The 288,358-nt window shown below is 39.1% G+C and overlaps 1 protein-coding gene and 1 long non-coding RNA gene across 6 annotated transcripts; one reads left to right on the top strand and one right to left on the bottom strand.

The window, feature by feature from the left end:
- Positions 1-127,830: 127,830 nt before the first annotated feature.
- BEGAIN (brain enriched guanylate kinase associated) lies at positions 127,831-273,685 on the top strand (the record flags this gene model as incomplete). 4 transcript variants are annotated; one of them, XM_079308174.1, is made up of 8 exons in its annotated part: positions 127,831-128,574; positions 162,099-162,127; positions 201,012-201,101; positions 214,670-214,831; positions 220,899-220,965; positions 264,764-264,871; positions 268,293-268,376; positions 271,578-273,685. In XM_079308174.1, 8 exons carry the CDS (start codon positions 127,831-127,833, stop codon positions 272,949-272,951), a joined length of 2,658 nt encoding a protein of 885 aa, XP_079164300.1. In that variant the 3' UTR covers positions 272,952-273,685. The 4 variants fall into 4 exon arrangements, with proteins under 4 accessions (XP_079164300.1, XP_079164302.1, XP_079164301.1 ...); XM_079308175.1 differs by lacking the exons at positions 127,831-128,574; positions 201,012-201,101 and adding an exon at positions 216,354-216,410 and having other exon boundaries at positions 161,701-162,127; XM_079308177.1 differs by lacking the exons at positions 127,831-128,574; positions 162,099-162,127; positions 201,012-201,101 and adding exons at positions 191,914-192,032; positions 216,354-216,410.
- On the bottom strand, positions 252,660-257,547 carry LOC306803178. 2 transcript variants are annotated; one of them, XR_013774569.1, is made up of 3 exons: positions 257,463-257,547; positions 253,785-253,883; positions 252,660-252,798 (listed from the first exon to the last, which is right to left on the bottom strand). It is a non-coding gene; the product is annotated as an uncharacterized lncRNA (long non-coding RNA). The 2 variants fall into 2 exon arrangements; XR_013774570.1 differs by having other exon boundaries at positions 253,785-253,877.
- Positions 273,686-288,358: the final 14,673 nt, after the last annotated feature.

Genomic DNA, 288,358 nt, shown 5'->3' with positions numbered 1-288,358 from the left:
CCCATTTATGCCACAGCTGAAAAGTGGTCGATTTCAGATGACAGGAGCTGGATTGATGTGTATTACTGTCATTTCTCAGAAATTGTAATTCTCTGTAGTTTTTGTCATCTTTACTTCATCTGTTCTCTTGCCATCCACTGAGTATCATTGGAACACTAAGACACAGTAATTTTCATCGTTCACCCCTTCAATTCACATCAGTTTTTTCTCTTATTTCTATGGGGTGCATAATACAAGTGCCTTTCATTGTTTTGCAAATTTTATTTTACAGTTTTAGTTTTGTCTATAAGTTGTTGATGATATTTTTTAGATATTTCCACATGTTTTAATCTGAACAGTGATCAAAATCCCAATCCATTACTGAGTTTAAAATAAAAATAGCTGATTCAGCCTGGAGATTGACAGTATCTGTTGGTGTAAGCAGCAGAGCAGGCAGGACCATATGGTGACACATTCTCTCCTCAACTTGCAGCAGTGTGTGCCTCTGAGATTTTATGAGGGGTATGGAGAACAGCATATGGGGAAAGAGATCATCAAGCAGAGATGCAGTTGTACAGATCTCCACACATGCCAGAGGACCATGTTTCTCCTGATTCATCTCCTGTCTGCTGTGTGATGGTCAGAGATGTGGCTTAAGATACACAAGAGATAAAAGTGACCAGATAGTGTAAGTTGGAATAAAAGATAAATATATTTTCTCATCATAGTGCTGGAAATATTCTGGCCGGAAAAACCTCTGCTACTCTCTGTTCTTTTTTTCTTTTTTTTTTTTTTTTTTTTTTTTTTTTTAAGACGTAAAGATACCACAAGTGTTAAGTTAGTGTGAATTATCTCCTTCAAATTTTATGGTTATTAATTAGCTAATTTATACAGCACAAGGATTGGGCTCACGTACTTTGGAATTTGGTGATGGATAGCTCCACAGGAAAACATCAAGTATAAACAAGAAAACCTTAACCTTCGACACAGAAAAATAAATAATCTGAAAAACCTACAGGAAAAATCTGAAGGAAATGGAGTTTGGTGAATGCAGAGGTGTGATTTACTAAAGTCTTGGAGAAAGTTCAGGAAAAATAAACACTTATCTATTGCAGTGTAGGAACACATCAAAGATATTATTACTATCCTTCCGTTTTAATGAAAGATGCCGTAAGAAATCAGAGTGAAATGTGTTCCAGTAAGCATAATTAAAAGGACAAACGTGTAAGATTTATAAATAGAAATATGCAAAGGATATGTTTGTTCACTCTACTGGGAAGTGATATTTTAGGAGAAATGTTCATATGTATCTTACAAAAGGTTTACAGAAACACTGAACAGCCTCCCAGATTACTGCCCCAGAACACAGGCAGTGGCTCATGCTGGTGCAGAACCAAAGTGTGTTTTAGCCACAAACTGCACAGCAGGGCTGGTGTCTGTAACACTGGGGTTTCCTTCTCTCTTGGTAAGGACAGGTCATGTCATACATCTGAGCCTTTCTACTCTTTTACCATCTCTACTTCTGTTTCAGAGAAGGCAAGGACATGGATGTGCCTGGGATTTCTAGTGGAAGGAAAGAAATTTAGTAAATGAGTTCCTGGATGAGTCAATCTGCATAGAGTTTCTGCCCCATGGAAAAGACATTTCATCACCTGTTTCAAGGTTTTCTTGAAAGAACTCAGAATTACTGATTATGAACTAAACTTACAACCTGGATTGGTATCCTTCCAGGGCATACAGAGTTCTTGAAGAACAAATGATACAAAATCCAACCTTATTCCAAAATTAAAACAACTTTTACTAAAAGATATGTGTTCATGTCAGTGGGCTCATGATTTCATATACTGGGCACATTTCTTTGCTAATTACCAAGAAGATATTCTGATTCAAATAAAATTTTCAATTCAAATAGAAAATAAGGGTTTTAAGTAGAAAGTTAATGCTGGTTTATTACTGGAACAATTAATGTGCCAAAACCTAGTTATTTTCATTGACTGCCTTTAAAAAGAGAGGAATGCCTTTTTATTTCCATGCACCCAATGTGGTCACATAAAGGCAAAAGGAGAATAAAGAGCATTTGCTTAATTTATACATCCTCGTGTGCTTGGCCATCTGCTGTGAAATATCATTTTCTTTTAGTAGGAAGCCACAGGTATTGAACTGATTGGTACTGTTCCTTTATGAGGTCTTGCTGCAAGTTGGGGAACACTTTCTGTTTCACAGCAGGTCTGTCTTTTAATTTGAGTAGCTGATGCACTAGCTGGAGGAAGGAATAGTGAACTTTTGATTTCAGCCAGCTTTCGTGAGGTACACACAGAGGAGCACACAGATAAAGCAGACAAAGAAAGGGAAAAGCTGTAATTGCAGTGCTGTGCAGGCTGGATGGCAGCAAGCTCTGCTGGAGCAGGATGCAGGCAAAGGACAATGCCACACCAGTTCTCAGCTGCTCCTGCTGGTGAGAAGAGCAAGGGACCAGCTTGGCTGCACCATCTCTGCTGGGAAAACTGGTTAGGCACCACTTTTTCACTTCAGGACCTGTAGCCCTGTTCTTTTCAGCCTGACCCAGCACATTGACTCAGTGCCATCACCCACTGACAGCATCATCACCCCAGGGGGACCTTCAAGGCTCAAGGGCTGGACTCTGCTGTGAGCCTGGGCAGCCAGAAAGGAGAAAGGAAGATCAGTGCTGCTTTGGGGATACCTCCATCAAGGTGCTGGGTGGGGAGGGGGGGATTTTCTTCAGGTGTCAATGTTTTTTTAATGAGAAGGAGGTTCTTGCCTCAAGGGCATTGACACTGCAATTTTACAATTTTACACTAAATGCACTGCATGCTTTTCTCATTTAGTGTTCTAAGTTGGTTTGTTCCCTTCCTTCTCAAGAGGGACTAAAGAGTGCCTGAGAGATATCTTACAAAAACAACTGTGGCAGTTTATCTGGGCTGGAAACAGGACCAAACAGCAAACTTCATGTCCAGGGAGGTGGTTGTGGAAGGGTGAGATTCAGAATTGTGCTGGCTTTTTTTGCTTGCTGTGATTTTCTTGCACCTATGGAGAATTTCAAAAGACTAATTTAGGGCTCATTGCCAAGTACTGGTAATGCCTCTCTATATTCTGTAGGGGTCTGCAACAAGATTGTCCTCAGTGAATGCCCCTACTGGGCATGTGAAAAAATTAGATTGTCTTCTGCAAAGCAACTCCAGAAATGAAGAATAAAAATGTAAATAGCTTATGGCTTACTCTTCTTAGGAAAAATAAAGGAGGGGAAAAGGAGGGAGCTTCTGACACACTAAAAGCTTGGATGATGCACAAAGTCAATTCTTGCTTCTGTCTTATAATAAATACACAATGCTAGTGAGGATATTGGCTCTCTTTCCTGAGGAAATCCAGCATGCTCTCAACAATTCCTGTACTTTGCCAGGCAGACCTCAAAATTGCATGGCTAAAAATGTAATATCCTTCTTTCCATACGTGCAGATGGTACAAATAATTAACCTTTTGAGATCAGATAATTTAAAGATGGCTGAAATATTCAAATTAATTATTTTAGTTGGAAAATATGGGTTTCTACTAAGCAGAAATATCTTCCCTTAAAAATTTCTTATTTTCATTATAAATCCAAAAAGGCATCACAATTAGAGACAATTCTTGTCAAGTTTTAAAAACATTTTTTTCGCTTTCATGTTTGTAAATGTGTACAGAAATGGTCTGTAATGATTCTTCTACCTTTAGCTAACACTAAAACACATTTACTAAAGACTTTGTTATAACATGGTAAGACAATTTCAGTCATTCTATAGAAATAAGTGATTTTGATTCAATATTCCAACAAATAATTTGTGGCATCCAAGTATGAGAGGATATAATCATCTCACATCTGCAACAAATAACAGTTTAGGAGAGGAGAAAATTACAACCCTTTACTATAAATGGTCATTTTTAGCCTTCTGACCACATGCACATGATCCATGTGGAATTCACTGTTGTTTTAAAAGGCAACTTGCTTGGCCTACTGCTGGGATAATACCTTTAGTTACATTTCCTGTTATGATTTATTCAAGGGTTTACTCAACCCTATTCCCTAGAACACTTGTATAATACAAGTTATAGCTTCAAAAAGCCAAACCCTTAACATAATATTAAGTAATATTATAGGTTTTCATTAAATCTCACTGAAAAGGGTGGGCTGCTATTACCATAAGACCCTGAGCTACATTAAAAACCATATTCTGATGCTGTAAAAACAGTGGTTTCTTCCCCCACAAACGTGTGCCCCTTTCTGCACACAGTGATCATGCAGTGGCACACAATGATCAGAGCCAGGTGTGACAAACCAACCACCCCAAGAGAAGAGCTGCTCCAGCCAAGGCACTGCCATGAGAACTCCTGAGGGTTTGTGCTGTAATTTGGCTGCAGGATGTCCACACACCAGAGCAGCCAAGCCAGAGGGAAAGCTGCTACAAGACCTACAATTTAGTCTAATCCATTCCTTTGAAATTGGCCAGGAGCAGGACACTAAAAATGCCATATGGCAGCCTTAATGCTGACTGAAAGAGTTGTCAAAAAGTTACTAAAGGCAAATATTTCTCTTAAGTCCTCCTGGGTGTAGAAACATCACTTTTCACATGTTTATTAAAGCGTGGACAGGCATCAAAGAAATAAATATCTCCATCACCATTCCTGTTCTAAAATATATCCCGCAATTATTTCACTTTGAACTACCCAAATAGGAATAAAGGTAAATAAAAAGTAGGAATTATGAACAATGCTTATTGTATTTTTCATTATATAATTTAGCAAATTTTTTTTAAAGTACAGATTAGTTTGTCTTGTAGAAGACTTTTGAACAGACAAATCAAATTAACTCTACATCAAGACACACAAGTCACATAGCTTCATACTGTGTCTTTGTGATTAAAATAGAAAGCTTTTAAATACCTTTGATAATTAACAAATGAAATATTAATTGCACATATCCTTAGTGGGAGATACTGAGGGTGGCAAAATTGAATTACTCTCTCATGCTCTAAGCTTTTTTTTAGCTTTGCAGAAAACCAGATGTGTTGAAATTGGGTCCAGACAGAGTTAGCAGACTTTCTATTATGTCTGTATAAAGTTTTGTGTTTAATGCAGGCATAGGATTTTGCATGTATGCAACTTATTTCAGGATTTCCTGCTGCCCTCTCTTATGACCTGGAGCTACTTTGAGCTATACAAGGACTAAGGGAGGAAAAGAGTCTTAGTGGGGACAACTAATGGCAGGAAGGGAGGGAATAGAAGAATCTGATGGACCCATTTCTCCTGCTTTAGCCTATGACCTAACATACAGTAAAGAAGAAAGAACATCCGTGATTCTTCAGCTGGGTTATGAATTGAGAAATCTGTGCCATAGTTTATACAAGGCCTGGCTGACCTGGAACATTCACACAAAGATTCCCCAGAGTCAAATCCCACAACTTGGATAGATGAAGACCATCTGTAAGACAGATGTGACAAAATAATGTTTTAGCTGTGGTTCAGGGTGCTTTTACAGCTTCTATGGAAACCCACTGCTATGAGTATCTCCTTCCTTCTCTCTCCTGTTAATCTGTGCTGGAGACAGGATTTGAGAGTCCAGTATGTTCTAGGAGTCACCAAGCCTAGGCTGTGGTGGGCAAGAGGAGCAGTGGGAAGCAGAGCACAAGAATACAAGGGGAGCACTGGGGTTTACTGGGTTTGATGCTCACTTGTTAAACTGTATTTTAGCAGCAGATTTCCATTGGAGCAGATATCAGTAATATATCTAGAGGAGACCTCATATTTTCATCACTTTAAATGTCTTATTTGGTCTCAAATCCTGACAAAATTCTTAAATCTTCAGCATTGGTTGTCACTGTCTTGGATGCCACTTGTGGGCTACATTTCTCAGTAGGTATATGAAGTTCTGTAAGATATCACAGCCTGTCCTTCCTAGCAAATTCCTTCTCAGCATTATTAGCACTTGATCTATACTACTTTCTGGTGTGCTACTACACTCTGTGCTACTGTGAACACCTTACACCACTTCTGTTTCATGCCTTTGGGCTGAATGATAACTAGGTGGATTAAATCTCCTTTTCCATTTCCTTTACCCCTTCTCCATTATCAATTTTCTTTGCTTTCATATTCCCTCCTTCCCCAGCCCTTTTCATGTCTTCACCCCAGTTCCTGCAGCAGTTCCCCTATTTTTCAATTATCACCTGCACAAGAGCCAGAAAGAAGCACAAAAGTGTGCCTGGAACTATTTGCAGGCAACCTCCTCCTTTTGAATTAAGGGGTTCTCTGGAGGAGAATTGTAGTGGTAATAGGAGTTTTGGTTTGGGTTTTTTTGTTTGGTTTGGTTTTTTAATTCACATTTTTTTTCCTAAGGATGTTTCTTACTTTATGTTTAGAGAAGGGAAGATTCATTTGCATTCTGGTGCAAGTGATAATAAATTAGCTGCCTAAATCCCTGGTTCCTATTCTACTGAGAAAGTAAGAGGCTTGCTCATTAACATTTTATGGAGCCTCTGGATAGAAACAACATATCCAAGGTCAATGAACAGCTCCTGGATTTCAATACTGAATTCTTTGGCTGCCTAAAAATAAACCAGGTTCCTCAAGGCTTGCTACCAAAAAAAAAAAAAGAAAAAAAAAGAAAAAAAAAATTGCTATGACAAGAGATTCCCTTGGGTTCAGATCACCATAATAGAGCCACTCTCATGACTGTGAGTAATTCCCTTTGTACCCTTGCAAATAGCCTGAATTGTGACCACCATGGAGTAAAATGTGGCTGCTAATACACTTGGAGTGCAAAAATCTGCTGGATATTAACAAGCCCCGGAGCTATTTAGGACTTTTACACCTGTTGCGTTTGGTTTGTTGATTGTCTTTTTTTAGTTTGTTTTTTTTTTTATTTTTTATTTTTTTTACAACACATTATTGCAAACAAAATTCTATATAATAATAGCAATTCCTAGCCCAGCCTAGTTATGTTCTCAGCAGTTTCCAAGAGTCATGATTTTCCTATTATTGTCCTATGAAGAAGAGTTTCCAATGTAGCAACCACCCCTGATCACTACAATCTCTTTCACACAGGCAACTGCAGCTCTTACCTCACTTCTCTCTGATTGATTCAACATTTCTCTGAGTTTCTCACATTTCTTGGTGAGAGAAGGTTTCTAGAAACACTAAAAATATCCAGAAGGAGCTGCATTCTCCAGCCTTGGCTACTGAAGCCATTAAGCATTATATCTTTTTCATTTCAATCACACGATCCTTACTTGATTATATTTCTGACTCTTGGCACAAAATTTGAGCATCTGGTCTTCTTTGGAGAAGTTTCTTGAATTTGTATTTCACTTAGATTTCTACTTTCATGTCCATCTACTCTCCTTCCTTCTGCCAACCATCCTCTCCTCTGCCTGCCAGTCCTTGCTTTCCTTTTGATGTTTTGCTTATCCCTGAGGATTCTCTCTTGTGCTCCAGCTGGGATTATCAACTTCACACAGATCCCTTGCTGAAACACGGCTCCATATTGTCCTTTACCCAATCTTTCTGCCAGTAAATTATTTAGACACATAAGCACACTTGTGCACACCTTGTAAAATAATTGCTGATTCCAAAAGTAGCTTTTGCAAAATCAAAGGGCCCTGCTGGCAGAAAAAATGTCCTCTGAAGTAACATTGTTATGTAGCAAATACATTTTTTTTCCATGCAACATATATATTTTCTGTGAAATGTGGAAGGTTTTGTCCGTGAATATGAGCAGGTGCAATAGTTTCTCCCCAAGAGCTATAAATAGGAGCAGAAAAAACTTTTTATCTATCCAAGAGCAAATATGATTTAGCCAATTCACAGAATGAAAAAACCAGTCAAAATAATCTACTAAGGTACTGACTTATCTGAACATTTCTTGATGTAACTGATTAGACCACACTCAAAACTTTTGTCCAAACACTTGGACACATCTCTGCTGTCTTTATTTTAGTTTTTTTGGTGCAATGCCTCTAAAGGGTTAAAGTTCTGTCTCTGTGGAAGAACAGTATATACATTTGTTTGCTAGCAGTCTGCCCTAAGCAGTCCACAAATTTTCTCATAGTTTACAGAGAGAAAAAAAGTAAGTCTGCAATTCACAACAAAATACCTTATAATCTTCTATCTAAATATCCATAAAATAAATTATTTTCTTGGGAGAAAACAAAAGAAGACAGCAGTTCTGATTCTAGTATGTACTTCTGAATTACAATATCTGCTTTGCCTGAACAATATTCTGTGAAAATATCTGCAATTATGTAATTGCATCTAAATCACCAATTCTACATAGAATTGATTACAAAACCACAATGATCAATTCATCTATAGTCTCATTCTGACTCACAAAGTAATGCTGATGAAGTTACAGGCAGGATTGCAGGAGGGCATCTAGTCCATTACCCTGCAGCAAGGGAGAATCAGGGAAACCTAATCTGCTTCTCATAGATGGGTTTTCAATATTAAAATGCTGCAACCGTGGGGAGCCCATGTTCTCTCAAGGTAAGCTATTTCCTGGCTAATTATCACCACCATTAGAGAGTTTTCCCTAATGTCTATCCCAAATCTCCTTTGATACAATTTAGCCTCATTACTACTTCTCCTGCTCATTGTAGATGCAAGCAAAAATTGATTCTCTTTCTCTTTGCACCAATGTATTCCATGTAAAAGTTTTCCCATTCTAAGGTCATATTTTCTAAGCCTTTCTATCTTTTTGTTACAGGCAGTGATTTGCCTGAGCATTTATACACTAAAAACAAGTTTGGATAAGACTTTCTGCAAATTTGGAAACCAAGAGATAAAATCTTTCATGTGAGGTTTAATCCAAGTTGGCTGCATAGTAAATGTTAGAAGCAGCTTGTGATTCTTCGCATAAATCTTGCCCAGAACAGGAATAAACCTTATAAATATCATGCTTGTATACAGATTTCTTCCTGGATGAACAGAAAGCAGATCCACAATTATAAAAAATAATACATCACAGGTAGCATGACTTCAGCCTCTGTCAGTCTCCTAGTCATTAAAATTGTAATAAGCTGATAATTAAAGCTTTGCTAAAACAATTTACTGAACAATTAGTACTTGGGTGTGGCTGAAAGTGCTCATGAGGGAACACTGAGCTCTCCTCCAGCCAAGAAAGGAGATGTAAGAGGCAGTGAGTGGTTGTAGCTGCAGATTTCAGCCTTTGGCAAGAGCCCAGGTTCAAACACAGCAGCTGAGCCTGCTGTGCTGCTGATGTCACTGTTTGTCACTGCCACCTCCATCCACAGAGCCCCCGTTCCCTGGTGAATAGCCCTGGCAGCAGAGAGGCTTGCCAAACTGCTGCGGAGCAAGATCCTCTTCTGCCAGACAACAGCAGAAGAATTACAGAGTATTATTGTCATGGCAAGGCAGGGCCTTGCTGGAGATGGGTTCAGACCACAGCATGAAGTGATGATGTGCATGGAAGCTCCAAAATCCTAAATAGTGCAGCTCATAGGGTTGATTGCCTGGCAGGGAGAGCTGACAAAAGGAGCAGTGTCTGAGAATGAAGGCATTGCAGAACCTTTCCACCTGATCACAAAACCTTCTCACACAGATATAGTGACATTTTCCACTTGTCTTAAATGGAAAAGATAGGTCCCACTGTTTCTCTTGTTTTTAGATCATTCACACTACAATGAGAAGTTTAATTACCTGAAAAGGATTAATCTCAGTTTTCCACAGTGCTCAGAAAAAACACATTTTTTCCCTCACAATTTGCTAGTCAGTAATGCTACAGAACATTACAGAATTTATTGTGGGTAAGAGCTGTGGAACATGACCAAAGAAATTCCAGTGAAACATCCAAGCAGAGATGCACTGAGAGCAAAACTTGTGACAATGCAAGGTGACCTTGCAGTGTGGATGATCAGACCTGAGCTAAGCTGTGCCCAAGCTTTGCATTAACCTTCAGACTGCACTTAGCAAGTGGAGCCATACCCCAACCTCAGCAGGCTAATAGCAGATGGGGAGAAATGACAACACTCTACCAGTCCAGGCTGAAAAGTTGTGTGTGATTAAGTAAAGGTTTAGCTGATGCTTGAGCCTTTTCTGGAGAGGATGCATGACTCTCACACCAAGCAGTGGAGCAGGGGACTTCTCTAAATCGAGCAGAAAAGGCAGAATGAAAGGCAAGGACAATGAGACAGGCACATTTGTCAGTAAGTGAGTGCTCATAATGGAAACAATTCTGCTCTGTAACACCACATAATTAGCAGTATGAAAAGGTGAGACTGCTAGTGTGCTGAGATATATCTATGAGATGTATCTATATATCTGAGATAGATCTCTCCTTGTCTTTGAAAGAGGAGATGTTTTGCATCCTCTGTTTATTCACAGATGACCCAAATGAATCCTTCCTCAGACTTGGGCTGCTGTGCCTAGAAGAGCATAAAAAGTGTTGTGAATTCTGGTCACATGTTAACAACTCAGATTGTTACAGTGACTAGTTACAAATACATAATCAAACTATAAATGGGAAGAATATTTGTAAATGCAGTACCCACCTGGTTAAGCTAGTTTCAAAATCAGCCACTTAGGTCAATTTTAACAATGTTCATGGGAATTTATAAACAGATACAAAAAGCAAACTGCTCCTTTTGGGCAAAACAGAACACCTTATTTTTGTGGCAAGATAAGAAATAAGCATTTTCAAGACTAGAAAAATATCTTGTACACAGAAATAATTTTTTATGAAGTTTCTTTACTTCAACAGTGCTTTGGTTATGAATAGAAGAACCAAAGTGATTCATGAACAGTTCCTAAAGGACCAAATATAACTTCAAACTTGGCTGAGCATGGACAGAGGTCTGTTGTGCTTAAAATTCATTTGGTCAGGATGTTTATAGATATGAGCTTCGAGTTCATGGATACTTTTTCTTCATTTACCTCATCAAGATGCTTGAATGAGTCTTCAGTTAGAAGCCCTTCTGTAGATCATTTATGAAATGTGAAGAAAGACTCAGAAAATGCTTGTGGTAATTACAAACAGTTTGGCTTTCACAATCAGATAGAGTGGATTTTATAGCATATAAAAGAGTGTCCACTTGGAGTATGTCTGTCAGACAAGAACAATTTTTAAGCTTACATATTTAAGATATTATATGAATATTATGCACTGTTCAACACCGTTAATTTGACTTGTATCCTGGCACTAATATTTGGTTGAAATAAACAATAAACAATTCAGCAATGATGCAGTGTTTATTGTATATTCTCTGAACAGCTATTTATATTCTTCACCACACTGTTCTAAAGCAACAGCCTGTGTTAAAGTGCTCTGCCATCCATAAGGGACATAAATGAAATCAGCCTGACTCAAATGCCCAAATTAAAACAGTCTTAGGGGATTTCAAGAGATGGAAGCTGGGATTGCCTGTTGGAACATAAGTGGCTCAGTGGAAGGAGGGAAGAAAAAAGTGAATCAAGTCATAATAGGCTAAACTCAGACTGAGGCTCTCCACTTGGAAGGAGAAACACAACTGCTTTCTTGCATGCTTTGTCACAGAGAGGGGTCAAGTAGACCATATGAAAGTAAAGCTCTGAACATGTCATGAAACTGGATCAGTTCTCAAAAGAGCAGTAACATTCTTCTTGTCCTGGCCCAATGTCTGGGTAATTCAATACTGAAAGCCCTGTAGTTTCAGCTGCATTTGAAGTACACGATGCTTTCAGGAGACATCTTGATTAGAAGTCACAGGTTTTAAAAAACTTTAACTTGTCTGTTAAGTCCCACCATCTAGGAATATCTCCCCTACTAAATGTTCTGGCTCTACTAGCACTAGCTTTCATCATCAAAGTCATTTTATTATCTTAAAGAGATGAGAAATATCTTTAGGAAGTTACTCTCCAGTTGGGCTTGCATTCCTGAATCACTTAGACATCCGAAAAACTACTTTTCACCCATCTTAAAGTACAATTTTAATTATTAAAATGACACTACAGAAAAGAAAAAAAAGTAGGTTTCTCTGGGTGGGTATCCTACAGAAATAGGAAATTATAACTTTTACATCCTTTTTACTTTCCATTAGATGATCATCTCTCTGGGACAAAGCTCATCATCTTAACAGCAGTACAAAGGTGACCTGAAACCTGACTGAGCAGCTGGAGCTGATCCCTTTCAGACAAGGCTCTGGAGACACAGAAAGTGTGGCCTGCAGCAAGAATCCATCATCATTCTGCAGAGGTGTTCAAAAGAAAAGATCCACACCCTGTTGCCTAGTTGCAACTGAGCTTTTGTTATCGCCCTGACTGCATAATTCAGTAAAAGAATAGCATTTAAAAATGGATTCTCTTATCCCAGGGTACAAATAATTTTGCTCCTGGAGAAGGTCTATTTATAGGTAGTAAATTATTAGCTAGCACTTTTTCATAAGTTTGATACATTAGCTCACTTTATTCCAGCTACAGTTCATACCCTCAGCATCTGAGTGCTCAAGGTGCCAATCTGAACATCGTGTGCCTACCTGCCTGATTTGCATGTACAATCTGATAATTAACACTGCTTTTGGCTTGCTGGCACAGTTGACTTCTGTGGTCTCCATTTGCAAAATACTCAGATAAACTCTGCAGGCGGAAATTATGTTTGCAATAGACAAATCTGCCTTTTGTGATGTATTGGTCTTTATATGTTTTGGAATTATTTTCATTTTCTATATAGAAATAAAGAGACTACAAACAACAATCATTTTGTTCCTCAAATGAATGGCAATGCAGGTGACCAACAATTTCTAAAGATAATAATTCTGTCACAGAACTCTTCCTGTGTACAGAAATATGAGGCATTCAAAGTTATGAACTTGCCTAAAGCAATAAGTAGTTCCCAAAGAGACCCTTATTGCCAATGGTCCTCGCAGATTTTCCTCAGTATTTGCACTGTGCCTTTTGGATAGAGACTGCTTTTTAATTTTGAGGCCAGCTGTACCATTACAATATACTAGAAGCAAAGGAGACAATTTTATATGCAAAAACAAAAAAAAGAAATTGGTTTCATGTAAAAGAGAATGAAAATCTTTCTAAATTGTGCTGTTTTTTCATTTTTTTTCCCTGCCAGTAATAAATTGTGGACACTTACTCCCAGCAAAGGCAGAACAGATAAAAATACAACATTTGAACAAGAAAAAACATCTTATTCCAAATGATATCTTGAAATAAATCTTCTCTTTGTAAGAGTGGGAAGCGAGAACTGAAATTAATGGATTTGCTTTTATGGAAACCTAGTTTTTACAAAACCCCTAGGTATGGTACCACCCCAGCTGACAGAGATGGATGGTGTCTACTAGTTTACAACACCACATTTTTGTGGGTTTTGTGCCCAAAAGTAGGTACTGCTTTACTCATAGATAAGCTATCTTCAATCCCCAAGAGCTCAGCCAAGTGCACCAACTTGTGATTTTGATCATTATGTGGTCCTGCCACAGCTGTAATTAGCTCTCTAATGGAGACCACATAGCACAGAACAAGGGAGTGTCTAATTGTCAATCACTCTGAAGGAGAAGCACAGCTTCCACTGTGACTCATCACCTACAAGCTGCATATCCCAGAAGAAATCCCCTTCCCTACTCTTCTTAAGAAACTGATTTCCAAAAGATCTTTAGATCTCTTGGTATTTCTTCAGTTCCTTCTCTTTTTTATGGAACCCACATTTGGAAAATTGTCCTGAGAGGCAAATTATGCTCACCTTAGGGGAGTCAGGCTGTTGAGATGCCACAAAACAGGAAACTTGTTCCATTCAGTGAGTTAGCAAAGTTATTCTGAGAACCTAGAGACTGATTTTTAGTTTTGCCTTAGTGGTACCATTATGAGATACTAGCAGCAAAGGAAACAGGCCCTGAAATGTCTCAATAAATCAACAGTTTGAGACAGGCATAAAACCCAGCAAACCCTGAGGCACGCACAGTGGACTCGCATGTTCCTATACAGGAATTGATCTGTGGGATAATTAACTGTAGGATATTGATCAGTGCCTACTTTCTCCACAGCAAGGCAAGGAAGAAGCAGTCAAAAGAACATACATGTTTTTAAAGAATTTGAAAGTCTAAGGGAGGCCTTTATATAGGCCAGCATTGACATTACATGAAGACAGAGTTTATATATGTCCAGCTTAAAGCTGTGCAATGGAGGGTGCAGTGTGAGAAATTGGCCCAAACCTGCCTCATTCTTCAAGTGCACATTTTTATTACCTTGGCCAAAAACACCCAAAACAACACCACTGAGCCCTTTTTGGAAAACTAGGAATGTGATTTTTTGTTTTAGGAAATCTTTTTTGTTCCAGTAGAAAGAACCATCTCTCTCACAAAGATTGGTTTGATTTCAGATGTACTAACAGGGAAAAAAAACCCCTATAAGTTATATGCTGCTCTGGAAACTCTGGTGCTATAAATGGGTACAGTTTAATCCCAATACCCTAGCAGAAAGTCTAGTCTACTGTGTTTCTTATGTCATCAAATAGAAAGACAAGCCACTAAAAAAAAAATCAGACTACCTTTTAAGCCACTCCCTGACTCACAGGCTGACATACTGCCTGCAGGCATGGTAATTACCATACTTTTTCTTATTTTATTGTCCATACTACCCAGACAACGTGTGAGCAGGGGCAATTGACTTCATGTTTATATTGTGACAAGCAAAGAATTTGATTTTGTACTGGAGCTTTGGAGGGTTTATGAGGATATAATAGGAAAATTATGAGTAAGTGTAAGAAACACAGCAGAAAAGGTATTATGCTAAATTGCTTTTAATTTCAAGTCATGGAGTAAGGTTCCAGAGCTGCAGTAACCTGTTGAAGTCAATAGTCTCTGTTCAGAACAGGTCTTCTAGAACTTTTACAGGTAAACACCTATACTTACAACCCTCTGTTCTGAAGAAAGGTTTAATGCAAACACAAACCTGGTGTGATCAGGATCAGCACAAAGAGGAAATTTCAATATATTGGTTATCTGTCCTACTCATGATGCTATCAATTGTTGTTCACAATTGGACCAATTATTATTACTGGATTTTGGTAATGTAAACTAAGAATTTAACACATTTCAGACATTGCAAGATGCTTCATTACTACTCTCAAAAATGGCAGTGGTACCATTCTTCTCATCTAGTTGTATCTGCATTAATGGTAACATGTGTACAGTTGGAAATAGAATAACATTTACATCATAAAAGAAAGAGTAAACAGAAAATAAGAAAAGGATTTTTCTTGGCTGGACTTTGGATGGATCTTCAGAATACAAAGCTCTAAAGGAACACTGCTTGACTAAACAGTATTAAAAAGACTCTATTAACTCTTCTCTTCCTCTCTTAGACTTTATATTTGGTTTGTGTGTTCAGGTTTTGGTGGTGAGGGTGGCTATAGGAAAGGTTTCTCTGAAAATGAGCTGGAAGCTTCCCCTGTGTCCTGTGGAGCCAATACCAGCAGGCTCCAAGTTGGAGATGAGCAGTTCTGCAGAGTGGGGTCAGTGGAGGTGCCCAGCTGACATTCCCCTGCTCCAGCTGCCCATGGTGAGGCAGCTGTGGAACACCATGGGAGGGATCCCATGCTGGAGCAGGGGAAGAGTGTCAGGTGTCCTAATCCTCTGCATGAGGACGAAAGGGCAGCAGAGACAATGTGATGAACTATCTGCAGCTCCCATTCCTGTCCCCCTGTGTCCCTTAGGTCAAGAAGGTAAAGAATCAGGAGTGAAGTTAAGCCTGAGAAGGAGGGAGTGATAGAGGGAATGTGTCTTAGGATCTAGTTTTATTTCTTTATTTCTAATTCTGATTTGATTTTTCCCCCCCCAAAGCTGAGTCCATAACTCATGAGTGACCTTTTCCTGTCATTGTGTCAACTCAAAAACCCTTCCTCATATTTTCTCTCTCCTGTCCATCTCAGGAGTGATAGAGGGTTTTTGGTGGGCATTTGGTACCCAGCCAGCATCAACTCCCCACAGACCTCCTTAAATACCACTAGAGCAGCACACACAAAGTTCTTTTCCACAAGGACTGGCTGAAGAGAGCAGCAATTCAAGAAGCAACAGCTTAACTCCTGCCAGCCAGTACATCTGGAAAGCTTCTGGGCACTAACAGATGCCAGCTAGTAAAAAAAAGTCAGGGAAAGTGTCAGCATTTGGAAAAACAAAAGCACTTGGTGCCTTGTCCTGAAAAGGGTCATTCATCTGTAACAAACTACTGATATTCAGCTCTTTTGTGCCAGTTGGCTCTGGGCAGAACTTCCAAGCAGAAGCTGGCTTCCCCTCCAAGTCTTACAGAGCCTGCAGTCTGCTGTCCATCAGGGAAGGGAACAAAGCAGGGCAGGACTGTGAGCCAGCCCTTGGCTGGTGCCAGCCAACCTGCCCTGCAGCACTGTGCTCACTGTGATCCTCTGATCACAGCCCTGACACTCAGCATCAGCTCCTGCTTCATCAGGCATCTCAATTTCAGTGACAGCCTGGCACCATCTCCCAGTCAGGCACTGTGCAACTCATTGCCCCTCTCAGAAACAATTCAGCCCCATTGTGGAAACAACTGAATTGAGTTCTCTCCAGCTTCACCATAAATCCAGAGCTCTAAACTGAAGCTGTGCTCAAGAAATCATGCCTATGTCTGTGTATTGAATCTTTTCTTTATGGAAGCAGAAGCTAGAAGATGGGCAAGAATAAGAGTAAGAAAAACAAAATAGATTCAGCAACCTTTTCTCAGCAGTGAATCCTACTCCATATCACTTATATAACAATGGCTCGGTTTTGCTATCATAAACATTGTCATTCTGTGACTAAGAGTCTGTAAAGCAAGACCATGGAAGATTTAAAAATCTAGAATCAAAGGTATCATTTGGGTATTGTCAGTAACTCAAAGTCTTTAGAGATGAATGCTGACATGAAAAGTTATAAGAACCTGAGGAGAAAAAAAAAAGAAAAAATAAAAAAGACCAAAAAAAGCTGAGTGAAAATAGCAGCTTAGCAAAAAAATTATCAGCCTATTTTCAGTAGTTCTTCCCCAATATTTCCTTAAAGTTTACCTGTCCATTCAATACTTGTCTGTTAATGCCTGTTGTGAAGAGGAAGGGGTAAACCTGGATGTTAAAATGGTGGCATGTTATTCCCAACATTCTTCTATGAATGTTAAGAAACAAGTATTTTTGTGCACTCAAAAATTGTGTAAAATCCTGCCTTGATTACCAATAAAGTAACTCAGAGAGCTGAGCATCACATTTCCAATGATCTGAAACTGCTTTTAGGCCACCTCAAATCTAGAGTTATATTGGTTTCCTTTCTTGACAGTTTGCCCAAGGGAGCCAATTAAACTTTTGAGAATGAGAGCTAGGCTCAAATTCTTTCTTATGCATCATTTGCAGACTTGTTAGCCAAGCTGTAACTTCTGTATATTTGTAATTTTTTCCCAAGCTGATGCATTAGCTGGAAAAATCCACCTGAGTCTCTAATCCCAGACTGAGCTCTCAAAATGAAAAGAAAAATATTTTTTATTGTACAAATTTGGTTTGCAGTTGTTATAAAATTGTTATCATGGAAATGTTTAAAAATTAGTTTTGCTTTAAATATTATCTAGCTGTAAGAATTGGTTCTTTTTCACCAGTGTCAGAAGCTGCTGGAGTGTGTCCCAAAACCAAAGAAGCCATTCTTGTGCTCAGTCTGATACAGAGACACCAGAGTAATCTGTACTCTAAGAATTTCTTCAATGCTGCATCTATCTTAACCTGATGCAAACTTACATAAAAGGAATCCAACACTGATAGAATAAATCAGATCTGGTAGAATGCTTTTTAATTTCATGTGGGAATTTAAAGGTTTTTCTTTAATTCTTATGGTAATTTGCCAAAAAAGCTGTTTACTACAAGGTGGCCATTTGACAGATTGAGCTGAACAGTGCCAAAAAAAAAACCCTAAACAAAAATCAAAACCCACAGAATGTTGGCAACATTAATCTTCCTTTTCCTTTCCAGAAGTTTCCTTTTCAGGGGTTTAATTTCTCCATTCGTAAATGGCACTTTTATAGAAAATTTAATAAGACTCCAGTTTCTCACAAAATGTTTCTACAAATTCAGGGAGGGTGAAATTCCTTCCCAAAGCACTTGAAATGGGAGAGAACCCCAAGGCTGCTCCATCATTCAGCAGGAATACTGTGGAGAGCTCCCTCTATATGAAAACCTGCTCTCCCATGGAAGGGCTGGGCTGTCTCTGTGTGATGGTGTCTGACTCCAGCACTGCAGAGGCTTGAGTCTACAGTCTGATTCCCTTCTGAGAGGGAAAGAAGGTAAGAAAATGCAGTGTTCATCCTGCTGGCCTGAAACATATGTGGAATCTATCAGGAAGCTAATGCAGCATAAATATCATATGGTCAAGGCTCATCTATTGTTATCTTTTTGAGGCAGACAGCAAAGCCAGCAGCAGGGATTTATGGCAACATTCAGTTCAGATACAAACACCACTTCCTAATGTTTTTTTGAGTGCTAGAGGTAAAGGAAATGGTTTACATTCCCCTCTGTCACACACAGGACTCACTTGTCTTTAGTGAGGCTGAAGCAGCACAGTCTTCAGCACCAGTACAAAAATGGGTTTCACATCTCACTTTTGCAATAGAGAGTTTGAATTTCAGACAATACATACAACAGGACTCAGGTTACACCCCTTTTTCTGCTGGACAAGCTTGCTGCACTGCAACTATAAACTATCAGAAAGCTTAAAGCCAACCTTCATCCTGTATATTAATGCACTCCAGGAAGCTTCTTTGAAGAGCTGAGGATGAATTTTGACTGGTATATTTACCATGAGGGGTGGGAACAAAGGAGTTCCACTGGCTATCGGGCAAGATTACTTTTTTAGCTGCAGGATTTTGGTATTTCTGCCTATTTACTAAGTTGGAATCACATCATCCCACATTGCCTTATTCTGAGTTTTTTCCCCATCAGATCTGAGTCCTACACAGCTCCATAGAAGGAGAAAACTGAATAAGACATTTATGTGATTAATAGGTAACTAAAGGCAGGAAATATAATTAATGTCAATCATGATGAATTCATAGCATCCAGAACCTGTCAAATCTGAGACATTTTTGAGAGAACAAATATAGTTGGTGAATGCAATGGTGTCACTGTAACTGAGATTTCTGTACACTTCATGGACAAGAGCATACAGTACTCTGAAAAAGAGAGAACAGAAACTGGAGAGCCTGTGAAATGGATTCAGAAGGGGCAAGACAACTGGCATGGAAAATTAATTATGAAAGGGAAATCATCATCAGATCTCTGCTCCAAGTGGTCTCCTATTCTCCCTTCGTTAAGTAATGGAAACTTAAGATATTCTGCATCAAATTTAAGTTATTTTAAGCTGTCCTATCTTTATAGTGCAGCACTATAGATTAGACAGTCTGACACAAATTTTATACTCCTGAAACAACATCATAAAATGTAACAGGTTAGCAAATCCCAGATGATCACATCACAGTGATGCTAGAAGAGTGAACCTTGACAGGCTGTGCCGTCAGAGCACACAGCAGTTTCTCTGGTGTCCCTGCTGCTCTGGCACTTTTGAGCTGTGGACAGAGCTTACAGCACTGACACAGCCTGGCTGGAGGCCCCCAGATCCTGCTGCCCAAAATCTACTGCCACTTCTGGCTGTTATTGACTCATCCTTCTCTCTGCCAGTATTCACTGCCTGATCACAGGAACTCTAAAATTTTTACTGTTTTTTAGAAGAAATGTCAGTGTTCAATTTGCCCATCAGTCACTATGATGATTGTAAATTTCAAGCTCCTTGATTCCTTTTATACTATTTTATCATCCTGTCAACTTTCTTGTCCTGGTCTCTAATTTTTACACCCACCTCCAGTGAGTACTTTTCCTAAAGGAGTTTGCTGCTACTTTATGATTCTGAAAGGAAATCACATTTAGCAAAAACATCTATTTAAAACTGAAAAACAGCTGTTTGAAGCTTACATGTCTGCTAGGATGCAGATGCAGGTTCTTTAAAGTAAACAGCAGCTGGGAACCTCTTGATATTGAGATTTTTTTCTTTATTGTGAAGACAGATTAATCCTAAAATCCCCATATAAATAACTGAACTCTGCATTATTTTCCTCACAGTCTTTCCAGAAATAAAAAAGATGACAGAATAATATAGCCAGGTGTGAATTCTGCAAAGAGAGGATTTGTCTTAAAATAACTATATTGTCAAATCAGAAAAATAGAAACATAACAAAACAGAACCTTTCATTCCACCAAAGAAGATTTTTAGATGACAGAAGAAGAGAGGGATTTGAGTCAGATACTTCAGAGCAGAATTCATTAATGTTTTCTTAAAAAAAAGAAAAAAAAAAAAAAGAAAAAAAAGTATTAATGTTTTTTTTAGCACCAGAAATATTAACTTATAGCAGATTTGGGAAACAAAATTGGCTAGTTCTACAAAAAATGTCTTTGGTACAAAATTTTGAGATTAATTTTACTTAGAAATTGTGGTGGAAAAAAAAAAAGTCAAGGAAATAAACTCATGTTGAATATAACAGCATAAATTTCATATAATCTCATTTTCTTACCAGAATGAATCAAGTGATTCATTTGCTTTGGGAAACTGCAATTGAAAATACAAAACCAGACATTCCTCTAAATCTTGAGAAGAACCTTTAAGAAGTATATAATCTACCAAAAAAAGTTTGCAAGCAGTAAAATCCCACAAATGTATTGGTTCATTTATTTATAGCTTTTGGGGATCTGGAGGTGATGCATAATACTAGAATTTTATATCTGAGAAAGTCTAAAAGGGACCATTCTAACTCCATCAAATACAAATAAGATATTGCTGGTGTCTAATCCACACAGAGAAGCACAGTGCCAAATCATTAGCATTTCATTTAGTGAAAGTAATGCCTAAATCTGCAGACCCTCTGGAGAAATCCATCTGTTCTCATTAATCAGGGCATCTGTTTTGGCAACTAGCCATTAACAAGAATTCTTTAGTCTGGGTGGAAAATCCAAAAGCCATTTCTTTATGAATGTGATATGAGGTACCTTATTTCATCTTCAGCAGATTTTTTTTTTTAAATCCTCTCTCATTTCTTGTCCCCCTGCCCTGTCAAACCCACACCTGCAAGTGCTTTACTGAACTGGTGCCTGATGTGTCTTCATCACAGTGGAAGCACACAGATTCCATCTGGGTGATGAGAAGATGGATGTTTAAGCATCCTTCATCAGACACAGCAGCCTTGAATAATTGATCTCCCTTCACCATCAGTGCACACACTCTCTGTGTTGGCATGGAGCTGAGCTGGGGTCTCTGAGGGAGTTTGTAACATTGCTAAAGCATTCCTTAAAGTCCAGTAGACACAGAAGATTATTTTACTTTGCATAAATATTAATAAATGTTAGAACTGAGTCTAACACGCTAAGCAACAGCTGGAAACAAATAGCCTTTTATTCTGAATTATTCAGAATGCTATGTTCAGAATGTTCAATGTGCTATTCAGAATGTCTTGATTTTAACTGGTTATAACTTTAACGAATCAAGTAATTAATTTTGTGATCTTTCCATCATGACCTACATGAACAAATTTCCACTCAGTTGTCATCAAGTTCTGAGAGGAGAAGTAATGTTTTAGCTGGTGAGAAAAACTCCTAGTTTAATTTTATTAAATTAAAAATTATCATTATCAGAGGTATGTGGAAACAAAAGCAATTAAACCCTCTTTCCACAGCAATAAAAAAGGGAAAAGAAAAAAAAAATCTGTGAAATCTAGTCTCTGTCTGCTTTCATATGAAATGTAAATTACCCATGGAGAAAAAAGAGGTGATGCATTAAATTGAAACATGAAACTGTTTCTCTCACCTCCAATTATTTTTGCTTGATTTGTTACCCCAGTGGGAATGGTAGCATTATTATTAGAATCAACTTCAATGAGAGGTAAAGCACAGTTGTAGTGACCTGCAAACAAGCTGGGGAATGGGGAACTTGGGTTCTAATTCTGTTGCTGAAAATAATAACTTTGGAGGCCCCCAGGCATTGTGTTCTGGCCTCAGATCAACACTCCATCCCTCTTCAGCAAAGCATTCAAGTACAAGTGTAAGTACACAAGACACTCAGGATTTTAGCAGCTGGTTAACTGCTTTGCTGCACTGCAAGGTGTTTGTTGTGTGCTATTGAACCTTTGAGTAATAAAGGAGACATAGAAGGAAATAGATCTTTAAGGTGATGCCTGAGGCCTCTATTAGGTTTTGTGATAGGTATAAGAGGATTTGATATTGCAAAAATAAGCAAAGGACGCTGGATACAGAAATAGGAATTTTAATTAAAGGGAAAGAGATGATCCCTGAAGAGAGCTCTAAAATCTGTCATTTGCCTCGTTCTTTGTGAGCCAGAGAGATTTTGGTTATGATCCACTAATGGCTACTAAAGTGTTTGCTTTATTGATGCTTGCCTGATATTAATGAAAGTGTTAAATTTATACCACAAAGTCTCTGATGTAGAGAAATACAGTATTTCCTGGAATAACTTTAATAACTTTCATGTAATTCTTTAGAAGGACAAAGCTCATTAAAAAACAAGAATATCTTTGTCTAACAGTCAACACAAATACCTTGATCTTTAAAACTGATGAACAGTAACAGCTCCTGAAACCAGTGGAAGCTGTCATTATTCTGCACTGTGCCAATTCAGATCCTATATTTGTCTTTGCTTCCCTATCTGAAGAGATGATAATACCTATTCACTTATCTGAGATGACTGACATCATAATCCACACTCTGAGACTGAACAGTAAGATTCCAGGGTACATTAAAATCCTGCCAGTTCAGTATACTCAGAAATATATGAACTGTTTTCTTTTAAATATATATGATTATTAAGGCTTTGCATTTTAATGGGAACCATAACAATAGGAACTGAAAAAGCTTTTGAATACATTTGATTTGAGGCAAAAAAAAAAAAATCACAGCAACATAACTTTCCTTAACACAAGAGACTTCCATGAAAAATCATTTTGCCCAATAAGACATTACAGAATTCTTGTTGTGAAAATAAACAGGTGTTTAAGACACTATAAAAAGGGACTTAACATCTGGAGAACTCATACTCAATTTACAGGCTAAATATAATCTAGTCTTTCATTTTCCACATGTACCTGTTTATGTTCACAATATCAGTGAGAAATTCAAAGTGAAGACTGAAGAATAAAGCATTCCTTTACTATTTGACTGAGGAGGGTGCATGAGAACCAGAACCCAGATCTATTCCTTGCAGAAGATGAAAGTCACAACCTGGTTGTGAAAATTCAGTACTTTGAAAAGCAATGTTCCTCTTAAAGACTCTTAACAGAAAAAGAGTGTTAGAAAGTGGGATGTACTAATATTGTTAATATTAATATAATATTACTATAATATAGGGCATGAAAAATATCTTTCCCAGGTGATTCATAGAGACAAATTTGGAGATAAGGCACAACTAGAGAATGAGATGGGTGGTAGGGAATTTAGCTTTGACAAAGGAGTTGTGTCTGGCCTTTTTTGTGCTTGACTTGCCCAAATGGAGGGAATGGTGTGGATAACACAATCCTCTGGATAGGGGCTGCTCCTCAGTAGTGCAGATTAGGAAAAAGCATGTTATAAAGAGGCTTTGTGTCCTAATGGAAGAAACACTGTGGAAATGCCACCTGATAAATTTGGAAAAGTTTAAAGAATTCCTTTGGACCCCAGCAGTACCAATGTGCAATGTCCCACAGGACAGTCATGAAGTAACTGGCTATTGTCACTTTTCTGTCTATAAAAAAGGTCTTACCAACATCCTTGATAATGTAATAGAAAAAATTCCAACTTTCACTGATCAGTTGGCAAATCCTTCTCAGATACATGTAACCAGTTGCAGTCTTTTTCTGAAAGCCTAGGGGGGGAAAATAAAAATATAATTACAAAAATATGCAGATTTTTGGAGCAGAGATATCTTTTTGCCAAACATTTGCTTGAAGATAACTTTCAATGATGTCTAGTTTGAGTGCTAAAACCTAGGTTGGAATTTGAAGGGAAAAGATTGACCACAGTTATACAGTGCTTAAGTTGAATAGATAATAATTTCTCTTTGCTGAAGTTAGTGATAGAGTAATTGATTTCACTAGGTCCACCTTTAACTTAATGATATTTTAGATCAGCTTTAACCTTTTCTTGGGTGCATCTAATCTTTTATTCTCCTGTGGTTTTAGTTAAGAAGGGATGACACTTCCTTCATGCAATGACTCCTTGACTAGATCTTTCAAAAAATTTTTCTGAGCTTTCTTGAATTTTTTTTTTATAATATAAGAGCAATAAATCACTTTTATAGAAACTGTATTGACTTGGAAGTTCATAAAGCCAGACAGGAAAACATAACATGTTTCCATTTGCAATATCTTTGATGGTCATTCAACCTTCTCCAGCAACACTATTCCCTTAAGGGAAAAGGGGGATTTGTTGCTTTTTTTCTCCCCTCCAAAATTTCATTGGCACCCAAACTTCAAAGGCACCAATAACAGCCTTGGTGCCTTTCTAAATTGTTGTCACAATTCCTGAGCTGCAAGATGCAGTCTCATGAATTCCCCTACTGCTCTGGCTCACTCCTCTCTGAGCTCAGAGCTGTGTGCTCAAACACAAACTTTTGCATAGATGATCATTCATAAAAACACAATCCAGAGATAATGATGTGTAAGGTAATTTATTTATTCATATTCAGTAGAGACTAATGCTTATAAATCAACTTTAGCTTCATATAGAAGTGAACTGAATAAAAGTGACATATATTAATAAATTTTTGAATTATGCAGCCTGCCTAGCGAAGTTTATTTTCTCTGGGCAGAATACTACTTAACATAACAAAAAAAATTGTTTTCAACCATGATAATATCAATAGAGTAAGAAACTTCTAACATTCCATATTTTTATGTCAGTCCATGCAGATCAGCCACATACTGAGATCTGAAATGTTTGCTACATGGGAACTTGTCATTTAGCACAAGGTAAAATGGAACACAAGAGGTTTGCCCTGCACATATTTTTTGTTATTGGCACTTCTTTTCATAATACCATGTAAAATGCTCGTTCTGTGATGTCCAGCAGCATCTTCTGAATCTCTATACTGCCATGCTCTAGGCATGTGCTAAGGGTCAAGCACAGAGTAGCCTGGTGTCAGTGTAGCTGTTGCCCCACAAAAGGTGGCAATTGAAAAAAAAAAAAACAAAAAAGCCTAAAGAAGCAGAGAAAACTGTTCGAGGAGATGGAGACATCAATAGAAGGAGCTTATCTAAAATTAGAGCCAGATGCCTCACTAAGCCCTAAATAACATTTCATTTTATGCAGCCTTTGTTTACCAGATTTCTTCTCTACATGAATCATAAGAATGTACCTCTGGTTGAGAATAAATGGTACCCAAAGCTAGCAAAGCACATCTTTATTTTCTTTCTCTGTGTAAAATTAATCCCAGAATGTTAGAGAAGTGTATTAATTTAAATGAGTGAATTTAGAAGCAGTATAACTCAGAGTACACTTTCTTTTTCCTACCTGTCTGCTCACCATCCTTAACAGGAGTCAGGCAAGTTTTAAAACTCAACAAAAATTCATCACAGTCTGGTGACATCTGTTGTATTACAGAATTAAAACTGTTTTATGAGCTCTCCAACACTGCATCTGAAATTATAAAAACAACTTTACTTCCTCTTCTCTGTGTGGCAGCCAACCTTTGACGCACATAGCTGGAAGGTAGATTTATACTGTTTGAATAAAAATTATTCTGGTCAGGAATGTTTTGACTCACATTCCCTGCCCTCCTCCTCCTTCCCACAGAGACCATACTATTGTTTTGAAACTGAAATCCTTAATGAGAAAGTGTTGGTTTCAGTGAAACTTCCAGGATAAAACTCAAACAGATCCTGAAAGCCACACAGAAATGAAACTCTCATGTCCAAAAGCCCAGTTGCATCAGGATTGTATCTCAGAGCATATTACAATGACTGATTTGTCCTCTAAGTTTCTTTAAGTGGAACACCCATTATGGCTGGGAGACTGACACTGTAGTCTGATGACTCTTAACCAGAATCAATTTTTTGCTAAATATGAGGCAGAGGAAATCTTGAACATGGGTCATACATATCTTAGAAAACCCTTTGGCCACCTCCAATGAATTGGAAGATGCTGAGAGAGCCTCTCTTTTTCAGAAGTCAAAGGAAATGACAATATTATAATTATCCGTTTTTATATTTGGTCATAAAAATAAAAAGCAATTGAACAGGAATCTGAAAATGGAATCAGAGTGAAAGGGATAAATAAATAGTAGAGTGCACTGTTCTGAACTCAAAGAAAAAGAGCTAATTACATGATGAGGGTAATGAGCTACCAAAGTAGGCTTAGATAGACTGGAGACTGTTGGTAGAATCCCTCTGGAAAAAAAAATTAAGCAAATAAACAGAAATCCAAAGAACTGCCAATTGCTGATAAATTGGTAAAAAGTGTCAACAGCATAAAACTAAAAAAAATTATAGTAATGAAACCTTGCCCTTGTAATAGCAATTATAAACTCATAGCAAATATAAGCAAAATGTAACCTGGGTAGAGTGGTATAGGAGGGAGGGTCTGGGATGGGAGAGTTCCATTTAAAAGACAAACTGAACAAACTGTGGGCCACAGGATCCCCCACTGCAAAAGAGACAATGGAACCATTTCAGATAAGGTGAATTGGCTGAGGAAAGCTGCTGTTGGGCAGCAGTGACCAGGGAGACTGAATTACACCCATGATTTACCAAAAGAGGTGACTATCAGGGGAGAATCCAACTCAATAAAACAAGAGGGCTGAGGATTTCCTAAACCCTGGACTCACCGAGCTGAGGGTAAAAAGTGTTAAAAGGAAATTACACAGATTTGGTGATTTGTTCATCACTTATTTTCAGGCAGTTATGTATGATGAGGAATACAAGTAGTGCTAAGCACTGGCAGGGCAGCAATGTCTCTGAAGGTTTAATGAACAGGTTAGATGAAAATAGCTAAATAGCTTCAGATATATCTTGTCCCACCAGTAAACTGAGAGCAGAGGGAACAAGACCTGAAATTCTCCTCTGTGTAGCCTTACTTTTCTATTTGTCTGTGCTCTCATGCTTCTCTGGTTTGTCTGCTGAGGAGGTCACAGTTTGATGGTAAGCAGAAGTGTTATGATAGAAAGAGTTAACAAAGAAGACAAAAGAAGAGGAAGGAAAAGCATCAAAGTCATTCCTCACAGTTATGCTCATCACTTTTTCAAGCAAGGATATGATGCTATTTTTAGCAAAGTTCCTGGAAACACAACATGCTGAATATTCATTATCCACAGCAAAAGATACAAGATGGTGAGCAACACTGCACAAATCTGTCTTTCACAAAATGAATGAACCTCAAAGCCACATATATCAAATATTCGAATTTGCTTGTGCAGTATTTTGCAATTAGAGGTGGCCAATTTCCAGCAAATGATGAGTGTTTTCCTCTCAAAAAAAAGAAAAAAAGAAAAAAAAAAGTGTTAATCATTCAAAGTATGTTTTTGTTCAAGATCTAACAGGTCCATAACTTGCTGTTTTCCTGATGATTTGTCTGCCACCTCAGCTGCCAAACTAGGATGACTTGGTCAAGGACTTCTCAAGGGCATCCAAGTTTCTTGTGTTTCAGGATGCAGGTGGCCCAAACTGGAGGGCAATCAGGCACTGCACTCCTCTGTGAAATGGAGCTAATTTCCCTTGCACTGCTGGACAATTTACTTGAAATTCTTCATCAACTTTCCATTGCTTTCAAGGGAAATAAGAAGAAAAGTCACTAGAAACATAGATTTCCATATGGAAAACAATCTCTTTATCTTCATAAATGGGCTTGAACTACAGATACTACAAAGCAGGGACACAAAGGAAGTAGTAAAGAAGTTACTTAAGTGATCAGCACTCATACTATGTAAAGCATGAGGAAGTAGTTTGATGTGAGGGGAGAAAAAGTCTGTGAGCACACAATTAAATAACTTTGTATGTGTATAGGGACTAACCTGATTTTCTGAGGCATCTGCTAGGAAGACAAGTTTCCCAAGTGCTCTCTTAGTTGATGATAATTTAAAATAGATTTTGTGCACATAAGAGTGATTCTGAGCTCACAGCAGCACATCTTGTGACTCAGAGTGGCAAATAGCCAGATGAAGATCACAGCCCCACTGACAAGTCTTATTCTTCTCAGTCCTATTTCAGAGCTCACAGATACCTGAAATAGATTGCTGTGCATTCAAAATAGCCTGCTGTGTAGCACTGCATACCTTAGAAAACCTGCACAGTTTGTAGGCAGAATGGACTATCAGCTCATCTCTCTTTGTAGTCATGGCATGATGGTGACATTTCAGATCAGTGACATCTGCCAAATGGATTTGGATATTTTATCTTTCCTAAAAGATCTTGCTGCCATATTGTGCATGAAATCTCACCAGTGAATATTTTAAGTTTGATGGGAATTCAATAGAAGCAAGAGTTATCATTGCATTTTTAGGGAAACCCAATCTGTGAAGACTAAAGTGCTGTGAATGTTCTGTAGTTTGTTCAAAGCTGCACACATGCTTCTCATGCTCCACGCACATTTTCCCCTCAGATTTACCAATTCTACATCACATTGCTTTGCATGCTTATTGCTGATTCATTCAAAAACAAACAATGAGGTGCATTTTGAGGAAAACTGAGCTGTCCTTCGGGTTACCCAGTTTGCATTTCACCTCACTCAGTGGGTTATGTCTACACTAGGAAATCCAAGCATTTCCAGGAACACCTAAAACACTTGTTAAACTGCCAGAATAGTCCCAGACACCCTCTGGTACATTTTACGCCTCCAAAGCTGCTCCTGGGAATGGCTGAGATCACATAGACCACGGACCTTTCCAAAAGGCAGTCAGCACACAGCTGCTCTTTTTTGGAGGGATGGGTTAATTTACTAGCCCAGATGTGAGGCACCTGTGGCAGGTGGCTTAAGTATTGAGAATGCTCATGGCACAGCTAATGGATATACAGACATATCCACAATGAACAAAGGTAAATAAACAATCAAAGTGTCAAATATTCACCAGGCACCAAGAAGAAGGAATGACCAGAACCAGACAAGAGCATGAGGGAAGGTATTATTCAGTCAGATTTTGTCACACATATGCAGGTATGACACAAAGCCTTAATTATTAAATGAGGCTTAAATAGCAGACTTAAGTCTGTTTTGCTGTTAAAAATGAAAAGTTATACAACCTATTGCTATGACAGAAGTTATTTATCTCTCAATTTTACCAAAGTCTTTTTTCTACTACTTGTTTAGGTGTTGTTTGCTCCTAAAGTACAGAAGAATTGCCAAGTTCTACTCAGCTGAAAGTAATTAAATTATGTACAATAAGAGAGTCAGAAAATGCAAATAAATTCTGAGGTAGAAAGAACTCATATATGGTAACAGGAAAAAAAAAAAAAGAAAATGGAAGGCAGGTTTTAGGTACCTTTCCCTCCCCCCCAACAAGGTGAGTCAAGAATTATCATCAATATTTATTCCTAGCTCTCTTGCAGATATTTTTTGTACCTCACTAAGGTTATTCAACCATCTGTGATTTTCTCTTTCCCATATAAGCACATTGATTCCAATGCCACATAGAAGAAGCTTTGGAGTTTGAAAGCATTCACATTTTTACATTTCTTTATGCTTGCATCCATAAGGATGGAAGATATTATTTCAGATTATTTCAGAAGTGGTTTTGAGTTCTGCTCAACCATATCTTGATATGCAAAAAGACAAGAAATTAGTAACAGGAAGATGCACCTGATACCTCATGTAGTACAGTAATAATGACTATTTTATTAGAAAAAGAGTGTGTAGAAGTGAGTTAAAAAGTCAAAGAAATTTTCACAACCAGTTTGCATGCATGTATTTATATTGCTGGAATGATTTCAAATGAAAATACTGTCCTAAGTAAAGGTGAGTAGGAAGATATTTAACTTAGGCAGAAGCAGAGAAGGTATAAGGTTTGAAAAGTTCTGCTTTCCCCACCCCCTCCTCCATGGAAAACCCCAATTCAATTTATAAATATCTATGATTCACATAAAGCAGCGATTTCTTAACATGTGCAATCCAAGAGAAAGGCAGTGCTCAGAGAGAGACACTCTGTCTTTCTGTGTGAGAAGAACTTTTGTCTTACAAAAAGCTGCTGTCTTCTGAGCCATTAATCCTCCCAGGCCCTACCAGCTGTATACACTGTACTTTAAAGTCATCTCTAAGAATTTCATACAGCAAGAAAAGCATTTGTCCCTGTCAAAAGTTCAGATGGATAGACTGTGAGGTGTAAAGCAGATTTGTGTCCTTTTTTATGTAGAAACCCATAGATCATCTCTAATGACTAGACCTCTTAGCCTTCAATTGCTTTGCATAGATTTGGATTATTCTGTTGACTGACTTGTAGTCAAAAGATACATGTAGTCATAAACTGTTAAATTCATGAAATGAGTCATCCCACACAAGGAAGTCGCTGAGAGTTATGAGATAATTTGGCACAGAAATAGAGATAAGTCCAATTTGTAGCAAACCTACAAATTCAGGTAACACTGAACTCTACTTGCTTAGACAGGAACTGAAACATTTGACAAAACAAATTTTTTTTAACTCGACTGTCCAAATAATCTGACATAAACTTGCATAATAACTCCAGCAAATGTTTTGTTATGACAGTGTAATCCACCTATGTGCTCACTTCCCCAGAGACCACACAGGCTGTTCCAGCACTGTCTGGCCTGTGCCATGCAGGTTTGCAAACCATAAAACTGAACCCTTCTTTCTGTCCAGGCAAACCATGGACAGTTCAGGCACCTCAATTCTGATGCATTTAAGAAGAAAATGTGCCTCCTCTCATTAAAGTTGTCATGTTCATGTTCAGAGCTATGAGTTATTGGCAATGCACTCAGGACATTTAGCAGATTTCTCAGAAAAAATTGAATTTTTATTGTAGAAGTAATTAACACAATACAACTGAAACAAAGATTGAAGTAATCAGAGAAGATCTAGTGATCTTGAAGGGCAGATAACTTAGCTATCACCTACTGCCCTGAAAGAAAGAATGGGGCCTTGTAGTCATGTTTGCAGCTCTGTGAGCAGCTGGCAAACCTCAGGCAGTCAATAATATGTGCTTTTGGCTGGTTTTCTGTTGTGTGTCTCCTGACAGTGTCTATGCCCTGTTCTAAGGAGCCTCAGTACTGAGCACAGTAGCTATTCTCTCACCTTGAAGTTGTTTTACATGTCTATGCCTTTGGCAAGGGAGGAGGTGTTTCTCCTTCATGCAGTCCTTGTTTGCTCTTTTCATCAAACTTATTGGAATGGATTTGCAAGGAACACTTTCAGCAGCTTCATGTGCTTCTGAGACCAGTCACAATTTGTAGTAATGAGATCTGCATTGTGGAAACAGAATTTATTCCACTTCCTAAGAATAAATGATACATGCTATATCTGAAAAAAAAGAACTGTCTGGGTTATTTAGAAATACTCAGTGCAAGCAAGAGGACTCACTCAGAAACACTTGTTCATGTACAAAATTATTAAGATTATTACTATTAGCCAGAAAATTAAATCATATTATTGAACTGTGTATGAAATTTTGATGAAGAATTTGGAAGAAAGACGTAAATAAGTATTTTGACTGAGAATTATTAAAGGTTCATTTCATTTTTACAAGTACACAGGAAGCATCTGAATCATAAAGTGTTCCTTTATACAGAGCTAATTTCTTGTAGCAGATCTGAGGTTCTTATTTTACTCTTTATGTAGATGACTGGTACAGCAGGTTCCTTTCATTCTCATATTGAAAGGAGCTGCTGAGCTCAGTGTACTTCCCTTTCTTTGAATGGTCACACCAGCAATTTGTGCAGGCAGGTCATTAGCATATCATAACACACTGCAATGTTTATGGATGAGATACTATCATTAAAGTATGTGCTATTCTTGTGCAAAAATCAAGGAACTCTGAAGGTTTTATCTCTAACACAGAAAGAAGCAAGGGAGAAGTTAGTGATGGAAGATCCAGATCTTATAATGTGGTAAAGTGTCCAGATGGGAAGGGCACAAATTACAGCACTCTTCCTGTAGCCTCCTTTTCCAACCTAGCACAATTGTACCCCATTATCTAGTATAAGTCTTCCTTTTATAAAGAAAACAAGAAATCTAGTATTTGTTTTTGTCAATATATGAAAACTCAATGAAGATGTCTGATTGAATGTATTCATGGGCTAGGGATAAAGAGCAGGGTCTGAGGAAGGCTGACCTTGTGGAGAGAGGAGCTCTGAGAAAGAGGAACAAGTTAGGATGAATTTTGGGATATGGCTGATTGTAGAGCAGGAATGAGGAGACTGTGATGGCATGAAGGAAGGGGCTTGTCAAAGGGTTGAAATGAGCCAGAGATTCTTTGGACTGGGTCAGATCTCAGCTTGAGTGGTAGGTCACAATATAAACCAACTCCCAATCTTGCCCTTCTCACCCAGCACCAGTATGTGCACCAACACCAGCCTTCTGTTTCACATTCCTTATGTTTGAAATTCAGCAAGCCTCCAGGTCATTCATGGACTTCCTTATGTCCATTTAAATGACATTGTTCTACTGTCACTATTGTACTTGCCTGGTAAGATACAGGTCTAGCAAAACCATTAAGGATATCCTCAAAAGTGTTTTGAATGAAAATATAACTCTTTCTTGAAAAAAAGACCATCAAAGTTTGAAAGTAGACACAAATTGTAACACTGGAATCAAAGAATCAAACCTGCTCTCTTTCTTTTTTTTTTTTTTTTTTTTTTTTTTTTAAATCTTACAAAAATAAGGACCAACTGAAAAAATTGCATCTGGAACTGATTTTTCTCAATTATTTTTTCTAAGTGTTCAGTTTTTAGCTGGGACCCAGCTGATGAATTATGCATGTTCTAAATAGCAGAATTACAATGAACCTGCCTGACAGGGATGGCAGAGAATGGGGGCAGGGAAGCAAAGGTTAAAATGAATATCTAAGGATAAGGACATGTAATTAAAAAATCATCTAACAAATATGCATAAATAAAATAACTGGAGGGGAGAAAAAAGCCACGGAAGTCACAAAATATGGAAAAAAGGAAAGATCATACTATTTACAGCTCCCTTAGGAATCCTGAATATTAATTGACTCACAATAGTAATAAACTGTGTTTTAAAATACTTATTTCTTGACTCTCTGCCAACAGAAATTTAGTGACATTAACCCACCATCTTGAGGAGATCTCCAGAGATGAAAAGACTATAGATGTGCATAAAGTGGCCTAGATTATTACGATGACACTTCAAAAGCACAAGTTGGAATATTCCCCATTTCATCTTGCGTTGTGAATAATTCATCACTTTAAAACATGGGGGTTTTAAAACTTAGATGCAGACTTAGATGCATAATTATTGAATTTCCTTTGATCCACAGTGTTTGTTTAATCAGTTACCTAACATAAGGAAGTATGCCTTGTAATAATTGTAGTTTGAGTTTTCTTATATAATAGAAAAGAATGGAAATGAAAAGACTTGAAAACAATACTGAAGCATCCAAAGCCATTATTACAAATCCTTTTTAGCAGTTCTGTGTGTAAAGTCTGGGTTTTCTGCATTAGAGATAAGTGGAAGTTAGGTCTTCATGATTCATTACAATGTGACTTTCTAACTTTGACTAAAGCTTTGATTACAGCTGCCTAACTTGGATGACAAATTTATCTAGACCTGTAGAAGCTACACACACCACTGAAAAAATACAGGTATTGTGTTTTTTTGAATTCCATTATCTATTTTGGTATAGTGTAAGCGACTGGTTTTGCTTGTTGCAACTATGTTAATTATACTAAACATGTACATTTATCTCTATAAAGAAAATATTTCAAGATTTTTTTAAGCCAAGGACACTTGGTAAATGATCTTTCTTTTGTGTTATTATCCTGCACTGTCCCTGTCAAGTCTATAATAGAAGATGGCTTCTAGCCCAGATAAACTATTTATAGTCAAAAGTGGCTTTAATATGCTTAGTTACAAACTAAGAATAGTTAATTTTTCCAAACCGACCAGTTTCACAACTTAGACAAACATGGCTCACCCTCTTTAGGTGTGAGGCATGATTATGAACTGGAGACATTTCCTGCTGCTGAGAACAAAACAAAGCTGCCTCTGAAATCTCTCCAGCACTCAACAGGAGCACAGCAGGGGCAGTTCCAGGGCCCAACAGGGAGCAGAATTCACAGCTGTGTTTTCCCAGCTGACGGCAGCCTTAGGAATTCTGGCCATAATCCTTCATCCTCCTGTGTCTCATCCAGCTGAGGCACGAGAGATGGTAGCCCAGGAGTCCCAGTTATTTGCCTGCATATGTGAAGGATGTAATAAGGCCTGGCAGGGAGCAAAGTGTAAATAAGTCAAACTATTCTTATAGCATATTAAGCACACCTTAAGTGAAGACTAGACTCTCTTTGGCCCATAATATTTTTCCCATCAGCTTTTAGAAGTTGTCCATTTGAAATCGGCTGAAAAGGTGGATTTAGAGACTTTTGAGTCAGATCAGATCTAAGTTGTTTAAGAGAGCATTTATTTATGAGGATGCTCTTGACAAAGTGTTTTTTACAGTGGATGAAAGAAATGAAACTATCCTGAAGAATGCATCTGCAGTGATTTCTAAAAGAGGTTTCCAATTCCTTTGAAATACACAATCTACTATCCCAGCCCATAAAACCTCATGGTTCACACTCAGCCACTTTAATGGAGACACACTTCTTATTCTTTAGAAATATTAGGAACCTATGTGAAATCCTGCCCCCCATGAAACCCATCAGTTTTGACAATACCTGTAAGAGAACTGAGACTTCACCTGATGCTTAATGCAGAACAGTTTGAAATCAGTGCAAAGGTTGACTCAATGTTGGTGGTGGATCTGTGACAATACAAAAGTTCTTGTAGTAGCAATGTGTGATCTCCAACAGACTGAATAAGCCCAGAACCCATTTTCAATACAGAATAGAACAGTTATTTTCCCAGCCTTTGCAGGGCCATGGTAGTAGCAGTGTGCAAGGAAACAACCTTCCATGCCCTCCAACATGGAAACCAGAAGGATTTTCCTTCCACTGCAATGATCTTTGAACCCAGCTAAGCTGCTGGCATCCACAGCATCCTGTAGACATGCAATGGGAGTTGGGTGAAAAAAAAATTATCCTTTACCTTTGTTCACTCAACTTGATATTTGAGTGTTTTATCTGCTACTTCCCTTGTATCTGTGTTCTGGGAAACAGTGAACGTATTCTCTACCCATCTCTATAAGACATATATGACATTTTATCATATCTGCCTTCTGGCATATATTTCAGGGAAAGGGTTCTGATCTATTTAGTCTCTCCTCACACAGTAGCTCCCCATCACCCTTGCTGTCATTCTTTATTGCTTTTCATTTCCTCTGAAACCTGAAAGGGAGCAACTGTGAAGTTGCACATATTGTTCAAGATGCAGGTGCACTGTGAATTTGAATGGTGGCATAACCACGTTTCCTGCTGACCTTCCTCACTCTTTTCCCAGTACATTCTACCACCTGACTTTGCTTTTTTGATCACAATTGAGTACTATGGTGATGTTTTCTGAGCACGAGCTGAAATCACTCCCAGACTCCTTCCTGTAATAGTGAGCACTAATTTAGAGATATTTGCTCTGTATGCATATTTAGGGTTATTTTCCCCTGAAAGCTCAAATGGCTTCAGTCAACACCGAATTTTCTCTGTTATTTTATTGTCCAGTCACCAGTATAAGACTCCTCTTTCACAGCTGGATCCCCATTTGATTATGCTGAATGATTTTCTCTCATCATCAGGTTTTGCCACCTCACTTTTCATCTTTTCCCCAGGACACCATCAGACATGGAGACCAGCACAGGATCCCTGTGTGGTGTCTTTGATATGTTTGCCTGTCTGTCCCATCTCCCTGGCTGTGGAGGCACCACTGCCCCTCATTCTGCCAGTTCAGCTCCTGGTAACTCAGAGTTTCAGAGAGGAAAATTCAAGAGCTTTGGCTCTGGCTGAGCAGGCACCTCCCCTTGCAGTGCTCCTGCCAGCAGCACAGCTCATCTGTGGCTGGGCACCCTCTAACTGAGGCCACCACTCACTCAATATCCTCACACTGCCCTCCTCCCATCCCATCCCATCCCATCCCCCAGGAATTTTGGCATCAAACCTCCTCCAGAGGTAAGGCTTAAATTCCTGACTATTAAAGATGACATTATCCATACAGATGAAAACTGGATAAACCTCAAATGGTTAGGAAAAAAGCTGTTGAGACCTTCAGGCAAAATTCCTGTTTCTGGCATCCAATTCTGTTATGTAAAATTAAAGAAAAGGAAATTTAAAATAATACAGGAATGCCTCCTTAGGCCACCTGCTTGTGTTCTCCCTCCCCTTACAGCCAGTCACTCCCAAATCCTGCCTCCCCTGCTGGAGTCCAGATATTCATTTCCCAGTACCCAAAGGCTCCAGCAGCCTGGAGTCATAAGGGAATCCTGTCAGAGATAATTTTTTGGTGACCCAATTCAGTTTCCAAGGTAAGGGAGGTATTACATATACCTGAGCAACTCTGTTGTTTACTGCAAAGCCAATATTATCTTTCAGTTTGCACAATTTTAGTGGTAAATAAAAATATCTCTTTTTAAGTGCCTTAGAGGCCTTAAAAAACACAAAGAAATTATACACAATTTTCTGTGTACAAATTTACTAAGCACGTAAAGAACCATCACACGAAATATTGCTTTCAGATACATAATAATAAGGGAAAGGAGCAAGAAAATATAAAAAGATCCAGAAAAAAAAAAAAACCAAACAAAAAAAACAACCAGATTATACACATGACAATTAAACTGAAAGTGATTTTTTTTGTTGTTTGAAGTCAGTCCCTGGACAACATAGACTGCACAGACTGAACAGTCTGCATGATCTCAAGGCTTCAATCTAAATATTATTTTGTCAATTAAGGGGGAAGAAAAACCCTGGCAAAGTACTTGAGAACACTATGCAGCCTCTGATACATCCTAGAAAAATTGTTCAAGTAGGGTGGTAAAGAAATTCAAATCATGTTGAGAAAATACCTTTGTGTATAAACAGTCTTTGTTAGTAAGAGGCTTTCAGGATCCATCAAAGATCCCATGGAGAGCAGTCAAAATGGAGCTTTGAAGAGGTGTTTGTTATTTACTAGTTTTTGCAAGAATCAGCACAAGAAGTAACCTGACTACAACTGGACAGGACATTGACCCTGCTTGAGTCAACCTTCAGCCATCTCTAGTCAGGTTTTTTTTTGTTTTATTTCTGTCCATTTTTGAACATGATGTTCCATATCCAAAAAAATTGCTTTCCACTAATGCATGAGATATATTTTGTTACCAAGCATCTATGCAAAACATCTTAAAATAATGAGGAGATTTAATGCACTGTAACTCATATTAAGATAGAGAGACATTCACAGCAGTTCTTACAGGAAAGAACTAAAAGAAGGCAAAAATACAAATTACAAAGCAAAGATAACAGAAAATAATCTCAGTAGTACAGCAGCCAAAGACAGATAAACAAGAACAGCCATCACAGTGTGATACACAAGATGTTCATTACTCATGACTCTGAGCAATAGCAGATCACTTTGCATATTTATTAATTCTTGTATTACAATGCTGGCAATAAAGTGTGGTCTTTGTCATTAAATGCTAGATATAAAAAAGCAGGCAGAATAAATTACTTTAGGCTCTGTACATGACTAGAAACTGTGTAGCACCAATAAATTAGTGCTTGAGGGACATTAATTTATTTTCATGCACAATTCTGTTGTGTTCATGTCACATTAATTCTTCATTTGGACAGGTGAATAGCTGGAGCTGAAGGAAATGTATAATCCCAAATATCATGGAGACAAGGTTGTACACTGGTGGGGAGAAAAGGTGTTAGTGAAGGTTTTTATAATTCCCATGTCCCCTGAAATCAAATGTTGGAATGATGTACCAATGTGGGTCTCTGAAATCTAATGACACCCTTCTAAAATTCCCCTCTGGCCTCATGTCCTAACAACAAGTCACTGATAATTCTTCCTCCAAACATTTAAGCACAGAGACAAGTCAGATGAAATACAGACTTCTAAAGGATCAACTCTGGCAGCTGGTGCACATAATCACCAAAAAGCACAACTGTTTAACTCAGCCCTTGGATAACTGCTGTGTCCCCCTCTGCATGCCCATGACTGACTTTCTTCAGAAATTTCTATCCTTTCCTCTTTTCCAAATGCCCCTTTGCTCAATGGATTTTTTTGTGCCTTCAGTTTTCACTTATTAATATAATAGAATTATGGAATCAGCTAGGCTGGAAAATACCTCTAGGATTATCAACTCCAACTGCTAATGCAGCATTGCCAATCCCACCACTAATCCATGTGCCTGAGTGCCACATCTGCCTTTTAAATGCCTCTGGGGTTGGTCACTCAATCCCTTACCTCCATGGGCAGCCTCTTGCAATGCTTGACAAACAATTCATGAAAATGTTTTCCTAAGATCCAATATAAACCTGTCCCAGCACAACTTGAGTAAATCCTTCAAACCTATCAACCTGACTAGCCAGTACACATCCACATGTACCCTGCAGAGGAAACAGTGAGTTACTGGTAGAAGACAGATGAGGACATCCATTAAAAAACAGACTTATGAAGACAGGCAGCATCACAGATTCAAATAAAAATAGTTTACAAACACTCCATACATGCAGATATATACATTTTCAGAATTCTTTCTTGGCTATAAATAATGTGCAAAATCTCATTATTTGATGGAAGAGGTTTCATCGTGTGACCTTGCTAGACTCCTCATAAAGCAAGTTGGGTACCAAAAGAAAAAAAAAAACATACACAGAAACAGAAAAACCAAGCAGACCAGAAAACACCTTCCCAAAAAAACCCCAAACCACCAAAACAAACCTCACTACATCAATGAATGATGCCATGTTGGCTTTGCAGGAAGGCAAAGGTGTCAAACAACCAGCCCTGTCAAAAGATTTTGTCATTCCAGGTTTGTACAAGCACATTGCTGTGCTTCAGTTAATATGGCAATTGCACAGCCCATGCATTCTCATCACACTAACCAATTTCAGGCCAAGAGTAGATGTTTATAACCCTTCCTCTTTGCCACAGGCTGAAATGTCTGCAATTAGTCAGCCAATCAATTAAAGTTCTAATGGGGGAAAGCCAAAGGTCAAAGCAGAATATCATATTGGGTGAACCAGAGCAGTTTAATGTGGTCAAGTGAGACACATTCTTGTTAGGATTATATTGACATGCTCTGCCAAGGTATTTCTTAGCATCCCTGGCCCTTGTCCCTTGACACATGAATAAATCTAGTCAGGATTTGGAGTAAATTCCCACTATGACCTTCTTGTGTCACTCTGAACATGCATACCCACAAATGGAGACAAGAACAGTGGCACTTACAAGAGCAGAAATGAAACCTCAGTTCATGATCAAAGTGGGTGCCAGGAGGAAAACTGAACAGACCATTGGAACAAAAGCTGGGAATGCTGCTGAACCACACTCTCACACAATGTCTGTCTCAGATAAGATGCTGAAGCACTCTTCCTCCACTTTCATTTTTTCACTGCATTTCTCAGTCACACCAGGCTTCACAACAAACTGTGCCATAGAGAGAGTTGCTCCTTGTCCATGAAATGCCAGTTTTGTCACAAACACTCCAGAGCCCATGTGGAGCTCTGCCCTCCCAACCCTGTGAGATGAGATCAAGCCAGGCTGACCTGTTTTAACTCTGATGGATTCAGAATAAACCTTTAATGTTGTGCTACAAGAGGAGAAAAAATTTTTTGCAATTATGAAGATGAATGCTTCCCCTCTTCTATAAATGTTAAAGGATTCTGCTCTACACACAAGTTAGCTTCAACCCTGTGGCCCATCAAGTTGTTTTGGGGTAGGGTGTGTCACCAATCATTGCTGTAATGTACCATAGTTGTAAAGATATACATACATCCATTTCAAATTAATCCATCTGTTTAGATCCCTGCAAAAGGCACTTCAGGGACAGCAGCTTGTCTTTGGATGTGCAGCACTTCATCACAGCTCCATTTCAGCTGCAATGGGACTGAAAGGCCTCACTGGTGGCCCAGAAAGATCAGTGAACACACACAGTACCAGGAGCACTTTGCTTTCTACAGCTGCTTTATCCAACACCCCAAGCAATCACTAAACTCCATTTTCCAGTGATTTAAACTCTCAGCCTAAGTACTCTGCAACAAAACTACAGCACACAGAGATCAGGAGCAACTGCTGTTGCTGCTTCTCTAACCCTGGAAAAAAAACCCAGACACCATAAACCAAATGATTTGTGTGTCTTTAGAATTTTTTTTATTACTTAGGTATTTTTTCTGAATCCATTTCCACTTTGATTTTTCACAATTTCTTTGTGTTCCTAACACAAAAAAAAAATCCTTCACCTCCTTTCTGATTATTGTCAGCTGAAGAACTCCTAAACACAGCTGGCTGTGGGTGGCAGCAGGGGGCTGAATTGGCAGAAAATTTCTGGTTCAGTACTGTTATCAACAAAGGCAACACTCTGAGGCTACCAGTGACTGTTTCATATTTTCAGGGAATATTTCCTTGTCCCCTTGTAGCCAAGAGGAACAGTGTAATTTAGCAATAGCTAAATAAGCTACAGATCATATTTGCTTCTTATCCATGTGACTGCAAAGGGCTCAAGCCTGATAAAACCAGTCAAATGCAGAAAAAAAAGTCTGAGTAAATTCTTATTCTAATTAGAGAGTCAGAGACAGCATGTCTACAACAATGGTTTAAGAAAATAACATTCTTTGATATTTTCTGATCAATGTGGAGTTTTTGTGTTGTGATAAGAGGAAGGATTTGCCAAAATAAAAACACTTTTTAAACTAAACCTTTTCTTTCTGTCCTACCCACAGAGGACCTTGTTAATTAAAAGAAAACAAACAAAAACCCCAAAAACAGGCAAGCAACCAAACAACAAAAGTCAATCTTCAATTCCAAAAAATGCCATCAACAGCCCTCCACCCCCCCACTTGCTATCAGGACCAAAAATATTTTGGGAAAAGTTTCTTTAGGACACTTGAGCCATTGAGCTGCAAATATTTGTGACAAGACTGTCTCCTTTTCCAGGACTGCCTGGGGCAGCCTATGCCCAGCAGAGATGGATCCCACCTGCCCTCCCTCGGTGCAGAACCCCCAAAATCAGACCCACAACACAGAACCCAAGCAGCAGCTTCTGCTTGGGAGGGAGCACAGGTGAAGACACTGTGAATAGAGAACAGTGGGGTGTTGCTGTTTCTGCTCCCTCTGACTGCCCACCAGGCATCCCACTGCAGAGCCACCCCACATCACCCTTCAGTGGGTCAGACCCAGAAAGACCCAGAGATCCTGAAAGAGGTGGTGCAATGGACACTAATGGCAGAAGGAATTCTGTCATCCATGGCAAGAAAATGGATTGGAGCTTCACTGCTGTGGTAAAACTGGGAATAAACCCAACAGCTCTTTATTACAAGAGTAGTCCTACCAGCTTTTGCCTCCTACTCCACAGTGCTGGGAAGAATAAAATTATCCCAGTGGATATATGCTGTCTACATTGTGTCATATAGGGCAAAAAAAACCCAAACCATATTATTTGAAGTAGGACACATGCATAGAGTGCTTGCTGAGTCTGTATGCCTAGACACAGATTTAAAAACAAAACAACCTTTTGAGACATCATTGCCAGTAAACTGCATATTTGGTTTATCTTCCTGGTAACCCATCCAGCTCCTGGAATTCAGCATTGAACAGGATGAACCTGACCTATTTCTGGATCTGGACTGGCAGTTGTTTTGAGAGACAAGAGGTTTATCTGCTTTAAAATTTTACAATCTGCAAGAAAATATTTTTCTAATACTCTTCTATTAATGATTTTATTTTCCCATAATTTGTATTTCATTAACATAAGGTGAAAGTGTTTCCATAGAAACACCAGGGATATATAATTTCTAGATAATGAATTTTCCACAAAGAACTCACAAAATTATTTCCATATTACAATACAAAATTCTCCAAAGTCAGTTCACTTATTAACATTACAGAGAGGACATATATAAAGACTTTGAGCTTCAAATTGTAGCTCTAAAACATTAAATATAAATTAAGTAGTCTAAGATTCCAATTACAGAAAATAAAAACACAGCAAAATACTAGAAACTAAAGTAAAAATTACACTAAGTGTATTTTCACTGATTCAGTGATGAAATAGGTCAGTATCAGTACAATGGGTCATGTACAATATAATTTGTATATATTCACATCTCTATAGTCTATTTTCTGCCTTGACTATAAAATATTTTAGGTCTATATATTATTTCTGTAAACTCAATATTCAGATGATAAGATGTATTAAAATTAAATAATTTTTTTTTCCACTTATTCATCATCCATTCCAGTAAGGTGCTAACATATACTAACTTGGATGATTACTAAGAATTTCTTCTCCCAGCTGGGCTTTAAAACAAATAGGAAAAACATCACCTTCTGCAGGGAAAAGTTTAAAAAAGACAGGGATTCCTCTGGATTGCACTCTCAAAGGAAATAAAGAGGCAAGATGAACAGGAAAAAAGGAAAAAGATGTTATTTTCCCAGGCTGGGTAGTAAAGAAATCTCAAAGAACTTTGGGACTTGAAAGGAAGGGGATTTGGGGCTGGAGAGGAGGGAGGGATTTTGTGTTTCCTTCACATACCACTTCCTTGTGTTATTTAGGTATTAAACTTAATGGTGTTAGAAATCCTGTTGTGGTGCTTTGATATTGTTTCTTCATATACATCACTTTTCTAAAGGTGAATATTTCTTCAAAGATTGACATTGCACTTGATACCAAAAAAAACCCCTCAACCTCATATACTTATTTATTTATATTTATATACAGAACACAGATCAGGTCAGTGAACTCAAATGCTGGGGGCAGTCAGTGGGAGTGGAGTTGTGAGTGTATTCCAGAAATAGTAAAGGGGAGAAGAAAAGAGAAAAAAGGCACAAGCTGAATGAAATGTCAGGCAGATCCCAAAAAAAAGCACTCCCAAAACTGTGTCACCCACCAGATGCCTACATAAAACTTTTGAGATAAATTACTCTTCTCTTTCTCAAAAAAAAAAAAATCTGTTTAAGCATTATGAGGCATCTTCCATGGGTCAGATTCTCTGCTATGATTTTTGTACATTAACATGAATATTAATTAAAAATAAATGGAGAATTTAGTCCAATCAACTCCTCTAGGTAAAAGCAAAGTCCAAAAATAAAAAAAAAGGTAGACTGAAAGCACAAAGTGAGGTAGAGTGTTCCAGTGAGGGGTAAGACCACTTACAAGATGAGGATGACAGGTGGTTTATGAAAATTTATCCAAAGATACTTTGAAGTGGTAAATGACTGCGTATTCAAAAAGTATGCCAAATGAACTAGAAACTAAGGCCATGAGCTGCCACAACCCTGAAGGATGTGAGCAGTTACTGTTAAAAAAAAATTACTGTTAGCAGGAGCTTGATTTGGGCATGAATAAAAATAAGGGTGCTGCTTGCATGTGCTGAAAGAGTTCTTGGCACAGATGCCTTAAGAAACACAGCAGTTGTGCTTGTTAGAAAAGGACATGAAGTGTGTCCAACACACAGCTGCTGGGTCTGAAAACCCACCAGGCATCCAGCTCCTTGTCAGGTTCCCAGTGTGTGCAGCATTTCTGAGTATCCCACCCTTGCACATCACCTGGCCTGCCAAAAACTCAGCAACCAGCTGCAGCATCTGAAACCAGCTGCAACATCTGAGAAAATCCTTCCCTGGAAATAGCAGGTTCAGTACTTGGGCTCAGGCTCCTTCTGTCATATTCTCTCCTTAGGGAAAAAAAAAATGGAAAACATATGTGGAAAAGTTTTGTTTTCTTAAACACTGAAAAAGTCTTTATTTTCAGTCCAATGACTTTGTGAACTACATTCCTCATAAGCCTCCTTGGGCCTGATTTGTGCTTCATCCCACCTCCAAAAAAACACAATGAAAATGGAACTTTCTAGGTTAAAGCTATGTGCATCCAGAAAGTCAATTTTGAGAACAAAATAATTCAAAGAGAATAAGTAAATCCACTAGAATTTATTCTACGAAACAGCAGACTCTCAGTCACAGAGGTAACAAATTATTAATAAAGTATATGATCCTAAAATATGATAGATACCATCTGCCATGGCACTATTTTTTAAAATAAAGCCTGAATTCTTACAGATAAAACTGAATAACACCTTTTATTAAGGTTTTTTTAGTGTGAGAAGGTGACAGGTCAGGTCAATAAGTTACAGTATGTGTTCTGCCACCACACTTTCCACATCCATCTCCAATTTTGTAGGAATGAGTACAGTAGCCAGCTCAGGCTCCATAAAAAGGAGCAGAGATCTGTGCTGATGTCAGGTTCACGTGGCACTTTTGTGCCACTTTGTCAGACTCTGACCCTGATGAAAGCAAACAGACTTCAGCCTTTCAGCCTTGGTGGCAGGAGCCTTTCACCTGGATCTGGAGCTGCATTTTTCTCTTGTCAGGAGGAGAGGATGGAACCTGCTGCCCAGAGACAGCAAACTTTGGGGTGCATGAAGTCAGCCAGCTCCCCAGTATGGACAACACTGGCTTCAGAGCAAACTCCCACCCTGGAGCACCGTGCCCTGCTTCAAAACCACTGAGACTCTGTCACAGCAGGACCTTTGGCACAGAAACATTTCTCACTGATCTTATTTCTGGGACAAGAATAGCTGTCATTCCAAACGACTTAAATGTAATTATGGTTTTTACTGTAGTTTGGCAGACAGCAGATTTTACCACTACCTCTGAAGTTGCAAGTTTTAATTATACACTGAAGCTCATTGAAACAATGCCTCATGCAATGAAATGGCTAAGCACAGAATATTAATAACCTGTCCTTCAAATCTTCATTAGATTGCTTTCATAAATTGTGGAAAATTCTATGAGCCATTTCTTTTCTTGGGGTGGGGGGAGTGTTTTCACTTTGGTTTTTAGTTGGTTTGTTTTGCAAGGCAATTGTCTAGCACTTTGAGTTATGATTAAGTATATGCAGCTGGAATGTTTACAGCATGTTTGCACCTGCATGTTGAGTAATAAGACCCAGGAGATTTGATAAACCTACAAAAATCACAGAGAAAGACAAAGGATGATGGTGAATTGGAGAACAGCCTGCAGGCTTTTTTCTTAAGTGGGTCCAGGACCATGTGGGCATTCAGTTACATAGTAATGGCCTAAATATCAGCATTCCTTATTTATGCCAGTCTGTATTCATGCCTCTCTTATTATTCAAACATGAAGTTAAAAAAAAAAAAAAAATGTCTTGTTAACAGGAAGCCTTCCAAAGACGGTTACTGAAAATGCATATTATTATCCCGAGGCACCATAACTTCCATGTTAATCTCTCAAGAGTGCTCTTGGGAGGGCTGTTTTATGATTATATAAGATGGTTTTGAATATCTTCACAAGATAATAAACAGTGGCAGCTTCTCCCACTGCTTTCCTTACTAAGTCTTCAAAAATTAGTGCATCTCCTCTTGATGAGGTTTTGAATAAAACCTGACTATTTCCTGAATGATAGCCTGGCAAGATGAGATATATATATATATATATATATAATCAGATAATTACATTATTTCAAAGTATATTCCTTATGAAAATGGATTAATTATGTAAGATACAGCTCTGTGTCAAGTATAAAGACAATAAGGGTGGACAAAAACTAAAGAAAACACAAACTGCCCAACAGAACATTTTGCCTTTTGAGCAGCTTTTAGTAAGGCACTTCACTATAGTAGTTAGTAACCAGATGGAGGAGCCAAGAGTCTGCTCTTACAACTGGCACACAAAAAACCCCAACATTCCTACAGCTATGGAAAAATTAAAGAAACAAAAGGACCTCTAAGTAATCTGAATGTATTGCCCTTTCTGTGCTTTGATATTCAAGTCCAAATTAATATTCTGGTCAGATCTTAAGTGTCTAAGTCACTCTGCAGCAAGGCACTGAGCAAATTCCTGATAAAACGCTTAGAAGTGATTATTGAGGATAGCTATTTTTGACAGTTATTCCCAAGAAACTTCTGTCTTCCAGTGAGAGTGACCAAAATCTCAGCTCAATTCAAAAGGCTAAATGCATAAATATATCTGCTAAAATCAATACTATGTAAGCATTCAGCAGCTTAAATCAGACACTCAAAACCTAAAATTTGGCCTGAAAAATGCATTTGGGCTGCTCAAATACATGCTTTATGACATAGCCTTGCTCAGGCATCTTACAGAAAAATTGCTTTGCAATCACCAGCTCATTTAATCAATAGGAGGGGCATTATTTAATTAACAAGCTTTGAGTTTGTACAACCTCTGTAGTACAAGATGTGCCATAAATAAGCCCTCAAGGCCACATAATTCAAACTGTTCCTGACAAAGTAATTTTTTTAACTCACAGGTGTTTAAGCACTGCTCACTATTGGGTGCTCCCCCATTTTAGGGAGGTTCCCACAATCACATTATTGCAACTCTGCTGGCACTCTCAAAACCACCTTTTTCCTGGCCACACACAGGGGCTGTGTGGGTATTCCCCAAAGCACTCTGACTTTTGGGTTTGCCTCACCCCAAATGCCACAGGAAGCCTCCAGACCCTTTAGAACACAGACAACCTCTGCATCCAGCTGGGGCTCCTGCCTCCTAAAAACCTGATGCTAGTCAACTCTTTTTATGCAGAGCAGCACCTCCTTACCACACACATGTCCATGACACTGCATCTCAACCATTTCCTTTTACATGTGCACTCTACTGGAAATAATGCAGCCAAAGCACCCAGGCAAATCTGACACACTACAGCTCTGAGCAAAGCACAACAAAGAATTAATTCCCTGCTTCCCATGGGCAGGCAGGTGTTCAGCACCTCCAGGACAGCAGAGCCCCATCACATGTGATGATGACTTGGGAAGACAAACACCACTTCAAATGTCCCCCCTTCCTCCTTCTTCCCTCTGCTTTATGTACTGTACATATGTTATGGCCTGGAATATCCCTTTGGCCAGTTGGGGTCCTCTGTCCTGGCTGTGTCCCCTCCCAGCCTTCCCTGCACTTCCAACTTCCCTGCATGGCAGTACAGAAAGGAGAAAAGGCCTTGGCTCTGTGTAAGCTCTGCTCATCAATAACAAAAACATCTTTATTACCAACCATGTATCCAGCACAAATATAAAATAAAGCCCAGTAACAAGAAAGTTAATTCTACCCCAGCCAAAGCCAGCACACCAATATACTCACAGACCTAGGGCAGGAACTGAAATCAGCCAGAAAGCAAGACTAGGATTGTTTCCTGGTGGTAATAAGATGCCTCTTGTCAGAGCAGACCTTATCTCTGTACTGTATTGTGACTCCAATAGCCTTTACCTGTGTCTCAACTAACAGCTCAACTCACCTGAAAGTTTTGGCCACTAGGTCTTTATAACTCAGAAAAGCTTAATTCAGCAGCTGTGCAGTTTCTCTGTGTGGCAATGGGTGACCCTCCCTGGGGTTGGACAGTGTCATTACTTCTTGTGCTCAGCAACAAGCAGCAAATTCCCTGCAGTGCTGCTCAGTGTGGGCTGGCTTTTAGAGCCACAGCTTACTAAAAGCCTCTGTAATGAGGGAAATATGATTGTCATGGCCAATATGAAACTATTTTACACCTGACAACAGTTTAAATTATTTCTGCTATTGACATGCATCTGACCAACACTAACAACTGACTGATGCTGTCCTTTGCCAGGTAGAGATGAGGACCCTGATTTGCTAATAGAAGATATTTTTCTTTAGGAAACAACATGTAAGCCTTGCCTTACCTTTCAGGTGCTGGTGGTGGGTGCCTGAAATTAGGCAGAGCTGCAGGTTCCATCAAGCTGGATCTCTTTTTTGTGGGAGCAGAATATGTCAAATTTTTAGTTCCAATGGGTAATATCTGACAAAGCCATAAGACACTGGAAACTGCATCTTACCATTAGACATGTTCAATGATAAGGACACTGCACAAAACTATTCCTCTCCCTGTCAGCAAGGAAGTACAATAGGAAAGGAGAGAGTTTCTGAGACTGCTTAAGAAAACTTTTGCTAGATGAATTTTCAGAGCACCATTACAGCTGATTGCTGAATCCTGACAACAGAGGCTCATTGGCAATTCCCCCTCTCACCTTGTCCCCAAGATTTCTCTCAGAAAGTGTGATTTTCCTGCAATCCATAGGAAAGTAATGCATAGAGAAGAGCTTCTCTTTCAGACTGTTAATATTTTTCCATTTTTTAGGCAGCCTAACCAGCTTTTCACTTAGAATGAAATCTGCTTCCATTATTTGCTATCTTAAATATATATGCATACTCATATAAATAAATATATATGCACATGTGTTTTGCACTACTTTCTTCTCTCCACACTGAAGAGTCCAGAAAAACCAAGAATACAGGGAATAAAATAAAAAAACCCCAATGATTTTAAGTAGTACTAAAATTTGGCTTTAATTGTGCTTAGATATTGCTTTTGCCTGGTATAGCTTTAGGTATAGCTTTTGTATGAGAGGAGAAAATCCCCCAGATATCACTCTAGTTGAAACTACACAAAAAAAAAAAAAAATTGTTTAGTATTTGTAAAACAGAGTTGGACACTTTCCTTTTAGGGAGAACTACACACAAGCATGGACAGATGGCAAGCAGGCACCCTGCACCTATCTGCTTCTCTGTCCATCTGCCTGTGCTGGCCTTCTTCAATGCCCAGAAATCTCTCTTTGAACGGCTGAGTTTGTGCTGACCCTTTCTCCTCTCTCAGCCCTGTTCTCCCAGCACCACCAGTTAACAGGAGATCCCACTGCCTTCATCTCTTCCTTACTGCCCTCAGAACCCTTGTCTGTCTCAAGGCTATCAGCTGCATTGTGCCCTAATATTTAGTTAAACTTAAAATACACTTGTATTTAGGTAATAAACACTGAAGAAACAAAAGTACAGAAAATAATTTATGGATCAGATCAGCAGAGAAACACAAGTTTTGGATTAGGCTCCCATCATTATTTCCAACCTTGCACATCTGCAGAAGAAAAGCAAGCAGTGACCAATTCTACTTGGTGTGGGCAAAGTATTTTGAAATTATTTTGAACAAATGTTCCATTATTACCTTAATTATTGTGGCTGGGTAGAGCACCTACTTCCAAATTGCTTTCAAGCTAATAGCCTTTGTTCCAGTTATGTATATTAGCATTGTGATTTCTGCACCCTGGGAACTTTTTGCTATTTCTGAAGGTTTTTTTTTATCCCAGATTCAGACTGAAATCAATCACAGATGTTGTCCCAGTGTATGTTCTTTAAATAGAATCTGCCACATTGCAAGTTGTTACCTTGATTTCAATGGGGCTGTGCTAAGTGCTTGCAGTAGTGAAAAACTGCAATTGTTTCAGGAGAATTATGTCTGTGCACTTAGAGTAAAAATAGAGGTAATACCCTTGTGCTGCCCACAGATGATTGCAAAGCCAATGCAAATAAAAGTAATGTACAGGAGACTGACCTGAGTTCTGGCATAAGAGGATGCTCCTGAAATCACTTGAATCAGGCTGAAGATGGAGTACCTTGACCTAGATTTGGAATACCCCCCAAAAAAAGATGCAGAATTCAGATTTCATGGCTTTGTTGGGTTTTCTACTAAAATATAAATTCAAACCTTACCCTGAACATTGGTCCCATGTCTTTTGATTGACTAACACAAAGTTTGTGGATAAGGTCTTTCTGAAAAATAGAAAGTATTTTGCTCAAAAACAAAAGGTACCAAAGAAAAAAAATAATAATAAAAAAGAGAGCAATTTACTTAACTCTACAAAGGATAATTTCACAAAAATGCCATTAAAGTGCCTTGACTGAAATCACTCTCACCTTATACAATTGTAAGTGAACAGGTGATTTTGTGAAAATGGTACACAGAGAATGCATAGACAAATACATCTCAACTTTAAAAGTGTGATACTTCCACTGGCAATTGGGGACCACATAATCAGCCACCACATAAGTTGTCTTTAAGAACGTCTGCTGCTAGTTTCTGATCTGATGCCTCTGGAAATAATTAGCAAGCCCTCATAAATGATGTTTATAATACATAAATGCTGACAAACCCAGAAGTATACAGTAAGTCTCTTAAAAAAAGCAAACCATAATGAATGATGATCACCTACAATATGAATTATAGATTCTTTGCAAGTTAGCCTGATTCATGATTATGCAGTGCTTCAGGGTCTGCTGCTACATTTACATTTTTACCATGAGCCTTTTTGGTTTGTATCATCTTGAAATATAGATTAAAACTCCACAGCCAGATGATTAATTAAGTCTAAAAAAGCCTTGTGTGTCTAATCTTCACGTACTGAAAATGAATGCAAAGTTTGCCCCAGATGAGTATCCAGCTCTGAATTTCACTCAGACCCTAAGATTTTTATTTGCACAAAAAGTAGACTTTCTGCAACATCAGCTCTGTAATTTTCCTCAGTGAGAGAACAAATGTAGTTGTATTTTGACGTGAAGTCAATATGTTTGACAAATTCTTCAGATGCAACTTTTTATCTGAAAACAAAAATCCTCCACCAAATTGTAGATCACTTACTGGCAAACAGAGTGAAAGACAGGAAACTTAAGAATTAACCAGTCTCTGTCCAAAATTTCCACATCAGCATTCAAAGAAATCATAGTATAATAGAATGACTTGGGTTGGAAGGAACCTTAAAGATCCTCCAGTTTCAGCACCCCTGCCATGGGCAGGGACACCTCCCACTAGACCAAGTTGCTGAAAGCCCCATCCAGACCAAAATGGAATGCTCCAGGGATGGAGCATCCACAGCTTCTCTGGGCCACCTGTGCCAGTGCCTCACCACTCTCACAGTAAAGAATTTCTTCCTCATCTCTAATATAAACCTGGTCTTTTTCAGTTTAGTCATTCCCTCCTTGTCCTCTCACTTCATGTCCTTGTAAAAAGTTTCTGCATCTTTTTTGTCGGCTCCCTTCAGGTACTGAAAGGCTGCAGTTAGGTCACCCCAAAGCCTTTCTTCTCCAGGTTGAACAAACCCAATCCTCACAGCCTTTTTTTGTAGCAGGGGTGCTCCATCCCTCTAATCATCTTTGTGACCCTCCTCTGATTTGCTCCAACAGATCCAGGTCCTTCCTTTGCTGGACCCCATGTTCAGTGCCTGGGCTGCAAAGTTTGATAACAGCAGCCATACTGCCTAGCACAAGAACAAGGGGTTTTAACTCTTTTGGATAACTGAATAATGTGGCTGAATAATGAAGCAGTGATATGTGTTTTCCAACACCTTGTTTGTGCAGAGAGAATCTCTCTTCTGATAAATTATTCAAAACATAACTGCTAACCTATTTAAGTTTGAAAATATGTGTACTGTAATCAGGAATCATGTTTCTCAGCTGTCTGAACAGCTACACTTCAAATCTGGCATTCTCTAAAGTGCTTGCACAGAACAGTACAGGAAGATAACAATGTCCAGGGAACCATTCTGATCAGTAAATCTTTCAGAGTTCTGGGGCAGTGTGTCAGAGAAATCTAGAGGTTTCCTAAATATAGAAAAACCTATTTAAGTATAACTTGCAGAAAGTGTCTGAAAATACTTCCAATGTGCAAATCTTTTCATAGTAACTTTAAGTGTGACAGCTGCCCCATCCGTGTCAAAGGATTAATGAAATTTCTTCAATAATTTATCAAGGTTAAAGATTTTCTCTAAACAAACACTGCTTATGTGGAACTAATTAAATATTCATTCTGTTTTTCAACATGTGAGATTAAATAATCTGTGCCATTTTGCAATTTTAATTTATGCAGCATTTTCCAACATCTTCACACTAGTTTCATTTTTAGTAGACTCAAACATTAGTACAGAAATCAGGTGAACAGCAGTTGTGTATAATGTACACTTTTCCCTCTGCCATTACACTTAGAAGCAATTGGAGTGCTCCAGTATTTGGAACAGAAGCACAGTATTTGTGATTAGTGTTAAAGCACAATAATATGCTTAGTTAAAGCAATCCCTAAACCACCTTATTTATTATGTATATTAAATAAATGCAATCTAAAATTGACACACATGACTCATTGGGATTTCCTCTTTTGGTGAGGAGTTTTTAGGTTTTGGTTTTGGCAGCTGGAGAGGAGGTTTAGATTGGACATCAGGAAGGAAGGGGATTCCAGCCAGAGTAAGGGTTTTTTCAAGATTATGGGATTACAATACTGTCTTGGAGTGTCTGTCCTTATGACATCATGTGGTAGAATGTATGTCCTTTACACAGAGAGTCCCAAAATCAGGCACTAGCTGAGTTCTTCTGTTCATGGATATTTAACATACATATGTATGTTAAATAGGAAGGCTGAGTAGTCCTCACTGCTTCTGGAATCTGGGAACTGTTCTTCCAGCATATCAATGGTTTCATTTTCTGGAAATTCATGTTGTGGATACACAAATAAAAAGCAATTCTTGATTTCATACTCAATAAAAATAAATAGTTATGGTTTGTATGTGCTCAGAATCTACAACAAAGGTCATGATTTGAAAAAGAAAGAAAAAGTAAATCCATGAGAAACCAATTGTGGTGCTAAAGTTTTTGGACACCATGCAGTAAAAGCACAAGCTGCTCTCTGAATGGGGCAGACACAGCCCCTCCACCCAGGTGATCCCTCTGTCCTGGGGCAGGGATAGGGAGTCAGTGAACACAGGCACCTAGCTATCAAAAAAAGTCTGTTCTTGCACTGAACAGCAGAGAAATAATTGAAATATTGAGCAGCTGCTCTCAAAATGATCACTGTCAATTCTGCTGGCTGCTTCCAGCCTACACCTCTGCCTCTGGAGCTCGGTGTAGGCGGAGAAGGTGCCAAAAGAAAGATGCTCAAAGAAACTTTCGTGCTCGAGTTCCTAACAAGAGCATACACACATTTTCTATCTTCAGCAAAGTCATTTCAAGTTCATCTTTTGAGCTCCCTGCCTGGCCTCAGAAAGCCAGGCCCCAGATGCCATCAGCAGGACTGCACTGCCAGCGGCGTGACGCGGCAGAGGGTTCAAACCTTTGGCTCCGCTGGGGAGATTACAGTAATTCCAGCTAATGGAATAATGGAGAGCAATCTCAGCCTGTCATTCTCTGCCTGAATCACTGCTAGAGAGGAGAGGGCACTTTGCTGGTTTTTCCACAGATATTTGTGACAGCAGAGAAATGATGACTCCCAGTTCATTTCCATGCACTTGATTGAAGCGTGCTCACTTAGAAGACTCAATTTTCCCTGCTGATTCCCCTTTCTCCCCTCTCTTCTCAAATTATCTATTTTTGCAGCCTTGTGGCTTAGCTGTTTCATGGTCCTCATTTCTCACTCTTTAACCCCTGTTTGCTCAGTAAACTGCAGTTCAAATCAGCTGCAGATTACATCTGAACTGCACTTTTTAGAAGTCCTAAAAACAAGCCAAATTTGGATGGAATTTCAGAAGAAAAGCATAGAACAAACCTAATTTAATGTAATTTTCAGACAATAACTTTGGCTTTTTTACTCTACAGGTACAAACTTGGTATTTTTCTTAATCTTAAAATTATTTCAGCTTAAATTTTTTCTCACTATCCATTTAAATTATCCAGAGGCATTTATACATCATTTAGAACTATATAACACCTGAATGGCAACCAAGTTTGAGGCAAGTGAAAAAAGTGTTCTTACTACAGACAATAATCAAAAAAACCCCAAAAAAACCCCCAACCAAACCAAAACAAAAATACCAAAAAATAAGACATAAATACTTATGTAAGAAGTTCTGGAACTTTCTGAGTAAGCATTTTTAAAATTTGCCAGGATCAATTTTCATTCATCCCTGATGACCCAAGTCCTAGAATAGTCCTGGAAATAAAAGAGATTTTGGACAGTTTATGAAAAAAATTAAAATTATATTGATCAGGCAAATGCTACTTGTGCCATTTTTATGAAAAGTTAGTAATCAGAAGATGTGATAAACCAATTAAATTATATAAACATTCTAAGTTATGTCTCCAAATTCATAGGTATTTCTGCATTATAAGATTCAGAAAAATGCACTTCATGCCCTTGTCCTAACTCAACCTATGTGTTTGTTTGATTTTATCTCATTTCTCTTTTCTCTATTTTTGTTCTCAGTTTTCCTCTTTTCCCCTTGTTATCACACCACCTCTTTCTAGGTCATACACTTTCCTGGACAGAAAGAATATGTCATTGCTTTGTGCCATGCCTGTACAAATTTCAGGTGAGTGTGTTCATGTTCTACTGCAAATCTGCACATTAAGCTGAGGTTATAATTAGATAAATAATAATAGAATGACATATTGCAGATCCCTTACTCACAGTGCTGAGCAATTACTCATGCGAGCTGTGCCATGAAATCCATCACCAACTGCATGACTCCTGTGAAAAACTGAGCAGTGAGGACTTCAATCTGGTCCATTATCACTATGCAATGTAGCACATTTGTGTAAATTGTTCTCATTCTGAGGTCTTTTAAGAACAAATGTCTCTTTGAATACACTCTGCTGCAGCAATGGATCAACTGCCAAGCTGTGAAACCCCAGCAGGAGACAGTACACCAGCCAATATGAGGGGATGTATACAGTACCTAATTAATTCTAATGTTTTTCTATGTTTAATCATCCAGGTCATCAACATCCAAATATTTGAGTGTAAACTTCAGCCTTTCCAAGGGATCTGCAAACACATGACAAATAGCAGTGACTGCTCTAATCGCCCCAAATTACAGATGGTGTATCTACAAGTGGCTTACATCCATTTCCACACTGCATTCCCACTTTCCTGGGAGAGAAGCTGCCATGCTGGATGGAATCACATAGGCTGAAGGTGAACAACAACATCTTAAAATATCCACGTAGAAATGATCACTTAGTCATGCAGAGAGATATGACCTCTCCTACCCTGTTTGAGCCTCTTTAAGATGAATAAACTATAGTACTGGCTACTGTTTTGGTCTCTGCTATATTAAAAAAAAAAACAAAAAAACCAAAAAAAACCAACAACAAAAAAGGATGTGGACAGGCTGGAAAAGGGCCTAGAGAATGTTCACAAAGATGATCAAAGGACTGGGAAGATGTCATATGAGGAAAGACTGAGAGAACCCAATTTGCTCACCCTTTAGAAGAAAGGAAAAAAAGCTTAAAGGAGACCTCATCACTGTCACTATGTTCCAGCATGTAAAGAGAAGCTAAAAACAAGATTGAAATCCCTTTCTACCAGGAGTCATGGATAAGGCTGAGGTGTAATGGGTAAAAGCTGCTCCTGGGGACGATTCTGATTCGGCATAAGAGGAAAAATTTTCACTATGAGAAAAATCAGCCATTGGATTAATCCCCAGATAAGTGTTGGATTCTGCAGTGTTGTACACTTCTGAGATTTAGCTGGACAGGGTGCTGGGCCATCTTGTCCAGACCAGGATTTTCCCAAGAAAGGTTGGACCAGATGATCTCCGTGGTCCCTTCCAATCTGGTAGTCTCTCATTCTATGAATAAGTTTGCATATAAAAGAATGTTTTTTATGTTAGAAACTGGTCATCAGTTATTTTACTTTATTTTATTTTCATAATTGTCTGGTTGGAAATAAGTGCTTTGTCTGTCACAGGTTTTTGGAAAGAAGCTGTGACTCAGAGTATGGAGGGATTTTTTCAAGAGGAGTTAATGTGTTGGATGGTTTTTTGGGCTGAATCCATCATTGCCCACACAGTACAGACCAAGGCCATGCCATTATTTTGGACTTTTTTAACTACAGCTAACAGGTTTCTGAATGTGCTTTACACTTTCTCATAGTAGTAACTATTCTCACAGAAATTACTCTGTTGTGCCACTAATAGGGTGAAGATATCCATATGTGTTTGGACAAGAATGTGAACTGATGATTTGGGAGAGTACAGGAGGAAAAGCACACTCCCCCAGGCCCCAACCCTTACTATCAGGTATTTCACAAAATTCAGGAGGAAAGGAAGAACAAGGAAAATTAAAGGAAAAATGAAAAAATTCATAATTTAGGACTTCAAAATGCAAAAGAAAAAGAAATATCCCAAAGTACTTAATTCCTGCTCACAAGCTTGCTCCCAAAACTTCTATCAAATAATTAAATTGATTTTACAGTGAGCTAATAGGGATTTGACATTGGCCTAGTACAAAAAAAGGGCAGTACCTGCTACTCCTATTGCCTGCCTTCTGTTGGCTTGGAGTCATCCTGCAGCTGGGAGCAGAATCAAATGACTCTGCTTATGCCAGTGCCAGCTGAATCCCTATGACAATTTGTTGTTACATTGACATAACACAGTCATCAAATGTCTGGTGAGATTTGGAAAACAGATGGAAGACTAAGTGACACAGAATAAAGATGCACTCTGACTGTGTCTTTACCTCCAGCAAAGGGGAAAATACTCCATTGATTCCCAATGAAGAATTAGAGTCAGAGAGAGACAGCTCCAGGTTAGAAACTCACAAGATTGCCAAGTGCCTGGAAACACATCTAGAAGAAAGAGCAGTGAATAATTATCTTATACAAGAAAATTAAATATAAGACGAGATCAACTGCATTTTCAACAGTAATTTACAAAATGGGTAACCTGGAAGACCAGCAAAGGCAACTCAGCAACTCAAATGGTCAAAAAGCAATCAAATATCAGAATATACACACAGGCATCTAACAGACTGGTCATAATTTAAAATCTCCTCTTTGATGACTACTCAGAATTTGTTAAATGAGCTCTGGTCTAATTCAATTTCCCAAAGGACCTACATTTGAGAAGTGCTCTCTCAATTGTCAAAAGTTCTCTACAGACCTTGGAAGAAAGGCCCATGTAGACAAAGCAATTGTCCTTGCCTGGCCAGCTTTGCACTGGTTTTGCACCAACACTTTCTGTCTTTCAGTCAAAGGTGAATATTATCTCCCAAGCCACTTTTCTAAAGCAAAAGAATTTTAGAGAATGCATTGTCCAAATGGCCACTTGAACTGCTGAGGGACTATGATCAGGATTTACAACCATGGTATCTAATTCATAATTTCCATCTCCATTCAGATGTTGGTACAATATGCATTTAAGAAAGCAAAATCAGATTATACTGTGGAAATGGAGATGGAAGCACTTCTCACCAGAACCTAGAACTGCAAAACACTGATTGTGCATGGGCATTTAGAGCTGTGTGGAAAAAATGGTAGTTTCTCTGCTTCTCCTTATTTTTTAAAGTCACCTACAACTTTCTTTTGTTGACTAAAAGAGAAAGGACAACAGGGTATAGCAATTTATTTTAAAAGTCTTGTGGTTTTGGTTTGAGGTTTTTTGTTACCAATGTGTATATACTACGAAATGCTTCTTTTATATTTTGAAAAAATTTACTTGTATTTTTAAATTTCTTGGTCATTCTTTTAATCTTTTTTCATATCAGATATATGAGAAGTGACTACACAACAAATCCCTTTTCCCTTAATAGAACAATAGCATAAGGAATTCTATTAGCTAGTATAAAAAAAAAAGTTGGGTAAATGAACAATGTAGTTGGGTATACTGAAAAACAGGCACAGGCTATGTGACTGGAAATCTGTTTAATACTCTTTATCAGCCAGAACACATATTTGCAGGGTACAATGCACATGCACAGCAAGTGCACTCTGAACAGGTAATTAATGATCTGCAGCACAGAGGCCTGCAATGCAGAAGAAAAGGAGGCAGAGGTGACTGGTGCTCTATGGCAGTGGCTGGCAATGAAACAAAGAGCTAAGATTTGGGGTGGAACATGTCCTGTTCTTGAGCTTTCTCAAGCAGGAATACAGAGGTAGTGAAAGGAGGACAAAACCACAATCCCTTTTCCTATTCAACCCAACATAAAGGATGGCAATCACACCAGCAGAGAACACTTGCAGCTGATTCAGCTCACTCTTTAGCCCTTGTCTGGGCTTAGACCCAGCTCTAACAAGTCAAGGGGAATATTTCCTCTGGCTTCTGAGCTGAAATAGATTGAGCCTTTCAGAGTCCACTGGGAAAGCAGAGAACTCTTCTTTAGCCAAAGAGGAAAGTGCTCTTTCCTCCAGCAGCAGAAATGCTAAAGCAACTGCATGTCAGGCATCTCAAAGCAGGCTGGCAAACTGGTATTAGCTTCCCCCAGAATGCTGCACCTGGAAAGAAGCCACAGTAAAATGGGAAGTGCTTATCATTCCCAAACATGCTGCTCTGTCTATTCAACTTCATATAAAATGAAACAGTTCTCTCCTGCTCTCTTCTCTACCTGCATGAGAAGTGAGGCAGAGCTCTCTGGTGGCTCTCATGAGCAGGAACTGATGGGGTGCTTTTTAAAAAGAACTAAAACAAAGAAAAAACCAAACAAAGCCAGACTTTATTTAAGGCAATTATTTGCAAAGCTCAATTTCTTTGTATAAATCTAGGAAGAAGCAGATTCTATTGCACAATATTCTTTTCACACATGACTCTGAATAGTATTTGGAGTTTTTTTGAAAGTTTCTTGCTTTCACCACATGTCCACTTCCACTCTTCAGTTTCTCTCTGACTTTACACAGGCAATAGTTTTTCTCAGCTGCCTTACTTGCTACTGAAATTCCAGAGGGGGTTTTTCCACACCAACCCCAGCCCTTAACAAAATAACCAGGTGACACTTCCACAGGTTTGAAGATCTCTGACATTTTCCCAACAAAGTTAAGAGCCTGTATTTGGAATTCTTCTTGCTGGCAAAACCCCTACTTATTCTGAAACAAGGCTTCTATTTTTTCCCTCTATTTTCAGCAATACCAAAGCACTCACAGGCCATTTGTGGACATTGTGTTTAAGAGCTTTCATGTGCACCAGTGTATCAGCTAGGTGCAATCAGCATTCCAACACAGACTTGCAGAAAATACCCTTTCCATTAACCTTTTAAATGTGACAGCCATTTGTGCTAATTGAAATCCATCATTTTTAGATTGTGTGGGGATTTTTTGCAACTGAGACAAAAGTCTTTTTACTCTGGTTCTACTTACACCTGACAATGTGCCCTTTAATTCCCCTCTGGAAACCAGGTATATCTACAGCTATCTTGACCTTATTAATGCCTCTAATTTTCTGTAGTTTACACCCATCTGGTGCTGCTATTTTTCTTCCTCACTCCTGCCAAAAGGGTCCATGGCTTTAAAGGGGTGAGTTTCTCATACTGTTAACTCTTGGCACCGTCACAGTGCAAGCATCATTGTGTATAAGCTGACAAGAAATATTTCTATTTTCTATCCCATTTCCAATGTGAAGAGGTCCAGGGAAGAGAGACAGGTTTGTCTTACATAATGTATTTACTCTGGAAAAAAAAAAATCATGTGTTTTACATGATTCAATTTAGTAGCATAATTTTACTGATTGGCAGGGAAGATAACCTCAAAGGTAAATTTGTCACTCCTGTCTTGGGTGCTGAAGACAATAATTCTGCAGAGTCTTAGTAATTGAATTAGAAATTATACAGAACTTAGTGATCTTTGATAAAAACCAAAATTAACATAGTTTGGAGTGGAAGTGGCCAATGAGAAGTACTTTCTTTGCTTGGCCTGGAATTGTAGTTGTGAGTATACTGATGGAAGTCAAAGACATTCAATATGTCTGTGTAAGAGCTGAAGAAACGGAGACTTGCAACTGCATGTCAGTCCTGAAGTCCACACAGATGGAGGGCTTGAGGAACTGCAAGACATTCCTGAGCGGCACTACTCAGGAATTAGAAAGGAATTAGAAAGGACAGAAAAGGAATTAGAAAGGACAGAAAAGATTGGTAGAATAAACACAAGCTCTTCAGAAACAGAACATACTATGGAAATCCTGACCACATCAGAAGTTTTGAGGGCAAGCCATAACTGAGCCACTAAAATGAGTCACAGCCCTACTTAGCACTTCTGCTGTGATGGGACAGGGAGTCTCTTTTCCCATGCTGGATCTTCCTGATGAGCTCTGGCAGAACAGAATGACCCAGAGGAAAAGTAAAAAGCTGCTCTCAAAGCAGGAAAAGGCATCTGACCAGCTGAAGCCCTGCTTTCCAGTGGATACAATGCACTGCTGAGTTTCTGCAAAGTCTGGCTCAGTCTTGAATGTCAGGTCAGATGAAGGAGTGTCTCCAGCAGAGACCCAAATACACAGTGAAACTTTTAAAGATTATTTCCTTTATATAAGCAGCCCTCATTGTAAGTTCATGATCCTTGGTTAAAGGAATGTGATTTCTTTTTCAGAAGAAAGACAATTTTACCTTGAGCACATGACCTAGGATGGGTAGAATTTCTAATAACTCCCATGAGAATTCTCTTTCCCCAAATGAAGTTGAACCATAAGAATTGGCTTTCTAAACTAGTGGTGAAGTCTTTATTCTCTTGTAGAACAGCTGCTGTTCCCAAACCTCTGTCACTCTTGGGTTAAGAAGGGCAAAAGGTCTCATAATCTCCCAGTAATAGAAACCTTCAAGGGCTGGAAAGAAACCTAAAGTTCTGCATCTGAATTTCATCTCATTCACATTAAGGATTAGGGCTAATGCTTTGTGGTTTGGAGGGAATGGAAAGCCTGAGGGTGTGATAGCTTTGGACAGCAATGGCTTAGTTCTTCAGAAAAAATAAAAAAATTATCTGCCCGGAAGGAATTGTTACATTGACAGGCTATGAAATGGGCAGTGATTAACTTCCTGAAACTTGTTTGATGCTACTTGAGTAGTGTTATTTTGGGATAGTAATGTGTAAAAATCCTTTAACACACATGCTGCTGCGTAGCTGAAATTCACTAGTGTTCTTTTAAACATGTTCCTGAAACATTCTATTAATTGTGGATAGACTAACATGGTCCCAGGTAGTTTCCTGAATCCAGCTGAGGTAGCTGATGCCTGTTTTTCATCTTATGAATCTACCTGATCCTAGGGGCTCTGTATTTCAGCTTTCCCTGAAACACATCATCTGCAAACACATTCCAAAGGAAAATTCAAGATCTGATTCTTTCTTTGATTCACTACCACCCTTGTTCTTTCTCTGATAGAATTAGTGCATTGGATATGAAAAATTTAACTACCATCCCACTTGACCCTTTAAAACTCTGCTCCTGTTCCTGATTCATGAATTATCCCTATGTGGAGAGCAAAATTTTTGTTTCAATGAGGGCCTGAAGGTTTATGAAATCTGTTTTTAAATGGAAATTCCAACATTACAAAATTTGCCAAAAACAGATAAGAGTGAAGGCATTTTCTTTTGAGTTAATAAAAAATGCTTCAGTGAAGTTGTTTTAAAAAAATACATTAACATTGTAAAATCACATAAGCAACAGTACCAAGCAAGGTAAAATGAAAAATAAGCATTTAGACATTTTTCTTACACACTTTAAATACCTTTTTTTTGGTCTTACCTAAACCAGACCAAGACACTGCATTTTTTCCCCATGTAATATCTTATCAAGTATGATAGACTAGGCAGATCTAGGTAGAAATATTTCAGACATGGAGACCCCAGGGATGCAGAGCTCAGGGATGGAGAGCTCAGGGATGCAGAGCTCAGGGATGGAGAGCTCAGGGATGCAGAGCTCAGGGATGCAGAGCTCAGGCATGGAGAGCACAGGGATGGAGAGCTCAGGGATGGAGAGCTCAGGGATGGAGAGCACAGGGATGGAGAGCTCAGGGATGCAGAGCTCAGGGATGCAGAGCTCAGGGATGGAGAGCTCAGGGATGGAGAGCTCAGGGATGCAGAGCTCAGGGATGGAGAGCTCAGGGATGCAGAGCTCAGGGATGGAGAGCTCAGGGATGGAGAGCTCAGGCATGGAGAGCACAGGGATGCAGAGCTCAGGGATGCAGAGCACAGGGATGGAGAGCACAGGGATGGAGAGCTCAGGGATGCAGAGCTCAGGGATAGGGAGCCCAGGGATGCAGAGCTCAGGGATAGGGAGCCCAGGGATGCAGAGCTCAGGCATGTGGAGTGCAGGGACGGAGATCTCCGTTTTGCGGAGCTCAGGGATGGATGGCTCGGCTCCGAGCGCTGCTCCCGCCAGGTGAGGGCACTCACATCCCTCAGTGAAAACCCAGCCGCTGGCACCTTGCGAGAAAACCAGATTGGCCGCCCACACATACAGCCAGAGGGATCCTGCTTGGCCTGAGCTTTGTGTGTAGCAGAGGGGGGAAAAAATCAGAAACAACGAAAGGGAAGAGCCTGTTTCATGAGCTCGTTTATTTGTGGGCTCTCGTGCAGCCCGTTCTGATTGAACATCAGCTGCGGCTTTGGCGGAAGCAGACACTGGGATAATGTGAATATTTATGTGCAAAACCAACATGAAATGCAGTCATCTTTGTCCCAATGCAGTGAAAGACTGTAACATCTGCATATCAATAGCTACAAATTTGATTCAGTTCTCAGGAGTGTCATTCCAGGGAAAGTCAAGGCAAGAAAGGGGGGAAGTTTTCATGTCTCTTTTTGCTATGGCACTGGTTTGAGTTTTTTCATATTCTCAATCAAGGAGCCAAATTCAGCAGAGTAGATGAGGATGGGGCAGAGCATACCCACCTGGGTCAGAAAGCCTCCCTGTGCTCTGAATGGGGGATAACAAACTCACCTTTGCCTCTGCTGAAGGAGAAAACAGATTTACTTGTACCTCCATGGGAATTTAAAGGCAGCTGCTGCAGTCTGCTAGCTAGATTAGCTTCTCCAGAGACAGTGCTGAGTCTGGATCCCTGGGGAATGGGAGGAATGAGATCAATGAATGCAATAGCTGCTTGCTGCAAACTCTGTGTGCTGGCCCTTGAAATCTCTTCAGCTCTATGACCCCATTAAGTGCTTGGGCTCCTAAGTAACACAGGCATTAATGAATATCCCTGTCCTCAACTTCCTCAGAATGACTGTGACATTCACTTTGAAAGAAACACAGTATTTAAGAGTTATACATCCTGTGCTTTTATAAACATCAGCTATCGGTGACTGTCAGAGATGTGGCCTGGAAAAGGACCAGCTGCTCAAGGGGAGCTCTTCATTTCTTCATCTTTCTTCAGCAAATCCACAAGTGTGCCAGGAAACTAGCATGGGCTGACAAAGGCATTGTGAGCTTGCATGATACAGTAAAACATCTGCTTCCAGGCTGTCAGCAAACTGCTGACTATGAATGCACAGGAAAGAAAACAAGTGCCACAGGTGCTGTAGGGCTCAGATGCATGAGAAATATTTTAATGTATGGGAAATAGATCAACAGACCTGTGAGCTTTTGTCATCACTCTTATACTTCCCTTCCAGGATTATTTTGAAAAATATACTGAGTCAAATATTAAGCTTCTACAAAATTATCATGCCCATTTACTCAGATGTTCAAAGGATTCGCTACCCCCCACCCTCCCCAAGTCTTATTAATATTTCCTTCAGTCTTCAAATTACAGGAAATTATCTGATGCAAGCTCAATGTATGCATGAGAAATTCATCCTGCAGTAGAGGCGACATTAGTGTTAGAAATTTATAGCATTAATAACTGTTAATCACTGGAAGTAACTGTGTTTCACCTAACAGGGTAAGTTTAAAATTCAATACACCTTCCACAGAAAAGTGATAACTCATGTTGATGAGAAAAGCAACAAAACAGTTGGAAGAGGAGGCTCCCAGCCAAATCAATAACATAATCCTTTCACATCTTTGCATTTCAGTCTAAAGTAAAGAACTACATAAATCCCCTTGAAAGCTGAACCAAACAAATGGCACATGAGCCATTTTTTAAATGGGAAAAAAAATAGTTCAGAGGAATTGTTTTAAGTCAGCTGGTTTGCAGAGTTCTTTGTTTCTCGCTGGGACAAGTTAAAAGGCATCTCCTCATTATGTGTATGTGTATGTATCTGTCAAGATTTTTCATAGTACAGTCATATGTGGTTCTTGTTTGTGTAGTTTTGGGTGTTTTTAAAGTCTTAAAATAACCAGATTTCTATGAAATATCTTCTTTTACTGAGACTGTATTCATAAAGAAATCTATCAGGCACAGGCATAATGTACCTATATCAAAGATAAGCAAACATTATCCTCAGGATACTTCATTTCCAACTGCTTTAAACAGGATTGTGTGATGAAACTTTAACTTCAGATAAATCAGATTTTTTAAACTTCCTTTTAATTTGATGGGAAACATATCACAGAGATGTTACTTGACTTTCAAAGTTCTGCATCAGAGGTGCACATTACAAATCTTATTGAGTGGTAGAACCTAAATATATTATATAAGAATTTTATTTTTTTTTTCTTTCGTACTAAACAGAAGAATTCTGGTAAAGTTTTGCTACATTTGAACTTAAAGAATATATGGGATGCAGAGATTTAACTATTATACTCCCAGTTCCACAAGCTCTCCATTGTTATAAAAACTGTTACAGATTTCACTTTTTAAAATCTTCTAAATTGTCTGCTATTTCTGTAAGAGTACAGAGGAAACCAGCTCACTGGTGTTCATTTCCAGGCAGATCATAGCAGCAAAACAATAGATCCACATCCCTGGTTATCTTGTTTTCTCTGGTTGATCTGGAGGCAGAATGTCTGACTGAAATACCTATTTCACATGAGGCAGCACTGTACAGTCTGTGCTGCAGCAGGTAGATGTGTTTAGGAATAGCCAAGCATCTTTTCTGGAGAGCAAACCCTGAGCTGCATCTGCCAGAAATGCTGGAGCTCAGGGAGGAATTTGAGGGAGATGAAACCTGCTTGGCTTGTGTCTCCTGGTGCCAGAGCACACCACCTTGCAATCACCTTTTCAGCAATCAAATGCAACAGAAGGATGACTTAGTTTAAATAAGGTGTTTGTGAGCAAAGCTCTTCTGAGCAATACAACTCCTGGGACCTTGCAAGTGTCCCTAATGATGAAGAATAGGAGAACAACTGTTTTTATAGTTCATTTTTTAACAGAAAGACTTTATAGGCTTTTCCATTAGATGTTGGAAAGTCTCTAATACGCACTGTTGAACTTCTTATTGAAATAATTTGTACACATTAGAAACACTGCTATTGTAGCAGCTGTCTTGAAAGACCTTCTGTAAAATAGGGGAGGGTATGAGTAACCCTCTCTTTTCTTGCAGAGGTTGTCTCAATTGCTACCATCTCAATTGTTGCAATTTCATTTGCAGTTGTACATCAGGAGGTACTGTGACTCAGAGGCATTCCTCACTGCCCAATTCCCATTTTCCTTTCTTGCACCTCAAGTGTTAGGGGTGAGCCAGGACCATTTGGCTGCTAGGTGCATTATACTTACTTGAAAGGAGAAAAGGGGAATTGGTATAAAAGCTAACTTGCTGCTTTTAGAGGTCTGAAATCTGCTTGGTTCTCCAGGAAGGAAAGGCAGATGTGCAGATCCTGCTGCAGACACAGGTATGATGGAAGACTGAAGGAGAAGGGTTCTTTGCTATTGCTTTTTTGCATTGCTGATGAATGATGCTGCATCTAGTTGATGGACTGTCACTAGTGCTGCCATCCAGGGAACAGTGTTGAGCCAATCCTGTTTAATGTCTTTATTGATGATATGGATGTGGGGATCCAGTCTACCATTAGTAAGTTTACAGATGACACCAAGTTGAGGTGGAATGTTGCTCTCCTGGAGGGCAGGAAGGCTCTGCAGAGGGATCTGGACAGTCTGGATCAGTAATGCAAGGGTCAGCAAGGCCAAATGCTGGGTCCTGCACTTGTGTCAGAACCTCCCCCTGCAGTGCTACAGAGACAGAGTGGCTGGAAAGCTGCCCTAGAAAAATGACCTGGGACACTGGGTGAACATGAGCCAGCTGTGCCCAGGTGGCCAAGAAGGAAAATGGTATCCTGGCCTGTCCCAGCAAGAGTGTGGCCAGCAGGAGCAGGGTAGGAATCATCCTCCTGTACTCAGCTCTGGTGAGGCCACACTTTGAGTGCTGTGTCCAGTTCCCAGATCTCCAACTTGGGAAGGACATTGAGCTGCTGGAGTGTGTCCAGAGAAGAAAATGATGCTGAGGAAGGGTCTGGAGCACAAATCCTATGAGGAGTGGCTGAGGAAGCTGGGGATGTTTAACCTGGAGAAGAGGAGGCTCAGAGGAGACATTATTGCTCCCTACAAGTCTCTGAATAGAGGGTGTAGTCAGGTGAGGGTCAGTCTCTTCTCTCAGGTAACCAGAAATAGGACTAGAGGACACAGCCTTAAGCTGCTCCAGGGAAGGATTAGGTTGGACATTGGGAAAAAGTTCTTCACAGAAAGAATGATTGGGAACTGGAATAGCCTGCCCAGGGAGGTGCTGGCATCACCATCCCAGGAGTGTTCAAGAAAAACCTGGATGTGGCACTCAGTGCCATGGTCCAGTTGGCAAGTCAGTGTTCTGTGACAGGCTGGACTCGATGATCTCAAAGATCTTTTCCAACCTAATGGCTTCTGTGCTTCTCTAATTAGGCTACACTTCATGATTGGCCAGCCTTTAGTCACTGTCATGTCTTCTGAGCAGTGGATGTGAGCAGAACTCCAGTAATTTCACCCAATGCAGCCCTCTTCCCTTAGGCTGAAAAAACTCTTTTTTCCATGTTCTTACTCTGCACTTCAGGAAGATTGTGCAATTTCAGTGCTGGGAGCCAAAGTCCTATCACACAGCTGAGAAGCTTTCAGCACCTTGTTACTTGTTCCAGAAAAAGCAAGCTGGATTTGCTGATGGTTTCATCATGTCATGGTAAATATTTCACTACCACTTTTCCTCTCCCTTTCTGTGTGATCAACTTGTGGTCTCATTTGACTAGACCAGAGTGGCAGCTTTTGCAGCTTATGCTGCAATATAACCTCTTTGCTACATGGGTTGTAAGGAAATACATCTCTTTTTGCCCAGCACATCTTAATATCTCCATAGAAACCATATTAGGCCCCCATGTTCTGTGAGCTCCTGCAATTATAATCTTCTCTCTCACTCACTGACAGGATTTTCTTCAGATGTCTCCAGGTGTCTAAAGTTCAATTAAATAGCCAGGAAAATGAAAAGATTTGGTGAAGGGGACTGGGAGCTGTGGTTTCCAAACAGGACTGGAAGGCATTTGGCAGTTCTTACCAAAACATAACTATGCATTTTTTACTGCAAGTTTACACTTCAGCTGCCTCTACACTTAAGCCACAAAAAGTCATTACCTCCATCAAAAGACTCATTGCTGAGCACACATCAGTGTAATGCTTGTCACTGTGGAATTAAGCAGGTGTGCAAATGAGTCCTACTCTGCGTCTGGAAGAAGAAAGTATCATCATTTTTCTCAGTAAGAGCTGAGCAGCTCATGCACCAATTGTTTATATAATCCTTGTTCTTTCTAACTTCATCTCTATACTTAGCCCCTACAGCTCCAAATTATGGCTTCACTGCAGTAATGCATTTCATGATGACAAGGAATTCCACTCTTGATGCTAAAAAGCAGGAACTCTCTTTGATGTGACCTGCACACAGAGCAGAGATTTTCTGGAAATAGTATTTTCCACATCCTGAGAGGTTTGTCATCACTGCAAACCTACAGAACCAGGATATAGGCTTTAGCAGAGATGCAAATGGTTTTCAGCCACGTTGCACTTCTTGTGCCCTGTATAATATACTGATGGCATCCCATTCATCACTGGAGAAGAGCACAGGAGAACTGAGTAAATAACACACTGGTAAACTTCTTTCCTTTCTGTTTTTGACCACAAAAGTTGAAATTCAAATGAGAACAGGGGAGCAACTCCCCAAGAGCTGTTTCCACACAAAAACATGGAGAAGTGACATGCACTTCCCATGCTCATGCCTTAGGACAGACACTAGGCTGGAAGAAGAAACCCAAGGACACATTTTCCAGTGACCTTTCAGAAGCAACGTGCTGTTTTACAGAAATGTTCTTCCTCATGGTTTGACCCAGCAGGTAGCTGAACAATTCCCTCTTCCCCATGTTTATATCATAATTTTGCTCACTTCAGTGCTTTCAGGCTGGACTCAACATGGTGTCCAAGCTGAGGAAAGCTACAGAAGAGCAAAGACTGCTCTTATAAATCCACACAGGTCTTCTGTTTGCCCCCAAAGGAGCCTGCAAAGGAGCTCCCTGTGCATTGTTTAGCACTTAGGTGTTTTTCTAAGAGCATGCCCATTTTACTAGTAGCAAGATATATTCCCCTGTATAGTTTCCTATCAACAGTTTAATTCTGTCAGAAATCTGCTGGCTTGCAGAAGTCCACAATAACAACTTCAACAAAAGCTGGCAGTTCTGACAGCCAGCCTGTCTCCTTCAGTTCTCCCACACACCTGTATACATCTATATAGACACAGAGCAGGAGGGAGAGAAAATAAAATATGGCTTAAAGTTCTTGCCCATATCTCTCTGACACTGGACAAATAGCTTTTCCCTCATAGTCTTTTATGTATTACCTCCTTCTCAGCAAGCTTATAGAGCAATTCTGGAGAAAAATGAAATATTGAAGGACTAATCCTTTATTTAAAAAGCCACCAGATATGAATGGTTGGCTCTGACAATTTATTACCAATTCTGGGAAGTCTGGGAAAATAAATGTTTCATATCTCTTTGCAAGTGACAGATGAAAGGAGGAAAATACTCATCGCCTCTGGATAGCAACAACTTTTCACTTTATGAAAGAAAATTTTTAAAATATCAGGAATTCAGGTATTTTCTTTCTTAAAGTTCACTGCTGATACTTTTCTAGAAGAACTTTTATCTACTCTTTCTGTTTCACATCCACAGTGGAGCATTAAGGTCTTAGATTAGCTATTACAATGAAAGTTCATTGAAAGGTTTGTGGTTTCAGGATTAGAGACAGTTTTCTGAAAGCATATAACAACTCATGCTTTTTCTGCTTACCCGGGTTGTAAAAATCTTTTAGGCCTTGAACTATTCCTTAGCCTGTTTTTCAGAACAGCTAGCTAAGTGGTAGCACCTATTCTCTCTTTATATTTCTACTACTTTATCAGATATTTCCCCTCATTATATCCACTGTTTTCCTCTCTTCCCTCTAATTTTTTCAAGCAAACTGTTACTCATGCACAGAGAAAGAAATAACAAAATACTGTACTTTATATCTGGAGGACAGTGTTTTAGCTGAGCCCATAAAAAGGCATAAAAGATCCCCAAAGGAGTAAATTACACTTCTGAAAGACAGTATGATGAACTGCCTCTGCTGTACCCAAGACCAGACCTGTGGCCATGCCCTTCACATTAGAACCAGACTAAGAGAAATAACTACTTGGCAGGGGATATTTGGAGAAATTATTGCTGAGTGCCTGCTCTGTAAGGCTGTTCCACAATTCCTTGCTGCAGATGGGACTCTGAAGAATGGCTGAGAAAAGCCATAATTTCAGTGTCAATCAATTGGTCTCCTTGCATGGCTCTGAGTGGCTCAGCTGCCAACAGGCAAGGCAGCTACAGGGCAGGTCTGATAAATTGCAATAACACACTGCTTCCCATACAAACTCCTTCATTGTCATTCTAGGGAATGCCTGATGGAGAACCACCTATTGGGACATCACCAATGGCATTTTGCAAACATTATTTGGATATTGGTTGTGTGACTGCTTCCATTTTCTCTGCCTACCTGCTGAAATGCACATGTAAAAGACAATGGTTTCTTAAAATCTATTATTCCTCTAGAAACAGCTTTTGATTTTGAGATGACTGTTGGATTTTATGCTGTCACTGGTATGCACCAGTTTGAACACAACCCACTGTCATGATTCTGCCTTGTGGTGCCTCTTTACAGCAGAGAGAGATAGAAACTCCTTGTTCTATTTTTATGCTGCTTCCTTGTTTTGAGCCTCCTCTGGTGTTCAAGTGCACGTTCAAACCTTATCAGATGCCAATGTCTGTTTTTGGCAGTAATACTGAATTTCATAGAAAAGGCAAGCAGGTGTGTATGGCTCTCCATGTGTTATCCCAGAAATGAAGTGATCTGGATTTGAAACATGAGAAAAAAAGCCAAAGTTCTGTTAAGAAGAACCTATGCACTGGGCTCTGTATCCTTCAGAAGCCCTGAGCAGATTGTCATAAAGAAACCAGTGAAGTCAGAGAGAAGATTGTTAACCTCTTCCTCAAACCCCAGGAGCTTTACAAAAAATAGGGTAGGCTTTAGGACTTCTGTGTGGGTACTAAGCTAGTTTCAAGGCTAGGAAGATTAGTCAGCCTTCACAGGTAGACTATTCTGGGCAATGCTCTTTTCACCTTCCTCTTAGCAGCCTGGAAACCTCATTGGTAGGTTATATTTTAGGTAGAAATCAGTAGGTGTTTGTGAAAGTAAAAGAGCAAGAAGGTGCACTGGTCCTCAGTGAGGGTGATGCCAACCAGAACTGGATCTCCTGTTGAAAGTTATGACCCCCTTTCCTCCCTGAAGCCAGAGAAAATTTTTCCTCACCAGCTCTGCTAGAGACACGTTTATGAAGCTTGAAGGTGGAGTTTGTTGTTCCTCACATGGAGATGGATGCATTAGGCAGACTGACCATGCCAGACAGGTTGTACCTCAGTCTCTAAATGTCACAATAAAAAAACCTGTGATTGAATTAACCTACATCCCTGCATCCAGGGCCACATCCATCCCTGTCAATGGCCCTTCCAGAGCTGGCAGGTGCTGCAGCCTGGGGACTCCACAGATGTTTTGGTTTCTTCCTTTCCTCTGCAGCTCTGAGTCTGACACAGAGGTGTGCAGAGGACACCAACTTAATTAAAAGGAAGTTGTCCCTGTAGAGCAATGACAGATTATTTAATTCTCTCTAGACAGCATAGCACATTGATCTCTTCTCAGCTGAAGTTTTCAGATCATGAGTATTTGTGCATTCAATATAGGATATAGCAGAAAGTCAAGTCACACCAAAATTAAATTCTCCCTGTAACTGAAGCGTGTTGGACTGATAATCTTGAAGTAAGAAGATGAAAGTTATCAGCATCCTCTTTGTACACACATATGCATTATGTTTCCAGGGCAAATTTGTTGCTGTTGTGATCAAGCCCAAAGAATTAGTTTCGTTAATAAGATTTTCAGTGTTTCTGTGCTCTGAGTCCATCATTAATTGCTTGTCTAGTGTGCTAGATGCTTTTTTCTATTCTCAGCACCAGTATTTACAACTATTCACAACTGAATAATACTAGCAGGTTTTTGTTCCAAAATTAATTTTCAGTCCCCACTTTCCATTTTATGTGACTCACCAATAAACTCAGGGGCTCAAACTGTGATTGAGAAATGAATACAGAAAGTGTCATGAAAACTGCCAAATGAAAATTCAGTCTCCAGTGAGTACTGACAGAAAAACAGCCTTTTTCATTAAAACAAGCTATGGTGAAAGTTGGTTTTGCCACAAAAGTTTTCTAATTAAACAAAAATAAAACTCACAGCAAAGGCCCTTTAATTCATCCAGCCAATGATGCATGTCATGTTAGATATCAAAATGCATGCATGCCAGAGATACCAAACAAAGGCAAAAACCAGAACAAATTTCCAAATAAATTTTAAAAAATCCCTATTTAATTTAAGTCAGGTAATCCAGGTAGAAAGGTGGGAATAGTCTTTGAAGATAAGCAAAGACATGATTTATTAATTTTTACAAATGTTAATTTTATAGGACCCCTTTGGTTTCAAAGCTGTTAAAATAATGAGAAATTGTCTTATTGGAAAGCATTTACTGAAAATCAGGTAAAGATTTAATAAGATTTTTTTTTCTGCACAAACCTAGGTGCAGTATGGAGAGTCTGTGCCATCAACTGGCTCAGAATAGATAGCAGAGGTTGCATTTCTGAAGACATTGATGGACTCCCCTCACTGGCATTTTCAGAGGCAGTAAAGCATCAAAAAACACTGGAAAGGGAATTCAGGTATACAGGAGACCTCATAGACCTGGGACATTCATTATATTTTTCTTCTTCAAAACCATGTGTCATATAGAAATAAATGTTTATCTTGCAGAAATCAACTTCTGTTTGAATTATTTCCTCTTTAGTTTTGTTTATAGATATAAAGCTGTGGCTCTTCTGCTTTGAAGGGGGAGTGCCAAAATACAAATTTTGAGTTCATTCCCTTGAGCAATTTGTGGGTGAACTCAGCTTCCTGTTTCTACCTTTTTGCTTTAATTTCTCAAGAACTAGAATATAAAAAAACTCCTGTGCCAGTACATCAGGGATAAAATCTCAATATGAGCTGGCAAGAACAGAAGGAAACTATCATAAATCTAAGCACTTTTCTGTTCAATCCTGTGCATTTATGGCTAAGCTAAGACGGAGAGAACAGATACAAAATAAGATGGGGAAAGAGGAAATGGAGAGGATGGTATCTGTATTCTATATTAAAATTCCCCTGAACTGTTTTGAGTTACTCATAAACCTGTTCTATAGAAACTTGAGTACACATAAATGATTACTGATTCAAATCTGAAAACAGGGCAAGCTGGTCCTTAAACCCATCCTTTTATATCTGGAAAGAAATGAAATTGTATTAGCAAGGACTTCAATTATGGAAGCAGACACAGGAGACACTCTGCTACCAAACAGTAAAATATTATGCAGCTCTGTAGAACAGTCTATCATCTCTTAACTCAAGTGTAATTTCAATTCAAGATAACTCCTGATGACTTAATCACTGGACCAGTGTTGAAGGATGCATTGGAGGCAATGTTAATAACTCATCCATGTTGATTGAGGTAAGTAGGATAATCTCACACACAAGCAGACACAAACACAGTTCATCAAGCCTCAAGAAAGTTAATGAAAGTTAGTGGGAGGAATATTAAAGTTAATTGGGATTTTTTAATGAAAAAGTTTTATTAGAGACTGTTTAAATCTACAAATCAGTGGATGAATGAAGGCAGTAATTACCATGGATGGAAAATGATAGAAGGGGCAACAGGAGAAATAGATACCAGCATAAATTAGAATTTCTGAAATACAGAAAACTGATGAGAAAATCTAAGGATACCAGGGAAGAAACAACAACTGGCAAAGACAAGAATGTTTTTTTTAATATTTATGGAAACATAGCTTCCAAATTCTTATATAAATTTCTAAGATACATTATTTGATAGCATTAGAACACACACATTACTTGATAGACATGATAAAATTTTAAGTTATACTGAAAAGGCAATACTATTTAAAAATATTTATAATCTATGCTTGGGAAAAAGCAGGTGATAAACATACCCACAGAGAATACCTTTTAGGTCACTAGCAGATAAAGGGGCTCTTATATACTACATCAGTGTTTAATCTTTTTTCATTAAAGCAAGTAGTTCTGGAAAATTCACATCCAATATTCTCTGTGGTAAGTCCTGGATGGTAACATTCCTACTGGAGAAAATAAACTGTGGAATAAGTAGGAAATACAACAGACAAGAAGCATCTTAATACTTGTGAGTGTTTGGTAAGGATAAAGCTAGTAAGGATCATGTCAGACAGGCCTGAAATAATGGCAAATTCATCTAGATAATAAAACCAGGAATATAATTAATGCAAATCAACATCTTTTAATAGAAAAGAGGGGTTTTTTTTAATTTTTAGAAGAAATTGTGATGTACATAATCAACTACAAAGTACACCTGACTCTCAAGCTGCTTTGCTACATTACTGCATTCTCTGGAAAGAAAAAAAAAAACTCCACTGTATTGATGAAATTAACAAAGGCTATGGAAGTGGCAGCCTGGAAAATGTAGCTCTCAAAGAATGAAATGGAAATACTTTTAGTGAGGTCCATCATAATACAACATCTGAGTTTAGCAAACAAATATTTACAAAACATAAGTAAAAACAAGAAGATAGCATTATGGATGAGTTTAACCACATTTAAGTTCTCCCCATTAAAATAAAAACCCCAAAATGTTTCCTCTATATAAGAAATTCCTTGCAAAAGAAGGAGAAGGCAAAGTGAAAGCTATTTACCTGTGTTATAAGGGAAATCACTGCAATATGGTGTAATATTGGTGATATCTGGGGTCTCTAAACTTGAGTATTAGGAGTCTGTTTTGTGTACCTCCCAATTACAATCCACACTGGCAAGGTAAGCCTTCCTCTCACAGTTGCTCTTCTTAGTGCTTCTTTGGAAAATCTTGAAGATTTTCCAAAGAATATGTCCCTTGTTTTCAGTGAAAAATGGTTTATATTGTGAATGCCAATTCAAGAGTAGTAGGGAATAAATTTCATTAAGCTCTTTTGCCTTCTTTTCATTGCACTAAGCAACAGGCATCTTATAAACTAAAAAATAGGATAAAACTGAGGTCACCAACAGAAGGATTGTCTGGGGACAAGTGGGCAAGGCAGAATACAGGTCTCTTTACCAAAAGCTATAAATTTGAATTTCTGGTTTTACTGGACCCAAGACAAGAACTCCCCTTTTCTGCCTGAACTGATGATCTATGACACCACAGTACTGAGCATTACCTCTTTCTTCTACATTTTTTATGTTTTAATTTCCAAATCAGAATCTGAAACCACTAAACTGCACATCTGAAATGCTTTTTGCACATTGTGCAGGGCCAGCTGCTGGATTTTCAGAAATGGCAGTTTATAACTACAAATACTCCCATTGCAAATATACATGAAGAGCAGGTATGAGCAAGTGCCTAAGAGACACTGAATATACAGCCAGAAATACACACAAGCATTGGAGAGGCACATTAATATCTGGAGCTGGAATTCAATTATGCACTACTATTTTGACACTAACACATCAGTAGAAAATATCAGTGCTGTTATTTGTGCTGTGACTTTGTTACATAAACATTTCTGCCAAATGAATCCTCCTTTATTTTGGCCTTATCTCTCTTACTCCCAGGTGGAAGGGCAGTGCAGATCTATCTCCCCCTACATGATTGCTTACCCCTATTACTAGTCAAAGCACCCCATTTTAAGCATGGTTTCAGATTACAGTGAGTAATCTGATTGAAATAAGAGAGGCTGAATAGGTTTGAGCATTCCACAGAATGCTGCATTCATATATTTTCTTTGTAAGTGTTCTCAGGAGCACACAAATTACTGCCTTTATTAGAGACTAGCAGATATGTTTGGATGAAACCAGAGTGGATGCATGCTTTCACTCAAACCACAAACCAAACTAAACACAAGCCTTTATGCTAATTATATATATATATATATATATAAAAATCAATGCATTATTTCTTCTAAACAAGAATTGTTATATATCTGCAGTTCTTGACTGGGAATAACAGCATTTAGAAACTAGCCCCAAATCAGACAGCACTGGAAAGCTCCTCACTTAAGCTCAGATAATTTACAAGCATTTTAAATCCAGTGAGACTTTTGATGTCTAAACAAATGGAAACAAATCTCTATATGCTTTGATGTGAATATTTCATCTGAAAGGATCCCACATGTTTGCCAAGTAAAGCTGTCTCCCTTGTTCCCTTTAGCATTAATTCTTAGATAAATAAGGACATGCTGCCATGTTGAAACACAGAACCTGTGCACATATGCTACACTTGTAAATGATGAGGAAGAGCTCATGAGAACACACATATTAAATGAAGTGAATGAGAACTGAAACAAGGAGTGCGAGATCAAGGATTTTATCTAGATGCAGAATGACCAAAAGAACTCCATCAATATGAACCCAGGCTATACTCTCTTTAGACTAAATATTAGATGCCTAAAAGATGCCAGCCTGAGGTGGCAAGTCTGATCACAAACAGGAAAACAGCCATGGATCCACAGCACTGCCTTGTTGGGGAGCCTATTTCATGTACAGTGCTGGAAGATTCAGAGGCAAACATCATTTCTACAACAAATTGAAATGTAATTGAAATGTGGCAAATCTCTGTCAGGCACCTACAGTAAGCAATTGCATAGCATAGGCAGATTTTCTGTACAGTTATTGGATGGATTGAAAAATGAACTGCTCATTAACTTAATTTTTTCCATGGCTCTAATAAGCATGGTTACATCAGGCCTTCTCTTTCTCACCCTGTATTACAATTTTCTGCTAGGCTTCACCACCTTTTTCACCCCTGTGGAAAATAATACTTACTCTTTCTATTTCATTACAGATCAGCTTCCCAGGCACCACTGCACTGTCTCACATAAAAGTCACATCCTGGAAGCTTCACTCAATATCGGCCTTTTCAAGAGCACCCAAAACTGCTGCTGTCAAACATGTGGGATGCTCACAGTCAGCTCTTCTGTCCTTATCACCCACTCATTCCAGTCCAGTGACCTTTCCAGCACAGGAAGAGCTGCCAACACACTGCAGGCATATAAAAAGTATGCAAATGCCAAGTGCTATTAAATGTGCTCATTGTCTCTTGAAATACAAGTCATTGCTTTCTCTCCACTGAAAGAAATCTCTTAGATCATTGTGCAAATAAAGACAACTTCAGGTTATATTGATTTACATTCCTTAAATTCAAACAAGCCTCAGGAATATGTTTAAAGGCTGCATGACTTCTTTAGAAGCTTGCAGAAGATATTTGAAACGAGCCCATGCTTTGTAGATCACACTTATATCACAGTAATTTTGAATACTAAGGCAAGGCTTCCTAAGGGAGCTGGCTGTCCTAGTCACTGCAGCTTCTGAGGACAGCTGGACACCAGCTCCCCTTGAGGTCTCAGAAAATCATAAACTCCTAACAAAGAGACAATCAAAGCTTTTTAATGAGAATTTACAGCTTATTGCCTTCTTACCTGTTTGGCTGACATGAAAGTGTTTCAGGAAGGGAACAGTGTCAACCTTTGATGCAGCTGGAACTTGATCTCAGTTGTGTCAGTGCTGGGTAGTCTTTGAACAAGAGGAGAGGTGGAATTAGACAAGTGATTAATGCCCACTGGTTTCATAGATAGTCTGGCAAAACATATTTTGCTAGCAGGTCAGTTAAGAAGTAAGATTAGTTTTAGCTTAGAGCTCTCTGTCTCTCTCTTTGTGATAAGATTTGTGAATTAATTAGGGTAACTGAAAATGTTGAGAAATAGATATTTCTAGTGTACATTTTTAAAAGTCTACTACTATTGCCAACTTATTCTGATGTCAAAGATTCCTTCTTAACCACTACCAAAATCAGAAGTTTTCAGAATTTGAATGACAAGCAACCAAGAACTAACACAATGATAAATTGAAAAATTATATAAATACAAAACTCTATCTCCTACAGAAAAATGTAAGACTATTGTGACTAGCTATTGTGAACCTCACAATTATTGCACAAAACCCAAATTTTAGGGCATTTAAACAGTATATTCCTGTCAATATCAGACAGCAACAAAGATGAAACAAATATTTGTTAAATTGCAGTTTAACAGTTGCCATAGTAAGCACAGAATTTACACTTTCACTTACACATCAGGTCAACTGATTTACAACTACTACATTTGGCCTCATAAATATAGTCAAAACTTAGTCCTGCACCTATGCAGACTACACTTCTTTTAATAATCTAATTCCACAGACCTCCAACCAGAACATTCTGAGTGAAGAAAACTGTGTAAATGACCACAGACATACATAAGAATGTTTTTTACCTACTTCCTTCACTTGAGGCAGCATTAATGAAGTCTAAAGGGGAATATGACTGTTTTTGTGGGAGTCAGAGTCTCCACAAGAACACGTGCAAAGAGTGAAGTTATAAACCAGACCCAGGTTTTTGTAATTTTTCAATCAGAATTTTCATTGGTACTCATTATGGTTGGACTCAATGACCTTAAGGGTCTTTTTCAACGAAAACATTTCTATATTTCTGATTACTTGTGATGAATACAATTCCTCCTTGGGCAATTAAGCTTAATTTAGCATCCCAGCATACAAAGGAAAAAAAAAAGAAAAAACATGCATAAAATAGTACATTTTTGTATTTCTGCAAGCCAGTAAGTAGTTGGACACCTAAATACAAAGGTACTTCTTCTGTAGGATTTTCAAAATTCATGTGAAATCAATGAGAAACAGAACTAGAAAAATTTGGCTAGAAATCACTAAGAAGCAACACATTGGTTAAGTTTATTCAGATCTTATTCATGTATTGTAAGAAGGGTGATATTATTTTCTGTGACAAAGGGAAAAGACAGACTAAAGCCTGAACTCTCAAGTAAAATTACCTCTGAAATTATCCCTGCAACTATTAGAAATCAGGATTTAGATTTTTCCTTTTAACCAGTGCTGCATATTTAATTCTCAGTTAACTTCTGTGAAGAGTTACATAAGTGCAGAAATATCTTCTCATCTTGCCTCTTCTGCTAAATCTTGTAATTTCTTTTCTAAGCAATCTTTTCTTTTCTGGGTTTCATAAGGTAACACAGCTGTGCACCCAGATCTACAAATAATAGCAATAATAACAACAGTAATAACAAACTCGGGGTCTTTTCTTCCTTTTTATTACATTTCAGAATTAGGCCTCAGAAAGTTGTATTTCCTGCTAATGGGAATGGTAATTGTTCAGTATTTTTTTCCTGATGATAAAAATTAATTCATACTTTTATTACGGTGGCACATTTTAATGTAATTTTCATTTCTGGGTTTTGTGCCATAATTAAAGACAAGACAACAATGCTGTGCCAACACCCAACAGCATCTTTACTCAGTTAAGTATAATTGTAGCAAATTTAGATAAATATTGTAATAAAATATAACCTATGGTGTGTTGGGTTTTGTAGTTGAATATACAGTAACAACTACTTGTAGTTGTTTCAGAATGCATTTCCTCACATAAGCCTTACACATAACAAAATTATAGAGTTATATCAAACTGTTGTTCTATTAAAAAGATTGTATCTGCAAATCCTAATCATAACATTCATAAAAATACTGAAGGTAATTAGTATTAGAGTGATACCAGCCCCTTGAAAAATCCCAGGGGACAAAAGGCAGCACAGGGGAGTTTTAATTTTATGCTGATGCACACTGTGGATTTTTCTTATTAAAATTTAAATTCACTGTCCTTTTTATAGCAAGAAAGACTGTTTAAACGTAGTTAGAAAAAAATGTTAGAAATGCTCATGCCAAAAGGACATTTAGCAATGAAAATGCAAATCTGAAATCTAAAATAAGTTGCTGATCCCCCACAGGACTTCATGGCAGTAGAAACAAAAATGAAGGATCTTCCGTATTGTTGGAGTTAATCTTGAGCCCAAATACTTTCTTGAATTATTTTTCTGAACCATTCTATGACAGTTGCTCATACTGCTACTATCTGCCATAATCTGGTATTTAGCAGAAAGATTAAGATCTGACTGAGAATTGTCTTTTCCTTACCCCCTGAATTCTATTTAGATTTGTCAGATTTATTAAAAAAAAAAACAACTTTGCTTCTTCAGGAGGAAAAGGTATAAGGGCATAATGAAAACAGTTTGCAGATAAATTCTTTCCCATAAATTTTTACTTTAAAGTACAACACTTTTGAAGTTCTGTGGCAAATTTTCATAGCTGAATATTCAACACATAATATATACATTTTCATTCGTATTTTAAAGTGAATTACTTTTGGCAGCATTCAAATTCCTTCAGAATTTACTTTTCTAAATATATTCAGTGATGGAAATATTTGGTAAAACAATTAATTTGCAGAATATTTTGTGGATGAAAAGCTTATTTGAAATATTGCATTGGAAAGTTAAATTTGAAAGTAATTGTCATCTCTTTGGGAATAAAAAAAAAAAAAAATTGGTTCACTGAAAACCACAGCAATGAAGACTTGGAACAATTCCCTAATCTAGTTGCCATCAAAGTGTTGTTTCTGAACAGAAAGCCAATAACCACTGCCTAACTACAAAATTGGGTAGCAGAGACAAAATGTCTTGAATAAGGTTGCAAATCAGTGTCTGGATTGGGAATAAAATTCACACCAACCAGTCAGGTGTTCTCTCACACCTCTGTTCATGAAATCATAATGAATGGCTTGTTAATTAGTGGAATACAAACTAAGAGCCACATCTGTATTGGTTCACAAAAATGAACACTGATTCCAGTATTGGACTGCAAGCATGGTCACAAAGGTGCCATACTTGTGAGTCAAATACTTTCTTTAATTGTCCAAACACTTCTGATTCCAAGCCCAATTCTTGTGACAGTTGAGCTCAATAAAGGATATGAAAGTCAGACCATTTGGGAGTTCTAAACCAGGTGAATTAACAAAATCTTGTTTAGTAGGGATGTGTTTTAAACTCTGATGGAATCTATTAAGGAAGTCTACAAGTGTTCTTTATGTTCACAGACTGTTTTGGACACAATGACTGCTCCTGATGATTTTTTTTTTTTTTGGACTACAAGTAATTGGTCTACAGAACACCCAGATTTTAATCAGAGGGATAGAGGAGAGCCTGCAGACTCATATGTTTAAGTGATGTTTCCATGGATACATCTGGCTTGAGTTTGCAAATTTACCTTCAACAAGTGGCAAAACATATCCTGTCTTCCCAAACATTGGAGTGTCAGGATATAGACATCACCTGTCCATGCAATAAATGTGAAGCCAAGGACTGGAGTGCAGAATCAAGGAGAAAAGCACTTACATTGCTAATCTGACAAACTGCAGCAGTGTGTGCAGAGGAATCTTAATCAGGGTAGGTAATTTTTTGGGTCATTTTCAGCAACATTTAGGCTGAAATAATCAACAGCGCAAATTAAAACCAAGAAACCATTGGTTGTGAAGAAGTTCTGGAAAAAAACATATGGAAGGGATGCTGTGGGCCATCAACCAAACATGAGTCAACAATACCATGCTGTTTCAATGAAAAGAGAATGCTGCATTAGGCTCTATTAACAGGAATAGCTTTCCAGACATGTGATACAATCCTCCCATCCAAACCCTGTCTGAAATCCTGACTTCTATTCAAACTCCCACACAGACATGTCTAGAGCATGTCAGATGTCCATGGTGGGAAGAACAAGAAGCAGTGGGCAGATATTGCTGCAAGGAATATTCAAGTATGCTATTAGGAGAGGTTTTAGCAGTAAGCATAGTGCAGGCATGCAATATATTATCAGGGAAAATCCTGAAATCTCCACAACCATGAGTCATCCAGAGTAAGAGGGACAAGTCTATCAGGAATGACAGAAACATAGACCATCACAACCTGAGGCTGGGACAAGCTTTTGATTCTGGGCTGCATTAAAATAAATGGCACTGAAGCACTAGGAAGCACTAAGTACTATAGCCATCCTGAACTTCATCACACTAACAGACTGTCTTACCACATCAATCCCCAGAGTATATTAAAATTAACAGTCTGAGCAAAGACATATTCTAAAGGTGACCACTTTTCTAAATATTTTTTTTTGTCCATACTAGAACTACTTCAGTCTTTTTGACAGTTGTCAGTTTTGGCAAATTCCTCAGAAATCCAGGAAATTGTTCCAGAAGTTAGTTTTCTACATTAAGAATATGCAGAGATATATACTGAATACTCCATTCTGCCCTAGCTTCATTCTGCCCTTACTTCTTTCTACACAGTCTATCCAATGTCAGCCAGGAAGTTAATTTGGATATGCAATGGTAAGGATGAGAAGGGAAGCCCAAGGAAGCCCTAATGATGAATACTTTAACAATAGAAACAGATTTTCCTACAAAGTTCCTGTAAGAAGTCAGAGATTCAAAAAAATTCTCAATACCCAATACTCAACATTTCCATTCATTACTCAGTTTTTGTGGAGGCACAGAAAGGATTTGATGAGTTACATCCCAAGCTGCAGGGGGAACAAGAACTTATGATCTTTTGCTATAATTAGAAGGAATACCTCAAGCAGAATATTGATTGCCTGAAATTGTACCTGCACTACAGGAGGCAAATTGTGAACTTCACTTAAATAAAACCTCCTTATAAAACAGGGGCATGTCAGTGGGTCATTGCTGTTGGGGCTGGGCAGCACAGTGGGGCAGAAATGTGGGAGAAATTTAGGATTCTGCACATTGCTGCAGGCACTCTCAGTCTTCCCCACGCTGTGCATCAAATTTGGGGAGCTCAAAGAAAATTCAGAGTAGGCAGTGGGAGCTTATGAGCACCAAGCCCCAACACAGAGGAGCAGAAGTCAGAAGCTAGTCATAGGGTTTGTATCCTTTCCATCCTTCCCCAGTGAATCTGCCTCTGTGTGGGTTTCATCTGACACGTTCACTGTAAACTCCCCCACATTCACTAAGATGCTCTCCAACCAAAAAAAATAAAAAAAGAAAAAAAAAATCAAAGTAGCGGTCTAGTGATAGTAACAGCAAGTTTCTGGCAGGGTTATAAAGAGATAATTTTATTGGTTGATGTGGTAGATGGCATTTAGTAGGTCACTTGAATAAAAGCAATGGTTTCCCCTTATTCTGGCAGGAGCTATTGTATGTGTTAGACTGAATAATTTCTTTTCTGGAGATTTAGAGATATTTTCTTTACCGTAATTGTCATACTACACTGACAACTGAATGCCATTACCTCAGTAATAACTGAAATTTAAAAGTGGAATAGTGTAATTTGAAGATGAATACAAAGGATATAGAAAGATTTGTGCTATTCTTTCCTCTGCCTTTTTATTCTGTGTGTCTCTTAGTTGAACTTATTCCAGTGTGAGTATTTTTTCTTCATTTTAACATCTCCTAATGGATTTTACATCTCTTGGCCGACCTTACTTCTGATATAGCATTCAAGCAATTAATGGACTCTTTTACATCAGATCTGTCTCAGACATCAAACCTGAATTATTTAAAGGAAAAATTATCATTAACATAGGATGTAAAGGCATGCTGAACTGAGCCAACAATTGGAAGTGGGAACTGCTAGGAAATGGGCTTTAAAACCACACAAGTGCTCCAAACCAAAATGCTACTATGGATTCAGAGAAGATGCTCAGGTCACTAGGAATGGGTATGTGAATTAACAGACTACTGTTCCTCAACTGGAACCTCTTAGAAGCAGTTCAGGTCATCTAAATATTTAAACATTTGAATATTTAAAGGTGCTTAATGGGAGTTGAGAGCACTTTTTTTTTTTTTTTTTTTTTTTTAATTCCACTTTAGTTTTGAGAGTAGAACAATATAATACAAGCACTTGAATGTGACTTAGCAAAGGCAACTTTAGTGTCTGGCTGCTCTGCACAGGGACAGTCTCATCAGTCTCTTGAAGTTCCAGACCTAAACCAACCCTAAACAATAAAAAAGAAAGAGGAAAAGGTGATTATCTTTTTCTGTTTTAGCCTTCTTTAGATGCTTCCTCAAGGATCAGATGCCCATGCCATCAGGAAGTGCAGTTTTGATAATCACATAAGAAAGAGGTGGGTGAGACCAAGATCCCACCTCTTGGTAGCAGCTATCTGGGAGATGCCTTTAGTTGTGCTACGAGACCATGAACAAAAGTAGATGAGATGATATTGCTTCCCACAGTGAGCAAAATTGGAAGGAAGGGGAGCTCAGAAGCAGTCAAAAGTGCCTTTACCAGAGAAAAATGATAAAGAAAACCCTGGACAGCTTTTTCCCAATGAAATGCTATTGTCCTAATTAAAGCTTTTCAGTAATATGAATGGGAAGCAGGCGAGAGGATAGATTGGAAATAAATTTTATGCAGTTGGTTTCTGCATCTCTGACCTGTTGTGTGGAACAGAAGAAATGGGTACAAGATGGTTACAAATGCACTCAAGATCAGAAACGACAAGGGGAAATAAAAAATTAATCTAAAAGTACATTTCACAGTTCATGCACAGTTAGGTGCAACTTTTTTTTTAAATTTCTTTCTCTGTTTGGGATTCACTTTGTTTGATGTTATATGTGTTGTTTTATACTTATGGGAGCTGACTTATGAATAATACAATTAGTGAATTTGGGCTTTCAGAAAAGGTCTACGCTTACTAGAATTTATTAAATTTAAACAAGGGGTATTTTGCACTTTTTGTACTCTACAGAGTAACTATGAAGAAGGCATAACTTTGTTGAAATAATTATTTTCCTCTCATTACATTATGACTGAGTTAGACTCACCTCATTTTAATTCATGTTAGCATCTGAGTATAACAGTAATAGCACAAGAATCCTAGCTTAGGATTTGTATGGCTCAAGCAGATACAACAGGTGGGCTGGTGTGACAAGCTGTTTGTTCCACAGCACAGCAAGCACTGACATGGGCAGAACACCAGGGAGCATCACCTTCTGTGTGCTCCTTGTCAGTGTCTTCCTACACAGCCAGGCTGAAACACAGGAATACAGAAAAGGCAATTGCAGAAGTTGTTCTGAGAGACTCAAAAGTTGATATTATGTGTGGTTGATGAAATGCTCAGTTTTCAAACTTGCATCAGATGCTTTTCTAGTGTATATCAGCACGTCTACCAGAATCACAGAGCAGTCTGAGCTGGGTCTCCAGAGACCATCCCGAGTGACCCACTGGCCATGGGGGATCTCTCACACACTAAGGTGGGAGTTTTGATCTGCTGAGGGCAAGAGGGCTCTGCAGGGGGATCTGGACAGGCTGGATTGATGGGCCAGGGCCAGTGGTGTGAGGTTCAACAAGGCCAAGTTCTGAATCCTGCCCTGGGGTCACAACAACCCCTGCAGTGCTACAGGCTGGGGACAGAGCAGCTGAAAGGAGCTGGGGGTGCTGGTGACAGTGGCTGAACAGGAGCCAGCTGTGCAGAAAGGCCAATGGACCCTGGCCTGGGTCAGCAGCAGTGTGGCCACCAGGAGCAGGGCAGGGATTGTCCCCCTGGACTCGGCTCTGGTGGGGCCACACCTCAAATCCTGTGTCCAGTTCTGGGCCTGTGAGCACAAGAAGGACATGGAGGGGCTGGGGTGTGTCCAGAGAAGGGCAGCAGAGCTGGAGAAGGGTCTGGAGCTGTGAGGAGCAGCTGAAGGAGCTGGGGGTGTTTAGCCTGGAGAAGGGAAGGCTTGGGGACACCTTGTTGCTCTCCATCCCTACCCAAAATGAGGCTGTCACAAGCTGGGGGTTGGCTCTTCACCCAGCTGACAAGGGACAGGACAAAAGGAAAAGGCCTCAAGTGGCACCAGGGGAGGTTCAGACTGTACATTAGGAACATTTTCTTCACAGAAAGGATGGTTAAGCTTTGGAACAGACTGCCCAGGGGAGGGTTGAAGTCATCATCACTGGAAGTGTTCAAAAAGAGTGTTGAACATGGTTTGACATGGTTTGATGGTGAACATGGTGGCAGTGCTGGGTTGGCAGCTGGACTTCATTTATCTTAGAGGTCTTTTCCACCCTTAAAAATCCTGTGATTCTATCTTCAACTAGATCAGGTAGCTCAGAGCCCCATCCAGCCTGACCTCCAATGTGTCCAGGGATGGAGCACCCACCACCTCTCTGGGCAATCTGTGCCAGTATCTCACTACACTCATTATAAAAATAAATTATTTCTTGTATCTAGTCTAAATCTGCTATCTTTTAATTTAAAACAATTCCCCTTGTCCTCCCACTACAAGCCTTACTAAAGTTTGCTCCTATCTTTCTTACAAGGCCTCTTTAAGTATCCAAAAGCCACAATAATGTCTGCCTAGAATCTTTTCTAGGCTGAGCTAAGCAAACTCTCTCAGCTTTCTTCATAGGAGGGGTGCTTCAAACTTGTGCTCATTTTTGTAGCCCTCCTCTGAAGCTGCTCTAACAGCTCCATGTCTTTACTATGCTGAGGACTCCAGAGATGGGTGCAGTACAGGGGAGGTCTTACCAGAGTGGAGTAGGAAAATCAAAAGATAGCAGAAAATCAAAGGATAAACACACAAATTTATTTTGCAGAAGGTATCACTAATCCATTGTCAGTCCACTGGAAGAATGACATTTTTAAGGTGATCTTCCTTGCTGTTATTTAGCCTTTACACCATTGGTGAAGTGTTAGCATTCTTCTGACATTCACTGTTCTCACTGTAGTTTCTTTAGAGCAATACCAGTGCTCACCAGTTACTGATCTGCTATCCTTGATTATAGACTAAAATCCACTCTTGGCTCCAAAACAAGGTATTGGAGCTGACCACACATTTTGTAGCTTACGTGAAAAAAAAAAATTAAAAATTGAATGTTCAATTGGTCTGCAGCAAACTCGCTGTCTGATTTATATCATCCTTTTGGTCTGGAGACTAACAGACTGTGAGCAGTCAAAAAAACAAAACAAAACAACCAGAAGCAAAGGGGATCAAACGGAATTTTTTTAAAACAATCTCTGAGTGAGAATCAAGGACATATTGTGCTTTATTGAATACTTGTCTTTTCTGAGTCAGATTAGTAGTGGCAAGAGTCCAGAACTCCTGCTAATCCCTGGATTTTTTTTTTTTTAATTTGTCTTGGCAAAGGCTGAGACCATATTTATGAAGAACCAGTACTGTAATTGCCTGCTTTCTTTTCCAGTTTCATTTCCAGACTATTAGAGGCTATAGATTCCTAATAGTTAAAAACTTAGATGCCTAATAAGAGATCTTCTGTGATGGCAAAACACAAGGCAAAGATTGCACCTCTAAGTGAAGGACAGAGTTCTGATGTATCAAACAGGTATCTGAGTTCATTTTGCTGTGGAAATAAAGGACCCCTAAGTCACTTTGACAAATTAGCATCCACACATGCCACCAGTGCAGAAGCCTAAATTTCTCTTTGCCAAGAGCAAGCCACAGCAAAAAACCAATTTTCTAATATATCAGCTTGTATGCTGCAACAATACGAAGAGGAGATAGCTTCAATTAAAGGCTAAGAACAGCAGCCATGTGCATGTGAGTGATTTCATTTTGAGGCCTTTGAACTGAATGTCAGAATAGTTTCACAGAAATGATGAAGATCCCACAAGAGGTCTTTTATATTAGAGCCATCAATGTAAAGCTGGTCATCAAGATTAGAAATCTTCAATGGTGTTAGTAATTTCAGGCAATTTAGGAAAGAGGGAATTTTTGTTTAAATAATTTAGTTTAAGGGTTTTTTTCCAAAATTTTACCATAGACATCCAAATATAATAACTATTATTTATGAAGATCTACTATTCTTTTGAATTAGAGACAAAACAAGACAAGAGACATTAAGGAGAGGCTTGTGGCCTCAGAACAGAACCACAGCCTGACATCATGTCAGGAGAGAGGTAAGAATAGAGGGTGTTCACTGTTTGACCTGATGCTGCACTCTGTGCACACAGAGGCAGATGAGTTCATTTGTCAAGTGGTGGCTGCTGAGAGAATTCTGTACTGGCACAGGGGGATACCCATGAAACTGTCAGTGCAGAGATGTGAGTGTCACAATGAGCTAGAAACCATGGCAGGGTAAAGCAGAGCTCATGGGTCAGCTCTGGGAGCTCCACCAGCCTCCCCACGGGTCAGCAGGCATTATCCACCCTGCCTGAATAGGGCAGAATGAGCTGACCCCACTGCAGCTCACTCAGCCTCCTGCCCTGGGCATTGCTCCCGCTTCTGCTCCTTCCCAGCAAGGAAAAGAACCAAAAAGCACAAGCTCTCAGGTCCCACCAAACTCCTCCCCACAACCTAAAAGAGAGGAGAAAAACTGCATAACATTGCAGAAAGACACAGTGAAAGGGATGGTTGGAAGTCATTACCTGTCAGATCCTCTGCTTGAGCAAAGCCATCGAACCTAAACATCCTTTTAGTTTTAATGGAGCAACAGAAGGGGATTTTGTTCCAGAGGAAAGAGTACTGTGCTATCTAGGCCATATATGCCTTTAAAGTTCCTAACTTAAAAAATGATACAAAACTGAATCAGTTAATCACTTTATTCACATGTCAGTAAAACCCATTGATCATGTAAAATCTCATATACCTGTCTAAATTCAGAAGGTTTCAAGAACTCACTAAAAAACCACCAGAATAAAAAAATAACCTGCCTCTTTTTTGATATATTTTTGCTTTTTCTCCCATTGATTTAGGCTTCTTAAAGTATTTACATTGATTTAAATTGTTTTGTAACACTTCCAGCAAGTCTTCTGTCTGGTATCTGTCTGCTACATGCATGACCTCTCTTATTGCAGCTGTGCTCTTGCCTGGCTTTTCCCTATATTTACTGTATCACTGGCTGGTGTTATTAAAACCTGGACATGTTATGCACTTGGGCATCTCTTATTTCTATGAATATATTTATTTATTTATTCTATTATTATTTAAATATATATATTTATTTTTATATATATTCTATATATGAATATATTTCTATAAATTTCTATTAATCTACTAGAAATAATTCTAGGCATTTATTTTTCTGTCATATAGCCATTAAGGATAGAGCAGGTCATCACTTTGATTGTAGGCTAGAGTCTATGGAATGCAGACAACCAAAATTTTAAAGAACTTAAAGGAGCCATATGGCAGACCTTTGCCACATTTGAAGTGCCACTCAATAAGTAAATTAATTAGAAGGCACACTAACTCTAAAGACTTTCCTTCAACTTTAGTTGAATCTGAATCACATCTGAATGCAGATCTGCAGATAACTCTACAAAGAAATTTCTAATTAAACATTCTGTGCATACTCTGGGCTCATAAATTTTTCTCCTCTTTTCTCCATGAAGATTTTAAAGGTCTATAGAAGGCAGCAGGCTTAACATATGAAGATCAATTTTCAATTAAAACAGAAGAGACAGAAAGAGTAAAAGATTGTGAAACTTTCCAGTTGCTGTATGGGAAATGCATGAGCATCCTGATACAAAGAACTGTCTGAAGCAAATGCTGTTTATCTCATGCCCAAAGGGCAGGCAGCAGAGATTTCACAGCAGGCACACAGAATGTAAATCTTTGGTACAATGCACCTTATAGGTCCCTTGATGCATCATTAAGATGATGTGCCAAATCTAGCCACACTGACAGACTACATCTCCCTCAGGACAGAAAAAAACCCAAAAAAAACAACAACAAAAAAACCCACCAAAAAGCAAACCTCCACCAAAAACCTCAAGCTTCTGCAAAAATAGAAAATACATATTTTGTGTTTTAAATGACCCATTTCTGATCATAAAAACATTTAAACTTCCTAATCTCTAAATCTCTGCCTCTTATCTCTCCCACATTTTTATACCAGTGAACTGGCTGCAATCCCACTTTTTTTTTTATCCTTATTATTAGGACATCATCAACAACTATTGGATCTGACAAACTTTCTTCATTGATTTGTGTCCTGGTCATCCCAGAGCTTTGGCTTTTCTTTTTGAAAACTTGGATACCTTAACTTCCATTAAGAAAAAAAAAATAAACAACAAAACCCTGTAGATTTGTTTCTCATGGTTTCAAGGAGAAAAACTTGAAGCAAAACTTGAAGGGAACTGAGGAAAAAGTGTCTCCTGCCATGCCTGGAGAGTAGGGCAAGAAAACCCCAGACAGCTGACCTGCCTTTTCCTCTGGCCATTGGATCCTTAGGGCTGAAAACCTCTTTCTAAGTTGAGCACTATTAAAACCTTGAAATATTTAAATTTTCCATGGGGGGAAATACTCCAGGAAGACCAGTGTTAATGAAGGAGAACGGGTGTTTGTTTTCAGGCCAGTACTGGCTGTCACTCCCACCCCCATGCAGTCAACATCTGCAAGGCCACAGCTGTAGATTGCCAATGGTGAATCTTCCTGTTCTTCCTCTTCTAGTCATCTAATTTATATGAAATTTCTCTGTTTCTCTAATAGTACAATTACAAGTTGATATCTCTGAATGATGGCAGGTACAATGCAACCAGCTCTCAGCACCATTTCTGTGTCTGTGAATACTCAGAAATGTGTACTTTGCTGTACTTAGGCCAATTTCTGTCTTCTGGTCAAGAGAGACAGAAAAGTGGGCTGGATTCAACCCTTTTTGGGCTTGTACATGAAACTCCTCTGAATTATTCCCTCAAAATACATCTTTCTGATGCCTACATAAGAAACCTAGAAAGCTTTCTGAATAATCACAAAACAGAAACCTGTCTTTACAAACCCCTGCCAAAAAATATACACAAAAAAAACCCCAAACAAAAACCCCAAAGCAAACAGGTAAACCTCCTCCCAAAAAACCCAACTAACCAAAACAAACAAACCAACTTCAAACATACAAACAAATAAAAAAAACAACCTCAAAACCTTTCAGCAAAATTAGGACAAAGAAATAACTGACGGAAGAATTTTCCCCATCCCAAAATTTTTGCCTGTGTGAATAAAATCTATTGTGAGGAATAAATAATATAGAGAGTTAGGAAATAAATGGGGGAAAAGGGTGAGGAAAGGAATAAAACCTGAGTTCTCCCTTCTGTGAACCTATTCCCCATCCTACTACACAACTAAGGCAGAATTTCCTGAGAACAAATTAGGGCTTTTATTGGCAGAACTACACAGAGCAGCACCCTTGGTAAGTTTTCCATTTAAAATCTCTAATCTGCATGTTATCTGATTCTGAGTAACCCTCTTCTAAGTAGAATTTATGCACTCAATCTCTCTTTGAATGTCCCTTGGGACAAGAGACTATGTGTAGCACTTACTCACTTAAATTTATCTTTTTTTTTTTTTTTTGAAAACAACCTCATTTGTTCTTCCAAGTTGGTTTCTTTGTAATGATTTGAATTGATTGCTTCACAACAGCATAGCAATGCAGTGAGCAAGAGTGGCAAGAACAGCATGCTCATGCTTGACATGTTCTAAAAAAATTTATATATTTGGTTGTTTGAAAGAGAATAAAATGACCAGAGTGGGAAAAAGCCACCAAGAATTCACAATGACACAATGTATAAAATGGAAATTCATAGACTAATCAATCAGCTGGAAAACACAGACTCATTCTCACTTCCCATGCACAGCAAAGTTTCTTGCCATGTTTTTCTTCAATTTAGATGATAAATATTGCCTGCACAAGTAATTTTCAGATTATCTGACAGGTAAACATATTTTTAGATCTCTTTTAAAAAACTCCTTGGTTTTTAAGGATATAGACATTATTTTCAGAAAAGAAAGAAATGAGAGAAGAAAAAAAAAAAAAAAAAGCCTTTGAGAAGAGTCTTTGAGAGATGCAGCCACAAATGTTGCAGCTGGAAGCCAAGGGATGCTCAGTGTGTCACATCTGGCCCCAGCTTTGAGTGCTGAGCACTGGAAAAACCTGGACCTGTGCCATTTTGGAGCTCCAGCTTTACTGGAATGAAGCCTAGAACCTTGCCTGGGAATAGATGCTCTGAGTTGGATGACCTTCAGAGTTCATCTTTCCCCCACTCTTATCCACATCTGAAGCATCTGGCAGAAAGAGCAAAGATAGGAAAAACTGTTCAAAAGAGTAGATAGGGAATTTGTGACCAGACAGGTTTGACAGGTGTCTACAGATTTTATCCTGGAGAAGGAACCTAAAGCTGTTGAAGAACCTTTTTCATGCTGCACGTCCTGCGATTTCTTTGGCTTTCTGTCACCTTTTCAGAAACCCAGATACAATCCATAATTTTGTGCTGATCACTGACATGACCCTCCTGCACACAGTGCCCCCAACTCAGTTTTCAGCCCTGAGCACTGTGAAAAAGACAACTTAATATTTAATCAGACTCCTGGTGCACTCTTGAAGGAAAAAAAATAAATCAACCAAAACCAACAAACAAAAACAAAAACAAAACAAAACAAAACAAAAAACAAATCACAAAAAACCCCCAAACAAACAAACACCAAAAAAACAAAAACAAAAAACAAACAAACAAAAAAACAAAACAAAAACAAAAAACAACCCAAGGAACTACACTCTGCTTTTGAGAAACAAATTTGACATGCAATGATGTATTTCTATAAGGTGCTACTATAATCTATAAGATTTCAAATTTTGAATTCCTCAAAATATGTATTAGGACATACAACATAAAGTTCTCACACAAAACTTTTACTTAAAAGCAAATAATTCAGACTAAAAACAAGGTTTCTTTAAATTGACTAAATTTCCTAAGACAGCCTTAGGAAATTTATCAACTGCAGCTTCAAACATGAAGATTTAGTTTGAGTCTTCTGGTTTTGGCTTGCACTCATATTTTCTTTTTAAGGGTGAATTTTGCATGAGCACTTTCCATTGGAGTTGGAAATCCAGTTTTGAAATGCCAGTGCTAAGGTGTCATTAGCCAGAGTGAACCTGCAATGCTTGACTACTTGATTAGTTCCTCTCAGAATAAGACACAAAATGAGAAGTTTTAAATGTCTGTCAAAAGGATCCTTTACCCCAGGAAACAGGTGTGTCTGTGTGAACAAGACTACAAAAAGCTAGATTGTGACTGAAAAGTTAAAATCTATAAAACTTATTTATAAAGGTTTCTCTGTGTTTAGTCTAGCAAGGAACTCATCTGTAATGATCATGAGAATATGTTTCCAAAAACATAATCAAATTTTGGCAATGCTCAGCAGAGCCATTGCCACTTCATGAGGATCAAGCCCAAAGCAATTCACTAAATAAGCTCTCCTGTGGGATAAGAAATCACCTTTCTACAGGTGAGAAAAAAAGGGTCAAAGGAAAATTCATGATGGAAAAGACACCCTGAGTGGCCATGACCACATTTAGTGAAAGCTTAAACAACTGCAAATTCCAGCAGAATCTCCAAGCACCACAAGAGCCTCTTTGTCCCTCTGAATAATGTGCATCTTTGTTAGTGATTTGACATCATACTGGCTGTAACCACCCTAAATTAGGATTAAAGCAACAAAACCTTCAGCTCAGCAGTGCCACTTCATCTTCCTGCTGCCTCATTCCCTCCTTTCACACTGCCAGGACCTGCCAGGACTGTGGGAAGCTGCAGAGTCCGTCTGTGCTCACAGATGGGCTACAAAGGATGCTTATTTAACACATTCACCTAGCTGCCTTTGGCCTGATGCCATATGAACTGCCCTTTCACGAGTTTGAATTCTACAGATGCCTGATTATCTTCAAGGGGAAAAAGAATTCAAATGCCATTCTTTCATTCACAGCCAAATGCTTTTCATACAATCTAAAAAGCATCTTGTAGCTCCTTCACAGCCCTGCCCCTTCCTGCTCCCCTCTTACATCCATTGCTATAAAATCCAGCCTGTTCCAAATTTCTAAAAATTGAAAACTAGATTTCTGAATCAATTCACCTTTGGTTGCTACTCACATTATTAATCTTTGTGTTATAAACAGAGGTTCAGTTGGCTCTAAGCAACTGTTATTTTAGTGTAGTGTCTGACAGGCACAGGCTTCCTTCTCAGTCTGGGGACTTACATTATTTACATTCCTATATCCTATCCCCCTATTGAAGCTTTCCCTAGTTCTCATGCAGACAAAATTCCCACTGATATTTTAAAGCCTCCCCTCAAATAAATCCTTAGCATCTCTCTCATGTGTGGAACTCAGGATAATGAAACCTGAATCCAAGCTGTTTGTGCTGATCCCTTGCCCACGTCATTCTGCTATAGCTCCAATCAAATGAAAATTTACCCTGATTGCTACAAGAAGGAAAGGATGCTGCAAGAATGTTCTTAAAACACTGCCCTTTTTTGTCAACATTCTGCATTTCTTCAGTCCAAAGTAACACAAATTTGCTTTCTGGCATTTATCAAAACAGAGGCTTTCCAGGTGTCACTACAATAAGAATTTAGTTTGATATGAGGAGTTAGACTCTCCTGCCCCTAATCAATATTCTTCACTGTCTAATGGATGAAATGACAGCAGTGGCCAGCAAATGAGACACTAGCAAAGCTATTTCCAGAAGCAGCTTTAATATTAAAGTGAAACCATGACAAAGTTTGTTGGCAAGGTTCACTCTATTGCTATGGCTCAGCACACAGAGCAAACTCAGACTACAATCTAGAATCAATCAATCTAAAATTTAAATCAGCCTAAAGCTACCTACATGGAGGCTGAGAATGGAAAAAGGGTAAGGATAGGAAAAGGTAATGATGAAAAGATTTAAGGAAGACCTTCCTATTTAGTTACAAGGTTCAGAGTGGAGTCCCATGTTGAATTTAGCCCTGGACTTGACCAGTGTTTCATGCCTAAAGGTTTTAACAGCACTTAATTGATAAACAGCATAACAAAAGATTCTATAGAATTTACACTAAGCACAACAGTAACTTACAGCCCTACCTTACTCACAAATAGAACACACTTAAGAGCCTAAGAGAGCAACATTCGTAGTGCATTTGTTATAGCACATCCACACTTGCACACACACAGACCTACAGGAGAGCCTACAAGGTGCATGCTGTGAAAACTCCCCTTGAATACAGTGAAGAACATTCAGAGAATATTCCTTTGCATCTTCTAAAACGGAGAAGAGTTGAGCCTTGGGAAGCTGTGGGATCAGCCCAGGCTCCATTTCAGCATCAGCTCTGCAAGCACAGCAAACCTGTGAGGAATCCCTCTCAGAGGGTCAATGCCTGCTGCAGCCCAGGAGAGCTCAAAGGGTCTCCTTTAAGACCCTGTTTATAGGGCCACAGGACAATTGGCTTTGGTCATTGTAATCTTCCATCCTGGCCACAGTTTGAGATGGTAACTTTCTTTGGAAGTTTGTTAGCAAAAATGGTGATCCACTTGGGTTGTAACTTGGGCAAGAAAAGTTTCCAAGGGGTTTCCATTAAAAACAGGAGGTTGTCAGCCAGTCTAGGTTCCTGGGAACAGACAGTGTTTCTGATAAGCTCAGGAGGAACTTAGCCCAGGTGCTAAGAGATCATTTCTGAGATCGTAGTGCATCTTGAGGTGTGGGACAGGGAGAGGATGTCCCATCACAATGTGCAGCTTCAGAGAAGAGAGCCATGGAGATAGATTTCTCCACAACCAAAACCAAGTCGGAGTTCCTCACAACTTGCATTGGAGTACTAGCTTGAAAGTCCTTAATAGTCCCACAGATATAAACGTTTGAATGTCATTTAACACTAGGAATTGAGCCTAATTTTCCTATTCAGTGATTCCATCATTTTGTAAAATGTGTACAAGATGTAACATCATTTATTAAAATAAACAGGGAGTGTAAGAAGATTAAAATTCTAACAGTGGAGTATTAGCTTTTCTTGCCAACAGAAAAAAAACTTGATATGTTTGTGAATCATCCCTGAGATAATCACACTTCCTTTAAATATCATAAAGACAAAATTTTCATGTTGCTTCTGGAAAACATCATGAATATTAATAAAAGACAAAGTAAATTTGTCCATTTTGGGGATTAATTAGGTTTTTCCTTCAAAAGATTTTGTAAAGACAGTATGCAGGTTTTGAAATGCTAAATACACTACTAATCTGAGACAGATTTGTGCGTGAACATTTGTACCATAAATCTGGTAGAAATCACACTCAGTTTTAAAAATAAAGCCCAACTGGTAGCTGTTTGAGTCAGTTTGTAGTCACTCCTCCTATGTGAGAAAGGTGCACAGTTTTGGAGACATTTAAGCTCGTAACAGCAAACTGCCAATGAACTCTTCGAGGAACTTTAAAGGTTTAGAATTTTCTCCTAAAGAAATGAGGAAAGAATAGAAGAAGCATATCAATTCATATTTAAAGTGTCTTTTTAAACAGTAGGAGTCTAAGTCATATGGATGCAATAGGTACAGTTTGAATAAAGACAGAGCCTTTCAGCTTACCACACATTCCATCAACTCATTACAGCACAGTTTGAGTGTAATGTAAAACCCCAGCACCATTCCCACCTCACTTCTCACAATCCATCTTACTTGTGGCAAATGCTACAGGATTGTGGATGCTGTTGCCCAGTTCTCATCTCCTCCACAGTCTTAAACAGCTAGAGAATATCACTCAATTTGTGTTGCAGTTTTCTGACATCAACAGTCATATAATGATATATTTATCAGGTTCACAAAGATACAAAGATATAAAATATTTTAAGGATGTTCAGAGAGTGTTTCTCTTTATTTACAGCTATCTTTTACCGTATAGTTGCTGAAAATACCTATATAATATGCAAAGGCAATTTGGAGATCAGGACTTATTGCTGCCACTCACAAGAAAACTGCAGGGAAAGGTCTGGCAGTAAAGGCTCTAGACAGGATGTAAGAGAACCAGAGTTATGTATGACAAGAACAAATTGACCCCTAGGACATTATTTATACACATAATGCCTTTAAAAATCTCAAACTTGATCTGAGAAGAGTTGGAAACAAAGTTATGGATGCTTCCCCAGTGACAACAGAATATAGGTGCTTTTCTGTGTCAGTAAGGTTTAATACAAAAATATGTGATGTATCTTGCTTGTGAGAATCACCATTCCTGTCATTAGCATAGAAAAAACAAAATACAAGTGACAAGAACTATGGTTCTTGAAGAAGTTTTATTTCCTTTTTATCTTATATCATACATAACAATTGCTGTGAAAAAATATGTAGGGGAAAAATTGCAGTCTGGATATGGAGAGATTTCTAAACCATTCAACTTCAGGGACTACACAGAAAAGGAGGAAACAGAAAACATGGATGATTTTCTGATAACTGCAATCAAATACCACAACAAAAATAAGCTCTGATCACAGAATCAGCTGAGTTGGAAGGGACGCACAAGGACCACTGAGTCCAACCCCTGGCCTTGCACAGGACCATCCACAAGAGTCACAGGCTGTGACTGAGAGCACTGTCCAGATGCTCCTTGAACTCTCTCAAGCTTGGTGCTTTGACCACTTCCCTTGGGGAGCCTGTTCCAGCCCAAACACCCTCTGGGAGAAGAACCTTTTTCTAATATCCAGCCTAAACCTCCCCTGACACAACTCCAGGCCATTCCCTGGGGTCCTGTCACTGTCACCACAGAGCAGGGATCAGTGCCTGCCCCTCCTCTTCCCCTCATGAGGAAGTTGTGACTGCAATAAGGTCTGTCCTCAGTCTCCTCCAGGCTGAACAGACCAAGTGACCTCAGACACTCCAAATCAGAGACTAGAATTAATTATACAGCATAAAATGCAAAGGAAGAGATTGAAATAAAAACTTCTGTCTCTCTCATTTTAAAAATAATATAATCTAACTCTTTGCCAAAAACACACTGAGGAAGTCTGAACCATTTTGAATTTATTCAGCATAGAAAGAAATAAAACTCAGATTTAAAAAAAGGCAGTTAATTTGATCAGTTGAAACTGCCTAATAGCTAGCAAAAAAAATTTGCAAATAATTCAGGCCATGGTATAGTTTTGTGGAAGTCACTTTTTTTTTTTTTTTTTTTTTTTTTTTTTTTTTTTTTTTTTTTCCTGGGGGAAGCAAAGGGAAGAAGAACTGACACATATCAAGCCATTTTCTCCACTGCCCTAATTGTAATGTTGAACTTGCTCACTGCAATTTTACAAATCCAAATGATTGTGATGGAGAAAATACTTGGCAAGGAACCAGGATTTACTTTAATTATAGGATTTTCAAAATTATAAGTGAAAGCTTGGGGAAAAGGTTCAGGTTAAAAAAATCTGTTTAATGTGGCCCAGAAGTGTCAATGAGAAATCTGAGATACTGAGAAAGAAATAACTAGTGTTCTAAAGGATAAATGTGATAAAAGCCTTCAGTGATTATTAGCTTCTGGAATTATGATTCTGTACTGTTCTCAAGGAAAAATAAAAATGTTATCTATGAGAGTCTAGATAAAAAAATTATTGCAAACCAAGTGGTTTAAGTGCCCTTTGGAAATGTTAAAGATTGAAGTTAGAGACATGAAGAACTGCTACACTGGAGTAATAAGCTGGTGTCATCTCAGATCAAATAATGAAAACCTTTTCAAGGAGTTATGCTGCTAAAACAGGAGGTTGTGACAATATAACCCATTTAGCTTCACAGAACCCCAGCTTTGTTTTGATTTAAGCTCAAGAACTGGAATAAGCCTGTCTCAAAAATAGAAACACCAGCATCAAGGCTTGATTAGAAAAGTCTCTTCTGTGCTGTGCCACAGAGGGGCTGTCTCAGTGTGGCTCAGTGTGCCTGACTTTGGCTCAGAGGGAAAACAAGTCCCTTCTCCCTGGGGAGCTGAGCTCTCTCATCCCGTGATTCCTGCTCATACCAGGAGGAAATTCTGTGTTTGAAGGAAGAACTGGCTCCTTCTGTGGGTAGGACCATGGAGGAAAGGCAGGCTGCTCCAGGAGACAGCTTGAGATCCATAATTTACATCTTGGGCTGTGCACTGTGGATAGAGTCCTTTTCTATAAATACAGCAGAAGCACAGGGGTGTAGTGGAGATCATAAAGTGGCCAAGTAAATAGGGGAGGTTAATTCAAGAACAGCTCAGGAACAATCACCTTTTAATAATTTATATTCACAGTGCAGCTATGTTGCAAGGCAGATTAACTTAACTACACAGTTTATTAGAAGGTTTTGATACAAGGAATAAGCATATTTGTACTTTCCAACATGCACACCAAAACCACAAAGTCCAGCAGAAATTATCTGAAATTACCTGCACTTACACAACTATGTTTTCTGGTATAAATAAATATATTTATTCATGTCATTAAAGTCTGTCATAACCCATGAAGCACAGGATTTCTACATTCCTCATTTTCTGTGTATCCAGTAGGACACTACAGGGTTGATGTACAGATGTATTTGAATGTTGTAGATGTGGCTGAAATCAATGAAAGCTGAACCTAGAGGTCTATGCAATTCTAAATGCTCTTTGGGTTCTGATATCCCAAATGAGAATGATAGAATAAGCCAGCACATTTTACTTTAGTATACCAATATCTCCTATTTTGATTTATAAAACATGTGAAATACTTTCTTCAAGATTCTCTTCCTCACACCAGCCTTCTTTCACCAGCAGTTATATCCAGGCCCACCAGCTCCATGTGCAAACTACACTTTCTTAGCTATCCCTAGCTATGTCCATGCCCTTAACTCCTTATGCAATCACTCCCTATCTGCTTCTTCATTTTAATCTTTTCAACTACAATTTACTCACATTTCACTTAATTTCTTCATCATCTGACTTTCATCAGAATCCATGTCTTCATCTTTCCATTCTGCAATGCAGTTTTTGCATCAGGCATTCTTCCTCTTCCCTTTCACCAGATGTGGGCACAGATGTTATAGAAGATGAGAAAAAGACAGACATCTTCCCTGCTCTGTGCTTTAATGCTGGTCCAGAACAGTTATTGCACATCAAGTTCACATTTTTGCTGTAGCAGAGCCTGACTCAGTTCACTCATGAGGGAATAGTTCCACATATCAGCCAGTAAAACTGGTGTCTCACTTGAGCATTTACAAAGTTTTTGAGCATGCACAAACAAACTACTTTAAGATTCTGCCCTGGCTAAATTTCTGCAGTATTTCAGGCACTGAAAAGCACACATTCTGACAAAAAAGGCACTGCAACGAAATTTAAAATCACTGTTCAAGAATTGCCAATATTTTTCAAGTTTACCAGAATTCTTTTTAAATGTAAGTTTGTTTCAGGAGCTTTTTGCATCTTGAGATTGAGTCTAATAACTCTAGCATCTAACATTCAGCCAAATTTTAATCTTATCTTCTCATTACAAACAGTTGAAAGTTTGAATAACTTTCAGAAGAGCCAATGAACCAGTTTTGCCCATGAAAATTACCAGCCAATGAATTCTAGTTTTTAAGCAGATATTTTTAGACTACAGTACATTAGATAAAAAGCTGTATTCTGCCACCACCATTTTCCTACCTTAAAATGGCATGTAAGCACCCAGAATTTTTCTTCAAAATAAGTGCCTATATACAACTTCTAGGTTTTGTAATTTTTCTGCCACAGAACTGCAATTACAGTCAAGTTAATTTAGCTCAAAGATTCCAGAGGAAAGTACATAGTGCAATTTATTCTCTAATGATATTGTGTAAAGGCAAGCCTATCACTTGCTGCTGGTGTTGAAATACATGGCCTTAAATGAAAAAGGAAGCATAAATTAATTAAACACTAAAGTGTCAAGGTTTTAATGACCCCTCTACTGGGAAGCAGTGAATAACAGAAACCTTAATACAGCTGATTAGAATAAGTCATATAACAGTGATGCTGTTTTAATTTAGTAGTTGAAGAGATACTCTGTTGGAAATAAAAGAATTCAGAGCAACAGCTCTTTTACTTTACTAGCCAGAAAAGAATAAGTTGAACTTATACATTTCATAGTCAATTGTGTATTAATTTATATTTGAAGAAAATTCCACCAATCCAGTCAGGTTACAGCATCAGCAACCTCCTCTCAGCTCTGAGCCAAGGGAAAGCAGCAGTGGATTAGCCAGCATGGAGCTCTCCAGCTGCAAAAGTGAAATCCAGACTCTTCATCCAGTCTGTAAGAAGGGCTGGCAGCTCCTCTCCTCACCAGCTGGAAGGCTGGACATCCAAGAATGCTGGATGGAGCAGTTAGCTCATCACAAGGGTTTGCACAGCAGCTTCTCCTCACAGCCTGATCCCCAGGCTGCACCCACTCCCACCTGTCCCACCTCTTACCTCTGCTGAGGAAGGGACAAAGGACAGGCATTCTCCTTTCAGCTGCCAGTTCACAGGTACAGCTCTCCTGTTGCTGAGATGAACAAGTTGGAATCCTGTGTCAAACATGCACTCTTGAGGACAGTGGGCAGCACTGGGGACAGCTCTGTTTCCAGCCTGAGGCACTTGCCTTATTTGTTTATGGAAAACAGCATCCTCAACTAATGATGCAGTTACCCTGGAAATATTCCAATTCAGTTTAAATTAAAAACACTGCTTCTACTAAGAGAGCTGGCATCTCTAGAGAAAGAAGGAACAATTTTCCCCTTCCACTGTGGCTCAGGTGGGGTATAGGACACAGAGTTCCCCTTGGTGATACAGGGCAATGAACCCACATCTTCTAATTCCTGTGTTTCTATAAGTAGGATGAAAATAAATCAGTATTTGGAGGTGTGTCTGCAATCCTTCTTTCTGGTCTTTTTCCACTTCTAAAAAACATTACAAAATGCTTTTGTAATCAGGAACAGAAACCAAAATCTTTTGTTCCCCTGGGGAAAGCAGTTTCCAAGGCTAGAGACTCATTTTAATTTTCTTAAGACTGTCTCAGCATTACACTTTACAACTTTAGAGCTGCCAATCTACCCAGAACTGTGATACCACTAACCACCAACCTACATACCAGAAAATATGGGATTCATTCTCAACCTAGAGGACACAGAAATAGCATCAAAAGTGAAGATCAAGGGAAACCAAACTAAAAAACTTGTTGTTAGGGAACTTCTCAGACGGAAGTCTGGACACCTAAAATCCGAAGAAAGACTTGCCTTCAGTTCCCTCCAGCCTTTAAACCTAATTTCTGAGGTGGTTAATAGGGAAACGGATTGATGAAGAATTTTCTCTTTTAGCATTCCTACAATTCCTCCCTTTTCACTTACATGTGACAACAAAGCATTTCAATAAACACCCGTGTTAAACAAAACAGGACGATTTTACTCCTTATTTTGAAAGTTTTTGGATGACTTTAAGAGGCCTCGGTGTTTTGAATGGGTAGCTATGCCAACCCCAGCAAGCTGCACAGCCACTGGTGCCTGATTGGGATGAGCATGGGAGCTGTCACCTACAAAAAGCTTCAACCAGCATGTAAAGGGATGCAATAAAATTTCGTCCCTCTCAATGAGTGAAAATAAGTTAATCTTGGTGTTTAATGGGTCACCTGGTCCTTTGCAAACATGAATCCATAACTTCACAATATCTTATTAAAGAGAGGTGAGCCAGCCCCATAGAGCAGGTTATTGGAGAAAGGCTGTTCTGCAGTGTAACAATGCTAATTACACTTCACCTCTGCCAAGGCCAGCTGCTTGCTTTCACTCTTGGGTAAACTGCTTCATGCTGAGGACTGTCAGGTCTTGCTTGCAAACAAAGCTTAGCTGTGGCTGCTGGGATGTTGTGGTGATGTGCCTTCATGCTGCTGCTGCTGCCCAGCCCCTCCTGGAGTGTTTTCCTTTGCCCTGCAATGTGCCTTCATGCTGCTGCTGCCCAGCCCCTCCTGGAGTGTTTTCCTTTGCCCTGTGATGTGCCTTCATGCTGCTGCTGCTGCCCAGCCCCTCCTGGAGTGTTTTCCTTTGCCCTGCAATGTGCCTTCATGCTGCTGCTGCTGCCCAGCCCCTCCTGGAGTGTTTTCCTTTGCCCTGCAATGTGCCTTCATGCTGCTGCTGCTGCCCAGCCCCTCCTGGAGTGCTCTGCTTTGCCCTGCTGCTCCCAGGAGAGCATCCTCACCTCAGCCAGCAGCCAGCTCTCGCTGCTGTAGCTCTGAGCCACGCACAGCAAACAGAACACTAATGCAGTCCCTCAGCACAGAGCTCTGAATAGATGTCTCTGCAAGGCTCCTGCCGTGTGTAAATGTCTCCTATCCTTCCTGCTCCCCACTGAAGGACTAAACGTTTGCATTTCAATAGCTCCTGATCTTTTGCTTAACTTAGAGGTGACCATTCAGCCCAGGAATAAAAAGACATTAATTAGATAGCCTAGAATGTCAACATTATTAGAATTACAAGGTTTTCCCCACTTGAAATTCTTACTTTGCTCTTTAAACAGGAAAACTTTGGGAAAAAAAAAAAAAAACCCAAAAGTGGAATTGAGACCTATGTGATGATCCTTTTCATTTATATTTCCTTTCCCCTCTGTACTTTTTGAAAGGAAGAGATTTGGAGAGGGAAAGCTAAAGAGTCTATTTTTCTGTAGGCTGTAGCCATTTGCTTTACCCGTGGAAGGCCTTTTCCATGAAAAACACTTGAAATTAATGCAGATAAAACATCCCCAGAGAGTATTTTTAAAATTTGATTAGTAATAAGGAGGGTTTGAAACTTACCCCTGCAAAGGGATTTTAGCATCTCTAATGATTGCATACCAAAGAACTGGAGCAAAATGTCACAATGTCACAAATCTACACTGCCTTCATCCAGTACAACTAAGGCCCAGTTAAGTCAAAGCAATGCCTTTAAAAAGAACATTAAATATAAGCCATTCACTGCAGTGACACAAAGCCCAGCACAGAAAGATTCTGTCTCTTCAGCACAGTGTTTTGGTTTCTGCAAGGATGTTTTTCCAGTGCCAGGATGGGTTCTAGTGAAAAAAATCCTTCCTAAACCTCTCAAGCTCTAGCAGTCACTACAGCAAAGAGAAACTACAAATTCCATTCTGTGTCAAACTGTGCAAAACAAAAATAGTTCCACTCATGTACAGACTCAGCTTCTATGTTCAGGACAGAACACGGCTTCTCTTTTATCTCTGAGTCAACAATGTGTAGCCCACAAGACAGAACTGCAAATATCTCAGTTTCAACACAGAATTTGATATCTGAGCAGCTAGATATTATTATTTATTATTCTGTGTAAAGTATTACTTGTACATTCTGATTTTATGTGTTATGTCAAAGCTATTATTCCCACACATCCATTTAATTTTTAAAAGCAAAGCCTGACAATTTCTAGATGCAAACAGAGAACATGTTGGGCTATGTTTGGAAAAATTTTGCAATGAACTAGTAAAACCAGTCCCCATCTATATAATCTATCACTAGCTCTTCCCATGTTATCATTTAATATATACAATCCAAACCTAACATTTCAGTTTAGGTTACCCTGATGTTTAAAATTAATATCTTAGCAAACAAGACCTTGCTCTCAAATTCTTTCTGTACTAGCACATAAGAAAATCCCATGAAGTGTAAGGACAGACAATACAGAAAATTATATTTTCCTTCCATCTCCATACTTGCTTCCTCTACTCCTGCTAGTCAGGAAGACATCAAGAGCAAAGACAAGCAGTTTTGTCATTTATGTACACAGCATGTACATGGAACCTTGTGCTCAATGTTTGATTGGTAAAGCAACAATTCAGTCAGATAAAATTTGCAAATGCTGCACTGCTTTCAATGAATTCCAGTTCAGAAGTCAAATTCCCTCTACTTTGGTCTCTTATCTCCTTGTGTGGCTGCAGACATGATCCCCATGTCAGATTCCCTATCAGCATCTGTACAAATAGGGTGTAGGAATTATCCATGTTTGAAGCTAAGTGTCAGAAATCTGTTATTCAGTATAGAATCAGTCTTGGCTCATCAGTTTTAATCACACTGAAAATTTCCTTTGAATAAACTGTGGAAGAAAGACAAGTTGTGTATTTGACAGTGATTTTAATCATGGTAGGCTCCTTTCTTTTCTTCCAAATCCACAAATTAAAGGAGTTTTACTCTACTGCTGGTACTTCATTGCCATACCAGAAGCCACATGTTGGCCTTTCATCCTGCACCTTTTTTCTGCCTTGTGTTTCAGAGAAAAAAAGAGAGGATCATGCAATTCTAGGGATACTCAAACTCTCTCACAGCAGCTTGCTGACAGATCTGACATTGATAATCATGTTTATTGCTGCATAGAATCTTGGATCAACAAATCACAAGGCAGTCTATAAATATGAGCCAGAGATTTTGTGGCATCTGTAAAACAGAATTACTAAAGGTCCCATGGAGAGAAAGCTGTCAGATAAGGCTTTTTGTCCTAACTTAACAGCAATGAATAAGCAAAATATCCCACATTTTAGAATGAAAAACTCTTTGAGTTTCAATAGGAAACTTCAGTCAAAACCTATGGCTTGGATCATGAATAATAATATTCAATAAAATTCATGAGTGTATAATAAAGAATTAGTTTCTGAGTACACATCTCCAAACAGTGATTAGAATATTCATTTTATTCAGTCACTGTGTTTGTGAGTCACTGGATGACACCAGCTGACTGACAGAGGTGCTTCAGGAAGTGAAGCCTGAGCATGTTTCAGTAATGATGTGGTGAAGTTTTGTCTGATGCCATTTGTTCTGAGAATACATTTGCACTCTTCTAAAGAACATATTGTTTTCAGGTACCATAGTACTCAGGTACAAGGCTGAATAAATGGCAAACTGCTCAAAACAGTGTATTTTCTTCAAACTGATAGGGATGTTTCTTCCCAATCTGACCTCTTTAAAAAAGAAATTAAGAAAGCAAACAATTCTGAAAATTGGCCATTTCAGAAGATAGTTCAGCATTTTTACCCCTGATATACCAGTTTTCTAATTAAAAAAAATAATCTGTTTAGGTACATCCTACCAGTCATTTTTGCATGTAGTGGTGTACTGCAGCAGAGTGTATTTACATGTTTGGGTTTCATTCTTCTCATACTGAGCAGCCTCTCTCAGCACCTTCCTGCTTCTCTGCTCTCAGTGTGTCATAATCTTCCAGCTCATGCCCCATGGTCTCTTACTTCTGTGTAGTTCCTGGGCATTCTATTATCTGGCATAGTTTTGTCTTTGTGAGATAATTACAGACTTGGAAACAAATAACCAGAGACTGACTGGCTTTCCCAGGCTCACACATTTAGCAGTGGAAAGGACATACAATTCAAAAGACTACCTTACCTACCAAGCCACCTCTAGCTTACAGAATTGAATCATTTATTTCCATCTCACCTGCACTTCCTTCTGCAATTCTGCCTTCTGAGCTTTGGAAGTGCTTCTCATTTAGCCACATGGCAAACACCTCTTCCCTATTTCAAACCTGTTTGGGGCTTATCTCATTGCCAAAAGCATCTTCACAACTGTGAGATTTTATTTAGGGCAATATAAGAGGCTTCATTTTTCCCAGAGGCACAGAAGATTTTCTGCAAGAGCACTGAAATAAAGTAGCCACAAAGAGAGATGATCTCTTGAGACCTGTCTTTGGTGGCAACAACACAATGTGAGCTTTTGATCCTCTGCAAGACTTTTATTCACAAATCTGCTTGGCTTCATGTCAGCAATAATGGAAGTGATGTTATTTTCTATTTTCCAATAACACATTTATGGCATTATGTTATTTTTCATTTTCAGATAATATTTGCAGTAAGACATAAATCAAGCCAAGGCTGGGAGAGGACTTGATTGAAAGACAATTCCCCTTGCAGTGAGTGAGTGACCTTTCATAAAAGTTCAGACACCTGTGTTGGAAACCATTCATTCATTTTATCAAATAACAAATAGGTACATTCAACTTTGACTTGTTGCCAGCATTTCAGGTCCTCACACTCAGTTTCAGTATCATGCACAAACTAACTATAATAACTGATTAGAACTATTCTCTGAAAGGGATCCAAAATCAAACCCCCTATTTTGACATCAGGATCTGAATATTAAAAATATTCTGTATCTTCTCAACTTCCCTCTGCACCCTGGTTTGTTGATGGCTAGCAGTAAAAGAGATTGAAACAACCAGGAGTTTTCACAATAGGTGAAACTGCTCTCTCTATATATGTCTCTGTAAATGTCTGTATAGTGGATGCAGGCAGACTCCATCATTCCCTTCTCTACCAACTTCCTGAAACCCATAGGGATACACCCCTTACAGGACTTTGATCTTTCAGGAAGGAAGGCAGAGCAGGAAATGCCAATGTATCTGAGCTAAACAAAGGCAGCCTTAGAAGCACAGTAGGCAGAATTCCATTGTTCTCTTTTCCTTCTTTTAACCTTTCTGTCCATGTTATTGTGTACAAATACATTTAGGTCCTCTATTTCTTTAATTAAAAGCAAGTTTCTGGTTTTTACCTCAAGGATAAACACCGTTAATACTGTTTAATTCTGCTTTGTCCAATGCACTCAGATTATTTTACTGTATTTTTGCTTATACTCATTGGTTATGCAAAATTGGTTTAGGTGTAGTGATACTGGAGGTTTTCAGGATGTAACTGGACAGGGTGCTGGATAATCTCATTTAGGCTCCCACTGCCATGAGAGGTTGGACCAGATAAACTTTTGAGGACCTTTCCAACATTGGCTGCTCGATTCTTCATCACTTCCTCCTTTGCCTTTCAAAAGCAGAAGCTTCTCCAGTAAAAATTCTTTCCATTTCAATCCTCCAAACCATATTTTTGAAGTGAAAATGAGAAACTGGGAAGAACTCAAAATACAATGTTCACGGTGCCAAAAGCTTGTAATGAAGATTTGCAGCTGAAACCAGTTTTAATTAGCATAGGTGATGCCATGTTTTTGAGATGGCCAAAATCCTTGAATGACCAATGCAGTGACTGTAAATTCACACGGATCACCAAATTTGGTCCCTAATATTAATTAATTCTTAATAAGTTGTTGTACAAAGAATGTGTTTTTTAATGGGCCATGCAAGGATTTGCAAGATTACTGTCATAGAGTACAATGTAACTAACAGCACACATTCCAGAGCTCCTTAACTCTTAAACCACATTGTAGATAACACAATGCATTTTGCATTCAAAAATTTGAGATAGTATTCCTGAAATTTTAATTAAAAATAACTTTATGGCATTTTTAAAATAAGGCATTCATATGAGGTTTTGTGGGATTTACTTATCACCAGTAATTACAAACTTATGAATCCTAGTACAAGTCTATTCCTAGGCATGGACTGTATTTATATGTGGTGATACAATATTCAAGCTTAGGTATCTAAAGTTAGAATTTCAAATCCATGCACTAAGGAATAAAAGAACGTACTGATTTTAGACTGTACTTGTTCTAAGCAATGAACAGAACAGAAAAGTGTAAAAATACAGGTGGGGAGGTGGGGGAAAGAGCAATAGAAATCACAAAAAATGAAAGTGGTGTTATTTCTGGAAAATCAGCAGCATAGAGTTGATGGATGCTAGTTAGGTAAAAGAAGCAGCTTCTGAGGAATTCTTTCTGCCTTGAACTTAAGAAAAATAAATTAGTTTAGAACCATTATATTGCATTGAAGTTCAGTGAAACCAGAGAGGTAAAAATAAAATGGAAACAGCCCCAAACCCCAATGTGATTGTGACTCTTAAGTTGATGAAGAGCTCACTGGATTATTCAAAGTGCAGACACAATGGAAACAGGTGCAACAGCACATTTTGGTGAAATAAAAAAGCAGTAATAGCAAGGCTGTTATCTTAGCTGAGTTTAAACAGCTGAAAATTGAAGAAACAGAAATGTGACAGAATCGAGCTCCTGCAGCTTTTGATAAATGGTTATGAGAAATTTAACTGTCCTGGTAGACAGACCCAGGTTAGTGAACAGTTTGAAGAAACATTCCTAGGCTATGAAACACAATTATCTAAACCATTACAATGACATTATAGCCTGACACAGCTTTGACTCAAGATATTTAGCCCTTGCCTAAATCCTGGGCACAGTCTAAGAATCAAAATGGACAAAGAAACATTCCAAGGTATAGTCTATAAATAACTTCTCTATTTTGAAGACTAAGAGAGATTAAGAGCCCGGACAAAGTAATTTTGTAACAGTCAGCCTCGGTACTAGAGATGTTAATTTATTGGTATGTAGTTCAACTTTCAAGAGCAGAGCCTGCAGACCTGACCCCAAGACTAGTTTTGTTCATCACTTCAGTGAAACTTGGACCCAAAAACGGTTGAGCTGCAGTGGTCCTGAAGAAATTTAAAAATAACAATCTGCTTTGGCTCTGTAAGAGAGTTGTAAGCTATTTTATGCCAAGAATATTGTATAATGCACTTTTACTATGAGCTGGAAAATATCTCTGTAATTAGTTCAGTGAATTGGGTATTCCAAAATAGAGGTATTAGTAGAAAAAACGCAGTGATTAAACCATGTCTAGCATGGGAGAGAAAAATCTTGGCCACAAAAGTGCTCTCTGAGGAAGAGAACACTGAGGAACAGAACACTTTTCCCTCATAGAAAGGTGTGATAAGCACAGAGGTGGAGGTGCACTGCATTGTACCATTAAATGCTTTTTTCTGGAAAGCTACTGAGTAAACCATGTTAGGCAGGCAGTGGAACAGGCATAAATGTCAAAATGATGTGCATGATTCACAGCCAGCTGCTAACTCATGGAAGCAGATAAAGTTACTCACAAATAAAGTTACACCTCTTCTTTCTTTGAACCAAGGTACATATTTACACCACGCTGAGCAGTGATGACATGAAAGCAATTAATGAGGATCCATGCCATTTTATAAACTGTAATACACCTCTTCTTTTACCCAGAGATAATTTCATCCATCATTGACTGTAGGCACCTTGGGAAAGCCTGTAGAAACTGCTGCTAAGTAGTCCTGCATAAGAAGTTCTAGCTAAACACCAGAAAAAGGAAGCTTCTTCTTAGCCTGCAATTAAGAGAAGGCCTCAAGAACAGGAAATGAAATTTCTGCAGCTGCAGTTTGTCAGTAGATCTAATCTAGACAACTTTTGGTCAGAGTAAAACAGGAATCTGTCTTGGTGACATAATCTATTACATGCATTAAATCTAGCACATTGCTTTGATAAACAGTACTTTAACTTTTATAAATGTACTTCTGTCTGTAATTTCACCTACATAAAAATGTATTAACTAGATATCCTGTATTCTTGTCAAATTCTGGCTTTGCTTGTTCTGCATTTATCTATCCTGCATTAGACAGGTAACTGTAAATGCATTATTACCACAATCCTATCACAGCAAATATTATGGAGCATTTGGGAAAATATTTCATCTCCTCATTTGCAGCAATTGACTTGATAAAGTACCTCATATGCAGCCCTTATAATTTATTGTAAAATTATTAGCATGATTGGTTACTAGGATATAGGATCTGAATATCTTCAACTGGAGAAAATTGCTACAGGAAGGAAGGAAGGTACTTTGCCTTCGTCTGAAGCAGCCTAATTTGATGTGGCACAGGATTTTATGTGAGATATATATTCCAGTCATGTGGGGGATATAATTTTCCAAACATGAGGGCTATGTCTTTGAATAGGATGACCTGCTAGAGCTGACTGTGTCATTTAGAGTCTTACAAAGCATAACTCAGATCTACCAGACTTCAGGCATTCAGCAACATTTTCTTATTTCTTCTTTCTGAACACACATCAAACCAGGAACATTGTTGACATCTGGAAAAAAAAGTAACAGATTATATCAGTAAACTACTGGCCAAGCCAGATATGAAGCCAGAAGGATGTGGGATGGTCACTGTGGCACACCAGCTCAGTGATGAGCAACCCCTCCAAGGCTGAAAAGACAAAATACAAAGACATTGTTAGACCAAGGAGTGCTACTGTTTCCTGAGAAAACCATTGATGCCTCAGGTCAGCAAATACAAGCAGGACACAACAGTCATCTAGTTCTGTGTATTAATGGGTCTCAAAAAAATACAATGCTGGAGGCTTGGGTACTACCACACTGAAACATTAGGGATTAGACTGAATTACAAATGCCAGTAGCATTGAGCACTTCTGCAAATTATCATCTTCAAATATCATAAAACTGTCTGACATACTCAAATTTGCATTCAGATCAGCAAAATGGCTTCATCAAAATTGCCTGAAAACATCAGCATTTCTATAGGGTAAGTATGCTATTCATTTTCTTAATTCAATTGTTTCATGAACCACCCTTCCTCCTTTCTTTCATACAAAATTATATCCCACATATGATAATCTCTGGAAGCAATCCCTTCTACCTGCTAGATGGACCCTCTTAGCCTGTGGTCTTCTGTGTTAATTTAAGGCAAGTTTCACAATTTTGAAAACAGGTCATTGGCAGCAGACAACCATTTTTGTTCATTCAAGGGTTTGATACAGTGCTGGTCTTCTTAATTACTGTTTACCACGAGATTTTTATATGCAACATGCTTGGTCTTTCCTGAGAGCTCTGAGGTGGCTGCTCTGAACTTTGCAGGCTGCTTCTATTCCTGTTTTCTCCTTTTCACTTTTTAAAGCTCAAGAATCACAAAATATTCTGGAGGAATAAAAGGCCCCAAAGGTGCATATCCCAAAAATGCTATGCAAAATATAATTTTATCCAACCTTGTGACAATTATGACAGACAATTCATTTTAGTTTTCCTAGTAGGAATGTGGGCAGAGGTTATTAGCTCTCAAAATCCTGGTGCAATATACAATTCCAAAGCAAAAATCTGACTTTCCCCATAAACAAACTTTCTCCTCTAAGAAACCCTTTGATGCACAACCCTTTGATTCTATTGAGCAAAAAAACCCCATGAATACTCAAATACAATCCTTATGATTTGCAAGAGGAAAGGTAAAAGAAAACATCACATACAGCAAAAAAACCCAGGTAATGCAATAGGGACAGTCTCTGTTTTGCTGGTCCACTATCTGCCCCTGCAATCCTTCAGCACTACCTGAGTACTTTGGCCAGACTGATTGTGAATTTCTTTTCTGTATCATTCAACCCAGCCTACCTCATTATAATCCTCTTGACAGCACAGGAGCAAGAGGTGATCTGACAGAGTAAGCTTCCAGAAATAAAAGATATTTTAGAAGAAGAAAGCTTATTTAAACAATATGTTTCTGAAGGGAAATTCATTGAGGACAAGAGCAGCAACAGAGTAATTCTTCAACAGTTAAAACATTAAATACAGGCTATTGTGTAAAGTACAACTTTGCCAAATTCCATATGGAAGACTGAAACACAGCACTATGGGCAGATTTTTAAGAAGGCATCAGGGCTATCCTGTGTAGCAGTGTTCCTATGTAACAATCCTAAATGGGATATCTGTCAGTTGAATTGGAATCTGTCATTTTAATGACAAACCCAGGCTAAATATCTGAAGATCCTTGAATTCTTGGGATGATTAAAAATTGAAAATTAATCCAAACATAGCTATTTGGATGATGAAGCTTTGAGCCTCCTCATTGCCATAAACTTATTAAAAGCTTATTAAATGTATCTCTAGTATCTACGCACCTACAGAGGATCACCTAGAACTTGCATTTTTGAGTTTAATCATTACTGCAGCAGATGCTATTATGTTTCCTCAATAAAATTAAATAGGTCCAAGAGCGATTTGGTTTAGTCTAGAATAGCACTTTCCAACACATTAAGTCTGTTTGGAGCTGGTTCATGTTTTTTGAGGGGTTATGCTGTTTGCATCATGTCCTGAAACATCTTTACACTGCAAATTGCAATGTGATCAAACCATCATTTCCAGCTTTTTTACGAGTCAGGCATGATACAAATTAATTAATTAATTAATAATAAATGTTGGATCTTTATTTTGGGGCTTTCTAGTTTTTCTTTGCAGTTGTAAAGTTAGCAGGCATTTTTGCTAAAGTGCAGCTTCCTCTTCTTATAAATTAAATCCAGGAATCACATAACTTTGTGATCTGAACTCTAAATAAACTGTTAGATATTTAAATGAGAATACACTTTGTAAGACTGACAAAATTTTAAAAATGGGCTGATTAACATGATAAGTGGCATAAATAGTTGAAAATTTTTTTTCCCTCTAAGAATTACCTCAAGAATTCTGATCCTGTGCTGTTGGCATTTAGCCAATGAGGAATTACAGAGTTCTTTGTTGGCAAAAACAATCCATCCATCCCTGGAAGAGAGACACTACACCTCAGCAAAAAAACAGCCCACACTGTTACCACCCTGCAATTGCCATGCTCCATGGTGGAATGGATGTCATTTACCACCAGCAGTATATTAATGACACCTGCCTTAAAACATAATTTTCAGTTTTCAGAGCTGATGGGTATTGGATTATGGTTGAGGTTAGGGTTGCAGGGGGATCTTGGTGAGTAGAAAGTTCTGTTTGTTCTTGATATTCCCAAAAAAGCAGGTTGCTCAAAGCAGGGCTCTAAAACAATAGCTGTATTAAGTTGTGGGATGAAACATGACTCTAAAGCAATCAATATTTCCTCAGGCACTCAAGCATGAAAAATTATTTTGGAAGTAGTCAATCAGCTTCTTTTTACCAAGAAGTGACATTATGTCTAAATCACAAGTAATCTTTCCTGCCTTTAATGCCTTATAGTACTGCATACTATTTAATTTCCATTCATTTTTGCTAGAGATTAAGAAAGACCAATTAGAAAAAATGTACTATGGCAGTTCTAAGAAGCAGCTGTATTTAGAATCCAGATATGTTGGTTTGAAGGACCAGTTTCCTCAAATTAACTAGCATGATATTGCCCCTTTTCTACCTTGGAGGGCCTGAAAAGATTAATTTCCAAGAGAGTCAAATTTAACAATGTATAGCAAATATACTTAGCAAAAAGCTGTCTAAACAGAGATTAACAGACATATGCATTTTCACAAATAATTTTGGCATCTGGGGTCTGATTTTTCTATTTTGCCTTCCCTACATCTTCTTGAGGCAATTGTAGGAGAAGTAACTAGGAAAGTAACATTGGCAACATATTGGAAAAATTATGGTTACAGATGGTATAAAGAATACTATCTTGTCAAAAATCTCTAAAGACTCAGAGAAACAGACCAAAAAATGAGATATAAAAGTACTTTATAAAATCCCAAAGCATTCTAATTTAGTAGCTTTACCTGCAGAATTAATAAAATACACTTGAAATTTGAAGGTAGAGATTGTAACAGGTCATGTTTTTAGCATTGCTGACCCAAGGTGAAGTCCAAGTTGCTCCAAGCTATATTGGTGTCAATACCTTCAACAGGATAATATTATATTCTCTACTTTTAATAATGTTCTCAGCTTGACACCGTCAAATCATTATATATTTCTTTTGACAAAAATAAAGTCTGTATTTCTCTAAAGTCCTTACATCTGACATTTGCATTGCCTTTGTTTTTAACCTTTTATTTTGTAATAATAAAAGGGACAAAGTTTTTACTGGAACACAAAATCTAACCTACAAGTGTCCAGAATGCCCATCTCCCAGGACAATCCCATGAACAACATTAATTTTCAGAGCATGCCATGGTTTCCATAGAGGTGCTCAGATGCTGCCACCAGGCTGAGATGAATGAAGACTGTGGGAATGTGTGCGTAGGTGTGCAGTAGCCAGGCTGCTGAGAGCTGAGCGTGACTGATGTGCAGATAGCAGGCTCTGTGTGCAGAATGATAAACATGGGCAAAGAGGAGCGCACACGTCAAAGGGAACTTGCTCTCTGTTGCCTGACTTTGCAGCACACCCCTTCTCTCAAGGTTGTCTCCTCTCTCCTCTCCCCATATTCGATTACACTTGGCAGTGATGAGTGCTGCAGCCAGATGAGACACACTTATTTTGCTGAACAATCCCAGAGGACTCTGAAACACAGAACAATCCCCCAGCCAAGGGATGACTTAGCTCTCCAAGATACAAGCTGGGCATTTTTATTTTTTCTTTAGAATCAGAGGTTCAAAGCAGCTGAGGTTATTTGTAGACTGAGGTCAAACCCAGCAAATATCCAGATTGTCAGTTTTAAGGGATAACTTTATATTTATCCAAAAGTCCTGCTGCACCACTATAAAGCATTTGCAGGACCAGTCTTTCCTGGGAATTCTGTTTTCAGTGATCCATTCCCATCACCACCCTCACATGAGGCTCCCCAAGGCTGACCAAGAGGCACAGACAGCACGGGGCAGACACAAGGCTCTGGCAGGCAGGGACTCAGAGGTGCCTCTGGGAGCCCCTGCCTGCACCTGAGTTTTCCTCTGCAGGTTTGGAGTTAAAAAGGAAACATCAATGCCCCCTTTCTTTCTCCGTTTTAATGTGTTCAAGGCTTTTTTTTTTCCATAAAAGCATTAATTACTTTGCAAATAAAATGGATGTATATTTATGTAAGTGCATGTATATGCATAGAACAGAGGGGAGGTTAAAATTCGGTATTGAGAGGAAATTCCTTGCAGTGAGGGTGCTGGGAGACTGTTACAGGTTGCCCAGAGAAGTTGTGGCTGCCTCATATCTGGTAGTGTTCAAGGCCAGGTTGAATGGAGTTCTGAGCAATCTGTGTTGCTCTAGTGTGAGGTGTCCCTGGCCATGGCAGGGGAGTTGGAAATAGATGATCTTTAAGATCCTTTTCACCACAATCCATTCTGTGATTCTGTGAAATTTAGCAAAATTTCTAAATTCTCAAGAATTTCTTACACTCCATAGCAATTTGTTTCAGGGAAACCTACTGTCTTTATTTAAGTGTTATGCTTTATTTTGCACTGGGCAGTTTTCCAACTACTAACCTCTAGTTATTTTATATCTGGATTTGAGGTGATGAGGGTATTTATAACATGTATTGAAAACATTATGCTGAAAGAAGGTGACACTAATAGGCACTAAACTTCCCAAAGCTTCTATTATTGTTCAAGTGTTGTGACTCTTTTAGCATGTTTTACCTGAGTTCATTATAGATGCATTCTTCATAGACTCTTGGAAAATACTTGGTTTCCTGGCAGTATTTCTGTGGCAATTCCTGTTTTCCATCCAAGTTGAACTGGAATGCACTGAAGGACCTAATCCTTGTTCTGTTTGGTGCAATCAAAATATTGTCCACATAAGTCACCAACAAACTGTTATACAATCAATGACCAACTGAGCAATGGGATCAGTCTTGCCAAAGTCTTTGCTTTTACCTCTTGATGCACCAAATTTACAAATATTGAATCATTGAATTCTTTATCTTGCCATTCCGAGATGTACCCCCCTCAAATTGAATGAATATTAAAATATTCAAATCAATTCAAATTTTAAAAGTTCAAATCCCATAAAAGGGCAAGGCCAAAGACTTCAGTCACATTACTGCTGAAATTCAAATTTGAGCTTGGACTGTACTTTCTTTCCCTATTGCTGCTGAGGTTATTGTTAGCAATAATGTTAGTGGGAGAAGAAGGTGGATTTAAAAAAAAAAAAAAAAAAAAACCTTCAAATGGGAAAGAATGAGTGGTTAAATACAAAAGTTCTGCAAAATATACTTAGAATCAATCATTTCACTGTTTCCTCAGCCACAGTAGTGATCATTAATCCTGTATCTTACTCCAAGCTCAGTGGTTGTGCCAGCCTCTCACTTTGAGAAACTTTATGTTCCTGTACAGGACCTCACAGTGGATTATGGATTCAGGAGAAAACTCTGCTCAAAGAGGGGCAGGAAGTCAAAGACTTGTTTGGTACAGCACACCAGCATGTGCAAAATAACCCTTCAAGATAGAGAAATGGAAAACGAGGTAGGAAAAAATACAAGTTATTTGTAGGTCATGACAGACATTCTGTTTATTGAAGAGTTCTGCCTTGACTTATATTCATTTGATAATTGGAACTGGAATTCCACTGGGCTAATTTGGAATTGACCACTAACATCTGGAAAAACATTTTTCAACCTTCAATATTCGTAGGCAAAAGAGATATGCACACAGAGCTGACAAGTATTTTGTCTCTCTAATCTCCCAGTTGTAGGTATGGCAATGGCTGAAGCAAAATCTGCAATGAAGTCATGTTTTCTCTCACATCAGGTCACTGGGGAAAAAGTCACATTTCTCATAAGAAATGCAGTGGTCTTTCTCCTTCTTCATACATGGAGGTCCTGACATATAATCACTGCACATCTGCATTTGGCTCAAACTCACCATTCTGCTTCTAAGATATAATGGAGCTCGAGGGGAGGAATTTGTTAGCCAAAAGATCTTATAATGGAAATTCTTTTCCAGAATTTTGCAATGGCCTTGCTGCTCTGGGAAAAAAAAAAAACAAAACAAAAGCCAAACCAACAAATTAAAACAAATGGACAGCCCCATCTCCCCCCTAAACACCACAAAACCAATCAGAATGAAGAGAAGCCAAACATTTTCCATGTCACCTTTGGTTAAAGCAAATGGGAACAGAAGTAGGGATGCACTTACAAGATGCTGTGGTTACAGGAGCCACTCTGTTACTGAAGAAACATTGTCATGAGCTACAAACCTCTGTTCTACATCTGCACCTTGCAGCTGTTAGAAGTAATGAGTGATTCCAGATTCCAGAACCTTCTTTTGAGTTTTGAATTCAGTGTCAGTCCAGAGGCATTTACCATTGCCTTCCAAGAAGCAAGGCCTGTTGTTTTTTCTGGTGAGAGGAAGATGCTACATTTGAGTTTGCCCTGGGATGCTGTGAAGATCTGCCTCCTTGAACAGCCCAGGTCTTGCACACAGATCAAAACTTAGTGGGAGCAATAAACCCAAATCTCCTTACAGCTGGTAAGTAGCAATTGTAAGGAGGATTTTCTGGGGAAGCTCACTCTGGCTGGGATGCAGGTAGGAACTCAAAGGCATCACTTCAATAACTTATTGTGGCCAGTTATCCTTCCCTATCCCCTGACACTTTTGGTTTTTTTCAAGTCAAGGTATGGGGTATGGCTAAACATACACACATCAGGCTGGCAAGGTAATGATGCAGAGTTTGGGTAAAATCACAATTCATCTCTGTCTCCACATCAGAGATGAAAGATCCAGTCTTATGGGCAAGCCAAACCAGCCAAAATCTGACTACTCAAAGGAATTTCCAACTGACAAATAGATCAGAGGTCTCTAGAGCTCTGTCCTAAAGTGTTCTTGGGCAAAAGACAAAATACGTTTCAAAATGCAGAGCTAAATTTATATATGCAGTGCAATACTGCAGATATAGTAGACTACTGGACCCAGAACACTTTTGTGTTTGTCTTTCCACAGAAATAATTCTAATAAAAACATTTAAATACTTTAAATAGTGATATCACTAAAAATTGAAAACTGTGGGTAGTTCTATATATTAAATGTACAGATACATGTGAATAATTTTATAACTACAATTAAATCTCTTCATAATTGTAATGGTTTGACATCAGTGAAACTCCAAAACTGTGTGTGGTTTTATATAGTAAATATATAGATATGTGTGGATGACTTTATAACCATAATTACATGCCTTTATAATTGCATTGGTTTGTGTATACACATAAAAAACTGTGATAACTCATAGTCTTTCTCCCAAAACATCAAAGGCAAAACAAAATGCATAGTTTTTCACATTCATGTATCTCTTTGGGGCAGTTCCTACTCTCTTTTATTAGGGCTGGAGCTCTAGATATTGCACCCAAGCATCAGGAGAGTAGCAGGTACTGCAGATTCACTGTAATCAGAGCCTTGTTCCCTTTAAAGACAATTCAGTGGGTGTTCCAAACTGAGAGATTTTATACCTATATTCCCAAACAATGCTGCCTCAATCACTTTCAATCTCAAGTGTGCATGACTAACTGGTAATTTCCTGCATTTGTGACATTCCATGATCTTGCTTGATGCTGCCGAAGTTTGTGACTACACAGAAAAGCAGTGTCAGGTTGAGAGTGAATGACCCCCAGTAAGTTATTTTGAAATTGCCAGACTTTGCTCTGCAAGTTTAGTCTCTCATAGCAACGTGGGCAGCATATCATTCTGTGCTGGCTTCATTAAAAGAAAACGATTCCGTCTTTCAGTTAAAAAAAAAGAAAAGCTGTAACTGTTGAAGCAGCATACACCTAATAAGCTACTTCTAAATCTGGCTCCATCATTTCAGTCTGTGGACTAGCAGAACAGAGCTTGCAGGATCCTTCTCAAGTAAGTATTTCTTTCTCTTACCTGCATGTTTTTATTTTTTTAAATTTAAAATTCATAAGAGGTAGTAAAGAAGTCTTCAGCATTGAATTAGTGGTGCTGCAATATGACAACAGGATGCCTGTTTTAAACATGAATTAACATGCTCTGTTGTTTTATTTGGCAGACATTACTGTCTTTTAAAGGAAATAGTTAATACATTAAGGTACAAGGCAGCAAATTATATGGATGGAGCTTCCTAAAGCTGCAGTGCTGGAAAGCTAATGAAATGATTTATAATTGACTGCCATGATAGGATTTTTTTTAAAATGAGTTAGGTATCTTTTGTTTGCATAATACACATCATGGAACATGTCTACTTGTTCTCATTAAAAATTTATTCTGAATATGCTACTGGCCATTAAGTATGAAATTATCAAAATAATTTATATCTTCAAGAAAGTAAAAATTCAGGCAGTGGCATAAATATTAATAAAGCTAATATGCACACATTAAACCTAGCTCAGGTATGTATTAAATGATGAAGGAAATTATGTGTAGTGCATGACTTTGTCTAATTATACAAAGTATTAGTCACACATTGATAAACCCAACAGAGTATAGATGAAATAATTGTTTGTGTGAGAAACAACAGAAATGCATAGCATTTGGCAAAACAAACAGCACAAACTGCAGCATGCTTTCTGTAAGAGTATTGTAACAGCTCTGATGGACATGTCTCTTCAATATAATGAATGAGGTGGGACTGTGGCCGTGCAAGGAAAAGAAATAACATTTATATTGCTTCCTGCTTAAATTGCAGCTGCTGTAATAGAAAGGAGTTAGGAACAGGCAATGCACAGGGCTACTTTTACATTTGGTATGCAAACACATACATATCCAAATACAAACAGATCTTTCTTTTTTTTTTCTTATTTAGTCACCTGCTTATCACTAATTCCTGTGATATGCAACTCTGTTTGCAAACATGCAGGTTTGCAGCCCTCAGCAGAAATATGTTATAGCTGCATCTGAGGCATTACAGCATCAGAACTAATATTCTGGAAACATTTGGCAGAAGTATGTCCTATACCTCCACATAATATTATTTGTCATAGCTTTTTATGTAGGGAAAATTATGCTGCAAAAAATTCACACTGTTTAGTTAACTTCTGCAGAAAACTACATAAATACTTCCCTGCTGCTCAACTTATCCATCCCCCAACAGCCCATGGTAACTGCAGTCAATAAATTATCATTTATTTCTCTCAATATATTCTCAAATTACTCAGAACAACAAATTTTAAAACATACTTCCAGCCCAACTCATTTATATGCAGGCAAGCTTTTTTTTAAGCAAACTTTTTCAGGACATATTGAAGCATGGAACTGGAACAACCATTTTCTTATTTAATGTGTAATAGAAGATTTTTGGCATGTATGTGTAATAAACATGGAAGATTATTTATATGTAGAGATAAAGAATGGAAACAGAGGTAACAAAATTGCTGTGTTCCAGGTATTGTGAACAATAGTATATCTTTCCTTTTGCAAGCAACATTAAGCTTCCCAAGGGCCAGCACTGAAGGGCTTAATAAATTAGAAGCCAATAATGGAGAGGTTTAGCCTGATATTTCACAACCCTTCCCAAAATATCAGGAAAACACAATGTAGTAATAACAAGACCAGTAAATAGTGATATTTATGGTACCATCCCCACAAACTAAAGGAGGCATCAGTGAGTAGAAATGGCACTAACAAGCTTAGACCACTTCCACAGCTGTTAAATTTTATCAACTAGAGGAAGCAATCCTTGTAAACATTTCTGAGACAGCCTAGGAGGGTGAGGAAGAGGTGGGGAGCTGCCTTTGGGAAGCCTTCAAAGGGAAATGGTGACTTCATGATTGAGGGCATTGCCCAGGTAAAAAGGCTTCTTCCTTCCTTATACTTTGTGATTTCCTAATCCTGCAAAAGAATGATACTAATGAAATCCCACAAACCTAGGAAATCTTTATTGCTGTTATGAAGTCAAAGCCCCTTTGTGGGGGGGCAAGATTTGACCCATTACAAAGAACTGGGATTTTTTTTATTATACTCTGGAACAACTTGGTCTAACACATAATTCACTAATTAGGATAACCTCATTGGACAGGGGAAAAAAAAAAAAAAAAAAGAGAAGAGAGAGAATATCATAGCAACATCTTATTCCTTTGTGGTTTATTCATTTAACAAAGACTTACCTTCCAGTCTTAAACTCCCCTCTATGTTTAACATTTAATTAGCAGAATTGCATATCCCTGCAGATATAAAAGAAAGATGATAAGAAACACACTGCTGTACTGAAAGATCTCTTCAATGCTTCTTGAAGCATCAATGGGAAGAACTTTGGGCAGCTTTAGTTCACCACTAATGTGGTATCACATCAGAAAGGGACATAGTATGGCTTCAGAGACAGTAAGGCCTTTCAAATTGTGGCATCCATAATAAATTTAGGAATGGATTAAAGTAAAATAAACTGGTATCTGGTATATAAAATATATTTATTTTTTAAATATAATGTAATTAATAAGTGAAAAATATTTTCATTCCCCTGAAGAAAAAGGCAGTGTACTTTTATCCTAAGCTTGATTTTGCATGAGAAACTAATTAAATTCCTCCTCTCATTCTTCCTCTCTACTGTCTTAATTTTTTTCATGCTTTTTCCCCCTCTTCTTAATGATGGTAATGATGATAAAAATAATAATGATGATTATGTTAATAATTATTAGTATTATTATTATGATTATTATTGGGGAAAAAGAAGAGAGAAAAGAGAGAGGAAGATGAGGAAAATGGAATACCTAATTTGGAAAGCCACATGACACTGCCAGTCTACCTCAAAGAAGGACATTTTTAAAGACTAGACTCAAAGGATTTGACACTTTCCTAAAAATACACATTTTCAAGGAGTATGAAGAAACTGAGACTCCTCACCAGTGTATCCTCAGAAGGATCAATTATTTTGCGCCTTTTCACCAAGCAGCTGCAAAGTGAACTGGAGACAGAACCAAATGCCAGTGTAATGCAGATGACCTACAGCTCTACCCATCCCACAGCACGGCTGCAAAAACGGTCCAGCGTGTGAAGAAGAGCTCATGGAGCAGCTGGCTAAAGCAGAAACTGGGCAAGAGAAAGATGATGCTGGCAGAGGACAGAGAGCGTTTTGAGGAGTCGCTCCCAGCCAAGGTACGCAGCCGCGGTGGGTCCCTCAAACACAAACCTGAGTAAGAGCTGTGTTCTGCTCTAACTGCTATTCACAGATGATATTAACTTCTGTTAGATGGGAAGCTCTGTCTCTCTTGGATGGGGACACAAATTTGTCAGGCAGTGATATCATAAGCTTTTTAGTGCTAAGCAGTTCCAACATGAAGGAAAAGCTATGCTGTTTATGCTCTGAAGCTTGGCCTAACTCTACTAATCCGTTCCTTACACTGTAGATCAGCCTCACATCATTTTGTATTCCTCTCTTCCAAGCAGTCCATTGTCTGGACTGTGAATAAATAAAAGATCACTTAAAACACTTGGAAAAAAAGTACAGTCTGCAGCTTCATTTTTCTGTCTTTTCTCAACACGAGTAAGATGTCACTTCATGGGAGAGAAAAAGCCCTTTGTTAATTAAGGGTAGCCAAATGTCATTAGCTGTTGACACAAATGCCTTGTATATACCTTTGAAAAACTTTAAAGACATGCACAGTAACGTGTGTCCCCAGTGCCATTTTATACTCCTAGGGAGCAGACCACACAACAGCCAACATCTTACAACTGATACTACCTTGGCTGCTTGCACAGTAATGGAAGGTGCTCTGACAGATGATATTGGGTGCAGAAAGGGCCTGTGTCCAATGGAATGTTGTGCTGCAATTGAAAAAAAAAAAAAATTGGTATACTAAAACATTCTGCGCTTGCATTTTTCTCTTTAATTTTTCATTTATTTTTAAAGCTATAAATATAGCTTGCATTTTAATTGGGTGTCTGTCTCTAATTTTACTGCAGCTGTAGCATTTGCCAGAGAACAGTGGCTCTCTTTTCGGGGTGGTGCAGGATTTATACCAAGAAACCACCTCTTCTCTAATGCTCAGCACTTCTTACAAGTCTATCACAGCTCTGTGTAGTGCACAGCTATAAATTAAATGAATCAGACTTATGGATGTTGACAAGAAAGATGACACAGCAATTTGATGCCTTTAGTGTAGTCATCCTGTGGTTGCAAAACAGATAAATGTTTAACTCATCGTGGTGGAGAGGTTGCTTAATGAGAATTTAGAGTAATTTAGATCCATTATATCTTTAAATTTAGATTCAAGGCTGAATGCAGACACTGTCCACCATGCAGACTCCTGCACAGAAACATAAGTCTCTGCTCTTTAAGGCATCACAGTAGCTTTTCACCTCCTTTTCATGCCAACAAACCCTACCAGTTCCTAAATCCAGACTGATTTAATGGTGGCAGCACTGATCCAATGTTCTGTTTGTTGTAACACTTAACAAATCTACCAACAGCTGATAGAGAAAGGAAAAACCCATTTTAGCTTGTTCCTATTAGCAGTCATGCATTAAAATAAAATAACTGAATTTTTGTTCTACTGGTCCTGAAAACAGTTAGATCTTGCAGACTTAGAGCAAATGACTTCTTAAATTCTCCTTAGGGTTGAAACACTTTCAAGGAGAATCTGGTGAGGTAAAACCAATACATACAGCACTATCTACATCTCCACTGCATTAGAAATTTTTTTGTTCTGAAAGGAAACAGAAATAGTGAAAGTAATATTTAGTGAAATTGAATTTTTGCTGTGTGAGGCCAAGCATCCTAGAAATAGATATTATTCCCATTAATTTGAAAATGTGGTAGAATTTCTGGAGAACAACTAAATAAAATAATGTTGAGAAGAATTTAAGGAAACGCTGTCTTGCTGATGAAATTGATGTAGGCATCCTTATATTAAAAGCAAATTTGTATTTGGCAACCATTACAGATAAAAAGAGAAAAGGAAACCATCTGTTGGAAGGAAAGCCAGAGAGGAACATCTGCATTATTTAGAGGGATAAACTCAAGTACAAAACTGAATGGTCCATAAAAAACTTCAAAATTAACTGCATTAAGTGTGAAGATAAGATGGATAAGATGCCATAAAATTTTCATTAAAGGCAGGAGGGAAGAGAACATCTGAGCAAGAATGGGCACTGGGAGAGTTGGGATATAGCTATTTAAGAGTGGAGTATCTGCTGAGGGATGTACACATCTTTAGGGAAAACTGAGAACCTTGAACTGAATGCCATTCCTACAAATTCTGAGGTGTGAGAACAAGCAGTACAAATAGTGAGTTTGGCCCTGGTGCTCAGGCAATATTTCTGAATTGAAATTGAAATATTTCTGAATAATTGAAAGGCTAAGTGAGATCAAGGAATACAAATACAGGAAATACACACCATTATAATGGAAAACATTCTTTGCCTCAACCAGGACAGCACAGACAACAGTGTTATTATTCATCCAAAATCTTGGAGTCTACTCACTAACTCTAAAAGGCTCTGGAACCAGTCTTATTTGCAATTAAAATAAACCTTAAAAATCAGATTTTTTTTTTTTTAAATAATAATAACTTAGAAGTTCCTTATGAATCTCAAAATGTAAAAACACCTTTATACATATTTGGGTGGTTTAATGTAGATGATCTGCTGAAGATATTCTTGTTCATATATCAAAAAACATAACTATAGATACAGAAAAACTTAGTACTAAAACTGTTCAATATTGACCCAAAAATGATCATATCTTCCAGGGCTCTACACAAAAAACTTCTAGTTGTCATAACAACATCCTGCAGCAGATACAAGACGTTATCTTTTGCTAATTGTATTTTAATACAATTAGTAAAAGTTAACATCTCCTGAAGATTAAAAATCTGAGATATTATTTAAATGGGAGCATGGAATTAATGTTTGTTTTTAATTTTTAATTCTCACAAAATTCAGCTTTTAATTTAAAGTCTTCAGTCAATGTAAAAATACTCCATTGTAACAAGTCCTATTTGCAGGTAATGGTATTATGCTCCATGTTTATATAAAATATGCAAGTTTCTAATAATGTCTTTGTAAAATGACACTCAGAATATAAAGAAGCCTAAATTTAGAAAAACCCTGATGTGTTTTCCTAAGTAACAAGTTTCCTAGACAAATTCCTCAATGCTTCAATCTTGTCAAATGCAATACTAAGTCACTGTGAAAGTCCTATTTAAGCTATGATCTTAACTATCATTCCTTTATAAGTGTTCCAGATTCAACAGTCAGTTTAGCAGGAAAGGATCAGGGCTGCTCTGGTTATGTTTTGATATTAACACTAACACAGAACATCTCAGCCATTGTAACACACAAAATTACAAACTTTATCCACTTGAGTCCCTAGAAATGCTTCACTTATGAGCAAGTCTTGATGGTAGCTGGAGATGTCCCCTTGATCAGGGTCTCATTATGCAAGATTGGGTATCACAGAAATACACAGAAAAATAATTTAAAGAGTACAGTCCTTTCCTAATTTAAAGGGTGCAGTCCCTTCCTCATTGAAAGGCCAGTTAATGGCAGCTACAGACCAAAGTGAGGGTGTTGAGCAGAGGTCAATGAACTAGATAATGGCACAGCTGATGATAAAGGACAATCTTATTTACAGTGAAGTCTGTCACTTAGGTCAGACAGTTTTCACTTGATTTGCACAGACATTCTGTTTTATTCCAGCAATGGTGCCCACCATTTCTTCAGGAGAGCAAAATTAATGCATAGCTTTTTCTCTCAAGTTTATTTTAATGTTAATATGAACAGTTCAGAAGAATTTAGTAATCTGGCAAGCATCTGAGGTATATTGTAGTAATAAAGAACAGAAGAATTTGAGCTCTCTGAAGGTATTTATTTCAAGAGTACAGCCCAGACTACTGCAGCAAAGTAATGTCATTCACAGACACACCTGCTTGCATTGGGACAGGAAATTCCCTATATCTGCAGTGTCTTCAAAGCAATTTAAATATATAAGGCAAAATAACTTGAACACTTCAAAAAATAAGTCTCTTAATACATAGAAAATAAATAATGAACATCAATTATTAAAATGTTCAAGATATCAAACATTCAGATTTTGTTTTAATATTCAGCTTCTCTATTTGTACACATAATGGAAATAATTTCTGCAATTCAGCTACTCTCTAGAGAATATTTTGGTGAATTTATTTAAGAGTGAACACTGAATAGTTACTGTTACTAAAAACTTTGATTGATGTGAAAAGGTCTGTAACATCTAAGAAGAATTATTTTTCATTTTGCAGCTGTGGATAGTTTTTTTTTTAAATAATCAGATATGTCTGTGTCATATGTCTAGAGTTATTAGGCAGAAATCACCTGAAGAAAGAGAAGCAGCAGTATAAGTAGTATGACACCCCCAAGTGTTATGTACCTTACCTAAATTACCTATAACCATTTATCTATACCTATACATATATTTTACTGCTATGCAAATAATGTCTCTCTGAACAAAAGAGCTCTTTTCTGACAATAAAAGAGATTTATATGATCCATTATTATTGGCTGTACCACAGACCTTTAAAATGCATACCCTAAAATTTTCACATAGGTAATGGATAGCTGAATTTATGCTTGTAGTTAACATAGCTATACTCATGTTCAAAGGAGCCCAGTCTCTCATGAATGAAAGAGCTCTTGTCCAAATAGGTACAAATCATTGCAGGTTCTGGCTGATTGGTAAGGCTTGTTCTGTTTCTGAAACAGGCATTATTAATAAAGTCCATTAAAACTGCAGAACACAGACTTTGCCAAGCTCTAATGGATCTGGAAGACAAAAGACCTAAGATGGATTAACACAGACCCTATGTGCTTCAGAATCCTGTTTGCATCAAGAGTTACATTATGCTCGTACAAGTCTGTATTGGACATACTGAAAAATCCCTAAATCCTGGCTTTACTAGAGGGGAGTAGTGTTGTCTTGTTCCCTGACTGCACTGAAAAGGTCATGAAAATCTTTTTGTTGACAATTGAAAGCATTTGTCAGCCCTTTAAACTGTTAGCATTCACATTCAAGTGAGAGAGGCATAAATTCATCTAGAACAAGAGAGTGTGAGCAAGATTTATGCATTTTAATCCACATTATCTCTGTGATCAGGATAATGTTTGTAGCATGCAATGGAATGGCACAATCCCATAGAAATATGGAAGCATTTCAAAAAGTAATTCCAGTAAAAGCAATTGATTTCTGATGTGTTAAAAGGATCTTCATGTGCCCCTGTTATTTGCAAAATTAATGTACTTACTATGTTAATTTGAGAAATTTGCAACACTTCAGCAGCTTTTATGAACTATGATTTAAATGAGTGTTGGAATTACCAAAGTGGAGACAATAAATTCTAGGCAGCAAGTAAAGTGCCTTGTAATGAGGGGCCTAAATGTCTGCTTCAAAACCACATGGAACTACATTTCAGCTCAAGCTGCTGTTGACCTGTCAGCTATGCATGAGATTTTTAAATGTGCTCTTGTGTCTAAGGGAGGTCATTCCATTTTCTGCTTGTGAGTCTCTTCTCTTTCTCCACTTGCTGCATTTGACATTTGGTATAAGCAGAGTCTGAATCCCACCAAGAAAAGGGGTAAATTGCTTTCACTCTTATGCTAAAATAAGGAGATGCAAAAAATCCAAAAAACCACACTTTCAAATTTATCATTCAGTAATTTCTCTGGTCATTTCCTGTGGCAACACATTATTGGGACACTGCAAATATCCACGCTAATTATAAAGTCAGACTATAGTTTTTAATCTCACTTAAACTAGTCCTTAGGTTCCTGCTTATACAAACCAAAAATAGAAATTCTTCACTTTACAATTCAGACTCGCCTGCGTATAAAGACAGTGAAAAATTAGAAGAACTTCATGTACAACGTGCCTGTCTTGACCTAAAGAACTTATCTTTACTACTTCAAACTCATTGACAATGTTGAAATATTGCACCTTGCTTTGGATCCTAATCTTTTTAAATTATTTTAGAATTAAAGTTATCACAAAAAGCAAGCAGGTAGAAAGTGAGAATCACGTTTTGTTTGCTTTTCTAACAGATCTAGCAGATTTGTCACTATTTTTTTTAATAGAACAGCAAACACTAGTAGTGTTAGGACAATATAGCATGACCTTCTCTGCTATTGGATTTTAAAAAGCCCTGAAACAGAACCAACCCAGACTTTACTTAGTGAGAATTGATCTACATTGTGGTAGTTTGGTTTCCAGTTCAACAAACAGGAATATATCATATATTGCTTTGGGTCAATGAAAGCCCACACTCATCCACTGAATACTCAATACCCTGGAAAATTTGCATGTCCTATAGATTCTGTTCATTGGTATGGTTAATTAAAATGATGAGAATTTGTTATTGATCTAATTATGAAACATATGCATAATTTGGGGTGCATATGGAGCAAAATGTGGAGGGTGCATTGCTATGCCTTCCAAAGGCATGCTGTCTAACAAGTTGGAAGAGGATTAATGGGAATCCCTCTTTCAGTACCAGTGTTTGACACACAGACACCAAAGCAAATGCAGTCGCAGCCGAAAGGCTCCATTTCCCCAGCTGAGCCAGAGGGTGCTGGAAGTCCAGCCAAGCAAGAGGGGGGTGGCAGGGTGAATGAAGAAAGAGCATGCAGTGCATGCACAGCTGCATGTGCAGCAGGAGTGGGGACTGGTGCAGAGAGGAGCCTCTTTGGAGATGCAAAAATGAACAGTTACTCAAAACGCTGCAGCTCCAGCGAGGACAGCTTTGAGTTACAGGGCAGCACAAGGTCAGAAGCTAAAAGCTTTGTTAAAAGCAAAAATAAGGATGAAGGCTATCGACCCCATCGATCAAAGCACTGTCAGAAAGGGGGTGAAAAAACTCATGGACTGGAGCACTCTTCTCTGTATCCATCAGAAGTGGGAAACGCAAGCCAAAAGCTCCAGAGGCAGAAGAAGACTCACAAGAAAAGCAGCTCCTCTGCATCTGACTTGAGCTTGGTGAGTCAAGGATCATCAAGTTCATTGTCTATTGTGGAAGAAAAGATAGAAGCTAAACTCAAATTCTCTCAATTTATTAATGAAGTTACTTTCAGAGTGCTCGATCCCATGAGCCTGAGGGCATACCGAGCTGCTAAACTGAAAAATACCTTTCCCTCCAGTGTGAAAAGCCTAGATGATTTTCATATTAAGAGAAAGTCTCCTGAGAACTGGAAAGAAAACATTCTGGATGGGAAGACCCACGAAGAAGTAGACTTAGAGACTCTGAGAAGTGAAGACATTGTGGCTGGATCGCAACCACACAAATTAGAGAAATCGTTGTCCCTGGATACAAGTCCCTCTCTCAGGTTATTTGATAATGGTGTCTCATGCAGAACAAGACCTGGCTTGCCAGTAGAAATTATGATTTCTCAAAGCAAAGGAATGCCAGCCACAAAATCTGCATCTCTTCCTAGAAGTACAAGCATGGTGAGCTCTCTCAAATATTTTCTTTGGGTGGTATATGACAAGTACTTATGCACTGGTGTTACTATTTGAAAAGTGTTTCTGTCTTCTTGGGTGGGCTCTTACCTTGTAAACAAGTTTTTCTCCAGGGTGGGAACAAAGAGGGAATATTTATTTTTAGTAGCTCAATAAACAAGCTGTAGAAGGTATGGGAGTAAGGAAAACCAGAATACAATTCCCTAGTCCTTTTAGTTTGATGTCTGGAGGATAGCTTTACAAGATCAAACAAGAAGGTTATTCCTGCACTGCAATGAAGCATATGCATGACCAGGTCAGCTTGATATGGACAGTCAAGGCACTCAGAAAAGGGTGAAGAGAGCACTGTGTCAGACTGCTCAAGTATTCAAGGTCACTAGTTTAGAACTTACTCAGGTATCTCTACGTTAAACAAGAATATTCAGTTAGTGTATTTAAGTACTACTGAGAGCTCTGAGATCCTGAAAGTGTTGCTAATGTTTGTGTGATATCAATTGATAATTTCTATTTTGCTGTGCTAAAAAACCCAAAAAAACCTCAAAACTCTAAGAATAACAAAAACAAAAACCAAACCAAAACCAAATAAAACAAAACAAAAACTAAAAAAAACAACAAAACAAAACAAAACAAAACAAAAAAGAAAAAACACTGAAGCTTTCTTCTGTGATCTGGTAAAAAAATTTATATTTTTAATTTTTTCTTATGAGAGTCTTTGTTTGGATGAGAAAGAGGCATTTATGCCTGTGAAGGAGGGCAAAGGGAAATTGTTATTTGCTAGCATGGCAGAGTCTTGAACAGCCAAACTTTGCACTGATACAATATCCTAGTATGTCTCCAGAGAGGTCTTTGCAATTCCACTTAAACAATAAAGGTCCAGGAACTATTGCTTAAGACTATACACATGTATACAGATGTTGCTAAACTGGGAGCTATTACAACTGCATTATTCTTTTTAAAGTCTATTCAAGTTTATAAACAAAGAAATAAAAAATTGTTTCATTTCACATAAGACTGCAGCAAACAGGAAAACATCCCAGTCTTAAGAATTTTTATCAAATTTCAGCAACCTGACCGAAGGATTTTATGTCCTTGGATGTTTTAATTGCCACCTATCAAAGTTATCTGGAGGGGGAAGAGGTGAAGGGTAATGAAAAAGAGGGAATATGAACAGTGTTGCATCACAGCTCCACAATGAGAGCTGTCCTACAAAGGGGTGAGGAGGCTCAGTCTGAGCCATGGCAGGGGATGCTTTTTCCAAATTTCAGTTAAGTATCTGTCAGAGCATCTTTTCCAGTGGACTTGATTATATGCATAGATTAAAACTTCCAACCAATGGAGTACTGACCAACTAAACCCTGCTGAGTGCTCTGTAATTCCACTCTGTTAGTGCAGGCATCAGTCTACCCCAGCTGGAGCATCAGTCTGCTCTAAGCCTAGTCATTTAAATTAAACACAGTAATTACCAGACATTTTACCTCAACAAGCAAAGCCTCCAACTGCAGAGCCAAGCATGAGAAAAGAAAGGAGTGGGAGAGCAAAATACAAAAGCAAAACATGTTCAGCCTCATCTACAGATTCATGTCTCCTACATGGAAAACCTTGAGTTCATTTTATTTTGGGCATTTATCTGAGTGCATTTTATTTAGAGCCAGGTCCTCACCTGAGGCATGCCTAGCAAGGAGCAAAAGCATAACTGTATAGTCCTGGGTGTCATAATTGTAAAGATATTTTAAAAGTTCTTGGTTATGTAATGTTCATTTGAATACACATAGAGAACATTGCCTAAAACTGTTCCATGTTCTAGTTGCCAAGTTATTATTCGTGTGCAGAAGATAATCTTTGAGAGAAGAAATTGTAAGATTACATTGATTTAAATTAAAAAACTGGATAGCAGAGGTATAATAGCACATCCTGAAGAGTATGAAAGAACTTGCCTGAAAGTTTGAGGTTAAAAAAAGCTGCACATAATAAAAAAATGTGACTCAGAAGATGAATGCTGTGACATTGCCTTCTGTCTACTATGCTTTCTAAAGATCCCTGAGGTGTCCACAACTGCCTCTGATTGGATCCAGACCCACTAAATTGATTTTCAACTTTTAGACATTTCAGAATTGATCACAATGTTCAATTTCTGCAGCAAGTATTTACTGGTTTGCAAACAGCTGCTGCTGAAATGAAATCTTACAGAAAACAACTGGCAATGTAGATTTATGCAGAGGAAATTCTGGATGGCTAGCAGGAAAAAAAAAAGGGACACTTCATTGTGTGACTGAAGTTAAAAGGAATTATGATAGTAAGAAAGCAATTCCAAAATACAATGGACTTGACTTTGGTGTGGTCTAAATATTTTAATAACCTGGCCAGTAGGATTAAATAAATTTTATTTTATTTATATATATATTATATATATATATATATATTATATATATATATATATTTTATTTATTTATATATTGATCTAAATTTAAAGTCACTGGAAAAAACAAATAGGAAAGGAGAATGTTTTAACTAAATGAAAGCAAACCTCTGAATCCACACCAATGTAGTGGAGGGTGTGCAACTCCAGACTATGCCAGAACTTCCAGACTGAAATGTTATGAGCAGTTCAGTGGGCTGAAAAATGCAGGAAATGTCTGAAAAGGGTTGCACACAATAGAAAGTTTCTAAGAACTAGAAAGACATGGTTCTCAGAGTCTGCCAAAGGACAGATCAATGTGGAGAGAAATGTGGATGGATCCAAACAATACTTATTCTTTTCTTAGGGTATGTTTCAAAGAAAGCCAGGCATGAAAGGAGATTAGCCTGTGTCTTTTAATACATATTTTATCTCAAATACATTTGTTCCAAGTAACCAATACATCCAAGAAAGCTTTATGTACCACTAGTCCTGTTCCAGGAAGAAAATACAGGTTAAAATTTAATTCTTAAATAATCATGCAGGAGTGGGACTTCAGACCTGAGTAAGTCTGCAGCACTTTATGGTTTGAATCAACCTGAAAATTACATTTTAGTAATTTCAGTAGTACACGAATCAGGATCAACTTTCCAGCTATGTCTCATCTTTACCCACCTACTTTTACCTGTGCAAGGAACCATATAGCTCAACATTAGACATTGACTTTTCTTGGTCACAGGAAATCAATTTCTTTCTTAGAAGAGCCTTTCCATCTTACATTAAACTGTTGGTAGTACACATTCTGTGTGCAAGAGGTCTTAGAAACGATTTTTGACCTCACCATTGCAACAACATGTATATATAACCTAAGGAATTGTGCATTTCTCACAAAAGACCTTGTCACTATCACAGCAAATAAATACAAGCAAACCTGATCAATACAAATGATTGACTAAGCTGCAGAGGCTGTCTCAACTCTGTCTCAGGACAGTTGTTTTCCTGGGCTGTGGGCACATTTTGCTGGTTCATATTGAGTTTTTATCAACTATCACCCCCAAGCCTTTCTCCACAGGGCTGCTCTCAATCAGTTCTCTGCCCAGCTGTAGGTGTGCCTGGGATTGCTCTGATCCAGGTGCAGGACCTTGCATTTCCCTTTGCTGAACATCAAGTCTGAGAATAATTTTCTGGACCTGCAAAGCTGCAGCAGTGAAGATAGATGCAAAGGCAATTGCTTATTTCCTAGACATCACCTGGCTCAGGCTGCTGCTTCCACTTGGAGAGTCACTTGCAGTCATACTCCCTCCTGTGTGATTTAGTCTCAAGGGCCAAATTTTGACCTCATATAAGCAATTCAATTCCCTCCTGTAGCCTTAGCAAAACCAGCTGAAAACAAAATATTCATTCTTACTCTGGTTTCAAGCAATGTATGCCCTAAAGGATTTAATTTCTATAGCCGTTGAGACAGAAGGGGACAATTGCCTGCTACAAAGGATGACATCCTTATAAAATGCATATGAATGAAGCACAAGGTAGAATAACAGTGTAACACCCTTTTTCATTTCTCTTACAAGAAATCATTATTACAATGGCTGTTTTAAAGAAGAAATATAACCAGAGTAGACATTTATTTAGGATATTGAGAAGATTCAAAGATTCATGTTTATCTCTAATCCAGGTAGGCTGTTTAATTCCAAAGGAACCTGTAAGAAACCACTGAAGCACAGTGTCACAGACATTAACACAAACAAGAAAAAATATATTAATTTCTGCTCTGTTGCTGTTTGTTATCCATGAAGTTTCCTGCTGTTCATTACTGGTTCTCTTGCAAGACAAACGCCTGAACACAGCTCCTTGAAGTTGCAGAAGCATCTTTAGAAATCAGAGCCTCACACACCTGAACTTCACAGTCATGAAGGGGTTTGATCCCCATGTGGGCCATTCTCTCAAGAGCTGAACTCAAAGACCTTTGTGGTTCCCTTCCAACTCTAAATACTCTGTGAAAACTATGTATCTGTAAGAATAGAGGAAGCCTGCCATGCAAAAGGTCTGGTAGAATTCCACAGCAGTAGAAAGTTCAACCAATCTCCCATTCTAAATGAAAGTTTCTAGGGCAGTTTCTAGGTTCTCATTTTCTAGGGCACCTGACTACTAACAGAATCTTGCTGAAAGAGCAGACAAGATTTTGTTGCTCTAGGTCAAAGCTCTGTTATACAAGGTTTTGAGTCCTCCTTCAGCCCTTCTAGCCTGCCACCATGATGTAAAAATAGACATTTTCTTTGTTCTTGGATGAATACCAAATCTTTCATTTCTATTTAGAGTACAGTGATGTTTACAAGTAAGATTTGGGTTCAAACACATTATAATGAAAAGTATATATTGTTTTACTGACTCATGCTTGCAATATGCTAAAAGAGAAATAGTAAGAGGTGGGAGCAGAAGGAAAGGACAATGAGGTGCTTTGCCCAGGTCAGTGATCAAGCAGCAGCCAAACACTTGAAAACTCTCCTAGTGTCCTATTTTCTGGACTGTTCCTGCTCTTTCAGGTGGGTTAATGTAGAACTATCCTCATTAGCTGATATAATGAAGCTGTGGTATCTCTAGGTTATCAGAGGAAAGTAAGAAAGTGAACTATATCAGATGCTTCAGTTCTTTAACATGACATCTACATGCCAGAGCATATAATTAGGGCCTTTTATGAGTCTTGTACAGCAGTGGAAAATGCCACATGGCCACCTTTCCTGACATCCTGGCCTCTTTCTTGCCATGGTATTCCACATGACACTGCTTAGCAAATTGGAGGTGACCATCAGGTTGTCAGTAGCCTAAATTTTTTTTTTCAAGATGAACATTAAAATAGATGGCTTAATTCCTTTACCATAAACTTGATTGACAGAAGATGGTGTTCACTTCTTTTTACCATTCAGAGATACCAGGCAAATACAACAATTCTGAGACTTACTAATTTACACTCATTATTAAGTGAAGTGAGCATTGCCACTGAACTGCAAGCAACACACACTTTAACAATTTCACTCTTTTTCCTTCATCTGCAGATTCCTGAAAACAATCTCTGTGTTATTATACTGTGTATAGTAACAGCATTATTATACAATACTGTATAATAATCTCAGGTCCTAACAATTGCATTTTGGTGTGGAAAGCCAAAAAGTACTGTGGAAAGTACTAAATCTTCAATTATTTGGGCCTGCAGTTCCTTGGTACTTCCAAGGATTTCCATTGCATCATTATAACTTCTCTCCTCTGATAGCAGTGCTGTTTTCTTATACACCACTATTATGAAATGATCACTCTGGGTATAGTAGTAATGAGTAGTATTGCAAATGTACACCAGTGTGTACAGTTGGAGCTTCCAGGGTAGGTAAATTAGCTTTATAACACCTCATAAGTGTTAGGCAGCCAGATATCCTAAGCTATAAAAACTCATGGTCAAAGGAAATGGAAGTACCTTCTGAGTTAATTTCATCTGATATCAAAGACAAGTCTCATTTTCCACCAATCAGGCTATCTCAAATATCTTCTCAATCTCTGAGATGGTTTAGCCATGTTAGGGTTGAAGCATGCAGTAGTGTTAATTGTACCCCAGCAGCCAAGTTGGGCAAGATGTAGCTCAGCAAAGACTAACAAAGTACTTACCCAGGTTCACCACTTAAATGCAGAGTGCTGACTCCTCTCCTTCTTTTTCCCTTTTTTTCTTCTTTTCTTTTTTTTTTTTTTTTTTTTGATATTTATGGTTAGTTCACAAGATTTGGAAGCCAAGCAGGCCATGTGCAGTTTCACCTACAGCTAACACCTCTTGTCCCAGTACTGTGGCACTGACTCCTTGTTCCAGAGCTGAGAGCAGCACAGCAGCCCTGTAATGTAGGAGAGATCAGCAAACTGTTTTTGGAGCAGCAGATGTGACATGGTTTTACAAGCAACAGCATGAGCAGATGGTGTTTAGAGAGTTCTCCTTGCCTGCTCTGAAACACCTCCGTTGGGTCTCTAATGGATCCTGCTTCTCTTCCAACACTGCATAAAGCTACAACGTTCCCAAGATGACACATATGGTCATCCACAGCTTCCCAGCTCATCAAATACAAATTAGATCAAAATCTTCACTGAGCATAGATGTCTAGAAGCCAGTGCTCAAAAGAATAAGCTGTTTATTTAAGACAGGCTAAAATAAAGTCTGAGCTGCTTCTCAATAACAAGTGTGTTCAATGAAATTAAGTGTTTTGCCATACAGCCTGCATTTTAATAGTTAGGGTATTAATTCAGTTGTCTTCCCTTTTCTGCTTTCCCACCCCGTTTTCTTTTTTAGAGAAGAAGAGCAGCAAGTGAGTCAGGAGAGAGATATTTGTGTAAAGGAAAATATTTTCAGGATTATAATGGTGAATTTCTGCAAGAATTCAGAGCTCCAACCAGAAAACAAAATAATGTTCAAGCCAAATCTACTATTTGCCTTCAGAGGGACAGTTACTCAGACAGAGAAAAATCCTGAGTGCAGTTCACATTTATTTCGGTATCTTTTGACTCACACAACAGGAAAGCAAAATTTGCAACCAAATATTTAATGCTCCTTTCCCAGTGATTTTTGTTAACATGACTTTTCCCCCTTCCTTTGAGTTTAAAAAACACTCCTCAATTTACCCTGTATCTTTGGATGCCTTTAGAAAGAAATGGTATTTCCAGAGTAATGGAAGCTACAACAGCCTTAGAACAATTACCATCAGCAGAGATGCCTGAAAACTGCAAAGCCAGGCAAGGGAAGGTGAAAGAGCAAGAGGTAGAAAAGACTAATAAATCTCTCTTTTCTGGTCCAGCTTTGGTCTACAAGAGTTATTTATGACAAATATTTTAAAGGCACTTCAACTCATTTTTCATTTCTTCCTTCATGCAGCAGCCTGTGTTTGTCATGTTTACAAAATGTGGGGTTTTGCCCTGCCATGGCATGGCTCTGGTATATCAGAAAAGCAAAGACCTGGGCATGCAGTGACTCTCTCACACAGACATATGCAATACTTAATTTTCCTGGTCCACATAGTGAAAATCTCTGAACTCTCACAAGAAAAGATTAAAGTGCAATGCACTGCCCAGAGCCAGAGGTTGCTCTGATTCATTTTTTAGTTGTGACTGATATTTTCCCCACTCATTCTAAGGTTTTCAGCTCTATTAAAATTCTGCTCAGTGATATACTGCATGCAATTAATAGAAACATAGATGTAACTTTGCTCCCACACTCCCACTGTGTTCTAACATTTAACTGGAGTAAAATAAAAGTTATTAATATGAACCCATCCCAGCAAGAATTTTGGGGACAGAAAAGAGGAAATCAGAATTACATTAATCTGCCAAAGCTGCATTTGCATTACTCTGTTTTCTCTGTAGGCTTGGTGGTCCGTTGGTTTTAGTCTCCCATCAGAAAATGTAGCATTAAAACTTTGAGCCGAATAAATTCAAAGAACAGAAACTTTTATGAATTATGGGGTGGTCTAAAAGGTTTTTATACTAAATGTGGGTCCCAGAAATTAAGCCTAGCTGCCCCAATAGCATGACTCATGTCTCAGAATATCAGGAACTTTTGGTTTTGACCTCAGGTCAGATAAGGAGAAGCAAGACTCCATTTGGGAACCTATTTTATATTTATAAAAATAACCTATTGTATATTTATATTTTTTCATAAAGCTCAACAAAATTGTATTTTCACAGACTAGCTCAGGCATTTGTTTCAACAACTTCCTCTTTGCAAAGTAGCTTAAATTTGACCTTCTCAGATGAAACTCTTCAGTGCCAGGAGGTTTAGGTGACAGGAAAAGACATTTTGTGGATAAGGAAGAAGTGGATGCCACAAATCTTGGCTTTAAAACAGTTTCCCATGATATTCTCAAAAGTAAGCTGGAAAGATTAGGAGGGAAATATTAAAAGGTAGAGGCAAAACTGATTGGAAAATCTTCTTGAGGCTAGCTCATAACCCTTAGTTGTGACCAGGGTCTCAGGGCTACCAAAACTATTTGCTATAAGAAAGCAGTGTATTTGTTTTGAGATACCATTGCTTTCTATCAACAGAGAGTAAATAAAACATGCAATTCTGCTTCTTTATCTGAGCTGGAAACTACAGTAGTGTGTTTATGCCCCTGTGTAACACTCTTGGGAGGATGCTTTTGAAATTTCAAAAATGCTGATTTCCCAAAAGTAAGCAAGTACTTATCAAGTTGAAAGAAACCTTTTCTGTATTGAAAATCACTCTTAGTTGAAAAGCCTTCAAGTGCTTTTTTCTGTGTCACACTTACTCAGTACCTAGAATGGACAGAAATTGTTTAAAGATGCCACTGTCATCTCCATGCCTCAAATCAGCACTGTATCTACATCCAACTCCCTCTCCTTTTTCACTACAAAAAGGGAATTTCCAAACCTTGTTTGGAACTTTATGTAGAAAAAATCCAAGGGAGCTGGATCCAACAGTGCTGGAGCACCTATTGCTGAGCAGCTACTCCTAGTCTCTGCAGAGTCTTCTGCTGTGACACTGTTGGCCAACAGCTCTCAATTTCTGACAGTAAGTTCAATACCTGCAAAGACAAACTAAAATTATTCAAATCACATCTGTATCTGTCGAGCTTATGAGCTGTTTGCATTAATATTTGATGTTACTTGGGCAAGAATGATCAGGGATATGGCAGTCTCAGCCCTCTGCTCCCTGCTTGGATAGAGAGAGAATTTTAAACAAAAGAGAATGAGGAATAAATACCAGGCCTGTTCACACGGCTACACTTGCTCTCTTAAAAATGAAGAGACATTTCCCCCAAAGAACAGCTATTCCCTGGATAACTCTAGTAACAAAACAAAACTCTAGCTGTGTGAACAGGGCTAAACTGAGCAGCTGTTGAGGATTCTGGAGCTGGGTCACCAGCACTCGTTCCTCCAGCCCCCAGCCAGACTCACTCCCGGAGCCGCGAGCGCACGGTGAGCACAGACACCTCCTGTTTCTGGAGACTCAGGGCTCATCCATGGCCTTGCAAGGGAAAGCTGGGAGTGCTGGGGAGACAGCAGGATGCAGAGCAGCAGCTGTGAGCACTCAGAGGCTGGAGCAGAAGTTCATGACCCGGGAAGGGGCGCAGAGCACGAGCCGGAGCTGATCCCGGTGCCCCCGGCTGTTCTGACAGTGGCAGAGCTGTGCCAGGAACTTTCCTCCTGCCACCCCACCCAGCCCATCCCCAGGCAGCAGGAAAAGATAAAATATTGCCCAGTTATCATAAGGAGGAAACAGAACTACCATATAGCAACCCATGCAAAACCAGAGCTACTCATGGACTAACAAACTGCTAACAAATTTATACAGAGTAACAAATAGCTGGTAAAAATCTAAAATTTGCTCTGTAAGTGCCCACATTCACCAGCAAAATGCAGAAAAGACCCTTCATTTTCTCTGGATAATCTTGTCTTCTCTTGCTTCCTTTTTTGATGTTGTAGTAAAACAAAATGGAAGCTAAACCAGTCAGCAGTTCCGTGACGGAAGTGTACAGGCCATTGCAATCAATGCATTTAATTAAAAATACAATTAAAACAGAATCAGTCATGAGAAGTGGAACACAATAAATAATTAAAACAAAATTAGTTTAGTTTTTTTGAGCCACTCAGTCCCCAGCTAAAAGTAAATGGCCTCTTACTTCATTGATATGGCCTCTTACTTCATTGATAGCTACAAAAGCAAACCTTTGCAGCCCTCAAGTTCTCCTTCCAGTGTTAAGGTGAAAATGTGTAAGACCCCCCTTCTCCCCTTCCCCTTTCTTTACACATCTTCCACAACCAATCTGCCATTCAACTCCCAGTGCTGCAAAATCAGGAGCTGGTCTGAGGAGTTGCAAATACAGAGCTGAAAAGCAGCATATGGTGGTAGGAAATAACAAAAAACCTGCTAATTATTCCAACCAAACATGAAATATTTCCCTACAGCAGGAGGGAAACTGTTTGAAAATTATTATTTATGTGTTTATTTATGTTGGAAATAGGCAAGGGCAGAAAGAAGTAAGAGCATTCCACTCACAAGCTACTGGCAGCTTCTTTTGTATCTTGCTCATAATCATTCTGGAGTGTAGAAACTAACATTGCAGGAAGCAACCTAGGAAGGAAAGAGGCTTTGTTCTTCAACCACCAGGCCATCAGAACAAATGTTGGGTACTAACATAGCTAATGTCTCATTTCTGAGCTCAGGTCTGCAGGAATTGCTTTTACAGGTGATTGCATCTCTGACTGATATTACCCCAGCAGTGCTGCAGCTCTACAAACTGTGTATTGACAGCTGTGGTTGGTTTCCTGCTTTCCTTGTATTTGTGTTCATTCACACTCCTTCCTTCCTTGAAGGAAATGCATCTCTCCCCCCTGCTGGGAAATGTGAGTAACAAAGAGTGGGATGCTGAGAAGAAAGTTTCAGCTTTCACTTTCTTATTGCATAACCTTTGAAGTTTTTCCAGTTGAGAAGGAAGAAATAAATGTACCTTTCTGGCTTAGTCACTATTTAATAACACAATAATTAGCTAAACATCATGACAAGCAGGAATTAAGTATTTTCCACTTTTAATGAACTTCTATCATCAGAAGAAAAACAAGAGGTAACTCTTCTAGTAACTCAGTTACTTTAGTACCACAGATCAATATCTTGATTTTTACATTTCTCAAAATTATGAAGCCTAATAGCCATAATAAATATCAGTATGTGTCCTCCAAGCTATAATGAAATTTTATGAAGGTGCATGTGCACTGCTGTAATTTGTCAGGATGAATTGGCTAACAAATGTCTTTTAAATCCTTACTTTCTGTGGAATAACAATTGTTAACATCACAGCTGCTCCAGTGCTGACTGTTACTTATTGTGCCAACAATTCTTTTCCAGATAAACATTGTGGTAAAATGTAGGTAAATTTAGACACAGATTTATCAGGATTAAAACTGGATTTTGTTACAATTGTCTCCACTGGTTTATTCTGTAACTTTGGGTAAGGGTCAAACTTGGCAGTTTCTCAGTTTCTCCAGCTGCAAAATAAAAATAACTCAATCAGTTTGTTTAGTGTTTCAAGATCTTCTCATAAAATGGATGTGTTGCAAAGACATCCTTAGAAAAATGAGGAATCCTTTTTCTGATGGATGCTGGAAATTTTCCTATCTCCCTGCAGTACTTATCAAATCTATGATATTTAGTAGTGTTTCTGTTCTTGCTATTCTGAAGTGTTTATGCCTTGCTTTGGTTTTTGTTAAAAACTCTTATGATGTAGCCTGGAACTGAAAACATGGGATCTTTTCCTGGAAGAGATAATTAAGTAGATAATTAAATACATAATTACATTATAAGGAGTGTTAGAATATCATATAATCACTATATCTGAGAGAAAATAATAATAAATTATAAATTATAAATTAAAATAAATAATAAATAATAAATAATAAATTCTTCAATGTCCTAAAGTTAATTAAAGTGAGCAGTCCTTTTTCTGTGGGCAGTTTTGCATGTGTCACTCCCAGGTCGACTAAATTAGACACACATTCACCAAAATAATTACGTGGTTCCACAAATGTCTGTACACCTTCCTTTTTTTTTGCTAGAGCACATAGATTAATGCTGAATTGTGTCACTAATGCCTTTTTATTATTTCACACTTAGCATAGCTTATGAACCTTCTAGTCATATCAGAATTTTACAAAAACATGGATATGGTAACTAGGGTTACTCTAGGGTAACTAGGGAATTATGAGCTTCTCAATTGCTTCAGTTTGTTGAAAGGAAAGTTTCTGTATAGCAGTTGATAGTTTTTAGCTCCAGACCCTTAATTTGTTTTTTTCCAATATTACTTACACCCTATTATCACATAACCTCATTATTTTTCTTCCAGATTAGGGCATCAGTTGTGTAAACCTTAGTAATGGCACTAATGTGTTTTCTAGGGAAATGACTTGGGCATCAAGTATAACAGGATTTTCCAGCAAAGGTGTTGGATGTGAAAAAATAAATCTGCTATGCTGCCTCCCTTGGTCTTTTTAAGGGCATCTAAATCTATGAACATATTAACCTCTCTGTGTGCCATCCAAATTTCTCTCCCTGAACAAATTATTCTTTTGTACTTGTGTAATTCCAGTTGGGGTGGATGAAACAAAAACAAAATAGAATCATAAAACCATGGAATCCTTGAAGTTGGAAGAGACCTTTGAGGTCATCCAGTCCAACCATTAACCTGTCACTGCCCCTGTAACCCCATAACCACTGAACCACATCACCAGCCCCACACCCAGAAACCTCTTGAGCACCTCCAGGGATGGGAACTCTCCAAACTTCCCAGGCAACCTATTCCTGTTAATAAATTAAATCAGGCCCATCTATAATCAATGTACTGTCAGCCCCTGAAAACTTGGATCTACATAGAGGGACTGCATGCCATGGCCAATTGTACTGTCTTGTCTCAGGTTTGTCCTGAGCCTTCCAGCAGTCAGTGCCTGTTCTGCCAGCCTGAACTGGCAGGACTTGCAGCCTGCAGAGCTGTTGTGGTTCAGGCTTAGTTCACTTGCAGACTTTCTATATTTGCACTTTCCTTTTATAGCTCAGAGTTAAAAATATCTTACGTTTCTATATCAAGTACAGCACTCAAACCCCTGTAATGCAGTTTTGCAGTTAAATTACCGTGTCTGGATTAACTGTAAACTATTAACTTCAGTAAAAGTGCAGCAGAACTTGTTACTGTGAGAAATAAATCTACCTTTTTATTATCTTGCTTTCCATTGTCATCTATTGCCTTCACAGATGATAGGTGCATCATTAAAATCTTTTCCAGTTGTCATCTGTATTTCCCCAAATACCTGATCTAGCAGACCTCTGCTTCTCTTTAATAGTTCTACATTTTTTATTTACCATTGGTGCAATGGGGTGTTGCATGTTCACCTTGGGCCTACATTACTTTGAATAAATTCTTTTTATTCTGTGATGTATTTCTACCTCTCTCCATTAAAATACATTAAAAGTTAACTGACAGCCATGTTACTGTTTTACATTAATGCTTTACCTCTCAAAATATTAAAAGAGAACTCAGGGGAGGAAAACAAACCCAAGTGCTTAAAGAGCTATAGCTTTTTGTGCACTTCTGACATAAAAGCCTGAAATTATCTATTGCTGGCTTTTATTTATTTGGGGAAAAATGTGATTTAAGGATTATGACAAATACAGTAAGTAGGAAGTCTAATGATACATGTGCTGTTATTTTCAATGTAATATGCATTATGGCCACTGTGGAACTACTCATTACTGAGATGTGAAGTCAAAGACAAGCAGTAGGACTTGAGAACCTAATCTTGCAAAAACTCACTGTAGGGGAATGAGCCCCCTGATGTGTCAGGAAATGAAACAAACACAGGCAGGAAAGGGCTCACCTGTGCTTAGAGCCACCACTCATCCTCATTCATTGGGTTGTATTCCCAAACTGGATGAGCTGTATGTGACAGGTACTGCCTGTCACAATCTTTGGGACTGATTCCCAGGACAAAAATGGTGATGTTTCTCTGGAATCTCATCAGCCTGGCAGACAGGTAAGCTTGCAGTATTCTAGTGCCCAGTAATCCTGATTCTATACCATTTGAGACTTTGGATTATATTCTCTCTACTACCACTGTCCTGTCACTCTTGTAATGGGAAGGAAAGCACAGCTGCCCCTTGCAGAAGGAAGCACAATGTGCTTCAGTCAAGTCCCCAGTTTGAACAGCAAGGACACCCCCAAAAGAAAGCACTTCAAAGATCTCACAGAGCCCTAGTCTCAGTTTATGATGCTAAATAATTGTAACAGCTGATTTCTCAGTTTGAGTCTTGCATAATCACAGCAGGTTGGAAGGAAATAATTAAACTGGGTTTTTTTCAAAGTTTTATAAAGTGTCATCACTCTGATAAGAAATGCTGTAATGTTACCATTCCTGTTGACAATGTCAGCTTCACACTCTGGCCAAAGTTCCCCAAAGGACTGATCAATTTAAAAGAACAGCTGTAGCAGTCTTTTACAGATATTTGATTTAATATGACATGATACTTCCTTTTGAAAAATGTATGGAGCTATGTTATGGGAATAAAACACTTTTGCAGTGCATACAAAACAGACTAACTACTCTTTAGAGAGTTGTTTCAAAGGAAATCACCTTACAAGGATCTGAAAAATCAGATCTAAGAGTATCAAGCCTTTTCATTGGTGGTTGCAAGGAAAACCTTTTATGATTAATTCATAGTTAATGCAAACATTCACGGCATGATAAACAAGGATATCAGGACAGAGTGATCTCACTTCTAACTTACTGAAAGAACATTTAAATAGTCAATGATGAAATTATACATCCAGGTGTAGGAAGATCATACTTTTAGACTAGGAGACTGTAAAACAAAGTCTGCTGAAGATTAAGGAGTTCTGTTTAGCTGAAAAGAATCTAACATAACCTTGAATTTGAAATTTGAATGGGATGGAATGCTAAATAGGTATATTCACCTCTGTGCACAGAGTAAAGCAAGATCAGCCTTAGAAAGACTGACAAAAATTCCAGGTTGCCATTGAAAAAAGACACAATTATCCTGTGACAGAAGAAACTCATGTGTGTGGAAATGGATTCAAATAATATATCCTCCATGGCAAGGCTGACTGGTGTGTAATTCTCCAGTTCTTCCTACTCAAAGGCTTCTTAAAGTCATGTTCTCCAAGTCATACAAGATTACATATGCCATCCTTGGTAGGTTCCAGGGAGGTGTGTACCAGCTGAATGAAGTCAGAAAGTAGCAAGAGAGAAGTAAATATATTTCATTCAAAACAAACTAGGAAAAAGTAATTTTAAGGCTAAACGTTCAAAAAGTTAATAAAAGTTAAAAGTTAATAATAGGTTAACATGGGGACTACTGAGGCTCACTTTAGCAATAATATAGGAAAAGTAGATGAAAAGTGAAGGACAAACTTATTCAGAAAAATCAGTAGATAAAAGATTTCAAGGAGATCTAACAGATCTGGAAGAAGAGTACAAGGCAAAGTTCAATGCTGAAAAATCCAAGTGTGCTTGATGACAAGAAATCTATATTTATAGTGAGAGAAAAGATAGGAATCAAAACAACCCTTATTGAAAACACAGTAGTAAGATCTGCTGAACACTGGTGTAGCCAAAACTACAGAGAAACATGCAGAGAAAAATGTAATTTTTCTGACCATATAACTGTGGTCTAGAGTACAGAAGAAAATTCTGATCATCACCTTGCCAGCAACAATAAGAAAGAAAGCTTTTAGGAAAGATGAACTAAAAGTTAAAAGACTCCTTTAGGATGAGACAGCAAAAAGAACACATTATGTTTAGGAGAAACATATACAAAAGCATGGGTAGAAAGATGATTGTCAGGTGCTCCACTTTCTACTTTCATAATGCAAGAATGAAAGACTTAAATGACACAGAAAGGCAATAAGATCAAAACTGATCAAAAGTGATTTTTAAATAGAGTAAGTTGCATGTGGAGCTTATTGTCACAAAACAACCTGAAGGTCTAAAAAGATCAATAGGAATCAGAGTGAAGTTAGACATTTATCTGCAGGTATATAAATCCTCAGGCAACAAGGCATAATCTAAATTCTACCTGGCAGGAATTTGAAAGTTAGTTTCTACTTATGGCTTCTTCCCCAATCACTCACTATGTCACTTCATTCACTTTCTTGTGAAACATTAGGGATAGGACTTTTAGTTTAGATGCTACAATACCAGGAATACTGAATTCCAAAATGCAACTCTGGAGAACACTAAGGTGGAAAACTAGGTAGGAGGGGAGTGTTTAGGTCATCACTGAGCTAAATACAACTGTATACAGTGGTAGCAAAGTATGGAAGGATATAAATCCATTCCATATATTTTTGCAGTTATTCTAGTTTTCATAACATAAGAATATAAGCAGACAATATTTGCAGAACAAGAGAAATTCTATTGAGCCAAGTGATACAGCTGGGGAAAGAAAGCAACAACTACAAAACAATGAAGACTCTTTGTGTTTAAACCTTTGTTTCTCCCAAATAAACTTCCAAGGATGTCATGTCTTTTCCCTTTGCTTTTCAGAAATGTACTAACTGGTGTAATAAAATATATGAATTCTCCCTATAAAACTTGACTAGCTCATTTTGTGTGCGTCAGTTATTGCTCTAAAGAGGAAAAAAAGGCAGCTTTTCTTTTTGAAATAATAACCTGGCAGCATGAAATATTTCTTTCAGAGGGTTAATTTGGCTTTGTAGTCATAGCTAGGATGCAGACTGGCCTCACTGCAGCCTTAAAGAGGAGATGGTCCCAACAGCCCTTTCCTAGTGATGTCTGAAGTTCAGGCTTACAGGCAAATCCTTGCTATTCCCTTTGGTTTAAGAGAGAGGAGTGATGTCATCTTCTCACTGAAAAATACTAATACCAAACTGGAAGTTAAAGTGAATTCTCTATCCTAGAGGAATATGTTGAAGGGAATTCTGAAAACAGTTGCATCAAACAGCAAAAATCACACAGGAGATCAATAGAGACAGAATTATAGTCTGTAAATTTAGATCCTTTCCCACTAGTAAAAGGATATCATAGGAAGGGCTTTCTTTGGTTGGCTCTGACATTTTCCTACCATGTTTGTGGGAAAAGTCTCTTGGTGACTTGATTTCAAAAATGTCAAAATATTATATACCAAAACTTTGTCTGCTCAGCCTCATTTTTTCTATTTGCTCCTAGATTTCTAAAAATTTTTTTTTTTTTAACTTCTCCCTATTTTACTTATTTCACTCCCTTTTATTTTATGCTTCATATAATTTTTTTTGTTCAATGGTTGGTGATAATACTTTCTCTGATTCTCTTACTTGAGTTCCTTGTGTTTTCACTGTTTGAAGAAGAAATGTGCAACTGTATGAGATGATAATTCCCTACTCTGTAGTTCTCCCTGTAACTTTTTCTAATTTGGCCACCCAGAAAACTATTTGCCCCTACATATATGTAGATGCTTATATGTTTTACTGTTTATCAACCTGCCTATCCCTGATTAATGTCTCAGGCAGATTCTCAGCCCTAAAATTCTATCTATCTAATTCACTACAGAGCATTTGGCAGATGCACAGCCTCTCTTTGTTTATTTCTGGACAAGGCTTATTATTTTACAGCTTTGTATTCACAAGGCTATTGTGATACCAAAGATTACTACCAAAATAAATATGTGTTCAATTTAATTTATACCTAATTTAATGGCCCATTTCCTTGCCATAGTCAAGCATAAATGTTTTACAGATATGACACTGCCTGTGGGTTGTTGGGGGTTTTTTTTTGGGTTTTTTTTTTTTTACTGAGTCCATCTCCTTTTGCTTCTGAAGATTTCACAGTCCTTGGTTCTTTTTCTCTCTCTCCCTATTTGGGATATTGTGAAGCTTTGTTTACAATCTTTTTTTACAGGTATCAATACAGAGATACAAAGACACAAATCCATCTCCTGAGTAGTCCCGTTGTCACTCAAAGAATGAAGTGAAAAGCAAGATTTGTGAAACTAGATGAAGTCTTGAACCACAGCAACATCTTCCCTCTTTGATACAAAAAAAATCAATTTAAATGCAAAATAAAACCTCTGACAGATAAAAAATATATTTCAGTTTATAGAGCTTAACTGGTTGGATCTTTATTAGTTGTATTACCCTTGTCTTTTTCATTAAATCAATGCAGTAATAATACAACTTTCCCAAGTGAATTAAAAATATGATTGTAATTGTCTCTGTATGATTGTGACATAAATATACAGGGAGAAATAGTGATATTTGTAGTGCTGGTGAACTGTAAATTGTAGGATAGATGGAGACTTAGACCCTAAACCTCCACATGTGAGTGAAGCTGTTTATCTTGAGGACAGTAGGGTTTAAGAAGCTTACTGGTAAGGAAATGTGAAGTAGATTAAATAATTGAATCAAGGTTTCTAACAAGGTTTCTTTGCTGCTTGAATCACAATCTCCCTTTTTAGCTGACTTAGTAAAAGAAGTCACTATGTCTTCATTTAACTTTGGAAAGCCAACATGCAGTGGCACTATTTATAAAGCACTCTTCATTAATTTATCAGGGTCCCATTTAGATGTTTGTCTCTCCAAGCCTGTGCAACATCCTTGAGTCTTTGCAAGACACTGTTCTTGTTCATCCTTATGTATTTGTCTTTCTGATGCCCAAACCTGCCATTCTCCTGGAGCACTGATGGGCATAACAGAGTTCAAAATATGTCCAGTCCCTTTGAAATAATAACAGCTAAAGAAAACCCACCCTCAAAAAACCTGTTCTGGTGCCAGTGGAGCAAAATCCTCTCTACTCCCACTCTTTTTCCATTTGTATCTATCCAGAAGCATTTTAGAGATAATTAACAGGGACACTCTGACTGAAGTCACTTTGGTGTGGCTCTGCTCAGTCTCTTCCATTGACACATGGTAAGGGAGAGCCTTCCCTGGCCCATATTAAAAGCATTTCTTCTACAAACACTCAGTATTCAGTGACTTTCTGTTGACCTCCTGAGAAAGAGAGAAGTTTTATAATATCTCTGCAGTTTGGGAAAAGCAAGAACCTCTGCTCCCCAACTCTTTGTCAGGTATTCATCAGAAAACCATTAGCCTAGCAAAGCACTGGAAGATACATTTTTAAAGCAATAATACTTCTCTTACAAATTTATTTCGTGCAACATGACAAGTTTGCAGGTGTAGGCTGTCATTATTTGATACCTCTCCATTCTTCTTCTCTCTTTAGGCTTTTGATAGGCTCTCCTTGTGTTTCAGTCTCTTTTTCTAGTCTCAACAGAAGCCACCTGGGATGTGAATAGGTGGCTGACTGACCTTGGTCAATAGCACTGCTTCACATATGGTCTGTGGCTCAGAAATAATATGGGGTCACAAAAGAGGACAGTTTGCATAATCTGTCTGGCTCATAACAAGAAATCAAACTTGAGGACAAGCTGTGCTATTGTGCTAAACAGTGATGCAGGCATAAAGAAACAAAGTCTTGCTGAATAGAGAAAAAAGTTATTTCTTTATAGTCATAAAATGATGAAATTCCGTCATAATTTTTTGCTAGATAAGGGTTAGGATAAAAATAGAGAAACATTTTAGGCCTGTTTTCAATCTTCATTTTTTGCTTATAATTTCATTTAAAAATGAATAAAGTTTGTAAAAGGCTTTCCTTTTGGATCATTGCAGTAATCATCTGAGTGACTGTATCTATAGACAGCACACACCAGTGAACTCACAGAAAGACATTTCCTTGCCTTTGCAGCAGCTTCTAAAAAGATTCTGAATGTCAGAGCTCCATACAAGGACACAGTCAGATATCTGCAATATTTCTTAGCAGTTTAAGAAATCTAGGAGATCTAGAAATATCTGTTTACAGTCACACAAAAGAAGGTCATAGTCCTCAGTTACAGAGAACTTCATTACCTGGAGAATCCCCCTCCACTTTGCTGCAGCTTTGCTTACTGATTACATGCACAGAAATCAGTGGCAGCTCCTTTCAATATGCTACAAATAGAAATGCTCTAATCAGAAGGAAAGTCCCCTTCTTCTTGAACTCAAGAGCTCAGGCAGGGCTGCTCTGGAGGACACAGACACACCACTGCCTCTCAACTGCTTCCCTTCTGTTCTATCAACTCTCTTTTCACTCTAAATTAAGCCCAGCAGATACTGACAAATGGTCAGCTGTCCTTTGCCTATTAGAGGAATAAGGAAAAGCCTTTTTCCCTTTCGTGAAGCCTCTATAACAAACATAAGAAAGACCAAACTATGAGATCCTATGGCACTTAAACAATAATCAGGAGAAATGGATGGGGAATGATATACATTGTCTATCTCAACTACCCTAGAGACACTTAGCATGCATGTGCTCTTTATAGCTCAGCTCCACATGGAAAGATACGTTTTTGCTAATTCCAAGACTCCTGAGTAGCTATTTCATACAGTTTGTTCTTTGTTTAATTCTTTTGTCTCTTCAGAAAGGCATGCTTGAGGGGGGAAAAAAAACCATTTGTGAACTCTCCTCCTTATTTTTCAGAAATAGGAATTTCACTCCCTTACAATAAGTTCTGCCTGGCACTATGGTCCTTCCTGCTTCATTCATTAAAAATAGCAATGCAGCAGCATGAATAAATCCTTTGGGATTCTACATTAGATGCAGAGTCTTGCATCCTGGGCTGGCTTACATCTGTGTAGCCCTTTTGATGTCTGTTGGCACACCACTGCAGCTGTCCCTCATCGTAGGCATTTCAATTGATTAACATGCTTGCTCCTTTTTTATTTCTCTCCTGCTCTCAGGGCCTCACCCTGAAAGATTTACTGCACTTTGGAGGGGTGAGGCACTCTGTAGATGCTCTGAGGACAAGATAATAGCTGAATCAAAATCTCCCATAAGAATGTGAGCTTTGAACTTTGCTTTCAAGATTTAAATTCTCTATTTCTCAGCATGTGTATAAAAATTGTCAGAGAATAATCTCCTAATAAGATGCCTGTAGACAACCAGGGGAAGAGAGAGGAGCAGTCCTTTAAAATATTGCCCACTAAAATTCAGACAGTAAATCTTCAGTCCAGCAAGTAATTAAACACATAAATAGTCACACAAAGTTCACTGGGACTACTCATATACACAATTATTAGTATAAGCATTTGCACTACTGGGATTTAGTAATGCAGATCTAATTAAACAAAACAAAAATGGTTAGCAACCCAAACTGGGTTGAGTCACTCTGTCAGAACTGTTGTTGACTAGTTCATCGTTATTCTGGGCTGAAGATAAAATTCCTCCTTTCATTAGGTGTGGATCCCAATGTTTTATTTTGCAATATCTAGTGGCATTAACATATTTTAAGAACTATCAAAGAGAAGATTTTTAGAGGATCTGTGGTTGCTAGGAGACTGCTGTTTCGTCCTGCAAATCTTTCACACTGCAAAGAACAAACTGGCAATAATCAGGTTTTCCTGCCAGACAGCACTCAAACAACTGAAGTTTATGGCTTATTGTTTAAAAATTATGATTTAAACTAAAGTTTGTACAATGGGAAAATTTAAGAGTCCTTGGATTTCTCCAAGTAGGTATTTATCTTGTATCTATAACATGGCACCCTAAAATCCACTTTAAATCAATAATAGCTTGGGTGTCTGATCTCTAGAAAGTTGTTTTCAGTGTGCTGACAAGTTTTTGCCAGTATAGGAAGAGCTGAGCTCCTTTAAGGCAGTTCAGAGGGAGCATTTGGCCATCCCCAGCCCTGCCACATCCCTTGTCTCACAGGCAGCTCCTGCGCCCCTGCAGCTCTGGCTCCTCCCAGGTTGCAGCTGCAGCAGCAGGAGTGCATTGGTGCCCCTGGCACCTGAACACCTCAGAATACCTGCAGTCAGAGGCAGGGGTGCCACCCTGTTTTTACACTGACTCCATCTCCTAATTTTATCTAAATTAAGGTAAATAGCCCCTGTCTGCTAAATCAGAGTCATTTTATTGCGGTGACTGAGAGGGCACAGTGAGGATCTTGGAAATCACTCAGGTCTATAATTTGGTGATCTTTAAAATTCTGTTCTCTTTATGACCCAGGAGCTCTGCTAAGCACAAGAGCATGCTATTTTCAATGAAATAACACTTGTGATCAGAGCTCCATATCAGTTTTATGCTCTACTGGATCACTGCCTTTAATATGGTTTAAGTAGGAATATGCTACAAAGGTATTCACCTATGAAGAATAATGTCTATTTTCTCATTCTTGGCTTTTCAGTTATTCAGTGTAACACCACAATATTAAACCCCAATCTGTAGGTGACCGGAGCCAGCCTTTTTATGGATTTTAATCCTGATTCTATTTAACTGCAAATGCCTTCATTTCTTCCCATGCACCAGGACAGAATAATGTTCTGATCTGATCCTACACTGTCCTCACCTAACACCATGGCCAAACTCTTTTCTCCTTCATGTATCTGCATGAGTATATGACAGAAAGTGCACACAGGGACAAAAGGGCAGGAGAGAGGGTAAAATGGACAAATAGCTGAAGTCACAGTGGGTGACTTGTCATTCCTTTCAGAAAAACTATAGCTTCCCCCAGAGCCTTCTGATAATCTTCTACTTACTCTGTAATGATTCAAACCTGGATTGTAATTATATTTAAGCACTTTATAATTTCAATCTAAAGCCTGACAGTTCCATGCAATTACATGTCCTAAATGTGGTATTTGTCCCCCACTATGGTAAGATTATATAGTAATAGTAGCAACGAACATGGCTGAATCATTGACAAATTCAACCTTAACTATCTCCTCGTGCTTGCCTTGACAACTAGACTATTGAATTCCAGCAGTATGAAGATCTAAAAATAGCACTGTGTGAAGAAAGACTGCAGGCAAAGCCACTAGATAATACAGGCTCAATGCTCCTGTGAAATGTGACACGTGCAAAAGCCAGATGTAATTTTAACAATACAGCTTCCTTTTCCACAAAGGAATCTCCAGAGTCTGATTTAATGTCTCCACAGCAAAGCCTGGCAATTCCACGTTTTGTGTAGGAGTAAGAACAGACTTCTTTAAACTCCCAGAAAAGAAACCCTGAGAAGAATGTTAATGCACAGTGCAGTGAAAATAAAAAGACCTCTGATGACCCTGTAGCAATTAAGACACCATCCAAGTCCAGAATGAAAGTCACCTTATATTATACTTTAAATTATTTCAATGGTACCCGTGGATCTCAGCAATGCTGACACACGCCTTTAATATTGTGGCTTTGCAGAAACAAAAATCACTGCAGCTTAGGAAATATTTCCTAGACAATATTGGAGTGAGAACCTGGCTGGCTCATGCAGGAGTGCAGAGGGAAACTGGCAAAAGGAGGTTTTTTTACTTTCATACCCTGCCTAGAAAGGAGCACAGAGACTGATGAAGTAGTTAACAAATTAGTTGAAAACTGGGGACAATAAAGTTCAAGTCTCTTCTGGCTTTTAATATCACTGCCTAGCCTTGGGAATCCCTTAAGGAACTCAGACTTTCTTTAAAACAAGTACTTCTCTAAGCCCTATTTTGCCTAGCAGATTAATTTGATGGTAATTAATATTCACCATCTTAAGGCTCTTAGTGAGTTATCCATATAAATACATCCAGATATTATATAGATATATATTAATAAAATATGATGATTCTTCTTCATCTCTTGACCTCCATGTGGACAGCAGAAAACACCACAATTTAACAGAGAAGGACAGATACACCTGTTTTACAGATGCATAACTTGCATGTATCCTAAGAAAACTGAGAGCACAAATGTACAAGGCAGGTTTTGCACTGGTATAAAAAGAAAAGCAGCATCAACCAACAGCACTTCTAGGAATATGATCTCCTCTTTGCTTCCCCACATTTATACTTCCCTGGCATATAAGTCAAAGTTGTGACTAGAACAAGATCATTTCATTGGAGTAACATCCTAGCTCCCTTCTAGTCTGAGATGGGGGGGAGATTTTTTTTTTATCTTTTGTGAAATTCCTATTCCTTTGGTGAAGAGACTGGTTTGAAAGAAGAAGATCAAAGATCTCCTTAGCATTATTCTCTGGCCTCATTCTTTTATTTTGCTTAAGTTCTCTTAAACAATTATAGGCAAAAATCCAAGTGATTTATCACAGGCCATGGCTTTTTACTCCCTGGAATTACTGTTGTTCCAGAAATAGATGTAGCACCACTGGCATGACTTTGAAGCCCCACTCCCATTGGTTGGAATTAGGATGAAAAATAAGGCAAATCAATAAACAGATACTGTTTTCCACCAGTGTTGTGACAGGAGAAGTGAAAGCTTTGAAGTTTGCCTTTCTTTTGAAAGAAATATTTGAGAATGTGCCTGGGTATATTGGTGCACCTTGTTTGGTTTACTCTTCCCTGTCCATAGATAAGTTCACAAGTGACAAAAACCATGAGCACAAATGTCCTGCTTTTAGGAGACCTGCTCAAGTGCCCAGTGTACAGATCCCAGGGAAGCAGGGGTGCCTTGGGAACTGACTCATGTTGAAGGCAGTAAAGCAGAGAAAAAGTAAAGAGAGAAAAATCTGTTTGTTGTAAGAAATATTTGCACTGATTTATGTTGTTCTTTTTTCATGGGCTCAGAAGAGTCAGGAAGACCATAAAAGGTGTCTGGTCTGTCCTCCTGTCCCAAGAAAGGGAAGTTGCATGTATATCCTCCCAATCTTTATGGAACATGCCACAGCTATTATAGGAAATTTCCTCAGTACATAACTATCTCTGTGATTAAAATAATACCTCTAACACTTTCTCTACACTTTTTGTCTTCACTTTGAATCCATTATTTCCTATTTAATCAACACCGAACACAAAAAATGGTAATTTCCATTCTCTTAACAGCCATCTTTACCCTGTTTGAAAACATCTTTATTCATTGAAATCTTGATTTTGATAGGAAGTTTTTTAACTGTCTTAGGATTCTGGTTGCCCTCCTCTGAACCTTCCCTTTAGGAGTGGTTCTGAACACAGGGCACAGAACTGGGACCACAAAAAGAATTAAAGGTGAAGTTTTGTTTAACAAGTCCCCACATAATTACTCCTATAATCTAGACAGGTATAGATGCAGTTAGAGCATAAAATGAATGTTTTGTAACAAACAGTTCTACAAGTGTAGGATATATGAATTTTGAAGTTCTGCTTGCCTTCTCATCTCTCTCTCCCACTTTCCATCCCCAATATCCATGAACAAAACATCCTCACCATGTAGGGACATATATAGAGATACAAAGATGCAGGCACAGAAGTTTACAGGAGCAGCTATGTTAGAATTTCCTGTGCCATCCTGGGTCATGATAACCCAAACCTTGTTCCCACCCACTACAAATCCATTCCCACCCAGTCAGGAGTCAGTGCTCCAGGATATTGCAGTGACTCCTGACTGTACCAGATACCACTTTTTATTATCTATTGACAAACAGGAGCTTTTAAAATGACAACTGGTGTAGCCAAATGCTTTAATACCATGTCTGTCTTCACAGCTGCCACAGTCTGTATCACAGACAGCCACATGTGTGTACTGGCAATGTGCAGTTAGCAGAGTTATGTATTAGTTTAGGAGACACAGAGTCCATTCAGTGAACTAGATTGCATTTTCCTCTGTTTCCTCAGTCTCAATTACAGTATTTACAGCTACTCTCTGACTGGTGGGGTCACACTGGATGGAGCTGAAATGTACAGAGGATTGGTTGGGCAAGCAGTGTGGCTTCACCTCACTATTTTAACCTTTTGTAATGTTACAGCATCATAGGAAGATGAACAACTCTGAAAAATCAGTTCATCAATCCATTGTCACAAGTGCTGCTGTGTTGCTGCACCATAAAGGAAACAAAAATACTGGACCTATCTCTCCTTATTTTAGTTGGTCAGGTCATCTGGGAACGTTTCCTTTTGATTTGAAGAGTTTGTACGGCTCCTAGCAGTATGGATCCTCATCTCTGCTGATGACTACAGGACTGTTTTTACAAAAAAAGAGCATTTAATCACAGTAGCTACATGCACAGGTTCAAACTACCTGATTGAGCAAAAATGTATTGGGTAATTTAAGTGGAGTCTGAACTACCATTTTAAGACAGAAAGCCCCCTGTTTTCAAAGGTCTTTGTTCAGGTTTCACTGGATGGTTTGCCCAGTGACATGGAGAAGAGGTGTAGGTTCTTTTGGCATCATTTTTTGAGAGAAACTGCAATGTTCATGCTACTTGGGGGTACTGGGTATGACAGAAATCAGCTTGACTCATTGGAACAGCCATTTAAAAGCAGAACCTCTGGTGATATAAATCAGCAAGACTTCACTTCAGTGGAGCTCTGCTAATTTACCCCTGTTGGGAGTGTGGCTTTGAGACTTTACAGAGTGTAAAAGAAACTAAGGAAGCAAAACGAAGATTCTAAAATATTAGGAAATAAAACAGCTTGAGAATGCCATGTTTTCCCAACCATGCAAAAGAGAAGCCTGCAGGTTACATTTTCAGTTTAATATGTTGTTATTTGATACATGTTCACACATGCAGGATGTGTCATGGAGAATTTAAATGCCTGTAGTGAGAAAAATTCCCCATTTTTTAAAATCTTATTTCTGCTATGATTACTCCTCAGTCTGCTTCAGCCAAAAATTCAGTGAGGTCAGACCCTGCTAATGATTTTTAGAACACTAGTGCTGAAAAAGTCATCAGCCATACAAGCAGAAAAATAAAACAAAACAAAAAAAATATTAAAAAAAAAAAAAAGAAGGAAGACCTAATTTATGTTGAAGGTCAGACAGAAGTTCAGAATAACTCAGATGTTACCCAGTTACTAAAGACATTCTCTCCCTCATCTTTCAGTATGAATGATAGTGAACAGGGAATAATTGGAGGATATCTGAGGAAGGATAAGGAAGATTTAACAGAAACCATCATAATTAAGGCAGATTCAAACTACTGCTACTACTATTCACTCTGCCAATGTCAGGAATCCTGCAGTATTCCCCAGCCCAAAATCCTGCTCAGTTGACACATGAATAAGCAAGCTCAGAAGCAAAGCTTTTCTCTGCATGCAATGGTACAAATATATCCTGAGTGGTGAAGACAAAAGGCAACATGAACTGAAGCAAAGGCTTCATGGTCAAGCAGGCTGAGCAATCAAGGATGAAGAGAGGTGGCATAAAACATGACAGCTTTTGCAAAAGTAACTTTTTGTTAAGAGAAGTGATTTCATACTCAGGGAACAAGTCATCATCTATCTAGATTTGCACAAAGTAGCTCATAAAGTGCTCAGTTGAGAATTACTGTCTATATCTTTTAAAATGGAGTAATTCAAGATGATTAATCTGAATTAAAAGGATATGCAAATGTTAAAATGTTAAAATGTTAAAATGTTAAAATGTCTGATATGTTAGAAAGGGATTACTGAAACTTTCAAAGAAAATTTTGGACACATTTTGTTCCAAGTCCTTGCTAGTGACTTTGAGCCAATAAACAAGATTGCCTACATAATAAAGGCATTTTGAGGTATTGACAACAATTAGGAAACTCATATAAGAAGTGGTTTATTTATAAGAAGAATAATGGAATTTTAACACAACATATCCACATTAAGACTTTATTTTGTGGAGCTCAGCATTTGGCAGGAGCAGAGAAACAGAGATCCAGGTGTGTTGTTAGACTGTGAAACAGCTGTGAGCCTCCAGTGAGAGAGAACCACAAGAAATCTGAGACAAGCCTAAAATGCACTGCCAATATATTTTCTTTGGAGCCACTGAAGCATACATATACCACACAAGGTACTGCCAAGGTGCTTTGTACATGATGCATATTTTGATCACCCATTTTGAAATCAGATTTAGGGTAATTTGGAAGAGATCCAGAGAAGGAATACTGAAATGACTGAGAGAAAGGAGTACAATCTTCTGTGAGCATTCAGAGAATCACATCTTGTTTTCCTTAGATAAAATATCTCTTCATAAATGTGTATGGGAATGTAAAAACAGGGTGGGAGTAATAAGCTTTAAACATAAAATTGGTACAAGATCAAAGAGTGAACTGGTCATACAAAATTTAACATGGTTAAAATCACCCTCTGATTTCAACAAATTTAGTAGTGTTCAGAAAAACAGGGTAAAAAAAAATACAACTGTTTCAAAATGGATCCCAGCTGCCTCATGGACATTGCATGGCAGATCACTGGTGCACTGGTGCAGTGTAAAAATTTTAGGTATTGAACTTAGTTATCTGCTCTAAAAATTAAAAAGGACAATTTATCTTTTTGCTTACTAAGTGAGGTCCATTTGTAGCATATTTTTGCTGTTTGCAGTTAGTCCCAAACATCTTGAGTTTTCATTTGCAACAAAGTGTTGCTGTACAGGATTTCTTCTCTCACCCTAAGAAACATCAAAAGTTGATCCCAGACAGGGAGGGAGTGCTGGGAAAGTGCAATGCTACTCCTGGTGGTGTTGAGAGATTTGTTATGACTTGCTTGTGGTTGGTAAGTCTGAACTGCTTGACAAATATTTTTGCTTATGCCCAATGTGAAAACCCTCCACAGCTTAATGGAACCCTCCCACTCCTTCTAACATGTGTGATGTCCCTTTTCCCAAGAGGAATTTCATTTCAGTGGCTCCAGCAAGTTCCACAGTATGGAAAAGATAAAGGCTGTTTTTCTTGGCAGCTTCTGCCTTCTTCCCTCAGTGTTAAACCTCTTCACCTTTTATATGTGAACTATCTTCAGATGAACATAGTGGAGGTGTTCTATGGCCCATGGTGTGGAGGCATGGCTGGAGCAAATGCTCTCTGAGCAAAATATCTATTACAGTGGCAACTATACCTAATTTTCTATGTGTCTCCATGAAAATTTCAGGCAAGAGTTTTATAGAAAGATGATACTTCTTTTGTAAACATCGTATCAGATACATTCAATGCAATCAGATGCTAATGGACACTTCTTCCACCTCTTTTAAAGTTTCTATAGATTAAATTTTAGTCTTTCCTCAGGCATTGCCTGAGTAGGACTTTAAAGCCAATAAAAGAAATCTCTAAAAATTGATTAACATCTAATTAAAGATTGATCCTATCAAATTATGTAGTATGTAATTTGTATTAAATCAAATCTTTAACTCTTGTACTCTGTAGGAGAAGAAAAGGAAAAGGACCACAGTGTTTTCTATCAGTAAAACTTTAGTACAACAGTGAGCACAAAAGAATGTCAAAGTAATATAGTTGGATTGAAAACCTGGCAATATACAAATGTGCCAGAACTCCAGAAAACTTTAGCTGTGAATAAGCTCTCACTTACAGCTTTCCTCAACAAAGAAATAAAAGTAACTTCCACAATAATAAACAAGTCTCAGTAAACAGTAAGAATAAATGAGTGGCAGTAATTTCCTACTATGCTTTCTTTTCTGGTGCCTTTGGTAGCATCAAGCCAACCTGGGACTCCAAAGCCACTGAACACCGTGGGAGGATTTGGGGAGCACTGAGCCAAACTCTGGGTCCAGTCCTTCCCTCTAAAATGAAACAACTTTTTCCAAGAAAACAAAAGATAATAAGTAAAATTAAAAATTCACTCCAGGGTACTTTTTCCCACATACATTGGGCAGAAGTATGAAAGTTAACCTTAAGAATGATAGAAAATCAGCATGACTTTTTCATTAAAAATATGTTTAAGTTCAATAATCAATACTGTTGACATATTTTTTTATATTTTTATATAAAAAACCCAAACAGTTGATCACTACACTAAGCTCTATGTCTGTCAATGACTAAGAATATTCTGCCATTGTCTTGAGCTTGTTTGACTCATTAATGAAACATGGAAAGATAAAAAGTTAGGAGATCACAGTATCCTTCATCCACTCTGCTAACTTGAAAACAACCCAGAGGTTGTTGTGTGTCTAAAAGGCAATAATGATATTCTAAAGAGGGAAAAAAGCACAGTAAAATTTCCTGGGGTTTGCATTAACAGCATCCATTCTTTCATTCAAGCCAGGAAATGACTTTGTTCTCAAAGAATATCAAAGAAAGTCAACTTGCAATCTAGAATAAGTGAGGGGTGGGGGATTATATTATAAAGAAAGAAACAAAAGATAACTGATTTCTTTTTTTAATATCAGCTCCCAAAATGAATAATGTTTTTTATGTTTGATAATGTTTTTTAAATGTTTAACACTTCAAAAAAGGTGAGTCTTGGTAGTTGTTGGGTGAATCACACTTGCTTCCTTCAAACACTTGGGAAAAAAATCAGGTTTCTATCAATATTATTAGGCATTGCCCAAAGTGTTTCCAAGTAGTGCTGCCACACCAAGCATGTTTGCAAAAATTAAAATCTTCAAACCTGTCTCAGTATTTTAAGTAAAGAGACTGTATACAGAAATGTAGCCTAATGAGTTACTCAGACCAAACTTTATAATAAAAGCAAAAATTGTTATTTTTAGGCCAATTAAATAAGTCATACTCCAATTATATTATTTAAAAAAAAAACATGTAAATAAATCACATCTGATATTTTTATAATTAAAGGTAATTACTGATCTTAATTTTAAATATTTAATTTTAAAAAATCACACAGCTTCAATCACTGCTCATTTTAGGCATCCAGAATTACTTGAAATGAATCAACACACTAGCAAGCAACAATTTATGGATGACTTACATTAAGGACATTCTTACACCAACCTTTACTTTGGTCTACCTGCTTTGAAATAGGTCACATAGGACCTTAAGGTCATGATTTGTCCATCAAATGGCCAATTCAGAGCTGTTTAGAATATAATTTTAAATCAATTCAGTAAGATACTTCAGATAGAAGCCTTCATAGACAGCAGTGGGAGGATGATGCAACCTCTAAACTTCCACAGGCTAAATCAATGGCAGGGATCTGGCTAGGAACAGCAATTTTGCCTTAGTAAAAATGTCACCTTGTGATTACAGAGCTGTTTCAGAATACCACAGACTTTTAAAATAGCTGTGAATTGCTGAGGTACTTGGGGAGGGGGAGAGGGGAGGAGAAAAAAAGTAAAGAAAAAAAGCTAAAAATTGAGAAAAGAAGAAATGGAAGAAGGAGAAGGTTAAAAAAAAACTGGGTAAAAAATTACCTTTCTAAGAGACACAGCTATTTGAGAAATTAAACTGCTTGGGATGGAAGCTATGTTTCTACAGATGCTTTTGTCTTTGTTTTTGCCATTTCTTGTATCTATTTGATTCCCTAGACTGAAGCTAGGGCAATCTGCTGAAGGATATACAGGTTCTAGTCCTGTCTGTGCTCCAATTTATTTACTGGAAGTGGATCCTCATCAAAAGACATAACAGAGCTCTGCAGGGCTGCAGCCCAGAGAGGCCCCTGACCTGGGGCAGAGCATCCTCCTGGAGGAGGATTGATCTGAACCCACAGCTTCCACATCACAGAGGAGCCATCTCTTTACTGCACAACCCACCAGGGAAGGCACAGTAGAACATCCTCAGTGGTCCAAAGGAAAATGGGCCATGTTAGATGGAACAAAGGGCTTTTACTGTGAGGAGGTAAAGAACACAGCCCTACCAGGAGAAGAAAAGAAAAAAGAAAAAAAAAGTAATTGCAGCTTGGTTTAGTTTTCTTGTTTGAATTGGTGTTAGGCATTTGCTGTGCTTTTTTCTCCCTACTAATTTCCTGTCAGGATTGGCAGCCAATGACTCACTTGCATTCACAGATGAGTATCACCAAAACATCAGTCTAGAGCTCCTCTTCTCAATACTTTGATTTAATCACACAAAGCAACCCCCACACTGACCCCACGAGTGCAGCATTATTCAAAGCACTAGGCAAAAGCAAGGCCAGGTATCTACCCTTTATGTCTGCAGATATTGCCATAACAGAAGCTCTGAAATCAAATATTCTAAGTACCCTGTCTTCACAGTGACTCCCAGAGTTCAAGGCAGAGGAATAGTGAGGTGCCCTGCAACAGAGCTATGTCATCTTCCCAAAAATTAAAGGAGCATGACGAGTAGGGCAGTGTTGGAGAGTTCATACCTGAGAGCCAAGCTGCAGACCCATGGCCTTGCCAGCAGCTTCTCATGGCCAGGGAGAAAGTCTCTTCTGATCAGCAGGCTGAACCTATTTCCTGCATACTACAGGATATGCAGGATTCAATGGAGAGACACAAATTAGAAAAAGCAATTATGGGTCCTTAGGTTACATTTTTAATCTCAAGATTCCACACACAACCTTGTGGTTCCAGCACAGTATTTATGTAATACCTGCTTACACAGCAAGGACCATGTGAACATGTATTGCATATGTTCCTGAGAAACTGAGGAGGGTTTTTCCTGCAGCTGGCTCACTGCCTACCAAGTTATGGTGAATGGCTAAAATCCCTAATGTTTGCCATCAGAAATTACCGTGCAAACACCAGCCTGACTGACAACTTCTCTAATGGGCAAATCAAAAGTAAATGAGAAAAAGGGAAGACAAGTGACCCATTGAAGAACCAACAATTTGTCATTTGGGATGTTTTATTAGGCAGTTTGACAAATTTCCTGCTGGATAACTGATTAAATTTACATTTCTCTATTTTTAATCTTTAATTTATTTCATGCTCAAATATGATTGTTAGCCATTAATCAATAAGGTTTAAACTGCTCATGATTAATGGCCAATGCTTTCAGTATAAATAAGAGATTCCGTGATGCTGGGATTTTTTTTGGCACCAGAGATTGCAGGATTGCTCCGAGTGCTCATTCCTTAGTTACAATAGAGCGAGACTGGGAGAAGTGATGAGATTCTGTGCTGTGCCAAAATGAAATGGGAGCACTTATTTAGGATCTGCGCGAGATAACGAATAGAAAAAGAAACCAAAGAGTTAACAAAGCTATGCTTTGGAGATAAGTGATTCTAGGCAAATTAATGAGTCTCCGCGCTATAGATAAGTGTGAATTTGCAGCATCTGTAGGTAAACCCAGGCGGATTGCCGGAGGGGGATTGCCGGCTCTGTGGGGATGGGGAAAGCCGAGCCCCGCAGGAGGGAGAACGGGCTCCCGGCGGCGGGGCAGCGGCAGCCGAAGGGTTAACCGGGCGCCTCCGCGTGTTGAGATGCTAATTGCCAAGACAGTGCACTACTTGAGGAAAGTGATTTGCTTACTCGCACCTCGCACGGAGGCGAGCCCGTCCCTCCGCCCGCCGGGTGAGGGCCGCGCTCGGGGCCGTGCGATGCAGGCGGCGCCCGTCCCCGCGGGCCCGGCCCGGCCCGGCCATGCCCCCCGCGCTCAGCGAGCGCCGCCGCACAACTTTCCCTGCCAAGCCCGCGAGGCTCACTAACCTGTTACTTGCTGCTGCTTGCTTTTTGCTTTTTTTTTTTTTTCCCTTCCTCTTTTTGCTTTTTCCCCTCCCCGTTTTCTGCCTGAGCGCTACAACTGAGTCATTCTGGTGCCCATGGCTCGTGGGCTTGCCGGGCTCCCTCTGCGCTCGCCTTCCTTCCCCCCTTCAGCCGGCGCTGCATTTTCGGCTGATGCAGACCTGGGGCTCGCTCGCCGCCGCTTCGTAGCCACTTGGCGAGAAGCATTCGGAAAGCCTTAACTATGCATAAATCTGCAGAGTGAATGTTTTCTTTCATTCACTTGCTCCTATTATTTGATTTCTTGTAGGCCTCTGCGGCAGAAATGGAGAAAATAAGGTAAGTGAGACAGTTTATTTACATCTCATTATGGAGAAGCAATGTTCTGTTGCACAATGCATAATACAGGCTCTGGGAAAATATTTTGCTTAATACCATCAGAGTAGAATACTGGATTGCATGATGATGCAAGGCAAGCTGTGCTTTAGAGACAAAAGAAAAGGAATGTGGTTGTTCTAGTAAATCTGTTTTGCAGGGATGTCAATTCAGAAAGCATGCTTTACACACAAACATGTTTTATTGCCAGATGCAGAGCATATTTGATTATATAAATGTTGTAGCCACTTGTCCATTTACTGCAAGAGCCTGGCATTCTGTTTAATGAGGAAAGTGGATCAATAATTCATGAAAAAGCTGAAGAAAATATAGGCTTGACTTCAAAGCATCTAATTAATGTGGTTTGTTTCAATATAGCACTGTAACATTGGTGTTCGATTTTTGTTTTATATTGTATACCAGCCGGATAAATCTTGTCTCCTCTGTGTTTAAAATGTTGTCATACTGTACCAGTTTCTAAGCACATCTCTCTGCTTTAAGCAAAAGGAGATGGGTTTTATAACATAAGTTTTCCATCTCATGTCCTAGTGCAAGTCTGTTTTGGGGGATATTGCTTTTGTGTATGTTGTTGAGAAAGAAAAATGAAAGAAGAAAGCATTCTAGCCCTTCTTAATAAATGAATTAAAAATAGTAAAAGCTTGTCTACTAACACATTATAAAGTGATAGGTAAGAGATGAACTTTCTACTACCGTTTAAATACTTTATGGAACTTCTTTTCATAATCAAATACACTGGCCATGATCTTAATTGGTTATATTGGACAAGCCTAAATTCCTTCTCTGAACCTGTAACTCTGGTTAGTGACAACTGTTGTCCAAGAACAACTTTTTAGATTCCTTCAGTTTGGAATGTCTGCCTTGAGTTATTAGAAATGCAGACAAGTTCTGAAATTCTAGAAATGACTGGGGAAGGAATGGCAAATATAAAACAGCAATTTTGTTGATCAAGTTCGAACAGTTTTTGATCAAGTGTTTAATGAATTCTGGGCTGGAAACAGAATCCTGTTTTTCTTCTGAGGCAAAGGAAGTTAAATCTCTTACAATGGACTTGAGGATTCATGTCCAAAACTTACTAAGAATGTATTTTTAAAGCACTTAACTCATACACTTTTATAAAGCCTGGTGACAACAGAAGTATTGTAACTTTTGTGCTGAAACAGAAATACTGTGCAATATATTATGGATTTTCACGTATTTAAGCACTATAATGTTAAAGCTGTGAGTTTTTCCTGAGTAATGCCTGAGCAAGTGCCTCGGTATGTGGACTGGTGTCTAATAAAAATTCCAAACAATCACCTATAGTATGCATACTTCTGTCATGAATGACTCTCTTAGAAGATGCAAGGGAATATATATTTACACTTTTGCTTGATAAACATGTGTGCACAAATGCAATCTAATACTTGCCATACTTTCCTGAGCATGCCTTGGCCTCTCCTTTTAGTCTTGCCTCTTTTGCAATAATGGGCTGCAGAGCCCAGGAGAACGAGCAGAACATAGTGAAGAAAAAGAAAGAATTTTGTATGATGAGAATAAACATTCATAAAGTTCCATTTTCCAAACACCACAATTTTGCAGCTGCCAGGCTTGCCAGTCTTTACCTCAGAACTCCCTGAGTACCACACAGATGGAAAAAGCTGACCCTGCCCCACTGAAATGAAGTAGGAGCTTCACTCTTAACTCCATAAAGAGAAGGGTCAGGTTCTCGCAGGAGTTTGTTAATGAAATTGTCTGTTAAAGATTCCTGTGTGCAGAAGTTGATTCTGGCAGAGGTTGGTCCCCATCACCCCAGCAGGTGTGAGGCCAATTCCAGACTCCCTGTGCTCCCCAGCACAGCAGCAAGCCAGGCTGGGGGGCTCCAGCAGCACCCAGTGCACTGCTGTGCCCCAAACTCTTCCAGGCTCCCTGTCAACAATCATTCTCTTGGATGCAAACTGACACAATCCTTGGCAGTTCAAGGAAACTATCTGGAGTGGTTATCTTAAATTGCTGGTAAACTCACAGCCTGGAGAGAATTAGATTATTTCTAAACTTATCAAAGTGTGGTAAAAAACAGGTAAAAAAAAAATTACCCTGTGTTTTAACCACAGTGGCTTCAGAGGGGTCATGAAGAGAAATAACCTGAAGCTAGGAGAAGAAGGAAAGAAACGAGAGGAAAATGGCAGGCTGGGAGGAAAGAGGTATTTTTTGTTATGCACAGAAACCAGTGTAACATGGAAAAGCCATTCCCACATGATATTTCATTGTGTTCTGCCCTATCTCCTGTGCCCAGCTCCTTCCCCACTCTTTTTTTGCTGCCAGCTGACAGTATGACATTCCACATCTCCTGGGATGGCCCAAGGACTAGGGGTCAGCCCACACCAGCTGTGGAGCTGGGGTGCATGGAGGGTACCAGGCTTCTGCAAGAGAGGGAGGAGAAAGGGTTCTGTAATGAGCAGAAACAAACCTTGGTAGAGAAACAGGATAGCAGGAGCAGGGTGCATAACCACAGGACAGTGAAGCCAGGCTGAACACAGAATTAGAGTAATAGAGGTTTGCATTCCACAGAGCTCTTCAAGAGAAGAAAGTCTTTCAAATAAGAAAAACAGGTGACAGTCCTTGGGAGCCCACAGGGCCAAGCATTTTATGAAGGCAGCTCTGTGAGCCTTTGGGTGAGCTGTGTACATTCTCCAGCCCAGGAGAGCCGGGAACAATTTGGGACATCCCCAAGGACTGAGGTAGCCAGGCCCATTCAGAGAGAGGGCTGAATGAAGGAGCTGAAAACTGATCCACCAATGGCTCATGTTTTGTTCAGCCATAAAACTCATTGAGCCAGGCAGCACAAGCAATATGAAATGCAAAGCCTTATTTTCACATTCCTTCACTGAGAATCTGTCCAGAACAATGTGATTCATCTCACGTACTGCAGCAATAATTCCCCTTGCAGACCAAGGAGCTGCTGTGACCTGCAATGTCACACGCTGTCCTTTTCAGCAGGGGCTTGCTGTGACAGAGTTATGTGTGGAAGGAGCAGTAGGAAGCAGAGGTGGGAGGTTGTCAGTATTTAGCCTGACACAGGGACACTTTCCTCTAGAAGTAGAAACATGTAATGTGGTGCTAAAACTTTGACTGAAAAGAATCAGTTCTTGCAATGAAGTCTTCTCACTATAAATGATTCTTAGCAGCACAGTGTTTATTACATTTCAAGGTACCAATCTATTAGGCAGAAGTACTAATCACAAACCTCTTGAGGATCTGCACTTATGTAGGTTGGCTGTGTATGGTTAGAGTCACTTTAAGCATTAATTACTACTGACTCCAACGTTTTAAATACAGTTTTTTGGATCTGGTTCTTTTTGATATCTACAAACAAGGACTGAAAATCTTAGTTAATAAAGTGAATTTCAAATATACCTATACTATCTTATTTTGACTCAGCAGTGTGCTATCTTTGGTGCATATATGCAAGAGAAGCACAAGCCTTCCAAGCCTGAGGCCTTCTAGATCTGTGGTGGCTGGCACATTAAATTGTCAGTACACTTGAAACTACTCCTTTAAGTCAGATTGAACCCACAGAATATTTAGATGTGCAAATGAAAGACCAGTTCCACTGCAACTCCAGTACAGACTCCTGGCAACTTTTTCTTTGCTTCTGTTCCATCCTGCTTGAAATGCTGGTTGTAATATTCAAACTTTCTAGGGAGGATGATGTAAGGTTTGGCAAAACAGAACTCTAGAAATATTTTATAAACACAAATATTGACCAGCTTCTCGGGTTTCTTACACTGAAAAGTATCTTGCTCCTCAGGAAATGTCCCTTAAAGAGACAGATATTGTTCAATAAAAGTTTTTTCTTCTTTTAGTACACTCCAAAAATTTCAGTGACAGTCCAGAAACTTTATAATCAATATTCTTAGTTCTAAGCTTTCAAAATCCACAACGGGCTGAACTGTATATCTAAAATACACAAAACAGGACACATTGTCACCATCACCAACTGCCAGGCTCACAGTGCCTCTAAGGAGGCTGAGTTTCCACTTTACAATATAATCATGGGATTCCTCAGCTTGAGGAACTGATGAGGATTACTTCATTTTGGTAGCATCAGTGGGGGCACTTTACTAATTACCCAGGGATCTCTGATAAAAGTGACCTGTGTCTCAAGGAACTTTTGAGGTAACATCTTCATTTCACTGTAGTCCTTGTTTCAGAACATATGAAAGCAAAGTGGTTTGTTTTGCACACACAGCTGGTAGTAAGTCAGCAGCTTGATCCAAGTCTCTCGAATTTTTAGACTTGGACTTTTCTCAAGCATGTTTGAGTTCATCTGTGGTAAGGAAGGAATATTTTCAAAAGGAACATCAGAGGCACATGCAGTTCTAGGGAAAAGCCTCTGCTGTGGTTTAGTGAAAATGTAAATACCTTCATAAATGCCCACCTGATCATGCTGCCTTCCTTGCACTTGGTATAAATATAGCCCTCTTCATATGCTAATGAACACACTGCAATTTCCTGCCATCCCCACCTTGTCCTTATTCCTCTCTCAGCCTGTATCTACATTAAATTTACCATACACTTGAACTCAAGGGGGGGATTTTTTTCCCAGAAAGTTAACCAACAAACATGGTTTACTTTACCCTAGGTCTGGTCTTCACATCCACAGCTGATATGCTGAGAGCCACTGCCTTGTACAGAAGCAAAATGCCACAGGACAGCAGCAGGGCTGTGCAAGAAGCAGCTCCACCATCTGCTCAGCAGTGTCTGCAGGCTCTAGTTGATGCAGGGATGTAAAACCCCAGCTGTGGACACACAAAGAGATGGAACAGGGCAAGCTCAGAAGAAACAGAGCATAGGGAAATGCTAGCATGAAAGGGCCATGAATTTGGGGTCATTAGAGGTGATGGTAAAAAAATCATCAAGCTGTGTGAATTTTGGGTGCATTTTGAAAGATGGAGAAGAAAAGGATAAGAAAGCCTCCTAAGATATTCAAACAGGTAAAACAGGTTTTCATTTTTCCTCTGTTTTGCAAGCTGTTTTTATCTGCCAGGGAGTCCCAGCAGCAGTGACAGCCCTGCAGTGCTGTTTTCAGCACATCTGGTCTGTTCATGCTGCCATCCAAGGTGTGATGCAGCTGAAGTACATGTCTCTCTCTCCCCCCGAGACTGTGCTCAGCTTTGAGTCTGGTGGTTGTCAGACATAGCAATGGAACAGTGGACACACTCAGATGTATTCACAGCCCCCAGGGGAACTATATCCCTGGAACTGGGATTGGTTGAGGCACAGAGCCATGCTGATCTGCCTATTCCAGCACCTCTGAGAATTTTGTTAGTGCTGTCAGAGGCACAGTATGCTTGTGCAGCTTATCACACCTAATTTCCACTATTACTATTCCCTATGCTAGTCAGTCAAACCAGGGCTACTGATTCAGCTGAAGAAGGAGTTCTGCTGCTATGCTGTCCTACAGTCCTGTGCCCAGAGCTTCTGTCTGCTGCTTGGAAGAGTGATCTAAAAAGGCAGTGATGTCAGGATGCAGGGAGCCATCCCCATCAGGTGATGTAACAAGTGTTGTGTTATAGCATCCTTTATTTCTAGACAAATACTGAGCGAATCAAAAGCATCCACCAAACAAGAAGCATGACAGAAACAGAGGGCAGAACAGATTCAAGTTGAATGAACCCAGGTAGAGCTGTGCAAAGTGGCCTGCAGGGACAAGTGGGAGATGAGCAAACATCTGAAGAGACCAAGGAAGTAGGTAGGAGTAGATGAGCCATGCCATCAGCCAGGAGCTGCAGTGAGTCATGGGGAAGAGGCTGGACCTCAGTGATGCCTAGCTTACAAATAATGTTCTGCCTCCCCCTTTCTTGCAAGGCAAAATGCATCACTGAGCAATGCCATGAGCTCCTCAGAAAATAAAAATAAATAAAAGCAGGCATTTTTGACAAATATTTAAGAGAAAAAAAAAAGAAAATTCCATTCTGTAGAGTGCGTGTGATTAGTTCAGAACTTTGTACCACAAGGAACAGAACTTATAGAACAGGGTTTTTTTTGTTGTTGGGCTCTCCCCCTTCAAATTCCAAACATACAATAATCCATGATTCTAAGAAAATCAAAGGAGGGAAAATTGGGTGCATCCCCTTTATTGCTTTAGGCTTCAGTTTATGTAAGCACTTTGACCAAAACTGCTGAGGGGTATGTGCTGAACACTGAAAGCAGCAACTTGTAAAGCAAACAGTGGCAGCCACTGCAGCAGGAACAAAACAATCTTATAAGCTGAAGAATGTAAGAGGTTTCACACTATGAACCCCAGAAGGTTCAAGGACAGTACAGTTTGTGAACTGCACTTGAGTGTGCTCTGTGGTGAAATCAAGTAGAATTTGAATGTTTGCTGCTGCTACAGCTCACAGGCTGATGAAAGAAAGGAGATAACTTGTCTGCAACACTTTATTACAGGCTTTTTGCAATTTCCAGCTCTGCTGCTGCTGGCATGGCTTAGGCAATTTAATTTACCAATCAATTCTTGATTTACACACAAGTGACTTTAGAATGCATTCAAATAAAAACTGTATCACCACATTTGATGCAGTGTTCTTTAAAAATCAAAAGTATCTGAAGTATATCAAGACTATTTAAGCTTTTCACATTGAAAATTTTAAAAGACTGAATTGTCTTTATGTTTTAGTGATGACCTAAAGCCAGCTTAGCATGAAGTACAATGTGCTGAAAAACAGGCAGTAGACAGTGAGGTGTAACCATGCTTTTTGGAACTCATGAATGTGAGATTTGTATATACAGAGCCCTCCAGCAGAACAGCAGAACATAAGTGCCTGTTGCCCCTTGAAGGATTTTTCTCATGTGTGTGACTGTCCTACTGCTCATGTGAACTGCACAACTGTTGTTATTCAACTCTTCCAGGAGAAGCAAGATCCACCTCACTGAACAGAGCAGAGTCACTGCTCCTATCTTGGTTTGTAGTAATGTTTGTACTGGGATGAAAGTGAGGGCCTCCATGTCACATGCAGCTATATCCTTCCTTAAAGCATTAGTTTCTTCACCTATGTATTTTTTAAGCTCTGAAAATCATTGAAAAATCAAACTGTCATCCTGAACTTGCCCACCTGTCACCGTGTCAGCAAAACCCCAACTTGAGAAGTTGTGTTCAAGTGAACATATACACACAACTCATGCAGCAGACTTGCATCTAAGAGTGCAAGCAGTATTTGAGCAGCATGTTGTTGGCAAAGCAGTGGCTGACTGACTTACATGACATACTAGGACATCATGACTACACAAATGTCATTTCAGCTGTTCAGAGCAAAATGCAAATTTTTGCCACCACGCCTTGATTCTTCCCATTTTCAAAATAAGGAGGAGAAAGAGGAGGAGGATGTTGAAGAAGAAAACAGGAGCTTCAAACTTTTTTGGGAACTGAGGTCTTCAGAGAGTCACTGCTGTTCTACACAGACCCTCATGCTCACAAGAAGCTGTCATGACTCAGCAGCTCCAAATTGCTCCCTTCTGTTCAAGACCAGTTTTGTGTCCATGTCAGAGCAAAGGGCCTCAGCTTCCATATCAATCAGGTCAAGCAAATGAGCTCATTTTATGTTTCTGTTGGCTGTAACTGCCATTTAGACAAAAGGATCAGCTTAAGGAATTGCTCTATTTTTAAGGCTTTCCAAGAACTATACTGAAATTCCCAGCAATGAATGGCTACTTAGTCTTTTCCCTTGACATCACCCAAGAGCTCATTCTTGCAGCAGGCAATTTGAAGAGAGAAGCAATCAGCACTCCCCTTTTCTGTGCTTTCTAGTTTGAAAAGTGTTAAATCTTTCTGTTGCTATTTAACTCAGGGATGCTGGTTTAACCAAGGTATTGCACAAATTAACACAGTATTCAATGCTTCACCTGTACAGAGTAGTCTACAGATAAAAAAAGAAATTGCCTATATATCTGCATAATTGGTCTTACTGCTCAGAACTTCTACAGATGTAGGTGTTGGCAATTACATTTAAGTAGCACTAAATCTGTGGCACGTGACTTTGCATGTTATTTAACTAAGTTTGTACTTGTTATGTTACTTGCCCTTTGAGATATGATTTCCCCTTTTTATGAAGCCTATCTCTGTCCTGTAACAAGGAAGAACTATTTTCAAGGAGTTAATCAGAAACAGTCCAGACCAAGGTGTACCAAGTACGCCCTAACATTTAAAGCAGATCCATGAGTGGATGAAATATAAATATTTTGCAGCTCTGCCCAATATTCTTATCAATTCAGTGTGGAGCTAAAAACGAGGTACATTCATGGACAGAAACTCATCCTTAATGATGAGGCAAGTGCTGTTTTCTGTAGGGAAATTGAATTTTTGAGGCTACATTCAAACAATCTATAGCACTGAAACAGTTCTGTTGGAATTCCAAATAAACTGTAGTTTATTTTTAACTCTCAGCTTATGAATAAAAATGATGCTTTTATTTGTATTTGCATTCAGATTTAGATTGATAAGAGACCAAGAAATAAGGAAGGAAAGATTGAGTCAAATACTCTGAAGACTGGGTACAAATGAGAAAAACAGCAAACTAGCCCAAAGCAGTGCAAGTAGAGTGATGAAAGATAGAGCAGCAGTAATATTTAAGTAATTACTTGGAAAGAAGCAGCACACCTCAACACACAGAAAAATGTGGTTGTCCCAGTCACAAACTAACCAGGAAGTTTGTACACAAGCCTGAACTATCCTCTGGCCAACTCCTTTCCAGTCTGAATTCACAGACAGGCTGCTGCTACAAGGGGTGCATGATTGGCCTGGGTTATTCTTGTCCAAATCTGCATCTGGCCCTCAAATCCCACTCTGCCATCTCCTTGGAACCCTGCAAACACAGTGCTGGGCAGAGCCACATGGGCAGGAAACACCTGGGGTCTCGAGCCACATCAGCAGCGTGACCCTGACAAGTCTGAACCTCTCCAGTTCCAGTTCTGAGCCTTCACAAGCCTTTTGGAAAATAAATACATTTCCTGGCTTGTCCCTGTCCTTGCTGTAGCAATGTCACCAAGTGTGGTAGGCATGGGGGACAGGTTTCCAGAGAGATTTTCAGCCCACCCTTCAAGACATGGTCTAGGATAGCCCAGTTAATGCCAGTCTTTGCTCTGGAGCCCCTAGATGTCTGACAAGCTTGCAGAGGTCCCCAGGTCAATAGGGCTGATGAAGGTAATGTGAATGATGGAATTTTCTGTTTTCTCACTTGTGGAAAGCAAAGCAGTGCCCTTGCTCTGCAGCTACTACTGCAGAACTAGTGCAGCCCCCTTGCCAAAATGACATTCCCAGCAGTGGAGTCTCTCAAATCATATTTTCATGTTTTTTTGGTCCTATTTTATTTCTTTAAGAGATGCTGACAGTGTCTTTACATCAAATGTTTTGTATTAAACTCTTTCACTGCAGAAGGGACCAAGGGCAGGAAGCCTCTAGGAGATACATGGTAGACCACAGATCCACATGAAGGAAGGACCAAGAGTCTTGGCATTTCCATGAAGAAGGTTAATTAGGCCTTGGTATAACTCAAAGGGTAACTCTGGCAACACACCATAGGAGCAGGAGAGTGAAGAAATGAGTCATAGGTAGAGACTGACGTGAGTCTCTTTGGGACAAATTTAGTTGACCTATACTGTTCAGCAACAAAGCAACTTCCCTCCCTCCCTGCTCCACTTCCCTCCTTCTCAATCTACAAGAGAAATCACAACCTGAAAGTCATGATATTTTTTTTCTGAAAAATTAAAAATGCATTAATTATAGCACTATAGCTGACAAATGTCAGTTCAGAGTATCAAAGCTGTATTGCCTCCTGCATATGATGCAAAAGAGTTCTAGACGATGGTAACTTCTGAAAACAACATTTTTTTTCTCCACCCTGACAAATCTGCTGATGCAGAGTTTTACAGTAACTGTAGACTTCAACTTGCTTTCCTATAACTGTGTTATGCTTTTTAAATTGATAAAGCCTCAGCAGATTCACTTACTAGAACTGACGGGCTTCACATGCTGTGAGCTTCTGGAGGGTTTTCTTTACAAACTAGAACTGAATATCAACTAAATGCAAAAGAAAAAATCTCCAAGAGAGATGTCCCATTAATTTCAGCACACAATGACTTGGAGCTGTTTGAGAAAAACAGTGTTAATCTAGACAGTTTGGCTCAATATACTTTGCTTTTAAGAACATTTATTTTCATCTAAAAACATTACTTTTTAATGCAGTGATTACCCTCCCATGTCCCAATGTGGAAAACAACTTTTATTATAACATAGGAATGTGAAGCAAGCAAGCATCATTTTACTTGGACTCAATGAACAGGGAAAGTTTGAGTTGCAGTTTTGATAGTAAAATTTTAATGAATGCTTTTCAGTAACACAATGTGGACTGGACTTGTTTATTGTGGCTTTGCAGTTACTTGGCATTCTCATTTCCATCCCCCAAAGAGAAGTCCAATTCCTAAAGCAGTAAAAACAAAGTCTACTAGGATTTTCATCTCAAGGTTCCTATGGCACTGAACTACTAATTACCATGGCAGGCAGAGCAGACAGTTCTGATCAAATTGCCAGCCTGGATTTGTAGACCATCCCATCTCCTTATTCATGATCTCTATAGGCACGATATTGGGAAACATCTGAAGATATAAATAGGCATAGATATGTTTGCATGCTGAAGTCTAAGTAACTGAATGAATCCATTAGTGCATCCTTGGAGGACTCCAATTTTTTCCCAGAACTGCAACTACTTTTTGAGTGTTATCAACCTCATTATGCATAGATTAGCTACATTACATATTGGTTTGCACAGACCACACAGAAGCTGAAGAGCTCACTACAGTTTTTGCAGAGAGATTAATGTAACTGGAAAGAGACTCAAGAAAACAACACATTCTTTTTTTCTAAAAGGCTATGTATTTATACTTTTTTTACATTCATGTAAACAATAAAGCATTCACATGATACTCCTGTCGTTAATATCCTGAGTGTTTCCAGCTATAAATCTGCATTCATGCACCCATAGTTGGCATACAGCTGCAGAATGGATTTATGACAAAAATTGTTTCCTTATGCTTTTGTTGTGAGCCACTGAATTGGAGACTGGTTAGCTGCAACTTTCACAATGACAGAAGGCATTATTATTAACAGCAGAAACAGTAAAATCAACAAAAACTATTATCCCCTAACTAGTGGGGATAGATTTTTTTTTTTTGTAGAAAGCTCTTAGCTGCATTTTCTATTCTTACCCTGGCTACTTTTTTCAGCAGTAGAAATTAGGGCATTGGCTTGCACAGTCATTGCCAAATTTAAGGGCAATTATGCAATGAAAAGAGGAAGTATGAGAGGTCAGAGATTGTACCTCTGCTTGAAATGCAGGTGGTGAAGATGCTGCCATGAGTGAGTTGAAAATATGGACCGAGGTCCAAAGATTTAAAGCCTCTGGTGGTCTTGCTCTGCAGACACAGGTTGCAACCACAGACATTAGGATACTCTCTGAAGTACTGTCAAAGTTCAAGGGATTTCCTTCTTTCATTTTCTTTCTTTCTTTTTCGAGCATAAAGTCACAAATTACCATCTCCTCACAGAACACTCACCACCCTTTCCAGAGTAATGAAGAGTTGGAGTTAGAAGCTGGCAATCTTTCATGGGCAATGTGTCAGACTGTATTTTTTGTTCCTAATTTAGTTTAAACATGTTGGTAGACAGCATTGAGAAGCTGAGTGCCATTGCCTCTCACAGATGCTTCTATGAAGATGCTGTAGATCCCAAATCCCAGCTCTATGCTGACCCTGTCAGATTAGCAGAAATCCCCTGATGTCAGCAGATCACTGGGAGCCCTTTAGAAGGAAAATTTTATAAATATGCAGAATACTGCTTCTATTTTTTTCCCCTGACTCACTCATTCTGCATCGCTTGACATTTTAACATATTGCCATATTAACCACCAAAAGTCTGATCTATGAGCATGACTTCAAACATGTATTTACAAGAGCAGAGATGCAGTGGCATATGGACCACCAGCTGGTGAGAAGTAAGAATGGTACTTTGTGGAGCTTGAGTCACTAAGTAAATTTAAAAAAAAAATACACAAAACATCTCTACAGTCAAAAAGTTAGAGACAAAAGCTTGGTTTCTTCAAACTGGAGTACTTTGAAAGGAGAACTGCAACAAGGCCGGTACCAAGAAAGCACAAAATCTGGAGGCATTAAATAAACTAGAAGGTATGTTGTTTATTATAAGAGGTATGTGCAAACAAGATGCTTCCTGCTAAGGCTGTAAGAAATAGTACCATAGAGGGAGTGATGTGAGACAGAAAAAAAGGGTGATGACAGTCTGTTCCTCTGGAACAGGAGGAATAAAAATCACTTTCAGACTGAGGGTGACACTGGGGAAGTGTCTTTTTCACTGAGGTCATAACCACCTACACTCAAATGCAGAAGTCTCCAGCCTTTCTCCCCACCTCTTCCCAGTCTTGTGTGTTTTTCCCATGTGTTTCCCACCCATTTGCCTTCTGGAGGGATTCTCCTTCTGCTCCATCAATAACGTCACCCTTTCCCTCCCTAAATGTTGAGTTAGGTTTGAGTTAGGTCTGCAGAACATTAGCCTCTGGTATATTTCCCACCCCAGCAGTTTTTAAGAGATTAATCTCTTATTTAATCACCTCAGCTTGAGTGCTTCCAGGAAGTAGTGTGCTCTTTCTCATCCTGGCTTTGACCCTCAGACTATTATTTTTCACCATATTTCTCCAGAAACAGCTGAAAACTCCATGCCTAAGGGACATGCAACTTTAACAAAGATTATCTAACTTCAGAGGCTGAGGTCTACTTTTCTGCTTTAATGCCAGTTTATTTCATTATCCTTTTCACTTTTGCTGTTTCCCTTGAAGCCCAGGTGAGGAGAAACCCAGGTTCCATGGGGCAGCTCTGCAGTCTCTGTTTGCTGTGCTGCCAACCACTGGTCCCCTTCACCTGTGATCCTGTGCCAGCCCAGGAGTTGTTCTGTGGCTTTCTCAGAGCCTCAGAGAGATGCAAGAAAAGGGAGACTCCTGCAGTTCCAGCAATGCAGCTGATAATCAGAAGCTGTTTTTCAATAACTGAGAATTTTTTGGAGAAAGTAGTAAACAAAGAAGAAAAAAAAGAACGCATTTTGGCAAGGGGAAGATTCATAGATAAACTTTTTTTTTTTTTTTTTTTTTTTATGGGGAAGGGAGATAGAGAAGGAAAGGCTTGTTCCTTCAAAAAAAAAAAAAATAGAATATTGTCTGGGGACTATTAAATAACAATATAACTAATTACCAAGATAATTTTCTTCACGCTGGAGCACCAAACAGCTGAAATACAGAAGCTGCTGAGAGCACTTACTATAGTAAATTACTGAAATGCTTCTCATGGTTTATTTTGCTGAATTAGGGTACCAAAAGGAGTGTGTTACATTATTTTTCTATTGACTCTTCCACTTGTGATTATTTATTATTAGATGCATAAGTACAAATCTGACAGGAAGGTCAAGTTACTAATGGTTCCTGTCAGCTGTACTGCATTATTGGCCCTGTGAAGGTAGACACATGGTTTACCTGCATAATAAGAGTGATGAGAGTGATCATCAGAGTACTTGAATATTAGTCATATTAAAAAGCCCTCTAAACTAGCATGCAAAGCATTCACATTGTAAATGTTGTATTGGAATTGTAATGTAAAGGAAATAAAAAACCATATTTTTTCCCTGCCCTTCTCTGAACAAAGAGCAGAAGCTCAGCAGCAAGAAAAAGAAATCTAAAATCATTGTTTTCACTGTGTAGGTTTGTTTGACCAGCAAAGGAACTTTGGCACTTCTAGATGTCATCACTATCTCAGGAACCCTCTGAGGCTCCTGCAAGTATTTCTCTCTTCTTAAAGCAAGGCTGAGAATGGCTGAGTGACTTCTCCAAGTTCTTTGAGGGATTTCTGTCAAAGCCAAGAGACCACACGCAGGGATTTTTTTTTTTTTTTTTTTTTTTTTGTAATAAGGTATAGAGGGTAGAGAACATAGTATAAGAAAGCAAAGTTCTTGCTCCAGGAGCAGAATAACAATTTCTGAAATTAGTTTCAATCTGCCAAGGAGCAGGGGCAAGTTCCAAAGCAGAACATTCCTCAGCCAAATCAAAATGCTTATGGAACTGCTCCTTCTTCCTTGTCACACAAATTATTTCAAAAAGACAGTTTTCCGTCTCATTTCCTCTGCAGAGCAGAGAACCCTAGTGTGGAAGGATCCAGATACAAAGACTTGTTCTTAACTTGACCCAAAACACAACCCACCCCCACAAAACCAGTGCTACTCATTGCACAGATACAGGCTCCTCACATCACTTCAGGATACTGGAGAAGCAGCACTGCATATACTCTTGCAAGAAAAGTGTTGTTAGCAGTGTCCTAAATCCACCACCAGTGTGAGTGGACTCATCTGCTTTCAGATCAAAATAGTTACTGTGGTTTCTATGGGTAATCTTCAGGATGATTTATTTCAATGTTTTCCTGGGCATTAAAAAAGGTCATCCAATAAGGAATAAAAACAGTGTGAGATGAAGGCAATTACCATGACTTCAGTTTCAATAGTGGAGTTCTCTCCCCCTCTTCCCAACACCTTTCAACTTCAGGGAGATAAGCCCAATTCTAGCTACCATTTCTGTGCCCTTTTCAGTTTATGGTAATTGCTGTTGTGTAGCATCACAGCTCTGGGGCCTCTGCTCTATCCTTCCCCCCATTTTGTGCAGGCAGGAGGAGAATTTTCTTTTGATTTATTCTTCTAATAGCTTCAATGATGTCAGAATATTAGAACTGCATATTATCTAAAGGTTGCTTTGCAAATTCACTTTAAATGAAAATGTAACTTTCCAGTCATTAATGCACTGAAAGAAGTTGTGGTTAAAGGAGGAGATGGATGGTTTGGAAGCTTATCCATTACATTTAAAAGCAAATTATCAGTGACAGAATCTAGGTGAAACAGGCAGCAGAAGAAATGAAAAGACAGATTGAGATATCAATCAAAGAGACTTTCAGATCCTTTTATTTTTTTGCAGAGATGACTAGAATAGGCATTTAGAGGGATGTAACAAAGCAAAAACAGTATTCTGCCATGTGGGAAAAACTGAGGTGTTTTTGCTGCCCAGCCACTCACCAGGAGAGCAAAAAAGCAGAAGTGGATATTGGCAGAAATCTGGAGATGCCACAGGACACACCACACAGAGGGGGAAGAGGGAATTTTGTATCCAAGCTGGAAGCATCTTTGCAGGGAAATTCTTGAAGCAGACTAGTTTAAGAAAAATACTTTATTTCTCAAAAAAATAATGCAAAGAGATGCTGCACATTTCTCATAGGGGATTTAGGATTTCAAAGACTGTATGGATGTTGCCTTTAATATTTTTAGGCCTCAGTTTTCATCTGTGAAATGGGAATGGTGGAGAGCTCTTTTTGAGTCTAAAAAGACAACATGAAGTAAGGATATAAAAAGCTATGAGGCACCTCCATCAAGTGGTTATCTAATTCAAATATACAGGTGCAAGCAGCACAAGAGACTTTATTGATTAATAGGACACCAGAGGAAGATTCAGATCTGCAGATGACTCATTGAATAAGAGTTAATATTTGCTATTTGATTCTATGTCATTAAGAGATCTTAAGTTACTTCAGTCTTCATTAGACAAATAAGGCATTGCAGTGGTTTGTGTAGTTCTTCACATCTGAAGTTGCACTCTTTGCTTTGACTTGGAAAGAAACAGAGCATTTTATTTTTTCTGACCCTTGCATCTTTCGCTCCCATTCTCAGAAGTGCTGTTTGGACTCTAAGCTCTGCATTATAAACTGCATTCTTGATATGGATCTCCCATATTTAGGTGCAGTGATTGTTCAGAGGACTCTCCAGCTGGGTAGCAAGACTATTTGAGTGCTAATATAGTGATTGTAAAGAATGGGACATCAGCTCCCATTTTAGAACATAAATCTTGGCAAGTTTGAATGGGGTATATTCAAAAGGGAACAAATGGACATTTTCAGCATGTAATTTGAAACAAAGCATTCAGCACTTACATGAATAAGCTCAGCAACTGCAGCACCCCTAGCCCAGTGTCTGAGAGCCTGTGGGTGTCAGTTCCAAGCCCAAAGCCATCAAGCAGCAGGGGAGAGCTCCTGGTCCTGGGGTTCTGCAGTGGGAATCTTGCACCCCATGTCCCTTTTCTGTAGGTTCAGGTTTCAGTTTAGGCAATCACTTGCCTTTCTTCCTTTATCTGTGGCTCCCAGACAACCCCAGCTTCTTATGGCTTCCAAGAGGAAAACTGTACCAGCAATGCATCTATTCAAGTGTCAGGCTTGGGTACATTGTACATATATCTGTGTAGGCACATCCATTTCCAGCTGCTGAGTCTTCCTAAAATACATTTTGAAAAGTTCTCCCTAAAATTAATGTTAAGCAGAGCTGCTAGACTTGCAATACTAGAAGTAAGCTTTATCTTTCCAACTGAGAGAGTTAAAAAAAGAAAACAAACAAAAAAAAAAAAACGTGTGGAGTTGAAAAAAGTGACTTGCAGATCAGGCTGCTTTTCCTCAGAAGTGAGCACCTTGCCTGCTTGTGGCAGTTTGGTCTAGCAGAGAAAGTGTCGTGCATCAAATTAAAGGATATTGAAGGAGACAGGATTGGAATGAGAATGAATAAATGTTGCAGCTGCACTGGGAAGACCTATAAAACACACAAGGGGAACAATTATTGTCTCCTGACCATTCCTGCAGTACACCAGTGATGATACTAAAGCACAAAAACTAAACTGGATTTTCTACTGCAGGCTACAGACATGCCTCCTCCTTAGTCCTGCAGTGAAGAAGTTTTTCATTAATGGAAAAAGTAAGGATGCCCAACTTTCACTGTGCAGCAGCTATTAAAGACACTGGGAGACAAGCATACAGTGATTTTTTTCTGATTCCCATTCTAGTAGTGCCACCATCAATGTCTGCATACTTATATCCTAGCAATCACCTCTATCATGAACTGGACAGCCAACTGCACCAAGGTCCCACAATAAGAGAGTTGCTCCCCTTTCTTCAGCAGGAAAAAAGAGCCATCAGCCAGGCAGAAACTATTAATAATGCCAATGAAGAAAACAAGAAGCAAGCTTAACACCAGATAAACCCTTCTGGAAGGCTAAATGTGTTCAATTAGTCACAGCATATAGTCATGAGCATGTCCTCTTGGAGAGAGAAATGCTGAGAGAGCTGGGTTTGTTCAACCTGGAAAAGAGAAGGCTCCAGGGAGACTTGCAGCTTTCCAATAGTTGGAGGAGGCTTATAAGGAAAAGGGGGACACACTGTAAGATTAGTTGCGAGAAGACAAGGGAAAATGGTTTTAAGCTTAAAGAGGGTGGGTTTAGACTAAAAAAAATTAAATTGTTCCTTAAAGGAATTTTTTTTTTTTTTATTACAAGGATGTTGGTGAAACATTGGCAGAGATTACCCAGAGAGGTAGACATCCCATCCATGGAAACATCCAAGGTCTGGTTGGATGGGACTCTGGACATACTGATCTAGTTGAAGATGTTCCTGTCCATTGCAGGGGCTTTGGTTGGATTAGATGACCTTTAAATGTCTCATCCCAACCAAACTGTTCTGAGATTCTATGTCTACACAAAAGGCTAAGCAAGAATTACTCCACTTAAACTTTCTACTAGAAATTGCAAGGCAGTCCTGAGAGTGTGAAATTCTCTAACAGATTCAGTGCTTTGCTATCAAATCCTCTCCCTCCTTCACCAGTTCTAGCTAAAGATTTTCCTAACAGACAGATATTTTGCAGTGCCACTGTTTTTTGTTTTCTTTAAATGGAACATTTTTCTTGGTGTGCATTTTGGTCAAATTTAAGTCTGGTTGTATCAGTGGTCTGAGACCAGACAATAAAAGAGAGGAAGAGTAATGTAGAATGCTCAGAGAGATTATGAAATTCCCATCCTTAAAGATATTCAGAATTTGACTTGTTAAGGCCCTAAGAATCTTGGTCTGACTGAATCTGCCTTGAACAAAGGGTTTGACCACATAACCTTCAGAAGCACATTCCAACCTAACTCTTTCTATGACTCTACAGATTCCCAGTCTAGGTCCTTTATACACTGAAATTCCCATTGGGTGGAATGGGAGTTTAAAGGACAACATCTATATCTACTGCACATGTATTTAATTTCAGTATTTTTTTCCTTTTACATGGTTCAGTTAAAGGACAGAAGTATTTCTCTTTTACCACTGTCACAGATGCCATTCAGCAGAATAATTTCTGAATAACACTGAACTCAATCAGTTATAATTATATGGGTCTGCAACTCTATTTCATTTAAAGAAAAGCACTTACCAGAAAAAGTGTTTCTGTACAGAAATGACAAAATGCCTGGAGCAAGTTTCTTGTTTCCCATTAGGAGTTTTCAGCTGTGTACAGAGGTAAGCAGACATGGACATGCACACAGACTCACTTCTCCTGTGCAGATACCATACTTGTAGCCATGATCATCTGGGTGACTGATTCTATGTCTGCACATCCAGTGTTAGATTTCTTCATATCCTTACGAAATATGGTGTGCACTTACATGAGAGAATTAAAAAAAACAAACCTTTGAGAGCCGCTGCCCAGTGGAAAATTATTTTCAATCCGAGAGTAAAGCATCACTGCTGTTTCCAAAAAGCCAGGGAAGCCAGGCCCCACATTTCCTGTCTCAGAGCCTAAAAGGAACAGAGTTGTGGAAGTCACTTATATAAAACATCAGGGTGCACATTTCAGCCCTTACAAACCCCTACATACTCACTGAAATGACAGCTTGCACTGACTTGTAGGAACAATTTTTCTTGAACACAGTTACTTAGCAGGAAGTACAGAGCATAATTAATGTTTATGTAAAAATCAATTGTAACTTAGGCCATCTAGGACTTCAGAATAATATGGTTACTTTTTATTTTTGTTATTTATGAAACTGGATAGTCTTTATTTTCCCCAATTAGTTAAATGAATATCAAACCCTTCTATACACTAAAGCTGAAAATGTCTAAATAGTGCATTAATAGGTGTGCTGCAAATACATAGATTAGCTACACCTTGGAGCAAGAGAGAAAATTAATTGATGTGTGAAATGCTGTTGCATAAAGTTGCTTTTTGCTTGAAATTGAGCAGTGGCATTTATCATATTAGCACAGACATCTTCTGCAATCATCACTGCTAGCACTGCTGAGGCACTGCCATTACTACTAGTAAATAAATGACAGTCATGTTTTATAAAAGGATATGAACAGTGTGGTTTCAGGCACAGTGTTTAAGTGTTTCATACTAAAAATGAAAATTAAAACCAAGCAAACAAACAAAGAAAACCAACACTACCAAGCTGTACACACCTACCCAGTACAGAACAGATTATTATTTGTAGTACATGTTGTTTCTTCAAGAATTGCTCAGAACCCTTTGCTTTATTCCATCACCCTGGTGTGCAGGCAAGAACTGTGCCAACTCAGGGCAATGAAGCAGCCTGTGCAAAGTGGAAAATGATTAAACATGCTGAACTGGATGCACTGCCCAATCAATAGGTCATTCAGTATAGTGTAATCAGCCTGTCCATCACTGTGCCTTCTTACCCTCTTCTCACTATAAGTTTTCATATGAATTTTAGTTAATAAGAAGCACCTATTGGAAAGGCAAAGGCTGTAATCTCTTCCTAAAAATATCTTAACATTCATTCAGTGTTGTAAGGAAATCTTAAAATCCCCGTTTGAGATCCCATGAGCCCAGACAGCATATTTCAGGCAGATTTGGAGGATGTAGGCCCTTAGTTTTAATTTTGTTTAATGAAGATGCTTTTCCACTTTTTGACCTCACAAAAATGCTGTTTCCCCAATGTGCAAAGTTGAACAGTTTCATTCTGTGAACATCTCATTCCTGGGCTCAGCCTACAAGAGGAAATGAGGTTACTTGGCTTTAGCACTATACAAACCCCTGCCAGAGGATGAAGTGAACTATTAAAAGCAAAACTTAATGAACATCAGAGAGCAACCATGAAAAAAAAAAAAAAAAATCAATGGCACCAATAGGAAGGAGAGTTGTGTGACTGAATTGTGTGAAGGTTGTGTGAGCCAGAGCAAAGAAATACAGCCATCCACAGTCAAAAGTTTGAACCTGCCCTGAAGGCCTTCACTTGTCCAGCAAAGGCAGAGAATTTAACACTAGCTAAGGTCACAACACCAAAAATCTATTTGAGATTATTTGGTGCAGCTCATAAGAATACATGAGAAGATCAAAGCTTTTCCTTGGGACTGGAAGGGATTAAGTCGCACAGAAAGTATCTGCAAGGTAGAAAAAAAAAAAAAGGATGACTACATCTCAGAGACTGCTTATCAGCTTCCTAGCCAAGATATATTATTTGAATGAAAAACAGTTGTAGCCTGTGCTACAAATGGCATCAAAATACAAATCTTGCAGTGATTTGACATTTACAACACATATGTTTCTGCTACCAGGAAGAGCAGGCTTCTTCCTTGAAACACTAACCCAAGTCAAAGGATGGATCTTTCCCTTCTTGAGGAGCATGCAGATATTTATGCAGGAAACATGCTTCAGAGAAATTATTTCTGCTGAAACCTATTTAATTTCACAGCCACCTCCCTTGCACACGTGGCAAAACCTGGGGCAAGGGGCACACCACCATTGCACAGAGAGCTCAGGGGCAGGAGAATCTCAGCTCTGACACTGGGCTTTGAGCCTGTGTGTTTCTGACTCAGTGCTTTCATCTCTCCTGGGAGAAAAGAGGTATTGAAAACCTCATTGCATTGTTAGTGTGGTGATAAAGGTGCTCTGAAGTCGGGAACAGTAAACAAACACACTGTTCTGTGGGACAACACAGGGAGCAGAGTGCCAACAGCAGCTATCAGCAAGTCCTATTTTAAAAACTACCAAAATAACTATCCAATCTTTACTGAAAACATGAAACTGCTTTAATGACAAGAGCAAAATCATCCAGAGTTCAAGCAGAAGATATCAGTCTTTGAGACAGAGCAAAAGTGTTCACCTCAGATATTTCTTGGCCAGCCTTGACCAAGCCTGTCCTGACCTCCTCAGTCCCCTCTAACCTCACCCCTGAGGTACTAAGCTGGTCCTGCAAGTCCTTAGGTTTTCCCTCAGTTGGATTTCTGCAATTTATTTCCTCTGGTGCCAAATCTCACAACTCAGTAGATATAACTTGAGCCAATAGGGAGGAGAAAGGGAGAAGAAAAGGTCAATCTTTACATTCACCTATCATCTCAATTACAAGGAGATTCCTTCTTAAACCTCAGTTATTCACAAGTAATTTTTCTGACTACTTCATTCCCTCCCACTCCGTCTTGTTCCCTGTGAGTAGACAGAAGTTATGAGTGAGCAGAGAGGCAGATAAATGATTGAGCTTCAGGACAGCATGGGTACAAAAACAAATGAGCACAAACTGAGCAGGAATACATTTAGTCTTGTAGTTGAAAGACTATTTGTAACCATAAAAATGGGGCTAAAGACTAAAACTAATTTTAAGAAAAATGCCCATCAGTTGATTAAATGGATTAATGAGCAGGATAGGGAGCTCATCCCTGTGGCCCCAAGTACTTATTCCAGTCTTGCATTACCATAAAATTTGTGATACCTTCTTCAACTGTTTCTTTGTGACTTGTTTGCTGTTTAGATTGTCTGTGAGATTTGATTAGGTGAAAAGCTGAAGGAAGAGAAAAAGGCATAGAAAGTGCAGTGGCCTAACAGCATTGGAGGGCAGATAATCCAGCCCAGAGGGAGATAAAATGTAAAGCCACAGTCTATTCACACTGCACCATGAAAGGCAGATCTGATTTCCCTTCAAGCATGATGATTATCTACTCATGAACAATAAGAAAAGGGAAATGAAGGCAATAAGCCCTTTACCTTTAGCACTGATAGCAGTGCCTAATTCACTTCTGAGTATCCATTACACATTCACTGCAGTGCCTCCGTTTTGTAAAACAGCAGGTCAAAAGGCACTCATAATGTAGGGTCCAAATATTTGCCTTCCTTACTTTGGTTCTGAAATGTCAAGGATGGCAGAGATTGGAAAAATTAGGCACCGCTCTTGCATTCTGCAAATACTTCCTGTGACAGTGTATCTCATTTGTAAAGTAGGCACACTCTGCTTATAACAGAAATTTATATTTCTGCTATAAATTACCATGCAGAAGTGGCCATAATCTGTCCCTCAGTGAATACAAGATTCTCCTGTCGATGAAAAATAGGTAAACACACTGTACTGTGTTTTTTTTTTTAATAGCAGCAATGTACTCATTCACTGGCCAACATGGCAGTGCTAATTTGGCCCAAATGTGATGTTTGCAGCCTGTTGGCCACAGCATATATCTGAAAGTGTTTCATGTGGCTCATTTGGCATTTGCAAACATCCAAAATGCTTCAGGGCCACAGGAGAGAACCAGCAACACTGTTAATCTTGTTAAATACAGAGGTTTCTTCGCCAGCAGTGTGACACAAGTATAGTTTCCAAATGGAGTGAAAAAAGCACACAATGTGGAAAAATAAAAGGTCCAAAGTACATTACTTAATTAAAAGTTTCATGTCTGGCACGCACCACAAGAGAAGTATTTTCAGTCTGCCAGTCTTCAGTATTGAACCCACAGATTTTACCCAAAGTTCTGCCCATCACCCTGACCTTAAGCATCCAAGTTCTAGCACAGCTTTACATCTAAATTGGCATACTGGAGGATTTCACACCAGTGATGCTTCACTGTAGAGTTATTGTTCCAAGCCTGCAGATACTTAAAATCTCTCAGGTTTTTCTCAGTACCTCCAGTCACACTAAATAAATGGAATGAGGAGAAAAACCTAAACTCATAATACAATCTTTAAAGACAGTGTGAAATACCACTAGCCAGGAGATGCCTGGTACAAGTGACTGAGGCTTCAGCAATGTCAGCCCTGAGTTGAGGGCTCATCCTGAAGTTTCTCTGCAGGCATCCTTGGGTTTCAGAGTGTCAGGCTCATCGGGCTAGAGGTCTCTGCTTTAGGAGGGATGGAGTGACAGAGCTCACTCACTGCTCCTTTCCCAGCCTGCAAATGAAAGGTGAGGATGCAACTGCCCCAGGCAACAAACATCTCAGCTGTGATGTCCATGAGTACCTAGCAAATCATTGGAGAAAGGAGTGTGTTTCTGTATCCTGTCCATCCCATTAACCTTTCTGCCTCAGTCCAGGCTCTCAAATGGGGATTCCTCTGACCTTTCCCCACACCAGCTCATCTGGAGCAGCACAGGCTGCTTGCTCAGGAGCTCTCTCAGGCACCTCCTTCTGCAGCCTCTTGAAATCCTAATGGTGTGTCTCAGGAGCTTTTCAGACTGTCCCCAGAAAATGCTACAGGAATTCAATGCTGGGAGTGAGTTCCTTTCCTTGGAGTCATTGCTGTTATCTGTACCATGTAACCTGCAAGTCAAAGCCTACCAGAAAAGCACTCTAATGGTCCATTGCCATCACCACAGTCTGGATTTGGTTCCTATATGTGCTGCTGAGAGCATACCCCAAGAACATTTCTGTGTTCTGGCTCCCCACCATGGGGGTGGTTCACCTGCCAGCTCCTTATTTATCTTTCCAGAGTCTACCCATGTTTTTCCATCTTCTAAATTAGAGGGACAGGACATTTTAAATAAAAGCTGCTATATTTCTTATTGATAGTTAAATTGAATTTACATAAAAGGGAACAAATTGTTCTTTATTATTTTGAGCTGCAGTAGACACACTAATTTTAGAGTACATAGTTTTTATTGACACATAATGCTTATTTCTTTATTCATTTATGAATAAGAAAGGTTGGGGTTTTTTATTCATTTGTGTTGTGTTTGACATAGCAGGCCTGAACAAAATGAATTATTATAAAAATAAGAAAAAATAATTTCAACACCATCATCTGGGCTCAATAAATCCAGACAACTGCATTTGCTTTGCATCTACTTTTGCTTTTTCACTTTTATTACTCATTTACCTTGTCAGGTACAAATGAACAGAAAAGTGTTGGGATATGCACAAAAAATTGCTGCCTACCATAAATGTATGAACCTTGTATTCATAGAAATCTAGGGAGACCTCAGCTTATTTTAAATACCTTCTCTGGCTTTCATTGCCATCACTCAACTTCATTTGAAAGTGGAAAATGGAATGTATTCTTAATTGTAATCAGATTGTCATCACCTTGCTAAGAATGGTTTCAATGAATTACTGTCCTCTAAAAAGTGTAGAGTTGGAAAAAGTTTGTGATTGAGCATCAGTACAGTGAGGATACAAAAATCTATTAATACTTTTACACTACCCATGGGAATTAATCAAAAAGCAAGACTTGACTGAATTGAAAGGCCTTTTCACACTAGGACGTGAAATCCTTACAAAACGGAAATTTTTTGTTTATTTTATTTTCCTTAACACTTAATGAAGTACCTAGCAAAGGTTGAAGTGGTCACAGCTTTCTACAGAGTGCACAGGACTCACATTAGCTTTAGTGATTTAGTCCCACTTTTAATATTGATACTCAATGTATTAACTCTTTATGACTCATGCCATAAACCAGAAATGTGCAAAGCTAGAAGAACACATCACTAGCTGACCTTAATTTTTTTTTTTTTTCTTCATCAGTTTCCCATTTCTATAGCCTTATCTTGGTCTAATTGTCCAGGAGAAATGGTTGGTTACAGTGGTTCTGAAATACATTGAGAGTGAAAAACAATCAAAAGGGGCCAACTGTCAGAACTTTCTAATATGTGAAAGTTCTGATCGTCTGCCTGGATTAGTCTTCAGAAGTCAGAAGGCAGCAGATCATGGCTCTGCCAGATTATAAATTAGTATTAGTGAGCAATCATCTAAGAGCATAAAAATCCTGTCATATAATGAGATATTACTACTAAAGTATAACTTTGGCCTCAGTTTTGGCCAGAGAATTCACATGAATATCAAAGCAGAAATGCCTAATTCCCATTGGCTCTTCAGTATTAACTACACTAGTGCAAAAACTAATCCTAAGGTATCAAAATGTGCCACTGCTACAAATAGAAATTGTAGAGTTTTATTGCTAGACTCCTACAGAGCTCTCCCAGATGTCAGCCAGTAATTCAGACACAGGACACTGCTGGCCCTTCCATCCTCTTGCTATCCAAAATTTAGCTTGTCTGTATTCCCCTGAGTGCAGGAGCTGCCATTCCTGTTGCACTGGAACACGGCAAGGAAGAAAACCAGGATTTTAAATTCCCCTTCCATACTCATCAGAGGGTCCATAGGGAACAGAACAAGTCTAAGTTTTATCAGAAGTCATGAAACACACTGTTTATCTATGATCAGAGGCAAAAAAATAGAAAAAAAGACACTGTAAAATTTTTCTGAATTCTACTGCCAAGAGCTCAGATTCTCGCTGGTTGACAATAGTGCAATGGTTAGCAGTGAGCTAGAGCAGGCTCTGCTGATGCTCAAAGCTGTCAGCCTTCCTGCAGAATAGCTACTGCTCAGGCAGCACAGAAATTCCAGTCCTTTCTGTGATCTTGTTCTGTACAATGAACTACAAGGACCTGAGAAAGTTAAACCTCTTAATTTTGTACTCTCAGTTCTCATTATGCAAAGGAAATCAAAAGATGTTAGGAATGAGCAATGCACAAGCAAGACCAGTGAAGCTGAGGGGAGGTAGCCTTTCAGCTCCCAAAATTCTCTCTCTATAAAGCAAGGAGAACATGTCAGATCAAAAAGAAAACACGAACAAACTATCTTGATAATTGAGGACTTGCTGTTTTCTCACATGAGCTATCTTTATTTAGTGCTTCTTTCTCCCACAAACACTTCCTCTCTCATCTCACATTCCCAGAGGTCCCTTGCAGACTCTAACATTATTAAGCAGTCACCAGCTTCTGCAAATACCACTCTGCAGATGGGGGCTGGGGGGACTGCTTACCTCATCATGGAGTGCTTCCCAACTCCTGGCATTTGCACTAGCTCAGCTGTGGTGACTGTTTATCAGGCTTGATGCTTATCCTAATTCAAAAGTCAAGCAAGAGACAATCCTTTAATCTACCCTGCTTTAATGCAATAACTTCTATACTTGCAGAAGCCAAGAGGCTGCAGCTCTGGTCTGGAGCTGGCAGGATCCTAAAGCTGTTATTTTGCAGAGACAACCCATTACTCAGCTACTAAGCAGTAGCACATTTCTGGCAAAGCAGATGATGACACCTTTTAGCAGGGTCCAGGGGAGAGTTAGAGACTCTAAAATTACATGACAGCAAAGCAAGTACAATCTGCTATTTACAGGCTGACTTGACATCTGCAGCCCTAAAAGATTTGGCTGAGTGGTCCACATGATAGCTTCCAACTCCTTGAGGGCTGCCCCAGAGTTTCAGTATCCTTCAGGGAGGTATTAGAACGTTACCCTTGGACTGGGCTGGTAATTTGACTTTAATTGCCTATGACCAATAGGACTTGCACAAGCAGGAACCAGATTTCTGTGTGGCCTGGCCCCAATACCAGACTGGAAATTCTGCTTTTCTGGCTTCCTGTATATGTTGGGTTTTCTTGTTTGAGGGGACCAGCTCCCAGACCAGACCTTCTGGATTCTGTGTTTGTACCATAACAAGCTAACATTATTGCAGACCTCAGACCCAATTAACCATCAGTTAATGCACTTGGCATCCAAGTCCAAAGAAATGTGTTAAAATTTAAATTGTTTGCACAGCCTAGTTAGCATTAGTGTACTGCACCTGAAGTACACATGCTGGCTCTTTCTGCTGCCTGAGCCAAATCATATTCTGGGCACTAAGTACGGGCATGGCACTGCATCTAGAACTGATCCCTGGGTCCAGAGTGGACTTTCAGACCTCCTGAAAAAGGAATACAGAGTCCTTAAATAGCTGAAGAGAGAAATACAGTATAGATAGGAAAATGAGAGATACAGAAGTGATTTTTGGGGGGTTTTTTGCTTTTGTTTTTTTGGGGGGTTTTTTGCTTCCCTTCTTGCTGGCTTCATGACTTTGTATTCCTGGCTATTCAGTGCTAATTCTCAAGTGGAAGGCATGGAGAAAAGTAGAAAAAAGACTAAGGTCTTCAAGATGTACACCACTACCACTGGGTTTTTAAAATAAGAGATCACAGCTGCTGAGCTCCATGCTGACTATGCTGCCCATCCCTGTGGGGAGGGGGGATTTGAAGCACCATGAATGGGTCAAGCTCCACCAAGGAGCTGTTCCTCTTACCCTGCAGAGAAATCCCAGGAGCCTGGCCACTTGTCCTTAGGCAGATCAGTGTCTGCACAACCTCCCAGGGCACTCCAGAACCCCAAATTCTGTGAGTCTGTGACACTGGTTAGAGAATATTTTTTCTGTACACATGGCTTGGAAACAGGACCTGCCCTTCAGCCAAGTATTGCTTCTGAGCTGGTCCCACCTTTAGTGCTGGGTGACCTTCCTTTGAGAGGTGCAGTCCATGTGATCAGATTCTCACCATTACACCTTCTGCATTTCTGTTTCTCTAGTTTTAACAGCATCCATTAGTTAGCTGTTATCCTAGTCAGACATTGTCTGCACTGAATAAAGCAGTCTCATGCCCGTGACTCACTGATGTACATCTGGATGAAAACTGAGTCTGTTTTCTGCCACACAGCCTGCTCTGGCACGAGAAAGTTTGAAGAAGAACATGACAGGAGTTAGCCAGGCAGTAATAAGACTCACCTGAACATATACACCTTTTAATTGCTAAATGAGACATGTTCCACAGCAGCTAAGGTTTTTTTTTTAAGGACATAATTCATTCCGTTCATAATAGATTTAATTGTGCTCTGATTGCTCATGCTTGGCAATTTTATTTTGCAGCACTTTCTTTTTACCCAAAGCACTTTCGAACCATAGGATGGGCCTTGTGTCAGGTATAGCATGTTTCAAGCCCTGAAATAAATGGAATGGGATTTGCAGAGCCAGCTTTAGACACAGACAAGGCATGCAGTTCCTGGGGCAGCTGCCTGCTTTGCTTCTGCAGAGACCTGCCAAAGGAAAGCGTGCTCTGAGCAGACTAAAAACTCTTACTCATCCTTCTTGCAAGCAGCAGTGGTCATGGTCCCTGTCCTGGCACTGCCAGGAGCACCATTCCTCCTTCTCCACAGCCCTGTCACCTCCCTCAACAGCACTCATCCACAGGATAGTGAAATTCTGCATTTTCTTTGCCTCTGAGTCAGCTCTGTTTCCTGCATTATTCTGGATTCGGGTGTTTCATTGATATTTGTCTGGTTTGAATTGCTATGCAGGATAATGAAATAATTTTGAAGTTTTCCCATTAGCTTTTCTGAAATATAACACTGAACAGATCTGAGAGTATTGGGATGTTTTTAACACACCTGAGGGCTGCCATCCCTTGGATGCTTTTCTTGTTTTCTCAAAAGATCCTCCACTCAGGTGACCCCACCAGAATCTTCTTCTCAGTTTTTATGCTTGAGGTCTCATCCTGAGATAAGGATTCATTATAGTGCATGCTGCTGTCCCATGATCCTAAGAGATTTCAATAAACTCATACTTTAAATGCAGAAAAAGGAAAAGGGTAGGGGAGCAAGTCAAACAACAGAAAAGTGAGCTGATTGTCTCTGTACTGGAATCTGTATTATTTGACAAACCCAAGGGTCCAATATAACAGTGCCTGGCATGGAGAAGTGCCTGCAAAATGAATGTAGTGTACCCTAAGACAACAGAAAATCTGTCCTGTGTAATGGAAGACACATAAAACTAGAAAGAATCAATTCAAATAGCCCCACAGAGGGCAAGATGGACTGAGACAACCTGCATGGATATACAAGGGATAAACTTCGTGCCAGCTAGCCCAGGCAATTTCACTGAGTTATTTTACCAGAGGTAAATTCAGTCATTGCTGAATAAATTCTTCAATAAAATAAGAATTTAACAAAAATAATATAAATTTCTGCTGGCAAGCAGAGGAGGAGGCCTTGACTGGGTTTCTGAGGAGTCAGAAAAACAATTTCTGAAGTCTAATCTCTTGTTTTAATTAATTCCTTCTTCTAACCTAGCAAACTGTAACATAAAAATAGCTCAGATTATACTCTTGGGCAATTGTTTACATGCATATTTACCAATTCTCCAGTGAGCAGATTTCTGAAGCAGATCACTCACTGCTTAATTTTCTCAGCAAAAGGAACACAGAAATCTATCCACAGTGAAAGCACCCATGCTCTTCAGGGGTAAAAGATAAGGGTTGTAATAGTCAAATCAGAAGCAAAATCTGAGGGGATGTAAAATAGTCATCATGTCTATTGATTTTAAGCTGCCTGGAAGCATCCCCTGGGAATGTTTCTCTAGATATTATCTCTGTAATCATAGTGTTCTCAATTGTAAATTCAACTGCTCTGTAGCAGCGCATTCCTATTGTAAACACATAAAAGTGTTGAACTGATAAATGCATTGCTAGAGGAGATCAAATGACAAATTCATTAGCTGCATCAGGTTCTGAAAGGTAGGACTGTTTTTTTTAAAGACATTTTTTCCATTTCTGACTCCAGCCACTGGCAGTACTAACATGGAGCTTGGTTGTGTTGTCCCACAAGTACCAGTTACTGAAAGGAGTGACATCTTGAAGGATGAGATCCACTGTTAGATAATATCTATTGACAATAGGCTTTTTGTGAAAAATCAGCAGAAAAAAGACATTTAGGAACCTGGACATCTGGGGACAGTGATCTGCATTTGCAGTCAACCAGATACTCCATCTTCTAAGTGGTTCTCTATCTGCTACTCCTATTGAAAGGCTGTTTCAGAGACAGGTTTTGTCATTAGAAATCTTCAAAACTCCAGTAGAAAATGTAATCATGATCAGTTTCATCACTTTTCCTTAGAGGAAATAGCTTTTGCCCCTCCTGGTTACATTTACAATATCAGCCATATCCCCACTTAGTTTTTCTTTTTTTAGACTGATCTAGACAAATTTTGAGTTTGTTTTCTAAGATGCCTCAGGTCTCAGAAAAACCCTTTTCTGTGCATCATTTCCAGACTGAATATCTCTCTTGAAAAAGGGTGACTGAAATTCTATATAATGTTCCCAAAAACATCACTGCCCTTTCCCCAGCATGCCAAAGTTTTTCCTCTTGCTGAAACACCTCACACCATCATTCACTGGAGCTGCTTAGAAAACAGATCTTTAAACTAAAATCCTTTTTAACACTGCATTCTGTGACTACATGAAAGTTACTGAGCCACCAGATATAATTTAGAATACCTCTTTTGGTATGGAATGTTTCAGTTCTAAGTGTTAGCCTTATTTGCTTACCATGTAAAATGTGTGTGATTTTAAAGGGATTTCTTCTAATTATTAAAATCTCCCTGGAGGCACCAGGCATGGATTGGTGGAACTCTGAAAGCACAGACCAGTCTTTGCACAAAAGAACTTCTATTCTCAGTAAAGATAATCCTACTCTATATTCAGTATGATTTTATTCACACATTCACATCCCCCTACTTAAAATCATCACAGCAGATTTTGGATAAGGTATGAAATATAAATACAAGCACAGTTGATGTATGCAGTAAATACAACCATATATTTAGAAAAGACCTCTTCCATAGTGCATTCCTAGATGACAAAATGAGTCAGTGATTATCTAAAGCTCCCAAACTTGGAGGCTCCAAGGAAGACTGTTGAAAAATTGGGGAAAAGGAAAATTACACTAGCAATAGAGGATTTAGAAGGTAGCTTTTAATATATTACTAATTTATGCAGCAGATACCTTAAGCATCTTAATATTCCAAACTAGGAAACTAAAATACCTTTTCAAATTCAACACCTTAAGATTGATAAAAAGTCACACATAGACACAGAAATCTTCTCAACCTGATACTTACTGACAGCTAACCCACAATGTTCTCCACATTGAAACAAAGCTTTAAGTGCACTCAGAGTTGTTGTTGTTGGAGTGTTGTAAAGATTGCCTGAAGTAATGCCATAAAAAAAAGGGTAGAAAAAATGGATCTGCTGCTGGGACACTGGAACAAAGCATTTCTGATAGAGAAAAGGTAGGGGGGAAATGATTTGTGATGGCCTAATTACATTAGAAACTACTCTTATCCAGCTAGTTGAAGAAAAGAACCCAGTGTAAGTGCAGGAAAGAATAGCCCTTAGGTCAATATGATGTTTGTTTTCCTGCATGCAGAAAACCATTCCTCATGAAAACTGTTTCCTGTCTTTATGCAAAAACTTACCATAAAAATAAATGCCTCAGAGAAGCTGTTGTGTGTTATGACTGGCAGCACTGGGGAGCCTCTGCTAATACTGACCCTTCAGCAGACATATGAAACACACTAGCAGGAATTTCCAATGGAAATATCCACAAACAACAGGCATGTTTTGGCACCTACACAATGCATTTATGGCTATTGCTTCCCACTGGAAATAACAAAATGCATTTAAGCACTAGAGAAGCTATCAGCTGTCACTGAATTATATTGCTAGGATGATCTCTAACCCTTAAAAGAATGACTGTTTTTATTTTAAACCAATGATTTATAAGTTGTAGGACAGTAAAGCTGATGTTTTTCACAATATGCAGATGATCATCTTCTCAAGGAGACTCAAAATGAAATATTATTAGCAATTTATGATTATTTCCATGCAGATACTGAATGACTAATTCCTATCATATTTTATGCAGTTTCAGGAGGGAGTGTTTCTGCACCTGTTTCTCTTTTTCTCCTGCAAATCTAATAATCAGTAACACTGTACTCAGCCAGCTACTAAATTTCAGATCTATTAGGATATTTCATGCATTTAAAGACTGACAAAATGTGAATTCATATAGCCACACTATAATGCCACAGTGATACCAAGGAAAGTGATCACCAAGCATGCAAAGCTTCACAATCATGGATTTTGTTGCAATAACCCACTAGATTAAAGCCAATATTGGATATTCATATACAAAATATAGTACCTCATTGATGCAAAAAAGCAAAGTTTGGAAAAATGTAAGCTGTTTCCACAGATAGTTTTAAGAGCTTAAACCTGTTGTTAATTAGAAATTTATGGCAAACTGATTAGCTTATGTTATCATACAGAGAGTAAGTAATTTTAGCATTTTGAGTACAGAAAATTCATTTATTCATTAATCATAAATTCCTATATTTTGTTCATACACCTCTGTTGAACTGACTGCCTTGGGTCTGAATGAAATATTTTGGCAACACAATTATTTGAAGGCATCAACAAACAAAATTAAACATTGCAAATAGTTCCAATTCTACCACAACTGCTCTGTCAAGCCGCCTAATAGAGTAATAATTATTCATTAACATATTTATAGCCTAAGCATGGCAGTTCAAAGCCTTTATGCACCATTTTCCTCATCTGTTTCCTGAAAATAGTGGATTTAAAGTATGTACATGCATATGCATACACATGTGTGTATTCATATTCTTACACATTTACTTTACAAAAGGTCACCCACAAGGTTTGACAGATATGGGTGGGTAAATAGGTAGGTAAGGGGGATGTGATGACCCAGCAACATTACTGACAACTGAGACCACCCAAAATTTTCCACTGGGAGATTTCTTAATGCTTTGCAAAATTTTGACTGTATCAATGGGAATGTTGCACACTACATTTTTATGTTAAAATGCTTTGGCTATTTCAGAAAATATAACTAGGAAAAAAAAAAAAAAAAAAAAGGTATGTTTACTCACAGCCAAAAAAAAGTAGCCAGCTACTTTCTTCATTAAGAAGACCTCAACCAGCCTGCTTTGCAGCTGGGACCTAAAATATTCCAAGGAGCTTTCCAGAGTGTCAGGAATTTGTGTTATAATTAGCACAGGCTTGCCAAGTCATTGAAAAGGAAACCTCAATCCATCCCAGACCCACCAGTCTGATGCCAGTGCCATTAACAGAGCCTGGGGAGAGATCACTTGTCAGTAGGAGAACAAAGGAATTCCAGACCCTCCAGTCAGCAGTTTGGCTTTAACAGGGGGCCAGGTTAAATAGCTCTGTGAGGAATAAAGACATAATTTAATAAAGAAGACACCATTTAATAAGGAAGACACTATTTCATATTTTTCCATCCACAAGGGCAGTGGGATTCTGCACACCCTCAGCTGTGCCAGAAGCTGGCACACCTGGGGGAAGGGATGAAATCCAGAGGGACCTGGACAGGCTCAGAGGTGGGAGCTGGGCCCAAAACTCAGGACCAGCAAGGTCCTTCTTAGGGGTGAGGACAGTCCCAAACACAAACACAGGCTGGGCAGAGAATGGATGGAGAACAGCCCTGAGGAGAAGGACCTGGATGAATCCCAGTTCCTAAAGGGGGCTTACAGGAGAGATGGAGAGGAACATTTGAGGAGGGCACGTAGTGATGGACAAGGAGGAATGGCTTTAAATTGGAAAAGCATAAATTTAGATAAAATGCTGAGAATAAATTCTTTGCTGGAAGGGCAGTGAAGCTCAGATTGTCCAAAGGAGTTATGGATGCCTCAGCCCTGGAATACTCAAGGCCAGGCAGGATGGGCCTTTCAGCAACCTTGTCCAGTGGAAGGTGTCCCAGACCATGGCAGGAGAGTTGAAACTAGATGATCTTTATGGTCCCTTCCAACAAAAACCATTCTGTAGTTCTATGATTTTTAGAAACTTTCAAAGTTGTGCACTTCAAAACATCAGTTTCTAAAAACTCACTTAAGTGGTTTTGATCCTAGAGTTTAAAGACTAAGACTTTCTCCCTAAACTCTTGGTGAAGGTTTTTAGTCTGGCTTCCCAAGAGGGCACAGGGAATTGGTCTCTTACCAGGAGAAGCAGGTGATGCACCAAGTGGAGCCAGTGGCCATACAAGAAACATCTAATCTGGGGACTGAACTGATGGACAAAGCTGGAGATTAAAAGAGGCCATGGCAGGAGCTTTTTAGAAGAATGAGGCTAAAAAAAGACAAGAAATAGGATGAGTGAACAAAAAGTAGAGATTTTGCCTGCTCAGAAAGTTACTGAGGAGTATGGAAACCAGCAGACCTTTTTCAGAGAGACACCCTCTCCTAAAATATGTCAAATTGAGCTGGCAGGGCAGCACCTCTGTATTCCTATACTGTCATAAAATGGGTATTAACTTCACTGATTACACGTGTCTCTCTTTTCTGCTTCATGGACATCCAGCCTCATTATATTCTCACACACTCTGCTGGCACCTGTGTCTGCACTGCAGAGCTATTGACCCAGTCCCAGCAAAATACCCTAATTGGTGGGATGCATGCTTCCATAGGACCCTGTTTTACACAGGGGAGTTATATTTAAAATATTCATTAAAATACATGTAGTCCCTGCAGCAGTTTTACAGTTTAATGCTGTGGTCATGGATAGTTCTGGTAACTCCAGGAATAGAACCACCACCCCCTCACAGAAAATGGATGGTTTGACATTTTTATTAGCTTCACCCTTTGTTCTGTGGAGATGACAGCCAGTTACCTACACTGGCATGACTGGTAGGAAAGTAGGTAGAAGGAAAGCAGAGCTGACAGCATCTTGCCAGTCTGTGCTGCAAAATCAGCAATGGTGCCACGTGCCATGGGGTGTAGAGCTAGAGTCGTGACAGTGTGTTCTGAGGTGTCCCTGTGGTTCTCCCAGCTTGCTCTGTCAATGTTTCATCTCAGGTTATTAGTATTTATAAAAGTCCTTAAAATAGCTTCATGGTGTTAATAGAAGCAAAAATAGCAGTCCTTGCACTCAAGCTGTTCGTGGAGGGGTAAAATAGGGCTAAACTGGGCAAGCACAGAAATCATAATAGCACAGCCCAGTTTGAGGGTGACTTTCAGATCCCATTCATGTCTTAAAAATCACTGGCTTTAAGCTAAAATTTAGACCAGGATACATTCCTTCCTGCTTTACAGAGAATCCTTCTCCCTTTAACAGGTGTAAGCTTTGGGGTGACTTTTGCTTAAAGACTTCTTAAATCTACTCACTAAGTCTTCCACTCAGAAATGGAGCAAGCACAAAATTCTCCAACTTCAGAAAACACATTTCAGAAAAATCTTTCAGGTTTGCATTTGAAAATAGACATGTGGATTTTCCTGTTGTGGGTTGACCCTGGCTGGATACCAGAGCTGCCCTGTCACTTCCTCACTCAGCTGGACAGAGAGGGGAGAGAAAATATTCTGAAAGGCTCATGTGCTGAGAGATCCAATCACAGCAATCACACACCAATAACCATCACAAGCCAAACAGACCCTTCTTGGGGAAAGCAGTTTATCACCAATGAAATCAGAGTGGAATAATGAGAAAATAAAATCTAAGACACCTTCCTACCACCCTTCCCTCCTTGACTCTCGTCTTATCTTCTCTCAAGTGTCACAGGAGATGGGAATGGGGGCTGTGGTCAGTCCATCACTCAGTGGAGGGTTGCCCACGCTCCCTGCTCCAGTGTGGAGTGCTTCCCTTGGGAGAGAAGGGGCACAACTCCCTCTCCATGGGCTGCACCTGGGCTGCCCAAGCTGCAGCTCCTGGGGCACCTCCTGCCCTCCTGCACTGACCTGGGCATCAGTGGAATGGCTTCTCTCAGATTATCACTCCTCTCTTCAGCTGCAGTGTCAGAGACAGCTGAAAAAAATTTTATTCCCCACCTATAGAATATGGAGAGGGGAGCATAAGGAGCATTGCATTTATTTTCCTTATCAAATTATTTCTTTAATAGGCATAGCAGTCTGTATGTGTCTATTCCAGGCACAGAAGATCAATGATCTTCTGGCACCAAAACTGATGAACTGTTAGCTGTTCTTCACTAGACAGTGTTGGTCATGTTTCACTGAGAAATTCATGTCTTTTTTTTCTCTCTCAGGAAAAAAGGTCTGTAAGTATCCTCTGTGATTATTGCCAGATGAGCCACAGACAATATTTGAAGTAACATACTGCATGTTCTAGGACAAGACAAGGAAACACAGACTATTAAAACAGTGTGTCCAAATTCCAACCTCACTTGACACTGGAGTCAGTCTCAATCACATCAGTGAAGTATAAGCAAAGCTCTGGAGAAAGAAGAGAAAAATGAGTTACTTTATCATGCCTTGGCATAATAAAAAGTAGTTTTAAAATTTGGTAATCTGAAAAACTTTTTCATCATGTTGTTCTAGACTGATATTTTTCTTGTAGTAAACTACTAATTATCTGGAGTGACTATACAGTTTTTTTTTTAATAGGCCGCTTTCTTATTTGCAATGCTTAAAAATTTCTTACAGCTGTTGTTTCAGAAAGGAAACAACACAGTGACAGAACAGGGAGCTTTTCCCATTTTGTTTCCTTTGAAATGTGCAGTTGCTTTAGACAAAAATATTTGTCTGTTTTGCTGATTTCTTATTTGCCAATGCTAAAACAATATCCCTAGTAAACTGCAGAGGCCAAAAAATTAATTTTGGTGGTTTAATATCAAGCAAATAAATCTTACCATTACTAATTATTTTTTGACCTTGCATATGAGAATAGGATTAGACTGACTACAAGTGACACTGATTATGTGAGACAGGATGTTATTAAATCCCTTTGGGGAGCTTTTGAAAGATCCACCACATTTAGAGCAGAGAGCTTTTCTCTGTCTTAGCTCATTTATGGAGCAATTACATGTGACTTACTACAAAAACGTTGTCAGGAAAAGCACTGAACAAACAGCTAAAGTGGAATTTACACCACTCCCATCTCTGTCAAAACATCTCACAACCTCAGAGCCTTAAAATATTTTGTCAATGTTACCTATAGCAAAGCCACTTGCTAAATATCAGTGAAAGGTAGAGATAGATTAAGATTACATGGAGGACAACTTCTAATGGATGTGAAGGCAGCAGAGATTTCTCATTGCTCAAATGGCTTCTTTGCACCAGGAGCCCACATCTAAAAGCCTAATGTTTTCATTTAAACTGTCTCAGGATTTTCAAGTTCAGTAGAACACTCCTATAGAGGGTTTCTTAGTGAAGTGAAGAGAAATATGCAAAATGTACTGACTTGGAAAACCTCTGCTCATTCTGGAAAAACTAGTGGCTAAATTCCGGTTTTGTTTGATCAGGTTTTTTTTTTCAAAAAAATTAAGATTGCTTCGTGATTTTTAGGAGTAGTTTACAATTTTGTACCTGAAAGTATGCAAATACAAAATGGAGAGCCAGGTAAAGACCATTTCCATAATTGTGTTTCTACAACTGACTGCTTTCCTAATATCCATAGCTGAGAATGAAAATGCACAGTGAAGTGTTACAGAACTGTGTGCATTTAATATGTACATACCTATTGCTTATGACATTTGCAGTTTGAGAACATCAAAAAAGCAGTTAAAAATACATAATCCAAAGTAATACTGACAGTTCACTGAAGACCCAACAGCACCAAGGTGTTACACTGAAAAGATTTATTCTCACCCCCAGTTTGATATCAAAGTTGATATTACTGCAAATTCATGTGATGACAACAGTAAATACTTGGGCTCTCACATTTTTAATGTCTTCCTCATGTGTCTTCACATACTAAATCCAAATCCAGTATGGAAGAAGTTAAAAGATGCTTAAATGTTTTTTTCCTTAGGTACAACTCAGTGGTATAACTGAAGTATCATTCTGGAATTCACTTACAGATTTTCCTCAGGGTGTCTCAGAAACCATCATCTTGCTGCCAGTAGTTTTTGACATGAAGCCAAACCCAGGGCAGGCTTAGAGCAGTGGCAGAAGCCTCAGCAGGGTTATCCTTTCCCATAAACACTAAGATTCTCTGCTGCTCTCTGTAGCACTCCTGAAACATGTCCTGTATGTAAAGATGTGCTCATGGCCCACAAGGTTCCTGCTCTGCACTAACCACTGGTAAGATGGTCATTACTGGAGGGTAGGATTTTCTGCATGTGCAGTGATCACTGACTGCAGGGAAAGTTGATGCAAAGATTCTGGTTCATAAATATGGATATGCTTGTGTGAGGAAAGCCTGATTTTTTATTGAGTTTGTCCTTCCAGAAATGTTGTGTTTTATTTCTGATATTGCAAAAGAATAAAGCAATACTGTATGAGTGTTCTGCATGGCCAAATATTGTAGTCCTTACTCAGAATTTACTCAGGAAAAACCACCTTTGACTTCAGTGAGGAAGGATTTGCTTGGCTAAGGACTGCACAGACTGTTTTGAATCTTACCAGCATTGCTTGATGCTAATGTTGGGCAACAGTTCTCATTGCTAATTTGCCTGCCTCGTCCTTCTCCTGGGCTCAGGATCTGCTTTTGCTGTGTGTTATTCATAGCTTCTATTGCTAGTTCAGATTGCTCCTCTTTGTGCTTTTCTTTCCCAGCAAACATTTTGCAGCTATTGTTCTGCTGCTGGTAGATGAGCACAGAACCTGGTATACAGGACTTGAACCTCAGCCCAGATTCAATTAACACTGTTAAACATGTTCTCACCATGGTGCTCAGAAGGAATTTTGATGACCCTCTTTCAACAAAGCATAAATTTGTTTAAGCTGATGTTTTTAGAATGCAAAAATATAAGGGCTTGATTCACAAATCTTAAGACCAAATGCTTTTGCAGTAAAATAGATGGAGAAGCACCCATTTAGAGGCATCACAAGGTCAATTGTAAATGCTTATTCTGCCCTACAAAAGTCAGACATGAAAGTTGCTAAATGTGTGTGCTGCAGCATCACTCTGTTTTGTAGTTTTAATTCAGCTTTAAAGTAATATATCCTGAATAATAATTAGTACCAAATTATGGCATAACCTTCTAATATGAAGCCAATCTAGCTAGGTTATCACTGGTATGTGTTGTGAGCCACACCTAGCCATGGTTTATCCTCTATTCATGCTACAGGGTACGAAATTCCTGGGTGCCAACCTGCCTATGGCAACCTAGAATTCTCCAGGGCAGGCTCGCAAAATCTTCACCTACTCTCTGGGACAGGTAACTAATAAGTGATGTTTTGTGAAGTTTTGCCTTCTTTCTAACTTTCTGTTGTCCATAAAAATGTTTCATTTCTTTGTGTTGGTCTGTGGTCTCTCACTGTTCAGTTGCACTGTGTTTTCTGGACTAGGGCAATAACAGCAGATCTGTTTGTTACAGTACTCTGGATGCTTGCCTCAGCCAAGCCTGTAATAATTGTAATTAACATGCATATAAACTGAAAGATGTTTAAGAAGCTGCAAAATCCACAGCTGCCTACTACCAGTAAATCTCTCTTTCTGATGGAGTAGCTTGGCAATACAGGTGCATTACATTTCACTTTTGTACCACAGTTGTCTGGGCAGTTCACCAACCTTCCTTAATTGCTGGTGTGTGTATATATATATACATATTCTGTTTCCTTTATCAGGTTTATATTAATCTTGAGTCTCCTGAACTAAGGATTTTTCAATGCTATAGGTACAGAATACTGAAAGGGTGGGGGAGTTATGACAGATTCAGGTTTATATTTCTGTGCAGCATGTAGTGTAAGTTTAAGTAATGACTAAATTTTCCTTATTTTGCTTAAATTCTCTTCCACTTTTCTCCTGAATTCACTGTCCATTCTTTTTGCTTGACTTTATTTCAAATAGCAGGTACGTAGAAGAAATGTCACTCACTAATCCTATACCTTTCAAAGACATATATTGTCATATATTTAATGTAATATATTTTAAAGTAAGAAAATAATTAGGTTAAAAAGGAAAGAGAGACTAAGATTCAGATTAGTTCGTGCAATCTATTGATATTCTCTGAAAAAGATATAATAATGTATGAGAAATTTCATCTTAAGAGTGCTGATAGTGTAAGAAAGACATAAGTTAGATTCTTTCTGATTTTTTTTTTCACATGGTCTGTACTCTGTGCAGTGAAAAAACCCAGAAATATTGAAAAAGTGATTTGAATTCCTGCTTTTCAGTCCCCTGGGATTCTGCAGGTACACTTTACTCTTACCTAGGTTTGGAAGATCTTGATGCAAAAATAGCTTTGCTCTACTGCTTGTTCTTGCTAAAAGCAAGAGATGACCAGTGAAGTGAAACATAATTCAGGCATATAAAACTCTTTTACAAAATGTTTGACCCTAATTCCAAGTTGGTTGAATATTTGGAAGTCCTTTAAAATCAGAACAAATTCACACATCCACGCTGTCATCACTGAGTTTGATCTTACACTCTGTTTTAAAATGGATGTCCACATGGAATTTCTGAGTCTTGGGATGATAGTTGTCTTTCTGTAGGGCTCACTACAATTATTTTTGTTTCCTACCATTGTCTACTTGAAGTTGTTACTTATGAAATTAAAAAAGCTTACTCTTGTAGAAGACAATACCACCGTTTATTTCCAAGTGTACTACGATTTAAAATGCACAAATACAAGATTTTAGCTCAGCCTTTTCAGCCATTTCATAAAAAATAAAAATAAACAGCCATTGAAAAGTAATTTTCATTTTCCTGCTTGCTCTTTGAAAAGCTCACTAGAATCCATATTTTTAGAGATTTTTTTCTGTTTCCTGAAAGCTGGCTTGTTCTTTCCTGTTGAGTAATTCAGATCTTAATTTCACTGTTTCAACATATCTAGACTATAAAACAATATATGTAAACTTTCTTTCTAGTTATATTGAAAAATCACATCTTGCTGAAGGAAGTAATAAAAAACAATTTTTTTTTTTGGTAAAATGAAAAAAATAGTGAGTATAACAAGTGTCAGCATTCACAAAATGAGGATAGGTTCATCCAGCCTGACGCACCTTAACCTTTAAAAACAAATGTGAAAACAGTAACAGTATCAGTGAGAGAGTTGCAGTAAAACCTGAGCTTTGATTAACCCAGAATGCTGGAGTTGTTCAGTTCTAGTGCAGAAAATGGCCTGTGTTTATGTAACCCCCTTCTCAAGGCACAAGAGGAATTCCTGGGGGAGTCTGGAGAAGGGAATCTGCTGCCTCACTCTCTGCAGTCCTTGGGTGCAGCATCCCCAGGGCAGGTGGAATCCAAGGGCTCCTGGGTCCCCCCTGAAGGAGCACCTGCTGCCTTGCTTTTCACATCAATGCTGGGAGCAGCTTTTTGGATGAACACCTTCTGCCTGACTGGGTCCCTCCAAATTTGCAGAAAGCTCCTTCATTTGCTGGCTCACTCCAAAAACTACCCAAGAGCTGGTGTCAAGGTGGAGGACTGGTAAAAAAGTTTGGAGGAATGCAGTCCTTTTCCCTCTCCTTTCCCATACAGCCACAAAAAAATAAAAAGGTGACAAAACAGAATCTTACACTGGAAAGCCAGTGCAGCCAGAGGAGCAGGATAAAATACAGAACTAATAAATTATGACATTCAGCTGGGAGGAAAGTTGTGTGAAATGATGGCACCAACATGCTGAGCTGTGGGGAACATGCTAGAGGTGAACTCATTTATACTCTTGCAGAGTAGACTTCCCAGTTAACAAGTCCCAAAATAGTGTGCTGCAGTGTATAAAACAAGGTAGGGCTTGAAATAATTAGCCACAGATGGCAGATGGCAACTCCTTTCTCTTTTTTCCTTCTTTTCTTTTACTGTAATATCAAGTTGATCAAAGAGCTGAGGTTCATTTGTTATTGTAGGAAAACTAAAAATATCTTGAAATATTCAGGCAAAATAAGTTCATTCAGGTACGAGCCTGTAGCTCTCACTGTTCATGTTGAACACCTTCTACATGAGTCTGTGTGTAGTAATAATTTTCCTCAGAATCTCAATTACATGTGCACAGCTGAGAATTGGGGTGTGCCCCAGCTTAGGAGTATTATTTAATCAGCTGATTAAATCAAACTGAGTTATTTAATGCAATTGTTTCTTTGTGTTACCAAACCAATGATCTATTCTACTGCCAGAAAGCCTTCCAGAAGGTGCCAGAGCTCACCTCTGGCAGGTCACTTGAGCAATGCCACACAGCTGTGTGGGAGGGGAGCCAAGGGCTAGAGAGCAGAGCTGGTGCACCCATGACCCCTGAAGGTGTCTGAAGGGGCAATGCTGTGTCTCACTCCAGCCAGAGCAGCATTTCTCCTGGGCTCTTCAGCAGGAGCATCTGGCAAGCAGGGGCACTTTTTAAAAGGCAAGCACCTGTGGATTCAGGTTAGAGATGCAGCAGGAGTTCCCATCTTGCATGACTTCTGTCACAACAGAGATCAGAACACAACTGTAGCAGATATAGTCAAAAGGAAAATTCAGTAGTTTGCTCAAGTACACTGCTTATAAAGGAAAAAAAGCAGTAGCATTTGCTGTTCCTCCCCTTCCCCACTCCCAGTAGTAATTCTGTCTGACTGGTTCATGAGCCAGAAGAGTATATTTGATTTTTTTGCCTGCTTAGTATAACCTTTCCGATGGAAGTGTTAAGCCAACCCACCTAAATGAGTCCCTTGAGCAAGACAAAGATGAATTTCAAGTCAGAGGAAAGAGAAGAGTATTGGGAAAGGAAAGAAATAGTTAAGATGGGAACAGAGATTATGACCTCTCCCCATTAACCTATGCCTGGATGTTTTATACCAAATAAAATGGGAACAAAATTCTATCCCTACTGCTAAAGCACATTTCTCCAGTATTCCCCTACCACACTTCCAACCTCAGTCCTTTAATAGAAAGAGTAAGATCAATTTCAGATTGCTTCTGGGCAGTGGGCTTCACCCATTCTCATTACATTCCTGTTACACATAAACTGCACAATTCAGGAGGATCCACACTTCTGTTCCAGCACAGCTTGATCCAGATGAATTGGGGAAATAAACAGATGAAAACAAAAGTGAGAAAGGTTTAATAACACAATTAAAATATAACTTTATAAGCTTGTGAGCTGATGTGGCAGGCTGCTCTCAGTAATTTCCAGAGGGAGTGCTTATCCATGACTACAAACCAAAGCAATCTAGAAGCTGGCCACTCAAAGCTGTAAGGAGAGCTGCTGCTAATCTAAGGAGAGCCTGCTTAATCACCTAGAGAACTCTCTTTAGCTTTCTAATCACAAATTGAAACCTACCTCTAATTTTGCTTCCTCAATTTTTTCAATGCATTTCTATTTTTTTCCCCTTTCTTATCACCTCTTGGTAGTCTGGATTCCCTGGTGAGATGCAATGCAGATGGGTGGGATCCTGGCAGACATTAAAAAGCAGACAACAACTGCACAACAGCTTCAAATAACTTGCTGTCTGAGGCACCCCCTGCCACCAGCGGCCTGTGCAGCATCATATTTGTTGCAGCCATTCTTTGCTGCAGGTTTTCTTACCCTTTCAAACCCTGCAGCTTTACACTGTAACTCACCATTTCTGCTAGCCAAATGTTTTATGCAAAGTTAGCAGCCTCTGGGAAGCCAGCAAACAGCAGCTCTTACTGGGTGAACCTTCTTCAGAGTCATGTGGGCAGCAGAGTCTGGAGAGAAAGTGGAGATCCCTCAATCCCTAGGAAGGGTCAGGGTCATTATGACTCAGCCCTTTTGGGCAAATGCTGTCTGAAGTTCATCACACCAGAAGTTTCCTCCCTTCTCTCCCAGTTTAACCAGCTGATTCATCTCAGATGTGTCCCAACCACTAAGCAACATTTGAACAATGTAGAAAATATGAAGCAGGGCGTGAAGATGTACAGAGTCCTTCATTGTGGTAAGAAAATAAACATGTCCTTCCTGCCTCCAGAGAATGAGCCAGAAAGCATGTATTCCTCCTGGAATCACATGCTGGTTTTCTTCTCTTGGGACTATATTTTCCAGCTCTCCATGCCTTCATTTTCTAGCAATACAGAGAAACAAATTATTAACAAAGTCCTTATTCAAACTTCTGTAGAATCACTTACAGAGCCTAAAGGTTTGCTATTAAGCCACTGCTACTACAGAGCTGGAAACAATTAGTTCCCACTTTAAGAAGAACCTAACAGAGGGACTAGGAGGCAGTTTGGAAGAAGGCAAAGATCATAGTAGCAACTTCTGCTGCTTCCACTTTTTCCCTCTGCTTTAGTCACCTCTGAATTTGAGCACAAGACTCCTGATGTTCTGCTGTGCACTGCATTCATTTCTCACATACTCAGGTATTTAACCTCACAAGTGTCTCATAAACAAAAATGGTCATCTCATTAATAGGTGACAGAAACACATTTGGAAGACTCCAGTTCCACACCAAGTTAGTAGAAGTGTTAAATCAGTGCTCAGAGAGCTGGCTCAGCCCTTCAGTCTCTGCTCTGCCCTTGACCAGGCAGTGACAGTGACAGTGCACACCCTGGTTTGTAACTCCACATTCCTTCTTCTCCACGAGCTGCCCTGCACCCTTGCTTAGTGCTCTGCACATTAACACACTCCCTGGTCACAGGTCTGCATTCTCACACTTCATTTTCATTTGTTCTTTGCATTTTTCAGTACACAGGGGGAATCAAAATCGTCTGCTGAGGAAACTTCATTTAAAATCATCACCTGCTGAAGAAATTTCATTTAAAATAATCAAAACACCTTTAGTGTCTCTTTCTGAAAGCTGCAGTTGCACTCAGGATATTTCTATTCAATCCATTCAGAGCCTTAGGTTATGGATATCACCTTTAAATAAAGGAAAACTTGTATGTCTTTGTTACGAGTATATTTTTAAAATCTTGTCACGTTTCACTGACAATAATGGCATTCACTTAAGACAACTCATTGCTGACAGATGGTCCTCTAAGGGTTTTTTCCATGTCAATACATAACTGAATTTTCATATCTTAATCACCTCATATTGCAGTTAATAGTGAGTGCTCTTGTTGGATAGATGTGTCTGTGGGCTTCTGATACTTGTTACAGAAGTCACCCTTCTGCAATGAAAGACTGTCAGGTCATTATAACCCAAACATAATTCCGTTTTATTTTTAAGAGAGATCACTCTTTTCTATCTCTTATGAATAAGGCCAGTACAGTTTAGATACATTTACCATATCATATATCTTGTCAGGTCTGAATTTTTAATTGTGTGAATTATAAAAGCATTAAGTACTCATGTCCAAAGTAAAGAACCTGGTCTACCTTCCAAAATCCAGTGATGTGTCTGTTTTAAAGTAGCTGTGTGAACTCTACAGGTGCCTCAAACAGGCTGTCATGCTAAGGATCTATCCCACAGCACTTCAACTGCTAAACATCTCTTCTTTCCCCACCTCCCTTCCAAATGGCTCTCTTCAATTTTTCTGACAAAGGATCCCTCTTCTCTGGTTTAAATTCTGCCAGAATGCCTGGAACCTAAGAAAAGGACTCTGTTACTTGTTTTATGTGTCCATCAGTCATTTGGAAACTATCTGAGCTCCAGATTTGGATCACCCACACATTTGTTCTGGAACATATGTACAGGCCTTCCTTCTCATAATCCAAACCCAGCTTCAGGTTGTTTATTTTGAAAACAAGTACTGCAAAGAAAATTCAAATGGTTTAATACTTGGGGAAAAAAAAAAAAAACAAAAACCTCCTTCAAAAGCTATCTGCCTAAATATATTTGTATATATATCTCTACAGGAAAGAGAGATCTGCATGCAATTTGACAGGCAAACTGTTCATACTCCAAAGTTTCAAATATAAAAAACTTTTTCAAAAGTAATGGTGGAAGTGGAATTTGGTGGAAGTGCTGTAATGAACAAATCCTGACAGACCTTGGTAAAAATTTAAAAGAAAAAAATAGGTAAGCTGAACAAAGTCTGTGTGAGCCTGAATTTATAGGAAAATGCCTATTGAAGAACTTGGAAACACATTTGCATAAGCAAATTCCTTTGAAGCAGCTGAATAAAGAGTGCAAGAGAATTGAGATTTGTAGGCTTGACTCTGAGTCTGCAGCATGTAATCTTTTTCCCCAATAAAATGTATAATTTCAAGTCTGTGGTTGGATTCTCAGACTGTGGATCTTGACTTTGTAATTTGATCCCATCCCCCTCCTAATCAATAAAGCAAGAGCAAGGTTAGACGCAAAAACTGCAGATAAGGAAAATAGTTTTGGCATTAACCTTTTGAAATGGTGACTCTGAGCATGTAGCACATAATCAAAACTTGATTAACATAGAAATCCAATTACTGCTTCATTAAAAATCTTTCATTAATCTAGAAAACACTTGTAAAATGCTTTGACTTCATTTCCCAACAACTACAACTTGAAAAAATGTTGTTGAGGGGTCAGATTCAATGTCACAACTGTCATCTCAAAGTTATTCCTCCTAATCTGGGGTTTGGGTGCCTTTCTTGCAGCATGTCCACCTTGGGCAGCATGCAGACCCATTCCAGAGTCATGTCCAGCAAAAATATGCTGGAGTAAAAAATCCTGAGTAATCCAGACTACCAGATATGGTAGGGCTGCTGGAACCAAAATTCCCTGGTAGTGTCATAATAAGCTGGCAATGCAGTCCAGCTCCATTGAGTAGAAATGCAGTAGCACTGAGGACCTGCTGGGGCCTCTGCCAGCTGTGAACATCCCCAGAGATGTGGGGCCAGGAAGGTATTTCCCAGAGCCTTTCCTCTTGCCTGGCTGATGGCATTCATCTCTGTGATGATCAGCTGCATCCAAAAATCAGAAACAAAACCAGGGGTGTGGATGGCTGGGTTTTTTTGAGCCAAACAGCTGCTTTCTTTGCAGAGATCCACAACAGACATGCAGTGTTGGGAAAGTGCTTCCAGGAAAGCAGGGTCACAAAGCTGCCTCAAACCCTCTGGCTGCCTGCCATGTCTGTCACCAGTGCCCAGGTTGGCATGGAATGTCTGGGAGCACAGGTTCTCCCTCAGCCTTTCCCTGAGACCCTCTCCTGATCTTTATATATCCCAATGTCTCTACAGGGTTGACAGTTATTGACTTTCCCCTAGACAAAACCCCACAGGGCAAAAGAAGAAAACATTATCTTTGAAATTCTGCTCAGAAGACAGTTTTGAAGTTTTCCTCAGTGCTCCCAAACTCCTGATCCCATGTAGCTTTTTTTAGGATGTGACACATCGCAGACATGAAGCAGATCTGATAAACACTTTAGAAGCATTTAGTGGTTCATTTTTGTGGGCCCCCACGCCATCTAAGCAAACAAGAAAGGAAATACTGTTACCTCATCCCATACACACAGAACTGAGTCAGGGAGAGGGGGAGTTATCTGATGAGATGTGATTGTCTGCGTCTGAGATGCTTGACCAGATTCCCTTTGTAATTAACGGAAGTGGATACTTCCAGATTTACGTCAACTCATCTAAAAGTAGGCTTCTAAAATAGGTCAGATTAATTTCATCCTGGTAGTGCCTGCTCTTAACTATGAACAGGAGCCAGAACTGACCAGCAATAGGCAAGCTCAGTCTTGCCTTAACTCTCTTGAGTGGTATAACCTTTGTCAAAGCCATGCTCAAAACTCAGAGATCCAAATCCCAGTCCAGATTAGTTGCTTCTTACATGTTATTTCTTCCAAGACAGGCTTATTACCCACAAAATGCAATTAGTTCTACTTAGGATTTCACAGCTGCATTAAAACTTCTGTTTCACTACCCAGAAAAGAGAACCTTCAATAGGGTGTTTTTCAGTATATTTAGCATGGGCATCTATCTTGCCTTTGTTTCACATTCTTTTCATTGCCGATTTCCCTCTTAATACCGTTAATCAAATTCTTTTTCACTCACTTCAGCATCAGTGTGAAGGAATGTAATCAGTCCATTCAGAGAGATTCCCGTGCTTCAAAAAAAATGTGTTTGCTCTGGTGTTTGCTCTGGTTTTAAACAACAGTGCAGAACCATCCATGGCTAAAGCCCTGGTGGGCAGGCAGGTGTGGAAAGTGCTGCTGAAGCAGTTTGACCAGTGAGGTAGAGATTGGAGCTGCTGGAATGCTCCACTAATGGGGCAGATCCATGGACATCAACTCTTATGGAATAAAGGTTCAGGGAGCACCCTCTTTGTGGGCCACCTGAAGGCAGAAGGCTTCAGAAATCCCTTGCCCTCCAGGCAACTGAGCATCCTCAGCTTTGCATGCCAGCATCCTTTGTCTCCAGCCCATCTGCCAGGCAGATGAGCTGGCAGAAGATCAGACAGGTACAGTGAAAACTTGCTTGTTTTCCAGCACACCTTCCTCAGAATAGGCCCTTATCCTGTGGCATCTCAGCTTTGTCTGAAACCCAGTGGGAATATGCTCACCTGGAGCTTCTCCAGCCAGCACTACAGCTTAACCCTGACTAACAGCTGCAGGCTGAGATAATGTCTGTGGACACAAATTTCTGTGCAAATAGATGTTTCATCTGTTTTATACTTTTTATGAATATAAACAGAGCTAATCAGTGAAAATAATACTTTGGAGAGTTTAAAGGCCTGTTTTTAATAACCTTGAAAGTAGCTTCCCTTGAGAGTTTTTTTTTTTTCCACCAGTCTAAATATTTAATATTGTATTTACTGTCCTTGTTGTTAAAGAAATATTTTAATGAAGCAGAGTGGGTAATGACTTGCAGACCTCTGATTGTCACAGGAGCAGAGCATTAGAGAACATTAAAAGAAGTAGGCAACCCCTTATGCTAAGGATGGAATAATCCACAGGGCCTTAGCCTGCCCTGTAATTCCATATTCCTTGAAGCTATCAGAATTGCAGGAAGATGATGGAATATAGGATTTGCCTTTTCTAAGATACAGCACTATCAGATTGCTAAGACAAAACACTACCAGAATACTTTTTATTTGCAAGTATGTCCTGTCCTTTCTCCTGGTTGTACTTTCTTCCATTTAATTATTTCCTTAGTTTTGCATATATATAAAACGAAAGAACCATGAGGATCAACTATCCATAGAACATAAATTATTGATCAGAGATACAGTGATTTAGTAGCATTAAAAAATTGTGCAATGAGCTTTTCTAATTAATTGGTATGTGACAAGCAGAAACAAAATGCAACTAATTTATGGAGTTGGTTTGTTGAAGAAAAGGGAAAATGCTAAATGGTTGACTTTGTGACTCCATGTTTTGACTTTTCATCCTTTCCCTCTTTTCCACTCTGATTAAATTACCACTATAAAATTTACAGTGGTACAGAACAAAATTAAACCCTCCTCATGAAAACCTCAGATTTCTAGAACAAAAAACACAACACAGCATAAGGAATGAGAATCCAAGCATGTCATTATGTGATAACACTGGAAGATAATGGTAAGGGCAAGGTTTTCAGAGAAACAACATCTGTTTCATGAGATAGGGGGGAAAAAAATCCACCAAAACAGACAAAGAAAAATCTCATTATATACCTTAGATTAGTTCAAAACAAAAATTGAGACTCTCCTCCTGTTATTAGAGATGCAGATACATTGCATCCTCTTACTCTTTCTGCTGTTTCACTCACTTACTTTGCCTTTGCTCCTTAGATACTTGTTCATATAGAGCCAAAATCAAGAGAAAACTTCAGGATTTACCAGTAATGTATCCAGATAAGGCTCAAATCATGCAGAAATCAAAGCCATCTTGGGAATCCTGGGAAATCTGCTCTCAGTGCTACAGCTATTAGTACCCATTCAATGGTTACAATCTCAGATTTGGGAAAATTTCCCTGTTGTGCCATTCACGAGTGTAAGTTGTGCCATTGCTTAAAGTTTGCTATCTTTCCAGAACTTGCTTGACTCAAGATGGATATTAAAGCAGATGGTTTAACACTTTCCCAACTGGGTTTTTTCTCTCTCTCTCTTTCTTTTTTCTTCTTCAGTAAAAGTGACTATAAGTTTTTTTGCCACTCAGCATATTTGTGTCAGAACGTAATTTCCTTCTAAAATTCTTGCCTTTCCATCTAATAACTTGTATTTTAATGAGGATTCACTGTTATGCATCTCCTATTGTATCCTAAATAATCCCATCATAAATCAGGAATTATTTCCTATCCAGAAATTATATGTCCTCTCAAAAACAATCTGCTGTTTTAACACAGATCAGATGACTCAAAATACACAGTGAGGAGGGGTTCTCCTAGGTTTGGGAGAGTTTAAAATATCACCCCATCTTTTCAGCATGGGTAGAAATGAGTATAACTTCTCAGAATTATGGTTTTCTGGTTGAGAATAAGCTTCACCTTTGAAGCTGCCTGAGTTATGCTTTAATCAGTGGAGCTTGTCCTTTTTTTTTTTGAACAAAGCTTCACCTATGGTTTACTACCCAAAACATCATGGAAGAGTCCATGTATATAGACTGTTTCAGTAAACCTCACTAGAATAATCCTGATTTTAATGGATTGAATAATCTCATTCCAAAAGCTAAGAATTCAAGAATACAAGTACTTTTAAGTGAATTTCAAGGGAGAAAGTGAACTGGAAATTTATTCTTCTAGCATAAACTTCAGTCTGCCAAAACCTACCAAAAACTGTCCAGATCTGAATCTGAAAGCACATTTTGGCATCTGAGACCAGCACTGCCTTCCACTTCAGGATCAAGCGTTACACAGAACTCAGATTTTTAACCCAAATTTTCCCACATAGACAGGGCTAGGCCCACTGGGCTATGCAGAAACAACTTCATTTGAGGAGTCAGGGGTTTTCCTCCTGCTTAATCTTCTCACAACTAAGACCCAAAGCAAGAAGTACCTACACAAGGAAGAAAAATCAAAGTAATTTGAGGTGATTAACTTTCCCCTTTTTCCTCTTTTAATAAGTTGTGTACAATTATTACTAACTTAAACATCCTGGAACTACCATTATATTTGTATCCCAATAGCTCCTCTTCATCACAAAGATTGTGCTCCCTCTGTCCAGAACTTCCCAGTGCAGCACGATGCTCTAACTTTCCCTGATCTGCTTTAACTTGCATTAACTGCACTTGCCCAGCAGCCTCAGCCTGTGCATTTTTATCCAAAATCCTAGCTGGAGGACCTACTGCCTACTTTCACACAAATCCTAGTAGTTAGATTTTTAGAACAGCAGAAGACTTGCTCTAAACAAGACAGAAGACTCTAAACAGTTCTGACACTCTAACTGGCACTTTACAGAAGAAAATCTGAGTTTCCAGGCTACAGAAAGGAAAACTGACCACTCTTCTTTCCCAAGATGAGCAGAGGAGAAGCAGGAACAAGCCAGAAGCAGAGCAAGTGAAAGGTGGCACGATGTGGTTACATCATCAATGAGGACATATAGAAATGAGCAGCATGGGCTCCCAGTTCCCTAGATAACTTCAGGGTTTAATTCACCCAGCAAAATATAAAAATTAAATGGTTATATTAAGTGGAGCTACATTAAATATCTGAATTAGAATATATTATTTTAAGATAATATAACCACAAGTGGTAATTGAAGTATAACTGCAACCACGCAATATGTGCAATTGAAATAGAGCGCCGTGTTGGCAAAACATCAGGCTGCTTCTTGCTCAGAGCTGCATGGATCAAGCAAGCAGCAATTGTAAGGCTTTTGCATTAACTTACTGAGCTCCTATCACAGCTTGTAGAGGAGAAGCCAGTCACACTGTAGACAGCTCAGATAAGTGCTCCTTGAAGACTGACATGTTGTTCCCAACTCTCGTCTAATTAAAGACCCAAAACATTATTCTGCTGCAGCTGATGGCAGCACTCACTTGACATCAAAGGGAATCAAGATTTGCCATTCATTTATGAAGAACTATTTTTATCATATGATTAAAAAAATAAATTAAAAAAGTAAGGCAATACACAATGCATCCCGTGGCAGCACTGTGTCGAGGTGATGGCAGACCCCAGTTCCACAGAGCTCCCACCTGGAGCTGAGAGATCAGCTCCAGTGTATAAACCAAGTTCCAGTCATCTCCAGAGATGCCAGCCCTGGCAGGAATCCCATCCTGCTGTTCAACTGGCACCATGCTAGAAGACTGAAGAGCTTGCAAACTAAGTAGACAAAGATACAAAACTCTCCATTGCGCAGATAAGAATTAAGGCATATGCTGGGTGACTCACCTGAATCTCTGCTTTGTTTTGTTTAAGAATGTAGCTGAAGATAGTTCAATATAGTTTACAATCAGGGCATAAGTTCTTTAGTGAAGATTAGGGATTACACCTGAGTCTGGAAAGCCTTGGCTCCCAAATAAGTGGGAGAAAAAGGGAAAGATTACAACCTTAAAATTGTGATATTATTAATAGATTTCCATTCTCCAAATGTAATGCTGAACAATAAGGTCTCTGGCATCTCTGTGGCAATGACTGGGGTGAAAAAGAATCAAATAAGACAAAAATTTCTTCCTCCACAGAACTGTAATTTGGATTTTAGGCAAGGAAATATTTTTGCACAGTTTATTGTTGCTGCTTTATGGAGACCTGCTGCTTCAATCAGCATTACGGTTAGATAATTCTAAATGGAAGGTCCTGTGTGAAACCAAACTCTAGGCTGTGTTTTGTATTTTAATGAAGATTCTTTCACAGTATATTCCATTCTGGATAATGAGGTAGTAGCAATAAATGCACCAGAAAGGACAGATGGAAGATAGTCAGCTGTCTGAATCAGAAGATTTTCAAAGTGCAGTAAACAAATTAAGCACACTTCTCTGGCTTGAGGCCAAGCTCTACTCTAGGGAGCTGGTCAAAGAGTGGATCATAAAAAGCTTTTTGGGAGCAGCTAAATTCTACAGCTGTGGTCTTTGTTTTTCTAGCACTTTGCAAGAACAGAAGGGGGAATTACGAAAGCGCCTATCGTACACTACCCATAAGCTGGAAATGCTTGAAACGGAGTTTGATTCTACACGTCAGTACCTTGAAATAGAACTGAGACGTGCTCAGGAGGAACTTGAAAAAGTAACTGAAAAACTGAGAAGGTTAGTAATGAACTTTTTAAAATGAACTGAGTTACTAGAATTTTAAGAATGACTGTATTAAAGACCGATGTAAGTAAAACCAAACACAGTTGCAAGCGTACATGATTTATTATTTTTGATTGCACATTGTCTTTCATATATAATATATGAATGTATTTTTCTGAATACATATTACATGCCACATGAAGTTATTCACATGTGATATGTAAAATGTCTCTGTACTAAAAACAAATATGCAAATAGGAATACACCTATATATGTGCAAATATGACATTATTTATGTATAAATATACATATGGGGTAGTGCCATATGGAGTTACACAAACAACGGTTATAAACCTACTACATATATATACATATATTATTTATACTCTATATATACAGATTTTTTTTATGACTTAGCACATTTTCTTTGTTTAGAGTTCATTAAACTGATATGAGAGAATAAAATTTGGCTCTCCATCACTTGAAGCTGAGACTATGTTCAGTTGAAATCATATTAAGACATTTTGCATTATAGTATAGCAAATAATTTCTTTTTTAGTCTCAAGCAGAATGTAATGATGCTGAAAAGCTGTTATTTAAAACTGTTTTAGCTGTGATACAGTGCTGTTGCAAATCAGGAACCTAGTTAATGTTAATGATAAATTATGTTAAGCATGCACTCTGATTAAAATGGTCTGTAGGTTTAGCCTAAATTTTATCATGATTCTTAATACCCATTTTTCATTTGTTTTCAAAACTTCTGAAACTAGAATTATCTACTTATGCAGGAATGTATTTGCATGTCTTGTGAGACTATCTTAAACTGATATCTTCATGGAATATTTGATTAATTCATTGGATGACTCAAAATGAAATTCAGAATAAATCATTCCAGGGCAATACCCAAAGAAATACTTTTCATTATTTACATAAGCCAAACCGAAACAATGACAGAAAGCACCAATAAACTGAGTCAACCAAATCATTTAATGCAAATTTTAAACAGAATGAGTCTGAAAGGTCTCAATTTAGTAAATAGCCTACTGTGGTCTTATAACTTAAATGCTTCTCTAATTGGGGATGCTCCTCAAATTGAGACTAAAATATGCAGATGTCATGGTGATTTTGAAATCTATACACATCTATCAGGAGCAGTCTGGACATTGTCCATTTACTTTTTTTGTCAACAATATTTTTCCTATCTTTTCACTTTTCACTGAAAGTAACTTTATTCTTGATGTAGTTTTGCTTCAATACTTTCCAGGACAGGAAACACTGGTGCCCTTTTCTCTTGAAGGATGAATTGGGGCTGCCATAAAGCAACTGCCCAAAAAGACCATCCCCCTTCTGTTAAAACAGATGGGCTTCCCAGTCAGTCAACTGCACTGGGCACCAATGAGTTAAACACCCCCTGGAAACTCAGGCCAAGTCTAGCACTCATACCAGAACATCACATTAGCAGAACTGAATTTCCAATATTCTAATGGAACATTGTACCCTATTATGAAGAAAACTTATATTAAAAATTATGTTTCAGGCAGGTGATTACTCCCCTGAAGACATATCATAATGGAAGCCAAAAATATTTTACGAGGTGAGCTTTAAAAATGTTTCTATTGAGAATAGCAAGGCATCCTGAACATCTAGATTTGTCAACCTGGATAAGAATAATGTCTGAAAAAAACCTGTCATCCAAAAGCTTGTCAGCAACATGTCACAGAGGAAAATCAGTATGAGAAAAACAAAGAAGTGGCATTAGTTTCAATTATGTGTCTCTTCCTTTATTCACTGCACAAGGAGAGAAATTCATCCCCCCATGAATGAATAGGCCCTGTGTAACAAGATCCCACTTGCACAGTGGAGAACATTTCTGTTATTAAATTTCCTTTTCTGTGAAGTGCAATTTTTTTTTCCCAAGAGGATGAATGACTATCCTTTTGTAGTCCTTTCTGAGTTTCTTTGTCTTATTTTATCCAGAATTCCCTGTGCTGTTGGTAAGCCCCCCCAGTTTTACTCAAGAGAGGAGGTCACTTGTGTGGCTCCATGGTCAAGTTTTCAACCTCTCTACAAACATTAGAGATGGCCTCTTTCTTTTTCCTCAGTGGGAGAATAGCGCTAACTAGACTTGAAAATAATAACTGTAAAGCTTAGGTTCAGCTTTGAAAAGTGACTGAAAAGAGAAGGGATTTAATATTCCTCACAGTGGTCCCTTATCTGACATGGTCAGCACAGCTTTTATAAGTTAAAATCTAAAAAAATTTCAAAATCCAAACTTGGAACCACACCTGGACTCCAAAGTTCATTTTGGGTTTCTTCCTTCAGGCCCTGCCCTGGGCAATAACTTGATGAGGTCCCCATTTAATCTTTTAACAGAAAGTAGAGTTATTTTAAGGCATGAAAAGTAACCTCATACAGCATATATTTAGCACTGAGATTAGCCCACACATACAATTATTTCACCAAAAGCAAGGCATTTCACAGACTGAAGGGGTGTTCCTTACAGGAACCCTGGAAGAAAAACTATTGTTTTCATAAGGATATTGGCATAACTTGGGATAACAGGGAAAGAATTTTTTTTACCAAAAAGCTGCTCTTTCAAGAGTCACTTTTCAAAGCCAGCTACACTCTAGTAGAAATTCCCTTCTTTAAAGAAAGTCAGCCCAAGACTATTTTACTTTAGATATATTTCATAGCCTTAAGAGGGCTTGAGATTGAGTGGAAGCAGAGAAATAGAGGTTTTTCAGACTCCCTCTCCAGTGGTGATCTGCAGCCCCAGGGAGGAGTTGTCTGGTGGGTTAGAGCACACACCTGACATGTTCAGCGTGGTCAGAAGAGCTTCAGGAGACCCTTGTTTGGTAAAGAATCCAAACATTTGTTTACTGGATGCACATATGTGCACCTGAATCACATGAATATCTCCTAATGATATGAACAACACAAAAATACATCAACACCTGATGATAGGTTATCAATTCACGTTCCATTATTGCAGTTTTGCAGCATAGTGAAGCCTGCCCTTTGTTTTATTTTCAAAGCCAGATTTACAAGGTTAAAATGTCTCATACTTCACAATGTTCAGGCAATCTGGGTGCATTTTTCTGCAAACAAGGTTAAGTTACCATTTGCTCATCAGATCATTTTCAAATTTGAATAATTTTACCTATTCTTTATTTCCCCTTCCCTTTATCTTACAGTTTTGCCTAAAGATTGATCTGATTCTCTTCCTCTTTTATCCTTTTAACACTTTTCTCCCATGTATTTCTGAGTCCATTTCTCTCCTTGCCACCTACATTTGCTGACACTTCTTTTGGCACAGTGAATTTCCAATTTGGGGTTTATGCATATACGTGCATGTATATGTGCTTGTGTACATGTGTATGTGTTTGTGCTTATTTTGACTCCCTTTGCATACTGTTCTCAATAGAAACACTTTTTGAAGCTCAGCTTCCTACTTACTGTGGATTTTTTTTTTTTTTTAATTTGATTTGACTGTACTGGGAGGAGGTGGTCATTTTCTCAGTGCAAAATTAATGTGTTAGAGAACTAGAGTTTGTGGGATACTTTCTCCAAAACATACAAAAATTTGATGGGCAAAGGCAAAAGAAGCTACAAAGTGAGAAGTAGATTGTGATAAACTCTTGCAAAACCCCTCAACACCATGTATGGCATGGAAGTGTTGTCATTGAAAAATAATTACTGATAATCAACATTTCAACCATCCATATCAAGAGAAAAAGTGGAGACAGGAGCTGAGGAACAAACTCATTGTTACCATGATAAGCCTGCTATCCAAGTAGCAATTAATGCTGGTTTTATTCGTGGTTGCAAAGTTTTGGAAAGGAAAGGGAACCTGCAGGGTTTCTCCTGAGCTGTCCACATCAGTAACCACTGCAGGGTACAAGGGCACCTGGGCTAGAAAAGCCTTGAACCACATTTTTTCTCCCCTTGACTTTCAGGAAGTTATGCAAGTGCTTTTGAACCCATGCAAACTTTTAGGGCATTGCGGGTGCTAATGTTTAAATCAGTTTTTACACCACCTCCACTTGAACCACAGAATGCCTGGGTGCAAAGCAAATTTAACCTGTTCTATTTTGTTTTGCTAGACAAAAAATATAAACCATGACAGAGAAGATGCTGGGGCACTTTTACTTCTCTAAATCCTTTCTTCCTGCATAATGGCATGCATCCTTACTAGCAAAACAAAATTTTTTGTGCTGAGCAGCCGCAGACAAAGCCATTTTTACCCTTCCTTTATCAAGATCACCTCTGCTATCTTCTGTACCATGAAAAGATGGGTATAGAATACCCTGAGATTTGTCTCTGTTGTGATGACAGCTGGGGAAATCCCAGGTAAACCTAGAGCTGCACAAATCAATGTCTATAGACTGGCTAAGTGGTAAATGCTGTGAGGAGCATGGACAGTGCAGAGAATTGTAAACTTCAGTCCATCCTTTAAGTCACTGGACACAAACACAATAGCACTGTGAGAATTGGTGAGTATTGACCAAGTCTCACAGTACAGGTGCCAGAGATTTTCAGCCCATTTGGGTCCCCACCTTGCAAACACTCTTTACACAGATCCTCCTCTCAGGAAGGAAGTCTCTGCTCTGCAGCTCTGTAAAACAAAGGCAGCACTGAGACTCTCCCCAGGCTTGCAGTGCATTTTGGAAGTGGCTGCCCTGACTGTGGGCTGACCCTTGGCACCCCGAGGAGGTTCACCCACGGGGATGGCATTATTTATGTGCACAGAGCAGATGTCCTTGGCACAGACATCCCCTGCCAGGCCTGTGCAGCAGATGTGATTGCAATGCTGGCAGCCCCAGCCAGCTCTGCATCCCTTAAGAGGGGCACTGCAAGTTGTTGTCACTGGCCTGCCCTGAATGGAGAATTCTGATCATTTAGCTGGAAGGAAAATCTCCATGGCAACAGAAGCCGAGATAAGCATCGCATTGCCAGCCAGGGCTGGGCTGGAGCCTTTGACTGCTTGGGAAACATCTTCATTCCAGCTCCAGCAGCCACTCCCAACCCAGTGATAAACAGAGAGACTTCTTTAATCCCAGTCCCATCCTGATAGCCACAGAAACTACACCCAGACTCTTCAGAGGGAGAGTGTTTTGCTGTGTAACTGTGGATTACATCTGAGTTCACACTTGCACATTACCTGACATCTCCTCACTGCTGAAAATCCTGTGACCTATTGATCAGTACAGTCACATGGATTTATTCAGACAAACTTTTCACAGCTGAGCTTCTACCATTTGCTTTACATTTGTTATACATCATGCTGAGGTGATGGGTACTAATGAACAAGGAGCTCTCCTCCTTAGGCTCTGTGGAGACAAAGCCACAGCTGCTTCCAAAACACCAATGGTTTTCCCACAGGCTGTGCAGCTTGTTCATTACAATACCAAGGTTACCATCTAAGTAACCTAAAGATGTGCAGGCTGAAACTTTTCTTTGGTGTGTTGCTCTGGAATAAGTAGGGAAGCCTCATTTTGTGAGTTCATTCAGTCCCTAAGTGCTGATAAAAATAAATACCCATCTTTTCTCAGCTAAGCTATCTAAATATATTTCCTGGAAAAAACAGGCAACTTCTTGAACTTTTGTTGAAAGAAGAAATATTCTCTTCTAAATCACATGTTGATGCCCACATGTTGCTACAGTCATTAGGATTCTGCTGTAATTTCACAATAAATCTTTTTTTGTGCTGCCTAAGCCTAGAGCTCAAGCTTCCTCCCTTACATACTATTCTTGAGCCTGATGTAAAACTATAATTACCTAGTGCAAGTTCCTAGGCTGCAATGTGTGTCTGCACACAAGTGCAGAACAACTAACATATCTTCACTTCCTCCTGGAATTTGCTGCCAAATATAGTAAGAAAATATGATAAAAATATTTGAAAGTTTTCTTAGGAAGCAGGTGGTAATTGCATTTCAAAAGCAACCACTGACTGGTAACAGGAGTGATAAGCAAATAGAATTCAAGTAGTGCAAGCCAAGGTTCTGTACTGATGTGAAAATACAGGTAAAAAAGCAACATGGAAAGCAATGCATTCAGTTACATGATATCATCTTTGTTTTAGGATACAAAACAATTACCTAGCCTTACAAAGAATTAATCAGGATCTGGAGGATAAACTTTACAGAATGGTAAGTTATCCTAAGTGTTTTTTGTTTTTTTCCTAACATATTAAACATGATTTTATGGTTCTTAAGTCATTGGAAAAACATGTATGTAGATGTCACAAAAACACCCTCAAGCTCTAAAAGCAGTTATGTTTAGAAAAGATATGATGAAGAGCTCAAGCTGTGTACAATGACAGAGCTCCACCAGTTTAAATAGAGATTGCTTGACTGATGATCTAGCTGAGCAAATTGTACCTTTAAAATAATTCTGGTTAATTTAGTTAATAACTTCATGGGTTTGAAATATTTATGTTTCCATTAAGTATCAAATAAAAATAAGGTAATCCAAGGTTTTCTCATGCTTCTTAGATACTTTCCCTCTGCTTTTATGAAGTAATTTAATAGAGCTTGGATGGCCTGACTTCTAAACTCTTCCATAACTATCAAGCTCAATACATTAATTTCCAATCTGCATCTGTTTGCCACCACAACATCAATGTCACTGTCACAGGTCAATTAATAACCAAGTGCAGAAAACACTGCAGCCTTTGAGGGCTCCACATTGCAAGACACAGCACCCCTAATCCAAAATAGCTTGAAGATGTCAAAAGGAAGTGGAAAAGCCATTGGGACCCTGGCTCATTGCTGATTATACTGGGACATTGTGCTCACTGTTAGAAGTAAAATTACAAAGGATAATGTTTAGAGAGAAAAGAATGAGAGTTTTGAACTTCCAAAGATCTCAGGTAGCAATCGCATGAATGAGCAGCTTGGACTGGGGGGACGATTTATTGTGAATTTTGAGTAAGTATGGACTATAGTAACATACAGGACAGGCACCAGCCTTTACTAATAAACAAATTTTTTTGAAAATGCCATTGTTCTTATCTCAGAATCCTATTCCAATAGCTAACAAGGAAAAAGGGACTGAGCTTTTGCAACTGGCTAACAACAGGGCAAAATTATAGCTGGCTTGCACTGATGTTTGTTGATAAATATATGTTTAAACAGTGTAAAAGCATAAATAATATTTGGTCTCAGATTATTTCTTTTTTTCTCCACTCTGCCTTTGTTGCTTTTTCCTTATGCCCAAATCACTTCAGGATTTTGTCTTCATCTGTAGCCTAACATTTATTACCTATTCACCACACAGATAAATAGAGTCATTCAGGCTGGTAAAAGAAATAAAAATAATAAAAACACAGAAAGAAGTACTCCAGAAAATCCGTGTGTCCTATCAGGTATTTCAGATCAAAACAAAGAATTTTTAAACTGCTGTTTCAGCATCCAGTTAAATCCTTGAGAAATTATTTCAGAGCACAGCACAGAAAAACTGCAAACCAGCCCTGTGGAGCACTGTGCCTTTCTTTATCCCACTAATATGACAGTCATTGAAGATAGCTTTAGAGGCTTGAAGAAGATCAATCAGGCTCTGTACACCACTTAACTCCAGACTGCTTTGCTTTCTGAAATATTGAAACTGAAGACATAAAACAAACCAAAACAAATGTCAAATGGAAACTCTATTAAAAGGAAAAAGATGAGGAAGAAAGTAACATATCTGATTTAGATAAGTCCAACCTTTTGATTTTCAGGGCACTCCAACAGCCCTCAATACTTCAGAGACAGCTGAATTAAATAACAGCTGGTCTGGCTGATCAGCAGCTTATGGTGGACTGGGTTCTTGGATACCTTTCTCTCCTGCTTAGGAGGAACAGCTGTGTGTATTTAATTTTTTGTTTTTTGGTTTGTTTTTTTTTTTATTTGTCATTCTAAGATCAAACACTTTTGATTTCTCTACCCTTTTACAAATCCAAATATATAAACCATGTGTTTACTTTCTCCCTCTCTCTCCTACCCCATCCTCTGTATACACACAGGTGAATACACACACACAGTTTTGACTATTTGGTGGGCTCAAATTAAACAAGTAGGAAAAGAAAACCCCCAGGTCCCTTGCTCCCCTTGCCTGCAGATGACATAGGATGCTCCCAGGAGATGAGTTACTGCCTGCCCTAAGAGGTGACTCACAATTCCCCCTCTCCCAGTGACTGGTCCTGCTCATTGAAACTTACCTAGGAATCCACTGTCACCTCCCTTTTCTAACATTTTTGGGTATCCTGAATATTAAAGCTTTTCATACCTGCTATTGGTATAAGAGATGTAAAACAATAATCATTAATTCATCAGCAGTCACAGAAAGGAAGCTATGTAGCAGTTACTTTTCTTCTGGCTCTGCTTCCTTTTGGGTGCTAATCTATAAAATATTTAAAAATATTTGAAAGCACACTTTTCAGCACAGCAAATTGCATCCAATTGGAAACCTCTGTCACATCAGAACTTGAAGTATAAATATAAAATATGAACCATGGTGTCTGATTTGGCTAAGTGCCAAAAAATGCAATCCTGGAATCAGGGAGAGCTTGCTGTATTAAACTGGGCAAGACTAAACTCATGGAACAGTAGAGGAATGGGCACAGAGTTAAAATTCTGCTGTCACTCCTCATAAAACTTCTGTACTTACCACAGTAAATGTCTTCAGCTGGAGAAGATTTCTTTAGTCTTGTAAGCACTGGTTAAGAAGTGGAATATAGAGCCTGTCTGCCTAAATAATTTATCTTTATAACTCTTTTCTCCATTAAGATGTGGGAAAAGTCTAAGCAGTGCCCTCACATTTTGCACTGTGATTCCATCACAGCACGGTTCCATCAAATAACTTTTTATGATATTTAGTTCCAGCTGTCATCAGTAATCTTCACTTTCCTTTACACTTGTTTGAGTTTTTGGAGCATGCTCTGCCATGGTCCTGCTGCTCACAAACAGCAGTTACAAGTAGATTATGAAAGTCATCCTAACCACAAGTTAAGAAATCCTTTATATGATCTCAATCCAGCTGTGTTCTTCATATGATCCCCTCTGGAATTAAGCAACATATTTTAAAAAGCTTTTGAACTTTTAAGGCTTTTGGTTCTAGCTAGTTCTGCAGTTTTTATCTTTAATGCCATAAGCCAGATTTTTAATGGTGTCCTTTTTTGGGAAGAACTGGTGCCTAATAATAGCTGCTTAATAACCCCAACTGCTAATGAAAATTGCACCCATTTCTCCTCCCCTATCTGCATTTTGAATGTTCTTGAAAACATGATCACAGAAATCCAGCTGCAAAGAGCTCAGGAGACCTTATTATCCAGAAACACCCTAAAATATGCCTTTTTTACAAAGTCTGACAGACAGCTTGCTGCATAGTATCAGCTCTGGTTCCACCTCTGCAAAGCCAGCACCAGCCCTCTGCACACAGTGCATTATACATTTTATCATCTGTCAAGATGAGAACTCTTCCATTTTTACAATAAAATTTACAGCTACATTTTACCATAGAACTTTTTCAATATTACACATCAAAATCTGATTTTTCATTTACATTAAGGCAGGCTGGGAGTGTGACTGTACCATAAAGTTGGAAGAAGTTATTATATAAACCAGCAGTAAGGAGGAATTTGTGTTAAGGATGATCATGTCTGAAATGAACTTTCTGAGCACTGCACTGGTTTTTATCCCATTTCTGCCTCTGCCTATGAGTTGGAGGAGGCCTAAGAAGTACAGCAAATACTTTATCTTTGTGTTATTAAGAGTTATTTATACAGCACTTGAATATCTGAGGCTTTCCAGTTTGCTGGCCATAATATATACTTAAGCATCTCCAGTTGGGGAAATCCAAATATGAATTAAATATGAGCTGGGCAGTTTTAAGTGGTGCTCTGAGACTTTGTGTCAGGCCAATGTTATTTTAAATGAAACAGATTTCTGGGTATCCAGGCCAGGAAGGTAAAGAATGTGGGAAGTGGTGAGGAATTTGATGAAAAATTTTAGTCAGGCATTAAAAACATCTAAGTAACAGCTGTTTGCCTTTGGAATTTGAGCCAGTCACTGGAATGTACATGAGTTTCTGATACCTACCAGTCACAACCCCAATACAGTTTAAATCATAAGTGAAAGATGAAAACAATGGAGAGAAATCCTTTTTCTTACACTAACAAGGAAAACAGAAGCCCAGCATCCTTGGGTTCTTGAATGGAACATGATGACTTTGATAGTGACTTTGAACAGAGTGATTTCAAGCCCATCTTTTTCATTTTCTTTCCTTCATGGAAGAATTAGTTTCTCTCCCTCCCCCCTGTCCCATGAAAATCAAATAGAGATGGCCTAAATATACTTAAAGGGATTTGCATCCCAAAGACAAGAAAGTTTAGAGTCAGCTCAACCTGGCAGGCTCATTTATCCACATTCAGTGAAGACAGCTGTGAATTTCAAGGGAAATTTATACTGGTTGGTTAGTTAAGGCAGAAGCCAGAGAAGGTTTGTGCTTTGTGGACTAAACAACTGCAAAATAACATCTCTATGGAAGGAAATGACCGTAAATGGCACAGAAACAAGTAATTCATAAAAATAGCAGCTGAAAAAAATGCATCTCTGGGAGGACTTAAGGCTACATGGTTTTATGCTTACAGGCACTTTGTGCTAAAGATGCCAATTTCTCACTAACTCTTCACACTCATATTTGAAGTTAAAAATATTACAAAATAGGCAGCAGGACCTCCTGTAGAAGCTACACAAACTCAGACTGAGTAGGTTCATGAGTTTTGCAGTCAAATAAATGAATTCTCCTGTATAATTTGTGAACATAGGCTTTCAGACACCCTCAGTGCTTTCACTCTCCTGAACAGAGATTCACTTCTTTTGCTCCATTGCTATGTGGGTGGCAATGGTTGTCCAGTCCCCTTCCCAAGAGACACCTAAGGCACCCAGCTACTCCCAAATTGCTCTACGTGAAAATGACATCATGAGAGACTCTTCTGTCTCTCCCTCTCAGCAGGACATCTTCCACAGCTGTTCTGTGGAAGGGAGCTGTAAAGAGACAATGGACACTTCTCACTTCCAGCATTGTCTCTGTTGCATGATGGAAAACTCCTTAACGTGTCTTGTCTCTTGGCCACTGATATGTATTTCTGATACCTGAGGTTTCCAATAATTTTCTTCATCCTGATCTTCATGGTTTTATCTCTGTCTCTCAGGAAAACTCCCTGGGATACCATATTGGCTAGCAGAGAACAGAAAAATCTGTTGTTTTCAAAGATGAAAAAAACCAGAAATATATATGGGATGCAAGTGTTTTTGATCTGTCTGTTTCTTGTAAGTCCCTTTTTGTGATTATCTATCAATTTACCACAATGGCAGGGAAAGCAAGAACAAAAATAAGCCTGGAAAGATGTTCTGTAGCAGGCATTTCACATCTCAAAGTCCTTCACACAAGCTGGTGTCACCTGTGAATGTGAAAAACAGGGCATAAGAAGGGTGACATGTCTTGGCCAAGCTCATCAAGAAATAAATATATTAATAACTTTTAGGTCTTTTCTAACCAAATCCACTTCCTACAGAAAATATCAAAGACTTCTTAGGTTTTCTTAGATCCAATTTACAATGCAGCTGCTTTTCTCCCACTTCAGATAAATTGAGAATGGCAAAGACAGGGAAGGAAGGAAGGAAGGAAGGAAGGAAGGAAGGAAGGAAGGAAGGAAGGAAGGAAGGAAGGAAGGAAGGAAGGAAGGAAGGAAGGAAGGAAGGAAGGAAGGAAGGAAGGAAGGAAGGAAGGAAGGAAGGAAGGAAGGAAGGAAGGAAGGAAGGAAGGAAGGAAGGAAGGAAGGAAGGAAGGAAGGAAGGAAGGAAGGAAGGAAGGAAGGAAGGAAGGAAGGAAGGAAGGAAGGAAGGAAGGAAGGAAGGAAGGAAGGAAGGAAGGAAGGAAGGAAGGAAGGAAGGAAGGAAGGAAGGAAGGAAGGAAGGAAGGAAGGAAGGAAGGAAGGAAGGAAGGAAGGAAGGAAGGAAGGAAGGAAGGAAGGAAGGAAGGAAGGAAGGAAGGAGGAAGGAAGGAAGGAAGGAAGGAAGGAAGGAAGGAAGGAAGGAAGGAAGGAAGGAAGGAAGGAAGGAAGGAAGGAAGGAAAGGAAGGAAGGAAGGAAGGAAGGAAGGAGGAAGGAAGGAAGGGAAGGAAGGAAGGAAGGAAGGAAGGAAGGAAGGGAAGGAAGGAAGGAAGGAAGGAAGGAAGGAAGGAAGGAAGGAAGGAAGGAAGGAAGGAAGGAAGGAAGGAAGGAAGGAAGGAAGGAAGGAAGGAAGGAAGGAAGGAGGAAGGAAGGAAGGAAGGAAGGAAGGAAGGAGGAAGGAAGGAAGGAAGGAAGGAAGGAAGGAGGAAGGAAGGAAGGGAAGGAAGGAAGGAAGGAAGGAAGGAAGGAAGGAAGGAAGGAAGGAAGGAAAGGAAGGAGGAAGGAAGGAAGGAAGGAAGGAAGGAAGGAAGGAAGGAAGGAAGGAAGGAAGGAAGGAAGGAAGGAAGGAAGGAAGGAAGGAAGGAAGGAAGGAGGAAGGAAGGAAGGAAGGAAGGAAGGAAGGAAGGAAGGAGGAAGGAAGGAGGAAGGAGGAAGGAAGGAAGGAAGGAAGGAAGGAAGGAAGGAAGGAAGGAAGGAGGAAGGAAGGAAGGAAGGAAGGAAGGAAGGAAGGAAGGAAGGAAGGAAGGAAGGAAGGAAGGAAGGAAGGAAGGAAGGAAGGGGAAGGAAGGAAGGAAGGAAGGAGGAAGGAAGGAAGGAAGGAAGGAAGGAAGGAAGGAAGGAAGGAAGGAAGGAAGGAAGGAAGGAAGGAAGGAAGGAAGGAGGAAGGAAGGAAGGAAGGAAGGAAGGAAGGAGAAGGAAGGAAGGAAGGAAGGAAGGAAGGAAGGAAGGAAGGAAGGAAGGAAGGAAGGAAGGAAGGAAGGAAGGAAAAGGAAGGAAGGAAGGAAGGAAGGAAGGAAGGAAGAAGGAAGGAAGGCAGAAGGAAGGAAGGAAGGAGGAAGGACGTGAAGGAAGGAAGGAAGGACGGAAGGACGGAAGGCAAGGACGGAAGGAAGGAAGGAAGGAAGGAGAGGAGGAAGGAAGGAAGGACCGGAAGGAACGGAAGAGGAGGAAGGAAGGAAGGACGGGAAGAGGAAGGAAGAAGGAGGAAGGAAGGAAGGAAGGAAGGAAGGAAGGAAGGAAGGAAGAAGGGAAGGAAGGAAGGACAGGAAGGAGGAAGGAAGGAAGGAAGGGACGGAGGAGGAAGGAAGGAAGAAGACGGAAAGAAAGATAGTATAGTTTTTGTTTAGTCCAGGTCACTATAGATCATCAGTTTCATAATACATGATTTGTTCCTAAATAAGGAAAAGTAATTTTTGGAGATAGTATTGCATCTATAGAATCCAAAACTATTTAATTTAGTTTTTACTGGAGAGAATACAGAATTAATCAAGATAATGACTTTTATGAGGTGAAAAATCAAGAGAGGGATGGAAAGATGAATTAGTACAATTTCTTTTTCTGGTTGCATACTTTGTTCTCAGAACAGTACTAAAGATATGAAGGCTCATCAACATCATAAGAAATTTCTTTATTATCACAAGTGGCATGTACCTCCAGCACAATCCTCTTTGCTCACTAGAGGTGTAATATTTAATCCTGTATTTCTTTTTTTTCTCCAGAAACAAACATTTCTTCTTCAAACCTCCTGTCACTAACACAGCCTCAGAAGATACTATTACATTGACTTCAGGGAATTAGCATCTATCAACACCATTTCTATTCCCTCCAGCTAAGCTTTATTTAGCATTTTATTTATCAGGAAGGGCTCTGCACTGGCAAGGCATACCCCTGATATGAAACATGGGAGATGATAGGTACAAAGAAAGACCATAAGCACATTTTGTAACTTCATCTAGAGTGCCAAGAGAAAGCAAGGGCTGTGAAGATGACTGGCTGGCTTAGAAGGGCTTCTAATCAGCTGATAGGAAAAACCTTTTTCAAGCACAGTTCAATGCTGTAGGAGACCAAGGAAGTTAATGGCATGTAAAACTATCCCCTGGCTTCCAAAAGTTCATCCTGCTGTCATTGGGGTTAGGAAATGAACTGATGATGTTCCTTTATAAACAACAGATCCTCAGCACTGCTGGTTTCCCAAAGAACAGGTCCTAAGTCAGCAAAATAAAACCATTCTAAATTGGGAAAAAACTTTTTGTCACAGAAGATATCCAGTGCCTGGAGCAAATTCTGAGCACTTGAAAAAGATGAGCAGCCAGCTAATTCCTGCTCAGAGGAGCAATCAGCCTGTGTAGTGGTACTCTGTTCATCCATATTTTATATCAAAGAGCACATCTAAGCAGAACCCAGGCCAGGAATGGCAGGACCTTTCCCCAGCCTAGAGCCAGGTTTGTTGGCATTCATTGAATTTAGATAAAGTATCTCTGTTTATAATTTAACTTTTCTGCACAGATTTGCATTCGAAAAAAAAGCTGAATGAGAGGTGACAGGTGCCTTTACCCTGAGCTCATGTTAGACACAGGACATGCACTGAAAATCTCAGGAATATTTCAAGATGACACAGTGGCAAGAATGCCTTCAGCAGGAGGAGCAGGTGTAAGCAGATTTTATTGTAATGTCCTTTTACACCGTGTGTGCCATGTAGGTTGGCATTATTTCAAATTAGGGGCAAACCCCCACAGTTGCCAGAGCTGAGCTGGAGTTCTGTTTGAAGTGACATTCCCTGCTCAGTCAATGCAGGATTGCCCCATGAAGAAACATTAAAGATCAACACTAGTACTTCTAGTACCAGGAAGAAAAGTAATCATACTACATTTCTTTTGCAAATCACTTGCACAGAGAGAAAAGCATGTTTTTACTTCACAAGCAGAACCTTGACAGCACTTTGCTAAACAGAGTTCTTTCTGTGATATGTTATTAATTATACACCAGTGTCAAAGTTTTTTTTTCCTTTTACAGCTATGGAATTTCATTTCATGGGGTAGTCAAGGAAACAAATCTTTATAAGACCTTTGCTAATGCAAGGTTAAATATGACATTAAGAGCAAATCATTCTTCAAGTGAAATGCCACAGAGCATGATATCAGAATCCCCAGACAAAATACTACAGCCCCAGGATGTTATCTTTAACAAAATTATAGTATTGGGCAATCAAGGACAAAAATCAGATTCTACTGCAGGTGGTATTTAATCAGAAAAATCAGAAGCAAGTGTTGCTTACTAAAAAGGATAAATTCTGTAATTTAACCCTGATGGACAAATTAGATTGGGTCAGTAATTCAGACTTAAGGTAAAATCTCATTTATCAGAGAATAAGATTCTGCTTATTTCCATATCACTGCTCTGTAGAATAGATCTTCTAAAATGTTATGGGCACAGCAGATACATTTGTAGCACATCCATTTATTCAATTCCTCTGATCTATCATAAAAAGAATAAAATGCCAAGCTTGAAGATCACACTATGAATTATATTGGTGTGGTTTTATCCTATCAAAAGGTCCCCAGCAATCAGAAAAAGGCATTCAATAAGTAAACCTCTGTATGCCTAAACTCTATTGTCCTCCTCTTACAACTCTTTAAGTAAAGGGGCAAAGTAGATTATAAAAATTTCAGCTGTCAGATACATTTCTTTCCTGAAAAATATCTTTACTGCTTTGTCTTTCCCTTGGAATGTCTTCTCGAAATCCATCCCCAGCTCTAATTGATTTTCCCCAATTGAAAACAGGTTTTTTAGTCCTTTAGTCTTGGAATACCCTTCCTAGGCTCTGGACATGCATCTTGAAACAGCTGGCAATGTATACAGAAGTGCTCAGTAAAGCATTATTTCATTCCTCTCTTCTTTGATTTCTCAGGTGTGTCTTGGCTTCGTTTTCTGTGTCTTCCCTCAGATATCTTCATTTTCCATAACAGCATTTGAGAGCAATTGTCTGAAGTGATTTCCTGGTCACATGGTATAAGGATTTCACTATCTGCTGTAGAAATTTGCTGGATTTTCTTACAACTGGTTCTTTCCTAGTCATATTTTAGGTCTTGCTACCTCTATACACTTCTTAATTATTGCAGAACACTTGTATGGAAGAATAAATCTTTTTATTTTGGAAAATGATTGACATATCAAACTTTCACATGACTACAGATTTTTAAAGTGGGCTTAAATTAATTTATTTCACAGTTTTGACTTTTCTTCCCCAATGTACCATAGAATAATCTGACATGAGAAGGATTACAAAGGACTTGATTTAATTATATGCTCTGTCTGAGCAAATACAATTCAATTAAGGAAGATGTGATTATTAAGTCTTAAATGCATTAGCATGTATCAATCAGCTGTATGAGCTTTAAATTAATAAATAGTTCTTTCACAGTTACCCAACTACTAGACAGAGAATCTGAATTAAAACCTCTAATAAAATTTGCACAAGTCTCTCAATGCTTTTGTAAAGCATCATTTACTGGATGGATCTTTACACATCAACTGTAATAATTTCAATGAAATTTGTTCCAATATTGGGTGATGTTAAAGTAGTAATGCGCTTTGTTTTGTCCCAAAATATAATATTTTTTTGTATAAAGGGACAAATTGAAGTGAACACAGTGCAACATTGGCACATTTTTTTCTCAAATTAGCTGATAATTTAAGGTTTCTATCAAAACTTCTGGTACTTTCCTGTTTAAATATTTTAGCTATTTTTCTTTCAAATTTATAGTGTGGATACAGAGAGATATCAAATATTTCGGTGAAGAAATAGACAAATTGCCCAGTAAAGTAGTATTATGATTTTTATACAAGATATCAGGAAAGCAAATTAGAGTTTAAGTTACTAATTATTAAATCTATCTTATTAAGACAGATTCAATTTCTTCTAATAGGGGACAGCCATTCAATACCCAACTCATGATGCTAATGAAAGGTGTCTCAATGGGGAATTTAGTTTTGTTAGATCTGCAGGTGAGCCTCACAAGAAAATGTCAGGAATTCTAAATGTGGCTGTGCCAACCTGCTGCACTCAAGTTTCTGACATGTAAAGCTCCAGCTGAGAGGCTTTATGGGGTTGACATGAGGAGGAGGATGAGTGAACAGAACTCTCCTCTGGAGACATCCCAAGGGCAGGGGTTTCCTCCTCTCCTTGGCTGGAGCCCTGGGAACCCTGCAACCAGGAGAGACCCCTGCCAGCAGCTGGAGAATGGAGAACTTGTCCATTCAGTCTGAATGTCTCTGCTTATCACTTCTTTATTTTTTCCCAGTTATTTATTCCCTCCTAGAGCAGACAGAGGAGGGAAGCAGGAGAGATGCTGATCCCGAGCAGCATCAGGGGCAGCAGCTGTCTCCTCTTCCCTTCTCAGGGTGACTGGAGAATTATCTCCCTGTTGGATGATTCCCCAGTACCTGCTCTGCTCCTCTGTGAATTTTCCTGCTGTTTTATTAATGCATCTTCATCTCAGTGTTCCCAGCTACAGTGACGCAAGAGCTCCGTAAATATAACATCAAGGCAAGAAATTTCATTTGAGCAGGGATTATTTTACTCCTTGGTGACACATGTAATTGGCTTTATCTGCTGCAATGAGGTTTTTCATAAACCCTCACTACATGGTCTTGCTCAGCTTTCTATTGCTCAACTTCCAGGAATTTTTCTTTTGGCTAAATAGTTAGAGATAAAGAATAAAGAGTGAGAATATATTCCAGGAGGAGGAATAAATACAGCCCAGAAGTCCTTTTGGAAGAGAGTTCTAAAGAAGCACAAATCTGCCAGCTTCCTTCAACATTTTAATTACATACACCCTCCCTTAAGCTGATTTCACCTGTTCTAAAGACTCAGAGATTAGAGTGAGGAATTTGAATGGTTTTTTCCCCACAGGTGTTAATGCCAGCCTGCTCCTGTTGTTTCTGAAATCCTTCCCAATAGACTGAAAGGCAGGAGCCATTCATACAAGCCCTGATCAGAGAGCCTTCTATACTGCATGGAAAACAGAACAGAAAGCAAGAAGAGAGCTGATAGCAAGGCAGCAAGAAGAGTGCTGATAGCAAGGCATGTGGCTTTAGCTGGAGTGTTTGGTTCTGTGGAATCCTCATCCATTTGCTGTGAGGAAAAGGAGATTGGTTTAGCTGTATTAATCTAAAGCAAATAGGAAAGACTTACCTGTGAAACTGGTGAGGTACACCAGCCAGGCATCAATCTGGGGATTGAAAGGTGAAGAAGAAGTATTCTCTTCTGCCATACAATCAAGGTGTCAAGGATAAAACCAATCAAGCCACCAAGGTGTATGAAAAGTGAGTCTTTAGCTGCCTATATGCCAGAACTAAGAATTTAGTAATAAACTAGATTTAGAAGCACTGTGTATGCATTGGTGCCAGAAAAGTACTCCAGCTCATGGAAAAGACTTGTGCAACTAAAATGATTAACATAGCTTATTTGGGATAGACTAAGTGGATTGCAGAGCTTGAGAACAGCACTCAGTGTTGTGCCTGGCAACTCTAAAATAATAGTTCTGAATATAACTCAAATATTAATAGGCAGCAGAGGTAGATCTCAGGTTGGTCTCTGCCTGCCCCAGACTGCAACAGGTTGTGCATTATCTCTATAAAGAGCTGTTTGTAACACACAGGAGGGAGAATTCTGTCATCTTTAGCTTTAACTACAGCTTTATGCTGATGGTCACTTACAACCAGTACAGTGCTTCTTACCAGTGGTTAAAAAAATTATAGTAACAATCTCCTGATTATGAAAATGCTGCATTAAACATGAAGCTCTTTGCCTTCATTATGATAAATGCAGATGCTCACCTTTGAACTAAAATGAGTTGTAGCTTAAGAGAAAGTGATCATGAATGTGTTACATTTGATATAAGTATACAGAATAAAGCCCAAACCAATGATATGTGTTTTCCATGCAAAGGAGTGAATCTTGCAAATTATTTAGAGCCAAGCCATCTGGGAGAAAAGGTTTTAAACACTTATCAATCACTGTTCACATTCTTTTGCTAAAAACAAATCTCACATCCAGGAATAAAAGACTAGAAACCTATAATTAAAAAACTCTAGGAGGAGAACTAAAATTTGATGCATAAAATGGAAGCTGTACAAGTAGCAAGTAGAAAGAAGAACTGATAGCAGTCAATACCAGTTGTAAGGTCTGAAATACAGAGAATAGGTAAAGGAAGGAAAAGATACTAGGTAGGTATGTTAATGCAGCTGGAGTCCATATAACTAGAAGAAATTTAAACAATAACTTTGATATTTTACCTACTAGGCATGGAGTAGTGTGAATTTGCTTTAGTTCTCTAATGGAAATGAAATCAATCACTTTTTGGGTTTGGAAAAATTAATGCAAGGAAGCAATAGTCAGAACTTAGAACAAAACTTGTGCTTCATGTCTCCTACTTTTAGGTTATTAATTAAGTATAAGGACCCATCTAGTCCCCAGGCTCCCCTCTATTCAGTGAGAGATAGAAACACCTCTCCAGCATGACTGCCACCTTCAAACAGGTGTTTGGGCACATCTCTGCCACTGTCTAGAGACTAGACAAGCAGCTTCATCCAGTGTCCTTCTTGTGGATGATGAGATGAATTTAAGTTATGGGAGATGAATACCCAGCTCCTGTGATATGATGGTGCTCCGTGTTTCTTCTTTTTGTCCTACAGGAGAAATACACTTAAAGGAATCCTAAAAAAAACAAATAAACAAATAAACAAACAAAACAAAACAAAAAAAAAAAAACAGAAATAATTTAAAGAGAGCAGTCTAAGACATTAAAAAGTTATATCATGAACTCTTATTTTCTTGAAAACAGTGCATCAACCTGGGAAGAATAGCAGCATAATGACTAAAAGCAAGTCAAGAATCATTACTTAAGTATGCAGAGCTTTTCTCAAGGGTGTGAAGATACTTCCTTTTCTAAATATGGCTTTCATATTTGCTGTACCCTATTAAGCACTGCAGAATTAGCAGAGAGCTGCCCAGTGCTAGGGCATTTATGAGGAGAGTTTCAGAGGGTTTTCTTTGGATTATTTAAACAATACAGTCATATTCCAGATATGATTCCCCAAGTTCAATGTGAATAAGTGCTTGGTAACATGCTGGGGTGAGAGGACATTGTGTTATATAGATGACAGTACAAATAGGATCTCCAAACATATTCTATTTAACAGGCTATAGAGTTATATTTTGCTCATTCTGGGTTAAGCTGTTCCTGTAGTTCCAATTGTGATTTTTTTTAAACAAAACAGTTCCTTTACCAAGACTGACAATTATAAAAGCTTGGATTCATTATGAAGTAGAGATCAGATTTAACCTGAAGTGAACAAAGACTTTACTACACAAGTGTGTCTTTATATCCTAAAGCCTGCAGGTTTTTGAATCAAAATCTGATGAGGTCTAAGGGCTTTGATCATCTCTCCTAAGTTCTCAACTGTTGTAGAAAGTCTCAGGGGAAGGTTATTTCTAAAAAGGTGCAATTAAAAATTTTCTCAGCCTCTCTGCTGTCTCACATCTCAGCTTGCAATCCTCCTACAAAATGCAGTAAAGTCAGCTCAGCTTTGCAGCAACTTCTTGTGTTTTAAAGGGATTTGCTGCATCCTGTGGTGTGTGATGAGTTTGCAGTGTGTCCAAACACCTTTTCCCATCCTACTCAGACTCTACTAGCTCCTCCTGCATCAACAACAGATGCCCTGAGCAATTCTGCAGACATCCCTAATGCTGCAGGATGGGAAGCTCTTACCCATGATGCCAAAATTTGATAACAGGGCTGAGACACCAAGAATCCTGACACTGTCTTCAAATGACTACTTAGGACTTTCTACTGTACCATCAAGTGATTTTTCAAGCAATTATTTGCCTGAAGAAGAAGAAGAGTGACATGATCAAGGTTTATTTGTGTCAAGGTAGATCCTGTACTATAAATTCAATAGTTATTTTTAAACATATTCTATGGGATTCAATAGCAAAATTCTAGGGGATGGATATAGGCACATAAGTCAGCTGTCAGATGCAAGTTTTTCATGTTGAAAATCACTCAGTAATTGGATTAATTCTTCTTTTTAATGGTAGATCCCTACTTTCCATTAAAACCACAAACGGTACCCCACATTTCTCCTTCTGGAGCATGAAATGCTTTTATCAGCATTTTGCTGGTGAAGGAACTAATAATTTGGTTGGATGGCTCACCACAGGGGGTTGCTTTTTTTCCTTTTCTTTTTCTTTGTGTCATACACTTTTTATAGGCTGAAAAAGCCTGAAAATCCTTGTGATTTTACACCACTTGTTATGGAGTAGGAAGCACTGTATTTTCACATTCCCCCTAGATTAGAAATGTGTGCTGTACCTTTGTCCTGCTAACACATAGAGTCACCCAAGGGCAAGAAAGCTGAAGGCAGAGCATGAGCTGCACTATAAAAATGGCCTCAGTAGGTGCCCAGTTACAAACAGGACCAGTTTTTGTCCTACAGAGGACAGGGTGGATGAAAAAGCAAAGAAATCTTGCTTACAGTGGGCTGAGGAGATGCAGGATATCACTGACAGGGAAGAAAAAGCTCTGAGTCCAGATAGAGGGGCTGAATCCAAGGAGTGTTCAGATGATTGACAGCCTTAATGGAAGCAGCCAGGTGTCTGGAAAACGATAGCTAAAAAAAAAAATAGGAATGGCTTCTCTGTGACCACGTTTGTCAGTGGGAGGTCAGGTCTCACACTGGAGTGCACTGGATTGTGAAGTGGAAAGAAGTAACAGGAATTGACAGTAGAAATGAAAAAGGAGCAGAATGGTGGGATAAACTGCTGTCTTTACAGTAAAACAGGACCTTGGAGAGCAACCTGTTTGCATGGAGTTTTCTCCTAGAACTCCTGAAATACAATCTAACACCTGCAACAAATGAAAGGTGCCAGGAGGAAGGGAAAAGGATCTTTTTTGATATATTCTACTTTAATGTGTTTAATAACTGTGTAGCTGACTTCTGCACAGCTTGGCTCTGGCAGCCAGGGTTATTTAATACCATAATAGACAAGATAACTGACAATTTTGTAGAAAACATTAACATTGCAAATGTTGAGATTAGTAAGTTGGCAACTTTGATACAGGCTGTATCAATCATTCATATTATTGTTGCACTCAGACTTTTCTGCCCTGGATCCATGGGAACAGTACAAAGAATTAAAATTCAACAGTACAAATATTAAAGCATGAGCCAAGTTCAGCAGAGGGAGACCTTAAATCAAAACCTTCTCAGCAGGACGTTGTGCTACTAGGAGAGACTTTTTAACTCAAAGTAAAACTCTTAAGTGAATTTATACAAGCAATTAAGGATAACCAAAGGGCAACATCAGTAGATATATTAAGGTGTAGTCATGACATCATACACTGCATATGAAATTCTGAATTCTCTTAAATTGGCGTGCCAAGAATTTTAGTGAATCACAGTTTGTCTCAAAGGGAAAAGATACAAAAAGTCAGTACAAGCAAGGACAGGTGATATGTCTTGGACATGGGACTCAAAGGAACTTTGAAAATTTTATACATGAACCAGCTGTGGTTTCAATAATTCTATAAATTTAAGTATATAATAAGTCCCTGAAGTGATCTGAGTAGGAATAATTCTTTAGTACCCAATGGATATAGAGAGTAAAGAGAGTCTAGGAATATAGCTGTTAAAATATCACAAGCATCTGTCAACCCTGTCTTGTCTGCTATTCCCATTGACAGCAGAATTGCTTTTCCTTTCCCTGCTAAATTACCTTATATCTATCTCTAATTATATTTACTGCAGTAAGAGAGATGGTCAGATTTTTCAAATATATATTATTTCACAACTGTGTAATCTTCTGGTGGAAGGAAGAATTTGTATGCAAAACTGTGTGAATAGGATTAATTCCTAAATAAAATCTCTTTTGACATAGTAACTAAAGCAGATCTTACTTTCTGAGCTAGGGAAAACCTTGAACACATTTTGAAGCTTGGCAGAGCCCTCCCCATTAGGCTCAACACATGCTAACTCTCTCCCAGTTAATCAGTAGAGACTGCCATCCATTCTCATTAGGCTGTATCTGGGAGATATCCCAATAAACTGGTGGTCCCAATTAAACTCATTCCAATTAATTTGCATTCCATGAGCGTTTTAGTGTTCCTTCCCCTAAATCCAGTCTAAGACTTCTGCTATCTTGTGTGACTCCACCAACAGTTTTCCTACAAAATGGGCTAAAAATGCATCCCATAGCAGAGATCTATCCTATGGAGATGCTAGTTTGCAAAGCACTTCCTGTTATTTTAAAGTGTGGGTGTTGAATTGCAAGCTGCTTAACTAGATGTGAAGAATCTCTGCCTTATTCTCCAGTTCCCATGTGTGATTGTCCTTTCACCTCTATGATTTATGTTTCCCAGACATTTTTCCACCTTTCCCCACATCCACCAAGTTTCCTTCCCAGAGCAGATCTCTCCAGCTGCTGTATGCTCACATAGAAAAACTCCAACTTAGTCAGTGCTTTTCAACTCAGCAATGCTGTATTAAGCCTCTGTTAAATATGTTATAGAAAAAACCCTCACCATTTTCATAAGCATAATAGTGATTATTCATGAGTGATTGGCTGTGTACTGTCAGAAATCATCTAGTTTTTGGGCTGAAACTCAGACATCTGTTTTGCCATAACGAAGAATGAAAAATGTCCAAGATGGAAAAGGACAGATTCATTTGCCAGCCCCACAACTCTTATATTTGTTTTTCAACTACATTTCCCCTAGTTTTTAATTTTTTTTTTAAGAGTGCAAATCAAGTAATTCAAAAGGTTTAGCAAACAGGTGTCTACAAGATTAATTTCTGCATGATAATTGAAAATACACCTTACATTTGCATTACCAATAAAAGAGGATAATTTGAATATATTTGTATAAAAGCCAAAGTAAAGGGCAAGTAAATCTAAATTTCACTTTTAAAGTTAACATGAATTAAAGCATTCTCAAGAAGGCCAGTAGTTACTATCCTGCATTTTCTGTAGCAGGTTTCTGGCTTCTGCATCTCTTTGAAGCAATTACACAGTGATTCAGATATTACTCATGGCTACCAAGTGAGGTGCTCTTGCTGGTGTTCCTTATACCTGGAGCTGGTTACATGCAGCTGTACACCAGAAATGTGCCTGAGATACACATGGATTTCAAGCACATGATGTATCAGTTCCCCATGAAAAGGGCAGAATGCACCAGTGTGAGGTTTGGAACAATACAGATTAGTGCATGTTTGGAATTGGATTCACTTAGAACAGTAGATGCAAAAGTAATTGGAAAAAAACAACTGCATGACAATACAATCATCAAAATTACCATTTTCACAGGGTTCAGTCATCATTCTGGGTAAATAATACCCAGAGGAAAAATACCCATACCTGAAATCTTGCAGTCTAGAAAAGATTTGAAGTTTTTTGGTTCAGGATCTGGCTCAAGGTGCACAGCTGGGAAATAGAAGATGCTTTGCAGGGATGCATTTATGGTGTGGCCCATGGAGGAGGTGGCACAGTGGTCAAATGTCCCTACTACTGTCCCTACTACTACCTGTGGGATAGGATCTGGAAACCTTACACACCCTCCACAGCTTCCTTTCTCCTCCCCTCCTGCCCTTCATCTTTTTTCCTCTCTTTTTTTTTTACCATCTCACCTCCTTCATCTTCCTTATGCACTCTCAGGAATTTGGAAAGGAGGGAGGGAGACCAAGAGGGCTCTTGTAGGAAATGCTAGGGATTGTCAACAGCAGTGAGGAGAGATCAAGGTCTGAGAGATCAAGCTCCAGAGGAATGGGAGTAAGAGCTCAGAGGCCTGAGACTCTTGTGTGGATCCCTCTGGAACACCTTCTTGCCTGTTTCTAGCCCATCTTCTACAACTCCCTCAGACTCCCAGTATGATCCACCCCAGTGAGATGTCTGGACCAGTTTCAATACTCAGATATGAAGCTGGCCCTTAATTCCCAAAGGTAGAGTGGGAATGGAAATTACTTGATGATGGCTCTTCTCTCTTATTATTCCAGCTCCCTTTTAACAGTATTTTTTTTCTGTCCTCCCTCTAAATACCCTGTCTGGGGGCAAAAAAATGTGTTTTTCTGTCAGCCTGGGAGAAGACACCAAGAAAAAGCATGTACACTAATGAGATGTGGTAGCAGATGGAGTCAAAGTTTGATGAGTGATCAGGGATGATGATGATGATAAAGGCCCAATATTTGCAGCTATCTTTAAGTTCTGTGTCTGAGACACATCTTGTTTTAGGGGAAAAAAATGAAAAAAAAAAAGAGAAACACACACAAGAACATAAGATTGCATACATTATAAATGTTCCTCAGCCAACACATATTTTGGTCCTAGTGCAAGACTGGAACCCAATGAACTAATTTATAGATGAGATTACATTAGCTGATTAAACATTATATTTGAACTCTAAAATCTATGACTCAGTCAATTTTACAAATCCTTTCTCCAAAAAGCAAGTACACAATGTTCATATTGTTCAACTATTTGCTTATACCTAAAGCTTTCCTTAATAAATGGGCTAAAATTGCCTTTTTTGTTGTTGTTGTAGCTTACCAGAGAATTCAAGCATCAGTTCAAAAGCCTTGTGATTTTTTTGTCCTTAAAGGAAGAGCTTTGTTGCAGAAAATATTATAGAATTTTTGCCTGAAATTATCCCCTCAGGCCACCACTAATCTAAACCTAATAGATAAATCACTCACTTTTAGGACGCACCACATGAGAAACAAATAAGCAGTTATTGTGAATTTCAGTAACAAGAATAAAGCTTTTTTGGGAAATCCTCTCAACAACATTGTGACTGCTCAATTTTAAAGTACTGTTAGGGCAAGCAAATAAAAGTAAATTCCATCACTAGGGAAAAAATTTATAAGAAATATTAAATTACAGAAAAGACAATCACAGTGGTATATTGATTTCCACAAAGGTTTGCACTTCATTAGATATGCTGATAATTACCAAGGTAGTGTGGATGTTTTTCAGTAGCCTTTGATTCCCATCATTTTACATTTGCCACATCTATTGCATGTGGAATTACATTGATCAGAATTATTTTTTATATTTTAAGGAATACTATAAGCTTTCAAAAGACCTTGGAGACTCTACAGCTTGTCCACTCATTACTGAAGTGGCTCATTCCTTCAAGGACTGAGAAGATGCTCTGAGTTATTTTGGTACCAGATATGTCTCTAGGGCTGAGGATTGCTATAGTGAAATAGAAGCACTCCAATACTCAGTCTGGGAAATACACCACACAAAAGCCTCATGTGCAACTTAAGCTCCACAATGATGATTAAAGGGGTTTGAAGGCAAGAGTAAATAGGGCTTTGTGCAGGATATTTGCACCTGCATGAACATTACATTAATTGCTTGGGCTTATTTACTTTTTCTCTCACAGCCAGAACCTAGAGAAAAGCTCCCACTGCAAATCAGCCTGGGCAAAACAGTCTGCACCAGCAGCAGAAGGAAGTGAGCCTGTGAATGTGTTCATTTCACTTTGCAGGCATGAGCAGACCATTATTGCACCCAATTATTCCTACTTCATCTCCAACCAAACACTATGCAAAGCAGGGAAATTAAACTCTTAAGTTGGCAGTGCACATACTTAACCAGAACTCATCAAGCAGACTGCTGGATCCAGGAGCAATGTCTTCAGTGGCTAAAGACAAAACTTCTCCAAAATAAAAAAGGAAGGAGTAGACACAGCATGACACAGACATAGCACATGGACAGACATGACAAAATTATATATCTCAGCAAACTAGCTGACTCCAGATCCATGTCTTCATACTCATTAATTGTCTGCCCAGAAATGTGTGATGTTCCTTATAGTGCTTACTGGCAGCCAGAACAAAGGCACTGAAATTGGTTTTGTTATTAAATCACTGAAACAAATGTTCCACGTAGAAGAGGTACAGAAGATGAATGGTTACATTTCAACTATTATTTAATTGATAATGTTGGTTATAAATCTGCATTTTTCTCTTATTAAGAGATGTTGAAAGGTTGGAAATGAAATGTGTAAGTGGTCCATTTTATCAGTGAAGAAAAATGAGATTTGATCTCAGGTCTGTGTGGATTTAGAGATGACCTGCAGAAATTAGTAGATCAGTGCAACGACAGCAGTGAGATAGTCAGGGCTAAAATGTTGTGATGGCAACAATCCACAGAAGGGTTTCCAGCAGTGACTGACAGCATGTCAGAAACCCAGCAGTAACACATACCCTGAGAGATTCATAACCAGCTATTACCACTCATGGGCTTGGGTTATAAGAGATATTTCTGATGAAACATCAGCTTACAACTATTCTGTCTGCTAGCACAGAGTCCCAGAACAGTCTGGGTTGGAAAGGACCTTTAAAAGCCACCTAAAACCAGCTTTCCACCTAGAAAGTAGCTGAATGGTGCTCATATTGTCAATGCAGACACAACTGAACACTCTGTGTCAGAAACAGCACCAGAGTGTCTCAGGGATTTGCCTTTTGGGTCCTTGTCTGGATGACTTCTCTGCACCATCTGCCCTCAATGAACAACAGTTCCCATGAGGTACAGCAGTGATTCAGAGCAAAAACAGACTGCAGGATCCATCAGCTGTCCAGGGATCCCATTCCACAAAGGAGAAACAGGCAGGAGCTCTCTGCCCTGCAGCTCTCTGGAGGGAACACTTCTGAAAAGACTCTGTTGGCCAAAACCAGGGAGTTTGCCTCTCTCACTCACCCTTCATTTTTGCAGCAGAAATCCTGAATCTATGGGAGCCTAAATTATTTGACAGGATATTCTTTAAAACCTTGGATGCAGATATTGGTGAAAGTCAGTGACAAGTTTGGGAAAACTTAGGAGAGTATCTAACAAGATTTCCCCACAGTGACTAAGTCATATCACCTAAGTTTTTAGAGCAGAAGTCGTGTTTCAATGAAGTTTCAATCCTATTACATTTTCTTGTTTTAATACAACATGAGTTTGTAAAAGTCAACAGATTTTATTCTGGAAACATCCAACATTTTAATATGCAGAACCCAAAGTTTTGTCTAAGGTATTATTCTTCTCCCTAAAATCAGGTTTTAATATTGCAATTGCTGCTTCTAAGCAGTACCCTTCTACTTTGCTTTATTAGTTAGCACTTAGGTGCTAAGTATTAAATAGAATTCAGTCCACTGGGGTTTGTCATACACTGTTGTTTAGAGCAGAAGTAGCTGAGGCATTTAATCTTTAATAGTGGCATAAGTCCTTGTATAAGCAATGGAAGCTGCCAGCCTCTTTACAAGCCAAGCTAAATGCTGTTAAAATGATAAATGATCCAGTTCCATTTTATTTGTTCAGCCTTTCCCAGTGCTCTTCCTGTAACCCAATTTAAATCACCAGTTTGTATTTTACATCAATTCCTATGTGCTTGAAATACACAGATGCCTGCATAGAATGGCAGAACAGCAGTGAAGATTAATTTTCTTTTCCAGTGAGCAAAGAGTTAAAGAATTGAAATGGAGCTGAAATACAAATCCCAGATTAATCCCCATGTTCTGAGACAGCCCTTGAGAGATTTTTCCAAGTAGTTTGCAAGACCATCCTGCTTGTTTGGTATCCATGGGAAGTTGAATCTCAGACTGATCAGTCCCTCCAGACTGCAATACAAAACAATAATGTTCAAATCAAAAGCATCTTGTTTAAATAACCTAATTAAAAGGTACATATAAATGGTGTTGTAGCAGAGTTTTTTTCCTCCATCCTCCTCTGAGGATGAAGAAATCTTCAAATTTACTTTATTTTCAAAATTAGAGGTAAACATTTCCTTCCAATGGCATGTTTATGACCTATTAATTAGTTCCTGCAAGCAGAGCTGAAATCCCAAACCTGCTTTAACATGGTTCAAAGAGATAAAACTACCTTCAGCCAAACATCCCAAGACACAAACTGAGAAAGAAATCATGTCTCAGTGAAATTTGACTGGATGATCAAATATGGATCTCCAAGGCCCTACCTTTAATTTCAGTGGAGAGGAGGGGGGGAGTGAGGGAGAAGAGGGGGGAGAGAAACAGAGAGCACCCAAGAGAACACACATCAGAAATTAAACTGTCAACCAAATAACCTGTCAAGCAAAGTCCAAAGCCCATTTTAAATGGGTTTCTTTAAAATGATCATACGTATCCTCTCTGTGTCACCAGCAGACACAAGTCTGTTTCAAGCCTTACCCATACAGGATCACTTTTTAGCTCAAATCATGAGTTTCAAAGATCCTCTTCTCAGTCTCTGGTCTATTAGGAATGACACATATGCCTAAGGAATGGGTAAGAAATTGTAAGAAAAAACAGAGCTGGGGTAATCACTTGCTGTGGATAGGATTGTAAATCTAAAAAATTAATCCCTAAATTTTCCAAGTCCTTCTGCTGTTACACACCTCATCATTTCAGTGCAATTACTTCAATCCAGTTGCAAGTCACACAGTTAGATGACTGAGTTTGGTAAAAAATACCTATCTTTTATTTCATTCTCTCCCCACAAGAGATATAATTTTGTCTGAGCTGTATTTATAAACTTGGAAGGAGAACTGAGAAATTGTTCATCTCACAGTGATGTGAATGGCCTGAAAGGACAGTTCCCATGGTATAACATTTGTCTTCCACAATTCTCCCAATAAAATAGAAGAAGTAACTAAAACCCAGTAAATAGAAATGTGTGATACTGGTTAGACTGAAACTAATTTACTGATTGTCATGGGAACAGTTACAGCTGCAGTTAGAAGTGTAGCAAAATACAAGTTCATTTCTTTTCTTCCCTATTTGCTACTAATTTTTATCAGAATATCTGTTGTAGGTATTTTCCAGAGAGAGCACAGAATGCAGCTGAAGGAAGTTGCTTAGTCACTACCACAGGGAAGGTCCATGCAGTTGTAAAGGGAATGTGATCCACCCCAAGGAGAGGCAGTTTGAGAATCTCAACCAGCACTAGCTTGTGGAAACACCCAAAAGGTTTCCATTAAGGAAATAATGTACAGAAAAATACTCTTTTCTCTTTTGAGAGATACCTGAGAAACAGAAACAGAGTAATCAGGTTTTGTATATGCAAATCTGACTTTGAACATAACAGTGAATATCAGAGAGGAATATTTATCTAGACTGATATGGTTCAGGGGAGTTAAAAGGGCTGTTTAACTGGACTCAAGAATCTGGAATTTGAAAAAGGCCTGAAAGCTCTTGAAATCCAGGGTACAGGATTATGCATAGCAGGTTAGAAGGAAAAATTGTATAGAGCATTTCTGAGATTCACTGAATGAGAAACTTCCTTACAGGTAATATTTTGAATAAACAGAGGATCTGAAAGGCTTGGGAGGAGAAACTTGTATGTCATAAGTCATAGAAATAAAATTGCCAGAACTCAAGATATGTTAGACTACACAAGCAAAATAAACCTTTTCTGTGTAAATAGTAGCACAAGAATAAAATAAGTTTTTTAAATGAGAATGAAGAAATTGATGTTCAGGATAGCCCAAAAAGAAGTGAAGCAGAGAATCATACAGAAGATACAAAATAAAACATTAACACAGGGCAACAGGATATGATCAAATTAAGTGAAAAGGCAGCTGATGCACTGTCCTAGGGAACTGAGTTTTATGATCAGAAAAAGCAAATATAAGAAGGTCTTCCTACAGTCAGTCCTGTATCAGTTCCATCAGTTGTGCTGCTGTGGTGGGAACTGGAAAGCACAGAAGAGAAGGGAGCCCTTGGCTAAGGAACAGGATGAAACTTTGCAGTGCCCACCACAAGCTATGAGTGTTTGTGCTGCACATCTTTGGCCAGTTCCAGCACACCTATCCCAGTCACCAAATTTAGGGACATGAAATTCCCATGTTGCTTCTGTAGTCAATGGGAATGGATTAGCACTTTCAGAATCACTTTCTTGGGGAAACTGTGTCTGTCACTCCAGTGGCTGCAGGTACTTTCCTGAGCAGCAAAGGCACTTTGCTTGCCCACTTTGCTCAGACATGTGCCCACCCACAGGCAGGACAAAACTGTGCTCTTGAACTAATGAAAAAAATATGCTATAAATTGGGGATTGCCCACTGGAGGTGCCAGAAAGCAATAAAATCCTGGCTTGATTAGTCAATCATAGCTGGAAAAATCATTTGGTTTCAGATGTCCCTTGTGAGGCATTTTTAGAGAACAGGACCATGATGAGGCCATCTGGAATACAATGTGCAGTCTCGGGCATCCAGATGCAAGGAAGATTAATTTAGTCTGTAACAGAACTACAATAATCAAGGAAATTAAGAATTTATCTTCTGAAATTAGATTAAAAGATGCTGCCTTGTGTGGCCTAAGAGAATAAAGGTTGTGGGGATTCTGACTGCTTTCTATAAACTCATCTGTCTAAGTTTCTGTAAACTTAGCAGAGGCTAAATGCTATTTAAACTAAAAGACACTTCTACTACAATAACAAATGGATACTCATTAGCCTTTAATAAATTTAGCCTGAGTATTACACAAAGGTTGCAAATCCCCAGAGGACTAGAACAACTTTTATTAGGATCAGTTCCACTGTTTAGCCACATTGGTGCTGAAGTGTGATCAGTTTAGGGTCAGCATTTCCAGCCCAGCTGGGAGTCACTAACTCATGGGCTCCTCTCAGTCCAAGGCACCTGTGGCCATTGCACCATTTCTCTTGGGGAGCTGAGCATCCCCTGAGCACTGCTCTGTATTAATTGAATATTCACATATTTTTATGGTAGTGACAGACATCCCAAGACCTTTGTGCCTCACAGAGACAAAGGCCAAATTTTTGGAAGTGCTCTGTAGTTGTAGGATTTCTGTCCTTGTGCTGACTTGGCAACAGATGATGGCTTTCATTTCATGTCAGGTATTCTTTCAGGGACCATGTTCTGTGCCAGCAGTGAAAATAAAGGCATGCTGGGGCTTACAGCAAAAATAATCTAAGCTAGAGGAATCCCCAGAATATTTCACAGAAGTCAGGGAGTCAGCTGAAAGCCAGCTGGCTGCAGGCTGAGTCTGGGTAAGGCCAAAGTGACAGAGGCTGATTGTTTGGAAAGAGGAGGTGTGGGGAGAGAAAGAGGAAAGCAAAGCAAAGCAAATAGGAAGGCTAAGAGGAGATACCAGGAGCTACCAACATACTCAGTTTTGATACAGAATTATAATATCCAGACAAAGACAGAGAAATGCCTAAAATAGAGCACAAAATGTAATTATTCCTCTTCTGAGCATGACATGTAACCACACATAAATATCAGCATCCCTGAGACAGCCCAGATCTCCTATGCAAGGCAGCACTCCCCACTCACTCCTGAGCTCTGTTCATACAAAATGTATATATATCAGCTGATGTATCAGAAACCTGACAGATTTTCCAGCAGCTGATGAGGTCAAAGTATTCTCTGTCTTTTGGCAAGAGTGATGTTTTGAGGAAGAATTCAAAAGAATGATGCAGATGTGGCAGCATGAATCCTAAAGGGCTCTCCTAGCAAAAAAAAACAGGCTCCTTTCTACTGAAGCATAGGACTTGGCTCAGGTGTGCTTAGGCTGATCCCCACTGACCCTGGGATTTGTTTATTTTTCTTCTCTACATGGCATTTTGCACTTTACTGGAGTCCTGATTCATGAATAAATCTCCCAAGCATTACTGCAATACTAGGGAAAGCAGTAACATCCCATCAGTAAATTTATATTCATTTTAGTGAACAATCATCCTTGTAGTGCCTGGATATGCTGTAACACCATATGGCACCTGGTTTTTTTCTTCCAATATCACTGTCATAACTGACATTGTTTTCAATTTTTTCTTAAAGGGCAAAACACATTTTTCTTGTCCTGATCTAAACAGGCATTTGAAAAGGTAGAAGCATTAATTAGCTTATCTGCATTCTCATACCATTCATTTTCCAAATATATTCAGTGCTTGTTAACCCTTGGTTTTCCATAGTTAGAAATACCAGGGCAACTGTGTGGCTTTCAGGATCCTGCTAAGGTTAATACACAGGAAATTAGAGTAACTGTGAGAATGGGGCCTGCCAATAAATACCATCAAGAAGTTCTGTTGCACATAGTTGGGGAGCTGAAGAATGAACACATTTTCTATTCTGAATCACTTTTCAGTCCTGACTCTCATCCAGCACTTCTTCCCAGTAGTCAGGAGGTGGCATCATCTGCAATCACTGTAGAAATAGCCAGTCATATTTTTCCCGCTTTCAGGAGTATCATGAAAAGTGTCTTTGAAAATTTAAATTTGAGAGAGGAGAAGAATTAACATGAGTGCTATGAAAAGGTTCAGGCTGGAGGGATTTTACTCACACACACTTAATTCTTTAATTTGGAAATTCCTGTCCATCCTCAAAACAAGTGGTATGATAATAAAGTGGTTCTCTCATCAACTCTGTTCTGGCACCATAGTTTATCCCAATGAGATTGTTGGTTTGTAATCCTCTCTTGAAAGGAATGTGGTGCATCTCATTCATGCTATGAGCACAAGGTAATACCTTTCAGTTTTAAGCCTGGAAAACAAATTCTATTTTAAAATTTATTTGTCTATTGCATTTTGAAATACAGATCAGAGTTTTTATACTATCATTTTGAATGAGTTTTTATAGTTTCAATTTGAATAAAAGCTTATAGTAACAAATTAATAATGTAACATGAGCCTTAGAGCTAATCCCTGAATATTTTAGTGTTCATGCCACTTTATTTAAGCAACAAAAAAAAGAAATACACATCTGTACTGGATAAACTTTGAGGTCCCTTCCAGGCATTTCTGTGTCCTTCCAGAGGTGTAGAAATTGTTCAAGTGATATATGTAGCTTCTGTTCAGTCATTTACTGATTGAAGCTTGAAGATAAGCCATGACTTAAGCTTTTTTTCCTGCATCTGCATCACATAATCATTAAAACCCTGACCTGAGACAAGGTACAGGGTTCTGTCTTGGCATATAGTTTGAACTTGCAAGGTTCTGCTTCCTCTTCTTTCCTCCTATTCACAGAGCACTTGAGCATCTTAAACTGCTGTTCTGATGCTGCTCTGATATCTTCCAGACAGACCCTTAGCAGAGTTTAGGTGTTCTTGAAATGTCTTTTCATAGACTGGAAATGCAAATATGATTCCAGCCTTCATTCTCCAAAATTAGAAAGGAGTTATATCTGTTAATAACAGTTCTACTGTATATTTAAATGAGAAAGGAGTTATATCAGCTCTACTGTATATTTAAAATACTGCTGGAGGCAGCTGCAAAGGTGGATGAAGATGAATGCAAACTGCAGAATCTCTTTGTAGGACTGTTTTCAATGATTGCCATTAGAATTAGGATTTGTAAAGACACACCAGTGAAAAAGGGAGGTATAGGTTGCAGTTCCATAGCAGCAGACTGATATCATAGGACTCTTTAAATAATGCATCCAGAAGCTGAGTCACCTGTAGTAAGAACATTTTAGGCTGCTGCATAATTCAGGAGCTTTTGTTCCTAACAAGAATACATTAAGGTTTTCAATTCTAAGCTTCAAACCAGTCCATGGTCACCTGACAGTGACAAACAGTGACAAATGACAGGCTGCATTTTTCATTTCCATTTCTCCTGTAGACCTCACATGCCCATCAACCCTCATGACAATGACCTGACTCTGAGCCCCATGCCAGCAGCTTTTCTTCTCTCTGAGGCTGGCACAGGGCAAGCCCTGACAAGGGAAGACTGGGCAGGCTCATATGTCCATTCAAAGCAGAGCAGCACAGCTCAAAAGATCTCACCAGATGCCAAGCCCAAGGACTAGAAAAGCTGCTCTGCTGGTGCTCTCCAGCCACAGGGAGCACTGAGATGCTCCAGGGTGGTTCTTACTGAGCCAGGAGAGGACACCTGTGAGATTCAGCTCTCTCCAGCTAAAAAACAATCTCCTCATGAAGTGTCAGCCAGCTTTCTGCAGGTTCTTCTGGCAGTTACTTACCAATAAAAAACAAAATTTGTATTCTCCAAGTGCAAGAATTGCTGACTGAAATGTTAATGGATGAGCTGGATGGATCAGATGAGTGATCACAGTGGTCTTCTTGCTAGTATAGAAAAACTATTAAAAAACAAGTTGTTTTCACTGAGTTGGCTAAATTATTTATAAATGCCTGGATCTTCACACAGGCAGATCTAGAGAACCTAAAATCTGCCATGGCATCTCCTGCCAGCTCTTAAGCTGCATCTTTGTTAGCTACCAAATAGCAATTAAGACATTGCTTAGAATCAACCTTCTGTATCTAATCTGCTGGAAAATATGGACTCTGAAATGCTGCCAGAGTGGTAGGAAGTGTTTCTGTACCTTCCAGTAGTGCCTAGTTTTATCACCAAAAGCAGTTAGTACAGGCTGTGATGAGGTTTAAATAGTATAGCTCTTCTATTGCCTTCAATGAATGCATTTTTTCCCTCCTACCTATGTGAATTAAAATATATTTCAACCAATTTAAAATATCTATATTAAGTTATACTTTCCTACAGTGGTTTAAGATAAATTGAGAGAGAACAAAATTGTTGTTTTGCTGATGGCTTTACACATTCACTGGAGCTAGATTGTGGAGCATAACAGGAGGTTTCCTTGCCACAGCAAGTTACAGAAGGAGATTTTAAAAAGCTTTTGTTCAGAATGTACTGGATCTCCTCATCATTTAGAACAACTCCGGTGACTTCTGATGGAACTTGAAACTAGTGCAGAGGCATCCAATATCACTTTCCAGCTGTCAGGTTGCCTGAAGTTTGGCCTTTTACTGACCTAAAATATACTCATGGATGGGGAAAGTATTTATTCTCTTATTTTGAAGTGGCAGAACAGAAAGGATATTTGTTAAGATTCAAAGAGGAGCTAAAAATTGGGATAAAAGAACCACTTTAACAATCTGAGATTTTGTCTAAAGCCTTGACACAAATTTCTTATCATTAAGAAGAATCAACAGAGCTCTTCAGTCCATCCACATTAGCACATTCCTCTTGATAAATAAACTTCAGCAGCTGAAAAACAAATTAGATCTGCCCTCTTCAAGCATAAGATGTTATGACAGGAAGCATTAAAAAAAGAACCAGTAAATTAGATATCAATTCTGAAGACAACTAGTACATGCAATGTACTACATTGTGTGAAGGATAAATTGAAACAGAACAATGTAGAAATACAAGGAAAACAAAAGCCAAGAAAACAAATCATAAACAAAAGTTTATGAACCAATGGCTGAGTACAAAAATCAGACTAACTAGACTAAAAGCTTCACTGAATTTAAAACTATGTTCCTAGCAATACTTTTGAACAACAGTGAGATGGAAGGAACCAGAAGACAATCAACAGGACCAGGGTATGGGCTTTTGTAGAGTGGTGCATTTGGGTCTGGCTTCTAATCCTCAATTTTGTGGGGTTATTCTTTGTCAAATATTTTTCGTTTCACCCTCAACTATGATTAAAAAGTCTCTCTAAAGTTTCTTCCTAAGATAAAAGCTCTAAGGATTAAACAGTGTGTTCACAACTGAGAGTCTGTTCTTTCTCCTTCTCGTCTGACAGTTTGGGGGTCTAACATCCTACCCCTCATGTTTTCCATAACTGTATTCTTCACAGTGAAAGAGGACTTGGTTAAGGCATTAAATCTCATTTTCTCAATGGCAGAGAACAGTTTATCTACCTTTACCTACCAGGCTCCCAGGGTTTTTGTATTCTTTTGAAAGGAAGGAAATAGTTGTCAAATTATCTCAGTGTCCATGATTGAAGGACCATCCCCTACAGAAGTGGAAAATAATTACCAAAAGAGAAAAAAGAATTAATTTTAATATTGTATGTTTACCAGGAAGTTTTTTGGTTTTCATTTTGTTTTGGGGTTTGGGTTTTGCTGTCTCTGAAAGTAAATGAGTTAGTTATAAGCAGCAACTAACTTTCAAATCAATGGCACCCAACAGACACCACCATTAAGAAAAGAAATCAAGGATGCCAAAATAAGAGTAAGAAGTTCATTATGGACAGGTTTAATCTCTGGTGTTTTCCAGAAGGAATTTTCAAAATCTCTCTATGTACCACCCAGACATTTAATAAATGCTTCTGCCATTTGAGTACCTCAAACCTCAAGGATAATTGTGCTGGGCAAAGATCCCCCATTTGTCCCTCTGGTTCTGTGTAGTCCAAACCTGCAGCAGCTCCCTCCTGATATACAGAACCTTTAATGCAGGGAAATGTCTCATTCTGACCTAACTGAGATATTTCATGGCACTTCAAGTCCTTGCCTTGCCACGTGAGCCAGACAACAGATGAGAACCTTTCCCTCTTCCCTTGGCTGCCCTTAGCATGAGGCAGAGCCTTTGTGCCACTCTTTCTTTAAGGCTGAACAATTTTTTACTATAGATTGCAGCCCAACTTCCAAATTCAGTGGAAACTGCAGACAATGTTCAGCAATGTGTCTTAGCAAACACTTGCAAAATCCTTCTCATAAAAAACAGGAGCCTACATAAATTTCCACCTAAGATTCATAAAAGAACCAGCTGAACAGATTCCTAGCTTCCTACTCTAAACTAAATTAGAAATACATTCTAATGTGTTAAGCTGATGCTAATTTTAAATAAGACTCTGAATGTAGAGATAATTCTGAACCAACTGTACCAACATCCAAGAGGTCAAGCATAGAATGGGGCAAGGCTGTAGAAAACACAAAGTCACTGTTTATGTTGTTTAGCTACTGGAAAATTAAATCAGAAGAGTGCAAGTGATGGAAAGCAACATATTTTTATGAAAAAATATTAAATTAACACCAATTCCTTTTGTAAAGGCAATTGAGTAGATATATTTGGATAGCAAGAATTGACAAGTACCACTTCATATGATTGTGATTACTAAATAAACGTAATACAACATCAAAAGCAGTTAGCAGAAGGGTTGCAGTAAAAATCACCTCAAAAAGTAGCAGGCACTGTGGTATTTCCATTTAAAAGAGTCTTGTTCAGAGGGCTGGATCAGGACAGCTCAGTGATTGGTACAGGTCTCAGCACAAACCAATGTTTTCAACAGTGTCCTAAAAGTAAACATAAAATTATTGCTGATAAAATGAGATTAAAAATATTAGCAATGTTGTTAAATGTTGATAAGCAAATCAATTCAAATGACCAGTGCCTTCCATAACATGTTCACATTCAGTCAAAATATGTTTATCCACAGACATTTAAAAGCATAAAATCCGTGAGGGTGCTTTGCAGACCATGATGCAAAAAGTGGGAAGGAAGAAGTAAAGGGAATGGGTTGTGCTGTGGAAAGGAGGGACTCAGGAAAGGTCACTGGCTCTGGAAGTCAGGCTGGTTGGACAACCCCACATGAGCACCCAGCAGCAAGCCATGACAAAAATAACAACAGTGTTTGTGTAACCATGAGAAAAGAGAACTGAGCTGAATGATAAATTCTCCACAGTTTCATAACAAAAGAGAGTCCAGTTTGAAGAGAGTGGCTGAAGTTCTGATATTGACAACTTTTAGAGGGTTTGTGATATCATTCAAGTTGTCTGAAAATTGGAAAGACTGAGAAGTAGAGAAGCTGCCTCAGCAAGACTCAGGTAGCTCATGTGTTTAGTGTAGTCAGGAAAGAAAACTGACTAATATGAATGTCTTCACAGACAGAAAAATCTAAATATCACACAGCATTTAATCAGGCAAAGCAAGAAGCACACTCAGGATCCAGACCTGTTCAAAGGGGGGAAACTGTTAACAGAAGCAGAGTCATAGAGCTCCTGGTACCCAGGGAAGCAGCATATTCTTCATTTCTTGAGGTTTTCCTATCAAACAGGTCATTACAATGAACTTACTGAAAGCCTTTCTCAGCTAGATTCACAATAGTTGCAAAATCTCTTCATGCTGCTCTTCCCTGGGGACAGTTACAGCTTCCCAGGAATTACCAGATTTATGTCTTGGGAGATATGGATTCAGTCCTTGCCTCTGCCAAACATGATTTGTGTGTCATTGAGTGAGTTACTCAAAGTAAGCTCCATTTTACCCATTTTTAGATACTTACCTGCTAGATGTCTATCTTGCATGTGTATGTCTGAAGCATTATTATCCTCAACACCTAATCAGCCTGTGGAGAGAAGCAGGCACCATTGGAGAGCTGCTCCTGCAAAACAAAAATCACCATAAAATGAGGAATTTCATGCTTTGAAGAAATCTCTGTGCTGATTGAATGAAGGCAGGAATGTGGCTTAGACCTGGACAATGACACCTCTGACATAAAAATAAGGAAAGGTTTATTTATCCTCTTCTCAAGAGGATATTAATATTTCTAATCTGCTGTGAAAATAATACCTTAGAGACTTAATATTATTGGGAAATATATGAATAGCAAAAATAAATGGAATTAAGAAATCACAGTGTTCAAATTTTTGCCAGGCTCCAGGGCAAAAGAAAACTGATCTTGGGATGTCAGCTGTGAGCCAGACCTCTGAATGCCATGGAGAAATACTGAGGATACTTTTCTTAATGGAAAAAACAGTTTAAAATACCTCTTTCCCAAACAAGGGCTTTTCAATTTTGAAGGGTCAGTCTGGCTTTCAGGGTGGCCAAAGTTGTGCCAGCACAGCTGATGGGGCCATGAACTGTTATGTGACAGCAAAGGTCTTTTAAACCAGATTCACTACTGAAGAAAAAAAGATTGTGGAGTTACAGTATAACTCAGGACATTTAAGAAGATGAATGAGATTTCAGCAGGGCTCTGAAATGGCACAGAGCAGAGGAGTGCTGATTCAGGACAGCTGATCTTATGACATGGAACAAAAGTTGTGACTTTTTTAAAAGGTAGTTTCCCCCATCCATACGAACTCTGGAGGCAACAGCTAAAATGACCATCCTAAATAGTAACACAAGAAACACACTGCAGTGAGTTTCCTCTCTGCTTGTTCATAAAAATACATCTATCTTTAATTTTCCTTGGATTTGATCCCAGCAGTCAGATGGGAAGGAAGTGTTGCACTTCCCTTATAGTAAAACTTAATCCGTTACAGCAAGCAATCCATTCTGCAGCCTTTCCTAGTCCATTCTGCACCTTTCCTAATCCATTCTGCAGCCTTTCCTAATCCATTCTGCACCTTTCCTAGTCCATTCTGCACCTTTCCTAATTCATTCTGCACCTTTCCTAGTCCATTCTGCACCTTTCCCAGCCCATTCTGCACCTTTCCTAATCCATTCTGCAGCCTTTCCTAGTCCATTCTGCACCTTTCCTCGTCCATTCTGCACCTTTCCTAGTCCATTCTGCACCTTTCCTAATCCATTCTGCAGCCTTTCCTAGTCCATTCTGCACCTTTCCTCGTCCATTCTGCACCTTTCTTAGTCCATTCTGCACCTTTCCTAATCCATTCTGCAGCCTTTCCTAGTCCATTCTGCACTTTTCCTAATCCATTCTGCACCTTTCCTAGTCCATTTGGCACCTTTCCTACTCCATTCTGCACCTTTCCTAATCCATTCTGCACCTTTCCTCATCCATTCTACATCATTTCCTAGTCCATTCTGCAGCCTTTCTTTCTTCTCCTCCAGCACCAGTGAGCACAAGCAGTGTCCCCATCGTGGGGATCAAAGGTGGCTCTACCCAGCAAAGCCTCCCATGGCCACAACCTGCAGCAAGCACCACTCCAGCTCTGCCACATCCCCCCTGTCCCTCCCTGCAGGGCTCCTCAGCAATTCCAGAGAGTTACAACTAAATTCATATTGAAAATAACTACAACAACAACCCCCCTAACTGCATTTAGAGACAAAGATTTGAGTAACCTGATAGCAGGGTTGGAATCAAAATTCTGTCTTCCTTCAAGGAATTTGCATAGTGGCTATTTCCTTTCCTATATATTTTTTTTTTCTTTTTGTAATAGTTATTTAATGTAGCCATTACACTTGGCTATGGCAGTTTGAATTGGGATGCTGCCAAAAAGACACTATTTAGCAGAGCTGGATATTTGAACAGAGTACTTTATTTTAATGGATCTCCCCTGCTTTGCCTTGAGAAGAGCTTATAGGGATTTTCTCAGAATATTGTCAAGGATCTGGGCTTGATTGGGGTGAGGGGAGAAACACCAAAAAGCACCTTTATCCAACATGAAATTTTACAAAGTAAATAGCAGAGATATATTTTAATTTTAAAAAATGAGAGGCTGATTCACTCAGAAAATACACAAGTACATTATGTTCATCCCCTGTACACTTACAATTTTTCAGACAGCTTACCAAATCTTCCCAATCAATATCCCAGCAGATGTTTCAATATATATTAAACAGATAGAAGACACAAGGGGGACAGAACATAAATACATGCACACATTGGACTTGGACATATTTAGAAAGATCCAAATCCACAAGAGGAAGAGCCCAAGATGAGGAGTAGTGAGGAGAGAGAAGCCTAAGCTACAACAATAATGCAGAAATAATCCTAATAGCAGGTTTGGCATTGAGCTGGGCTGGCTTGGGCACAAACTCAGCTCATCACAGGTCTTCACTGCAGGAATGGATTCTGTGCCCTCAAGGGCAGGGATGAGCCCAGACAGGAAAAGTCATCCTTGCCACAGGACTGTGATGTATCAGTGAAGAATTTTCTGAGAGAGAAGTACTTCAGCTCCCAAGAGAGTATTTAGATAAACTATTTTTGTAGTCACAGGGGGAAAGGAGGGACTTTAAGTTTTCTTCTACACTACTAATTATTAAAAGAAAGTGTCAAAAGGTGACAGGAAATGTGAATTTCAAATTTCCTATAGCAGAACAAATTATTAAAGTGTAAAGTACAGTAAATAATCTAGCCCTTACTATTTTTATTTGGTTGGGAATTTATCCTTGTTTAAGTAGTCAACTCTAATTAGAATTCACTTGCATATTAAAATAATCTGCAATTAATATGAATGAAGATTCCAAAGTTCAGAATATGACATTTTTCCTCCTAGACCATTTTACTTCTTTACTCCTAGAAAAAATGCCAGCTCCTCTTTCTAGACCATCTAAGTAGCTCATTTAAGTAGTATCTAGTCTCCAGCAATTTCTCCATTTCCACAGAGGAGCCTTTGTGGCTGGAAAGTTTGAGTGTCAGTCAGAGTGGCAGCTTCAAGCTACAAGGCTGGAGAGCCTTCCTTTTGTGGCCTGCAGCATTGGAACTTCTCCTTTTCTACCCATTCACACAACTTCTTTTTCTTTTTGCAGTATGTTTTGCTCCTTGCCACTAGCTCAACTGAAGTCTCCATTCCTTTCATTTCACTATGGCCAAGTAATTCTTTTAAATTATTTTGCTGAGCTCCTAGGAGTAGTTTAAAAATTATTTTAAAAAAACCCAAAAATTAAGCTGTGGGCAAGGACAGACAATCCAGTCTCTTCCTGAGCCAACCCAAGAGTCATACATCTGTCACTTCCTTTTATCCCATGTGTTCATCATAAGAAAGGCCTGTCACATTGGAATAATGCTCTTGCCACTATCTTCTTTATGTGGAAGAACTCCAACATGACATAGATTTTTGCAGTAGGTAAAGCCTAAGGCAAAAGACACATCAACAACATATTTTCTCTGACCTGCCTAGCAAAATGGGTATTTTCAAATCCACAGTGCCATACATTTGTCTCTGAAGAATGCAGCCTTGCCTGCAACCTTGGCAGCTTGGCAACAGAAAATCACTTTAAATAAATATCTAATATTCTGTAGGATAAATATAATGAATTAGTCATTGCTCCTTACCATAATGTAGCAGCAATCCTGAAAGCCAGGCTCTTTTAGCATTTTGAAGAGGTATTGAGACAAGGATGGGTGTCCTGGGGATTACTGCAGTGGGAAAAAAGATGAGAGTGGCAGATGATGAAGTGTAATCAGGATGCTGCCACAGCCTTTGCATACATCCCTACACATTCTTGCAGTTTTGTTTGTAACTTGATAAAGAATTACCTCATAAATCTGCTAAGCATTTGGCTCTTTTCCTCTTTTGCTTGTAAGGATGTACATTCTTAAATCGACTTGTGGGTTCAGTGAATCTGTGAGTGAACAGCTCCTTTGGATACTCATTTTACTGGTAAACCAAAATAAGATTGTTATGAAAAGAAGAAAAACTAAAAATTTAATGTGTATTAAATGTTGCTTTCATGCCACAATTATCAGCACCAAATCCTGCATCCCAAGGACCATGTCATGAACTGGTATCAGTTGATACAGCCTCATTATTCAGTGAAAAGTCTTTCATTATTATTTGCTCTTCTGATCCTGTCAGTTCAGTCTTTTTATTACAGTTTCTGCCCATGGGTGCAAGTGAGTGTGAGTAGGGGATATCCACTGCTCTTCCCTGGCAGATAAACTCACACAGAGCATCCATAAAGAGGCACAGGCACGTCATCTGCAATAAAAACATGAAGATCTGCAGAGCAGAAATTAACATGCTTAAAATCAGGAATTAGTGCAGAGAATATCCAGCAATTCCTGCAAATCTAAATCATCTTTGTTCTTTATGAGCCAACTGATAAAACAAGTTATGCATGTGGTCTGCAGGGAAGTACTGTAAATAGAGCAGCTGTTAACTTTCAGAGTTACAAGAGGAAAAAAGGTTTTATTTCCACTACATTTCCCATTCTTGTTTTCTTTACCCTGTTGGCTGTAACCCCAGCCTAGCCAGGCCCACCACCACATATGTTTCTATTTAAGACTCTGCTTGGAAGATAAGAGGTCCCTTGGTTTGAATATTGCCTTGCTCAGCTGAGACCATGACACAACTGCCTGGGAGGAAGAGTGCACCTAAGCTTGAAATAATCCACATTAGTAACCTCTGCAACAGTGAAAATTTTCCAAACCTGGTGGGAGAGACCATTGCATAATCTCCCAATCTTCCATTCCACAAAGAATAGCTGTTTTTATTAATTTCTCACCGGAATATGAGATATGTACTGACAGATGCTATAAAACAAATTCATCCTCACTCATCATTGAAGTGAACTATCACTGAGAATGCACACGGCATCTGGGGGCCCTTTCTTCGTGGTAGATAACACACTCATGTCCTCCATGATTGCTGTAATTATCAGTAATAACTAGATGTTGCATCACTGACTCCAGAAGACATGTATTCACATTCAGCAAGTCAAATCTGGGGTCTGTTTGAAGTCTTGATGGAATACCAGGGAAAAACATAAGTGAACTTGTACCATAGTCCATGCATACTTGTTCTCAATTTTATTAGGGCCTAGAGATTTATTAATTATTTATTACATCATCTCTCCATAACAAGATCATTTACTTATATGCAAATATCAGCATTTGCTAATAACAATAATTTAAGGTGTAATATCATAACCACCCCAGTTATCACAGCAGTCCAGTGAGATGTGGTAGCTGTACATCACAAAACTCACAGAAGGACAGAGTGGTTGAGGTTTGAAGAGACACCTGGGCATCATCTGCTTCAAACTCCCTGCTCAAAGCAGGTCATCAAGGACCAGGTCCACACAGTTTTTTTATATCTCCAGTAGTGGAAACTTCACAGTATCTCTGGGCAACCTTTTTCAGTGCTCAGTCACCCTCAACAGTGAAATAGTTTTCTATGTTCAGCTGGCACTGCTTGAGTTTCATGTGCTGTGCCACAGGTACTGTGCCCATTGCATCCTGTCCTGTTGCACCTCCCTTTGCATATTTACCCACATTTGATGAGATTCCACTCAAACCTGAGTTTTCTCCAGGCTAAACAGTCCCATCTCTCTCAGTCAGAGAGAACAGAGCAAATAAATCATCTTAAATCATCTTCCTGGCCATTTCCTAGACTCTCTCCAGAATGTTCTTATCCACCTTTACTGAGGAACTGGACACAGTGCTCTGAGAGTGTCCCCATCAGTGTAGAAGGGAAGAATCATCTCCCTCAGCTTGCTGGCAGCAGTGCCCAGAGCAGCCCAGGTTACCTTTGGCTTTCTTTGCAGAAAGGAAACACGCTGGTGGCTTGGGCTCCACTTGGTTTCCACCAGCACATCCCAGCCCTTTTCTGAAATGCTGCAGTGTGTGCCGGGTGGCCCCATGCACACAAGGGGTTGTTCCTCTGCAGGTGCAGGATTTTTTCCCCTCTCCTTCATGAATTCCTCTCAGGCCATTTCTCCTGTGAGGTCCCTGGGGAGGGCAGCACCACCCACTGCTGTACCAGCCACTCCTCCCAGTTTGTCATCCCCAGTTGCTCAGTTGAGTTCTTCATTATTTCAATGAGGTTATAAAATATCACCATAAAACATACAGACTTTGTTTTGACAGCATATCCCCACTTGTATAGTCAGTACTTGTTTGCTGACTACAATCCACAGAGAGCAACCCCCTGCATTTTCTTAGCAGATACCTTAAGGCATAAGCAGTAAAAGATTGGGACTGCTGGTCCAGGACACAAGCACTGAGTTACCAGAGTCACACTGGTCCACAAAGGTGGGGAACTTCTCCTGTCAGAGTGTTGTGTTCCTCCTGGACAAGTAGAGTAGTAGAAAAAAAAGGGAACAAAGTTCTGCCTGCATTCCTCATCCAAAAACATAGTAAACCTCTGTTAAGGCATTCAGGATGGGATACCAGTATCACTCTGGTGGTATTTTAAACAGAGAAAGTCTCTCCCTCTCTTTCTGTCTGTCATTTGGGCATTACTTTTTAAGGAGTATTTTCAAAGGAATGCTGCTGGCCAGCAATACCTTGCTGGTCAGTACTACCATTCAATTATTGTCACTGTAGCATTGAAATCCTGTCCACAGAAACACTCCTTGCAGGAACATCAAGATTTACTTTGCCATGTTTGGAAAGTCTGACATTTCCAAGACCAGCACTTCCCATTTGCAGATCTGAGGCTGCTTTCCAAAGGTCTCAACACATCAGAGCTCCCACAGGACAGAGGGATGACAGGGAGCAGCCAAGCCTGGACTAATAGGCTGACACTGCCTTATGGTAGGACACCCTCCAGCTGCTGGAAAGCAATGAAGGGAGACTGAAACATTACCAGAGAGAGAGAGAGCTTTTAGCCTGCCCATTTCTGCTGAAGGATTAGAGTAGGAACCTTTATGGATCCACTAATGTGCAAGATAAGCAGATCTTTTCATCCAGCTTTTGCAGCTTTTAAAAATACACTTTTCTATTAATTATTTCATGCTGAATCAACCTACCAAAATTCTTTTCACCCCACCTTTATCACAGATTTCAGATGTAAGGACTAGATGGCAACAAACCCTTTTAAAGCATCAACTTATTTTTTGCAGATCTATAAATATATGAGGGATGTTTTCACTATGATAGATACAAATTGTAATGAATTTGCTCCAATGTTCCAGACAGAGATTATGTATTTTATTATAAATTTTGGTTCCTTTGTGAAGAACAGATATTCAGTCCCTTCCTCAGATCTGATAAGGAAGCACTGAGGGTCATACTGAATCCAGGACAGGAGCAAGGGGCAGCCTTGCACCTCAGCCTAGGTGCTGTGGCTGCTGGAGTCACCCAGCAGAACAAATTTGGTCTGACTCAGATGTGGGCACATGACTGCACTTCTCTTCTGTTAGTCAGACACTACAGAGCTGCATTCTCTGGATTTGTGCTGGCTCTGTGTCAAGGGATGAGGGGGGCAGAAGATGCACAGAGCTGACTCAACAAAGATTTCTGAACAAGGACCCACCAGCCACTCAGCCACTGCAGTCTGCAGCTCTGGAATTTTGGAGTGGACTTCAGGAACCCTCAGCCCAGCTGCAAGCTATTGCATATCAATATCACCACTGATTTAATTCACTACCAGCTTTGAGAGATGTGGTACCAGCACCTGCAGAGCAGAAAGCAGTGCCAAAAGAGGGAGGAGGGGTCAGCAGCCTTGTGGAAGAGTAGGAGGACTAGGATTCTGTAAGCTACCAGAAATAGAGGGATCTGCCAAAAGGGTTACAAGTAAAACAAGCATTTATATTTGTAACTCATGATCATAGCATTGATATTATGATTCCCATCCTCCTTTTATGCCTCTCTGACAATCTGATGCTGAAAATATGGTTGCTTGGCTGCAGCTGGAGTGCTCAAAGGTGCAGCCCCCAGTGACCTGCAGTCCTTCTAATGCATTGATCCAACACCACACTGTCTCTCCCAGCTGCACTGCTCTCCCATAGGTGGTGTCAGGATTAAGCTTTTGTCCTCTTGTTGCCTCCATTGCACCACCAGAACATCTGGCTGAAGCCCTGAGCTTCCAAAGATGGACCACAGTGTGTGGCAAATATGCCACAGCATTTCAGTGTCCTGCCCACCTTCTTTTGCCACACTGAAACAGACTCTTTGCTCATGTCAAGGATACTGATTTCAAGAGAAAGATGTGAAGCAGTAATGGTGGAGAATATTGGAACTGGCCTTTCCTTCTTACTCCCTCTTCTCCACAGCACTACTGAGGTGTTCGTTACTTTGGTATCCACCTGCTGGCCTGCATAGTATGAATTTGAGCTAAGTTTTTCAGTTCAACAGATGCAGAATATCTTTTAAAGCCACACCTGAGCAGATACAAAATCTGGGAAACATCATCCATTCATCCGTGTTATCATAAGTGAAATAAATTCAAATCATAATTCAGCCAGATTCAGCATTACTCAAATGCAGAGGGAAGTAGTGCTTCCAATGCCTGAATCTGCTGCCTTTTATTAGTTTCTCTCCTGAAAACTGTAAATCCTTGATATTCTCAAGGACTTATCTGTGATTCTTGTAAATCAGATATTCTCTCCTGAGCTGCAAAATAGAATGAGTTAAGTTCAATTTGGCTGGGCAAGGGCAATAGTTACTGAGATCAGAGAGATTTAGAGCAACAGAGTCCTACAAATCAGCTGTGCTGGCATGACAACTTGTCATACAAGGGCTGATAAAATCTTCCATACAAATGGTTATTTGGAAGATTATGTCTGCACTCAGTGGACCTGGATCCTTCAAAAGCATGAAATGACTTAGAAAATCAAGGGGACATATTTTTTGCTGGTACTTAGGTAGTCACTTGTCTACCTCATTACACAGCTAAATACCTCTGAAAATGTAATCTTCAGTCACAGCCTCAAAGGAGACAGATTTTTAGAGGTGCACAGATGGCCAGGAGGTTTGCAAAGTGCTGGTTGTTTAGTTCCCTATAAAATCAATGAGAGTTAAGGGTCTCATATAAAACCACGTTGATCTGCCTAATTAAAAAACACAGCCCTGTGTCTGGTTGAAATCAGCAAGGTGGGAGCCCTGCAAGCTCTCAAACTGCACTTTGGCCTCGGTGAGGTGGTCCCCAGGCAGGAATGCCTGAGCAATGGGAACAAGCAGGGGAGAGGTGCCAAGCCTGAAGCAGCCTCCAGACACAGCTGGACTGTCAGGACAGAGGGCTGGCAGCAGCAGGGAACAGACATCTATAGAAAACTGGCACTAAAATAGGCCAGTCCAGACCTCCACAAAGGCACTTCAATCATTTCTGCACAGTTTAAAGCAAGCTGTGGGCTTGCTTAGACCATTTGAGAAGGTGTTTTTCTTTAAATAGCAGCTTAGGATGAGAGCTGCCACTTCCAATTTAATCACCCTCCTTTAATACAGGCTGGTGCTTTGCAGCTGGATAATTAACCTTGATACTCATTTGGACTTCAAAACACCCAATTCCCATTGCTGTCAATTAGCTGACAATGTCAGTGTGTGTCGATAGAAGATTTTTGTGTGACCCTGGCAATATGACATTTGGGAAATTTCAGTCCTTCACAACTAAAAACGGGAAGTGGCATTCACAGAATTACAGAATGGTTGAGGTAGTGAAGTGGATCCACTAGATCCACTTGGAGATCTAGTCCAATCTTCCTGCCCAAATAGGATACTCTGGAGCACTGTACTCAGAATTGTGTCCAGGGAGATTTTCCATATCTCCTCAGCCTCTCTGGGCACCCTGCTCCATTGCTCAGCCACCCTCACAGTACAGAATTCCTTCCTTGTATTCAGGAGAACTTCTCATGTTCCAGTTTCCACCTGTTGCTTCTTGTCCTATTTCTCAGCACCACTGAGACTGTGAATTTGTCACTGGATTGAGTTCACTAAGCCAAACAGAGGTATATTAGGGTCTACCCCACTTTCTGCTCTTACAGCAATGCACCTTTTTTAAAAGACCCTCAAGATAATTTTCAAACTTTGTTGCAGCTCTGAGTGCTCAGAAGATGCCTTGATCTCAGAGCACTCAGAAGCTAACACACCTTTTAAAACCAGTGTAAGGTTGGAGGCAGGGTTATAAATGACTGGTACACAATGATGTTTTATATGAGAGGCAGTACAATAAACATGGAGTATCAAAATGAGATAAAATGTGGGGAGAGCCAGTGGCATTTCATTCTTTCTACTGATTCCTTTGAGTTTATTATAAAGAGTTACATCCTTCTGGTAACAAGATTAAATTAGTGGGCAGGAAGAAATTTGAATCATTCTGTTTTCCTGATATGCCACAGTGGGTTATGTACTGCTAATGAGTGTTAACTCTGCAGTCAGGTAAACATTCACCTTGAGAAATGAACAACCTTAATCAGGGCTTTTAAATCAGCTAGAACAGTCAACAGCTAAGATGAAATTGGCTCAAACACAACTGCTTTTCTTTTTAAATATTGTTCTTCCTTCCTCATGAGGATGGGAAATAATAGCATAAGTGAAACATGCTTGCAGTAAAAGAGCAGCTCCATTCCCTTCCATGTCAGACACCCTGTCCTGTGACTGGGAAGGGATGTGTTGACTGGTGCTCCATGCAGTGCTTCTGCACTGTTAGCAAAAGGCTAACTAGAGCTTTTGGGAAGGTTCCCAATGTGAGCTCAGTCTGACCTCCATGTTTCTAAAGGGCTTTACCTCACCTCCTAAGTACAAACAGCAAAATAATGGAAAAAATAAATAAGGGAGGAGGAGGGAAGAAAGAAAAAAGAAATGTTGTTCTGCTGTGCTTTTCTTTGGATATGAGAATGACATCAGCCTGTGGGCCTTTATCTGAAATATCCTGGCAGTAGAAAAAAACACTGACTACTCCATTTTCTACACAGGGTCAACATTATGAAGAGGAAAAACGGGCTCTGAGCCATGAAATAATTGCACTCAATAATCACTTAATAGAAGCCAAGGTGACTATAGATAAGTTGTCAGAAGACAATGTAAGTATTTACTATGCAACTGTATTCATTTTGAGAATATATTCAGAAACAAATTAGGTCTTGCACTTACCATGAAATTAAAAAATAATATTTTATGTTTAAATTGTCAGCTAAACAGTTAAAATTTATGTTGGCTTGTTCCCATCATTTTGTAAATCCAGCTCTCTTTATGCTATGAAGTTGTGGTGAGACTTTTCATTGATCTTATTTTCCTTATGTCTAGCTTGAAACTGATAAAAAAAATTTCAAAGAAATGGCAATATTCCCTCATTGATTTTGCCATCAGTTCAGCAAACTGGTGCAAGCACAGTGACAGAGCTGTTTCATGTGTGGAGTAGGCAGTCACCAGAAGGATTTTAGGCAGTGTAGAGCCCTACATTTCCTGCAGCTGTCCAGTGTAAAAATGTACCTGTCTCTGTGTGGGACAAAACAGGGAACATCTCTGGCAATTGTCACCCTCCATCTCATTAAATGCTAAAAAATGGCATAGGTAGTGCAGCTGGCAACAAGCTCATTAAAACCTTCCTGAGACAAACCTACAAAGACAGCAAAGAGAGGAATATTGTAGGCATTTAGTTCATTATTGTGCCTTTCCTTCCACATTTAATAAAAAATTCATCCACAGAAGACATGCTTCTGTTAGCACTTATTTTCCAGCATCTTATGTTCAATCTTCCCATATTTCACATGAACTCTTAATCATAGCTGGGAGCATTTGATCTCATTAAAATGCCTGTTGATGTAAACCCTGCCTGTGCAATTAACAGCTTTCCAGCTGAAACAAAAAGGTCCCAGTCTGACCCCTCACTTTTAGAGAAGTTGAGTTGAAAGCAGAGTTACTTAATAACTCTAACAGCTATGAGTAATGGAGTGTGGTAAAAGTAGTGGGCTCCATCCAGGTTTTGGAAGCACAGATACACTTCCAGACTAATTCAGCTGAAATCAGTGGAATTATTTCTGAGTTAGAACAGAGGTGGGAAAAAATTGCAGAACTTTCCCTTTAAGTATGCATTTATATTACTTAATGGAGTCAGGTTTGAACCCACATTTGAAGAGTTCTCGGTATTCAGAGCCTTATTCATATTTAGATGCCTCAAATAACAGTACTGCTTATTCAGACTGGGGGTGGATTCAGGGACAAATTCTGCCCTTGCAGGACTTGAGAAAATGGCATTAAATTAAGTTAGGTTGGATATCAGAAAAGGTTCTTCTGCCAGAGGGTGGTTGGGCTGGAACAGCTCCCCAGGGCAGTGGTCACAGCCCAAACCTGAGAGAGCTCAAGTGTTTGCACAATGCTTGGAACTGGTGTGACTCTTGGGGATGGTGCTGTGCAGGGCCAGGACCTGGGCTTGATGATCCTTGGGGGTCCCTTCTGGCTCAGGATAATCTATGATTATGTGTAGTATCATTAGGTTATCAAAGGTTATATTCCAAATTTTAAAATAAAGGACTGTGAAACAACCCTAATATTATACTTACTAAGTACAGAAGTGATAAACTGATGAATCCTACATGGGAAGAATGTTTTTGTCTCAGCAATATTTCTTTCTTCAATTATACTTTCCCCTCTCTCTTCTGACAGAAATGGAAAATGACGCTTTTGATACAAAAACATATTTTAAACTGTGGGAAACACTTCTGGCATTAATTGCCAGTTACTGTTCTAGTTGCCACAGATATGGCTGGTTTCCATTCAGGCAAACACTGAAGGAGAGAAAGTCACATGGCTTGGCCCAGTAGGTTGAGAACAAAGTACACGTGGCACATGTAGCTCACATGTAATTCTTCTGTAGTAATTTTTAAAGCTGCTAAAAATAAAGAGTCAGAGATGCTTTTTGTGCTCTCCATGACAACACCTGCACAGAAGGAGAGGCACACAGCCTTTGGAGAAAGGATTAGGCTCTGGAGAGATCATTTCTGTGTGCCTGGAAATGCCACATGGGCCTTGGGGTACCTGTCTGTGCTGTACATTGTGCAGCAATATATATTGGGTGTAATGTGCATGCATCAGAATCACATGCAACAGATTTTACTGCTAAATTGGATTCTTGGGTTCTTTTTCAGGAGTGAAAACAGTGTGTTCTAATATAAAATTTAAGACCCACATAAATGAATTTTTCCCCAGCAGATTTGAGGCAGAAGGGGCATCTATGAAATCTCACAAAGACAGAGAAAAAAAATGCAAAGCAAAAGTGTCTAAATATCCTTGAATATGAAGAAATATGAACTAATGTTCACAAGACAATCATCCCCATCCCACAAGAACATCTTGCTGCATCTCTTATTGCAGAATACTTTAAAATGGTATTTTAAGGAAATATTCTTTTCACATAAAATTTCTTTATCAGTTTTTAAGAGAATTAATGGAGCCATAAAAATAGGCATGCAATAAAATTATAGCATTAATATCAGAGAAAATCCAAGTTATATCAGTATTCCACACCTTTTGTCAATAAACACATACTAATTTTTAGAGATTAGCACAGCCCAGTGCCCTTAGCACTTTTATGCTTTGCCCATTTAATCTCTGCCCACCTATAAAGTCAACTTCTGAAGCCAACCTTGGTGTAAATGCAACTAGATAAGGAAAAGAAAAAAAATACAACTCTTACCTTTAGGGAGCCAGAGATACTGGTTGAAGGATACAGTTACACAGCCATGTGTGTTAAATTAAATTTAGGTGAAGGGCAAATCTGTGTGCTGAATTTTCCCATTAAATAGGCTGTGGGAGCCATTCAGTACAAAGATAGTATAAGAAGCTTGCTCAAATTCTCTCCTTCCCTGTGTGGAATTCTCATGGTAATTTCTTGCCCAGTGAAAATATTCTGTACTTCAGTATCAAATATTTGCAGTGAGATTTAATATATTTCTATAGCTGCATTCTGCAAGATATTAAAGGAGCCAGGAACCATCAAGAAATATCAAAAGGAAAAAGAGTCTCCCTTTTAAAAAACAACACAATGTATATTTCTGTAAAGAATTTCTCCCACAATCTCATAAGATTATTTTAGCACTTTCTAAAGAAGTGTTTTAGTGCTGGTCTGGATAATACCCAGTAAAAATTTTCTTTTTTCCTTAAAAGATCATGATTTTTTAACCTTCACTGTACCATGCATGGTAACAGTATAAAATTCAGTTCTTAATGGTAAGTATCCATAATCTGAAATGCAGATTACTGTTCTGTTGTAACAGGTCTCAAAAGTTTATTCTTAGTAATTTTATCAGCCCTCACAGAGCAAAGGGGAAAATATCTCTGGATTGTGCAAGAAACAACAAAGCATCTTCATTTGTTTAGAAATGAAAGCATGCTCCAAATCTCCCCCAAAGTGCATTTTGAAAAGACTGATCATGGCATGGGAGAAAGGCTGAAAGCCACAAGTTTTTGCAGACTTCAGGGGTTATTTTTTGGTTTTTTTTCCAGGAGCTCTACAGGAAGGACTGCAATTTGGCTGCTCAGCTTCTCCAGTGCAGCAAGAACTATGACAGGGCACATAAACTTTCAGAGGTAATGTGGCCAAACTTGTTCAATGGCATAAATATTGTATGGAAAACAGGTTATTTTGCATGTATCAATTCCAGGGTTTGTTTGCCCTCAAGGCTTTTATTCCTCTCCCACCCTCCTTTAAGCCTGGTGCACCTGCTGGTGTTTGTGCAGCCAAGGGTGGTGCTGACAAAAATCCCAGCCTGTGGTGGAGCTTGAGGGGAATCTTTCCCCAAACCTCTCCTATCAGTAAATGGGCTGCTCTGATTGCCTGTAAAACAAAGGTTTTGGCAACACTGAAGTGCTGTGAGCTCCAGAATGCAAAATGCCATGCAGGAGCAGTGGGGTGAGAGCAGGGAAATGACAAGTTACAGGCGTCAGAGATTCTGATATAATCAATTTTCCTCCTGAAGCTATTTTCCAGCCCAGCTAGTTTCCAAACCCGAGTTTTAAAATGGACTGCCAGAACAAATATCTTTCTCTAAAGAAACCAGAGCACCGAATGATTGATTTCCAAGGTGTAAACTTTAATTAATAATCCTTGCTTCCAAGGAAACGAGGCTGGAGAAACAGGCTCCTGAAAGGGGAGGTAAATATTGTATTAGTAAACAAGACAGTCCTTTAGGGATGCAGGATTGCACAAAGCAATAGCACAGATGTTGTTTCAGTGAAGGTTACAGAGAACAGCCTTTCCTTCACCAGTCCCATCAGCATGATGCTGACCTCAGCATCCCCCCAAACGACCTCTCCTGTCCAATTCTGCAATGGAATATTGCAAAATTAAATTTGGAATGTACAAACCATCCCTAAGTCAGTAGATGGCTTCAGAGCACTGAACAACCCTGGTTAATAAAGATGCAGCAGGATTCTTCTGCCCAACAGGCAATGATTTCATGGAACAGAGAAAGAACTTCCAAATTAACCATTATCTTGGTCCTGTTATTTTTCCTGTTAACTGACTTCCCTTGGCAAATTTTATCGAGGAATTATCATGACATTACTCACATTTGAAAGCACTCTACCTGTTCTAATTAGGACCTTAAAAGCATTTAATTGTTTATTTGCAGAGAACTATCACAAATGTGAGATCTCCCAGAATTTCCCAGACTGTCATTCCCAGACTCAGTTAAATAGGCAGCCTCCACTCCTAAGTCCAAGCATTTATTAATTTAACACGTGTGAATGTGCTGTCACAGCCAATAAATTCCTTACAAATGCAAATATTGCCTGATAAACTATTGTATGTTATCCAGAAAGCTGAACTGTAGTACAATATAGTAATGTGATAGCAGTATCATTTTAGTAATTCCCATTTCCAGTGCAATGCCCACAAAATAATGTTATTTTTAACACATTCCATAATCTTAATAACTTACATAAAATAGATCAAACAGTGGTGCTACACAACACTAAAATAAGAGCTGCCCCATACAGCATTTTCACATTAAATTAACTGTATTTTTTCCCTCATTTCTGTGGCAATTTACACCAGGCCTATTTTACAACCTATTTATTCAATCTTTGTTGCATCTGTGCTTACTATGACTAATGTTGCTGTCTGCCAGCAGACTGGCAATATCATTTATTTCCAATGCAAGACATATGAGTTAATTAGCAACATAATGATTAATCCAAAATATCCTGGAAGGTCTGTTGGTTGAAAAAACACTCATCCTACTAGAAATAACAAGAATGCCATTTTACTACATGCCATATTTTGAACAGTGAGGTTTGGGGATTAAACCAGTTTTTAAAACTTCCCAATTAAGCTAAAAGAGGATCTCCATATCTGACAAAATGTGAGGCCATGACAAGGAGCAGACACCTTAAATTTCCTTTGCCAAAAATAAAAAGGAGGGGAACAACTACAGGTATTTGTAGTGTTCTCTCCTCTAGAGAAAAAAAATTAAGGAGAAAGTGAGACTGCTAAGGTCATAAGGTTAACCACTGATTATTTTATAAAGAGCAACTTGACTTCTGGTTATAGAAAGAAAGTGCTGAGTAAATCAGAGTTCAGCCCAGCACTGAAGGGATAAATTCCCAGGTGGCATAAATCAACATGAATATCAAAGGAGCTATCACAATCACAAACTCAAAACTTAGACCAAACATGAATTCTGATTTCCAGCAGGAAATACTGAGAGACAACCTCTCTCATATTGCTGGCTGATCATTGATAGAGATCTGAAGTGAGCAAGGCAGCTAAAATTTGACAGGAAACCGTGCTTGGTAGGTTTCACCTGAGTAGGCTTCACCAAGAAATGTCAACTCTCTCTTCTGGTCCACATGACAGAATGGCAGGTGGAACCACCATCCATCAGGATCAGCCCCCTGATCCTGACTTTCTAAAAAAAAACTACATGATTTCTGATACATAACAGACTTATTGATTCATTCTGTCACAGGAATCACAACGTGAATGCAGGTCTCAATCTTATTTCTGTCAGTTTGTTAGGACATGCTGAGGCTTATGTGGATGGCTGATCTGACAAGCAGTGTCTGACTGAAGGGGCAGAGAAGCCAGCTTGATCTGCTTCTTCCTAGCACAGGAATAATCCTGTCACAACAGCCAGCACCACTTCTATCAGTGTCAGTCAGCTTTTCTGCATCTTCAAACAGCATTGTTTATCAAAGGTGAGGCTGGAGGGCAGGAACCAATTTGGCTGGGGTTGTAAGCAAGATGAGCTTGAGGAGAGGCAAAAGAAGAACAGAATCGAACTGATCTCTTCCTCCTTCCTCACCCCTGCAGAGACCTCTGCACACCCACACCACCTGCAGCTCACACCCAAGCACACTCTCTGGGAAGTGTTGTAGGATGTAATTCCCTATCTGCCTTTTTAAGATTGTTGTTTAGTACGTACTTTATTTAGATCAGTATTATAAACCTGGAAGTGCTGGGTTAATGGCTGGACTTGATGAGCATAGAGACCTCTTCTGACCTGAGCAATTCTATGTTCATTCCTATCCAACCTGAATTAATTTGGAAGGAAACTTCAGTTTCACAGTGTTATCTGTGATGGAAAGCAGATGAGGATGTACAAGTGTTAAGTAAACAAACAAAAGTAATTTGATTACATTTGTTTCCAGAAATGCACAAAGATTGTGGCCATCACATTGGCCAAAGAACCTGGTATGGAGAGCTTTGTAATGCCACAAACAGCACTCTCTGGCACCTCTATTGACATGTACCCTTTTCTTCTTTCTTGCCATCTCTTTGTGTTGCAGTTGCCCACCGACTTCCAGGAAAGAGTCAGCATCCACCTGGAAAAACACGGGTGCAGCCTGTCTGTCCCCCTGTGCCACACGTCCTACGCCGACACCATACCCACCTGCGTCATTGCCAAAGTGCTGGAGAAGCCCGACCCCAACAGCTTGTCCTCGCACTTGTCAAGCCCATCCACCAGGGACCTCAACTTCCAGGACTCTGCTGGAAAGGTGGGACAAAGGGCCCAGTACAAGTCTGACATCTACTGCAGCGACACGGCCCTTTACTGCCCCGAGGAGCGGCGGCGGGAGCGGCGGCCGAGCGCGGACGCGCAGGGCAAGGACGCGGCGTTCCTGCGCTCCCAGAACTCCACCGACAGCACTGTCGAGGAGGACGGCTTCCACTCCAGCTTCTCCCACGAGGCCTTCCCGGAGTACATCACCTCCCTGCCGACCTCCAGCTCCTACTCCAGCTTCAGCGTCACGTCTGAGGAGAAGGAGAACGCCCAGGCCAACACCCTGACGGCCTCCCAGCAAGCCATCTACATGAGCAACCGGGACGAGCTGTTTGAGAGGAAGTCACCGGCGGGTTACGAGCCCCAGGGCAGCCCCAGGTTTGCCAAGCCCAAGCCCGCCCAGCACATGGAGCTGGCTGATGACAACGAGAACTCGCCCGCCTTCACCAGGTCTCTGCCTCCGTATGCAAACGAACCTTTCCACTTCTCAGCCATAGCACCACAGCAGGCTTTAGCAAACCAGAAAATGAGGAACGAGTGCAGGAGCACCCACCTTTCGGAGGAAGACTTGCCCGGGCGATGGAGGCAGTTGAGCGTGGAGGACATTGGAGCCTACTCCTACAGGAACGCTGGCAGGCTGTCACCCTGCAGTTTCTCAGAGCAGTACTACAGCAGCCCCATCAAGAAGGGGGACAGTCGAGCAAGCCCCATCTATGCCAGTTACAAAGCAGACAGCTGCTCAGAGGGAGACGACATCTGCCAAAGCAGACTTGTGGATTCTTGCTTCCTGAGAACAGACAGTGGCCTGAACATTGACATCAGCCCAAGCTGTAAACAGGACAAATTGCCCACTTACAAAACAAAAGAATCAAGAGACCAAAAAAACGAAAGGATCGCCGTCCAGTTATGCAGTAGCAAAAACATCGAGAACAGCCCGGTGTTGAAAAGAGAATACGTGGACGTGAGCCCCAACAGCTCAGCTGAGTCACTCAACCAGAGTTCAGTGGAGGCTCCAGAAATCCACCAGTCTTCCATGGACCAGGGGAGCCATGTGGGGGCTCACGGCAAGCAGCCGCAGTTCCAGCGGACTGGCAGCACAGGTCTGAGCCGCAAGGACAGCCTGACAAAAGCACAGCTCTACGGAACCCTGCTCAACTAGGCACCAAGGGCAACAGGACAGCAAACACGAGGAGCAGAAGAGTGTTTGGTACTTCTGGAGAACAATGAGGTTCTAAGAAACGGGATTATTATAAAATATATATTCATAATGGTACTATATGTTTAAAACGGAATCTCTTCAAAAAGGTTATACAGCACTTTTCACTTGACATCCTTTCCACATGGGAGATGGTCCCCTCCCCTCTTTTATAAACCTGAAATATTTTTATAAACAAAAATGTATTTATTAGACTATCCTAAGCTATTTGAGCAGAATTCTTTTCCCTTCAAGCAGGTTTCTTATTTATTTTTGTGCATGAGGCCATCTGTGCCTAAATTCTTGGAGGAAAAGGGTAAAATCATGAAGGCAGTGACAAAAAAAAAAAATAAACCCACCTGATAAAATACCATAAAATGTCATGTGAAATCAAAACAAACAAGAATGGTGAATTTGAAGAAGTATATTTTTTAACAAGAATGGAATTGTATCTTAAGTTATTTCATACAAATGTATTTATGAGTGACTAATGTATGCACAAAGTGATACAAATATTTTGTTCTTTTAATCCACTGTGTTTCTGCTTTCCTATTTTTTCTTGTATACTACCTCAAAAGTAATTGAGGGTTTCTTTGTCACATTTTCTGTAGGCTTGCATTTATATTGTCTAAAATGCATGCAGTGTCATAATTAATACTGTATTTTGCATAACTTAATAAAAGACACCAGTGGATATATTTTGGGATTGTTTTTTCCCTTCATTCAATAGAACATGGATTTATTCTGAGGGGCATTGGTCCAGCAAAAGTTAATGACTAAAGCTCCTGGATTGCTGTCTAAAAGAGTCTTTCTTTCTCTGTAAGCTCCAGAGAAAACTGGTTCACAGCTCATGGCCTCTGTGTGTGGGAGGATGACTTCTCATCAGCCTGTTGAAAGTAAGCAAGAGAAAAAAAAATGTTTATCCACAGTCTTGACTTCACCAGACAGGGTTCTGCATATTGAATGAAAACAGAAAATTACTCAAAAACCAGTGATGTGAGCTCTTCCTCTATTACTCATCTACTTGACACAATTTTTTATGCCTTTATGACTGTTACATTCCACAGCTGCCCTTTCTGTAGCTTGGTATTTCTGAAAGTGAATTTTCTAAAGCCTAAGGAAAGTCTGGCTATCTGTAGCCTTTACTCCTGAGTCTGTGAAAATGTATTTTATTTTTACCTGTACTTTTGGCATTTCCTCCAGCAATTTTTCTGTTTCTCACCATTTCACCATTATGGATTGTACAACTGGGACAAGAGGGAAAGAAAGAGAGCAAAACAAGAGGAGGAGAAAAACAAAAAGGAGAGAAAGGGAAATCCTGTGGATTTTCTTCCCAGGTTCCTGCTTGGTAAGAGGTAGAATACAGCAATACATATTTAATGATTATTTTAAGTCATGTTCACATATCCTATACTTAAAATACTGACTCTTGACAGCTCATGTATGGGGGAAGACCTTGCTTAGTGCAGTATGTGGTACTAATCAATGGGATCACTTGGAAATATAAACTAGCTCCTTGTAAAGCTAAAATAATGATCAACTCAATGGGTATTAAGAAAATATACTTTTTCTGCTGATTCTCTGAAAGCAGTTACCTGGCAACTAACTATGAACCAGGACTACAGAGCTGTTCATTTTCCACATAAGTGTCTTCAATCATGGAGCCACAGATTCAATGCACTTGGCATGAATAACTCCCATTGCTCTCCATTTCCTTCAAGTATACTATAAAATTTTGACCATTATTGATGTGTGCAGGTACTGGCTGTGCCCTTTGGGAGATTGGGCATCAAGCCCCTGCAGTTCCTCCAGGGTCTGTTGCACCATGGAGAATAATGGCAGCAAATAATATCACACAGGTAAGGCATGGCATAGCTCCAAAGTGGTGCTCATTTCAGTACAAAACTGAAATTTTATGCTCCCAAACTTGCTCACAGTGAGTGTGAGAGGTAGGGCAGGCTGCAAATAATTCCAGGAAGTCGATAATAAACACACACAATGAGGTTTCCAAAGGCCAAGAGCTACTTATGGCAGGATGTGACCTGCAGTAAATTGACTTGGAGATCCAGAAGAGATGTTATTTCCCCCTTTGAAACACCAACATAGAAAACAGATGTGAAAAAAAACCTCACTGTTGACTCATTCAGGTTTACAAAATTTAGACAATCCCTAAGGCAAGACATTAATTTCTCTGGTGAATGAATATAAGGATTTGTATGGGAGAGGTGAAAATTAACTGTTATCTCACCTAAGAAAATATGTAAGCTATGGAACAGTAAATTGTGTCATTTATGAACTGGAACACAGTGTCAGACTAATCCTTTTATAATATTGTTCATTATTTGACCTAAAGTGCTACTTTGGCAATTACACAAAATTACATTTCTTCTAGATATTATATCTCTGATTATTTAATATCCTGTTCTATTATATTCTTTCATAGTACTGCAGTTTCAAAGTCTGCTTCTATGCTTCACTTAAGTCTTTTCTCAGTTTATGTGCACTAATACACAGATTAAACCCAGTCTTTTCAGACAATTAGTACAGGGGGTTTTTTTGTAAAATAGCCTATAACCTTATAACATTTTTCTGTAATGAATTCTGTCCCAGAACAATATATTACCCTGTAATGAACTTCAACTGAATCAATCAAAATAGCTGTAAAAATTCTTCAGCTTTAATGTATTGATTTAAATTTCTCCTTAATTAGAAAAACTGACAGTAAACTTGCTAATTTCCTATGAGCATGAGAAAAAGTTTCAATAATTTACTAAAATTTTCTCAGATTTACAGATATACTATACTATATACTATATATACTATATACACTATATATACTATATATATACTATCTATATGGTATAGATATACTATACTACTACAGATATACTATACTAGATTAATTCTTCTTTAAAAAAATTGAAATATTAGAATAAATAATTGATTCCAGGGATTTGGGGTTTAATTTTGTTGCAATAAGTTTAGATTTATTGAGAGAACCATAGAAAAGATCTGAAGCACGAGGACAGAATGATGATTGGTGTTTTCACAATAGATTCAAATTTTCTTTGTGGTAGTGTCTCCATTTTTTACTTCAGTTTTCACACCAGGAGGAAATGATCCAGTTTTGGAGTTGGAGATACTGAAAACAGCCAACAGAGTTCTGTTGTGGCATCAGACAACCTGTTTGTAAGATTGTAGTCACTGAGGTTTTATGAGATTGAACCCTGTTAAAAAGAGACAAAGGCAGAGAATAAGCCTGAACCCAGATAAAAGGGGCAGTGGATCTATCTGCCAGGGCAGATCTGTTCCCCAGGGCATCACCTTCTGTGGGGCACTTCAGACAGAGAGCAGCACCTGAAAGATCCTCATCAGAAGGGCTGAGTTCCCTTTTTCATGGAGAAATTGCAGATGCGGTTTTACAAACTCTTCTCTTACGTTCATTTAATCACAAGTGTCTCCAGAAACAAAATAACAGGTCTCCAGCCAAGTGCCACAGACCCCTCCACTCCAGTGGCTGAGAATTTGCCATGAAATAACTTTACTCAAGGAGAGAATTTGCCATGAAATTCCGTTACTCAAGGACATAAATGTTCCATTTTCTCTTAATCATTACAAGAACACCAAGGTGTCTCCATGCTGCCACAAAACCTCACTTTTCCAAACCAAATTTCATATGCAGCATTTGTAGGTAACTATGGCAGGAATTTTGATCTGATTCATTTTTTCATTTCCCATGAGTAAGAACAGAAAGGGAGGGTAAAAGAAGTGGCAAGTCCCCGACAGTGCAGTGGAGCAGAAGATGAAAAATGTCATTTTAATGATGAAAACCAAAAGAATGGATATGACACAGGACACTGATCAGGAGGAAAACAAAGGGGGCTGAAAGAGATCAGAGTGAGGCATATTGAATCACCTACCAAAACAGACAAGAATACAAAAATGCTACTAGATATATGGGTTATAATTCACCAGGAATAACAGTGCAAGGATATTATGAAATTGTGGAAAGAAAATGCATTTTTGAGACGTTTTTCTCATTCCAAATTAATCTTTTAAAAGGTGCTAAATCTCAATAATTATGTGTAATACAGGTCACTTTTGTTAAACTTTTTAGAAGTCTAGAAATAGTTAAATTTTTTAAGTTTAAATCATGGCAAGCCATAACACTGGTCATTTTTAACTCAATAGTTTCTAACTTGTTCACCCAAACTAGAAAATTAATCAAACTAATTCTTTCTCCTTCCAGCACTTTTAATTAAAAAGAATTTTCACTCCATAATCTATCACAGAGCATGATTATGCAGCTACTTAGATTAATTTCCCCTTGTTTAATTTCAAAGTACTAATTGACATCCTTTGGACTTTCATATAAAATTCTTCTCCCCCATTCGTGTCTGCAAGCTTGTAATCTTTACAGACTACTGTTAAATGTCTCCTTAAATATTGTTTGAATTGTGTAGATGCAGATTTTTCTCTTGGGAGACACTCCTTTCAGGACACTAACAGCTCTTCAAGGAACACCCTCCACACCTTTCTACTGCTGAACAGCATAATTTAATATGAACAGAGAGCTGTACAAGGTGAAGTTCAAGGAAAGGAAAAGGTGACACAGATGAGAGCAGATTCTTAATATCATGCACACTGATCTGCATGCATCACATCATGGCATGTTGTCTGCTTGCTCTTATACCAACATTACCAAGTTTTTCATTGTTTTCCCCATCTTTCATCTGTGTCTTTGTAAACAAACTTCGTTGTTAAAAACAGCTCTGGGGATTCAGTCATTATTTAATAACCTGTCATTCATTCCAGAGCCTCTCATACTATTTTCTCTTTGGTGTTTTCTTTTTCCTGTGTTTCAGTAATTGAGAGGTTTTGTTTAGCCACAGCTAAAAAAGAATAATTAGAATATTCATGCAATGAAAAGTTTTGCTCCTTTTGTACCCCTCAGGGTCTTAGACACCAGCCTAATGTCCAAGGCACCCAGGCTTAGGAATGCTGCTGTTCCAAGCCCCTGAGCTCTCTCTCCCCAGGCTCCTCAGCCCCTCTGCTGCAGAGAAGGGGACTCTGCATTCTGCCAGATGGGAGCTCCTTAAGGATGGTGTCAGCCCCACATCCCAACCTGTGGGGAGTGGAAAAGCCCTTCCCACCCCTCCTTGTGAGGCAAGGCTCATCCCTGCAGACAATGACTCCATCCCAGAGTAGGGAGAGCACTTTCATCTGCAAGGGCCAAAACAAGATGCATCCATACAAGATGCAACTGTTGGAAATATCCCTGATGGGAGTTAAGTGCCTCCCCGACAACACACACATCATTATAAACACACATTAATACTCCAACTGTGATTATTCAGAAAAATTCTAATTTTTGAAGTCAGCTCTAATGAATATTTAAATACATTCACCCATTTCAATTTTTCCTTTGCATTTTATGAGTCAGAGCAGACGTGCACGAGCTGCAGAGCCACAGCACCACAGAACTATTTACTACACCCAGCCCAGCAATGACAGCTCTATGATTTAGAAGAGAAACAACAGCAAGCCCCAGAATAATTAAATTTGTAATGTCAATGTCAATCAATGTCCTTTCCCATTCCAGGTTTTCACATGTGACATTGAAAAACCAATCACAATGAATAAAAGCATCCTCAGCATATAAGAGTTATTAATTTCAGCAGGCTCCCACTCAAGAGGTTTTTTTTTATAGTAGAGCTTTTACTGTTACAGTAGAAATCCTTTTGGTCTGGAGACCAGTTGTGTGGGGTGACATGAAGAGGAAGATTTACACTCAATTCTAGCATAGAACATCTAACCTCAATAAACCAATGTGCCACCAACTTGAGGAAGTGGGAACAATAGCAGCAGCACTTCTGACTGATAAATTACAAGTATTGACTCTGGTGGGATTATTTTTGGCAAGGAAATTAATCTGGATTTATGTTCACTTGACTTAAATTTGTCAATTTACTTCAATGGACCTTCAGCACTTCACAGTCTTTATCCTTCACAAATGAGGGAAATGCTCTTATCCCCAAAGCCCTGGGAGTTACACTAAGATGACATGCCTAATCCCAGAGAGATAGTAAGGAGTTGGATATTTTAGTTTTAGCAGATTTTAAGGCTCTCAGCCTTAGGCTTGTGCTATAACTTGAGAAACAGATAAAGAACAAAAGTTCAAGTTCCCAAGCTCAGTCTTGGCACAGGAACTGAATCATTATTTTCTGATTCATCTCCACTTTCCTGTGCTTCCAGAGTCCAGAATAGCCTGAAGATGAGGAAGGAAAGACCTGACACTGGAAGAAAGAAAATTCAAAAATTAATCTGTGCATACAATCTATTAAAAGGCCAAATTATTTATTAGACAGTCATGCTTGTGTACAATAAAACTGGGGTTTTCCCCATATTTTTCCCAGAGTATACATACACTGCCAAGGAAAGTATGCAACTGAGCTGAGAACTTGCATCTTGCTGTTTTGAACCAACTTGGATTTTCCTGACAAGCTGCAAGGATAGATAAGGGAATGGAGGCAGAGCAAGGATGATTGCTCTGTCAGCACAAAATGCAGTAAAACATTCCAGTCACAACATTTACTGTATTCCCCTGGTTCTTAGGGTACATTATGAAAAAGTCCCAGGAAAAGGCTTTTAGAAACAGGCTATTTTCATTCAATCTAATTTTTACTTTTTTACCCACCTCTTTTTAAAGAGAAGAAAAAAAAAATCATGTTTTGCAAGCTGCAGTGATATGGGGTTTTTGCTGGAGCTGTCAGTCCTGCCTGTAAAGACCTGACTTGTGTCAGTAGGGAAAAACAGTCCAAAAATTAAATCATTTTAACAGAATAGCATTTGCTACTCAAGGAGAAATGGTCTAATTGAAAAGGATGTCAGTAAACAGCTCATTACTGAGATTTCAGAGTCCAGAGAGCCAAGGTGTGGGAACACAACAAATCCAGTGAAGTCATGCTTTATAAAGACCCCAAACAAGTATTTTATTTAAAATAGGTTTGGACTGCCTTCTACTTTTCTTTCATTCTCTATTGATGATGAAGATGAAATGCACTTTTTGTCAGTCTAGATGACACCAATTAAACTTGATTTCTTGCTTCAGCTCATAACTCCACTTGTCTCTGACTTCTAAGACTACTTTATTTTGAGCTTTGAATTTCTGCTTTGTTTAGAGAGAAAGTGTTGCTCCCTCTCAAGCAACCTAACTTTCAACTCATGAAAATGCACATTCAACTCCCAAGCCCTCCTAAATTGGTAATTTGTCCAGCATTTGTATTTTATCCATATAAATAGTTAGGATAATTCTTCTATCTTTTTATCCCTTAGTCTTATGAAGGGTGGATTGTCTCTTATTACTTGATTATACAGCACTTGACAGAATAGTCTCTTGATTATAATTGCATAGGCCATGCATATTGCATTACCTGCCTACCATTACCAAATTTCTTATCCTAAGTATTTTTTCCCCTTTGGATGGGAAATTAACATTTTCTATTCACAGATCAGTCCCTGGGCTGCAATACCTCACTTCACACCTATGTGCACCTCAGAGAAATGGAGGGGACTGTTTGAACTGCCAGTATTTGAAGGAAGTTCATTACCCTGGGCTCTCCCTTTGCCTTGCAAAGCTTCTTAAACTGAAATAGCAAAAGCCTCAGCATACAGTATTTAGAAATTACTACAGAACAGCTGGGCTCCACCTCATTTTTCCACAGACACTGACACTGCATGCATCATATTTCTCAACACTCTGAAGTTGATATTTATACTCACTTGCAAGCCAAAGCTATTTATCAATTCACACAAAAAAGATCTATTCAAAAGAAGGCACCACCCTGGCCACAAACTTCCCTGGCACATCTGCACCTTTTTCCATTAACAACACCCACACTAGCTGGACACTGATACTTGGGAATTGCTCTGGATGCTCTCCTGCTGAGTGGATAAAGCTTCACACAAGTGTCAAAAGAAATAGCTCTTACTGGAGAAAAGTAACCCAAACAAACAGCAGAGCAGGGAAGACTTCATAGAAGCAAGACTGTTTAGAGAGCCCATTGGACTGGTGCAGCTGCTAAGGGGGTGATAAGGAACCTTTCTCCATCTGAGAAAGGCTTTCCAGTTCCAGAGCACACTGACTGCAGGAGCTGTACAGCTGGCAAGAGCCTGGGAGAAGCCTCCTGACTGCAGCACTGCTGCCAGACAGCAGCCAGCAACATCTCCTTCTCAGCTGCTCTTTCAGAGGCTAGTGACAGTCAGATCTTGACCCCATTTGAACCAGCACAAGTCTCAGCATGATGCCTTTAGGGCTCTCAGTTGCTGTACAGATGCTGCAGCAATAGGTGTATCCACACAGCAATATTCCCTCATTACGTCAGTGATGGAGATCCAATGGGCTGTCCAGGCCCATTGAAATTTGGGGCATCCATAGCTCAAGGGACAGCTGTGAACACTTGCTGGGGTGGGAGGAGGCAAAAGGTAAGGCAAGAGCACAAGAGGGAGAGAGAGAGAGAGAGAGAGAGAGAGAGTAATGTCTCCATTTCATTTCTTGGGGTACACAATCTTAGCATTGCACAGTGACAAATAACAGACAACAGAATGAAGTCAGACCCATCAGAAAATAAGGGAGAAACAGCAACCAAGCCTGGGAATCTCCCAGACCCTGAGGATCAAGGGTACAGTTATCTTGCCATTTCCTGTTGTCCAAGAAATGGAAACTGGAAACCAGGAAAGGGTTCTGTTTTCCTGTGGGCTCAAGGCAGACCTGAGAAAATCATGGTGTCCCCTGATGTTGCAGAACCACATCTGCAGAGCAGGCACCAGGGCAACAGCTCCTCAGAAATGTACAACAGTGATGAAAAATACATGCAGCAAAACTTCACTTACCTGTCAAAATCTTTCCTATTTAATGGCAGTGTCAGAGTCAGGCTTCTCCCTCATTGTGCTGGCTGAATTAATCAAATTTTCTCTGCTCCAGCCCTATGTGTGTCAGGCAGGAGCTACCCACTGCATTCAAATATTATGGTTTCGACATTCATCAGCATTTTCTCTCCTCCCTGAACACTAGTGAAAGTTTTCATGCCACAGTTTATTTACAGTACATTCAATTCATGCCTCTAGCCATTTTAGAGACTTCCCACACACCAAGTCTTATAAAGGCTTTAGGGTTCATTTTAAACCCACTGAAGACACACAGACTGTGCTCTCTGGCTATGGCACGTCACATTTAATTACCTTACACATTTCAATCACATTAAAATTATTCAGGAATTTAGAAAAAGTAGAATACAAACTGTAGATAAACTACTTATCTTGATCCTTGTCAGCATAACCCTCCCAGCAGCTACAGCGACCTATTCTCAATTCTGTTTAACAAATTATTTTCCATTGGACTGCTGTGTCGGGATTGTTTGCCTAGAAAAACGGCAGAGATTTTTGCTGGGCCAGTCATTTATCTTTGCATGTGTGCCCACATCTTTAATAGGAGGAAGATATGTTCCACCATATAGCTTGCAAATGTATATGTCTTATGCCCAATACTTATATTAAACACATATATTATTATATAATTATGAAAATTTCATTTCAATTGAAATTATTTTATTACTAATTTAGATGAGTTTCAATCATGGAGCAAAAGCATTTGGTATGAAGCCTGAGAGGTGAATTGGCTGTATTATAAAAGCAAGGTGTACACTTCTTACCCCAGGCACAGAAGAGACATTAAATTCAGACTGCTAACACACAAATAAAAACCCAATTTAAAGACTAAAAATAATCAGTTCAGAAAATTGTACAATAATATTACAGTGGGAAACAAATGTGTCTGTTAAGCAGTGTAATTCCTTGAAAGATGAAGAACTGGTTCCCCTGGATGCTGCTCTGTCTGTGTGAGGCACTCCTGCCTCAGACAGAGCCACAGCAGAGATGCCATTGTGTCAGGCTGACATGTGATGTGCTCAGTCTCCTGGAATATGAGATCTGCTTTTTATTTCCTTCTTCATAACAGAAGTTCAGTGCAACCTATTAGCTCTATTTCTTTTATTTATTGCACTAAATTGTTCAAAACACTTCCTGAAAACAGTACTGCAATAGAAAAGTGTATAGCAGTTTGTTTTCCTTCTCCAAATAGTACCTTTTTTTCTGCTTCCCAGCACTTCTGCAGGGGACATAGTTTTGTCACAGGTTTAGATGCATCTTGGATAAAGGTGTGTAAATGAACACCTCACCCAGTGCCTGTGCCTTGGGTCCATGTAGACCACACAACTGGAGGCATGTCCTGGCTTCAGCACAAGGGAGACAGGGACCTGTTAGATTGGATCCAGAGGGCTGCCATGGACACTCTCCAAGGGCTGGAGCTCCCAGGGAAAGGCGGAGAAAGCAGGAGCTGCTCAGATTGGAGAAGGCTCCATGGAGATCTGTATGACCCTCCAGTACTTACAGGGGTCTTATAAAAGAGAGGGAGAACAACATTTTATATAGTGATGGGGACAAGAAGGAACAAGGGTTTTAAACTGTAAGAAGAGAAATTTAGGTTAGATGTTAGGAGGAAATTCTTTACTCTCACCATGGCACAGGTTGCCAGAGAAGCTGTGGATGCCCCATCCCTGGAGGTGTTCCAGTCTGGGCTGGATGGAGCCTTGAGCAATTTGGTCTAGTGGAAGTGTCCCTGCCCATGGCAGTGGGATTGCAGCTGGGGTTGGCCTTTAAGGTCCCTTCTAACCCAAACCATTCTGTGATTCTCCAAAACCTTGTAAGAACAATTTCCAAAGTAAGTTTGAGAAATCCCATGCAAATGCAGCAGAGACTTTCAACTGCAAACCCCTGTGGCCAGCCCAGTGGAGGGTCTCCCCTGTAGCCATCACAAGGGTATTCCAGCTGCCTCATGGTGCAGGACAGGGCTGAGCACTCAAACCTTCACCTTCCAGCCTTGTGTGGTTCCCAGTTCCCTGTGCACAATGGTGAGGAGCCCTGTGAGAGCTGTCCAGGCACAGCAGATTGCTCAGACAGAGCCAGCTACATCCTGCCTGCTAGATGCACCAACAGATAACGAGGTACTGAAGAGAAATCAAGCTCTATCATCTCACTGGTTGCACATGTCATAACACTAGAAAATGTTCCTAAAAAGCTGCCTGGATGACAGGCAATTTTCTGAAAAACTAGGCACCATACCTATATGAACATAAAAAATGTGTTTTATGTACACCTTCTTCACAAAGCAGCACCATGTTATGTTTGATGGGAGATGGCATTCCAGAGGGATCAGTGATGCCACTCTTGTGTTATGTGCTTAACCATGTTCCAGCCACAAATACTTCCACCACACTTCAGCACAGAGCAGTACTTGCTCAAAAGGGAGTGATTGTAGAATTTGAAATCTAACCATTCAGGGAGCAAATTAATGTCTAATTATGGATGTTAAAAATAAAAACAGAGCTATTAATTTCAGGAGCAAATGATGAGTCCTTATGTTACGAAAAAAATAACATTCCTCTAGAAAATATCTGAAGAATCCATTGATATTTTTTCTATAATTTACTCAAATTACTGCCAAAATTTTCCTCTCACAAGTTCTCTCATGAAATTATTTTGTATTTGCTCATTCAGTTGCCCCCTTTCAAGATCTCAGGTTCAGGAATAATTAATGTACAACTAAATGTGAGTTTATTAAACTAGAGGAGTTTGGTGAAAAGCTAGGCTTCCTTACTAAAACTAAAATGTTACCATCTGATCTCAGGGCAGATTATGAAGGATATAATTTCTCTGAAATTACTCCCTTGGCAGACGCCTAAATAAAAGGCAGTTTAAAACACAATGAAAAGGTCATTATCCTCATTTTTTAGGACTGCAGGTAACAGTTTTATTTTGTGAAAAAAGGACACATTTTCTGTTACTCCAGTGAATTTAGTTCAATTGCACCAAAGACAGCATTCAACTTACAAGCAAGTGGAAAAGCAGGAGGAGAATTTTTTTACCCCTAGATGGTAACAGGAGGCTTTGACAAGTGGAGGCTCTCAGGTCACCCCACAGCCCAGCCAGGCTGCCCAGAGAAGAGTAAAGATGAGATTTTGGATATGATTAAGATTTCACTTCATGGCTTTTGCCCAGATTCTGAGGTTATTTGTCTGGTCAAAACATTACCTGTTTGAGGTTGCAACAAAGAAAAATTAGTCCAACATTAGTCCATGATATGCCTACAGTTCACAGATTGCATGTTTCATATTAATGGCATAATAAACATAATAATTTTCACAAAGAAAAGGAATGAACAAACTATTTCATTTGCTCCATTATATACACATATAAATTATAACATATGGTTAAGATATGACATTCTTTACCTCATATTCATCTTAATAATTTCCTGTGGACCATGAGGTAGAAGAGCTCTGGAATTTACTTACAACTCTTAGTGGCAAGCCAACAAAGGAAGTGGTTATGCAATAAATAATGAAAAATATAAAAATAACGTAGTTCATGGTGAAGATATATCAAAATTATATTCAGAGGCAATTCTTTGCTACTTGGTTATAAACAAGTGGCACTAATCTGAAGATAAGGAAATTGCTTTCTCAGTGTAAGGCAGTTTGTACCAGAGCAGGTGCACTTAACACAAGCTGTTGCATAAGCTGCTCTTCTAAGAATGCACTTCAAACAATTTCTCAGCAGAAATCTTCCTCAGAATGATACCTGAGTTTTGCTGCCCTGCTGATGGAAAATTGAGACAAATGGATCTAGCTGAAACTGTTTGGACAAGAACTTCAGGCACTTTCAACCTTGGTGAATTTCAACCTTCTCCAAAATCTTCCCAAAAATGTTTTTAGATTAAGAGGCACTTATGCAAAATTGTGAAAATGTACTGAGAACTACCTTTGGATGAAACTTTATCATTTCTGTGCAGTACCTAGGTTCCTTCTGGTAGACTTCTAAATAAGTTTAAGTGTCAGATATCCAGGGACTGGGAAAGGGAGGTGAATAAGCTGAGTTCCATTAAACCTCCACCTAAATCCAGTGCAGGGAGTCCTGCCCCCCCCAGAGACCCATCACTCCCATCCTGTGCTGGGCTGCTCTGTCCCAGCTGGGAGTCATTCTGCACACGTGGCAGGATTCATCAAGCTCTGGGGCAGGGCCAGCTCATTTTACAGCCACTGGAGATCAAGCACCTCTAAAATAGCTTTTTTTTTTTTTTTTCTGCTCATAAACTAACTCCCTGCATTTCAATTCTTTGAAGTGTGAAAGCATCAGACTATGGCCACTCTGCACAGAGAGGTGAGTCATGAAGAGAGCAGTGAGAAATTTATCAAAGGGGAAAACACCAAAGACTCTTTGAGGCTTTTGAAGCTACATTCATATTTGCAAGTAGTAAAGCCCAACAGGAGTAAATGGGTAGTTTGTCTCACTTCCTAAAGCACAGTATCTAACCTACAAGCATTTGGGGGAGTAGGGAATACTCTGAACTATCCCAGTCTAGTCCCACCAGCTGGGACATGTTAAATATGGTCTTAGAGCACATCCCCTCATTTAAATTCTTTTGAGGGCAGTGCAATTTGCACACTCTGAGAACTAAAGCAATGTAAGTAAGTGGCAATAACTCGGAGGGGTGGTAGGTGAGGTTTCTTTGTTATTTTTTATTCCACAAAAGTGCACCCCTGACAAGGTAAACCTTGTACAAACGGATATAATAAAAAGGATCTGCAAGACAGTAAAGCAGTTATCAAAGGCAGAAAGAGAAGTAGACAGAGGAGAGGCTAAGAAAAGGGGAGACTCTCCAAAAGTAATAAGCCTCATTAAAACTGGAAAACAGGCAAGAATGGAGTGGCTCTGGGATTTCTGCCTGCCTTTCTAATGACATCTGGAATGAAAGCCTGAAAATCTCAAGTCAGAGCACAGTTAAAAAATATATAAGATGAATGTAGTGTAAGCACATAGACTGGTATACTTTCAAATGCAGAAGACAAGGTGCTGAGACAAGGACAGAAAAGAAGAAAGTTAAATGGTGAGGATGCAAGCAGTGACTAGGAGGAGCTGGGATTAAGAGACCAAGATCAAGGCTGGCTGAAGAAAGCAGAGCAAATATTTTCAGCTGAACACAGGCCAAACCCTTATGTAAGGATAAAGGATAATTTGAGATCCCACAATTTTTTGATCTGTCTGTTTTGTTCAGTTCTGCCATAATATTGTATTTTTACATTTGCCTGTCCCCTACAGAAAGAAAAATCCCATTGTAATGCCATACCTTATTTTTATGAGGAAGCCAATAGCTGAAATATAATGACTCACCAAGAATGTTTCAGCTGAGTGAACACAGTGATTCTAATAACTGTCTGCTAATTAGCAGGGTTTTGAGATAAAGACAGTTGAATAGCTTGCATTCTCTGACACCCCAAATTAATAATGCTCCAGTAGCAAATAATAAAGTGGTAAAGACTGGCATTATTACTTTTTGGTACAGTACAAAATAGATTTAAATTAATCTGGCTTGTTTATCTACACAGTCTAGACCATTTCAAAATGCTGAAAACCTCTGCCTTGGCTCTAACATAGGATGCCCTAGAGACCTCTAATATAAAAGAATTTCTCCTAAAGCAAGATGCAAAAATTTATACTTTACAATTTTATGAATAAAATTAATTAACCAACAATTCATTACATTCTAAAAGCTTCATCTGAGCATAATAATCCTTGTTTGCAGCCCAAACAGTATTTGGTAATTGCAGAGTGATGGAATAATGTGGATATTTTTTGATTACATTTCATTACATAAGATAACAAAGACAAATTTATGTTTGAATCATAATGAAAACTTAATTGACACCTCTCTTCTAAAATATTTCCAATGACTGAATTTCAGTCTGTGTCTTAATCAGTTTTATATTAGAAAGAGATTTTAACAAGATAATGCTGTGAAAATAATTTCATAGTATTATAAAACCTTTGACTGGATCTTCTAAGTAATTAAACTCCAGCCATCTTGGAAATCTGATATAAATGCTATTCTAACTTCAATACTCTTTAAGATTGTACAGTTTCAAGTTTCTTTTATTTTCACTACTACCTTTAATCAAATTTAAGCTTTTCCCTCCCTCTCCACCCCCTCAAATAATCTACAATTTACACCTGCAAGATAATTCCAGGAGGGATAAATTCTAGACACCAGAATCATGCCTCAGCACACAAGTCAGACTGAAGGAACAGCATGGGTAATTGTTCAAAATGCAGTTACTTTTCTCCATGATCCCCCAAGAGCCTCTCTCAGGACTGTCCCTCCACCCAGATGTGCTCTAGGTGAGAGCTCAGTCAGGTACAGGGAAGTGTTCACACAAGCTGAGGCCTCATCCAGGAAAGCATTTCTACAATGAGCTCAC

Source organism: Erithacus rubecula, assembly GCF_903797595.1.
Source record: "Erithacus rubecula genome assembly, chromosome: 6".
NCBI classification, from domain to species: domain Eukaryota; kingdom Metazoa; phylum Chordata; class Aves; order Passeriformes; family Muscicapidae; genus Erithacus; species Erithacus rubecula.
This window is presented reverse-complemented; position numbering and strand designations above follow the sequence as displayed.